The sequence below is a fragment of the Schistocerca gregaria genome, chromosome 3, assembly GCF_023897955.1.
Source record: "Schistocerca gregaria isolate iqSchGreg1 chromosome 3, iqSchGreg1.2, whole genome shotgun sequence".
Lineage (NCBI taxonomy): Eukaryota > Metazoa > Arthropoda > Insecta > Orthoptera > Acrididae > Schistocerca > Schistocerca gregaria.
Genome location: NC_064922.1, coordinates 467,450,150 through 467,738,507, shown reverse-complemented (window position 1 = coordinate 467,738,507; position 288,358 = coordinate 467,450,150). Strand labels below are relative to the sequence as shown.

The window sequence follows — 288,358 nt, the reverse complement described above, 5'->3', positions numbered from 1 at the left end:
TAGAAATATGAATCCACTAGAACAGAGGTCGCGTATTTTTTGTATCATCATTGTCCTTTACTTCAATTTCTTGTAGTCTGTTGAGGAGCTACACATACCTCACCTTTTCTTTCGTTCAGATGTCAGGCTCCTCCATTATTATGCTATTAAGCAGCCACAGCAAGAATATTCATCCACAGTTGTCACATATCAGTGCAGTTTTGATGAATTTGTAGGTTTCTTATGTGTTTTCCTACTTTAAGACTTATCTCATTCTTTATAGTAGTATGATTGGAGACTTTTAACTTATACTGATGCTCAATGCATCACATCTCAAATTTTTATTCAAACAATTTTCAGAGTTGGCTTTGCATATGACTTTTCTTTGTCCATAATTATCTATACGTTTCAGCATGGTTCCTGTGTAATCAATAGAAATGATTGCACCTGAATCACCTGAGCATACTACAGAACAAAACATGCATAGGCCCCAGTTGCCTTCCGTCTGGTAAACAGTGTGAGAGATTCCCTCATAACACAGGAAGCAAAGTTTAATAATACATGGCCTCCATTTAGAGGAAATGAAGCAGCTCTTACATGGTTGTAGCGTTACAGTGTATAAATTTGGTGATGAAAAATAATAACACAATACATATACAATATAACACACTTTTATTAATCTTCAGTCAGGCGCGACTGTTCAAATTGATACACGTCGAAGTTTACTGTAAATTATTTGTCAGCGAGTAGCCTACGCGCTAGTAGCTAGCCTTTTCCGAACGCTTGTCATTGTTGTGCGCTTCAGTGTCGATACGACTGCTCTGTTGTCGATATATGTGCTGATTGATCAGTTTGATACACTGCGCCCGTTCGTGTTGCATTTCAACAATTCATTTCTTTGGTTATCAACATAACTTAGTAAGTAGTAGAATGTTAATATACAATGTGTAATGCACTTATTTTCTTTTTGGACCGTTTAATCGTCAGTTAAGAATGTTTGAGTATCAGGTATCAAATTCATACACTGCACCTGACTGCGTTATTTTATAGGAATTTTATCATTTTAGATGTGAGACACTTGATCATGGCAGGCTACAGTAAGACGTACAACCTCCTTGACCCAAATCATGTTGCAGAAATACAAAAAATTTTGTTCGAAGAGGATAATGATGAAGTTCAAGAGGATTTTGAAGATGAAGTAGAGACAGATTGTGATGATGCATTTGAAGTTCGGCAGGAAGATTCAGAAACAGAGGAAAACGACAGTGAAAACGACGAGGAAGTACTTGAAGAAAGCCAGCATTATTATACTGGAAGGGACAAATAGACAAAATGGAATAAAGTTCCACCATCGCAGAGAGTACGTTTCAGGGTCCACAATATTATTCGAAAGTTACGTATAGATGCGGCGAAAGCATTGTGAACGCCTTTGGAATGTTGGAATTGCCTCATAGATGACGACATTTTGTCGATTATAGTTCTGTATACCAATCAGCATATTGAGAGCATCAAAGCTTCTTTTCAGTTCACTTTTTGGCTTCAAGAAAGGCTGTACTTTAGTTTCCTATGTTCCTGAAAAGGGGAAGTGTGTTGTCTTGGCATCAAGTTTGCATGAAGATAATTCAGTAGGTGCTGATACTGGAGATAAACAGAAGCCATCCATTGTAACATTTTACAATACCACCAAAGGTGGAGTCGACACTACAGATAAGTTGATAAATTTGTGCCATTGGCCCATGGTCATATTTTTTGCAATGATCAATATGAGTGGAATCAATTCACAAGTAATTTACTATGGCAACAATGAGAATTTTATCTGAACAAAAGGATTCCTGAAGCAACTCTCATATGTGTTAGTTCTACCTCACTTGGTTCGTAGATGCTTGGACACCTCAGGAATTCACAGAGATCTTCAACTGCGGCTACAACAATATAGGCCAACGTGTGAAGAAGAAGCAGAAGACACAAGCAGAAACGAAGAACAAGGGACTGGGATCAAGAGGAAAAGGTGTAATACGGTAATACCTGTACAGAGGAAAAGACTGACAAAATATTGTTGCAAAATGTGTCAGAAGCCTATCTGTTTGATACACATTGAACCTTTTTGCTCTGAATGCATTTGTTACCACAGTCAAAAAGTGACGATGAAACAAATGAATGAGTTGTAATATCATTGTTGTTCTGCTCCAGTGTCATAATAGCCTGTCTGTAATTGCCATTTGTAATGTGTTTTATTAGTGAAATATAATAAAGAAGCAAATGAAAAAGCGAAGTTTTTATCATTTGTTACTAAAGCCCAACATTGACGATAAGAAATCTGAATGATGAACATTTCTACTGCAGATGTGCTCATATGTCATCTTTGTCTTTATTTAAATATATTTGTCGCTTATAATATGTTTTCTGAACAGAATTTAATAAATGAATAAATGGTGTGATCAATTTGATACACCGCGCCCGATCTCGCTGCGACAAACACCGCGCCTGACAGAAGGTTAAGGAAAGGATCATCCTTGTCAGAAGCATCTGAACTCAACAAAGTCATCTAGCAGTCAGATAGATTTTGTGCAAGACCCTGGTTGACTGCCAGCGATGGTGTTTACTGACAAAATGTTCCCACAGGGTTTCCTCCACCACCACACCCTGTAGCACAGGAAACTATGAGGGAGGCTGTATGAAGTGTGGGGGTTGGTGAGGCTGCATGGAGGTGGAGAGGTCTTCCAGGAATGTTGTTGTCAGCAGCAGAATGGTCGTTGGGAGGTGACGTATGCCGAATGACATACAGGTGGTAGTCATGGAGATGGGGTGGCATGCGGCATGTGGTGGGGGCGGCCATATTATGAACGTTTTATGGCATTGAGGCACTAGTGTGAGTCTTTTATGGCACTAGCAATGATGTGAAATTCGTTGGAGGGATACTGTCAGCGGAAATGTGGGATTTGAGAGCAACACTATCAGTGTCAAGTGGTGTCATGTGATGGAGCTGTCTGCAGTCTAGTGGTCTGTATGCTGATCTTTGATGAGCTTGATATTGAGTTCTTTGGAGAGGAATACACATCCAGTAGCAGTTCGAATGCCAATGATATGGTGCCAGTAGTGGAGGCGCGGCAAGTGTAGCAGAGGGTGAGAGCTTGGCAACAGTTGTCATCTGGTGAGGTTTCTTTTAGTGTCCACACACGTTAGAGTTTATTAACACACATTGTTGTAGGTTTCCCATTTAATAATATGTGAAAGGAATGATTGCCTCTTTGAAGCATCTTGTTGGGGCCTGAGTATAGGGGGTGTAGGGGAGGTCATGCTGTGTTGTCTTGTAACTTTACTAAAAGAGTAATCATATTAGTTTATAGAATACCAGGCAGTACAATAACTAAATTTTCTTGCCCAACTCCAATGTCTTCAAGAAAAATTTAACTAAACAAAGAAGAAAAATATTAGTATGACAGTTGCTTTGAATATAAATTTTGTAAGTCATGACATTAGCTCAAAACAATTTTTTGACTTAACTCAAAATTGAAGTTTTAAACTAACTTTAGTGTATTCAACAGAAAAAAACGCCCAAGCAGCTACTTGTTTAGACAATGTCTTAACAAATTGCGTGTTTGACAGCGAAAACAAGTTCTATTTGGATTTTAAAATTTATTGTTAACAAAAATCAAATGCCATTTCGAAATGAAAATTTATTCAAAAAAACAACAAAAGTATGACAATACCAGAACACAATCAGCGAATAACAAAAACACTCTTTATATCACAGACAGTCATTATAAACAACTGAAAAGTAATGAACAAAACTATGATGTCCTTTGAGAGACAATTTCCAAAGATTATTAATACACACATATATAACAACATTGAAAACACTAATACTTTCACACTCTCCCATCATGTTTTTGTATATGATGAAGTAGACACACTATCAGCAAGTTCCTTCATTAACTATAACTTTATAAATGGCAATTCTTTTGTCGAATGTCTGCTGGTTGCCTATTGGTTGGTGTGTAATCCACTCTAACACTCTTCTCTTTAACTAGTTGACAAATGTAATGATACCTTGTCTCTGTAGGTTTGGATTGTTCATAAGATCCTGATCCATTAATTAATTTCGTAGCCCTTTGGTTACCTGTCTGCAAAATAGGAACTGAGGACTCATCAACAGCTGCAATTTCTTTCAATAATTGATCTAATCATACAAATGATTTGCAAGTTTCACTTGCAGTCACACATTCCATCTCCATTCAAGAAAGAGTAACACACTGCTGTGATTTACTTTTCTGCAACTTTCTCTTTCTTTCTTTCTTTTTTTTTTTTTGAACTCATCGATCTAATAGTTTTTATAATAATCAACGTCAACTTAACAAAAATTTTATATGTTTACAGCTTCTTTTATAATAATCAACGTCAATTTAATAAAATTTTTATATGCTGTACAACATATATAATATATATATAAAAACTATTAGATCGATGAGTCAAAAAAAAATTAATCAGCGTTCTCATCAGTTATTCAGACATACATAATGTGGAACGTACTCTTGGCTGCTACCCTTCTGCTATAAAGAATAATGGTATGAAAACTACAGTTAAAGTAAGACGATTCTGCAACATCCAACAAAGATGCAATTGTGATGTAGGCGATTTTTTTTCTTTATTGTTATTTTTATCACCTTATACAAGGCGGGCTGTCAGCAGCAGAGTACGCCGCTCTTCAGCCTTGAGTTTGACAAAAGTAGTACATATAGGAGGCACAGAGAAAACAATCAAAATGGTGGGCAAAAAAAAGTAGATACTAAAAAACAAAAAACATGGAGCCGTTCACACTGGACGAGAAATATCACTAACACTAGTTGACACGGTGCACATAACATGGATGACGGCGATGGCACTCGTGAACAGTGGTGGCGTGACGACGAAAGAACACAAAACACAAACGAAGGCACACACACGAGACACTGATGGCGATGATCTCCGGCACGCGAATGCTCACTGAGCGTGTGCGAGTCCAGGGACCTGCCAAGAGTGGAGGAGGAGGAAAAGGAACGGGAGAGGGAGAGGGGGTTCAGATGCGATGGGCAGGGGGATAGTGGGAGGGGTGGAAGGGGGGAGCCCAGGGGAAGAGGGGCGGAGGAAGGTGGATGGGGTAAAAGGAAAGAGAAGGGAGGGAGGGTGCCGAAAGGAAAGGACACAGGAAGTGGGGGCGGAAAGCATCAAAGTTGATAGGAGGGATAGATGGAGGGGAGGAGGACATCATCAGCCAAGGGGAGCTGGCAGAAGCCACCTTGGGAGAGGGTAAGGAGGGTGGAGAGATGGAGACCGGGTGGGATGTGGGAATACAGGTGCAGCAGCGGGTGGGGGTGGGAGAGGATGGGCGAGACAAACGGGTGAGGAGGGTCGAGTTTGTGGGAGGTGTACAGGATCTGTATCCTTTCAAGGAAAAGGAGGAGGTGGGAGAAAGGAATGAGATCGTACAGGATCCGCGTGGAGGAGACGGATGCGATAGGTGAGGCGGAGAGCATGGCGTTCAAGGATTTGAAGGGGTTTATAAAAGGTAGGGGGGCAGAGATCCAGGCCGGATGGGCGTAGCAAAGGATGGGGCTGATGAGGGATTTATAGGTGTGGAGGATGGTGGAGGAGTCCAGACCCCACGTACGGCCTGAAAGGAGCTTGAGGAGACGGAGTTGGGAGTGTGCCTTGGCTTGGATTGTCCGGAGATGGGGGGTCCAGGAGAGGCGACGGTGACACCAAGGTACTTGAGGGTGGGAGTGAGGACGATAGGACCGCCATAGACGGTGAGATAGAAATCAAGGAGGCGGAAGGAAGGGATGGTTTTGCCTACAATGAACGCCTGGGTTTTGGAGGGATTGACCTTGAGCAGGCAGTGAACCGGTCAAGATGGGATTGGAGAAGGTGTTGAGAGCGCTGCAGGGTTTGGGCAAGGGCAAGGAAGTCGGTGTCATCGGCAAACTGGAGAAGGTGGATGGGGGGTGACGGCGGCGGCATGTCCGCCGTATACAAAAGGTACAGAAGGGGGGAGAGGATGGAGCCTTGGGGCGCACCAGCGGAGGGAAAAAAGGTGTAGGAGTCCGTGTTATGGATGGTGATGTAGGAAGGACGGTGGGAGAGAAAGGAGCCGATCAGACGGACGTAGTTAATGGGAAGGGCGAAGGTTTGGAGCTTGAAGAGGAGACCGGAATGCCATACAGGGTCATAAGCTTGTTCGAAGTCCAGGGAGAGGACGATAGCGGAGCGACGGGAATTAAGCTGGTTGGAAAGGAGATGAGTGAGGTGAAGGAGAAGGTCGTCGGAAGAGAAGGACGGCCGAAAGCCACACTGGGTAACGGGAAGGAGGCGGTGCTGGCAGAGATGCTGGTGGATGCGTCGGGTGAGGATAGAGTCCAGGACCTTGCTGAAGACTGAGGTAAGGCTGACGGGACATTAGGAACAGACGGCGGACGGCGGTTTGCCAGGTTTCAGGAACATCAGGATATGGGAGGTTATTCACAGGTCAGGGTAGTAACCGGTGGGCAGGACTACATTGTAGAGCCTGGCCAAGGTGGAGAGGAAAGAGAAAGGAGCTTCACGGAGGTGACGGTAGGTGACACTACCGTGACCAGGAGCGATGTAATGTTTTGTGCGGAGTGTAGCAATGTGATCCGATTAAGGGATTGGGGCATTGAGTTCCATGTGTACAATGTTGTCCAAGTACTGGAAACCAGGTGCGAGGGGAGGGGCAGAGGTGTCAGTTCGATCGCAGATATCCGGGAAGAGGGAGTAATCGAACTGGGGATCATCGGGGAGGGAAAAGACATCGGACAGGTAGGAGGCAAAGTGATTGGCCTTATTAAGGGTGTCAGGGATGGGGTGATCATCATGGAGAAGAGGATAGTAGGGGGAGGGTTTAGTTCCAGTAAGGCGACGGAAGGCTGACCAGAACTTGGACGAGTTGATAGGTAGGGTAGCATGTCTGTCGCCAGTCCCGGCGTTTCTTGGCCGCGAGCAAATTACGAATGTGTCGCTGGAGTAGCCGGTGGCGTCTTGGTGTGTCCGGGTCATGCGTGTGGAGAAAGGCACAGTAGAGACGGCGGGATTGATGGAGGAGGATGATGGCCTGTGGGGGTAAGGTAGGACGGTGGGGGTGGATAGCGATAGTAGGGACGTGGGCCTCCACGGCCTCAGACAAGGTCTGCTGGAGAAAGGAGGCGGCACGGGTTACATCGTCAGGGTGGCGGTAGGTGAAGGGGTGGCTATCGACCTGGGCGGAGAGGGTATCCCGGTAGGCATTCCTGTTGGCACCGAAATAGTCATGGATGTACTTAGGGGGAGGGTCATTACGAGGTCAGGGCGGGGGCGACGACCGTCTGAAATGGTAAGGAGGACAGGGAGATGGTCGCTGCCAATAGGCTCCAGGGCATCCACCGTTATGTGGCCAAGGAGGTTGGCGGAGGACAGGACAACATTAGGAGTGGAGGTGGATTCGGGACGGGTGTGCTGGGGGATGGGGATGAGGTCGCCTTGAAGGGAGGAGAGGAACCGATGCCACCACCGTAACTGGGCCGCGGAACGACTGTGGATGTTGAGGTCGGCGGCGATCACCAAGGAGCAGAAGGTACGGTCAATGTGGGAGAGTAAGTCGAAGGGAATAGGGGCGTTAGGGCGGACATAGATGGTGGCGCAGGTGACGGTAAGGTCGGGGAACAAGAGACCAAGGGTCAGGTGTTCGGTGGGGTCGGGAAGGAGAGGTTGGAGCCGAACAGGGATCTGGCGGTGGTGACCAATGGCAACTATGCCACGCACAATCAGGAGGGAGTTATCAGAACGGTGAAGGAGATATGGCGAATTGTGGACGGTGTGGTGGGGTTGGAAGAAGGTTTCATTGAGGAGGAAGGCGTCCACGCAGTGGGTGGCAAAGGTGTGCAGGAACAGGTTCTTGTTGGCAGGAAGGGAGCAGATGTTGTTGAAGAGGATACGGTGCTGTTACGCCATGACAGGGATTTAGACAAGGGTCTCAAGACGGGAGAAGGTGAAATGATCCTGGTTGTAGGAGTAGGTGGCGTACATTTTCACGTGGAAAACGGAACGGGCGGCGAAGGATACCTATTGTAGGGTGTGGGGGCTCTGAAAAGGATGAACATTCTGAAGGACGATGGTGAGGAAACTGATGATGTCCTCAGCGGTAGGGGGTGGACGAAGGGAATTGCCGGGAGGGGTGGGGCGTCCAGAGGGCAGACAGGAACGGTGAGCTCAGGAGTGGTAGGAGGGGGTCGGGTTTTACATTTCTGGGAGGAAGTGGGGTGAGGGAGGTTACAGGTATTACAGGAGGGGGGGACTGGAGATTGGGGCTCTGCCTGAGAAAGTGGGCTTGCCTAGAGTGCGGGCAGGTGGGGGCCTTGCGGCACTCTGATGTAGGGTGCGCATTATAACACCAGCACCTCTGGCAGTGGAGGGATTGAGGAGGGGAACGGGAAGGGTCAACTTGGTAGCGGCGGTGAAAGAGAAGGTCACCCTCCTTCAGGAGATGGTCGATGGAGGGGGCGTGTTCGGAAAAGACCTGTATAAGGCGGGTGGGGCCGGCAGAGTTATGGATGCGGCGAACTGCATGCACCTCCAGAAGGGGATGTGCCTTGAGCTCTGCCAACATCTGCTCCTCCGTGATCGCCGGACTAAGCTGAGTGATCATGGCGGTGAGGGTCGGCGGGCGACACGGGGGTTGGGGTTGGCGGGAGGGAGACGGGGAAGGAGAACAGGTGAGGGAGGCATTAGGGCCAAAGTGGGTGACAGGGATGCGGGAAAGGAGGTCCGTGTGGAGGGTAGGGCTGGGGGAGGAGATGAGCACCGAATCACGGCGAGGATTGAGGAGGGAGATGGGGCCACCAGGAAAATGGTGGCGAAGTAAGAGGGTGAGGTTCTGGGCTTCAAGAAAGGAGGGATCAGGACGGGAGAGGAGGTAGCGGTAGGAGGAGGGGGTGGAGGAGGAGGAGGAGGAGGGTGCAGGTGGGGAGACATCCATGGCATCATGGGTTGGTAAAGGGGGATGAGGCGGAGCCTTTTCGGGAGTAGAGGTGGCAGGGGTGCCACTGGGGCGCTTGACGGCGGCGGAGGAGGTGTGGGGGATGGGAACGACTGGAATGTGGCGGGGAGTGACAGGTCCCGGTACTGGAGTCGGCGCCGGAGACAGTGAGGGCGATGGCGAAGGCGACAGTGAAGATGATGACTATGAGGGCGAAGGGTAGAGTTGAGCGTGAGCTGTAGCTCTCTGGGCAACCACCCTAGTGGGGGCCGCAGAAACGGAAGGAACAAAGGGAGGGAGGGAGGGGAGGGAGGGGAGGGAGGGTAGGGAGGGGAGGGAAGGGATCAGAGGAGGCACGGGATGGAGGAGCTGGGGATGGGGCGACAAATGGGGAGGGAGATGGGAGAGTGAGCAGTGGGGGGATGGACTGAGGGGGGAGTGATGCAGCACAACATGTGATAGTGGTGGCAGCGGCTGAGGGGGAGGTGTAGACGATGGCAGTGGTGGTGGCTGTAGAAGAGGTGGTGGGGTTTGACATTATGATGAGAGGAAAAACACAGGACAAGACAAGGAAGCAAACGAGAGACGGGCAGGGTGACGAGAGACACAAAGTAGAAGGTGACGGAGAACGACGAAGGACGAAGGAGACTGGGGCAGAAGCACCACTCTGCTGTCGCTGGCGGTGGGGGCGACCCGGCTGGCTGGCTGGTGGGGACGCCTCCGCTGCTGCTGCTGCTGCTGTAGGCAGCTAGGACCACTGCTGGCTGCTGGCTGCGACGAGGGCTGGCGGGGACTGGCACTGGCGGGGACCAGCGCTGGCGGGCTGCTGGCGGGGACCGCTGCTTCTGGGGACCGCTGCTGCTTGCTGGCTGCTCGCTGCTTGCTGCTGGCGGGGACTGCTGCTGGCTGGACTGCTACACGTCGACGGGCTGGCTGGCTGGCTGGCTGGCTATAACCAGATACGACACTGTCATCAATGTGAGTGGATGTTGGCAACTCGGTATAGTCGATATATACCACAACTCCAAGGACTTTCACATCTTTGATGTAACTGACTCTGTAATAGTATTAAGGGTGCCCATAGAGGGCACTGCTAATACACATCGCAGTTTACCGTTTTTATCTAAAATATAAATAAGCTGTACACATGCTAACTATCTGTTAATCAGACTTGTAAATGAATCAATTTCATGTTATTGGTGTATTTCCTATTTTTATACTTTGACGATGGCGTCATATTATGAATGCTGATTGGCAGTTGTGAAGTAGTGTGACAGGAAGTAGGCGGAGCCTCTGCATATTTAAGCTCATGCTCAGCACTCATAACCATCAGTTGACTTCGTAGCAGCTGAGGAGAGCTCCGCTTACCATCCTAAGGAAACCATGGGTATAATTGGTTTTATTTTATCTTGTTATATAAAAAAATCGATGTCATTACACACTTTCATTTTATTTAATGATTGGTTTCTAGTATTTCCTAAAATTAATCCACAGGTCTGATGATGGTTATGTAAAAATAACCTAAACCATTTACCTCTGTCATTGAGACATAAATGGGGCGATCAAGACTGAACTTTAGTCAAAATTCAATATTACAGTTCTCATTTTTTCAAACTTAATCATATCTGTAACGTCGATTTCAGGTTCTTGAATATTCCCTTGAGCATAGCAAAATGTGCCTGTGTTGGTGAGTCCTGAACTCTCGATGCAACATTAACAGCATATGATAAATCTGGTCTTGAACTTTGTTAAACACATCAAACTTTCAACCATTTCTCAATAGAGTCTAGTGTTCTTAAAAGGCGGCGATTCACCTGGTATCCATTCTAGTTCAAAGGGTTGAGATAACGGTTTTGCATCCAACATACCATATTTCTCTACAATTGCCTTCTCTTTGAACACAGTTGTCAAATTTCTTGATTTGTAATCCCAAGTAGAAATCAGCCATTTCTACACTGATCTGAAAAGATTCACCCTATCATTCAATAAACTAAGTTGTTGCATCATTAGAGTCTATGGCCAAACCATCATCAACATAGAACAGCATTACCAGCTTTTCACCAGAGAACATATGTGGATCTCAACAGCTCTCCTGTAAATTAGATTCATTATGATATTTAAGTAGCGAAGGCAGCAGAATATCAAGTAGGTAAAAAGACGAGGACTAGCAGAAATCCTTGGGTAACAGAAGAAACATTGAATTTAATTGCTGAAAGGAGAAAATATAAAAATGCAGTAAATGAAGCAGGCAAAAAGGAATACAAATATCTCAAAAATGAGATCGGCAGAAAGTGCAAAATGGCTAAGCAGGCATGGCTAGAGGACAAATGTAAGGATGTAGAGGCTTATCTCACTAGGAGTAAGATAGATACTGCCTACAGGAAAATTAGTGAGACCTTTGGAGAAAAGAGAGCCTCTTGTATGAATATCAAGAACTCATCAGTTTCAGAAACAACACAAGACTTCTCTTGACAGACAACCTTTACAGCTAAACAATAAATCTCATTTTCACCTTTGGATACCTATGATCTCCATTTTCGATTACTCGATTTATTCCATTTTGTGCAGCTATTTTAACAGAAAGTAGGTTACAGGATCCATCAGGGGAAAACCAAACATCTTCAAAATATCCTTCTGTCCATCTTTGTCCATTGAATAACTGTACATCAGTTCGACCTGTACCAATGCTTCAATAAATTGGACTCTCAGTCACATATGTAGTAACTCACTGAAACAGGGCATTTCTCCAGATAGACTAAAATGTGTTATTGTTAAACCACTGATGCTAACAACTACAGCTCAATCTCACTTCTGATAGCTTCATACCAAATTCTTGAAAACATAATGTATTCAAGAGTATCCTCACATATTTGTAAAAATGTTTTGGTTTTCAGAAAGGCTCTTCAAGAGGAAGTGCTGTTTATGCTTTCACTGATCAGATATTAAGTGCTCTGAATAACTGAACATAACCAATTGAGATTTTTTTGATGTCTCAAAGGATTTTGATTGTATGAATCCTGAAATTCTCCTAGATAATCTTTGGTATTGCGGTATGAGTGGGACAGTGCACAATTGGTTTAATTCATATTTAACTGGCAGAATGCAGAGGATTGAAATTAACAGTACAGACAGTCTGCAAAAATCAGAAAAATCAGCAGATTGCTCCAATTGGCGAGGTATTAAGAAAAAAAAAACAGTATTCCACAGGGTTCTGTCTTGGGTCCCTTATTGTTCTTAACACATATTAATAACTTGCCACACTGTATTTATCAAAATAAAAGGTTGTTTTTTCTGATGAAAAAAGTATAGTATTCACACCCAACAAGCAACAATTAGCTAAGGAAATAGTAAACAATATAGTGCAGAAAATTAATAAGTGATTCTCTGCATATAAACTCTCACAAAATTTTGAGAAAATACAGTATATACAATACTGTACAGTAAATGGTATAACACCATTAATAAATATGGACTTTGGACAGAGGTCTGTTGCTAAGGCAGAATATTCAAAATTCCTAGATGCATCCACTGATGAGAAACTGAAATAGAAGAAACATACAGATGACCTGTTGAAATGTTTAGGTTCTGCTAGTTATGCTATTAGGGTTTGAGTTATAATAATAATGAAATAAGAAATATACATATGTGAATGGAAACAAATTTAAACACTAGTACAATTGCATTATTAGAAATGTTCTGCTTGTACGAATTTAGGCCAATCAGACTTCCTCTCTTACATTTCAGTTGTAAATGCAGGCAGCCAACTTCAAGGACACCAGTGCATGTCAAAAATAAGAAAATACTCCTTACTTGGTTCCACCTAACTTCAATAAAAATACTTAATACTGTTTTTAAGTATTGTCGTATTCCAACACACACATAATACGTAACAATCATAATACATCATAGTTTTAGCTGTACATCTTCATTGTCCTTCTACATACGAGAGAGTCAGAAACAAAATCATGTGCAAAGAGAAATGAATGATTTTTTACATTTGTCCACACTTTACTGTGCATTCATAATTAATGTCTTTCCTGACACTTATGATCGATCACTGTTTCATTTTTGTTTTTAATAAATTTTAATTTTACCATATATGGGGGTTTTTTCACCATGTACCTACAAAAGTTATTGCAAATTTTGTTGATAAAAATATCAGTAATTTAGCCCACTATACTTATTTTCGTTCACTCCTTTCATGTGGCATCGTATTTTAGGGAAATTCATCATTAACAGAAAAAATATTCATTGCACAAAAGTGTGTAATCAGAACAATAGCCGGATTCCATCCAAGATCACCTTCCAGCCATTTATTTAAGGAACTTGGGATAGTTACAATAAATTTGCAATACATATATTCGCTGATGAAGGAAGCTGTTTGCTTGTTAAATAAGTAATACAGACATATCAGATGTGGAAATATTTCATTTGAAAGTCCATTGTGCTTGCACAGTGTGGTATAGCAATCAAATTTCCAGTTTTAGAGACAATTTTTTGAAGAATGTAAATATGATAAGAATGTTGTTTGCTTTAGTGAGTCTCATTGACAAGTGCAATTAGGTGAAGATACACAGGCAGTAAGGCCCATATGTGTTTTGGAATTTTGTATAACCAGTTATATGTATTTTAATGACATTAATGCATGGTACTAACATTGAACTGTGGTCATCTACTAACCTCTAGTTTATTTTGGTAGTGTCAGTCAGAAAACTGCAAGTAGACAATTCAGCTGTGTAAACATTTAATTCTAGGGTCCATTAGGCTTGTGAAGTGTGGTACAACAACTGAATTTCACTTGTTAACATAAAGGTTTTATCAGTAGTGCCAGTATACAAGCAATAAGTACTTTTATCTTAAATACTGGTGGACAGTTGATATTTGACAGTAATGCCATTTATGTTTTGTGCTCAGAATGTTATTTATTTTGGAAACAATACAATTTTATTTTGCTATAAAGTTTGAAATTTAATATGTAGTCAGACATCTCCCATTATATTTGTGAATTACAATAAGCTACCTGCATGTTTTTTGTACTTGATAAATGATAAAAATTAGGTCAGGGACAAAGATCTTATTATTGAGAGATGGACCTTGACGTCTGTCTCGGTCCACCATCATCTTTGCTAGTGTTACATGGGTAGCATTCAATTCACGCTAGGCGAGGAGAGCCCTACATCAGCGTGACGTAGGCACACGTCATCATGAGTTTCACGAGTTGTCCTATCGACTGTTGTGTGCGTCTTCAATCTGCACTGTTCATTGTTCTTAGTTGGTTTACACCATGAAGGCAAAATTAAATGGAACTAGATGGATTAATATTTCCAGCAACATTCGGAATTACTTCGAGCTTCAGTTTCTCAGTTTAACGTTTCTGACCACATGAATTATGCACAATTCATTGGCTTTTATAAAAATATGAAACACTTTAATTTCTCCCTATTTCACGTTTTTATCCACATTATTTATGCACGATTAATCGGACCAAAAATGCCTACACACTTTCGTTATGGTTATGATTTCTTCATTCAGATATTCGTTATGTTCATGAAATAAACAATAGCATCCCACATTCTTTGGATTGCAGCTTAATAATTAATTATTTCATGTTTCTATCCACAGGATTTAGACACAATTCATGGGATTTAAAAAAATATTGACCAAAGCTTCTTTTTTTACTTTCGTTATGGTTCCTTTGTTCAGACATTCATTATGTTCCTGAAACACATAATACCATCCCAAATGGTTGGTACTACAGCTTAATAATTAATTCAACCGGGATGAACTTAAACAGATAACTCCTGTCACTTCGTTTGTACACATGTATTTACATTTAGCTTTGACGTTATCGGTACAACCGCAAAGATCGATATACGCACTCATGTAGTCGATTTAGGTTATTTACGTCACGATGACGTAGTGTTACGTTACTGTGACGTAGGGTTCTCCTCACCTAGCGTGAGATGAATGCTACTCGTGTTACATTGCTATGTTCTTCGAGCACTGTCTTTGGTCATACTTTGAATATGTAAACATAGCAGAAGTTCTCATTGTATACTGCAAGAATACGCTGCTTAAGCGATAAATCACAATAAAATGTCATCAGAACACCTTCCCTCCTTCTTAAAATCGTGTTTCGCCAGTTCGTTATCTCTGTTAAGTGTGTGTGTGTGTGTGTGTGTGTGTGTGTGTGTGTGTGTGTTCAGAAAGTGATGCATTGTCTTCAGGCGACCACAGTCTAATCTACAAACCAAAAATAACATTTCCTAAGATTGAAAGGACAACACTCCTTGCGCATTTTAGTTGTGGAGATACCATTGTGACATTTGACAAGCATCATAGAACCATTTAGAAGCTGAAATATATAATTTGAGGTTGTATTGTGCCCTACACCAAGAGTAGGGCAAGTACTGGAATTAATTATAATATTCTTCCAGTAGCTGGTATTAATAGAGACTGTTTATGTGTTTGCCTGATTAACACAGTATTTTAGCTAACATATGATTTCTGCAATTATAATTTTTGTGAGATAAACCTTACATCGTTCATTTAGGCTGAACTTGAAATGTCAGCTCTGTGTTTAGCATTTTATTTCTAACTATTTAGGAGTGGAAATAACATTGTGGCACTTATTTCAGAGTTCAAAATAACATATTAGGCACCAACCCGATTTATATATGAGTGTGTATGGAAATAACATTGTGACATAAATATTGCTTTTTGTATGTTGCAGATATTCATGATGTGAAAAGTATAGTGTGACATTTGTCAAGTGTCACAGAACAATTCAGATGCAGCAAATAATTAATTTTATACTGTGTTGTGGCTTACACCATGTATGGTACAATATTCAAACTATAAATGCTTTTATCTGTGGCTGATGGCCATACTCTGGACCCTTGGATGAAAACCTAGTCTTTTTCTGAATTCCTAGTTGGAAATAAACTAGTATTTAGGCGTTTCATGACTAGTTAAACAATAACATGTTAATTTTGTAGCACCTGAAACAGCATATTTCGACATTTATGCCTATTTTTGTCCATTTTAGCTTTAAACTCCTAAAGAGGTATACATTACTTTAATGCACCACAATGTTATTGTACTGCTTTCAAAAGATTAGAATTTCTTACAAGAATCTACACCAATATTTGAAAAACATATAGCTCATAGAATCCTGGCCAACTGCCTGTTTCCACAAAGAAAGGTTTTAGTAGGCCTTGAACTGACCCCAGATGAAGACAGCTATTTACACAAGGGGAAGAGTTAGAGGAGCATCGGCATTATAGTAAAAAATCCTCTCTTCTCTCTTCAGTTGTACAGATTTCTGTTGATGAAACTACTGATAGTTTGCCTGGTAAATTGCAAATCTGATTGTTGGCAACTTGTAGCCAGATGCGCCATTCAAGGCTTATTTGATCTGTTCAAAACAACTCCCAAAGGAAAACCAGCAAACAACTGCACACTTTGTCAACAATGGGCTGAAGGTCCTACATTGAAATGACTTCGATAGCCTTCACAGATGCCACCACATGTATGTTTGCAGCACTTCAATTGCTTCAGGTTTTGTACCCTTTGATGCTGCATGTAACTCGTGTAACGTGGTAGCAACTGTATAGTGGAGCAAGTACAGCTAGAGTTCCCTAAGAAAATAAATCTCCACAGTAAACATAGTTCTTGTTAAGTCATCATCAAAGATATAGGTATTCAGAGAACAAGTTCCATATGTTCCCTTGTCACATGAAACTGTTATTAACCGCTGGGCACAAGGTTAATGACAACAAAATACTACAGCAAGTATGTTCCAACAGTCCAGAAGGTGACTGAAAATCTACTGGAGAATGCCGTCTCTGTAACTTCAGCAAAACAACTACAGAAATATTGCTCAATCCAATAGGTCTTAGTTTGTACTAGAACCAACTGTATATTTGTGGTGCGCATTATTTCCGAGCTGTAAGGCTCAGGGAGACCTGTCTATAAGAACATTCCTTTACTGAAGGAAGATGGAAAGAAAACAGATGAAGAGCCAGGTGACGTGGGAGAAAAAGCACAGGAAAAATGCAAAAGGTTTTGCAAAAGAACACCAGCGTGAGGGACATTTGTACAGTGGCATACATATTTAGTGGAAAACCACCTCCTTTAACTGCAGTGTTCCCATCCAACATGTGCTGGAAGTGAAGCACATTCCTTTACAGCTGCTGATACAGAATGTTCTTTTTCACCATATAAATTACTACTGACTAACAAGCGCTGTAGTCTTTCTCTGGAGAAACTAGAAATGAGTCTAACTATGGTCTGAATAATCGAAACCACTCATTTATCTGTCATTAATTAAATTAAATATTACACATATTACAACATATGGTGGTATGTGTTTTATACTGCATTTTTAGCTTGGAAAAACCGCAAAAGATTTGGGATCTGTTTGAACATTAAGGCAATATAATGCTCGAACAGTCCACGGGTATACTGCCGGTTCATAGTGTCCAACGGGCACAATATTTTAACGATCAGACATGTCGCCATCAGACATGTCGCCATCGTCAGGTGTGCTGTCGAACTGAGTTCCTGAGAGCGGGCGGCCGATTTAAATCCCCCCCCCCCTCCCCAACAGATTCCGACGATCACGTCTTCGGAACCGCCAGTGCGCGGGCGTGGACGGCGAAGAGAGCGGCCCGAGGGGGGAGGGGATTTAAATCGGCCACCCGCCCTCAGGAGCTCAGTTCGTCAGCGCACCTGACGATGGCGACATGTCTGATCGTCGAAATATTGTGCCCGTTGGACACTATGAACTGGCAGTATATCCATGGACTGCTCGAGCAACAAATACGCCGAGAGAATCACAAGGCAATATAATGTTTGATGTGTTGTGCAGTTGTGCACATTTTCCTTGTTTTTAATGAATAATAGTATTCTCAAACATCAGCACATTGTATTTTACATTATGTTTAGGCTCTCTTCACGATAGTTTTTAGGGTCTATTTTGGGTTTTTATAGCCCAAATGAGGTACTGAAATAGCCTATTTTAGGTGGCTGTAACGCACTTGATACAACCCAAAAGCCTGCAGTCTGCTGATCACAAGCAACAGGAGCATAAAGTTGCTGTTCATATTATTTTCATTTTGAACTTTGGCAGAATTTAGTCTAAGTAAAACTGATCTTTGCCAAAGTGGAAATGTTACTGTGGAGATAGTCCAGTATTTGACATAAACAGTTATTTGTGGTGAAGAATGAAAACATGGTTGACAATGTTTTTTCTAAACATGGCGACACTTTATACAGTTCCATTGTGTGTGTGTGTGTGTGTGTGTGTGTGTGTGTTTGTTTTACTAATGTGTTTTAAATGTGGAAACACTCCCAGTTACACTCTTTGCGCTTTATTTTGGATAAATACTTTTGAATGTGGTAAAAAAAGATCATTTGGATACTTTGGAGCACAGTCAAAATGGCTGACCTGTGTGGCTGCACTGTGATTGGCTGTTTAATTTAAATGCATTGTAAAGTTCTGAGATGTGATAGCAGGGTAGGGGAAAGGTGGAGAGGGAAGAAGGGAGGGGAGATTGGGGGACGAAAGGGAAGGCTATGGCTTGTCATTTGATGAGGATATCATTGATATAGCTAATGACCTCACTGATGAGATGAAGATGTCACTGATAAAGAAGGCGGGCATTGGGATGTTGACTGAAGTTACCATAGATACACTACTTCTATACTGCTCTGGTCGTCCATCTATCTTCCTCCTTATGGAGATGAAGAGGAAGATGACGTTAGAGAGATAAGGTAGATCTGTTTTATCTTCAGAGTTAACGAGACATAATAACGATATTTTCCGGCATTGTGTAAAAGTGATGGCATTGAAAATTGGCAGTCTGTTTGACCAAATGTTGTGCTAAAAATTTTAATAAATAATAACTTGCAAAATGAGTATTGTGCTGCAAGAAGATCTAAATAAATCAAAGGTAAAAGACATCCAGTACTTACCATGTTTTCTGTGTTACTTATCAAACAGATGTTTTATTCTCCAAAGCCAAATAAATACATATCTGGAAGGATGAATGAGAATTCTATCAAAATTACTTAAATTGATTAGGAATTATATAATATAAATGATAATTTACAAAATAAGTATTGTGCTGCAATAAGATGTAATAAAATCAAAGTTAAAGGACATCCTTTATTTGTTGTGTCTTTTGAATTACTAATCAAACAGATCTTTAATGCTCCAGAGCAAAATCGATATGCACCAAGATGAGGGGATGCGAATCCTATCAAAATCACTTAAATTACTTAGGAATTACATAATACGTGCTGACCAAGCTGTAGTAAGATGAAATAATGACCTTCAATTGCAAGTTATAGTGCAGGTGATAGACCAGCACTTTGACAACGAGTATGCTTGTCTTCACATTCGCATGCAGTCCAATATGGGGCCATTCTCACATTGGCATACCTGCAAAATCTAGGTATTCCTTGATTTGACCAGTCGACCAAATGGAGACCTACAATGAGGCCTCCTTTTATCTCTGTCAGGTGCTGATAACCCATTTTCACACAGGTAACAGTAATATCTGTGTGTTTCCCACTCATCACTGAACATCTGATGCTGTTCATGCCCCTTATATACCCCGCCAAGGCTAATAACAACACTAAATGCAAACACCACTAACACACTCTTATAGATGGTCTGTCACATTTTATTACAGCTATGTGTCATTTACATACCTGTTGATAGTGCATATATGTACAAAGTTACACTGAGATACAACCATTGCTTCTGGTTGCTTCAAACAGGCAATCCTGTCAGGCAGTGCATATACATCAATATTGTTCCTAATAATAAATTCGTCAGTTGAATAGAAAGGAAGTTCAACCATAAATCGTTTACTCCTCTATTAAACTATACCTTATTAGCAGGTAAACCTCTTATGCCAACTAGAAAGTTGTTGAAAATTTTCGTGAATGATAGACACCTTTCTGGATTAAAGTAAGTGACTTTAAATCTCCATGTAGAGTATACTTATTTCTAGCATTGATTCCTTGAACTGAGTTGTTGGTCTAAAAAAAAAGATATATAATATTTATGAAAAATTTCATTAGAGGAATGCAGTAGTCAGTATCCCCAGTTTCTCGAACCCGCCTTTGCTGAACATTCTTGACACAAGTAAACAGTAAATTTATCTATCGAGTTGATTTAGGGTAGTAACTCCTTCATCCACCATCTAAAAATAGTGCTATATGAACACTGTCTTTTATAGTAATGGCTCTCAAACTCTACGCATGACTTTTAAGATGTAAGAGGAGTAATATTTGCACGATGGGAAGAACCTACCAGACATAAGCATGACAGGATCTCATAAGGATTCATCAGACTCCCAAGCAAACACGCTGTGTGGAAGTGCACCTGAAATTTGAAAGCTAAATTAACTTTTTTGCCACATCACATATCCCCCGACTGGGACAATCAGGATATGTATATCCGAATAACTACGTAGAACCTCCGCAAGCCACCACACAGCGAGTGGCGAAGGACACTCTGTACTGCTGCTTCCACTAATCATTTCCTTTCGTCTTACATTCGCAAATAGAGCAAGAGAAAAACGAGTGTCTACAGGGTGAAAAGTATTTAAACTGACAAACTCTGGGAGGTTGTAAGGGGCATCAAAACAAATATTTTTTCCCCTAATGTCATTTTTTCCTATGAGGACTATTTAAACCGGTGGAGGCGGTGTTACGCTCTTCAGTTGTTAGAGGCCGTATTACGATCTTCACTTGTTACACGGCGTATTACGCTCTTCACTTGTGTAGGCATCTGCTGTCCACCATTCTAGTAGTGCATTGTCTCTGTATACTAATGGAGCGATACACCTGGAAGGAGTACACTGATATGGTTGGTGCGTACTATGTAGCGCACCACAACGGACGAGCTGCAAAGCGGGTTTATCAACAAAATATTTTAATCGCCGTATTCCACATCATACGACCATTGCTGCTGTGTACCAACGTCTGCGTGAGACTGGGTCATGTAGCAGATTACTGGGACAGGGACGCCTTCGCACGGTAAGAACGCTGCAATTTGAGGAAGCTGTCTTGCACCATGTGGAGAGGGATCCTTCAATCAGCACTCGTGCAATTGCACGTAACATGGGGACGAATCAGACCAATGTAAGAACAGCCCTTCAGGAGCAAATGTTACTTCCATTTCACTTACAGCGCGTCCACAACCTGGAACCAGTTGATTATCCACCCAGAACACAGTTTTCGCAGTGGTACCTGGAACAGTGTGAAATGCATCCTACATTTCCATCCTCTACGTTGTTTACCGATGAAGCAACGTTCGGGAGTGATGGAGTCTTCAACATGCACAATTCGTATGTTTGGAGTGAGGATAATGCACATGCCACAGTTACTAGCGCTCATCAAGTGCGGTTCTTCGTGAATGTGTGGGTCAGTGTTGTTGGGGACTAATTGGGCCGTATCTGCTAACTAGACCATTAAATGGCAAGCACTTTCACAATTTTCTCGCCAGAGCATTGCCAGAATTGCTGGAAGACGTCCTGCTCCCTACAAGACAACACATGTGGATCCAACATGCCGGGGTGCAGGCACATTTCAGTCGTCGTGTGCATCTATTGCTGGACCGATGGTTCCCAGAAACGTGGGTTGACAGAGGTGGTCCTGTACCAAGGCCTGCTTGATTCCCAGTGGGGTTTTTTGTGTGGGGAGAGATACGCAACCTTGTTTACGCAACTCCTTTTGCATCAGAAGAGGATCTGGTTGCCCGGATAGTAGCAGCAGCAGGAACAATTCAAGATACTCCTGGGGTTTTTGCCAGTGTCAGACAGAACATGATCCGACGGTGTAACCTTTGTTTACGTGTCAATGGAGGAATTTTTGAAAATCTACTCTCATTGAAATTGGGTTGTTTTAATGTGTTGTCTCTTGGTCATAAAAAAATGGAAAAGTGTTTGTTGGTTTAATTAATTTGCTGCCAGAGAAATATTTCTCTACCAGTTTAAATACTCCTCATAGGAAAAAATGACATTATGGAAAAATATTTGTTTTGATGTCCCCTACAACCTCCCAGAGTTTGTCGGTTTAAATACTTTTCACCCTGTATATGTCGCTGTATGATCCCTAATTTTTTCTATCTTATCTTCATGGTCCTTACACTCACTGTATGATGGTGGCAGCAGAATATTTCGTCTGCCAGTCTCAAATGTCAGTTCTGTAGCGGCACCACAGTTTAAGATAGGAAAGTTAGATTCGGTGCAACATTCCTGAGTGCATAAGTTACAGCCAGGTGTGGGCCTGTTGACAATAAATTACATCTACCAGAGATTGTGAAGTAGAATGGAGGCCACAAGGCTGTCGAACCACTGAAAAGCGTAAACGCAGCGTTTTGCATGGAGAAAGTTAGAAGTAGAAGGGGCCCACTGGCGCAACGTAGGTGTTGTGAGTATGTGACTCAGAGCAGATTGTTAGAAAAACAGAGGCGCACAGCTGCATATAAATAGGTACAGATTTATAACGAGATTCACTCAAGTGTGGCAGCTCTCCTGGATGGTGGGGCGTGTCACACCACCAGCTACACTCATCAGCAGATGGGGCCCAAGCGTTCCAGTCCATGTCAGGTCATTGGTACGACCCTCTGAGGCCAACACGGGATCCGTACTCAGCCAGCAAGGGACCATTCCACGACCTGCTACCGCAGGCAGTCGTCCTGGCTTCCAACACACGCTGGAGGCACCTCGAGGTGAGGGCAACAGAGTCAGAAGCTGAATCACGGACGTTCATTGTCACCAAGATCCCAGCTATGCCAGTGAGAAGAACTCAGCTGGCTGGCTGCGGCTCACACCGGCAGGGACGCAGACCATGGAGTCAACTGCCTGCATTCTGACGACGCTGCAACTCCACTGGCGTACAAGGCTCAACACAGCATTGCATTGCATGGGCCACTGAGGTGCATCCTCAGCATTGCGGGGCCCTGTGATGCAGACCGAGGTGTATGAGGGCACTGTAGCTGGAAACAATAAATCACTTGAAAAGCTCGAATGAGTCTTAATACGGCGCCTTCTACCATTCCCTGCTACATTTGGTCATCCTCATACATCCGGTGGTAGAAGTTGCCACTACCGTTCTCTAGATTTTTGCAATAGTGTTCTCCGAAAAGAATGCTGTCCTCCCTGCAGGAATTCTCATTTGAATCCCTGAATTATCTCTGTAACACTTACGTGTTGTTTGAACCTAACGGTAACAAGTCTAGCAGCCCTCCTCAGAATTGCTTCAATATCTTACTCTATTTCGACCTGGTACAGATCCTAAACACTCAACCAGTACTCAAGAACAGGTCGCACCAGCCCCCTATATGCAATATCCTTTACATATGAACCACACTTCCCTATAATTCTCCCAATAAGCCGAAGTCGACCATTCGCCTTCCCTACCACTGCTTTCTGGTGTTCGTTCAATTTCTATATCGCTTAGCAGCGTTACACCGAGATATTTAAACACCGCAACAGTGTCAAGCGGGATACTACTAAGGTTGTATCTGAACATTTATGTTTTTATTTTCCTACTCATCTGCATTAATTTACTTTTTTCTACATTTGGAGCTAGCTACCACTCACCACATCAACAAGAAATTGTTTGTAAATCATGTTGTATCCCCCTACAGTCAGTCAACTTCAACACCTTACGGTACACCACAACATCATGACCAAACAACCGTAGATTGCTGCCCATCCTGTCTACCAATTTATTTATATATATAGAGAACAACAGTGGTCTTGTCACATTTCCATGGGACGCTCCTGAAGATACCTTTGTCTCTGGTGAACACTTACTGTAGAGGACAACATACTGGGTTTTATACCTTAAAAGGTCCTTGAGCCACTCACATTTCTGTGAACCTATTCCATATGCTCGTACATTCGTTAACAGCCTACAGTGGGGCACCGTGTCAAATGATTTCCGGAAATCTAGCTATATGGAATCTGTCTGTAGTCCTTCATCCATAGTTCGCAGTATACCATGTGAGAAGAGGGCAGGCTGAGTCTCGCACGACAGATGCCTTCTGAAACCATGCAGATTTGTCGACATAAGCCTTTCGGTCAAGATAATTTATTACATTCGAACTCAGAGTATGTTCAAGGATTCTGCAGCAAACCTAGGTCGGGGATAGTTGTCTGTAATTTTGCGGGTCCATTATTTTACCCTTCTTATATATAGGAGTCACCTGTGCTTTTTTCCTGTAGCTTGGGCTTTTGCCCCGGGCGAGAAATTCGCAATAAATGCAAGCTGAATAAGGAGCCATTACTATAGAGTACTCTATGTCTACTGGCACTTCCACGATCAGCCAAAGTGTAATGTCTTTATTCTATGCCCAGCCTGTATTCTTCACCTTGTCGATATAGTGAAAGCTAGGCGACACAACACAGTCTGTTATTACAATCAATGTTTGTTGATAATGTACACTCTTTGCAACTAATTTGAGTCTATATTCGGCGTTACGCAAATCTTTTAAAATATCTTTCGTTAATAAGTTTAGATTCAAATTACTACTACTGCCTAGCTGTGTTGTTTAGCGGTTGCCACCAAAGATGGCTATTAACAGTTACTAGGCGGCCGATTAGCGTTTCAAAATGAACTATACCCGCGCCGGCGAAACATTGCACTTGACAGTTCGCTTTTTGTCTAGTTGGGTTGGCTATACTGTAATAGCGATATTGCAACAGCAGCCTCTATACACATAGCAGACGATACAGTTTTCCATCCCATCTCGTAAATGCAAACGATTGAGCAATTACAGTGTGTATAAAAACTCGTTTTTAGTTGTACTACAATGACAGGAAGTAAACAACCGTATAGTAATGCATGTAAAAGCATAACAATGCGCACCCTATCGATAACGGAGCAAAGAAATACGAAAAACAAGCATCTGACGACTGGTACTTTAAAATCAATACTGTACGTAGTTTACAAAATAAATAATAACCGAAACTGAAATAAATAACCAATATTAGTAATTTTTCACTCACCAATTTACAGCGATAATGGCGCAATTCCATCCAGCTCGCCATCGTCACTGTTGTCCGATTCATCGCCAAAAGCGTCTTCATCGTCGTCATCAGCAAGACAAATCATTAACTGTTCATGGCCACTGATAATGCCTTCTATTGTCTGTGCTGCTCGTATAAGCTTCTCGACGTGCTCTACTTTTTTTCTCCATGAGGCTGCATCCACAGTCACAAGAGCTTCACGCAACAGCTTTTCCACCTCTGTTATTGTAAAGGACTTGTTGTTGTTCCTCACATACACTTTTACATCTACATCTACATCCATACTCCGCAAGCCACCTGACTCCATATTAACTCAATTGGGTTGATATGGCAGTGATATGGTGGCAGCCTTATTACAGTATGGCCCTGCGCCTTGGCAATTTCGTCTATTACATATGTAGCTGTCGTAGGCTTATTTTCTTTAACAAGAGCATATAACAGAACCTTTGTCATATTCATATCCGCTGCAATATTTCGAGCCTGTAACCACTGCACCATAACTTCTTTCCGATCATTTGTGGTTGGGGCTTTGTTCTGTATCACCGAATGATATGGAACATTGTCCATTACAATTTTTGTAGGGACAGGAAATTGTTTTAAAAGGTTCCTGAACCACCCAACAAATCGTGTGTGATCCATATCTTCATGGTAATCACCAGTCTTTTTTGATCTAAAAACTAAAAGTGAGTCAGGGACAAAACCACTGGAGGAGCCTGCATGGACCACAATTAATCTAGATCCTCTTCCCTTCAGCTGATGGCCGCTACTGCTGGGTGTGTTATCCATCCAGCATTTACTGACAGCTTCCCCGGCATTAACCCACGTTTCGTCTAGCCATATTATGGAATGAATGTCTCTGCCCACAATTTTGTGCAAGAAAATGCTACGAGCGGTAACAATATGTGCCCTCTCTAACAGTACTTTGCGTCCATCTAGCGTTTTTTTAAACGAAAACCCATATTTATTAGCACAATTTTTAGTAATGTTTTACCACCCCTGAAGAGTTCACTTTCTTTTAAAGAAATTAATAACTTAGCTACAGTCGGATACTCTTTTCTGCTGCAGTAAGCATAAACATGCCTACGAATTGCATCAGTCTGGAAAGAATCTAAATCTGTGATAGGACTAGGCCGCTTTTTCTTCTTTCCCGGGGTTGATAAAAATGTATTATTTGATCCAGACAGCTCGGAATCGTTACGGCTCACTTCAGTATCTTCCAAGTTTTGCAGTAATACTTCCTTACTTACTACGGTTCTTGCACTAATTCCAAGAGTTTTCGACGTACGTTGTCGGCAGGAATTGATGGCTGTCCATGAATGCTTACGTAGTTTTTCTCCTGTTCGTAAAACTCACGAGTTCTGCGTAGTAAATGTAGTGCCTGGCTGTTTAGCGGCACCCCTCGATGCAAAGGATTGTCACTAGGTGAACAAAGTCTTTTCGGTGGCATTTTCCAAGTATGTAAACTCACAACGTAACAAAAGTCACAACGATATAGCACACAGTACAACGAAAACACGCGGTAAACAACATACAATTCACGTAGTATACACATTCACTAAACAAAGCCGGCAACGCGGGAACTTTGAGGTCACAGCACGTGAGTAACAGCAGTGCTCACTGCGCTGTGATTGGCTGGCGCCCCACGCTGAACGCCTAGCGCCTATCGTTCTTCACTTGTTACTCGTGTTACGCTGCCAACTCCATACGCAAACGTCAATTGCAATGTTTCAGCACATTAGCCTAGCACATGTACACCGAATTAATGCCTTCAAATGACACAGGGTTTATTTAACACAACACAATGTTTTGTCCATTGAAAATTATACACTTTAATATTAATGTGAAATAAGCTATTATTATTGTCGTTGTTGTTATTCTCCAGAGATAATCCAATACACAGTTCATTTCTCGTGATACTCTGTTCGAAATCGTAGGACACCATAGTTTTTCCATAACTCGATTTTTATCAACACAGTTTCCTTCATACGATTCACTACTACGAATGGTCACACATTAGCTCAATAATAAATGTCTAAACAGGGTCTATAATCGTTTATGGACAGTTTGAATAAATTTTATTTTAAAAAAAGACCAGATATTGAAAGAAGGGTTACAATCCGGATCAGGTGATTCATTTGCTTTCAAATCATTCAGTTGTTTCTCTATGCGGGGTATGCTTCTTAGTGTGTCGTCCATACATGTGTCTGTCCGATGGTCAAATAACAGTATGTTTGCACGATTTTGTACGGTTCGTGCATAGATCTTTCCACAGAAGTACGAATCTCTGCTAACTTCTTGTTGTCATTTGTGCATTTCATTTGCGCATTCTCTTTTGAACCGAGAGTGTAAAGCCTCTGCTTCCTCACCACTTTCCGAATTTCATGATTAAACCATGGTATGTCTTTTCAATCCTTAATCCACTTACTAGGCACATAACTCTCCAGAGCACGCTGCTTAAGCTGGCCGATGTGGCTTAGCGGTTCTAGGCACTTCAGTCTGGAACCGCGCGACCGCTACAATTGCAGGTTCAAATCCTGCCTCGGGCATGGAAGTGTGTGATGTCCTTAGGTTAGTTAAGTTAAAGTAGTTCTAACTTCTAGGGGAGTGATGACCTCAGATGTTAAGTCCCATAGTGCTCAGAGCCATTTTTAACCATCCTGCTTAAAATTTGTCCATACTTCCTCTAAGTCCATCTTACCAGAACTAAATGTCAGTTCACTGTCTGCTCTTTCTAGCAGAAATATTCTCCTATAATTCGTGAATGATTTATTAACTAACGTAACTATAGTTGCTATAATGACATCATGACTGTTAATCCTCGTTTCTATACTGATGTTATCGATAAGGTACTGCCTATTTGCATGCTGCCGAACTAGCTGCTCAAGACAGTTTTCAGAAAAAGTACTTCGGACGACGGTGTGTCCATAATCCTGCAATGGATCCGTAGACATCCCAGTCTATACTCGACAGTCGCCTCCCACTGATATTGTGTGATCTTGTTATTTACGCGCTACTGACTGTAGACTTTCTTGGAATGAGTTCAGAACATTCACAGTGGACTTTGAAGGCCGGTAACAACACCCAACAGTTAACTTGGTTTCACCTACACCTGTTATAAGCGACTAAATAACTTTACTGTGACACTCAACTTGGACCTCAACAGAGAGAATTTTTTTTGGTCAACTCCAATGAAGTTCTTTCCTTTATGAAGGTCTTTTCTTTATATGTTCCACAACTCGTTAAATATCTGAGAGCTTTCCACATTGGGTTTCAACCAGCTCTCGGCCCCACGAATAATTTGAGAACATTTCTGGAGGACAATTAATTTAGGATCTTTGTTATGAATACCTCGATAATTTACTGATAAAGTTTTGACAGTCCAAATGTCTTTACTCTGAACACGTTCTGACTTCCTTTGCTGCATATCGACTGGTGACTGTTCATCAGAGAACCTCAAACTACATTCTAGCCTAAGAAACCCTCTTGTGGACTCTTCAAATACTCTGTTACCCGAGTAGCTGCTTCCTCTGTGTAGTGCACCCCTGATCTATCAAGGGAAATCCTACAAATCCCCACCTTATAATGCAGGTCTTGGAATCTGCAGCCAAGACCGCCAGGGAATCGGTGAAGCCTTTGGTTGAGACCCTCCACTCGACTTCAAACCAAAGGGCCCCTATCATCTCTGGGAACAATGCTGCAAATTTCTCTGCTCACACCCCTTGCATGGGGCCAACAGCCTTCACCACCTCTCCCAGCAGCCTGTATGAACTGAGTATTGGCTCAGAACCTGTTCGACAGATTGTGGGGTGGCGGGTGGAATAATTGGTTATATAATGTTCCTATTATTTATTTATTTAATGCTGTTGTTTGCCGTTCTCAACACTGGCTCTCTAACTACAATATTGGCAACCAGAAAGTGATTAGCAAAACGTGAAGCCTGGTATTAGAATTCCTAGTACACACTTCATCTGAGAAATACATTTGTAGCTACAGCTTATAGCTCTGAGGAATTAGGAGATTGTCTATGATTCAATATCAAAAACCATTCTCTCTAAAATGTTCACTATATTCGGAAAGTCACAGGCCAAAAAGAATACACACAATCCAACTACCAGAGCAGTTCAGAGTATAATGCGCTGATGCAACTATAATTGTTCAAATTGAATGTTTAAGTGAATGCTCGCCATAATTTTATGATAATGTTCATCAAATGACACGCTAAACAATGATAGAATGTCTGTCCTGCGGCGGCACTTGAAAATACGACATACGCAAACTGAAGATAGATCATTAAAGTCATCCCAGAATTAACACTTTACTCGAAAACGATTTCATGGTTACGCGTATCCCGAGTAACTTATTACGGCATCCGAGGCTGTTTATAGCAATGATACCGACGTGACTCCCGGCACAGGTGGAGCGTTAATCAGCGTCTAGAGAGAACTGGGGCCTTTTTCTCTCGCGCGGCGTACTTATATATAAAGCCGCGGTGCAAACGGCTAAGGGAACGCCTGATCAAATCCGCTCTCCCGACTAGCTGCTGGGCTAGTAATGCACCACTTTAAGTTATCGAATAAATCATTGCTTCCTTTGCTGATGGCTGATGAAGCTCTCAATTCAAATGTGCAATCAGCACACAGGTAAGTAATCATAATAAAAGTCTGACGAGGTTAAGTCAAATATTTTGGGCGAGAGAATTAATTTAATTACACTACACGCAGTAGACGATCTCTGAGCTTGCCCTTTGGAGATACGCTATCGCTATAGTTCTATAGTTATTCAGTTGAAACTTCTCACATCTTTATGATTATAGCGGATCTCCCTTCTACTTAAATTTAAACATCCTAGCTTTATTTATTCGCTTACTTAACCTGTCTTTCTTCCTTTATTTGTAAGACAAAAGCCAGAAAATCATGAATTTCAACTATAATTTTAATTTGTGAGATCCAGAATACTGTTTCTACTAAATTATTATGCAAAAGGAATCTAAATATAAATTTTTAAGTTTCTAGCTCTTTTCTGTTGCGCCAATGATTTTTTCAGAAGAACATCCAAATTTCGAAAATGGTTCAAGGTATTGAACTGATATTCAACACATATTGATTTAGTATTACTAATGACATGCTAGAAACGTTTCAGGTTATTCACTTAATTTTTAAAGTATTGCACAACATTTATGACGTCAGAGCTAGTTACAGTGGACTGGCTGGCACACAATGGAAAGACTGATGTGAATTTTATACAGCGTGAGTAGGCTGCTTCCCTACAAGATGTCGTTTATGCTGAAGTGAGCCACAACTTTCAGATGACTGCACCCTGCATTCTCGATAGCTGCAGACAGGGACACCTCCACATCTTGGATGAGGCTCTCCTGGCAGGCATGCCTAGTGCACATTGGCTATTTTTCCAGTCCTGAAAGCTATGTGTCTAAGGGGCCCAATAACACACCTGACTTTGGAGCTCCTGTTAGGTAGTAGACCCCAAATTCTCCATCCGGACCCTGCTGAAGCATCAGCCACATGTGCACTCACAGACTGAATGAGTGAGGCAAGATGGTCAGTCTTCACACAGACCCTCCACCTCCAGCGACGTGAACGACTTACCACTAGCCATTCATGCCGTTGTGAGGCCAGATCCACCATGTCAGATACACTAGGAGGTACCTCAACAACAGAGTCTTTGGACGAAGAAGGCGACATGTGAGGTGTCTCATGCGAAGCCCCAGAGTTTCTGCTACTGGTACACCCTGAGTCAACAGCCTGAAGGTGACTGACCATAGCCAAAACCGCATTCAGCTGTTCGTTAACTGCGACTAGCTCCTCCTGCATCCTCACACCACAAGCGCACATCTTACCCAACGTAGGTAGTCTAACAGAAGACATAAATTATAAAAGCAGACAGAGTCTTTGAAATGCGACTTTCCACCCTCCTGGTGTGTCATCAATGGGCGCTGATGCTATAAGGAGCTATGTAGCTGGCTGTTTAGAAGTAAAAACTGAACTTCAGATTGAATGAATTTACACTTACAAAAACACGAGATGAAACCTCTTAAACAGAAAAATCCACATGAAATTTAAGCTATATACAATGAGGAAAATACAGGAAAACATGAACACTTAACTTGCAGCTCTATATATGTGTATCAGCCGATAGCAGGGGCCTTCGCTTTTACTTAGTTCTTTAGAATATTTTGTGCAACACTGATTTAACTAATGGTAGAGGATCCTAAAGTTACCCAATGTATGGTAAAATGGTGTTACTAGTGTGGGTTCACGACTATGTTATTGTCGTAATAGATGTAGTGAATGCACCACGAAGCCTTTTGTGAGAACTTTTCTCTGATACAATCCAACATCTTTTTAACAGAGCCACTTAGATAAAGAGTATTTATTGAACGTGCCTCATCTGCTACCACCAGTTAAAGATTAGCAGAGTTATACCGATTCTAGCGCTGATTTATTGTATTAACTTACGATGTATAGTGATTTTTCAATTTCTCCAGTCGTATTTGATGACGATATAAATCTTTGGTGAACAGCCTGGATTGAGTGTACAAAGGACACAATATTTCGGCAATCAACCTTGTTGTCATCAACAGGTGTACATCAGCACACCTGATAATAGCAACAAGATCGGTTGCCGAAATATTGTGCCCTTTGCACACTCATTCCAGGCTGTTCACTCGAGATTTATTTCGTCGATACGATGTATAGCTTCCCAGGAAGGTTCTCAGCAAACATATATTCATGTAAAGTAACAGTATGCTGTGTAAGAATAGCTCTATATTCATACCCACACGCGAGAGATTTTTGCAGTTCATATCTTACAAATAATGTGCAGTAAAGGGACAGAGTTTCTTCACTCGCTGACGGACGAGTCGGTTCAACATAGAAAAACAAGCACACCATCATCCAACATTGTAGCGAACATTGGATGAAGCGTGAGTTATCAAAAACAACGAACAGTCTGAATTAATAGTCTAATGAGAACTTTAATCTTGTCAAAATTGCAGTCGTCTCCAGACTGCAGGCTGGCACTTATGAATATTTCAAACTAAATTGGAAGCCTTTTGACTGGACCTGAAGACCGCTTAGTTGTCTTGGATGTCGCCTATCAGATGTATTATTGCTCACTTTTGGTGGCTGTAATGAAACACTGTACAGTACAGTGTTATGTTTGTGTTGCTGACAGTAAGGACAGGCGACGAAAAGCTTCATAAAAATTTTGAAGTATCTGTCACTACTCTATAAATTTTTTTGTCAATGTGTTTAACTGCCATGAAGAGAGAAACAAAATCGAATTTCATACGTTACTTCCACCATTTAAGCGAGGTATTGTTCGGCATACCACTCCTGAGAAAAAAAACATCATATGGCATTAGGAGACGGAGTTTTTCTCCTAAACTTTTGTGGTCGTGAACTGCGTAAAGAGCGACGAGCGAAGCATACAACCACTACCACCGCCATACCTTAGCAAAACATCTTGCTGAAAACCCAAGGAAATTCTGGTCTTACGTAAAATCGGTAAGCGGGTCGAAGGCTTCCATCCAGTCACTCACTGATGAGCCTGGCCTGGCAACGGATGACAGCAAAACGAAAGCTGAAATTTTAAATTTAGCATTTGAGAAATCTTTGACGCAGGAGGATCGTACAAACATACCGCCATTTGAGTATCGTACAGATTCCCTTATGGAGGACATAGTGATAGACATCCTTGGGGTTGAAAATAAATAAATCGCCAGTTCTTGATGGGATTCCAATTTGGTTTTTCAGAGAGTACTCTACTGCATTGGCTCCTTACTTAGCTTGCATTTATCGCGAATCTCTTGCCCAACGTAAAGTCCCAAGCGACTGGAAAAAAGCACAACTGATGCCAGTATAGAAGAGTAGAAGGACGGATCCTCAAAATTGCAGACCAATATCCTTAACATCGGTTTGTTGCAGGATTCTCGAACCTATTCTACATTCGAGTATAATGAATTTCCTTGAGACAGAGAAGTTGCTGTCCATGCATCAGCACGGCTTTAGAAAGCATCGCTCCTGCGAAACGCAACTCGCCCTTTTTTCACATGATATGTTGCGAACCATGGATGAAGCTTATCAGACGGAGGCCATATTCCTTGACTTCCGGAAAGCGTTTGACTCGGTGCCCCACTGCAGACTCCTAACTAAGGTACGAGCATATGGGATTGGTTCCCAAATATGTGAGTGTCTCGAAGACTTCTTAAGTAATAGAACCCAGTACGTTGTCCTAGATGGTGAGTGTTCATCGGAGGTGAGGGTATTATCTGGACTGCCCCAGGGAAGTGTGGTAGGTCCGCTGTTGTTTTCTATCTTCATAAATGATCTTTTGGATAGGGTGGATAGCAATGTGCTGCTGCTTGCTGATGATGCTGTGGTACGAGAAGGTGTCGTCGTTGAGTGAATGTAGAAGGGTACAAGATGACTTGGACAGGATTTGTGATTGGTGTAAGGAATGGCAGCTAACTCTAAATATAGATAAATGTAAATTAATGCAGATGAATAGGAAAAAGAATCGTGTAATGTTTGAATACTCCATTAGTAGTGTAGCGCTTGACACAATCACGTTGATTAAATATTTATGCGTAACATTGCAGAGTGAAATGAAGTGGGACAAGCATGTAATGACAGTTGTGGGGAAGGCGGATAGTCGTCTGCGTTTCATTGGTAGAATTTTGGGAACATGTGGTTCATCTGTAAAGGAGACCGCTTATAAAACACTAATATGACCTATTCTTGAGTACTGCTCGAGTGTTTGGGATTCCTATCAGGTTGGATTGAGGGAGGACATAGAAGCAATTCAGAGGCAGGCTGCTAGATTTGTTAGTTCTTTTCGTGGCATTTGAGGCTGACTACAGTACAGTTTTACTGCCGCCAATTTATATTTCGCGAAAGACCACAAAGATAAGATAAAAGAGATTAGGGCTCATTCAGAGGTATATAGGCAGTAATTTTTCCCTCGTTCTGTTTGGGAGAGGAACAGGAAGAGAAGATCCTAGTTTTGGTTCGAGGTACCCTGCGCCCCACACCGAATGGTGGATTGCGGAGTATGTATGTAGAAGTAGATGTAGATGTAGGCTATAAAACGCCCAACAAGCCATACGAATTATAAAAGTCACTAGTGTTTAATGTGAGAATTGAGGATAATCTGAAACAAAAAAGGAAATGTGATGTGAGTTGGTAGACTTACTCTATTCTGTTCTAGTTTTACTTTATTTCTTATTTGTTTGAGCTATTCATGTCTGCGATGCACGAAAGTGAACCAAACAAATGAACTACACTGAGCGTCAGAGATACTGCTAGTTGTCGCGACAAATTTTGTGAGAAACGGAATAGAACAGAGGGAAGGAAGGTATGTTGTAATCACATTTGCCAGAGTGACTGATATAACGCAGTCATATTTAGAAGAAAAGAAGCAATTTTACGTGACCATTTAATGTGCACAGAACAAAATAAATAAACTTCCATGCTTTTCTTGTTGTGAACGTGAATATAAAAAGAATGAGTTAAAATTTCTATTTATTACCAGCAGCAAGTACTTGAAGAGAATATTATTTAACAGACATTATCGAGAACTGTGGGCTTGATGAAAAGTAATGCCTCCAAATTTTTTATGTGAAAGCTCTTCAAATGTTTTAGATAAAACATATGTTATTAATATTCTACATCTTTGTTCTTTGTGTCTGCATAGTTCCAGTCCTTATAACTAGAGGGCGTGTAACATGGCGGCGAGTAACGTAACTATGTCAATGTGTGAGAAACTGTGTGCTGTAATTGAGACAGATGGAGCACCTTCTCTTTCAACATGACAATGCCACACGTGCAACGTGCAACGATTTGATGCCTTTGGTTGACTGTCTTAGATCATCCTCCACACAATCCAGACTTGTCGCCATTTGATTTTCATTTGTTTCCAAAACTTAAAGAACACCTCCGTGGACTTCACTTTGATAACAATGAAGCAGTGCAAGCAGAAGTGAGGCTGTGGCTCCATCAACGAAATCAAAAATTGTACATTGACGGTATCAACAAACTGGTGTCTCGTTAGGAGAAATGTGTTCATCACCAGGGTAACAATTTTTAGAAATAAATATGTAGACATGAAGAACAAAAAGTTTTAAGAGCTTTCACATAAAAAATTCGGAACCATTACTTTTCAGTATGCCCTTGTACATCTGATTAAGGACTGTTGCTGTTGGGTCTCACCCACTTGCCTCGTATAGGGTACCTAAGGGATGCAGCATTCTCGGAATGCTATACAACAGTTAAAGCAAATAATATTAATAGTTTTATTTCTATAAAGCAGATTGACAATACTTAACTTGGAGATTTACAAGTAGTAGTCGCAAACGATGGGCGACATGAAAACAGTTATGTTCGTCCCTATAGACTAGTCCAGAGAAGCAACAGTTAAGGATCATTACTAGCTGTTCCTGTAGCATGCTAAGTGAATACATTCCACTAATGTCCAGCCAAAGCTGGCAGGAGTGGCGCTTATATTCACTTCTCGCAGGTGTCGCTCCTGGCATGGCGTGGTCCTAATCAGCGCACCATTGGCCGATGTCGCTTCACCGCCTTCTCTGGTCTTGCATTCTTCGTCTTTGTTCCGGCGCTTGTGGTTACGCTAGAACAGTTACAACTATGAATTTATGTTAATTACAAGGCTGCATGGAGTGCAAATACAGAAAATTTAAAATATATCAATCAATAGCTTTCTTTGAACAAATAATAAACATTTTAATTAAAATTATATCTATAGGAAAACTGCCATAAATAACAGCTGGCTGATATGTATCATGGAGGAGAAATATTTGAGTGATCATGCCACTAACATCAAACCGAATTTGTCATGTGAGTTATGAATGACACTGTTTGTTTACATTTTGCTCCATGATTGAAACTAGAATACTGCAGTTGTTTGCTGTGTTTTTGGACATTTATTTATTAGTAACAGCTGTGGTGAAAAATGTTCCTGATACTGATGTAAATAGGAATACGCCATGAGAAAGAATGTTAGTTTTAATACGTAACTGTCAAAAAGGTCTAATTCCATTTATGATATCAGAAAGAGGTCACTTAATGTGAACGTATGGCTGTATATTAACAAAACAAGAGCTAGATAAATTCGATAGAGTTGGAATGTGTTGTCCCTCAGTCCACTGAATATATACGCATTTAGAGAGATTTCCGCCTGCAAACAATAATTATATTGTCTGACTCATTACTTCCGGATACACAGGTACCCAGACCATTTTGCTTATTTAAAACTAGTCACCGAAGGAAACCGTAAGAATAGCATGTCATGGAGAATGAGTATATACACTGAGGTGACAAAAGTCATAGAATGCCTCCTAACAACCCGTCGGACCTCCTTTTGCCCGAAGCAGTGCAGCAATTTGACGTGGCATGGCTTCAATAATTCGTTGAAAGTCCCCTGCAGGAACAATGAGCTGTGCTGCCTCTGTAACCGTCAATAATTGAGAAATTATTGCCGGTGCAGGATTTTGAGCATGGATTGACCTCTCGATTATGTTCTGTAAATGTATGATGGAATTCTTGTTGGGTGTTCTGGCTGCCTAAACCATTCGCTGGAATTGCCCACAACGTGCTTCAAACCAATCGCGAGCCACTGTTTCCCCTGTGACACAGAGTAAAAATTCCATCGCTCTTTAGGAACATGAATTGCTGAAGTGGTCTCTAAGCAGCTGAACATAAACATTTCCAGTCAATGATCGGTTGAGTTTGACCAGTGGACCCAGTCCAGTCCATGTAAACACAGCCTACACCATTATGGAGCCACTGCTAGCTTGAATAGTGCCTTGTTGATAAGCTAGGTATAGGGATTCGTGGGATCTCCGCCACACCATAACCCTACCATCAGCTCTTACCAACTGAAACCGAAATTCATCTGACCGCTCCACTGTTTTCTAGCCGTCTCGAGGCCAGCTGATATCGTCACGAGCTCAGCAGACGCGCTGCAGGCGATGTCGTGTTGGTAGCAAAGGCAACCGTGTCAGTGTCTGCTGCCATAGCCCATTAACAACAAGTTTTTCCGCATTGTCGTAACCAGAGAAATAGAATACCATAGAGAGGCAACACCGCGACTAGAGTGAAGCAGACCGCGCAAGTCTCCTCCATGTTTTCTGAAGTCGGAGGGAAGAAGCGTGGTACGTGGCAGTCGTTAAGAAAATTACGAAGTTACAACTGTGAGCGTTTATTTGCAGTATTATCTGTGAGTATAGCGCACAAACACTTTATGTACAACGTCTTTTGACAGTGTTAATAGCTTTAATTTAAATACTCTAGCCCCAGATGTGTCGGTAACAAAGATTTTACAAGTAATATGTACCTTCTGTAAAATTTAGTTTAGGATCCATCTTGATGTGTTTTAGTACACCCTTTTCTACAGAAAACTTTCTAAAAATAACAATAATTACAGAGACGACCGTTCTAGAGGAAGAATACGTTAATTTAGATAGTATCATTAATTTCACATTCGAAGCAAAAGCTGTGTTGTACTGTGCAGAGAGACACCATCCCACACAGCAGGTATATTACGATCTAAATCACGCAGGCCACGAATATGCAATCAGGTTTATGGATGATCGTATGTTTATTAAAATGATAGCCAATACGCTACTGTGTGTTCTCATGAATCAGATTAGTCTGCTTACGTGTAGCTACTCATAAAGCCAAATTTTGCAGAGTTGCGTAGCAGACCCTCCCTTAGGTTTTTTCCTAGTTTGTTTATGATATTTGTACATAGTTGAATCAAAGCACTTGGACACTTGCCCATTATCTGATATTCGTTTTCTAAACTTACCATGCAGTTTTAGTTTTTACAACAAAAATGGGTTAAATATGGAAAAGTGCAGTTAAATAAGGGGCGAATGTAAACATTACACTTTGCTACAGGTCAGTCTCACCACAACCAAGATTTCTGTGTTGGGGTGGGAGGGTGAGGGGAAAGAGAGAGGGGGACTCGATTTTCATCGCATTAGCCATGTGACTACCCTTCTACATTCCGATTTCTAAGGTTTAGTATAAGATTAATTGACACTTTACACCCTATCTATGCTATTATTGGAAGTTATAATTTTAAATATGTAATTACCTGCTGTATATCCAATATTTGGAAAATGACTATTCATATATAAAATCATACCAAGATTGATTCACAGAGTGATTTGTAGTTTATTCTTTGCATATGAAGCACTCCTATTATAACTTGAAGCTATAATTTAAAACAAATAACTGTCTGTTCACAGGGAATTACAAACCTTTCTGGCTGTAATCCATACTTCCTAATGTGAAAGCATACTTCGTTTAGTTTCCAGAAAGAAACAAAAGCAGTTATTGGAGTATGCTTATTGAAACTGTCAAAAACTTTATCATGCAAAGAAGACCTAATTAACTATACTGTCCATCCAGCAACTAAGTTTTCAGTCACAAAAAAGGCTTACGATCTGACGTTCCTGACGTTTCGGAAATGTCACAGAGAATGAAGCATGTTGTTGCTTACGATCTGATGTTCCTGACGTTTCGGAAATGTCACAGAGAATGATGCATGTTGTTGCTAGCTTCCCCAACCTTACAAAGTTCTTGAAATATCAAATGACGAGAAGAACTTGGGTGAAACGGGCTTTACAACAGAAGTGACAAATACACCACTCTTCGCTACACACAGCACAGTAAAAGAACACAATACCGGTATGTAAAAAATATTTACACCATTCTTCAATCTTTTTTCTAGATATGTGCATTCATTTTTACCCTGAGCACACAGCAGTCATAATTTGGAAAGAAACTCTGCAACTGTGTAGCATACAAAACCATACACAGAATCTGTAACTTTCAAAACAACCGCATGATTACTTCCAGAAACATGGCAACTACATAGATTTCTGCGGTTATTTCGCGCAGTGTTGCTTGTCTGTTAGCACGTACAGCTATTCGCAACTGCAGCTGCTCACGGCCGTTAAGCTAAAACAGTTACCCATTGCATTGTCCGTTGTAAGAGGCAATTCCTGAAATCTGGTGTTCTCGGGGCATTCTTGACCCTATGTATCTCGGAATATATAATTCTCGAACAATTTCCGAAACGCATCTAGTGCCAACTGCCATTTCAAGTTCAAAATCTGTTAACTCCCGTCGTACGGCCATAATCAAGTCTGAAACCTTTTCACATGGGTCATTTAAGTACAAATAACAGCTCCGCCAATGCACTGCCTTGTGTATGGGATCTACCACCATCTGAGTATTTGCATATAGCTATCCATGATTTGTCACCTCAGTATAGACTTGATAATTTGGTTCTGGAAGAGTGAACTAAGTTTAAACATAGAACACTAGAAGAGAGTAACAGAAAAAATTAATCTCTAAAAATATTTCATTCTGCGATAAATCGCTAATATCCTCCATGTCACAATTCCAGATTCGATGCTTTTTCAGAACACTTTCACTTGGACGTACTAGGAATCCATTTTATGCTTCCAGAACAGCGTAATTCATTAAATTAGACACTCAGCAGTCCGAACTAGTGCAGTACAAAACCTAAAAAAAATAGTGGTTGCTATCCCTTCTTTTCTTATAGGAAATCAATTTGCACATCTGAACTGTGAAACTTCTCAGAAGTAGGCTAAATGTACTTGCATTTATCTCTTAGAAGTTCTAAGCCAAACTCATTTCAGACATCGAGTGCAGAGTATAAAGATGGGCACGAAACACATGTATAAAATACGGTTCAGCAACAGAAAATATACAAGTCAATATATTTTTATTGGCGCGTTCAAATTGGCTCCAGTTAGCTCAAACTAACGCTTTACTGGCCGAAGTAAATGAAATGCCATTAGAACTACAAATCACCTTCAAATTCCTCTTTAAATGTTTTCACTTCTTAAATGATAATTTATTATCAAAGGTTAGTGGTCTCACTACAAAGTGCTATGCAGGTAGGTGGTGGATTAAGAAGAAACTTCCACCTTTATCAGAATTTTCCTTCAATGATTCTTCTTTCCGTAAACACATTGCCACTTCTGAAAATAAAAGCTGCTTCAGAATGTCTTTAGTGAAGCTGAATAGAGAGATGCATTTTCCACTCAGGAAATTTTCATAAGATGAGAAAATTCTAGCTGACAACCTAACAGCATGCACACTGTAAAGACAGATCTATACAGATGGGTTTAAACAAAACGATGGGACAGGGAGTACATTTGTAATTATATACACTAATTGAGGAGGAAAATCCAAACTCCTTGAAGATATGTCCATACTCGGTACAGAACTTAGAGATTTTAGAGGGACTTGAGTTCACAAAAGAAGTGCAGGCACTAAGGACGATGTTAATCATGTCTCCTTAGGCTGCCATAAAAAGTACCAAGAAACGACGAAAATATTGCAGCATCTGACGACCTCTGGAAATGCTTTGCCTACATTCATTAAAATCCTCTTAGCAACAGAAGACACAAAACTATATAAGCTCCTGTACGATTTTATAACAGAGTTTCAAATAAGAATATAGGAAAAGAGAACGCTTTTTACAGTATAACGTAGAAAATATGTTAATTTACTTGGATCATTTACTTAAGTTCAGTTTAAATGAATGTATAACTGATAAATTTCGTGGTCTGCATGGATGATGTCCAAAACCAACAGTAAAAATAAAAAAAAACGCAACATTTTTGATTGGGTTATATCAGTAATAGTGATGTAATTACACACAAAAGGTGCAGCGAACTTCTGGGAAAGCCTTATGTAGCACCAAAATCATGTGGATATTGGAGGTGATATATGTTGGTGACAAAATTCCGCTTCTGTGCCTAAATTTTCACTCCATAGTTTTTCCCACTCCATGCTTGTAGTCAGAGAATGTACTGCAGCATCAGAGCAAAAATACATACACACTAAAACTTTTCTATCAAATTACTTTACCAAAAAAATTAGAAAAAGCTTTTTCAGATTATTTCTCTTAAAGAGATTTAACTTCATACTTCGATGAGTTAAGTAATCTTAATGATAAAGAATATGATAAACTAATTACTGAATTTACTTTTATGACTGGAGGGTAACAAAAAATGCACACTTTTCAATATGATTTTAGGCCTAAAAGAATTATTGGTGTTGGTAAGAATATGAACAGAAATTTAAAATCTGATGACTCTGACATTACTGTAAGCATGCCTGATAAACATACCAAATAAATAATTGTAATTATTCAATAATGGTAAACAAATAAAATTTTCTCACCATAAGATTAAAAGATTATGTTAAAACTCTTCTAGCTGAAGTAAAGTTAATTATATATGGTGAAGTAATTATTATATTATTACATTTTTATCCTATTTAAATGAACGATCATGCTTCACACTCAGCTCTTCAGAGTGATCACATTTATTATTTGAAGTGCAAAAAATTTACTGAGACTCGTAATCCTCATAGACTCACCACTAAAAATGGACGACAGAGGATTGAAGGCCTTTGCACAGTATGTAAAACTAAAAAGAGTAAGTTTTTTTTTAAAAAAATGTAGGCAAACATAGTTCTAAGACTGCTTTAGCAGTTGGTGAAGGGGTGAGCAAATCTCTCACTCCTAATATTCGTGAAGAAATCATTAATGAATTACAAAAACCAATGTGAAAAAATTTTAAATGAAGGAATGTGATTTCTCTCAGTACTGAACATCTATGGCAAGCCAATCTAATTGGAATGGATTTTGGAAATTTGAAAGGAATTTCGAATATAAATCGAGGCTATTTGTATTTGCTGACTGTTATCGACACCTTTTCTAAATTTGCTTGGGCTATCCCAGTTAAAGACAAAAGAGGTAAGAAAGTAGTTGATGCTTTTGAAAAAGTATCCATTGCTAGAAAACCAAAAAATTTACAAACAGATCATGGCAAAGAATTCTACAATAAAGAATTTAAACAATTGATGAAAAAATAACACATTAATCGTTATTCATCTTTTAGAGAATTAAAAGCATTTGTTGTTGAAAGATTTAACAGAATACGTAAAGAAAAGACTTGGGAAAGATTTGCTCTTCCAGGAAATTGAAAGTGAGTTGACTTAGTTAAAAATGTTGTTGATGAACACAATAACACAAAGCATTCAACTATAAAAATGAAACCAATAGAAGTTAATGACATAAATGTTGGTGTCATCTGGAAGGTGGGTTTAGCATCTCTAAAATTTAAAAAAGGTGATAAGTTATAATTAGTAACCTAAAAGGACTTTTTGAGAAGAGGAAATACTGCCAGTTCATGAACAGAAATTTTCGAAATTGATGATGTTATTCATTCTAATCCAGTCATATACAAATTGACAGATATTGACGGAAATTTTTATTAACAATAACTAATGAAAAAGAATTTTCCAGATGTTTATCTTGTTGAGAAAGTTTTGAGAAAAAAAGGATATAAAATTTATGTTAAAGATTGGGTTCTGATAATTCACACAACAGCTGCGTAAAAGAAAGTAATGTTATTTTATAAATCATAAGTGACATTTAATTCCGATCTTCATGAGAATAATCAGTTTCCTCTAGAGGGGAAATTTCCCCACTCTTTAATTCCATACAGTTAAGAAAAATTTTCAGAGAGTAGATCTGCAGAAATTCCATAATTATTTAACGTTCTGTTTTAATATTCATTATCGTCATTTGAACTTGTTTCAAAATGCTTTCCTTGAGACATTCTTGGTAATCTTTCTCTCATTACATTATATAGATTAATTGGGTTCAGTTTCCTGATTCTCAAAATTATTTCCATTTCTGGATAATCTGCTTGTAATTCATTCAATCTAGAATTTACAGAATAATTTTGAGTTTTTATAGCATAATATTGATATTTGCACATATGATTTCTCTTGATTAAAATAAATTCGCTGTGTTTGTTTCGATTAATGGTAGGAGGGGTGGTGTGATTGTCAATAATTTCATTTACCATATTTCTCATACTTTCAACTTTATTTTCTATATAATTAATTTTATTTTGTAGTTTATATTCATCTTTATTTCGAACCCATGTTTAAATTATTTTGATTCTTCTTTTTTTTGAAGTATAATTAGTGAATATGGTCCTGCTTCATTAATAAATGTTGTTCTTTTTTCATTACATGTTAGACTACTATTGAGTAAAGGTCTGGAAATATCTTCAAATTTTGCTTTATTGTCCGTTTTTCCATTTACTGTGATGGCTTGATTAGTATTTTCATACTGAAGAATTTCAGCAATGTCTTTCGCTTAAAACCACAGTTTATTATTTTCAACAATAATCATAAGAACTTACTTATTATTATATCTAAGTTTTGTGTTGATGAGGTCTACAGTCGATTCCATTTATATAGAACAAAAATACATTAGAATAAATTAAAATTTTGTAGAAGGCACTGTCAACATTTCGTCACACATTTTTTTTCTCTTCTCATTTATTTCATCAACAATATCATTGGATTGGGCACATTAAATCTCAACAAAGTAAGACAGATTGTTGAAGTGCATATTCTATATTTCTTTTCTTTTGTCTACTCTGTGTATACTAAAATAAGCGCTAAGCATATTTTCTACTAATTTGTAATCTATACATTTGTATTTTCTGGCATAAAATATTTTATCATCTTTGGGACTTCCACTATTATAACTGGATAACCTTCCTAGAAGATGATTTTCAGATAATATGCCACCAACTTTGAAATAGTTTTACTTGGATTATTGGTTAGATGTGGCAATGTAAATAATTTGCTCTTTCTTCGTCTCTACTACATCAGATATTACTTATTTTACATGAAGGCATTCTTTCTTCTTTTCTTTTAATTCTCGATCTTTTACCTGTATTTCTTTTACTTGTTATTCAGTAATATTTTGAGATTAAGTGATGTTATATTCTTTTGTATATTTCATATAATCTACACACATCATTTTTCTACAGTTAAATAATATTTTGTTACCAGTTTTCGTTATTTTGAATGTTGATTCAACAACAGTAGTGGATGTACTTGATGTTGATGAAATTGTTGATGTCTTTCGCTTAAAACCACAGTTTATTATTTTCAACAATAATCATAAGAACTTACTTATTATTATATCTAAGTTTTGTGTTGATGAGGTCTACAGTCGATTCCATTTATATAGAACAAAAATACATTAGAATAAATTAAAATTTTGTAGAAGGCACTGTCAACATTTCGTCACACATTTTTTTTCTCTTCTCATTTATTTCATCAACAATATCATTGGATTGGGCACATTAAATCTCAACAAAGTAAGACAGATTGTTGAAGTGCATATTCTATATTTCTTTTCTTTTGTCTACTCTGTGTATACTAAAATAAGCGCTAAGCATATTTTCTACTAATTTGTAATCTATACATTTGTATTTTCTGGCATAAAATATTTTATCATCTTTGGGACTTCCACTATTATAACTGGATAACCTTCCTAGAAGATGATTTTCAGATAATATGCCACCAACTTTGAAATAGTTTTACTTGGATTATTGGTTAGATGTGGCAATGTAAATAATTTGCTCTTTCTTCGTCTCTACTACATCAGATATTACTTATTTTACATGAAGGCATTCTTTCTTCTTTTCTTTTAATTCTCGATCTTTTACCTGTATTTCTTTTACTTGTTATTCAGTAATATTTTGAGATTAAGTGATGTTATATTCTTTTGTATATTTCATATAATCTACACACATCATTTTTCTACAGTTAAATAATATTTTGTTACCAGTTTTCGTTATTTTGAATGTTGATTCAACAACAGTAGTGGATGTACTTGATGTTGATGAAATTGTCTCCATCTATAAAGAAAAAATAATAAATTACCTATAAATAATATACCAAAAAAATTACAAATTACTTTAAAGCATATCATTATTTTTAAAAGCTTTTCACTCTATAACCAAAACGTTAGACATTGGAGAATATCACAAAAGGCAACAAATTAATTTATTCTATTTGTGTAAGGAATATGATAAGAATTTCTTCTTTATTTTAGAAGATACAGATATAATTTTTAATATCCATAAGGCACTGTATCATAATTCGCTAGAACCACTCTTTTATCATACTGAAAAGAGAATTCTTTCTTAACCTGATTGTTTATAAGATTTTCAGTATGAACATCTCTACCTATCTGATTGTAGTCTAACTATATTTTTTCTTTCACTTCACTCTCTATTAGCCTTATCATAGATTGGCCATTCAACTGTTCAATTTTCTGTTAATTTAATGTGTAACCCTTTACTTGTAACACAGAACTTTCATCGTTTTTCTCATAACAATAACTATTTGGTCCAGTCGAAACCCAATTTTCAATCCATTTATTATCTCCTAACTCATCTTTCCACTCACCCAAATCTGTAAACTGACTTTACCATCATCAATATATACTACAGAATCAGAGTCAAAATATATAAAATTTCTTCTTAGTCTGTTTAGCCTATCATAAATCAAAGTCTTGCATTTGATGTAATGAATGCAGCTATGAAGATGTTTGTAGCTGTATTGCTTTCCATACAATAATCCTTGAAATTATACCTCATCTGTACCATGTACTGAGTAATGAAATTTACATCTGAATTATCTAGTTGATCATCCAGGTAGTACCTCATAAAATTTCTGTAAATCTGTGACATATGCAATTTTACTCATATTTTGCCTTTGTCTAAATTTCCCCCATAATGAGTTAAGAAATATCTTAACAACAGCTTGCTTTCCAGGATTTTACTTTGTTCTATCAAGATCCAAGTCAATATCCAATTTGTCTTTGATTGTTTTGATATACTCTTCATCATTTTCAAAATTATGTGGACTGGTTTCGTGTTTTATTTTCAGAAAGTGTTTTACATAATTTTTAAACAACTTGTTGGTCCTACTTCTAAAATCCCATACTACATAAACATCTAAAACCTTATACTCCATTTCCACAGCCAGTTTTACTTCATCTGTTACCCAAATTCTAATAAAACGTCTTTCATCATCACTGGAATTGCAGTTTCTTATTTTTCCTTCTGTACATTTGACACATGAAGGGAACAGCAGTTTTTCACTTTTATCTGTCTTAATGCTTACAGGCAAAACAGGGTGATACAATCCTCTAGGTGCTAACATTTTGCATTTTATAAATCTATACCAATTTTAGAGTAATATCTTGGTCTACATATTCTTGATTCATGTCGCTCAGGATAATAATCATAGTATTGTGCAGTTGTGCCAGCACCATCAGCTTTGGCTCTTAATTTTAGTGTATTTGTGCGACCACCATAAAACACATCGATTGGATTCAATCGTTCAACAGCTTCAGGTAAACGTTTTAATTTCTTAACCTTTTGTATACTCTATTGAGTTAATCCAATCACTTTCCCACATATCTACTAAATTATGTCCAGCATTTCGCATTTGTGCTCCTCTTGTTAATGTTTTTTTTTATAAAGGTCATCCATTGTTTCTTTATTTTTTTGTTAATGGCCTCACTTTTAAAGCATTTTTTTACATTCATGCTAGAAACAACTGTGGTATTGATAAACAGTTAGTTGCTGTATCAAATCCATCTGCTTTTGCACCACCTATTTTTACTTTGCTGTCATTAAGAGCATGTGTGATATTGTTAGTGTTTAAACTGTTTAACCAAGCTATGGATCCTTTAGTATATTTCTCTTTCTGTTCTTTACCCAGTACAGCAATTGTATTTTCAGGTAAATATTTAGATCTGTAAATAGCCCCACAAACTCCAGTGATGATTAAATAACAGAATGGATCAATATTAGCTATTCCTAGAAATTGTTTTCTCAGTTCTAAACAATCTCTTCTAGCAATATCTACATCAGAATTATAATTCTCGCTAATTTCTTTCTTCATATTTTCCTTAACTCTGGATGAGTAATGCTTCTCTATCTTTTGACTTTATAGTGTTAACACAGTATCAGAAATTGGCCCTATGTAATTTTCATTTTTTTGTGTATTGAACAAATGACGGAAGTAGCCTTTCTTCAAGTCTTACATATCAAAAGTTTTTGGAAAACTACTAAGAGCACCTTGGACAAAGTTACTGCTATCTATAATTGTTAGGCCTAACTGTTTGCTCTCCAATAACTTCAGTTTAGTTCCTGTGTAGATGGCATATGGCTTTACTGTATTTTCAATACAGTGCTTCAAAATGAATTGGGAATCGTTACCTTTTGTATAGTGAGCCAAGAAAGTGTGATAACTGTTTTTTTCTGATATCGTCCAATGACAGAATTCATCATTTGTCTTAATTTGTAAACAGTATCTCCATTAAAATTGTGTATGATTATGAGATTTGGAACATGTGTTCCAGTTTCTTGAGTTGCTTCATAGTCAAACCACATGTATCTTTCAATATAGGTGCAATTCATTCTCCTGTGGAATATATGTTCACAGCATTTATATGGTTTACCAATGAGTATTTTATTGCATTTGGAGCACTGGTAAACATAAACATTTTTGAATTCTGCATTGACATAGCAACCTTCTTTACTACAATTTGGGCAACCTTGCGCTATAAAATCGTTACCAAATTTTCTTTCATAGATACCTCCTTTTTGCAATTTGTGTTGGATGTAACATTTATGATTTCCAATTTTCACCATTTGTTCACAATTCCTCCAAAGTTTGTTCACAATTCCTCCAAAGTTCAATACCACATTTATGTTCTTTAGATCTAAAACTAATCTTTTTGCATCCTTCACATTTATAATCAGTATCACAAACTTCCTTATAACAGTATCTTTTGCTCTTTTCACAATAAATTTTGTTTTCCACAATTCTGTGTTCTGCTCTTTTGCATAATATGCAAACTTTTCTCTCTATTTTACATCTGTGGTGGTTCTTGTTGTTACATGGTTTGTTACATTTATTACAGAAATACACTGATTCTAGGAAAGCTGCCATGCTGTTGATTACATCAAAGTGGTTGTAATCTTTGTACAGGTGGATCTATATTTCTTTCTCAGGACCACTATAGATAACTGAACCGAAATTCTCAGCACATACACATTTATTTAGATATCCAACAATTGTTCTACATTTTAATGTTATCTGGAGTAAAGCCTAATTCGTTGTATTCACCCAACTGAACATATAACATATCAGTTAACTCTTTTTGTAATTTGCATTTATCTCCTTCTCTAATTTTCTTAATCTCATTTGTAGTTAGTTCTCCGACCAAAATGTTATTTGTATGTTATGTTAATGCCACAATTACTGCTCTAGGACAACACAAACTATCATTGTTATTAATTCTTGCGAGTCATCTTTTAGTCTTTTTGTCTTCAGCTGGATTTAATTTTTTTTAACCTCAACCACATTTGCCTCTAGTAACTGCCATCATCTGAATGTTAAATGAAGTATCTACTATATCAATAGCCTCATCAGATGTAAAGATATCTCTCATTTTATTGTGCAAAACTGGAACAGCTTCTCTAGTATTATCTGATGTCTTATATCCTGTGGAAATTGGATAAAACATTTTTGGATTGTTAGTTGTTGTGTTCAACTTATCTCCTTTGCTGAAATTAGTTTCTTTTTTAGCTCCATCAACCATAGAATTGAGTGCTTTCATTATATAATTTGTTTTATCATTGACAGTACTGAGTTGGACATACTGACATAATTAAAAACGATTGGTAGTCAACAGACCAAGTTTTAAATTTTTCATTAAATCTCGATCCTATTTCCTTTATCAGAAATAAAAGCTTTTTAGATGGCTTAGTCTCTTTTTTTCCTTCCTCATATAGTTTGCTACTGAATGGATCAATTTGTTCTAGTCTCACTATTTTTTCTTCTCTCAGTGAATTAGCTTTTTCAATTACATCATCATCATCAAATATGTAAAAATAATTTATATTAGGTATTTGTTTTGGCCTTGATCTAGTCTTTTGGAATAATTCTGGATTAGACTGAAACTCCTGTAATGCAATAGCAATAACTGACTCTAATTTGTTTAATTTACTTTATCCACATACTTTCAAACTATCGAGAATTTTGCAGGAGGAGGTAAATTAGTTAAAAAAATTGCATTTATTAAATCATCTTTTTAAATCTGCTATAAACTCATTTTATTCCTTCTGCTGTAATCAGGGAGTTGATCAACTGTAAACTTTCTCAGTGAGGGTTCCATTCTAATGTATTTTATTAGGAAAATATTTTCATTTCAGTATTGAAATATGGGCAGTGGTCAATTATGTGAAATAATTAAATTAACTATATCATGCATTGTGAAGACATTATTGTGGCCAAGATAGACACAAAACCCACACTTACTTCAGTAGTACAAGTTTATATGCCAACTAGCTTTGCAGATGATGAAGAAATTGATGACATGTATGAAGAGATAAAAGAAATTATTCAGGTAGTGAAGGGAGACGAAAATTGATTAGTCGTGGGTGACTGGAATTCAACAGTAGGAAAAGGAAGAGAAAGAAATGTAGTAGGAGAATATGGACTAGGACTTAGAAATGAAAGAGGAAGCCGTCTGGTAGAATTAAGCACAGAGCATAGCTTAATCATAGCTAACACTTGGTTCAAGAATCATGAAAGAAGGCTGTATACATTGCAGAACCATGGAGATACTAATAGGTATCAGATAGATTACATAATGGTAAGACAGAGAATTAGGAAACAGGTTTTAAATTGTAACACATTTACAGGGGCAGATGTGGACTCTGACCACAATCTATTGGTTATGAACAGTAGATCAAAACTGAAGAAACTGCAAAAAGGTGGGAATTTAAGGAGATGGGACCTAGATAAACTGAAAGAACCAGAGGTTGTACAGAGGGAACAATTGACAGGAATGGGGGAAAGAAATACAGTAGAAGAAGAATGGGTATCTTTGAGGGATGAAGTAGTGAAGGCAGCAGAGGATCAAGTAGGTAGAAAGACAAGGGCTTGTAGAAATCCTTGGGTAACAGAAGAAATATTGAATTTAATTGATGAAAGGAGAAAATATAAAAATGCAGTAAATGAATCAGGCAAAAAGGAATACAAACGCCTCAAAAATGAGATCGACAGGAAGTGCAAAATGGTTAAGCAGGGACGGCTACAGGACAAATGTAAGGATGTAGAGGCTTATCTCGCTAGGGGTAAGATAGATACTGTGTACAGGAAAATTAAAGAGACCTTTGGAGATAAGAGAACCACTTGTATGAACATCAAGAGTTCAGATGGAAACCCAGTTCTAAGCAAAGAAGGGAAACCAGAAAGGTGGAAGGAGTATATAGAGGGTCTATACAAGGGCGATGTACTTGAGGACAATATTATGGAAATGGAAGAGGATGTAGATGAAGATGAAATGGGAGATATGATACTGTGTGAAGAGTTTGACAGAGCGCTGAAAGACCTGAGTCGAAACAAGGACCCCGGAGTAGACAACATTCCATTAGAACTACTGCCTTGGGAGAGCCAGTCCTGACAAAACTCTACCATTTGGTGAGCAAGATGTATGAGACAGGCGAATATAATAATTTAAATCCCAAAGAAAGCAGGTCTTGACAGATGTGAAAATTACCGAACTATCAGTTTAATAAGTCACAGCTGCAAATTACTAACACGAATTCTTTTCAGACGAGTGGAAAAACTGGTAGAATCTGACATCAGGGAAGATCAGTTTCGATTCCTTAGAAATGTTGGAACACGTGAGGCAACACTGACCCTATGACTTATCTTAGAAGAAAGATTAAGGAAAGTCAACCCTAAGTTTCTAGCATTTGTAGACTTAGAGAAAGCTTTTGACAATGTTGACTGGAATACTCTCTTTCAAATTTTGAAGATGGCAGGGGTAAAATACAGGGAGCGAAAGGCTATTTACAATTTGTACAGAAGGCAGATAGCAGTTATAAGAGTCGAGGGACATGAAAGGGAAGCAGTGGTTGGGAAGGGGGTGAGACAGGGTTGTAGTCTCTCCCCAATGCTATTCAATCTGTGTATTGAGCAAGCAGTAAAGGAAACAAAAGAAAAGTTTGGAGTAGGCATTAAAATACATGGAGAAGAAATAAAAACTTTGAGGTTCGCCGATGACATTGTAATTCTGTCAGAGACAGCGAAGGACTTATGTAGTCGACTTAAGTCGAGTGATGCTGAGGGAATTGGATTAGGAAATGAGACACTTTAAGTAGTAAAGGAGTTTCGTTATTTGGGGAGCGAAATAACTGATGATGGTCGAAGTAGAGAAGATATAAAATGTAGACTGGCAATGGCAAGGAAAGCGTTTCTGAAGAAAAGAAATTTGTTAACATCGAGTATAGATTTAAGTGTCAGGAAGTCGTTTCTGAAAGTATTTGTATGGAGTGTAGCCATGTATGGAAGTGAAACATGAACGATAAATAGTTTAGACAATAAGAGAATAGAAGCTTTCGAAATGTGATGCTACAGAAGAAGGCTGAAGATTAGATGGGTAGATCACATAACTAATGAGGAGGTATTTAATAGAATTGGGGAGAAGGGCAGTTTGTGGCACAGCTTGACTAGAAGAAGGGATCGGTTGGTAGGACATGTTGTGAGACATCAAGGGATCACCAATTTAGTACTAGAAGGCAGCATGGAGGGTAAAAATCGTAGAGAGAGACCAAGAGATGAATACACTAAGCAGATTCAGAAGGATGTAGGCTGCAGTAGGTACTGGGAGATGAAGAAGCTTGCACAGGATAGAATACCATGGAGAGCTTCATCCAACCATTTTCAGGACTGAAGACCACAACAACAACAGCATGTACTATGAAACGGATAGAAAAAATATGTAGGCAGGGTAGGTGTGAATCTTAACCCCTGCCCTACTGTCACTAGGTCGAAACGTCTTTAAGAGTGGAGTTGAAATCTTCTGGGTTGTGGGTTGTTAGGCCGCATCATAATGCATCAAAGATTCTACGTTTCGACTTCTATGATGCTATCTTCTTCAGGATCCTTTGGTGTCTACTGTAGTTTGAATACTTAACAATACCGATATAGGAGGTACACGTAAAACTTTAATATACTTTTTCTCGGTAACTAAGAATAGTGGTATGAAAAGCTACTAGCCAGGTACTGAGGACTGGCCCCTCCAAAAGGTGCCTAACGCTCATTAAAATCCGTTATTAACAGGTCTGATGGTCTCCATGATGGCGAAAGCGACCCCTCAGCATGTGCTGCTGACCTTTAAAATCGCAGCTTCAGGAAGGTCAGCAAATAACGAATTTAGCTTTATTTTGAGTATTTAGCACCTACGAGCATACGTAATTAAATCTGTAGATGATTTTGGGATGCAGAAGCTGGAAAATTCAGTACATATATGTGTATCCAACATGACTCTAACCAGCTGCTCATCAAGTTGAACAGGACTAGAATGACAGACACGGGATCTTCACTCGCTGCTTCAAATGTGGACCAGATACAGTGACATGAGGTGTGTGGGGCTACTATGATGTAGACATGGTGGTGTGGCCGGTTGAGGAGGCGGTAGTAATCATCAGAGGTAATTAGGAAAAGTCCACCACCCACAAGGTATAGCATCATTTATTTAGTCTTAATCTATAAATGTCGTAGTGTTGCAACACCTCCAGATGTGCCCTCTGAAGGTACATTGTCCACAGGCAGTGCGGTTGCTGTCAGAAGGTCACAGTGGTGGGATGTTCGTATGATGTCCACGCCATGCTTTGCTGACACTGTTTACCCCATTTGGCAGCGTATACCTGGGTTATGACTATGTGGCCCTTTGTTAACAGTGCCAGCAGCGTGAACATTCGCTAAATTCTCGTATGCATCAGTATTAGGGTAATGTTCGTTCTGGTGCACTTTTTGATATCAAACTGATATGATAATTAATTAAACCAATCAATTAAAACACCCCTCCCCCTCCCCTTCACCTATTGTTCTGCCGAGTAGTTTATGACTCTGTGTGGATACCTATGGTTATGCTAATTGATTTATGGCGCCCTGGGGATAATACACTCATCTGAGAAACGACCCACTCCATCCTCTCCCCTTCCTCTTCCCCTGCCCCTCTGAAAAAGGGACACTTGTTCAGTTCTGAGCCACTTTTCCCCGTCCTGGGAAGTCCCCCAGCCCTCTCCTTCCCTTCCCCACGTCACCTCTCCTATCTCGCATCTGGAAATTGGTAGGAAAGAAACACACTCTGCATTGGACAAGAAGGATTGCACGACACGAAATTCTAATCAATGTCAATAATATATTCCTGCATATTCTTTATTTAATCAGTTTTGCAGGGGACAAGGCTCCTCCCTGGTGGGAAATAACTCAGCTACGGTAGCTACAGTCATATGACATAACTTTGCATCCTATTGGTGGATACTGGTGAAGTTAGGTCAAAATCTTTACTGCTTTGATTCTACAGCCTGTTAGCTCTCTGAAAATATTCAGTCACTTTTATTGATTGCTTGCGCGTTTGGTAGGAAATATAAAATTGAGTGACTGTGTGGAACACTGCAATTTGAGGGAAAACGCTCCTCATATATGAGGTCTTATATGATGCATGATTACACAAGCACCCCCCACCGCCATGACAACCCGTATTTGATGAAAAAAGGCTCCCGATTAAATCTTCACAGCTGAGAACTGCAGCCACGCTGACCGCCCTGTGTATTCCTGTGCACACAAGTCGAGAGGGAAGCCCACACACAGGTGATGGTAGCCCTCTCCATGGCTGTGCCAACAGGTAAGAGGTGGTAGGAAGCGCTAGCTTTCCACAGCCAGAAACATCAGACATGATGTCCTACTCTAAGTGCTACAGTTTGGCAGTCTGATTAACGTATCCCAAAGAAAAAAAAACCCATCCATAATAAAGAACTAAACATTTCAGTAAGATCGAGAAAAAACCCTGCCTGACACGTATACTGCAAACAGACTCTGTAAAACGCACACTCACTTAAATGTGCAACCAGATGCACAATGCTAGAAAAATAAATTCCTTACTGCACTTCGCTGGGGACACGGCGTCAACACGTCTGCTTCCCATGGTATCCAGAAACCTTGTGTCCAGTCCCTAGTGTTTGATCCCAGCACAACAAGCGACATTGGTGATCACATCGCAAAGAGTGACATGGTTCATCCCAAACAGATAAAAGCAAAACAAGTAATTAAATTTCAAAAACATTCATTGGGGGTGTAGTATAGAGAGATATTTGAGAACACAAGCACCCTACTCCATATGTTACCTACACTTAGCAGTAGTTCGCTGGTCACCCACTCAGATGGTGCCTCGAGCATCGGTACCTGGACAATCCAGCGACTGCAGAGCAGAAGTCAGCGTCTTTTGATATTTGGTACCTAAGAAACCACTTTCACTCTCTCTCAAGAAGCTGCGAAGCTTGTCTTCCAGCTGGCCACTGGCTGGAGACACTGCAAGACAAGAAGATCTTGGACGTGTAGTTCCAATTACAATTACACTCCTGACACAGACTCTCCCCAGTTAAAAAAAATCCACTGTATCCATTCCGAGACAGGGATGTTGTTGACCATAAAACTCGAATTTCTCACGCAAAATATACATTTCTCCCTTTTATATGAGTTATTTTCGAAGACAGAAGAAATTGGGGCATACACGTGTTTTCATATGGCTGAAGTATCGTTACTTGTTATGAAAATCTTTTAACACTGTGGCACAGGATCCATTTGCTCTAAGTATTCTCTCAACAGTTAAAAAATCAGTTCTAATCGCTTCATATCTGTTATGTTCTGCATCACAGGACTAGAGTATTAAACTGATTTTTGACTCATGACTGAATGCTGAGATCTACATCTATCATAGGATGCTTCATTACTTTCAAACTCTCTTAAAGTAACCAAATGCTTCGTCACATATGAAGTATCTTCAGGTAACAGCTCAGAGAAGTTGTACATATCAAATGTACACTATGTATCACTTTAGAAATTCGGTAATATTGCTGATTTTATTACGAAGGTCATCTCTCCCCATGTAAGTGGGAGATTGAAATTCAGTTAAAAGATATCGCCGCAATGAAAAAAAAAATACCCGCCTGATTACCGCTCAAAACACCCGAATCATATGCATAGTACTCTAGCCCTTGCTTCCACCCACTCGGCGATATGTCACTGATGCCAAATTTATTGGCTAATTAATTAAACTGATCATGACAGTAACATTTCACGATGAGCACTTTCATCCAGCTGTCGAATTAAACTCGTCACATAGCTAAAAATGGGAATCCCTGAAGGGAATCCTATGTTCTTTTCGATGAACACTGTTGAGTACTGACATCTGCAGCAAACCGCAGAAGGATTCTACCACCGCCATCATCTCGCATAAAAACCAAGCACATAAGATGCGAGAAATTAGCGCTCATAAGGAGGCATACACGCAGTCTTTTTCCTCGAACTGTTTGGCGGGTGGATTGGGAAGCGGATTGACTAGTTGTGGTACAGGGTACCCACCGTCACACACGATGCAATAGCTTGCAATGTAATCATACAGAAACAAATATAAATTTAGTCTACATGTTAAGATGTTGCCCATCCCTTTATAGGCACATAAACCTCACGGAAGAACGTTGACTCTTATTTATCGAGAAAACAAAAAACAAAACGTTCATTGTCGATTGCCTCTTGGTAAAAATCGTCTTATTACCTCCTAATTTTCTCATTGCAGTCACTTTGTGAGACATATGTGAGTGGCTGTAATACGTCTGCCCACAACACTTAGAAGAAGCGCTATAGAGCTCACCTCTCAACTCTGTTTCGTCAGAGTATCGCTTACCTGCTGCACTCTCACGAATCTTCCAGTCTTCGACATATAGCGCTTGAATCCACATGACTTCCACCAGTAAGAGATGTCCCCTGCCAAGTGACAGACCCCTGCAGTTCTCACGAAATCCCATCACTTTCCGACAGCAGTATTCCTTTAGTTAGAAGGCTGTCTAGTCCTACACCGGTCACTGCCTAAGTACAAAGCTGTCACAACAAGAAAAATAACCAACGAACCTGCAGGAGGAAACTCACAACCATATAGAATATACGTGGACTGCACAAAGTAATTCAGAACCATAACACTTATAATTAATCAGTATCGAAAGACTGTCTATAAATATCCCGTTGTACATGTCCTAATTTCCTTTATCGTATTCCTATGATTACTAAGCAATACGATAGTGTAAAGGTGTCAGAGTCTTCCTTGACAGCACAGTCTCTCTCTCTCATTGTTATTTTGTAATATCCAATGGAGTGGTAGAGAACTCAAAAAGATTTTGCCGTGTCTCTCTCTTCCGATATATCGAAAACAATTTCAGTTTGTGTGCTGACATCAAGCATATGTGGTGATCCCATTAAATATACACATATTGATCCACTGGAGCAGGTGACCGGTGAACAAAGTCGCTTCCACTGACCTGCATAAAGTTTTCTCTGCTGTACTGTAAGAAGGCCACATCCCACAGACAGTCAGAGGGTATGCCGATATTAACACATTTCGATCCATTGGCTCTCACAGAAAGCTGGATATAGCATGGCATAAGGTAAGCTACTCCAACAACACACAAGATGATTGAAATAAAAGACAGAGATGATGTTTGTTATTGACAAAAATATGGAAGACGCAAAGTATGGAAACTGAAAGAGTTTGGAGCATTGTGGAACGTTTTCAAACGGCTGTCCGAAGGTTATGAACTCTTCATTTACTCGTAAACTCATGTTCCACAGTGACGGGGTAGCAGATGTCTTAATTGCTTCCTCATATTGGTGGTGCATATTGCATCCAGTTATATGATCACTGTTTCGGTGTCCTTGCTGGTGGTCATCATGACATCCAAATCTTTGGACATTGGATCCTTCATTTTTATGGATTACAGTGCATGACCATATGTGGAATAAGGGGTATTCTGCATAAGTTAAACCCACAGAGCACAGATAGTAGCATGGGTGTGTGTGATGTCCTTAGATTAGTTAGGTTTAAGTAGTTCTAAGTTCTAGGGGACTGATGACCTCAGAAGTTAAGTCCCATGGTGCTCAGAGCCATTTGAACGGTTAGTTTGCACCATCAGTTTTCAATCTCACCATGGAGGAAAGAAATGATTTTCTTACACCTAAGAGGGCATGTACATCAATTTTGGGTATTTCACCACGTTTTCCATAACTGAAACGCGTTTTATCCAATTACTCGATTTCTAAATCACCACTCTCGACGACTTGTCAGGTCTGTAAATGTCTCATTTAATCAGTGTTGTGATGCTATCAGCCAATGACATTCCAATGTGATTCTTACATATTGTATCATAGCTAAACTACTTCCATCCACTTCTTCGCGAGAGGTATATACATGTGGACATATCGTGAACCCTGTTACTCTGTGTACATCACATAACACAAATGCTTTTTCTTACGCTAGTGTAGGAAATAGCCGTTAATCAGCGGAGAGGAGGTCCAAAAACTACGCTCCTTAGCCGAAACTCTTTATAAATTCCATAAGATTTTATTACGATTGGCCATTTCTCCCTGTGTGGACGGGAGTCACTTAATATTCTCGCAGTCGTGTATCCTGACCAAAGCCCTAGATGATATCTCTATGCAGCTTGTAACTGTTCCTCTGTCTTTAAACAACGCTCCCTGCAACATTGTCGCAAATTTAATTTGGAACTGACCAGAAGCAGGAGCCCGCTATTGTGGCTACATTCGATATCTCACGAATGAACAGAACGAGCTGAGTTTCAATGATTTAAATATTTTGCTTTCGGAAAGAACATAAAATGTGTTCCAAACTTGCACAAGCGTCTGATGTATTCGATATAGACCAATGTTCTCATTCTGATACCATAACTACCATCCCACGAAGCCTGTTCAGTACCGATCTTACATCACCCATCAAATTACACACGATCTCTCTAGATGCTTGCATGCTGAGGAGCTTAGCACTCCTCAATGGTGTGCAGTAGATACGGGCCTGATACATCTGAGAGTATTGTGTTCATATAAAAGACGATTGAGAGGAAGAAGAAATGTATGATTTATGCATAAATGAGCTCCAGAAGGAAGGAGTGTGAAACAATTTACATAAAACGCTTGTGCTATCAATTCTGTAGAATTGTTGTGTGTTTGGATTCCATACGAAGAAGGTACTGGGGAGAAGGATATTATCATAGAACATAAACATGCACTACTAAGGCTACACGGTTCTGCACTTAAACATGATATAATGTTAAATCAATGTGCTTTCCGATATATTAGTTGCGTGGAATGAAACAGTGTTAATACTCCAAATCAGGAAATATATTTCCAACACATGACATAAATTCATTCTGAAAGTTTTCCGTCCACTCACTATGGCGAGAAACTTTAAGATGATATTACGCTCTACACTCAAGCAAAAAATAAAATAAAATAAAAACATGAGAGTCATTATGATCCATGCATTATACAGCTTTCTGGAGGTATAAAGCCCTCAATGTTCACATCCGATTATGTTTTGGAAATTATGCTGTGTTCGTATCAGTTCTGTTATGGTGCTCGCTTATTTCCAAGTCCGTATCGATCTTAGTGCTGAATTATCACTCAGATGGCGCTTTGGCGTTAGGCGGTTGTTTGCGTGTGTGATCGCTGGCCGGGGCTTAGCTGGAGGCGTCTGAGGAAGTAAGAGATGGCTGCTTCGGCGTGAAGACAGTTCGGCTCGGCTGGGGTTATTTGCGTCTGGACGCTGAGTGGGGCCCGTTGGGAAGACCAGACCGTGATTTTACGATTAATAGTGTGGACAGAGGCGTGATGTGCCATTTAACTTGATTCGCAAGGGGAGCAAAATCTCGCCTGTTGTAGTTTGTCGAGTCTGAGTTTGAAATAGCTTCTATGTGCGGCGGGATGTCATTTCGTCCTCCTGTCTCTCCGTCGCTGGAATTATTATCCTCGTTTACCGTCCCATGGATGTATATCGATGGGCTACGCTGCTCTCCGTACTCTACTAGACGCTGGTGATGGAAGTGCGTCGTTCAGCGGCACGTTAGTCTGAGTGCTTTATGTTTGATCTTCAAGTGCATAGTCTTCGAGTGGCACTCCTTAGAGTTTGCTTTGCGCAGTTAGATTGGAGTTTATTTTGTCTCGTGGTGCTTCCGCTTTCCGTTAACGAAGGTTAAGATTGATTTGACTCTCTGTAAGACGCTTGACTCCTCAGCAGGCGGGTCAGAGCCACCTTCGCGACTAAACGGAAGCCTTTGGACTGAGAGGTTTTGTGTTTTGCATACTGTTCATAAATTATTGTTTTGGTATTGAGTTGGCTGAGGTTTCTTATGGATTTCCCGGCATTTGGTCTGTTGTCCAGCTCGGGCTAGGTCTCGTTATTTTAAAAGTCGGTCCTTGTTTTGGCTTAGTACGACTTTGGTTTACTGCCCGGAGGTTCTGGTAGCACGCCGGGTCGCTGTGGTTGTGTTGCATTTTGTATGTGGCTGTGTGCTCGGAGACGTGGAGTACCATTTGCGTGAACTGCTTCACTGGGGAGTACTGATCGGGCCATTCTTGGTCCTCTTTTGTATGAAATAATTTTATTATTATTTTAAAGTAACATTATCACTTAAATGATTTAATTCTTGTTTCGTTAATTGCAACTTGGTCACTGAGTAATTTAGTAGTGTAATTATGCAAGATTTAATAGTGGCGCTGTGTACTGTTCCAAGTATTAAAATGTTTCAGGTAGCTATTACTTTGGTGGAACGCGCGGAACCGCAACGAAGAGAGTAGTTGCGTGCCTTACATGTCCGTTGTTGGCGCGGCCTGGTGTCCGTTGTTTTTTTTTTTTCTGGTGCACCTGAGTTAAGTATTGTGATGCCTCCTCCCTTGCGGCCCCGTCGTGTTCTTCTCATAAACATTTCCTTCAGAGCACTTTAGTTAATTTTATGCTAGTATTATTTTAATTTCTTACGTTGGTAAAATTGTGCGGCCTTCATTATGCACACTGTTTGTCATAATGTCTCATATATCATGATGTGCGTGTGTAATGGTGCAATAAATGGATGATTGTTATTTCTGTGTTGGCTCCCTTCATGCCTCCTTTCTTCTCCCTATTGGTACGCTATTCCTGTATTTGTGTTGGTATCCCACATCTAAGTTCTATAAAATGATCGACAGCAGGGGAGCAGAACACGGTCTCTTCCACACACGACATTTGTCAAGCAAATGTGTACACAGGGATTGCAGTACCTCACAAACCCTTGTCACTAATTTGGAATCACTGGAGTTATGAAATTGAAGTCTCGATTTATGTCCAATATGTGGAAGGAGAGTGGATTACTTTGCATTCATCATTCGTCTAGAGGAGAATGCCAAAATAGGTTTTCTGTTGGTTTAGTGGAGATGATTCATCACACATCCATTGGAAGTCCTCTGATGACTGTGGTAGGGAGAGGTTTGTTGTTAACGATTGCAGGTACATAGCACTCTAAGTCGCACACAGAACACGCAATTGTATATGAGTCCAACGCAGGTCATACCACACAACTGAAACACCATGAGAGAGGAATGGAAAGAATGGTTAAATACATGATACATGACCTCCTGCAATATATCCGTCTTTCTATAATGCATTATCGGTCTAACATTAAATCATATCTGGTTACAACTTCTCTTAACCGATTCCTCCATCTACTTTCTACTATTCTTTAACGCAGATCCATGTCAGTTTAGAGGCAGATGATTCTCTTTTACAGAAAAGCATCAAAGACAACAGTCAATTTGTATGTATCCCTACGGAAATGGAAATGCCCTGTGGCTAGGGCCTCCCATCGGGTAGACCGTTCGCCTTGTGCAAGTGTTTCGAGTTGACGCCTCTTAGGAGACTTGCGTGTCGGTGGGGATAAAATGATGATGATAAGGTGAACACAGCACTCAGTCTCTGAGCGGAGAAAATCTCAGACCCAGCCAGGAATCTAACCCGGGCCATTAGGTATGACATGCCGTGGCGCTGACTATTCAGCTACTAGGGGCGGACATGTATCCCCATTACCCCAATAAAAATACAGCGGAACGTTGTCAAAAACCGTGCAGCTACTTTTCTGTTAGGTACCTGTTAGCTGACTCTGCATGGTTGTCACTGGTAGAAAATACAGAAGTACATTGTAAACTTTGTTTGTTAGCGTTTAAAACACTTGAACAGTCTTAGACTAGATCAAAAACACATATATTCGGTAGTTTTATATTGCACCCTAAGCTGGTAGTACAGTGCTCCTTAGCTAAGGAGGACGTAAAGTTTATCGTAGTCAAATGTCCAAACACTTTATAAAAATCTGAAAGATAGAATCCGATAACTTACAGGTCATACCTGGACTGGTGATTCGACGTATATAAAATTACTGCTCTACATTTGGTGGTCATCCACATTAAATAATATATTCGAGCCATCCTATCGCTGTCCACAAGAAATCAATGTTTTTCTGTTTCGCAGTGCTTCCATGTCGACTTTTTCTCGTGTTCCTCTTGCTGTCTCACACTTATTTTCTTGTACAAGAATTTTCTTGCGCTAAGAAGACATGTAAGTACTCCCTCATTTTCCCTCAATTTTCCCACATTTAACCATATTTTTCCTCAGCTTATATGTTTCTTCGTAAATTTAGTTATTTTACGGATTACTTGTTGATTTCACTCATGTGACGTTGACCTAACCTCCACCGGTGCGATTGACAACTGATGGTGCGTACTATCCATGCTCTATGGGTTTAAATCATGCAGAATACCACCTCATTCCACATATGGCAATGCGCTGTAAGCCATAAAAATGAAAAACGTAGTGTTAAAAAATTTGGAGGTCATGATGACCACCAGCTGGGATACAGGAACAATGATCATATATCTCGATGCAATATACACTGCCAGTATGAAGAATTAATGCTCTTGGTTTCTTCGAAAACGGAACATCAAGACATCTGCTATCCCGTCTCTGTGGAACATGAATTTGTGAGTAAATGTGGTGGTCGTCACGTTCGGGGAGCTGTTTGAAAACGCTCCACAATGCTTCAAATTCTTTCAGTTTTCATATGTTGCGATGTCCTCCATATATTTGTCGATAAGAAACACTGTCTTTGTCTTTAGTTCACGAGCAGCTTACCTTTACACCATGCTATATCCAGCTTTCTGTGGGAGCAAATGGTCTGAAACATGTTAATGTCGGTTACTGACACAGACATCAGAGTCATAGTAGAAAAACAAAATGTATGGCAGTGTACAAAGCTATATTTTATTTATTTATTTACACGTCAAGTTCCGTAGGACCAAATTGAGGAGCAAATCTCCAAGGTCATGGAACGTGTCAGTACATGATCTTACAACATAAAAGTAATAACAGATAAAAATAAATGTTCATGAGCCTGCAAGAAAATCAGTACATAAGTTTAAGCAAACGCTATCAGCTCTACAATGAGAATCAGCTTAATTTTTCAAGGAACTCCTTGACAGAATAGAAGGAGTGACCCATGAGGAAACTCTTCAGTTTCAATTTGAAAGCGCGTGGATTACTACTAAGATTTTTGAATTCGAGTGGCAGCTTATTGAAAATGGATGGAGCAGTATACTGCACACCTTTTTGCACAAGAGTTAAGGAAGTCCGATCCAAATGGAACTTTGATTTCTGCCGCGTATTAACCGAGTGAAAGCTCCTTACTGATGGAAATAAACCAATATTGGTAACAAGAAACGACAATAAGGAATATACATATTGAGAGGCCAATGTCAAAATACCCAGACTCGTAAACAGAGGTCGACAAGAGGTTCGTGAACTCACACCACTTCTTGCCCGAACCGCCCGTTTCTGAGCCAAAAATATCCTTCTAGAATGGGAAGAGTTACCCCAAAACATAATACCATACGACATAAGTGAATGAAAATAAGCAAAGTAGACTAATTTACGTGTCGAAGTATCACTCACTTTCGATACCGTTCGAATAGTGAAAATGGCAGTATTAAGTCTTTGAATAAGATCCTGAACGTGGGCTTTCCACGACAGCTTACTATCTATCTGAACACCGTGGAATTTGAAATGTTCAGTTTCACTAATCATATGCCCGCTCTGTGAGATTAAAACGTCAGGTTTTGTTGAATTGTGTATTAGAAACTGTAAAAGCTAACTCTTACTGTGATTTAACGTTAGTTTATTTTCTACAAGCCATGAACTGAGGTCATGTACTGCACTACTTGAAACCGAGTCAATGTTGCACACAACAGCCTTTACTACCACTCTAGTGTCATCAGCAAACAGAAATATTTTAGAGCTACCCATAATACTAGAGGGCATATCATTTATGTAAATAAGTAAAAGGAGGGGCCCCAACACTGATTTCCCCCACTTGAGAGTACCCCACTCAATCCCACATCACAGCCGTTATCAACATTGTGAATAATGACCTTTTGCTGCCTGTTGCTAAAGTAAGAGCTGAACCAATTGTGAGCTACTCCCCTTATTCCGTAATGGTCCAAATTCTGGAGTAATATTGTGAGATCAACACAGTCAAATGGCTTTGTTAAATCAAAAAATACGCCAAGCGTACGAAACTTTTTGTTTAGCCCATCTAGTACCTCACAGGGAAAAGAGAATATAGCATTTTCAGTTGTCAAACGGCTTCTAAAGCTGAACTGTACATTTGATAGTGAATCGTGTGATATAAAATGATCAATTAACCTTACATACACAGCCTTTTCGATAACTTTTGCAAACACTGATGGCATAGAAATAGGTCTAAAATTATCTACATTATCCCTTTCTCCCTTTTTATAAAGCAGCTTTACTACTGAGTACTTTAATCGCTCAGGAAACTGACCATTCCTAAAGGAAAAATTAGAAATATGGCTAAATACAGGGCTAACATGTGCAGCACAGTACTTTAATTTCTACTAGACACTCCATAATAACCATGAGAGTCCTTAGTCTTCAGTGATTTAATTATTGACTCAATCTCCCTCTTGTCTGTATCACAGAGGAGTATTTCAGACGTCAATCTCGGAAAGGCATTTGCTGAGAAATTTATATGATTTCCTGTAGAAACTAAATTTTCATTTAATTCACCAGCAATGCTCAGAAAATAGTTGTTAAATACTGTACATATATCTGATTTATCAGTAACAGAAATATTATTACTGCGAACTGACTTTATATCATCAACCTTGTGCTGCTGACCAGACACTTCCTTCACAACTGACCATATGGCTTTAACTTTATCCTGTGAATTAGCTATTCTATTTGCATACCACATACTTTTTCCCTTGCTAATAACATTTTTAAGCAACTTACAATACTGTTTGTAATGGGCTACTGTAGCTTGATTGTGACTACTTCTAACATTTTGATATAATTCACGCTTTGTTCTACATGATATCCTTATCCCACTAGTCAGCTAACCGGGCTGTCCATTACTGCTAGTAACCCGTTTAGAATGTTCTAATGGAAAGCAACTCTCAAAGAGCATGAGAAATGTGTTATGGAAAGCATTGTATTTATCATCTATATTATCGGCACTATAAACATCTTGCCACTCTTGTTCCTTGAAAAGTTATGAAAAACTCTCTACTGCTGTTGGATTAACTTTCCTGCGTAGTTTGTAGTTAAATACGACATTGGTATGAGTACAAAAATCTTTTAGTGTTAAAATTTGTGCATCATAGTCTGAAAGGCCATTCACCCTTTTACGAACAGAATGCCCATCTAGTAATGAAGAATGAATAAAAATATTGTCTATGACTGTGATACTGTTCCCCTGCACCCTAGTTGGAAAAAACACAGTTTGTATCAGATCATATGAATTTAGGAGATCCTTTTTCTTACACAATCATGTACAAAATTGATACTGAAGTCACCACATATAACTACTTTCTGGTACTTCTTACCAAGTGAATCAAGAACCCTACCTAGCTTAAGCAAAAATGCTCTGAAGTCGGAGTTAGGGGACCTATAAACAACAGCAATTAGAAGTTTAGTTTCACTAAATTCAACTAATGCTGCACAACTTTCAAATATCTGTTCAGTGCAGCGTCGTGATATGTCTATGGACTCAAATGAAATACTGTTTTTTGCGTACAGAGCCACTCCCCCACCCCGCAAGGAACTCCTTGAGAAACAGCCAGCTAATATGTAGCCTGGTAAAGGAAGCCTCTGAATTATCTAATTATTTAAGTGGTGCTCTGATATACCAATAATTTCAGAGTTAACGTCTATTAGCTCTTCACTAACTTTATCTCTAATACCTCTTATATTTTGATGAAATATGCTAATTCCTTCTCTACTTGGAAGCATTACATCTATATCCTCTGGAGGTGAGCCCTTAGTTAGAGGCACTTCCTTTAAGCAGGTATACCTATCAGCTGACTTCAGTCTAAAAAAGGTGCAGCTCTAACAAAAACTACTACAGGAATTTTTCCATGAGTGATACCACTACCACCGCCCACTACACTGTCACCTATAAGCTTAGCCAGCCTCCCCTTCCCATACCTATTGAGGTGCACGCCATGCCTAGTGAAACCCCGTTTACTGATAGACCCAACTGGCACCACTGAGATGTGATCCATGCCCTCCGCTATCAGTGCCCTCCCCAGTGCGAATAACAGCTGCATTAAGGTGAGGCCGATCTTAACGCTGAAACAGTTGCACAAAATGCACATTAGTGCCACCAGTTTGAGTAGCTATCTTAACCATGTCACCACTGACATCATATTCCCCGTCCCTATTGAGACTGTTCCCTGCTCCACCCACTATCACTACCTGATCCTCTTTCGTAAAATTCTTACATAACTCCCCTATGCTTTCAGTCACCTGAGCCAACCCTGCACTAGGCTTCACAATGCTGGTGACCTGGTACTCACTCCCAAGCACTTCCTGCAACTGTTGGCCCACACCTCTACCGTGGGAACTGCCTAGCAGCAGAACCTTCTTTCTGCTAGACTTTGCAACTAACCTAGGCCTCCTAATTGCTGAAGACTGCTGCAAGTTACCTGTATCTACGGCTACACGAGGCTCCTCTCCACTCAACTCTGACAGTTGGTCGTGTCTACTGCATGTATGCAAAGTAAAACTATCTGAATACCTCCTCTTCCTAGCTACCTTCTTGCCAACTGCCAGTTCCCATTCCCCACCACCCTTCACCCTCCTCAATCTATCTAGTTCCTCCTTTGCGCATTGTAACTGCACCTGAAGGGCACAGATCTTACGCTCCTGCTCCTCTTTTAACTTGTTTCTACTACAGATTCTACATTCCCAGGAGAGGAGCTCCCTAAAATGACCACTGGCTTCCCCACTGCACTCCCCCCAATGAAAATACTTTGAAGAAATCCCACACCGTAATACACTACCCACAGACCTACGACAGAGCCCACACTTTTCACTCATGATAAAATTTTACAGTTACTGAAAAAAACTATACGTCTACGTTACCACATTTCATTTATACCAGTAGAACTATTTAAGAACTGACAATAATGATCTCGAAATTCTCTGCCTACTAAGATAGCAGCTACTTGTATTAATACTACTACAACACAGCCGATACCAATACCAGCAAAACTTCACAAAATTATTAGTTAAAACCAGAAAATTGAAACTACCACTGTAACACTAAGCGAAGTTAAAACGCTAAATGTAAATTTTACTGAAATATTTCACTAGAAAGAATAATAAACGTCAGTTGAAAACTAAAGCACGAAATTTACGAAACGACTTCAACACACTGAAAACTCTATAAAACACAACGAGCGAACGATTACAAAAGTTTATTAAGTCGTCATTTTGCCACGCAACACCGGTGAAATCTATTAAATTTAATAACTGTATTACAGAGCACAAATAAGTTTGTCAGTACTTAGCTTATAGCCGCTACAGCTCTGGTTGTGTTATAGAAAAGAAAGAAAAAGCATAAAATTGGTTATGCAAGAACAACACAAGAACGCTCTTTTGCGATTGATAGTGTGTGGGATATGGTGTTACTACAGTAAAGGCGAGAAAACTTTACACATGTCAGTGGAAGCGAATTTGATCACTGGTCACCTGCTCCAAAGGACCAATATGTACATATTTAATCGGATCACCACATATGCTCAATTTCAACACCCAGAGGGTATATGTTTTCGATATATCAGAAGAAAGAAACACGGTAAAATCTTACTGAATTCTCTACCACGTGACATTAGCAAAATTTTTATACTTTTTAGACTTATTCCATTGGGTGTTACAAAAATAACAATGAGAGAGAGAGACTGTGCTATCAACAAAGACACACACACTATTACACTGTCTCATTTCCAGCGTAGTAATCATAGGAATACGATAAAGGAGATTAACATGAGAACGGGATTTTTATATACACTCATTCAATATTGATAAATCGTAAGTGTTATGCTTCTGAATTTCTTTAAGCAATCCACATGTACTCTGAATAGTTGTGAATTTCCTCCTGTATGTTAGGAGGCTAGTTTTCGTCTTGTGACAGATCTCTACTTAGTCTATGATGGATGGAGGACTAAACAGCCTTCTAACTAATGGAATACTGCTGTCGGGAAGTGATGGGATTTCTTGAGAATTAGTAGGGGTCTGTGACTTGGCTGGGGAACTTTTTTACGCTTTAAACCCATGTGAATTCAAATGCTGTATATCGAAGACTGGTAGATTCGTGAGTATACGGCAGGTAAGCGACAATCTGAGAAAAGAGGAGTTGAGAGGTGAGCTGTATACCGCTTCTTCTAAGTGTTGTGGGCAAATATGAGCCTCTCACATACGTCTCGTGAAGTGATTGCAATAAGAAAATTGGCGGCTAATATGAAGAGAAGAGAGAATCAGCAGCAGAAGTTCTGTCTTTCGTTTTCTCGATAAATAAGAGACAACATTCGTCCATGGGTTTGTGGCCCTATAAACGGTGGAGTGACATATTAATAAATAGACTAAATTTAGATTTACTTCTATACGCAAGTCATCAGACGGTGAGTGGCAAAGGGTACCAGTCATTTCCTTTCCTGTTCCACTCTCAAATATAGCAAGAGAAAAGGACTGCCTGTATGCCTCTGTAAGTGAGTTAATTTCTCTATCTTCCTGATCCTTATATGAAATGTGCGTTGACAGCTATAGAAACCTTCTGAAGACACCTTCAAATGTCGGTTCTCTAAAATTTACTCAGTGGCTCTCCTCGAAAAGAACATGGTCTTCCCTCCACGGATATCCATTTGAGCAATCTGGTGAGTGTAATACTACTGCAGGAAAAAAAAAAATACTACCATGCAAAGTGACTTCATGACCAATTCTATGAATTAGTCAATTAATTTGATATCAATGATGTGCCACTGGGTGGGTGGAAGTGAGGGAGAGACTGCTATGGATATGATTCGGAAGTTCTAACGTTATTAGGAGTTTTCTGTTGCGGTGAAATCTTTTAATGGGATTTCAGTTCCCATTTACACAGGTCTACATGACATCGTAATAAAATAAGCTATGTTACCGAATTTATAAAGTGATGCATAGTATAAACCTAATATTTACGACTCCTCTTTCCTGCTGCTACCTTAAGAGGCTTCATATATGACCAAGCATTTGAGTATTTTAAGAGAGTTCGAAAGTGAGATCTTAGTACTCTATTATGAGTAAAAAAATTAGCTTAATATTCTCGTCCTATGATGAAGGACATAGCAGATATTAAGATGCTAAGAACAGGTATTTTTTATGTGATGAGAAAGTACTTAGAGGAAATATGCCCAACGCCATATTATTGTATAGGATTTTCACAAATAACGATACTTCAACGATGTGAAAACGCGTGTGTGCTCCGATTTCCTCTGTATTCGGAAATAACTCGTATACAAGGGAGGAATCTACAGTTTGCGTGAGAAATTAGGGTTGTATGGACAATGACATCCATTCTCAGAATTGATATAGTGAATTTTTTAACTGGGGAGAGTGTATGTTGGGTGTGGAATTGCAGTTAGAACTATATGTCCAAGCCCCACCTACTTGTCTCGCAGTGTTTGCACCCAACGGCCGACTGGAAGCCACAGCTTAGGAGCAACTTGAGAGAGAGCAGAGGTGGTTTCCCAGATATCAAATATCAAAAGACGGAGACTTCTGCTCCGTGGTCGCTGGACTGTCGAGGTGGCGACACTTGAGAACCCCTCTCTCGAACTGCTGCTCAGTATGTGTTTGGCAGCCTCCTTGATCGTGTGGGTTACGGGCGATGCGTTGAAGAGGAGGGTGTTTTTGAAATTTAAATAATTGATTTGACTTCATCTGTCCATACGTGTTCGGATGGACTACACCACTCTTTGTGATGCGATCACCAGTCATTAGTTCCCACCAGTGTCGCTTGGGAGTTTGGGAACACTCACTAGCTGTCTACAGGCCTGAGCACAAGGCTTCCAGATTCCATGGAAATGAGACATGTTGTCATGGTGGCCCAGCAAAGTGCAGTAAGGGAGTTATTTTTCAGGCATTGTGCTTCTGCTTGTAGCTATAAGTGGGAGATTGTTTTATGGAGTCTAATTTTGGTATATGTGGTAGGTGTTTTTTGGGATATTTCTTGCATTTTTAGGTCTTTATTACCTATGTTTTGCTAGTGATATATTATTCACACCACCAACATTTAATCAGAAGTGTCTCAGTATTTCTAGGGACTGACGCATTGTGGTATTGATGCTGTAAGGATTTTGACCTAACTGCATAAGTATCCATGAATGGGATGTGTGGTGACAATCATAAGCGTGGGATTATCCTAACTGAGTTATTTTCCACCAGGAAAGAGTCTTTTCCGCTGCAGGGTGATGAAATAAAGAATTTGTAGCAACATACACAAATCAAAAAAAGTTTTGCATCACCCCAGTTCCCAGAAGTCCTGAAGATAGATGGTGACTGTGGGTATTGTATCACAGACACTGTCCCTTTGGTTATTCAGAGATGTCACTAAAAATGCCTGAAGGTGTGAACAACCATGCATGAGTAGCGTCTATTTGACGGAGGGGATCTGACAGCCGGTCAGTTCCAGTCATCCGACCAGGAAGAAAGTACACGGATTGTATTGTCTGTAGTTCAATCATGCTTAGATGGTCAATATTACGGTTCGACCACGTCTGCATTGTTACTTTGTGCCAGAAGGGGCTCTCAACAAGGGAAGGGCCCAGATGTCTTGGAGTGAACCAAAACAGTGTTGTTCGGTCATGGAGGAGATACAGAGAGACAAGAACTGTCGACGACATGATTTGCTCATTCCGCCCAAGGGCTATTACTGCAATGGATGACCGCTACCTACAGATTACGTCTAAGAGGAACCCTGACAGCAACGCCACTAGGCTGAGTAATGCTTTTTGTGCAGGCACAGGTCGTTGTGTTAAGACTCAAACTGTGCACAATAGGCTGCATGATGGGCAACTTCACTCCTGACGTCCATGGCGAGGTCCATCTTTGCGACCACGACATCATCCAGTGCGGTACAGATGGGCCCAAAACCATGCCGAATGGGGCGCTCAGGATTGGCATCATGTTCTCTTCACCAATGAGTGTTGCATATGCTTTCAACTACACAATCGTTGGAGGCAACCCAATCAGGCTGAACGCTTTATACACACTGTCCAGCGAGTGCAGCAAGGTGGAGGTTCTCTGAGGTTTTGGGGTGGCATGAATGGGGACCGATGTACACCGCTGGTGGTCATGGAAGGCACAGTAACGACTGTACGATGTGTGAATGCCATCCTCTGACTGATAGTGCAACCATATCGGCAGCTTATTGGCGAGGCATTCGTCTTGATGGACGACAAATCGCGCCGCCATCTTGCAAATCTTGTGAATGACTTCCTTCAGGATAACGAGATCACTTGACTAAAGTTTCCAGCATGTTCTCCAGATATGAAACCTATCGAACATGCCTGGGATAGGTTGACAAAGGCTCTTTCTGGACGACGTGACCCACCAACCACTCTGAGGGATCTATGCCATATCGCCATTGAAGAGTGGGACAATCTGGTCCAACAGTGCCTTGATGAACTTGTAGACAGTATGCCACGATGAATACAGGTATGTATCAATGGAAGAGGACGTGCTACTGGGTACTAGAGGTACCGGTGTGTACAGCAGTTTGGACCACCAGCTCTGAAGGTCTCGCTGTATGGGGTTACAACATGTAATGACCAATAAAAAGGGCAAAAATGATTTTTATGTTTATGTTGATCTCTATTCCAATTTCCGGTTGGGGTCCCAGAACTCTCAGAACTGAGGTAATGTTTAAATTTTTTGATGTGTGTATTGTTGACACTGATTTGAATTTCATGTAGCAAGATTCTTCCTGTACAAGAGAGACTGTATTTTCCTGCCGACTTCCAGATGGATAGGGGTAGGTTATGTGGAGGGGGGGGGGGGAGGGCTGGGGGATTTCCTAGGAGGGAGGAAAAGAGTCTCAGAACTGAGTAAGTGTCACTTTTACCAGTAGGGTGGAGAAGGAGGAGGAGGAGGAGGGGGATGGGGTGGAAAGTTTCTCAGAAGGATAGATTATCCCCAGGGGGTCACAAATCAATTTGCATAACAACAGGTATCGCCAGGGAGACATAAACCCTTAGCAGAACAGTAGGTTATGGACAGAGATTGTTTAATTGATGAATTTAACTAATTAGCATATCAATTTGAAATCAAAAGTACACCAGAACTAACATTACCCTACAACTGGCATCTACTGCTATTGGGTTAGAAGCTTGCTCTGGTGTGTATGGACATCGGCAATACTGCTCTGGCTGTGCACTGCTGCCTTTCAGGACAAGAAATAGGTTGCTACAGTGGGGCTTGGGCAGGGATCATCTGTCATCTTGCTCTAAGTCTAGAGGTGTGGACTTAAAACTGTGAATTAGTCTGGTGGAGATTCTGCCCAGACCGGCGTTGCTGCTGGCTGACCTAAAACATAATGGAAACTTGCGTAGACACGATTTTGCGGAAGGCGTTGCCAGTCTATGCATACCTGTCCTAAAATCGGAGGGTATTTATAATGATAATGTTGTACTGCCAAGCATGTGCACATCAACACTTTCGCATTTCAGTGGTATGGAAGTACTCTGCAGGCTGGTTTGTAGTTTCATGGCCTTTCTGCAATGTCACCACGATTGCACTGCTTGATCCGGCCACCTTGTTGTGCAGTACGAGTCTCACTTGTCGAACTGCATATCAGAATCTCTGCGTCTACTTGCATGCTTCGCGTATGGTTGCAGTGAATCAGTTTCTCATCCAGTATCGCCCAAAATTGGCGATGGGGCTATGAAGAGTTCATAAAGGGTGGTGGGTGTCATTTAAGGATTTCATGGCCATAAGTTTTCAACGGATGGGGGATATGAAGAATATGCTGTATGTGTCCAACTAAATGTGAAAAATGAGCGTTATTAGGTCATTTCTAAATCTGTAACTTACTTTCCTTATCCAGGTGGTATTTCCTACAGGACTAGTCATATTCTGAGGAATCATGGCGTGAACTGAATATCTGCTCCATGATTAGGATCTATAAAGGATGATCTCGGTTTGCATAAGGTGGGTGTCCACTGTATCCCCTGATCTCGTGGTAAGTCATATGTTGGTCAGACCATCAGGGTCATGGAGTCCGATGTATAGTGCTACGTATTACATGCGTTTATAACAGCTGAGCAAATGTGCTAGTGAAGAATATTGTCTCAGCACCGAAAGTTGCCTTGGTATGGTTGTCCAATGGAATATATCAAAACAGAGATTTTGAGTGCTCTTCTAGTTACTGGGGCAGTGTTGTAAATAAAACAGTTGATTTTTAATTACCAACTAATCTTGTAAATAGAGAGGGAGATATTTGCTTAAATTCTACCTCGTATCCTGTTCTTTCCGTGGTCAGACAGCAGAGGGATAGAGTTAACACTACTCACCAGCCCTCTGTTAGTATAAAAACGCCTGACGCTGCTGATCTTCGGTTGCGTACTTGTGCTAGTTGTTTGTGGCGTGATCGTAGTCTTCTTGTATACATCGTCTTTTGGCTCCTGTTTCACGTAGCGCTGCCCACCGAGGTTTAAGGGTTCCATGCACAATGATCTCTCGTCTCATTTGTGCCATGAAAAGACGGTGTGCTCACTGTATGTATGTATGCCTGGGGGCCTCATTCAACATGGTGAAGGAGCTATTCCGGCAGCCATTGACGAAACAGGAGATAGCGAAGTGCAGACTGTTGCACACATTGGATCAAACAATGCTTGTCGTCTATACTCCGAGATCATACTTGGATCATTCCAGCGAACTATAGGGTGCCTCTTAATGGGTCATGTGTGCACTACACTTCAGAGGCAGCTCCCAATGCAGGTGACCATGTGTGGGATGCACACTCAGTTTTTTTTAAAGCTGGCTAAAACTTGAAATTGATAGCACTGTGATTTTCGAGAAAAATTTAAATGTATATCGAAAGGATACGGTAATGGTTTAGGGAGGTTCTGTGTTTCTCACTGTGGATGAGATTTCTACTCCATCGAGATGAAACTGGAGCTGCTTCCGAAATTGTGTAGGCAAGAATCAGTATCAAGTGGAGTATAAATGTGTGTTTTGATCTGTCTACATATCACAAAGCATACCTATAGATGTAACCACAAACTTCACAGAAAACTTCAGTTTGCTACTAGAGGAAAGATGTAAGTATGGGCACCCTCACTGCTTTTGACTTAGAGGTAAAATTCTAGACTTTTTAAATTTCACTAAGAATTATAAGTAGGTTATTAATTGTTTGAAAAAACAACTATAGGGTGCCCCTTAATGGGTCATGTGTGCACTACACTTCAGAGGCAGCTCCCAATGCAGGTGACCATGTGTGGGATGCACACTCAGTTTTTTTTAAAGCTGGCTAAAACTTGAAATTGATAGCACTGTGATTTTCGAGAAAAATTTAAATGTATATCGAAAGGATACGGTAATGGTTTAGGGAGGTTCTGTGTTTCTCACTGTGGATGAGATTTCTACTCCATCGAGATGAAACTGGAGCTGCTGCCGAAATTGTGTAGGCAAGAATCAGTATCAAGTGGAGTATAAATGTGTATTTTGATCTGTCTACATATCACAAAGCATACCTATAGATGTAACCACAAACTTCACAGAAAACTTCAGTTTGCTACTAGAGGAAAGATGTAAGTATGGGCACCCTCACTGCTTTTGACTTAGAGGTAAAATTCTAGACTTTTTAAATTTCACTAAGAATTATAAGTAGGTTATTAATTGTTTGAAAAAAAATTAATGACAGTTATATGTATTAAAAAAAATGAAGATTTACAAAAAGCTTGTAAAATAGCACTGAAATCGGGTGCAAATATGGGTACTACCAAAAATCTCACAAAAATCTTTTGAATACTTTATTGAAGTTTTGTAGAATAGTACAAAACAATAGACTACTCTACAAGGAATAGCTTGTTTATTTAAGTCTTTTAAATAAACAATAAATCCAAGACTATTTATAGAAATGGCGAAATTAAATAGCTCCTTCTGCCCAAGACCAGACTAAATGTATCCATGTCTGGCACATGACACATTAACCCTCACATTTTCGCAAGTGTCTTGAAAGAACTTTTATCACCAAAGGTCATTATTGCTGTCCACAAGATGAGTGTCACCGGAATCTGATAAATAGTTGGATCGTTTGGTGGGTGGAATGTTCTTTTTCTGAAGACCTTTGGTTTTACCAGCCCTGCACAATAGCCAGTACGCAGCTCCGGAAAAAATCGACAACATCTTCTTGACAGCACTTCTGTCAAGCGACTTGGTCAATTGATCCTGGTATGGCATCCAGTGACGAGTCTGGTGCTTGCAGCTTTGAGTCCCTGTGTGATGGTTCTCTTCTTAATGTTAGGAGATATGTAGTGGGAAAACACCAAATGTAGTGGATGGGTGCCTGGAGGTGCCGTATTAGAACTCGTACGAGCTTTCCAAATGATTTATTTGTTTCTATTACAGTTCTCCGTTCACCTCAGTCTGCGTCAGAGCCCCGCAGTGCTGAGGAAGCGGCCCAGGGGCCTGCGCAACACAACGCTGTGTCATGCCGGCCTTGGTCGAACCCGCTGAGTTCCGACGATGTCAGGATGGCTGCGCCAGCAGCCCACTCAGCACTGCTCGGTGTGATCTGCGGTTGGCCAGCTGTGTCCTTCTCGCCAGCATGACTGAGATCGCGGCGAAGAACAAGCGCCCGCTGTCTGGTGTCCGAATCTGTGGCCCTCGCCTCGGTAAGTCTCCGGCGTGTGTCGGGAGCAGAGACGACTGCCCTCTGTAGCGAGCTCAAGGCTGGCCCGCCACCAGCTGGCTGTGGACCCCGCATCGGCCTCAGAGGTTCGAACCAGTGACCCATTGTGGACTGGGATGCTGGCGCCCCATCTGTTGCCGCATGTAGCCCGGTGGTGCGACACGTTCTGCCGTCCAGGGGAGCTGCCACACTTCAGTGAATCTCGTTAGAAAACGGCACCTATTTATACTCGGCTGTGCGCCTCTGTTTTGCCAAGGGCGCCGCTTCGTGTCACGTATGCATAACACTTAGGTTGGCCAGTGGCCCTCGTCTGCTTGTGATTTGCGCCATGGAAACTGCTGTGTGCGCCCTCTCCAGCAGTTCTACGCCCTGTGGCCTCTATTTGCCTTCGCAACTGTTGGTATGCGTAACTTACTGCAATCCAGCCCACACTTGGCTGTAACTCGTGCTACGAATATCGCACAAAACTGACTTTCCCTATCCTAAACGGTGGTGCTTTTACACAGGAGATATGTCGAACAGGGAAAATGCATCTGCACTCCTCATGGAATACTGTGGTTTTTAAGTGAGGACCAACATTTACGCGAGCCACACGTGAGTAATGTGGCTGCTGTCACAGGTAATCTAAAGACATGGGTGACTAAAACTGTGTTTCTAAAAGTAGCCTAGGATTCTGCTTTGGGGTATTACTGTGAAATTACTTTAAACTAACCATAAGAACACGAAAAGAAAACGTTTTCATATGTATATCAAACATCAGGTCACACAATAACCGACGCTGCATCCGCACTATTTGATGGAAAGGTTCCAACTGCTCAATGGTATCTTCCATTAACAAGCGGTACCGTCCTGGTTAACGGTCTGCAGCACCTCCTTTACCCCTTTGGGACGTGGTTTCCTGGTTTCAAACCTTCTCCACTAGCTAAGTTCCCCAATCATTTTGGCATAATCCGGAGAACACACTAATCATCCAACACTCGACAAAATTATAGTTTTCTAAGTGGTGGATGTGACGTTACTGAAAGACTTCTTCTGGGGACACATTTTTTGGAAGCTCATTCGTGATAAAAATATATTGAACATGAGTATTTGAGGATTTCCACACTAAACTGGTATCACTGACCATGAGGCAGTTGCAGCAACAACGATTACCAAAGTTCAAAGGGCAACTAAAACAAGCAGAAGGATTTATACGCTACGCAAACTAGATAAAGAGGCAGTAGTGTCGAAACTCAATAAATAACTTGATATATTTTAACTGTGGAGAGGGGCATGTAGGATAATAGTGAATCATGTTTAAGAGGATAGTTGACTATGCACGTGATCGATATTTAGGTACATGAAGACATTTCTAAGGAAACTGAAACTACTGCTTAGCAAAAGACATTACCTCTTACCTCTAAGGGATCACTGCAAAGTTCCCGATTGGAGAAAATTTTGTTAGGAAAGGACTACAATCCAGTTAGCAGTGGAGGAGAGCGCTTGTAAAAGCAAAACAAAGCGTAGTATTATAGACGCAATGATGCTAAACGAACGCTTTTGGCGTGAAGCCTACAAGTACTACCGCAGCAGAATATGATCGAAAGATAGCTCGCGAAGCCCAAAAGATTTCAGATCTTACGTGTTGCTGGTACCAAAGTTAGTATCCAGGCATTCACAGGTGAGTGTCGGAGCTAAAATTTAGAGTAGCAAAGCAAAATCCAGCAGTATTTTCCCAATTTAATTCTCATAGCACTGCGAAGAGTGAAACAATATTAGTGCCAGTAACGTTGAGAAACAGCTGAGATCGTTAAACGTGAATGAAGCTCCGGTGCTGGATCGAATCCCTTACAGAACTTGCTGCTGAGTTAGCCACTTTTAACCATAAAATCCCGTAGATCACTCGAACTAAAAACCGTAACAGTGGCTGGAAGTAAGCCAAGGTCGCACCCATCTACAGGTACCGTAGTAGGAGTGATTCACAAAACTACCAATGATAGAAAGGCATTACTTGCGGGAAGACCCAGTCTGGGATAGTTCGGCCGAATGGTGCAAGCCTTTCTATCTGACGCCACTTCGGCGACTTGCCATTCGATGAAGGTGAGATGAAATGCTCAGGACATCACAGTCCCCGTGCGAAGAAACTGCGCGATCCAGCATTAAATGGAACCCAGGGCGGCGCTAATTTCTTGACCACGACTATATTAACCGTTGAACATCTGTATCGAATTTAGAAACAAAGACACGAGGGCAGTCGGCCTCTGTGGCCGTGCGGTTATAGACGCTTCAGTCTGGAAACGCGACCGCTATGGTCACAGATTCGAATCCTGCCTCGGGCATGGATGTGTGTGATGTCCTTAGGTTAGTTAGGTATAAGTAGTTCTAAGTTCTAGAGGACTGATGACCGCAGATGTTAAGTCCCATAGTGCTCAGAGCCATTTGAATCACTTTTGAACAAGAGGGCAAGTACCAATAGAATACACGGATATCGGGGAGGGGGACCAAGTAAAAATGTTTATTGTATGGGACTGAAATCCCATTTAAATGAAAGTGTCTGAACGAAAAGCTTGTCAGAAGATCAATGTGTATAAGAAGTTAATAAAGAATGACAGTTAAGTACTTTATTTATTTTAAAGTGTGGTGGGTGTAGTGGGTTAAACTGTGGTTTTTGTTTTATTTTTTGCTGGCAACTGATGAAGTATGTTAAATGAGTTTGTGGCGCTAGTGTAAAAAAAATACCTGTGGAGTTTAAGGATTTAATTCTCTCTTTCTCTATTTTTTTGCAAGGGGGGGGGGGAGGAGGTGAAGGGAAAGAGGAGAAAATGTCGGTTTCAGTTGGGTAGGCAGATAATTTAAGTTTATTCATATCGTTCCCACATTTTCATTAATTACTCTTTTTATTTTGTGCTGTTTCTTTACTGATTTCTGTTTCGTTTTGTTTCAATAGTTTAATATTTAGCAATAATATATTATGTACAAAGATAGTCAGCTGCTATTGGTGACTACTACTACTAAATATTCTGTAATAATAATTCGAGTTGTAGTATTGTTATAGTATTTATATCATGATTTCGAAAGGTCGTATTTGGAGACACACGAATTAGAATTTGTTATCAGAATAGTGAACCGCGCACGACTTTTCGCGCTATGACTCCCCCCCCCCCCCCCTTTCCCTCTCCGCCGTATATGACAGTCGGCCATTTGATTAATGAGAAATATGTACAAAATTCATGTTGTAGTCAAATCCAGGTATCCTTCTCTTCACTTGAGCTTCATTGTAAAAGTTTATTTTGCAATATGAGCTAGGAATTTGTTTTACAGAAATTAGACGTGAAGAAAAATTAGATGTGATGAAGATTTTTACAGTATTTAAATCATTTTTTCTCTGATAACTAGTTAAATTATTTTTGTGATAACCGTTTGGGTACTCCTGATTAATACGCATATTAACAACAGCTTATCGCGGTCTCCACTTGACATAAATAGATAAAGATCATTTTGCGATACGAGTTTCAAGTTCTACACGATAAATATTTTTCTTTTAGTTCGTTCTACGTGTAGCGCTGTTAGAGCTGTTTTTGCGATAGTCGATTGTTTTCTTTCGGATTAGCGTTTCTCTTATTAAGATGTCATATAGCTTATAGCTACAATTCGATACATACTTTTTGGTCAAGGCTACGACTAGTATTACAGTTTCCACTTAATCCCTCTTTATGCGGCTCAATCAAATTTTTTCTGAGCTGCAAATGTTAATAGTCCCTCTGAATCTTCCAACACAAATTATAACAACCTGCAATATGAGGTAGTTTTTCATGTAAATATCCTGTCAGAGAGGTTAGTGCACGGAATCCTTTGTGAAGATAGATCCTAAAACAATTGAAATACTTGATGGGTTGAGTGAATGAGCTGTAGTGTGAGTGAATTGTGTGTGCAAGAAAGTATAGGTGTAATACATTTTAGGAAGACTGAATTAGCCAGAATGTTTATCTTGAGAGAGCTACAGCTGGTTGAAGATATTACGCCTGAAGAGCTGGTGCACGTGTAGCGGGCAGGCTGCTTCTACGCGCTGCAAGTACGAAGTGGCCTGGTTTAAACGTCGTTGGTGTGGGCGTGCGTTCTTAACGATTACCTCAGCTTACTTGGTAACAAATCTTAACGAAAACAGCTGATGTGTGGAACATACATGTTGAACGAGAAGACAGGAGTAGGGGCGGATTTTTAGAGTGCAGTGTTGAAGAGTAGGTAACAGTAATTTCAAGGTACTTTGTGTTTGAGAGAACTTTTGTTGGTATGTCGTTAAAGATGGAATAATCTTGGCTTATGTATGAACTGGCAATAATTTATAAATTTTAAATACCATGTCATACATCACTTGCAGCACTAATCATTTTTCATGCAGTAAGGTTTATTGTCGTCTACTCGTTCAGTTTCACCATTTTAATGATCCTGTCTCACCACCTCCGTGCCAGTTACAGCATATTCTTGTAACACTTAATTGTTGGCGTATAAGGCACATTAATCAAATAGTTGGATAATAAGAGCGTCACCTACTCCCACATCCAGATTTGCACACTTACCATTTATTTCATGTGTTATTGTGTTATTGAACCTACACTGTATTAAATATCATAGAATTTAATACTAATTTCAAAGCAAGCGGGTTGACAAACTTCGCACCCCTGTAGTCACATATCGCTCTTTAAGTTTTTATTGGTGCAACACTCTTTTTCTGAAAGGGAAACTTTTCCTGCGTCAACTTCCGCAAGTACCTCCCGCTGGAACATTGGATTGCTGGATGACAAAGCCAACGAATGTGAATGCAGAATAACGTGTGTAATAACAGAGGTACCGGTAATACAATCTCTGATCTACATACACCATCGTCTACGTTGGTTCCTTTTTTTTCCACCGTCATTGTTCTTTAAATCAATCAGCCATATCCAACTTCGTAAAGAGTATGTCATAATAAGACGGCCTAACGGAGTGGAAGAAATTTGATAAACATATATCGTTGTTGACATTTGTTCCATAGTGAACATCATTTTCTTCCAATTGACTTTAATCACAAGGTAAATTCAGAACCGTTGTATTACGTAATAGACAAATTTTCAAGCAGCATTTTCCTGCTTATTAGAACGCATAGTGTTTATCAACTATATGTGTGAGGCGAGTGGGATATAAATGCTTCTTACGCCGTGCCATTAGCTGCTTTTTGGCAATAATATTTTATCCCCAGTATAACGAAACTGACTCAAACAAATATGAAACGTGGAAGCTACGTTGGGGTTCCCGTCCCGTTACCATAAATTTTGAACTATTTGTTTCCTGCATCACTTCTTCCTTTCTAGTGGGCACAACGAGTAATTGCAATATGACTAACAAAATATTGGAAATGATCGCAAAGCAGCTAATTAGCTTCCCTAAAACAATAAATGTCAGATTCAAAGTAATTTTGTAAACCTACAAAACGAGAAAAAAATAATGTCCTTCGACTGGCAACTTCACATGAAAATTCAAACAATAAAGATAAACTGCTTGTATCTGCTTTAGCTTGCTTAGAAATGTAAGTTATTTTAAATGTTTTATTAGTTTTGCTATATGTGGTGGTGGTTAGTGTTTAACGTCCCGTCGACAACGAGGTCATTAGAGACGGAGCACAAGCTCAGGTTAGGGAAGGATTGGGAAGGAAATCGGCCGTGCCCTTTCAAAGGAACCATCCCGGCATTTGCCTGAAGCGATTTAGGGAAATCACCGAAAACCTAAATCAGGATGACCGGAGACGGGATTGAACCGTTGTCCTCCCGAATGCGAGTCCAGTGTGCTAACCACTGCGCCACCTCACTCGCTGTTTTGCTATATGATACGGTATCTAATGTTTGTCTCATAGCTACCGAATGGTAAAGCAGAAAAGCTTAATTGCATGACAGAATATTTAAAGCTCATGTATTAATTGAGTATAGATGTAGGAGTGCCTAGAGAAATTAAAACCTACAATACAAATGCAAGGAACTAAGGAGCGAAACTGAGATTACACTGCTAAATCGGAATGCTGCAAGTCGCTTGCATTTGTCACTGCGAGGGGTCGACCATTACAACAAAAGATTTCAAGTTAATCCGACTTCGGTGTCATAAAATACCTAAACAATACGCAAGATAAAGATTAATATTATTTTTAAGGAGTTTAAATAATCTTTTAACATTTCTCTTCTTTTTCTTTTACTGAGCATTAATTCCATCTATTACAGGGTACGCTGCATGCTGGATTTGGGAAACTCTTATTTATTTAACTTCCTATCACCACAGTTGTCACTTACCAAAGGGAACCGAAGTCACGTGATCCACTTGTCTGTGAACTGTGTAAACAAAGTTGTATGTGTGATCGTACGTATTTTAAATTCTATCGGATTTCCTGACGTGGAAGTTGGCGACCAGCCCAGAATTTGCTTAAACGAGCGTGGGAAACCGCCTAAAAACACACTCAGACTGGCCAGTGCACCAGACACTATCGTTAATCCGCTGATTTGGTACTTGTCTGACTCAGATTTCTGTGTCGCAGTCTAGGGCGCTGTACGTTACCATATACGAGCAGCTAACATTCTAATGTTTCCCTACAATGGTAAAATAACACTTTCACTGTTTTCGTTGTAAATTTTCGCAAGGCATAATCAGGGCCATGCGCTTTTATATTGCCGCTATCTATGCTGCATGCCTTGTGGCGTAGCTCGTAACGTCACAGGATGGCGTGCTGCGATTTGCCAGTTCAAATCCCATCACAAGAAAATATTTGTTACTTAGCATCTATCGTTTCTGGAAGCTTTTCGAAACTTTTTATATTCGTAATGTCACCAAATACAACAGGTGGGGCAACATTACGTGTTTGGGAAGTTGATCGACAAGAAGAAGAGAAGCTCATAATCTGGGACAAATTTCAGGACAAACAGAAGAAACATTTGATTGCAGTTTGATAAGCGGGTTAACATCTGAAGAACAAGGCTCGCTATTATAGTGAAATACCCCACCGAAAGTAATTAATATTTTGACCATAGGCAAAATTTTGAACCCAGTTTGACAAGGTGTGACAAAATCTCACATTTGATGAAAGGAGTCTCAGAAAGACCAACAATGCCACAGCAACATGAGAACCCACCAATTCGTGTCACGCCTCCAGAAAATGCATTGAAAATAACTGAATGTGGTTCCTATGGCAGTTTTTGAAGGGCACAATGACCTCGTCTCTCTCATACACCAGGTAGTGAGAGAAGAGAGAGAATAGTTCATGGCAACCAGAAATGTCGCACCTAGTACACAACAGATAGTACACGTGAATGCCGACCCCATAAGTCAAGAGGTAATAGAGAATGCCAAAGAAGAGAATCTCAGCCAGCAGTGGGACGTTGCCTTGAAAAATGGCGTCGTATTTTCGCCGCAGCCATCGAACAATAACCAACAATCTGACCATCTTAGGTACAACCAACTCTTTCGATTAGTAAATTCCCCCTTCTTCTCTCAGATGAGCAGACATTTGGAGGACAGGGGACAGTACGACGGGTTCTTTCTACTGTGGACGCACTATAAAAGTTGTTCGCTACTGCAAAGAAGAAGAGTGTTCGATGAATACTACGCTGCAAGACGTCAACAATCACAACAGTCCTATTTACGCCAGATAACTGCAGACATTTATAATCGACCTGTGGAACCAAGCTGTACATCGCTGTACAGAGGAACCAACCGGCCGCCTAGTGGGCCAGTTGTGTCGAATTAAATGAGGCAACTGTTTATGAAGGCAAAGCCACGACAGGTTGAAAGACGGCAAGTCCTTTGGGCTCGACTTCCTTGCACATCATTTATTCATCCATGTGAACACACCAAGTTAGGGCGCTTGCATCAAGTACGAAAGGCATTGTCATCCACTGTGTGATGTTTACTAAAGGGTTGACAGTGGCTGGGTAATGAATTCATTGGTAGCTGATTTTCATAGAGTAATTTGAGGTGACAGAGTTACGGCTGCTGCCGGGGGAAGAGAAGCTCGCCAGGAATAGCTGGCAGAAAAGCCATTTTATTGGTGCCAGTCTGAAGAATGTGAAGGGACGCAGAAACATATAGGTCAGGTCTGGGGGTGTCGGGTCGCTGCTTTCAAGCAGCGAGAAGCTCTGTGGCGGGCCCGGCCTGAGCCATAGGTTTTCCCCTAGCCACAGGCAGAAGAGAGCTCCTAGTGGGGCACAGTACATTGTCTCAAGCACTTGCGGGAGTACTTTTAATAACTTTTCGCCGAGTTGCGACAGACCGGTGCCCAGACAATTGTCCTCTGTTAAGAAGAGTGCAATCTTCCAATTCCACAGGTGTCGAGCTGATGTTTCCTGTGGATCTTCCTGCGAGATCAGTATCTGTTAGCCTCGCGAAAACATTTCGCATTGGTTACTGAAATGGGATGATGTGGCAGGACGCCTGGCACAAATCGTCAGGGTAGCTTTTGCGTTTCTTGCGTCACGTAGACACAGAAGCTGTGGTGCTTTCCGTGCACGTGAGAAAGCAGCGTCTCGATTGCGATGCCAGCTGTACTGGTGAGTGCCCGTTCTATGTCAGGATTGGAGGAGAGGATTTTGCCCATCTTCTGGTAGGAGACTGTGGTGACTGCAGAGAATTATGAGATTAGCTCATGAAAGCGCTACCGATGTTGACTGGTGATTTTATCTACTCAGGTGCACTCCAAGTGGAATGATTTTTAGAAGTAATAGTACAGTTATGGAGAAAAGTATTCGGGCTGTGGCTGCGAAGGAGGACAGAGTAAATTTTTCTTCGGTTGTGGCTACAAGTTGAGACGGATCGCAGATTCTGGCTTTTTCCACAAGTTGAGACGGATAATAGATTCAGGTCTCGGTCATTATCAAATCTGAACGGACATTCAGGTGTTTGTTGGGATAGATGGACGTGGATTCTCGACGGAAGCAGGAATCGGAAGTCCACCGTTCGAGTCGACACAGCGGTGCACTGATCTCCACCTTGCAGTGTACTACAGGTGTGTGGTGAGCATTCTGGCGCATTAGACACCTTAGCAATGTGCTCTTTCAAACAGTAGCAGTCACTGTCCGATTAGGAGTAGTTGCAGCTCTGTCCAACGAAGTAGTTACAGTCAAACCGCGTTATCCGACACTAAAGTTGGAGTCAAAGATAAGTTACTCCCCCTCCCCAACTTTGTCAACTATACGTCTGTACATTCAATAGGAGCCTTAATGCAATCAATGATGTTTATATCAGTCCATGTACATTTTCAGGCACGTTTTTGGTAGTAAATCTGTTTTTATTTTGAACGCCATCTGCTATTTCAGGCCGGCCAGTGTGGCGAAGAGATTCTAGGCGCTTCAGTCTGGAACCGCGCGACCGCTACGGCCGCAAGTTCGAATACTGCCTCGGGCATGGATGTTTGTGATGTCCTTAGGTTAGTTAGGTTTAAGTAGTTCTAAGTTCTAGGGGACTGATGACCTCCGATGTTACGTCCCATAGTGCTCAGAGCCATTTGAACCATTTTTTTTTATTCAGTTAGGATAAGATTACTTTATTTAGGTGTAAATTGTTGTTGAGCAGCAATTTTAGTTTTAGTACATGGTACACTTGATCTAATAACTCTTATCATCCCAGGTTTGCAATGATTATTGTGGTTTCATTCAGCTGGAAAGAATCTGAGAGTAATGCAGGTCTCATTGGTTGCTTGTCGATTCTACTCCTTGGAGAAACAATATCAGAAGATCTAATGCAGACTCAACACAGCAATTTCTGTAATAAAACTTAGTAACAAGGTTATGCGCAGACGTTCTCCCTTGTCTTCTACCATTCCATATTTGTAATAGAATAGGGATATTCTGTCATCCTACTAGAAATTCGGAATGTACAGGTCGTTTTCATTTCATAGACTTATTCATATATTCACTTGTAGTTAGTGTCATTGATGTTCGGTTATGTTGCTGTGTTTGTCCGAGTTGTGTTATCACTGGTGTTTATACTGTATCCATGCCATGAGCGTGTGTCTGACATGATGTCAGCTATTGAGCCTCGTGCACGCTAGTGCACTGTAGGGACCCTTTCATTGAGTACTTCTTGTGAATGCCAGTCGTGGCAGTAATGTGTGAGACAGTTGGTTTCTCTTCCATGGAGTATTAATTGATGACATGTGAGTCATTCTGAATGGCAACTCTTCATGCAGCAGCAGATCACACACTGGGAACGACAGGAGTTTTCCTTATTAGTATGCCAAAACCAGTCGAGACCTGAACACAATTTTTTTTGTACTTTAGAGAGTCTTTACAGTATCGTTAACGCACAACTATGAGTTTCAGGAAGCAGTAGGTGTGTGGACAATAATACTGAAAATATTTATGCTATTTTTATCATAACTATTTTAAGCCAGGGCATATCCCAGACAAAGTGAAGGTGTCGTCACGAGGGTAATACAGCCTTACAAAAGTCATCAGTATGCATTATTCGTAGGTATGAGATCACATTTTTATCATTATGAGTTGTAGTCCCTATCAATACATCGGTGTGGCTAGGAGCATACGATATCTATTTATGTAGGCTTAAATTTGTAATTTTTGTTTTAAAGTTTTTCTTAATTGTTTCTGTGTGTGTGTGTGTGTGTGTGTGGCGCAGCTGGGCAGGGGTTTCAGCAACTGGGCATTGGGTAAAGGAGGCGACCCAGCCGATGGTTGACAGCTGAACAACATTCCTGGCAGCTGCTAGCAGCTTTTGGAGCAGTAGAACTGCTGATTCATATAGCTTTACCTACCTGAGCGGTCAAAGTGAGGGAGGACATGAATAACTGTAGGCGACTCAGAGGGATGACTCAGAGTTGGAAGATAGTAGAGGTAGCAGACAGCATGGCGCCTTGGGTGGCGCAAACGCAAAGCACTGCCCTTTGGGCTTGACTACGTCTGAAGGTTTCCTGAAAGGATTAATATCTGTTTGACATACTTCACCAAGAGCCATGACAGCTACGTTTTTCTGTAATGATTTTTCTCATACCACACTAACACTTTCTTAACAATTGAATTCTTGCGACTCATTCATTCATCCAGACTGTTACCAAACGACATTATACAACGGAATTGATTAGGACTGACGAACTACCAACTGGCTATTGTGCTATTCCACTTTTGTAGGCACTTTGCTTATCATAGAGCCATGAATACCATACAACCAATCTTATAAGCTACTCACAAACAATAAGTTCAACTTCAAGAACCTCATTTTATATGGGTTGCTACCAAAGAATTACTCAGATGGTCCTAAGTGCAACTCCAGGATACTGTCCTGCCAGCACATTGATGAGAGCCAACCTCTCTACTCTGTGCTGCCATTCATAGGAAATGATGATGTCCAGCTTTGCCCACAGCTGTCCTGTACGCTGAGATAATATTTGAGCTGGTCCTTGCCACAGTCCATGAGCCCTGAACAATACATCCGCCTAAGAACTTCTGCTCCAATTCACCACTTTATTTAAGTAAAAGTGACATGTGGTGTGAAGTAGGGTGGTAATCGTTGTGAAGACATGTGATGCTTTCTCAGTGCTATGATCAGTAGGTCTTGTTGTTTTACCCCTTACATACCACTGAGTGTAATTTCAAGGTTTTACTCGTGGAAAATTATTTATATTAATTTCTATTTTCTTGTTACATGTTGTTCTTATATTTTGATTTCTTACATTTTACACTTTCCTTCGACTTATATCTGATGGCCACATCTGACACATGATTTCTTTGTATTCATTTTGTTCATATGTATCCACAGCTATGAAACACCTTTTGTTGTTCTTATGTATTGTAAATAATTGTGGATAATAATTGTTTAACAAATATGCCATTACTTAAAGCTGTCGTTACACAGTTCAGATGTTTCATTCGGTGTTACCATTTACACTCACACATGTTTCATATACAACTGTTTCTCTGAATTTATCTGTATGATTCATTCTTTCAAATAAAGCAATTTATCACTTGTACATGTACACCTGCTCACTTAGTTTTATTGTTTGCATGTGTCACATTCCACACAAGTTTCTCATATAATTATGTTGACATTTGTTGGTATGTTACATTTTTCCCTGTACCTTGATTTACAGTGTGTATTTGAAAGTTTGTCCACTTGGTTTATTCTTACAGATGTCACATAGCATTAATCACACACGTTTTACTACATTTGTCTTGTGTGTATGTTGATGAGAGTGGGTTTGTCAAATGTTTGGACTTTCAGTAAATTCAAATTCTTGTTACTTCCTTTGTTTGCAATCAGGCAGGAGATATTCTATGGAGATACAGGCAGTCATTAGTATATATTGAATTGTATTAGGATATTTCTACTCTGGCCTCAGTAGAAGAGGTAGGGTATTGTCATACTGGACATGTTCTATTTATGTTTCAATTATTTAATTGCCTGTGTGATTTGCTCACCAAGACCATAACATCATATACAAAAAATGCCAGCAACATGTAGCATGGCCTTCAGTCCTGCATTAAGCAGTATCTGTTGGGCTCCCTGACAATATTTGTGTGTTGGGTGTTGATTTATTTTGTCTCATTTATCTTGAAATTGTCAAAGTAGTCCCTTTGTCTTTTCAAATTTATACAGTTTAACTGGTGTATAAATTATTATCAAATACAAAGTTTTTCTCATCCATGCTGCACCAACATGATTTGAGTGCAACATGACCCATGCAAAAACTTACTGCAAGTGAAGGCTTGTTAAATGTGGCAAGACCTTTTTGCTCATATTTTTATTTACTTTATTTATTCAGTCAAGCAAACACATACAATTAAGGTATATACATCGGTAAGGAAAGCAATGTGATCGATATGATGTTTACTAAAGAGAGCTGAAGTGGTTGGATGGTAATTTGCATGTAGTAATTTGACATGACAGGGTTGAGCTTATGTTTTTTTGGACAGTTACAGCTGCTGATAGGGGAAGAGAAGTTCGCCAGGCATATGTTGCAAAAATGTAGTAGTCGAGCAAAGACAAATCTGGGACATTTTTGACATCAAATTGATATGCAAATTAATTACATTGTGACATCGGATTGTTTAATGTCCCTAATCAATTGTTCTGTTATGTGGGTCTTCATGTAATCCCTCCCCTTAACCCATTAATATGTTAACGAATTTATGAACCCCTAAGGGATAATCCATCCTTCTGAGAATACCCCACCCCTCCTTCTCCTTCCTCCTCCCTCACCACTGTGGGAAATCTCCAACGTTCCCCAATATGTGCACACTTTTGATATCAAATTAATTGACTAATTAACTAAATTAATCAAATCATCGCCCCTCCTGCTGTTTGGAAATTCACCAGTCGTTCTCTCTGCTCCTCACTTCCCACTTCCCTACCCAGAAAAAAGTGGTGGGGAAATCGCTCAGTTGGAGCAGAGCTGTTGGTGTGGAAGGTGCAAGTATTACTATGTTCAGCATCTACATGTCATAATTACGTAATTACACTATGGTAGATGGGAGGCGTTGTCTTTTAGGAATATATTTGTGTGTGTGCTCACCATGACAGGTAGGGACTCGCAGAGCTAGCGCACAATGACATCATGAGAAGCATCCCACCCATAAACCCTGTCCCTCCCCATGCCTCTCAGAAAACATGGTGGGAAAAATCGCTGAGCTGGTGGACCGGAAGGATCCCATGACAGGAAATTCAACTACATTACAGAGGATGTATAATATATTGTTTATTTATAAAATTCAGTTAGCAGGGGTTGAATCTCTCTTTTATTTAGCATGAAAAGGTCATCTTTCTTTGCTGTTTGGAAGATGTAGGTCTTGTGAAATACATCAAAATAAGTAAATTGGGAAACCCTGAATCTGCGCTGAACTTTTAGACTGGAAGGTGCAAGTATTATCTTGTCCAGCAACTACATATCCTAATTATCTAATTACACCACTGCAGATGAGAGGTGATGTCTTGTTCTAAGATTTTCATGTGTGTGCTCACCTTGACATGCAGAGATCGACTGGGCTAGTGCACAATGCCACCACCAGAGGACTTCCACCACGCTACAACTCGCCCCCTCTCTCCCCACATCGCCCAGAAAAAACTTGAAGGAGAGAAACTAAGTTTGTGTTGGAGAGGAAGTATCTTATCACACGAAATTCAAATCAATATCAGTAAAATATTGATACATATTCTTTATTTAATCTGTATGATAGTGACAGGGCTCCCCCAATTCGGTACAGGCACGCTTGCAGGCCCACCCCCATTTCCCATGATGTAATAAATGTAATCACCGAGGAATGGAATGAAGTGCGGTATAGTAGCCACCATTTGGGATCTACTGGGCGTGTGTCTGTTGCCTAGACGCCGCCACAACGATCATATACCACCCAATGTCCTAATTAGAGATTGCGATACTAAATATCAGTTACAACAGACCAGATGTCAGCCTCCTTTGATCTCTCAGCACCAAACAAAGCATCAACTGGCGCCATTCTGTTGATCAGGAAATTCCAGACTAGTTTCCCATTCATGACTCATCAAGAGGCTACTTCCTGTTTGTGTGTGTGAACCAACATCTCCTAACACACAGATGGAGGTTTTCATTTCTCCTCACAATATTATGTTCTTATTTTCTAATGGTGGGTACAAAGGGCGAGCTGGCGCAATTTCGATATCAAAAGGAGAGCGAAATAGTGCTCTCACCGAACGCTCAGATATCGGAGAGACTTCACCAGGTAGTCAACCGATCAGTTGACATGAGGTAATAATCGTCCAGCGCGAACACCCATCATATTGAATCTTCTCACGCAACACACACATCCGCTGCTGTCGCCTCACCTAGCGTACTGGTCACTTCGCTAGACAACCAGAGAGCGCTGCCGCCGATACTTCTCCCCAAGACCGCGGGCAAGAGCTGAAACAGGCTAAGCTAATCCTGAAGACTCTTACCCACATGTGCCACAGGCCTCAGCGCACTGCAAGACAAGCAGGTGTGGCTTGGACATATGGCTCTCATTGCGATTCCACCCCAGTATAGACTACCTCCAGTTTAGAAAATCCGCTTTACCCAACCCAAGATAGGGAGTATGTTGACCACACATCTAGAATTTCTCACGCGAAATGTAGATTTTTCCCTTTTATACGAGTTGTTTTCGAAGACGTAAGAAATCGAGTCATACATGAGTTTTCACTTCTCTAAAGTATTTTTAATTGATGTGAAACTTTTGTAACATTATGACACAGACTACATTTCCTCTAAGTATTCTCTCATCACTTAAAAAGTGTATTGTAATCAGTCCTGCATCACAGGACTAGAATGCTAAACCCTTTTTTGGCTAATGGCGGTGTGCTAAGATCTACCTTTGTCAAAGGATGCTTCCTAACTTGCGAAACCCTTAAAGTAACCAAATGCTTCGTTACATACGAAGTCTCTTTAGGTAACAGCACAGAGAAGTTTTAAACATCAAGCTTATACCGCGCATCAGTTTATAAATTAGGTAATATAGCTGATTTTATTAGGATGGTCATCACTCCCTGTGCAGTGGGAGATAGATATTTCGTTAAAAGATGTCGCCTCAGCGAAAAAACTCCTGGTTACCGGTCCAACTCCAGAATCATACCTGAGGTACTCTAACCCTCGTTTCTACCCACCTGGCGGCAACTCATTGATAGCAAATTGATGAGCTAATTAATTAACTTGATCATGAGATTCACTTTGCATGTAGAGTACTTTTTTTTCTAGCAGTCGGATTACAGGTAGCTCAAATGGAAATCCCTAGGGGGGGGGGGGGGGGGGGGAACACTTCTGACAACCGATATTTGAAGCTGATCGTAGAAGGATTCTACCGCCGCCGACACACATTTCGGATAAGGACCATGAATATAAGATACGAGAAATTAGCGCTCATAAGGAGGCATATAGGCAGTCTTTTTCCCTTGCTCTATTTGTGAGTGGAATGGGAAAGAGAATGACTAGTATTGGTACAGAGTGTCTTCCGCCACTCACCGTACGATGGTTTGCGAAGTAAGATTTAGATGTAAATGTAAATTTAATATACCTATTGAGATACCACACCATCCGTTTACAGGAACACAAGACTCCCAGAAGAATGTTGTCTCTTATTTATCGAAGAAACAAAAAGCGGAACTTCTACTGATGACTGTCTCTCGCCAGAAGTCTTCATATTACCTCCTAATTATCTCACTGCATTCACTTCGCGTGACGAGTATGAGAGGTTGTAATAAATTTGCCCACAACACTTAGAAGAAACAGTATAGAGCTTACCTGCCAACTCTTCTTTTGTCCAAGTGTTGCTTACTTGCCATATCCTCATGAATCTTCCAGGCTTCGATATACAGGGTGTTATAAAAAGGTAGGTCAAACTTTCAGGAAACATTCCTCCCACACAAATAAAGAAAAGCTCTAACATGGAAAGTAAGCGTTTCCGGACACATGTCCACATAACATATTTTCTTTCTTTGTGTGTGAGGAATGTTTCCTGAAAGTTTGGCCGTACCTTTTTGTAACACCCTGTATAGCATGTGAATCCACATGATTTCCACGAATAAGGCAGGTTTCCCAATAAGTCACAGAAACCTGCTAATTCTATTGAAATTCCGACATGTTCTGACAGAAGTGCCCATTATTTAGTAGGCTGTCTAGTCCTCCACCTACCACTGACTACGTGGAAGGCTATTACAACGAGAAAAATAGCACAGTAAAGTTTGGGAGGAAATTCACAATCCTGCAGAGTATGTACGGACTACACAAAGAAATTCAGCCTTGGACATTGCCGTTGGTGGGGAGGCTTGCATGTTTCAGAAATAAAGATAGCCATACTGTAGGTGCAGTCACAACGGATGGTACCTGTTGAGAGGCCAGACAAATGTGCAGCAGCCTTTATAGAAGTAGCAGGGGAACAGTCTGGATGATTGAGTGATCTGGCCTTGAAACATCAACCAGAACAGCCTTGCTTTGCTGGTACTATGAACGGCTGAAAGCAAGGGGAAACTACAGCCGCAATTTTTTCCGAGGTCATGCAGCTCTACTGTGTGGTTAAATGATGATGTCATCCTCTTGGGTAAAATATTATGGAGGTAAAATAGTCCCTCATTTGGTTCTCCAGGCGGACACTACTGAGGAGGATGTCGTTATCAGGAGAAACAAAACTGACGTTGTATGGATTGGAGCGTGGAATGTCAGATCCCTTAATCAGGCAGGTGGATTAGAAAATTTAAGAAGGGAAATGGATAGATTGAAGCTATATGTAGTGGGAATTAGTGAAGTTTGGCGACAGGAAGAACAGACTTCTGGTCAGGTGAATACTGGATTATAAATACAAAACTGAATAGGGGAAATGTAGGAGTAGGTTTAATAATGAATAACAAAATAAGAACACGGGTAAGCCACTATGAACACCATAGTGAATGCATTATTGTAGCGAAGTTAGACTCGAAGCCTATAGCCACCACAGTAGTACAAGTTTATATGCGAACTGGCTCTGAAGATGAGGAGGAATTTGAGAAAATGTATGATGAGATAAAAGAAATTATACAGATAATTAAGGGAGACAAAAGTTTAATTGTCATGGGGGACTGAAATTCGATAGTAGGGAAAATAAGAGAAGGAAAAGTAGTAGGTGAATATGGACTGAGGGAAAGGAATGAAAGAGGAAGCCGTCTCATAGAATTTTGCAGAGAGCATAACGTAATCAGAGATAACACTTGGTTTAAGAATCATGAAAGAAGGTTGTATGCATGGAAGAGACCTGGAGACACTTGAAGGTTTTAAATTGACTAAATCTACATCTACATCTACATCAACATTTATACTCCGCAAGTCACCCAACTACGTGTGGTGGAGGGCACTTTACGTGCCACTGTCATTACCTCCCTTTCCTGTTCCAGTCGCGTATGGTTCGTGGGAAGAACGACTGTCTGAAAGCCTCCGTGCGCGTTCTAATCTCTCTAATTTTAAATTCGTGATCTCCTCGGGAGGTATAAGTAGGGGGAAGCAATATATTCGATACCTCATCCAGAAACGCACCCTCTCGAAACCTGGCGAGCAAGCTACACCGCGATGCAGAGCGTCTCTCTTGCAGAGTTTGCCACTTGAGTTTGTTAAACATCTCCGTAACGCTATCACGGTTACCAAATAACACTGTGACGAAACGCGCCGCTCTTCTTTGGATCTTCTCTGTCTCCTCCGTCAACCCGATCTGGTACGGATCCCACACTGATGAGCAATACTCAAGTATAGGTCGAACGAGTGTTTTGTAAGCCACCTCCTTTGTTGATGGACTACATTTTCTAAGGACTCTCCCAATGAATCTCAACCTGGTACCCGCCTTACTAAAAATTAATTTTATATGATCATTCCACTTCAAATCGTTCCGCACGCATACTCCCAGATATTTTACAGAAGTAACTGCTACCAGTGTTTGTTCCGCTATCATATAATCATACAATAAAGGTTCCTTCTTTCTATGTATTCGCAATACATTACATTTGTCTATGTTAAGGGTCAGTTGCCACTCCCTGCAGCAAGCGCCTATCCGCTGCAGATCTTCTTGCATTTCGCTACAATTTTCTAATGCTGCAACTTCTCTGTATACTACAGCATCATCCGCGTAAAGCCGCATGGAACTTCCGACACTATCTACTACGTCATTTATATATATTGTGAAAAGCAATGGTCCCATAACACTCCCCTGTGGCACGCCAGAGGTTACCTTAACGTCTGTAGACGTCTCTCCATTGATAACAACATGCTGTGTTCTGTTTGCTAAAAACTCTTCAATCCAACCACACAGCTGGTCTGATATTCCGTAGCCTCTTACTTTGTCTATCAGGCGACAGTGCGAAACTGTATCAAACGCCTTCCGGAAGTCAAGAAAAATAGCATCTACCTGGGAGCCTGAAAGACAGAAATTTTGGAGACAGTTTTTAAATCGTAAGACATTTCCAGGAGCAGATGTGGACTCTGACCACAGTATATTGGTTATGAACTGCAGATTAAGACTGAGGAAACGGCAAAAAAGCAGGAATTTAAGGAGATGGGATCTAGATAAACTGAAAGAACCAGAGGCTGCAGAGAGTTTCAAAGGGAGTGTTAGGGAACGACTGACAAGAACAGAGGCAGGAATACAGTAGAAGAAGTATGGGTAGCTTTGGGAGATGAAAGCAGAGGATCAAGTAGATAAAAAGACGAGAGCTAGTAGAAATCCTTGGGTTACTTAGGAGATATTTATTTTAATCGACGTAAGGAGAAAATATAAAAATGCAATAAATGAGGTATGTGAAAGGGAACACAAAAGTCTAAAAAATGAGTTCGACAGGCAGTGCATAACGCATAAGAAGGAATTACTAGGAGACTAATGTAAGGATGCAGAAGCATGTATCACTCGTGCTAAGATAGATGTTACATATAAGAAAATTAAAGAGACCTTTGGAGAAAATAGAACCACCTGTGTGAATATCAAGGGCTCTGGTGGAAAACCAGTCTTAAGCAAAGAAGGGAAAGCAGAAAGGTGGAAGAAGTACATAGAGGGTCTTTACAAGAGAGATGTACTTCAGGCTACTTCGTAGAAATTGAAGAGGAAGTGATTGAAGATGTGAATGGAGATATGACACTGCTTTGAAGAATCTGACAAAACACTGAAAGATTTAAGTCAAAACAAGACCCCGGAATAGAAAACATTCCGTTAGAGTTACTGATAGCCTTGGGAGAGCCAGGCATGACAAAACTCTTCTATCTGGTGAACGAGACATATTAGACAGGTGAAACACCCACAGACTTCAAGAATAATATAGTAACTTCAATATTAAAGAAAGCAGTTGCTGAAAGATGTGAAAATAACCGACTTTCACCTCAATAAGCCGCGATTGCAAAATACTGACACAACCATTTACAGAAGAACGGAAAAGCTGGTAGAAGCCGACGTCAGGGACGACCAGTTTGGATTCCACAGAAATATAGGAATATGCGAGGCAATGCTTACCCTACGACTTCTGATAGAAGTTAGGTTAAGGAAAGGCAAACCTACCTTTACAGCATTTGTAGATTTAGAGAAAGCTTTTGAGAGTGTTGACTGGAATACTCTCTTTTAAATTCTAAAGGTGGTAGGGGTAAAATACAGGGAACAAAAGGCTATTTACAATTTGTACAGAAACCAGATGGCAGTTATAAGAGTCGAATGGCACAAAAGGGAGGCAGTGGTTGGAAAGGAAGTGAGAGATGTTTGCAGCTTGTCCGCAATGTTATTCAATATGTACGTCGAACAATCAGTAAAGAAAACCAAGGAAAAATTTGGAATATTAATTAACAATCAGGGAGAAGAAATAAAAACTTTGAGGTTCTGGGATGACACTGTAATTCCGTCAGAGACAGCAAAGACCTGGAAGGTCAGTTGCGTGGAAAGGACATTGTCTTGAAGGAGGATATAAGAAAACCAAAACAAGGATATTGAAATGCAGCCAAATTTAATCCTGTGATGGCAAGGGTACCGTATTGGTAAACGAGACACTTAAACTGGCAGATGAGCTTTGCTATTTGCGCAATAAAATACGTGATAATGGCCGAAATAGAGAGGATATAAAATCTAGACTGGCGATGGCAAGAACAGCATGTAGAATTAAGTTTCAGGAAGTCCTTTCTGAAAGTATTTGTATGGAGTGTAGCCATGTATGGAAGTATAAGATGGATGATAACAGTTTTTGGGATGTGGTGCTACAGAAGAATGCTGAAGATTAGATGTGTAGATTATGTAACTAATGAGGAGATACTGAGTAGAAATGGGAAGAAGAGAAATTTGTGGTGCAACCTGACTGAAAGAAGGGATCAGTTGGTAGGACACATTCTGAGGCGTCTATGGATCGCCTGTTTAGTACTGGTGGGAGGCGTACGGGGAGGGGAGGCGTACAAATCGTACATAGAGGGAGACCAATGGGTAAATACAGTAAGCACATTGAGGAGAATGTAGGTTGAAGTAGTTACATGGAGATGAACTGGCTTGCACAGGATACAGTAGCATGGATAGCTGCATAAAACCAGTCTTTGGACTGAAGCCCACAACAACAACAACAACAACAACAACAATAATTCATCAATATCAAATGACCGTCTATGAAGATTGCTCTTCTTTATCAAATCCCTATGATGACTACATTAGGAATACGAAAGTGTGATGGTATCAGAGATTTCGCTGACAGCACAGTCTCTCCCTCTCCCTCTCTTCCTTATTTTTATATCAACCAACAGAGTAAAATTACAAACTATAAAAACTTCACTAACGTCACCTGGTAAAGAAGTCGACAAGATGTTACTGCGTCTCTCTCTTCTGATACATCGGAAACAATTACCGTCTGCATGTTGACATAGAGCATGTTAAATATACACATACTGATCCACTGGAGCAGGTGGGCAGTGATCAGAGTCGCTTGCACAGGCCTGCGTGAAGTTTTATCGCTCATGCTGTAGGAGGACCATATCTCATAGGCTGTCAATCACTAGAGAGGTTTTTTGTGTTGTTCTTTCATAAGCAGTTTGATACTTTTTTTTCTATTGTAACGTATCCAAGCAGTGTAAGACTACAGGTTCGTACACATTTTGTTTTTCTACCATGATTTTGAGGTCTGTGTCAAGTACTAAACTGGCATTAAAACGTTTCGATCCATTAGCTCTCACAGAACGCTGGATACTACATGGTGTAAATTAAGCTGCTCCCACAACACACAGGATGGTTAAAATAAAAGACAGAGGTGGTGTTTGTTATTGACAAAACTGTGGAAGACATTTCAATACATGAAAGCTGGAAGAGTTCGAGGCATTGTAGAGCACTTCCAAACCGCTATCTGAAGGTGATGACGCCTACATTTAATCTCCCATCCACGGTGATGGAGTAGCAGATATCTCAGTGTTCTGTTTTTTAAGATACGCAGAGCTTCGATTCCTCATACTGATGGTGCATATCGCAGGTATATGATCACTGTTTCAGTATTCTAGGTGGTGGTCACCATGACTGCCTAATCATTGAACACTATGTCTTCGTTTTTATGACATACAGTGGGTAACTGTATAACTGCATGTGGAACAAGGTGGTGCTCTGCAGGACTTAAACTCACAGAGGGCTGTTAGTATGGACCATCAGTTGTGAACAGCACCACTCGAAGAATGGGATGATTTTCATACACCTAGGCGGGCGTGTAAGAACCCTCATGCACCCACATTTGTCGTATTTTAATCAGTTTTAAGTATTTTCCATCAATTTTCGTAATTTCATCATATTCACCTGTTGCATCTTTTGTGTCATCCAAGCCACACTGCATGGATGAGAAAACATTGCCTTGAATTGGACGCTAACAGTGACGTTAGGAAACGTAATAGTGAGCACCTGTTGTGTGTCATAAGATGTGAGAGGATTGGATTAGTGAATTTTGCCCATCTTGTGGAGAGGGGCTATACTGAATTCACAGAATTATGCCGCGTGAAAGCACTGCAATTTTCGATTGGTGATTTTAGCTTTTGGAGCATATTCCGAGTGGAGTGTTTTTCAGAAATAACGGTAGAGCGATGGAGAAGAGTATTCAGGCTGTGGCTGTGAAGGGATATGGAGTTGAGTTGTTTGGAAAGTGGCTACAAGTTGAGAAAGATCGCAGATTCAGGCTTTGGCCATAAGGCGAGATGGATCATAGATTCGACCCTTGGTTGGGAGATAAGTCTGATGATATATTCGGGTTTTTCTTTGGAGAGAGGGCCGTGGAGGAGATGTAGATCCACTGTTCGAATAGACGCAGTGACGCACTGATCTCCTCCTTGCAGACCACTACAGGTGTGTGGTAAGCTTTTCGTAGCACCAGCACATTAGGCACCTTTAAGGTGAGTTTGCGCCATCCACGGACTGCTCTTCCAGTAGCTGTCACTGTTCAGTTTCGCCACAGTGTGGTAGCTTGCAGTTCGGGAGTTCACAATCACTGTCATACAAACTCATTAGAGTGAAATCACTTGATCCATAATTAAAATTTGTCAGACTATTTTGACACTCTCTCACCAATTTTATCAGTACAAAACTAATCAGTACAAAACTAATTATGTTCAACAGAAGCTTAAATGTAATCAATATTGTGTATGATAATCCTTGTCCAATGTCATCCATCTTACTGGTAGTAAATCTGTCATTGTTTTGAATGTCATCTTTTAATCTGGTACACAGTACTCATTTGTTTCCTAATTAAATTAACTCATTTATATAGGAAATAACAGGAGTTATCTTACAATATAATACGTTGTGCCAACTTCAGTTTTTTTGTTCAGGGTCAAACTTTGTCATTTATGTTGCGTTTAATTTCACAGTGGTGTAACTGAGAATTTCATTAGATGTGCCCACAGACGTGCCCACCAGACAGATACCCTGCAAGACGACAATCCCCAAGGACGGCAGTTGCCAAGATTTTAGAAAATCTCATCGACGATGTCATCGACAGCAAACCTGAGCAGTAGACGACTCAAAGACTTCTGTTCCTGTACTGTCGAATGCTTACTGACACTAGCTGAAGAACACTCTATTCTGTGATATGAAAGCGATTGGGCTGAAAGTCGCAAATGGGACATAGATCCAGCCTATAGGAATATATTTCGCAAGAATAACTATCAATGGCAGAACATAGCCCTTAGAATTTATCGTTTTAACAGAATGCAGTGCCGGCCGCATTGGCCGAGCGGTTCTAGGGGCTTCAGTCTGGAACCGCGAAACCGCTACGGTCGCAGGTTCGAATCCTGCCTCGGGCATGGCTATGTGTGATGTCCTTAGGTTGATTACGTTTAAGTAGTTCTTAGGTGACTGATGACCTCAGATATTGAGTCCCATAGTGCTCAGAGCCATTTGAACCATTTGAACCAGAATGTAGTCACGATGTTTTTGTTGCAGGCAGCACAAGTAGTTATAGACTGTGGAAGGTCAGAGATCCTGACTGATGAAGCTATTCCACAAGTGGAAATTACGAAGATTTTTCTGGGCTATTGTTTGCATTGAAGACACTGTTGTTCCGCCTTAGTCAGTGAGAGAAACTAAAGTCGGCAATAGATGCTCTGTTAAACTGTAAAGCTTTCATCGACAGCAAAGAGCTATTCAGACTCACCAGTGACGATCTCAAGCACTGCATTGCAGGAGGTCAAAGGAAACAATAGACCAGTAATTGTCTAATTGTTACGAGTAGCCACAACTTATCCCTAAAGGTATAAGTGTATTAACAGTTAAACCAGTACAGGACAGACAGCTAAGTGCCATCAACAAAGTGTTGTGCTTCGCTACCACTACAGACAAAGCAGCGGAGGGTGTGTCAATATGATCTGGCCTGACCGAGGAACAACGTCGGCGCGTGTGGGCCGTACTGCGCCAGTTTTCGGATGTTTTAGAATCTGGAGGAAACAAAAAAAAGATCAAGTGGCTTACTGTAAAACACCATATCGTGGCAATCATCCAGCAATTAGCTAGTGTCCGTATAGGAAGTCACTGGCTGAACAACGCATAATTTGAGAGGAAGTGGAGAGGATGTTGCAAGTTAATGTCATAGAACCTTCAGAGAGTCTTTGGTCTTCTTCAATGGTTCTTATGAAGAAGAAGGATGGTACTGCGTCGACTACCAATGAGTGAACAAAATCACGAAAAAGATGTCTATCGATGGCCGTATATTGATGACAGCCTAAATTGTTTGAAAGGAGCAAAAGTTTCTTTAATTACGGACATGAAGGGACGCTGCTGGATAATTGAAGATGACGAAGCTGTCTTAATAATTTCTGATGGCCTTTGTGGGTTCAAAGCAATGTCATTTGGAAAGGTAACGCTCCAGGCCATTCGAGTGTGTGATAGACAACCTGTTACGACACCTTAAATTGATGACCTGTCTTTGGTATTTGGATGACACTGTCGTTATCCCGAAGACATTTGAAGAATATCTAGGCGCCTTATAATTGTGTTGAAGTGCTTTCAGACCGCAGGTCTCTGCCTGAATTCGAGAAAGGGCATATTCATCATTCACGAAATAAAAAAAAAATCTTGGTGCGCCTTTTCTACATTGGCTGAATAGTCTGAAGGATCTGTCAGGTCGATTGATAAGAGTGGTGCTGAGGCTACAGGAGTAAAGTGTCACAATGGTGTGAGTAAATGGCTGCTACTGAACTGAGGGATGATCTAGCACTGCTGAAAATCAAAGAGACCGTGAGGGAGGAGGAACCGCCAAAAGAGAATTCCGATTATTAAGTGGAACGTGATATAAGGAGAACTGTAAATAAAAGGACAGAAAAGGTTGCTTGTCATCACAGTTCGTTTATGGCCAGCTGTCTTGAAGTATTGCTACGACGCTACAACACCTGGTTATGAGGGATTCGTGAAGATTCTAGACAGAACTGGATGCTACTATCACTGACCAGGTCTCTAACAATCTGTCAGATTCTTTATGAACCAGTGTATGGAATGTTAGCGACTGAAGCACGTGCTGCAATTACCTCTTGAGTATTTGATATCAATTCCACCTCTGGAGTCGACCACACCCAATACACTGTTATCAAAACTGTGCCAACTGCTGTATCTCTGGAAGCTGCTCGGTTTTTCTAGAAGACATCGTTGTGAAGGACCGAACATCTCTTATGATGATGTCTAATCGCGAAACAGTTTCCAGTCGAAACTAATACCAGAGGTAATTTCACTCTGCAACGTCACCCACATGAAGAGAACTGCCACCATTCACATTCTAATGGGATCACAGAATACTTTAATACGACTTTGCCATATACGCTCTTGACATACATTGATGTTGAAGAGGAATTGGGATACAATACTGTCTGCCATGACATTCAGATACAGTACAGCGAAGCGAAACACTGCATGATTCACACCATTCTTACTGCTGTATGTTCGCAAGGTCGTAACGACAATAAACAGACTGTTTCTTTTCAATAGGACGACACTCAAAATCATTACACGGAACACCTCGGCAACAGGATCGAAGAAGCAAGATGGCTGGTTCGCATAAGAACCCTGGGCGCCCAGAAGAAAGGTCGAGAGTGCTATGACGCCAACCACCAATCGGTGAGGCACATCCTAGGAGACCTGTTGTGGATTTTTACGCCTCTGCTGAAGGTAGGACTATAGAAAAAGTTACTTAAGCGCTACTTTGGGCCTTATCGTTTACTCTGTAGCTTGTCTGACGTCACATACGAAGTCAAAGATTAGATCCTTCATCAAGAAGACGGAAGTGTAGAGACCTTGTCCATGTCCTCCATACGCAAGCTCTACTACAGTCCTCAGGTGCAGATCGACGATGCAGGCTTGTTGTTTGAGGAAACTGAAGACCTTCTCGACAATCGCGAATTTTCAACCGGAGAGGTTGCCTTTAGCGTTCATCATAGTGAAGAGGATCCTCCAGTGGTACCATAAAGTGGACCCATGACAAGATCTATATATATGGATCTGTAATCGGTTTGAGTGATTACCTGTGAAACAGCGAGTCGCTGTATCTTCGGGAGACGGAACAATGCACTTTCCATCCAGGGGTTCGGTGCTGTTCGTTGGTATCATAATAAAGGCACTTTCTGTGCAAAATGTTGTACTTCATTGACGACTTTTCTTTCGGATTTGGACTTGGTCGTGATTTTGACGTGATAATATACAGAAATGTAAGAAAGTTGGGGCGAATAAGTAAATGATGTCAGATTGTGAGTGGTGACGAGCAATTAACGTCACTATTTTATACACTGTGTGAAGCTGGGTGCCATTCCTAGTACGACGAAGAGAGCACACACTAAACTGCACTATGCGAAGCTGATACAAATCTGAAACCTAAGGAGCTACATATCTTTAGAAGACTGTCAATTAGTTATTACAGATTAAATTATTCGACGAACCTGGCATTGATGGGAAAGGAATTTGCAACTAATATAGAAATACTGTCTCTGTCCAATGAAATCTGTAATTTCCGTTGACTGATACAATAATTCTATAAACCAAAATACGAGGTCATTCACAAGATTCAAGAAATATATTAACTAATAATATTGCGCCTAAACTAGATCTTAATCTATTCCTTTCGAAGTAGACCCCTTGGGTGAAAATACACCGATCACACAGTTTTTGTACCATATGAAATGCATTGTGGAAGTCTGTCCTTGTTAGGGTGTTTAGCATCCTCTGCTATTCCGACTGTCTTTTGCCATGTATCAAATATTCGTCTCGAAATAACACCAAGTAGTGTCTGGTCAGATGGCGAGTGGGGGATAGGTACCATCTTGTTTTTAATCGAAAATACCTGAATAATTTAGACCATTTTGGGTCGTCCATTCTCATGGAGGTACCTGGTCGTTCGTGGGACACTACTGTGGTTTTTTCTTCCCGTGTCCTCCCCCAGATATTCTACAATATCGCGACAGAGATGCCTATAGCTTTTGAAAGATGGATTGGATACTGTTGCAGCGGCTGATTAGGTTTCCTGCAAACTTTCGAGCGTTGTTGCTTCAGAACGCCTTGTAGCAGTAGTGGCGCAAACTTCGCCGTAATGCTCCTCACGTTCAGTTCTTCTGACAACATACGTTGAGATGAACTTATTCTCATGATGTTTTTGCGGTACTGGATTGTCACTTCTCACTTCCTGAATCATTTCTGTGTGACACAAGCCGACGACCAACGGGAACGGTCCTCACCATTAGCCGGGTCTTTTCTGAAACGTTTACACCGGTTGTAAGTTTATTTCAGCCTTAAAGCGGCGTCTCTAAAAGCTTGCTTCGTCATTTCTTTGCGTTACTGCAATTTTTTACTCAAGTTTAAAACAAATCTTTTTAGAGACACACTTTTCTTTCAGGTAATCGATCGCAAAACCGCAAACTCACGACAGTGGAAATAATCTCACTGACAACCAACCAAACAATACAGCTCACAGTCACTTGCCACAACGATTTAAGAAGTATGCAAGGGAAGACAATTAGCGGTACTTCAGCGTACTCGTAGTGGCACAGTGAAGCTACGAGAAAAAAAATAGAATTAACAAGTGTATTGTACATATACTTACATACAAATTCGTTTAACGATAATAAAAGTGGAGAGGAGAAGCAGAAATGATAAAGATAAATGAGAACATTTTAGGTTAAACGTAGCCTTGACTTTCATAAATACCAATTGAAATACGAATGATTCCTTCATTTCCAATGTTCTTTATTATCCAAAGTATTACATCTACAAATATGATTGATGCATGAATTGTGCCCGCCAGTTGACGGCACGAATGCAGTGCCATACCACAATGGCAACAGAGCAAGAAAACAGTTTTCATGTGTTAGAGTCAGCGAGATGTTACAAAATTACAGCGTGCATTCATAATGAATCATGGAAACGAAGCAGAGCATTGCGCATTGGTATAGACAACTTAGATACAAAGAATTTTTAACATCGTGCAGCCCTGTCAGCAACTGTGATAATTAAACATTTAACACGTCAGCCTCAGTTGCAAATAGAAACCAATCTTTACCTAGGTTTCAGCCAAAATGATTTGGCCTTCTTCAGGACCTATTTACACTAAACTATTGCATGCCAAAGCTTGGCCATGCCAAGTATAAAACTATAGCACCGTCGTACCCAGACATCAATCTACACTACTGGCCATTAAAATTGCTACACCACGAAGATGACGTGCTACTGACGCGAAATTTAACCGACAGGGAGAAGATACTGTGATATGCAAATGATTAGCTTTTCAGAGCACTCACACAAGGTTGGCGCCGGTGGCGACACCTACAACGAGCTGACATGATTAAAATTTACAACCAATTCCTCATACACAAACAGCAGTTGACCGGCGTTGCCTGGTGAAACGTTGTTGTGATGCTTCGTGTAAGGAGGAGAAATGCGTACCATCACGTTTCCGAATTTGAGAAAGGTCAGATTGTAGCCCAACGCTATTGCGGTTTATCGTATCGCGACATTGCTGCTAGCGTTGGTCAAGATCCAATGACTGTTAGCAGAATATGGAATCGGTGGGTTCTGGAGGGCAATACGGAACGCCGTGCTGGATCCCAACGGCCTCGTACCACTAGCAGTCGAGATGAGAGGCATCTTATCCGCGTGGCTGTAACGGATCGTGCAACCACGCCTCGATCCCTGAGTCAACAGATGGGGACGTTTGAAACACAACAGCCATCTGCACGAACAGTTCGACGACGTTTGCAGCAGTATGGACTATCAGATCGGAGACCATGGCTGCGGTTACCCCTGACGCTGCATCACACACAGGAGCGCCTGCGATGCTGTATGCAAAGACGAACCTGGGTGCATCAATGGCAAAACGCCATTTTTTCGGATATATCCAGGCTCTGTTTACAGCATCATGATGGTCGCATCCATGTTTGGCACATTGGAAGCGTGTATTCGTCATCGCCATACTGGCGTATCACCTTGCGTGATGCTATGGGGTTCCATTGGTTACACGTTTCGGTCACCTCCTGTTCGCATTGACGGCAGTTTGAACAGTGGACGTTACATTTCAGATGTGTTACCACCCAGGGCTGTACCTTTCATTCTATCCCTGCAGGATAATGCACAACCGCATGTTGCAGGTCCTGTACGGGCCTTTCTGGATACAGAAAATGTTCTACTGCTGCCCTGGCCAGTACATTCTCCAGGTCTCTCACCAATTGAAAACGTCTGGTCAATGGTGGCCTAGCAACTGGCTCGTCACAATACGCCAGTCACTACTCTTGATGAACTGTGGTGTCATGTTGAAGCTGCATGGGCAGCTGTACCTGTACACGCCATCCAAGCTCTGTTTGACTCAATTCCCAGGCGTATCAAGGCCGTTATCACGGCCAGAGGTGGTTGTTCGGTGTAGTGATTTCGCAGGATCTATGCACCCAAATTGCGTGAAAATGTAATCACATGTCATTTCTAGTATAATATATTTGTCCAATGAATACCCGTTTATCATCTGCATTTCTTCTTGGTGTACCAATTTTAATGGCCTGTAGTTTATATTACTTAGATGAAGAGAAACAGCAGGCCCCACTGCGCAGAGGAGGCTGCTCCAGTACTAATCGCGGTGGGCAGCTGTGTACCGAGCACCGCTGATGGTCACGCGCATGCACGAGTGGAAATATAGATGCTTAACAGTAGCTACCTTTACGTTAGGAATTGGATTAATACAAGCATTAAAACTGTTGATGGAGTAATATGTAACCGAACTTACGTCCAAGGAGAACGAGAACCCTACAAACGGATTCGGAGCCCGGAATAAAATTATTCCTCAGTTTTGAATACATTAGTATCGACTAAAGGAAGTGGAGTCAGGCGTCGGCGACTGCAAAGGCTACAAAACATCAGGGCCGGTGAAGCAAAGGTCGAAAACCTTCGAAAAAGTTCTTATTTCTTAATTGTAGCTGGTCATTAAGTACGTTTTCTTTATCAAGCAACAGCTGTTTAAATATTTACAGCTACTCATCTCTGTACCCGTGGTCTAGGGGCAGCGTCTTTTATTCATAATTAAAACGTTTTACGTCCCGGGTTCGATCCCCGCCACTGCCTAAATTTTGATAAATAATCAGCATTGGCTGTCGAAGACTTCCGAGGTTCAGGGTACTCTCTTGTCCAAGGGGTGGGAAATTGCCCCTAAAGGAGGAAGAATCAGCAATGATCAACGACATGAGGATGCACAAGGCAATGGAAACCACTTCATTAAAGACACGTAACGTGTATCCACAGGACATGTGGCCTGTAGTTGACGAAGTATCATGATCTCTCCAATTGGCAAAAGATTCCGGAATAGTCCCCCATTCGGATCTCCGGGAGGGGACTGCCAAGGGGTAAGTTACAATGAGAAAAAGATTGAATAGTCAACGAAAGGATAACGTTCTACGAGTCGGGGCGTGGAATGTCAGAAGCTTGAACGTGGTAGGGAAACTAGAAAATCTGAAAAGGGAAATGCAAGGGCTCAATCTAGATATAGTAGGGGTCAGTGAAGTGAAGTGGAAGGAAGACAAGGATTTCTGGTCAGATGAGTATCGTGTAATATCAACAGCAGCAGAAAATGGTATAACAGGTGTAGGATTCGTTATGAATAGGAAGGTAGGGCAGAGGGTGTGTTACTGTGAACAGTTCAGTGACCGGGTTCTTCTAATCAGAATCGACAGCAGACCAACACCGACAACGATAGTTCAGGTATACATGCCGATGTCGCAGGCTGAAGATGAACAGAAAGAGAAAGTGTATGAGGATATTGAAAGGGTAATGCAGTATGTAAAGGGGGACGAAAATCTAATAGTCATGGGCGACTGGAATGCAGTTGTAGGGGAAGGAGTAGAAGAAAAGGTTACAGGAGAACATGGGCTTGGGACAAGGAATGAAAGAGGAGAAAGACTAACTGAGTTTTGTAACAAGTTTCAGCTAGTAATAGCGAATACCTTGTTCAAGAATCACTAGAGGAGGAGGTATACTAGGAAAAGGGCGGGAGGTACGGGAAGATTTCAATTAGGTTACATCATGGTCAGACAGAGATTCCGAAATCAGATACTGGATTGTAAAGCGTACCCAGGAGCAGATGTAGACTCAGATCACAATATAGTAGTGATGAAGAGTAGGCTGAAGTTCAAGACATTAGTCAGGAAGAATTAATACGCAAAGAAGTGGGATAAGGACGTTCTAAGGAATGACGAGATACGTTTCAAGTTCTCTAAAGCTATATATACAGCAATAAGGAATAGCGCAGTAGGCAGCACAGTTGAAGAGGAATGGACATCTCTAAAAAGGGCCATCACAGAAGTTGGGACGGAAAACATAGGTACAAAGAAGGTAGCTGCGAAGAAACCATGGGTAACAGAAGAAATACTTCAGTTGATTGATGAAAGGAGGAAGTACCAACGGGAAAATCAGGAATATAGAAATACAAGTCGCTGAGGAATGAAATAAATAGGAAGTGCAGGGAAGCTAAGACGAAATGGCTGCAGGAAAAATGTGAAGACATCGAAAAAGATATGATTGTCGGAAGGACAGACTCAGCATACAGGAAAGTCAAAACAACCTTTGGTGACATTAAAAGCAACGGTGGTAACATTAAGAGTGCAACGGGAATTCCACTGTTAAATGCACAGGAGCTAGCAGATAGGTGGAAAGAATACATTGAAAGCCTCTATGAGGGTGAAGATCTGTCTGATGTGATAGAAGAAGAAACAGGAGTCGATTTAGAAGAGATAGCGGATCCAGTATTAGAATCGGAATTTAAAAGAGCTTTGGAGGACTTACGGTCAAATAAGGCAGAAGGAATAGATAACATTCCATCAGAATTTCTAAAATCATTAGGGGAAGTGGCAACAAAACGACTATTCACGTTGGTGTGTAGAATATATGAGTCTGGCGACATACCATCTGACTTTCGGAAAAGCATCATCCACACAATTCCGAAGACGGAAAGACCTGACAAGTGCGAGAATTATGGCACAATCAGCTTAACAGCTCATGCATCGAAGCTGCTCACAAGAATAATATACAGAAGAATGGAAAAGAAAATTTAGAATGCGCTAGGTGACGATCAGTTTGGCTTTAGGAAAAGTAAAGGCACGAGAGAGGCAATTCTGTCGTTACGGCTAATAATGGAAGCGAGGCTAAAGAAAAATCAAGACACGTTCTTAGCATTTGTCGACCTGGAAAAAGCGTTCGACAATATAAAATGGTGCAAGCTGTTCGAGATTCTGAAAAAAGTAGTGCTAAGCTATAGGGAGAGACGGGTCATATACAATATGTACAACAACCAAGAGGGAATAATAAGAGTGGACGATCAAGAACTAAGTGCTCGTATTAAGAAGGCTGTAGCCTTTTGCCCCTACTCTTCAATCTGTACATCGAGGAAGCAATGATGGAAATAAAAGAAAGGTTCAGGAGTGGAACTAAAATACAAGGTGAAAGGATATCAATGATAAGATTCGCTGATGACATTGCTATCCTGAGTGAAAGTGAAGAAGAATTAAATGATCTGCTGAACGGAATGAACAGTCTAATGAGTACACAGTATGGTTTGAGAGTAAATCGGAGAAAGACGAAGGTAATGAGAAGTAGTAGAAATGAGAACAGCGAGAAACTTAACATCAGGATTGATGGTCACGAAGTCAATGAAGTTAAGGAATTCTGCTACCTAGGCAGTAAAATAACGAATGACGGACGGAGCAAGGAGGACATCAAAAGCAGACTCGCTATGGCAAAAAAGGCATTTCTGGCCAAGAGAAGTCTACTAATATCAAATACTGGCCTTAATTGGAGGATGTACGTCTGGAGTACAGCATTGTATGGTAGTGAAACATGGAGTGTGGGAAAACCGGAACAGAAGAGAATCGAAGCATTTGAGATGTGGTGCTATAGATGAATGTTGAAAATTAGGTGGACTGATAAGGTAAGGAATGAGGAGGTTCTACGCAGAATTGGAGAGGAATATGTGGAAAACACTGATAAGGAGAAGAGACAGGATGATAGGACATCTGCTAAGACATGAGGGAATGACTTCCATGGTACTAAAGGGAGATGTAGAGGGCAAAAACTGTAGAGGAAGACAGAGACTGGAATACGTCAAGCAACTAATTGAGGACGTAGGTTGCAAGTGCTACTCTGAGATGAAGAGGTTAGCACAGGAAAGGAATTCGTGGTGGGCCGCATCAAACCAGTCAGTAGTCCGATGACACAAAAAAAAAAACTCCTAAAGGATGTCAAGCCTAGTGCCTTTTACCTCGCAATTTAGTGCCTTTTACCTCGCAATTTATTAGCTCTGTGTTTTGGTGGATTGGGAGCATGGGCCAACTGAACAAGGTGCTCGGCAAAAGTCGAGCCACGCTTGCCATCACGACTTTTCGTGGGTATGTGTTCTTTATATCTAGCTGGGAGGGCTCACCTTGTCTGGCCGATGTAACAACTTTGGCAATCACTACAGTTGACTTTGTACGTCCCAGAACGAGATAATATGTCATTAGTATTTTTTAACGAGTGCGCCAAGTTCTTTTTGAGGCTGTTATTGGTAGAATATGCAATCTTAAAGCCGTGGCTCTTTAAGAGTCGCTCTGTTTTATTAGATGCTTTGCCTATGAAGGGAATAGAAATGAAGCTAGTGGAGTTATCCTCTGGTGCGACACCTAGTGTAGATGAGGTCGCAGTTTTTTTTACCTATTTTCGTGTTAAAGAGCTGTCTCACAATTTCTGGTTCATCATCATCATCATCATCATTTAAGACTGATTATGCCTTTCAGCATTCAGTCTGGAGCATAGCCCCCTTATAAAATTCCTCCATGATCCCCTATTCAGTGCTAACATTGGTGCCTCTTCTGATGTTAAACCTATTACTTCAAAATCATTCTTAACCGAATCCAGGTACCTTCTCCTTGGTCTGCCCCGACTCCTCCTACCCTCTACTGCTGAACCCATGAGTCTCTTGGGTAACCTTGCTTCTCCCATGCGTGTAACATGACCTCACCATCTAAGCCTGTTCGCCCTGACTGCTACATCTATAGAGTTCATCCCAGTTTTCCTTTGATTTCCTCATTGTGGACACCCTCCTGCCATTGTTCCCATCTGCTAGTATTTGCAATCATCCTAGCTACTTTCATATCCGTAACCTCAACCTTGTTGATAAGGTAACCTGAATCCACCAAGCTTTCGCTCCCATACAACAAAGTTGGTCGAATGATTGAACTGTGCACAGATAACTTAGTCTTGGTACTGACTTCCTTCATGCAGAAGAGAGTAGATCGTAGCTGAGCGCTCACTGCATTAGCTTTGCTACATCTCGCTTCCAGTTCTTTCACTATGTTGCCATCCTGTGAGAATATGCATCTTAAGTACTTGAAACCGTCCACCTGTTCTAACTTTGTTCCTCCTATTTGGCACTCAAACCGTTTATATTTCTTTCCCACTGACATTACGTTTGTTTTGGAGATGCTGATCTTCGCACCATAGTCCTTACATTTCTGATCTAGCTTTGGAATATTACTTTGCAAACTTTCAATCGAATCTGCCATCACAACTAAGTCATCTCCATATGCAAGACTGCTTATTTTGTGTTCACATATCTCAATCTCACCCCCCCAGTCTATTGTTTTCAACATATGATCCATAAATAATATGAACAATAGTGGAGACAGGTTGCAGCCTTGTCTTACCCCTGAAACTACTCTGAACCATGAACTCAATTTACTGTCAACTCTAACTGCTGCCTGACTATCCATGTAAAGACCTTTAATTGCTTGCAAAAGTTTGCCTCCTATTCCATAATCTCGTATAACAGACAATAACTTCCTCCTAGGAAGCCGGTCATATGCCTTTTCTATATCTATAAGGCATAGATACAATTCCCTGTTCCACTCATATCACTTCTCCATTATTTGCCGTAAGGTAAAGATCTGGTCCTGACAACCTCTAAGAGGCCTAAACCCACACTGATTTTCATCCAATTGGTCCTCAACTAATACTCGCACTTTCCTTTCAACAATACCTGAGAAGATTTTACCCAAAACGCTGATTAAAGTGATACCTCTGTAGTTGTTACAATCTTTTCTGTTTCCATGTTTAAAGATTGGTGTGATTACTGCTTTTGTCCAGACTGATGGAACCTGTCCCGACTCCCAGGTCATTTCAATTATCCTGTGTAGCCATTTAAGACCTGACATTCCACTGTATTTGATGAGTTCCGACTTAATTTCATCCTCTCCAGCTGCTTTATTGCATTGCAATCTATTGACCATTTTCTCCACTTCCTCAAATGTGATCCTATTTCCATCATCCTTCCTATCTCATTCTACCTCGAAATCTGAAACATTACTGATCGTATTTTCACCTACTTTGAGCAACTCTTCAAAATATTCCCTCTATCTGCCCAAGGCATCCACAGGATTCAGCAGTAATGTTTCAGATTTCGAGGTAGAATGGGATAGGAAGGATGAGGGAAATAGCGTCACATTTGAGGAAGTGGAGAAAATGGTCAACAGATTGCAGTGCAATAAAGCAGCTGTGGTGGATGAAATTAAGTCGAAACTCATCAAATACCAAGGAATGTCAGGTCTTAATCCTGTAGTCATGTCCTAGTTCATGAACCACGGCAACGTATGAGTGGCCAAGTAAGTGGTCCCGACAGTCGGGATACCAGTTACTTTGGAATAAGGCTGGGCATCTCGGACATATTCTGAGGCGTGGTCACCTTTGTGATCATACGGCAAAGACTACCGAATCCACCGGTTAGTCCCTCAACCATTAGGGATAAAACCCAATGGGACTCGGGGCAAGTAGGGCTAGCAACCTGCTTCCCTGGTACGGTAAATATGATGCTGGCAACAATCAGAGCAAAATGCCTCGGAGCTTTGGAGGTGACGGAGTCCCACCTCTAACTTACAAACCAGGGACTCCTAAGATACGACTTGGCAAACAAATGGTAATGAGATGGGGAGCTATTAATATCAATGGGGGCTACTCTGGGAAGAAGGTAGAGCTGGCAGAGGCTGCAAGTAAGATGGGGCTGGATGTTTTAGCTGTTAGTGACATTCGGGTAAGGGGTGAGAAAGAAGAGGAAGTGGGAGAATACAAGGTCTATCTGTCAGGAGGATATAAACCAGAAAGTAGCTAGGATGATTGCAGGTACTAGTACATAGATGGGAACAATGGCAGAAGGGTGTCCACAATGAGTGAATCAAAGGAAAACTGGGAATGAACTCTATAGATGTAGCAGTCAGGGCGAACAGGCTTAGATGGTGGGGTCATGTTACACGCATGGGAGATGCAAGGTTACCCAAGTGACTCATGGGTTCAGCAGTAGAGGGTAGGAGGAGTCGGGGCAGTCCAAGGAGAAGGTACCTGTATTCGGTTAAGAATGATTTTGAAGTAATAGGTTTAACATCAGAAGATTCCTGGTTTATATCCATTATTATAGGCGATAACTTCTAGGGTTTGTAACTCGTTCTTCATTGCGTCTGCTGAAAGAGGAATGGCGAGCGCTCGGTGTATGCAAGAATGGAAGATGGCCATTTTGTGGCTTGGGGCTGTGTAGAGTCGGCTGGGATGATATTATCGGAAAAGGCATTTTTCCGAAAAATGTTAAACTTAATACGGTTGTCCTCTATTGCCAAATTTAGGTCTAAATAATTCAAAGATCTATTAGGAGATTCATTTTCCAGCGTAAAGCTTATTTTCTCATGAAATTATTTCCGCATTAACGAGATTCGTTGAGGGTACATGTTTTCTCTGCGATGTCACAGATGAAGCTGCATGTGGCATTTTTCTTCTGTGAGAAGATTGTGATGTGTACCTCTCACCTTGATATGTTGCAGTTGTGATTGTTTCACAACTAAAAGCTGATTCCCAGAATTTGCATAATTGGAGCATCGATGTTCGTCGCTACCCAACGACGAACTTGCGCTTCGACAGGTTGGGCGTAGTGGTGAAAATAATGTGGGTGTGTTTCCTTGTCCCTCCTGGTTTCCTGACCTAACGCCTTGTGAATTTCCTTTGGATGTACGTTAAGGATCGTGTTTACGTACCCCCAATTCCAAGAACACTGTCACAGCTGGAGGAATGCGCCAATGCTGCTGTGACGACCATTAACAGGAAGTAGCTGCACAAGGTATGGAACGAACTTGACTACCGCTTGGACTTGTGTTGTGTGATCCCCTGGGCAGTCATACAACTATTTTAGAGTGCAAAATGCAAACTTGATGAGTTTATAGTTCTGTTCAAGCATCAAACATATTCGTACAGTAGTTGTGCAACCCCGTGTTGACCGAGTATTCACTTTCAGTTGTGCCCGAGATTTCATGCATGTAGAATTTATTTTCGACTTATGAAGCTTCTTTGCACACTAAGTTTGAAGTAGTATCATTGGGAACGTGAAAGAGGAGCTTGTTTGCTTCGCTAACATGGGGAGAGTCACGAGGAAAACAGCTGACACTAAGGTCTACGCCCGCTAAACGCAGCATCTGGCGTTGTGCTTTGTTTATTGTGATGGTGTAATGTAAACTCTCGGTGAATGGCGCACGTTTAAAGCGAAATGGTAAATTGTTAAGAATAATCGGGAACTATGGTAGAAATCTCTGTCACATGCGCCACATCCCGTAAAAATTTCCGCTTGTATGATGTTACTTAGAACAGAAGTAACATGAAGCCCCTGTGTGTCAACGGTTCTGAGGAGCAAAATTAAAACTGTCGCTCTTGGTCAGAGCTACGCAGCACCTCGTTTTCGGAAGGAGTTTTCAAAGCGTGAGTTAAAGTAGGATGCTCCCTTGCCGCAGCATGTTTTGCCTAACGGTCTTCATTGACTTCTTGAGACCACAAAGTCCTCTCTTTTAGCCATTGTGGGGTATTCAGAAAGACTCGAGCTTTTTCTAAGCTTTTTTATTTGTAAGCAAATGAAATCAAAATCTAATGAGCAGGCATTAGATAAGAAATAAGACTTAATAAATTCGGTTATCTTAACAAAGAATGTAAATGAAACCTATCGAGAGATGCAAAGTAATGTCATTAAGATTTTAATACCAAAGTGAAATCAGTAAACCCGTATATCCTAGTCCAAGGAAATTCAATATTAGTTCGTATTCGTAAATGTAAGATTGCAGTCTTTAGTTCCACCACTGACATAAACTTCGGAAAATACCTCTGACATTGAGTTAAAAAACTAAGACCACCACCAATTGGTTCTTTTGTATACTATACCGTGATGATTAAAAATACGAGCTACTAGGCTGAGCAGATCATTTTAGATAAAACTTTAAATTGTGATATCTTTTTCTCTGAGGTGCAATTTTGATGAAGTAAAGCCTATATGTTGCCCCAAGCTACGCTCACCTTAGTGTAAAACCCCATGAAAAGTCGTCTACTACAGTTAATTGCGTATTTCAATTAATAGAAATGATAAGTCTCGAAACTGGTGAAGATACAGTAAAAGAAGTGGAGACGTTTTGTGTCCTATAAATCAAAATTACAAAACGAGTGAACGAATCGCAAGATGTGTAGAGTGCGGGAACTTGCTGCTGGAAAACACTTTCTTCAGTAAAAGAGAACAATATTTAGTGCCAAATTTCACTGTAAGACAAGAAAAGAAGATCATGAAGCTGTGATGTTTCGAGGCAGCTCAGTATAGGAATTAAACACATACGGCACGAGAACTGTAAAGGAAGTAACTGTTATCAGTACAGGCTGTTACAGCAGACTACTATACAGTAACCAACCCTTACAGAAATGACCACTTAGAAGTTACGATGATCTGTGGAAGTTACGTGCAGGCATAACCGCAGTGTCTTTGCCTTTGACACAGTGCGTGTATTTGATTATTTGTTTCGAGGTAGTTCGAATGTGTAACTAGTGTTATCTGCATGAAAAAGAAGACAGGGTGTGACTAGTTGAAACCGAAGTATAATTTAAAAGAAATAAAAATATTCGTCTTCGGCACCTGGACTCTGTACGAAAATGTTTTCACTCTGTACTAGAAAACAACCACTCCTTAATATAGTTTACTGTACTTGTACTCCTTGTTGTTGCTGTTGTAGTCTTCAGTCCAGAGACTGGTTTGATGCAGCTCTCCAGGCTACTCTATCCTGTGCAAGGTGCTTCATCTCCAAGTACCTGCTGCAACCTACATCCTTCTGAATCTGCATAGTGTATTCTTCTCTTGGTCTCCCACTACGATTGTTACCCTCCACATTTCCCTCCAGTACTACATTGGTGATCCCTTGATGCCTCAGAACATGTCCTACGAACCGATCACTTCTTCTAGTCAAGTTGTGCCACAGATTTGTTTTCTCCCCAATTCTATTCAGTACCTCCTCATTAGTTACATGATTTACCAATATAGTCTTCAGCATTCTTCTTTAGCACAACATGTGGAAAGCTTCTATTCTCTTCTTGTCTAAACTATTTATCGTCCATGTTTCACTTCCATACATGTCTACACTCCATACAAACACTTTCAGAAACGACTTCCTGACACTTAAATCTATACTCGACGTTAAAAAATTTCTCTTCTTCAGAAACGCTTTCCTTGCCATTACCAGTCTACATTTTATATCCTCTCTACTTCGACCATTATCGGTTATTTTGCTTCACAAATAGCAAGACTCTTCTACTACTTAAAGTGTCTCATTTCCTAATCTAATTCGCCTCAGCATCACCCGAGTCAATTCGACTAGATTCCATTATCCTCGTTTTCCTTTTGTTGATGTTCATCTTATATCCTCCTTTCAAGACACTGCCTATTCCGTTTCAAAGTTTTTATTTCTTATCTATGGATTTTAATTCCTACTCAGAATTTTTATTTTGTTTCCTTTACAGCTTGCTCAATATACAGATTGAATAACATCAGTGATAGGCTAAAACCCTGTCTCACTCTCTTTCCAACCACTCCTTCCCTTTTGTGCCCCTCTGGTTTCTGTACAAAGTGTAGAAAGCCTTTCGCTCCCTGTATTTTACGCCTGCTATCTTCAGAATTTGAAAGAGAGTATTCCAGTCAACATTGTCAAAAGCTTTCTGTAAGTCTACAAATTCTAGAAACGTAGGTTTCCCTTTTCTTTATCTATCTTCTAAGATATGTCGTAGGGTCTGTACTGCCTCACGTGTTCCAACATTTCTACGGATTTCAAAACTGATCGTCCCAGAAGTCGGCTTCTGCCAGTTTTTCCATTCGTCTGTAAATAATTCGTGTTGGTATTTTACAGCCAACTGATAGTTCGGTAATTTTCACACCTGTCAACACCTGCTTTCTTTGGGCTGGGAATTATCATATTCTTCTTGAATTCTGAGGGTATTTCGCGTGTCTCACACATCTTGCTCACAAGATGGTAGAGTTTTGTCAGGGCTGGCTCTGCCAAGGCTGTCAGTAGTTCTAATGGAATGTTATCTACTCCCAGGGCCTTGTTTCGACTTAGGTCTTTCAGTGCTGTGTCAGAGTCTTCATGCAGTCTCATATCTCCCACTTCATCTTAATCTACGTCCTCTTCCATTTCCATCATGTTGTCCTCAAGTAAAAAGCCCTTGTATAGACCTTCTATACACTACCTCCACCTTTCTGCTTTCCCTTCTTTACTTAGAACTGGTTTTCCATCTGAGCTCTTGATATTCATACGAGTGGTTCTCTTTTCTCCAAATGTCTGTCTAATTTTTCTGTAGGCAGTATCTGTCTTACCCCTAGTGATATAACCCTCAACGTCCTTACGTTTGTCTTCTGGCTATCCCTCCTTAGCCATTTTGCACTTCCTGTCGATCTCATTTTTCAGACGATTGTATTCCTTTTTGCCTGCTTTATTTACTTCATTTTTATGTTTTTTGCTTTCATCAATTAAATTCAATATCTCTTATATAACCTAAGGATTTATACTAGCCCTCGTCTTTTAACCTACTTGATCCCATGCTGCCTTCGCTATTTCATCTCTCAAAGCTACTGTATTTCTTTCTCCCGTTCTACTCCTAAGAGAACGAAAGAATGTCGACAACTGGAATGCACTGAGACGGATAAATGCCTGTATATCGGATGTGAAAATACGATTATCTTATTGCTATCATAGACTGCGATAGGATTTTCCGGGGATAGACCTCGGTTGAAGATACCGCTTGTATGGACTGTACCTCAGGCCGAAATTTGGGCGCATGATCTGTAAGGTCAGTAAATAGCAAGAGGAAGAAATCTAAATATCATCCTTACACGTACACCATAAGATTGTCTCAGTACTGTCGAATTTATTTTTATGGAGTCTGTTGTACGTTTTAGCAGCGTTTTCTACAAATGGTTAGGTATTGACAATTCGATTAAGTATTTTAGAATTGCAAAAGAGGCTTAAAAACGAGAATAAATGATTAAGATAAATGGTACACATTAAGTCAAAGGGTAATGTACTTACGTTTAATGGTATCGTCAGGAAACTGTAGATGATTTCGTAATTCAATTTGTGGTTTAACGACAGATTTTTCAGACACATCCAGTATCATGTTGTACATGAAAAGAAGTCACCACTTTAATCATATGACACGCGAGAAAGGGCTACATTAAATGTAATGAAGATGATGTCGGTAAGACTGTGCTGAAAATCGGTGTGAGGAGGACATAACACGAGAAAATGGCTGCTGTTCTTGCTTTCTTTCACTTGAACTGCGCGTAAAAGTAAAATGATTGCATGAAAAGACTTGAGTAATTCAAGCACTTACGGCCGCCACAGAAATGCATTTTGGTGACAGGACTTTGAGAAGTTATACGTCTTAACCAATATTCTGTTATACGTCTTAACAAATGTTCTTTACGATAATACATTTTACTTATGTAATAGAAAACTTAGATACAATTGATGAACTAATAGTGTGGACACAAAGAGAAGCCGACGTCAACATAAGTGTCTGATGACTTTATTTTTACCATTTAGAGTACTGGAATGTACATATTCACATAAATATCGTAAGCGTTTATAGCTTTCCCATACATTCGTATAAGTACTGGGAAATTAATCAATCTGAAAAGAAAATATCCCAGATGTAAATAACTAACAAATATATATATATATATATATATTTATTTATATGTTATCGTTATATATTTTTGAATTTTTTTCGAATTACCACAGGACTTCCATGTGGAACCATTTTACATTTCCTCTAGTCACAGTAGGGGCGGTGTAATGGACACTACAGAATGGATGAGACGAGCCATGAGATGCTACTACCGTTGTGTCATTTGTCCTCGTGCATCAGAATGGGTGGAGAAGCTAGGCGAGAAGTGATTGACTGCCATCTCGACCAAAGCGGATCAGCTGACACAAGTATAGCGGTATTCTTCGACGAGAATAATGTTCGCTGTACCTACTTCATTTATGTGTTAAGGGGGTGCAAGTTTCCAGTGTGGGAACACTGATACTTTCACATTTTATGCATCAGCGTGTAAAGTATTTTTCAAATTAGAAGCGTGGTCTAAGGTTAGAAACACAAAATTTTTCATTAATCTACAGATGAAAAGATTGAAGTCTGCAATTTGTGTGAAACAGTGTTATAGTTTAAAATAGATTCAGCTCGAATACGTAGTCTTCGACTTTGAAATTTAATAAATAATTTCGATAAGTATTTCCTCTCAGATTTTGGTGCATAATAAAGCACGGTGGAAGTTCATTAACACATAAATTTTTCTTACCAATACATAATTTTCTCCCAAAACAAGTTCAATTTTAAGTATATTATCAACTTCAGTGATACCCCAAAATTGTCTGTAACGCCGGGATTCGAGCCTGGACAACTGACTGTCATAGTCTAAGTTTGTGCAATTGAGTCAGCTGAGGACTTACCCTTGACCGACTCAAAGCGACAGCTAGTCTGCAGGTCCTACCCGTTCTTCAGAGCATTGTCAATGAAATGCAGACGCATCGCGTGGCTCGGGACACAATTTCAAATGGTCAGAAGCGTTTACAGCAGTAGTTATCTCAATAGGGAGAAAAATTTTACATCCTAGAGTATTCTGGTTCATATTCGGAATACTGGTTTAGGACTTTTGCTTGTAAAATGTGAAGGAGGAAGACAAAGTCAGAGACAAAAGCTTCTTTAAATGTGAGGTAGTAGCATCGCATGTTTCGCTTCAAGAGTTATTGTCTGGGAGATTGTCATGGGGAGGTTGTGCGTTGAAGTTTCTCCCTCTGTAATTTCGTTTTGAAGGTAGAGCTCATTACGTAAATCTAAACTATTTATATACTACTGATCAACTACGATTTCACGGGACTTACATCTACATATTCACTGTCAATAGTAGATGAACATAAAAATATTTAAAACAGTACATGTTTCATATATATGTATATCATTAAGATGGAATAAAGTATTTCCGTATTTATTTTCTCCTAAGAAACATGAGCTATGCTACTGTAGGTACAATGAAAAAGATGTAACCTTACAAGTATTTGAGAATAATTTAGAGATTTATTTGGTGAATTTCAGACCATCAGAATGCGTGACGGTAAGTTATTTTGTTAGGGCATACTGTAAGTAAGGTCAACAGAACGATAATTTGTGAAATAGTTAGCTATATATTGTGTGTTAAATGTGAGTTATATTTACATGTACAATTATATTTCTTAACTGTTATGAATCAAACTGTACATAAATTTGTCCTAAGAGAGGAAATCTTTAGACAGATACTAAATTCTACGTTTGAAACGGACATGAAATTACAAAAAAGAAACATCAATCACCTAAAACAACAAGTTATATAATTATCATAATTATTTAAATTTTCGTTACATTTAAACTAGATATTTCTGTCGCTCCACTAAGCTTTTATTTTTCGAATCACAAATTTATATATCTATATAATTGTGATATGGTAGAGCGAATTAAGACACATGTCTTGCTCTTCACAAGTTCAGAATATACTCCATTATATGCACAAAATTAGCACAGGTTAATGCATCACTGTTGTATGCAAGGTAAGTGGAAAAAAATTACGGGAAAAAAAGAAATGCATAACTTGTTTGAAGTTGCATCGGATTATGTGCGAAGAGTGAATGCATAAAAGATGTCCACATCACCCGCGTGTATTTGGTGGAGAAGATAAACATTTATTTGGAATGAAAAAAAAAAATGTTGCGACCACACCGAATTTAACAGAACTACATCCCTGTCAAACAGGAAACAATAACATTAAATTGTGTTTATTCCTCCAGCACGAGGCAGCGAAAAACTTTATTTGAGTGATTTAATCTCTCATAACGCAGCAAAATAATTTCGAGTGTTCAAAAGATTATTCTGCATCAAGTCTGTGCTACTTATGTGCTATAAATATTTTGTGTTACAATTCCGGATCTAAAAAAAATATATGTCTCTCTTTCTATATATATACAACCATTTATTTTGCCTGTTGACAGGCCTCACAATGTTCGCCGCGTAACATTAGGATATGATGCCAGAATCCTTAATAAGCTGTCCCACCGTAGTGATTGCAGTTAAGTAGCAGTATATGCTACACTTCTTCTCTGGGAAGTCATGGAAATGCATAGCTTCTGGTATTTCTTTAAAGTGAGTAACGTGTCATTTCGCAGGACACGCCGCAGTTTAGATCAGGAAGTATCGATTTACAGACTCGACCAACATTTTGTGCGATATAAAAAGGAAAACTGATAAGAATTATATTATACTTATACAAAATAATTTTCATGTAAAATAGACAAATCTGAAAAAGTACTTCGTATGGCGAAACCTTAATGTTGGTAAATAGATTAGTAAACAAGTATAAATATTTTTTACAGTCAAAGGTCCTTCACAAGAGTTCAATTACTTTATCAAGAGCATAAGTTTTATGATATGATGTATTACTGTATCTAACAAGGGAATGACATCTATATGATCTCGTTATTTACTTTCATTGTGCAGTGGTCTGAGCAAGTTATTTTCTGTTTTAGCAGGAGGCTGCTGGTACACAAATTTTACGAGAAGTATATAATATTTGCGATGCTGATAAGTAATATAGCCAAACAGTTGCTTGTGTTTTTGTGGATTGCGTTCTTTGTTATGAAACAATTACACCACTGCGACTCGTTCGATACTTACCTAATTTAAGTTTGTTGTTATCAATTACTAGAAACTGTACTACTAGACACCATCCATTAACGTTTCTGTTAATCAGAATAAAACTGAGACATTATGCCGGCATCATATCCTTAATGTTAAGCACTTAACTTCGATGATATTTATACACAATTATAAACAACATGATTGTCTGTGTCGGGTGGAATCTTGAGTCTCTGAAGTCTCCTCTACGAGGACATGCTTTATTACAGTTTTTCTCTGGCTAAGTACTTCTTTATTATTTTAATTGAACTATAATATATTAGGCCAATATACAAGCTAGAAAGAAAATAAGAGTTTAGAAAACTAGCCATGAAAATAGAAAAATTGTTTCTTGGATACGAGAAGGGACCTATATCACATTCTCCAGCCGGTCTGTCTGATTGTGATCGCGCGGACGAAGTCATTAGGCCAGAAAGACAGTGTTTCGGGTAGAGACGGGGAACGTGACCAACGGCGCTATGCGCTCCGTCAATGTCTGCGTCGTCAGTGCGGCAGCCTGGCCCGGGTTGCGGCGCTTCCGATCGGACGCCGCCTGGAACCGCTCAGAGACGAGCATTTAGAGTGAGATCAGTCGATGGGTCTGTGCAAGTACTGCGGCGGTGAAAGGAAGGTCTGTGTCCAACAAGTAAACTACTTTGGTTTCCCTGCTAAAACAAAACCAATTACGTGGAGGACATACGTGGCAGTTAGCATTAGAATGTTATCTGCACTCAAAACTTACTGTTTGGTTTCTTAAGGCTAATTTCACAAGTTGATCACTAAGCTAGACTGAGTAACAATGTTCTTTAAAATTACTTCTGCAAATCAGTAGAAACTAGAAGCTGAAACACATCCCCACGAAATCTTGTGCATAAAATAATGTATTATTTTAAATGTATGGCACAATGACGTTTAACCAAAATATACGAGGATAATGACGTAACCGGGTTGTTGAAATGTTATGTTTAATTTGATTTTTATAGAAGACATCCTTGTATCAGTAACCTTAGCAACTTGCCTTAGCGTGGATGTAGCATTCCATGTGACTGTTGTAAATATAAATCTCAGTTGTGAACGGAATTAAATGTGCACGCACTTTAGCCAGAGTTGGTTCACACTAAACGCATTTAGCCTTGGAAAAATCTTAGTTATTTGCTTATGTAGGTCACAGACGTTCATTGTTTCATATTTGGTGTTCTTAGTTCGCAGACTTCACGTATTAATGTCAGTGGTGTTGTTACAGATGGTTTCTTCTCTCAACTACATAATAAAATCTAAGGAACATATTATTATTTTCGTTAAAAATATTTATATACATTTTTATATTTGTACATCTAACAACACATGAACCCATTTTAACATAGCACCTCTTCAAATCACATTTTATTTGAAAGCAGTCATAATACTTGGTGTTTGTGAGAAATCCCTTTTTTAAGTTACAAAACATAAGTCAGTTTGTAATTAACGTTTTTTCGCTTAAACTGTAAATGAAATTGCCAATTTAATTGAAAGGATTATAGCTGACAGTTTGCAGAAAATTAAACAAATTTTATTTGATGATTTAAATGAAAATGCAGTTTCTCTTAGTTCATGCGGTAGAATTATGTAATTCCTCCAGCAGCTCTTTCTCTGATTTATTTAATTATTTACTTTTAAGACTAAAATTTTCTTGCTAGTCTCTAAGAAAAAAACAAGTTATTCAGGTTTTTGTTGTAAATATTAGTTACTACTTTAATATGATTCATTACACGCAACTAGCAAGACAGTAGTAGGTTAAGAGCTACCTGAATCTTCGTCAGGCATAAATAACACTAAACAATTTGGTGTTAAACTACAGTGACTCCAGCACGTTATCGTGCTGTAATTAGCCTACATCTATTGATGTACATACATATATATATTTTATCTAGACTTTCTGAGGATAGTAAAAGTATTTAGTTTGCTGGTAGTGCATTATAATAATGTGCCAGTGCACATTAAAGAATAAAGAATACAAAGAACTCTTCCACTCACGATTGCTCTACAGTAGCGGCAGTGTTATTGCCGTTCACACTTCACAAAATATGAAGCTTCTACTTTAGCTTTAACACTAGTAAGCACACATAAGCATAGGTTCAACCATTACACAACAGATGTATGTTAACTTTCATTGGTTCACATTTACGAGTGCAAAAGGATATCTTTCTTTTTGACTTGACTCGTAATCTGACTTCACTCAGCGTCAAAACATCGTCTAAGAGAAGCATTTTGTAGTATTCATACGATCACACTGGCTTTTGGTCTTGTGCATTTTGAAGAGACTATGGAAAAGCTTCTTATTATCTGGGTCTCTATACGCCTCGCTACGTCAACGTCAATCCAGTAAGACTAGGGCAGTGATACAGGTTGTTTTGGAACTCTTTGTACAGCAGCGAATGCTGCACAGAAACAACATCTGCCACATCATGCAGTGAGTGGAGTGTTTGGATATGAAATGGGATCATGAGCACTCAGTGCAACTACATATTAGGAATTAAATCCATTGTTACTCACTAACGTTACAAACAGAGGGCAAGTAACAAATGCAATCTGATTTTAGCACGCTTATTATGCAATTCTTGTGCTGTGTTTTTATGTCAGGAACAAAACCCTCCATATGAATTACTAGTCGAAAATAACTTTGATAAATGTACGAAGTCACAGACTCTGCTTAAAACGTTTCTCAAAAGAGTGTACTGGGGAGCGAAAAAAATGAAAGTCGTGGATTTTTTTTCTTTTTGGATCTGTTGTAACTTACCTCAGCTGCTGACCACTACGATAAAAACCGTCATCCATTTTTACTTTAAAAAGCAATATTTAGGTAAGGAGAGAAACCTTTGCACAAAAGCGATTTTCTGCGTTGTCGCACGTGTCATCAAATATCACTCGTTCAACAATGTGTTACCTAGTGTGTCTGCTTGTGAGTGCAGGGGTTATTTCGTCATTCGCCTTCGTTGTCTAGTACTGAATTTCGTTCGAAATTAAAAGTAAGCTATTTACATAGCATTTTTTCTGTGTCAACAGTATGTATACTATATTTTTATTCGTTAAATTTTGGCAAATTTTTTGCCGGATATCCCAAAATACCAGCAAATTTGCTGTTGTCGTCTTCAAGCGGCTAATGACTTAAAGAATACACTTGTTCTAATGTTTACCGCGGAAGACGTTTACCGCGAAAGAGACGATAACTTGTTTACTGACCGCTCTTTTGCGCTTACTAGATTTTAAACATACTTTAATATTTAAAGGGAGGTAATAATCGAACGATCTTGGGGGATTGGAGCGCGATAGTAGGAAGGAATAGAAGAAACAATTAGAGGAGAATGTGGACATGGTAGTGGGAATGACACAGGAGAAAGGGTAACTGAATTCTGCAGTAAATTTCAGCTAGTAATAGCGAATACATTGTTCAAGAATCACAAGAGGAAGTGGTATACATGGAAAAGGCCCAGAGACACGAGAGCATTTCAGATGCATTACGTCATGGTGAGACGGAGATTCCGAAATTAGATAGCGCATTTTTTTTCACACCCCGGAGAAAACATAGGCTTAGATCAGAATTTAGAACATTTGAAGTTCAAGATCGTCCTCTGCGAGAGGCAATTTGGAAAGAAATGGGATACTGAAATACTGAGGAATGATGAGGCGTGTTTGATGTTCTCGAAGGTTGTAGATATTGTGATAATGAGTACAACAGATGGGTGTTCAGTTGAAGAGAATTGGAAATCTCTGAAAAAACAAGCAAGTACAAAAGATGAGCAGATATAGGTACAAGGAAAATAGCCACGAATAGACCTTGGGTAACAGAAGAAACAGTTCACCTGATCGACGAAACAAGAAAGTACAAAAATTTTCGAGGAATGACAGCGATACAGGAGTGTAAGGCACTTGCAACTGAAATAAATAGAAAGTGCCGGGAAACCAATGCGAAATGGCTGCAGGAAATCTGTCAGAAAATCTAAAAAGAAATGCTTGTCCTAAGGACAGGTGCAGTATATAGAAAAGCCAAGACAACTTCCGGTGAAATTAAAAGCAAGGGCGACAACATTAAGAGTGCAATGAGGGTTCCAATATTAAACGCACACAAGTGGACAGGTAGAAAGAGTATTCTGCGAAAGGGAGAATCTGTCTGACGAAATGACAGAAGTAGAAATGGAAGTCGAGAGTCAGAGCTTAACAGACCTTTGGAGGACTTGAGTTCAAATAAGGCGAAAGGATAGACAACATCCCTTCAAAATTTCTACTATTATTGGAGGGAACCGGCAACCAAAAGACTGTTCAAACCGGTGTGAAGAATCTATGAGACTGGAGTCATACCATGAGATTTCGACGAAAATATCATCCATCACTCCGAAGACAGCAATACATAAGGGCCAGAATTATCGCATAGTCAGCTTAACACCTTATGCATCCAAGCTGCTGGCAGTTTTGACTGTGCTCTTGATAATGAAAGTAAAACTTAAGACAACTCGGCACACGTTCATAGGAATTGTTAACCTAGAAATAAGCGTTCAACAATGTAAAATTATGGAAAATGTTCGAAACTCTGAGAAAAATTGTTGTGTGCTACAGAGATAGACGGATAATACACAATATGTGCAAAGACCAAGAGGGAACAGAAAGCGATGACAGAAACAAAACAGCGGTTCGGGAGTAGGATTAAAATTCAGAGTGAAAGAGTATGAGTGATAAGACATCGCTATCCTCAGTGAAAGTGATGATGAATTACAGGATGTGCTGAATGGAATGAGTAGTCTAATTATACAATATGGATTAAGAATAAATCGAAGAGAGACTAAAGAAATGAAAAGGAGCAGAAATGAGAATAGTGATAAACTTAACATCAGAATTAGTGGCCACGAATCAGGTAGAGTGAAGGAGCCCTGCAACTTTGGAAACAAAACGTGATGGTAGAGGCAAGGAGGACATAAGAAAAAGTGCTTTCTTGGCCAGGAGAAGTCTACTATTATAAAATATAGGCGTTAGCGTGAGAAAGAATCTTCTGAGAATGTACGTTTGGCGCACAGCACTGTGTGGTAGTGAATTACAGACAGCGGCAAAACTAGGTAGAAGAGAGTCGAAGCGTTTGAGCTGTGGTGCTGTGCAAGAATGTTGAAAATTAGGTAGACTGATAAGATGAGAAAGGAGGAGGTTCTCCGCGGAATTTGCACTGAAATGAATATATGGAAAACACCGTGAAGAGAAATGGATATTAAAAAATAATATGGTAGAGACTAACACGTTGGTACTAGAGGGATTAGCAGGGGGTAAAAACCGTAGGGAAAGACAGAAATTGGAATACACCGAACAAATAATTGGATGAAGGGTGCAAGTACAACTCTGACATGAAGAGGTTGGTACAAGAGAGGAATTCGTGACGTATCGCATCGAACTAAATAGAGTACTAGTGGCTAAAAGAAATATTTGTAATGAGAAAGCTGTTGTGGTCTACTGTTGTCGGACCATAAAATATAGAAAAAACTCAAAATTCTTGGTTTTGTGCACAGTAAGACTGGTAGGTTACTAGAGACCATTGTATGCAAAAGCTGGACAGTACTGAAATTAATTATGCGTTACATAAACCTAAGGTTAAATTTTCGTCTAAGGATATTGCGAATCATGGCAGATCATCGGTTGTATGCAACTGTTCTTGACATTGTTAGCTAGTAGGGAATACGATTTGGTATTAAAATTACAAAGCAAAAAAATTCTGTTAGAAAGTATCATGTCTGACGTAAGACTCGGTTTTGTTTTGCGAAAATAAGGTACCACAGATGATTGCAAGAAACATCACATGTAGTCAGTAACAGAACTGGAATAATCGGAAACTTCGGGTTCAGTATTTGTAAGTTTCAACCAAATGTGCGGGGTAATTGTGAGCAAAATTGTGCCGTAGAAATGCTTAGACGGTCGATGAACACATGGTACATCACAACGATAACGAGTTTTACTCATTACATTTAATCCCAGAAATAAACCGCACTGGTACAATTTCTGCTCAGATGACAATGTGGAGGCCTGAGTGCGAATGGGGCTTTATAAGTATGAGATGACGATAAATTGCGAAACTACCGTTTTACGTCATTTAAGAACATGATGTAATATATGGACGCATTACGAGGTGCACTAGAATGATATACATAGCTTCAATTCTCTACATGGTTTTGTCGTTGCTGAATTTATGTTACATAACACTTTCAATAAGCCATAAACCCTCCTGAAGAACTGCGACGTTGCTCTTAGCGATGTAATGTAGCAATGTTTTTCTTTCGCCATACAATTTTTCGATGCATTAGGAAGCATTACACTGGATATTGTGGAAGTGGTCTATTTCTCTCTTATTAGACTGAGGCCAACAGAACTTCTGACAATTCGAGATTCATATCAGGAACCCTTTAAAATGCAAATACTACGCGTGTTCCCTGACGATCTTTTTGCTTACGTCTGGGATGTCGAAAAGTAATGCTGTGAAGCAGAGGAAAAGACCCAGTTTGCATCAGTGTGCGACATTCCAAAGATGGACGCAATCCCTTGCTTTGTCTGTGATCTACATAAACCAGTGGGCCAGAGGGATTTATGCACAATCTGGGTCTAGTCTGCTTATTAAACTTACAGTAGTAGCAATGCGGCATATTTAAGGGGATTATTACCAGCTGTCAAAACTATTGCACTTGCTGTATCCCCAAATGGTCGATTATATACTGGATATAAACCTGAATCGTAAAGAAGCGGTGACGTGATAGTAAGTTAATCAGTTCGATGGTGGGAGGGTAGGGAAAATAACCTTATCGTTACATTTTTGGACAAAATTGGTAATTCAGGCTCATTTGGCAGACGAAGGAATAGAGAAGTTTTTTTACCACCAGTGACTATCGATAGCAAGTATGGCTTACTTGTGGCGACCTACTAACGAGCCCAACCTAACCGACTTAGACCTTCCCCCACCGCGACGCAGAAAGGGTTAAATGCTGTAAAGGCGGCCTTCTTGATGTACACATTTCCTGGTGTCAAGTGGTCAAATGCGCTACTGGTCTCAGTAAAAGGTGACGGCCAGCTACGCTTGCCCCAGAACGTGTAGCCCTGCGAGCCGGCCTGCGATGCAGTGCTAGTTTCACAAACTGCCACGAGGGTCAGACTTGCAAACGGAACCAGCTGATGCTCTACTTTTGCTTCAGACGATCTTTGGCAGGGAAGTTCCACAGCACGCCGAGTGCGGACCGAGTTGTTACCGGAGCGAAGTAGCAGCTCTAGGGCGCAGACGTCGGCACGGGCAGCGTTCGCGACCGCGCCGAGAGTCGACAGCTGTGGCAGCCGGTGAGCGAGCGGCTGGATCGGTGGGAGCCGGCGCGGGTGGGCGGACTGCAGGCAGTGCGGTCATGGGGAGTCGTTGGAGTCGGAGCCGAGCGAGTGCAGCGGGAAGAGCGGGTACCAGGCGTGCGTGGGCTGCGTCAGCGTGAGCTTGTCGAGCGCCACCTCGGCGCCGCCGCGGCCCACGTTGTGCTCGAAGCCGGGCTGGCGCTCCCACAGCATGACGAGCAGCCCGCGGCCCAGCACGTCGCACGCGCTGTAGCGCAGCGTCTGCCGGAACTGCGGCTCCAGGCTGTGCCGCACCACGCGCGTCTTGCGCTTCTGCAGCCACCGCTCGCCGTCCCGCAGGTACGTCTTCACGTACGTGTCTGCGGAAGCACAACACACACACTTACTTCCTAGGTTTCATCTGCTCTGCTAGCCATCGAGACTACAAAACCCCGAAGACGGCATGCAGCAACGATTAGGTGTATTGCGTGTAGTGAACCGGGGATCTAGAAGGCTTCCGCTCGCCGTAGCCCTCAGCGGTTCACAACCCCACAACAGGTCACAGCAGTCCACTCACCCCACGCCGCCCCACACCGAACCCAGGGTAATTGTGCCGTTCGGTCCCGTGTGGACCCCCCGGGAACGTCTCGTACCAGACGAGTGGAACCCCAAACATTTGCCTGGTAGAGTAACTATGGTGTATGCGTACGTGGAGACAGTGTTTGTGCGGCAAACGCCGACGTAGTGTAACTGAGGCGGAATACGGGGAACCTGCCCACATTCGCCGAGGCAGATGGAAAACCACCTTAAAAACCATCTAGAGGCTGGCCGGCACACCGGACCTCGACACTCATCCGCTGGGCGGATTCGTGCCGGGGAACGGCACGCCTTCCCACTCGGGAAGCAGCGCGTTAAGCCGTCGGCACACGGACCGTGCATCCGAACGTTGAGCGTTGAGCTTGCCTAGTTTCTGACACCACAGCGTGGAATAGCACGCTCTGGAGTCCTTCCGAACGTGCAGAGCAATATCTGGCATGTCAGATATTCTGAGCGTGCGTCTGAGCGTTGACCAATGACATGGCACAACGCCATCTACGTCACAGGCACGCCGTCTCCCTTCAGTACAGAGTTGTGAGGCGCCATATTGGCACTCATTTCAAGCCTATTTGTATATATGCCGTTCCGAGCACCAGCAAATTGAGAATCACTGCAAAACCCGTTGTTAACTGTGTGATTCGTTCCAATAAAATAATGAGAAACTTCATACTCGTGGCAAGACAATTATTGTAACTTGCTTATAATGAGAGTAGGCTATTTGAAGCCAGCGACACACTGAAGATCCACCCAAAACGCATTGTTCTTGGTACAATGTGTTATAATTAAATTTCAGTTAATAAAATATCTACGATTAAGGTTTTTAGCGAGAGGTAAGAGACTATGATTAGAGAAAACAAGTGTGATGTTGGTTTAGTGTAATGAATAATGGCACTGTCTGTCATTGAGAGGTTTTATAGGGGCGGTGGTTCGCGTCCTAACACAACCACATGTTTTTTTCCTAACATTCGCGTTTTTATTACGTTCTGATACTTTATTATTAGTTTAATATAAGTATAGACTATAATATTTGATGTTATGTAAATACAAGTTCACCTTTTTTTGATTGGTGACTTTGCTCGACTGACTTAATCTAAAAGACAGCTTACGCTACTTGTATAGAGAAATTTTGCTCCTTCTTCTTTTACGCTTCGTAATTCACATGTTTCAAAGATTCTGCTACTGGGTAGGAACAGTGATCAAGTAAGATTGACCTTGGGGTTTCACTAAAATATGGGAATGATGAAATAATGTTTATCTTATGCGGAGAAGTATTCCAATTTTGTAACGCACTATTTGTAATGGAACTTTTATATGCCTGTGTCCTCATTGATTGGCCATGGTACTTTCCTTTTCGTGGACGGTGGAAGAAATGTGCATTTTAATAGAGCTAATGTGGGAATTTTACTCGCGCCCGTTGAGTAAACAGTGTGATTAACGAACTAGAAACATCCCTCAACTGTCGCTGGAGTGCGTTGCGATCGCGTATACCACGTTGAGGTCCACGTACCATATGCACAAGTCGCATCATTCCTGATCGTTCAGCAGCACGTTGAACTAGGCACGCTCAACGTTAAGGTTCGGCACCCCGGTCCGTGTGCTGTCGGCTTTAGATCGCGCGGCTAGCCGGTCGGGCCAACGATTAGGTACGAGCATACAGAACAGGTTCCCAGATATGTGAGTGGCTGCAAGACTTCTTAAGGGGGAGAATCACATTATGACGTTAAAAAAAATCCGATTTTTAATTGCATAAATTGTTAGCTTAACTATCCAAGAATATGCTTTCAAAATTTCAAAGCGAAATTCGCATTTGTTTAGATTTTATGAACATAAACCCGAGTGCACATAGGGTACAGGCTTGAGCGCAGTTATGGCGACTTACTATCATATGATTTCCACGGAATGAAAATCTTCGACACGAGTACTGCGCAGAGGGAGGAGACAGCTGGTGCGAGTGGTAGAAACGAACAGCTCTTACAATGGAACATGAACAGCACCTTATTCCACTGCACACCGACGTACAGAAGGAAGTTCTTCCAATACATGAAGATTTATCAAGGGGTGAAGTACTGGAGACATATTTAGGTGACCACACATCAAATGCGAATGAAAGTTTTAATTCTACTATTTGGCGACTAGCTCCTAAACGCTCGCACTCCGGGCTAAAAGTTGTTGAATTGGTGTCGATTTTAGCAGCGGGCTTATTCAATGAAGGAAATTCGTCCCTTCTGATGGGCATGGACGAGACAGGAATTGTAGTAGCACGCAAAGCTTCAATTACGCCGAACAAATGCATAACGAGCGCGTGACCCGGATGAATCGACGTACCTCATTGGAATCGAAGGAAGGTCGGAAATCTCGGAAAGCACTGCTGCAAACGCAAAGCGAAGCTTATGAGGAAGAAGAAGGATTACTATACGGTGCTGGAATCACAGACTAATCGGTAAGCATTTTACATTATTGTTAACTTCCTTGAATTTCTAGTTTCCGAGAATTTATTTTTCAAACGCGTTTATCTCGAAATGACTTTTATCACATTTGCGTGCAGCCTATCTGAAAAAGTGTAGAAGAGGTAATTATAAAAATTGATACTATGATTCTTTATAAAATAAAGAATTATGTGAACCAACTTTTGAGATGATATCAAGATTCTAAGGGTATTTTTCTTTGCATAATTAGAGGAAAAAATCATGAAAATCGAAGTAAATTGTTCCAACGCCTGCAAATTTTTAATTTTCATTATTTTCATGTGTATTGAGGTTCATATTCTTGAAAAATAAGTTACTAATGTAAAATCAAAACCTTTCTGATTTCAGATGAAAATTGGAATGGCTACACTGCACACGGAGATTTATACTCACAACCTTCAGCGGACATCACAAAGTAGCTTCATTATTTTTGGCTGAAATTATCCAAAACATTCATAAAAACTGTACGAAATATGAATGAAATATCAAAATTTGATTAAATTCTAATTAATTCTTCCCACCAAAAAAAAATCACCAAAAATCAGTGTCAAGCAGCCTCCTAATGTTGTTTCCCCCTTAAATAACAGAATCTAGTGCGTTGTCCTTGACGGCAAACGTTTAACAGAGTCAAGGGTATCGTTAGTTGTGGCTCAGTGAAATGTGATGGGACTAGTAATACTCAATTTTTACATAAACGATCTGACGGACAGGGTAGTAGCAGTCTGTGGCTGCTTGCGGATGACGCTGTGGTGTTCGGGAGGCATCGTCGTTGGGTGACTGTAGAAGGATATAAGATGACTTAGACAACATTTCTAGTTGGGGTGATGAACGGTCGCTAGCTGTAAATGTAGAAAGATTGAAGTTAAGGCTGGTGAGTAGGAGAGAACAATCATATAATGTTAGATTACAGAACACATGCATGTCGATTAAATATCTAGGCGTAACGTTTCAGATCGATGTGAAATGGAGCCAGCAGTTAAGGACGGTAGTATGGAAGGCAAATGGTCGACAATTCAGAGGTAGGCTGCTAGATTTGTTACTGGTGGGTTTGCTCAATACAGGAGTATTATGGAGACAGTTCGGAAACTCAAGTGAAAAACTAAGACTAAAAATTTCACTTAATAGTCATGGAACTTGAGGCGATTTAACATTATGGGATAATAGACAGTGATGAATACTATAACTACGTAATACGAAGCTCGCCGCTACGAAAAATTCCTATTATAAGGCGCAAGTCGACCCACCACAGAAGATTAAAAAGTTTTAAAAGTTGTTATTTTCGAAGCATATAGCTTCCGCAAATGATTTTTTAAAATTTTTTTTTATTAAGAGCAGAGTCCTTTAATTTCAAGCAATAAGATGCTGCGGACAAGTATCTACACAGACATTGCGACAAAGAATGGGACACTACATATTGTCAGCATGAGGGCAGTAAATTGATGCTGCTTTCCGTGGTGCGGCAACTGAGAGAGGCGTCCAACGACATTCCTGGACACAGAAGAGACACTTCATCAACTTTTCAGATGAGTCCCGGTTCTACTTAAAACACGACGATGACCGTATCTTATGCGAATCCTCCGAGGAGAACAAATGCTACCAGACTGCATTCATCATAGTCATAAGGGCCTAGAATCTTACATGATGATACAGGTCCTATCGGGTGCACAACACAATTAGTTCCGATTTGCATTGTCAGCAATTTGGATAACAAATGTTATACTCCTTACGTGTAAAGGCTGGTGGTTGAGAACTATCTTCAAGATCTCTGTGACCTTATCTTTCAGCAAGATCACGCAGTACCACAGGTTTCCTCTGATCATGAGTAGCCGAGAGATTGACGTCTCACCAATCCCAACCCATTGCAGTAATTGATGAACTCTGGTACAGTGTTGGAACAGATGGAACTACCTACATGTATCTGTTGTCCAAGCTCAGCTGACTAGACGTTAGCCCGATTAGAGTCATTGTTGCTGCCAGACGTGGCAGCTCCATGTGATAAATGTGGCACATGCATAACCCCAGATCACCTAAAACTTTAATCACTTATTTTTCCTACTATATTAAATACACATAGTAGGTTTAGTAACTCGTTACTTGCTATTTTTTTGTGCTGCAATTGTTATGGCTTATAGTATGGTGTGGCCAACCACTTCAAACATCGTAGCGCCTGCTGCATCGGCATCCCACTACACGTCCAATCAGCACGAGATGCCTGCATCACAGGGCGTTAATTCAGCAGAAAAACCTAAGTCGCCTGTGTTGTCAACACAAATATTTACCAGTGGCCACAACACAACACATCACAACACCAGGTCTCTACCAACGGCCGCCACAGGGACCGCTACCCTTCCGCGGAGCCTGCAGAACAGCTTCCCCAAAGGTCGCAGCTAACCCAGGAACTACTTTGCTACACCAGGCACGTGTTCGCAATACATCCGGCAAACTGGCTTTATAAGGCGACGCACTGCCGGCAAAGGGCAGTTCGAGCGCCACTTGGAAGTATACCGAGCTGCCGCACCGGCAGCGGCGGCCAGACGCCTCTTCTAGCTGGCTGATCTCTTACAGACGGACTTGGTATTGTCGACGAACATCTTGACATTGTAGAATTGTTTGATCGTGATCTCTCCCCGTGAAGAGTCAGGTCTTTTCTATTATTATTTGGTGACGATCCGCAGATGGGATCGAGTCTGTCGTTCTTTTGGGAGGATGTATTATTGTTTCGTTTTGGTGAGTCCAATAAATTGCTTCGACACTTATGTTTCCCACATTTCTATTCAGCTAGCGCAGATACTTTCTCTAGTTCCGTGAGGTTACATAACCAATGTTGTTCGTTGACAGAATGAAACACTAACTCAGATTATCCACAAAAAAGACAGCTTGTTCGTCATAGCTAACAGCTCCTTCAGGTGCCTGAAAACGGATTGGAACTAGGTGAAGAGCTTTCAGTTGCTTGTGGACAGTAGACTACCACCAAGCGTATCGAATCGAGGTGTCGTGGCTGCTGCCAGTTTCAAACCATCGAACCCGAGTATAACGCATTGGCTCGTACATCATAAGATAACGTGCACAGGTCCTGACTGGCAAAAGATGGGCAAATAAATCGGTCGAGCAATTGCAAAGGAAACATTCTGGCATTCTACTTAAGCGACTTAGGAAACTCACAGAAAATATAAATATAGATTACCAAATAGTGACGAACTGCTGCTGTACTCTTGAATGCATGCCCAGTGCCTTATAAGTGCAACACCTCACCGGTTTATGTGAGAAATATTTAAGAAATTAAAGTAAGCTCAAAGGCTAAAAAAAAAAAGAAGTAATTTGTTGATGACGAGTAAATAGAAGAAAAGTAAAATGGATTATACTCTAACTACATAAGACGTTATAATAGTACGTTATGAATCTCAGTAGAAAAACTGAAATTAATGATATTAGGAGAAATTTTCAGAAGCAACAAACATGCCAAATTATAATAAGCCACTATAAGAAGCCGCAAATTTGAAACATTTGGGATGAAAGAGGCAGTGATATCAACAGCAAATTAATAGTAGTGAGCGGAAGGAAAGCCAGACAGACAAAGATGCGAAAGGAAAAGAAATTTTATAGAACGGTAAAAGATACGACTGTACTGTATTGTCTGGAAACATGCAGCAGAAATAAAATTTGTAAGTGTATAAACATGTAATCCCTCAGATGACAACACAAACAATGATGTAACGGTATAACTACTTGTTAAGCCAATGTTAAAGCAAATATCAGCAAATAAGTGACACTGGCTACAATCTGGACAGAGCTGACACATTGAGACAAAAATTAACACACAGTAACGAAGTATCTCATGGAACAAATCCTGATAGATGACATGGTCCTGGAAGATAAATGATGGGGAAGATGACCTAAGGTTCCATAGTTATTAAGAACTTTGCATATTAAATTCATATAGTACTTAGAGATTTTACATCAGAGAAATCCACGCGACTGGTAAGTGGTGTAGAATATGGGTCAACAGACTCTGTTTACAGCTACTACAATGCGATTTAAATTAGTGGGCATCAGAATTTCAAGTTTCGAGTCTCGATGTTGCCTTCACAAGATACTATCCGCAGGCAGCCCACGGCGCTAGTGATTGAAAATATGCTTGAAACTTTTATAGTGTGCAAAAGTTTTTGGAAGTGAAAGTAGCAACAAAAAGAGAGGTGAAAATGTCAGACTGCTTTTGGTGTACTGCTGGCGGGATTAGTCTAGCGTGCTCGCTGTCAAATCACAACACATTTAAGTTCGCCCAGTAGACCTGCAGGGCGGTGAGCTGCGGTGGCACTGGAAGCTCACCTGGTGGGTTCTCGCGGTCCTCGCTGCAGAAGTTGCGGGCGCTCACCACCTCCACCTCGAGCTGGCCCTTGGTCATCAGCAGGCCCAGGTGGACCTCGCCGTAGCGCGCCGACGTGAGGCGGTAGCCGCGCGGCTGCATCTGCCCGGGGCCAAGCTGCAGGTCCACCACGCTGCCGACAAGTGGGTCACAAGGTCCAGTGGCGGAACATTTCAAGTTGTTCACCATATCCCTGGAACATTATTTCCAATATAGAAAACGTATGTTTTAAAGAGTAAACACCAACTCCATCTATAAAATTACGAAGTTGGCTCACTCATATTTTCTAAGTATTTGATATAAAGGATCCGTGGTTTCTAGTGGCTTATTACAGAGTAATAACGTAATTATGATGGATTACATTTTTTACAGTTATTATCTCCATTTCGGTGAAACGATCTTCACAGGAGTAGTAAAAATCACCGTTCACAGCAACACAAAATGAGCACAATCCTCAGGTGCAGACTGACTGTGATGTTGTTGCCGACGCTGTGGGAACAACTCAGCACAGCGTCGTTGTACCACTCTTCTAATGCATTCAGCGAATCCATACACGACTTGCATACTGGCCAACTCGTCGTCAGTAAACCGACCCTCACAGCTGTGTATCACCATGAAGGGGCAACTCACTCTGACTGAAAAACAGACTGGTGACAGAAGCTTGAGGGCGAAGAGTAAAGTCGGCATTTCTGTTGTCAATAACAAGTATCGTGAATGAATGGAGAAACTATTTTCTAGAAAAATCATAAGTGCAGGCCGTCGATATTTGCATTATTGTGCAGATATTTTCAGTGCAATACAGGTACAAAGGTAAATGGAAACAGAAATAAAATGAGAGGTAATTACCTTGTAATGAGCCACCAGAGACCACGGATCCCTTGTCCAAAAATAGCAAATATCCCTGAACGACTTCGGAAATTTCACTGGTGGACACCGCTGTACATACAAGTGGAGCACTGTCACACGTTACACCTCTATACGCCAATGCACAACCGTTACACACTGATCGACACTTTTACTTGACTATACTCCTACCACAGTATCACTGTGACAACAGTTATTCACAGTGTAATGTTTTCGAACAAACGACTGACCCCTTCAACTCTGATGCTATATGTTGCTGCGCCACGAATAATTACAGGCGTGGATTTGGGGAATTCTTGCAAGTTTCGCTCAGTTATGGCTGGACGGCAGTAGTTACGGGACTGATTGTCACGTCGGATGGCAGACGCGGGCGGTGTTGATATTTTGCAAACGAGTCTGCGAGGCAGGTTTACGACACAGCTTGCAGGCTAGAATGCACGGCCTTGTGGGTTCTGTATACAAATGTGAAGTAATCAGGTCACCACAGGGCACCGACGTGCTGTGAAGAGCCCATGCGCTACAGTACAACAGCGCCTAGTCACCTGTGCGTAATGGCTGAAATTGGCTGAGGAGTGCTGACGTTGTAATTATCAAAGAGCACCGCACTTGCCCACTTCGTCAGAGGCGTAGGGAAAAGACGTATAAATAAGCGAGTCCGGAGACTCAAAGTCGGCAGTCGTGTCGCCATTCTGTCTGCTTATAGAACTGAAGAGAATGACGATTATTTAAGTTGAAGACCAACAACGATGACCTTTTGGTCGGCCAACCGGCCAGCTGAAGCTAACTCCAATCTCCGCTACACGGACGTGTCATTGCTGTGGCGGGGCGCGTCACACCTTGGAGCTACGGCGTCGCTAGGAGCGAGAGGGTTGCTAGGCTGTGCTCTCTGGGTGACATCGTCCGGCGGACTGCAAGCTGCCGTCCACAGGGATGGGGTCGGAGCGCGAACTCGCTGCCTCCCGGTGGCAGAGCTGTCTGCGGGAACTAAACGAGCTGCCTGGGTGGACGGCCGGAGCTGCTAAGACTCACTACAACTACGGCGGTCAGCTGCTTCCCTTCGGCGCTCTACATAGAATCCACGAGTCGCGCTTGAGGAACAGTCAGCCAGCCGTGTTCCGAGCTATCGGGCGCGACTAACGCAAGCGGTGGCCACGTAGCTGTGGCGTGAATAGGAGCGCTAAGTCCGCAAGGCTGGTCGACGGGTCGCCGACGCTGCAGATTCCGGTACTAGAACGGAGTTCAGCAGAAGGCCCTCTGTGTATCTTCAATGTAATAAAGTCAATGACACACTTGCCTGTATTTCTCTGCACGCTTCGGTGTGAGTCGTCCCACTCTCCAAAACTGCACCTCTCTGTTGTTCTAAATATTACAACCCTTGTTACCGTAAAAATACAATTTGGAATTTTTTTTGAAACTATGTTTTTTTATGTCTCACCTTTCCAAATCTCACAGACAGATTTTTTTCCTGTTTCTTTTCTAACATTGCAGTCTAGTTCACAGTAAAAAAACCTACGAAATTTTTGCAAAGTTGTGTTGTGCCCGGAATAATATTCCAATCGGATGTGATAAACTTTAAAAATTTTCTCTGGCCAGCACCAGCACGAGAGCTGAAGGCAGAGAAGGGTAATACGCAATATTTACACTAGACTGAAAATGAGAAAGAACACTAATATTGCATACCAACAATCTAAGCTGGCTGACCAAGATGTTGATGCACCAGGGTGACCTCACGATGATTGTTACTGTATCACCACACGCAGTGAAGTAACAACATGCCAGTTGTAGGCAAGTAACAACACGCAAGTCCTGTGTAAGAGTGACTTTCATCTAACAACGCTGCAGAAATAGCTAATCTGAAAGCCTGAAGAGAAAAGTTGTGACACTGTGGCGCAGTGCAAGTCTAGAAAACTGGGCCACATTCAGTCACTCTTGCTATTCTTGTCATGGATGTCACTCATTTTCAGTTTGCAGCTAACCAAGCCTGAGGTGGCACCTGTGACACTCTATCCAAGGTCTGTCTAGAAGTCTTCGGTTACCATGCAACAGCCGGCCCGCCCTGAAGGACTAGGTTGCCAAGGATTGCTGATGAGAAGACTTGGGTTCATTTGGCCGGCCGGGGTGGCCGAGCGGTTCTAGGCGCTACAGTCTGGAACCGCGCAACCGCTACGGTCGCAGGTTCGAATCCTGCCTCGGGCATGGATGTGTATGATGTCCTTAGGTTAGTTAGGTTTAAATAGTTCTAAGTTCTAGGGGACTAATGACCTCAGAAGTTAAGTCCCATAGTGGTTAGAGCCATTTGAACCATTTTTTTTTTTTGGAACTTGGGTTCATCCTACCACTAGTCCTGTGGAGCCCTAGCTGACGGTACCTGGTGAGTTCCCAAACTCCCTTCTCTTCGACCTGCCTGTATCTATGAACAAACACGGACGTCGCTGGGCGTTCTCTCGCTGAGAGGCCGTGACGTAACTGTTGATGACTGTGGCAACTTTGTGCACAGCTGCGTTTCGTGGGACACCATCTTCGGCGTGAACGAGAGCACCCTAGTAACCAGTTAGCCCAGCTGCTGGCCACCAGGCAATGTCCACACTGTGTTCTGTCAGCAGACTCCTGTGATGTAGCCGCCCAGTGCGTCGTGCTCGCCATCACCTCAGCAGCCAAGACTGCGAGCCACACAGAGGTCAGCACATACCAGTGTAGCTATCGTCCTTCTGCTCGCCTGGCACTGTCAGCCGTGAAACAAGGTAAGTGTGTATCCCAGAATAAAAAATGAATATTCCGTTAAAAATTTCTTAATAGCCTCTCTAGCATTTCGGCATATCCTTATTGCGGCTCAGCTTCAAGCAATCCTGGCAGTCCTGAGCGGCAGTGACGATCTGTCGAAATACATACATACATTTATTATTCACGGATACAGGCTTATCTTGTTTCACGGCTGACAGTGCTAGGAGAGCAGAAGGCCACACCTCCAGCCCTCTTTAGTAGGTATTTATTTGTACTTTTCATAATATTGCAGAAATTGCTGTCTAATACCAAATTTATTCGTATCGTCGACAGGAAATTGTTTGTGTGCCATTTGTGCCTTCTTCTCTGGCGTAGCTACTTGAATCCCACTCTGTTCAACATTGTGTACATTTTGCTTGCATTCTCCATCGCCATTTCCTTAGCTCTGTCAGTAACTCGTATGGTGGTAAGAGCCATCGATTTTGCCTGCGGAGCTCTTATCTCTGCAGTCATTTTATGTGGCATAAACTGCGAGCTGGCACTACTCTGAACTGTAACGTGACTCCACGTAGTCACGTGAGCGTGTCGTTCCTGGTACGATTGGATCTAAGGTTAAGTTTCTCGAATAATACCAAGACTGCAAATGTGTACCTGCAAGCAAACAAAAAATAAATTACGTAACTTTATTTTTTCGATATTACATTTTAAACTTCATGATTCCTACTTGTATTGTTGACATGCAAATCGCGCGCGCTACACACACACACACACACACACACACACACACACACACACACACACACACACACACACACAAAGTCAGTATAAATTTGAAAACTTAATAAACCATGGAATAATGTAGAAAGAGAGGTAAAAATTGACACACATGCTTGGAATGACATGGGGTTTTATTAGAACCCCATATTGCTAGACGCGTGAAAGTTCTCTTGCACGCGTCGTTTGGTGATGATCGTGTGCTCAGCCGCCACTTTCGTCATGCCTGGCCTCCCAGGTCTCCAGACCTCAGTCCGTGCGATTATTGGCTTTGGGGTTACCTGAAGTCGCAAATGTATCGTGATCGACCGACATCTCTAGGGATGCTGAAAGACAACATCCGACGCCAATGCCTCACCATAACTCCGGAAATACTTTACAGTGCTGTTCACAACATTATTCCTCGACTACAGTTATTGTTGAGGAATGATGGTGGACACGTTGAGCATTTCCTGTGAAGAACATCATCTTTGCTTTGTCTTACTTTGTTATGCTAATTATTGCTATTCTGATCAGACGAAGCGCCACCTGTCGGACATTTTTTGAACTTTTGTATTTTTTTGCTTCTAATAAAACCCCATGTCATTCCAAGCATGTGTGTCAATTTGTACCTCTCCATCTACACTATTCCGTGATTTATTCAGTTTTCAAATTTATACTGACTTTTTGATCACCCTGTGTATGTACACAAGCGCGTGTTGGCACATACTGACGCGCTTGCTCCTGAGCTGTTGAGCAAACCCAGCAGCTGGGCGGACAGGAGGCAGCAGCGACAGCGACTCACCCCCAGCGGTCGTCCTCGTCCGAGGGGCTGCCCGCGGACGCCTGGGGCAGCTGCGCCGGCAGCTCGCCCACCACCATCGACTCCCGCCTGCTGCCCCCTACAACGGCACACACACCAACGTCTGCAACGTGTCCACGTCACACTGCGGGCAACATACTCTCAGCACTGCCAAGCCTAAGTCTGGTGGATCATCAGCCATCCTTCACTCAAATCGGAAGGGGACTTCAGTCTACATCCACATGATTACACTGCAGTTCACATCTCAATGAAATTTCCTGGCGGGTCAGAACTGTAAGTCGGGTCGAGACTCCGCTGCAAAGTGAAAATTGCTTTCTGGAAACGTCACAGTTAAGCGTTTGGCTCTCGGTTCATACAACTACTTTTGGACTATTTATGTACAACAATCTCAAATAGCACGTGCGAAAACTGAAGACTTAAATATTTCCTTGCGAGCTCCGTGTTCTTTTATTTTATTATGACCATCATTTCCCCATGTTTGCGTGGGAGTAAACATAGTATTTCGGCATTAAGAGGAGAAAGTTGGTGCTTTAAATTTCCTGAAAAGATCTCACTGCAGCAAAAAGTGCCTCTGCTTTAACGATTGTCATCTCGTATTGCATCTGATATCCGTGAAAATGTCGCCCCTACTTCACGATAACACAAAACGAACTGCCTTCATATGAAATTATCCAGTGCCTCCCGTCAATCCTATCTGGTAAGGATCTCATACTACGTAGCAGCACTCTAGCGAGGGTGGAAAAGTGTAGTGCAGAATGTCTTTTTAGCAGATTTGTTGCGTCTTGTAAACGTTCCGCTTATAAGTTGCAGTCTTTTGTCCGCTTTTTGTGAAACATTTTCTGTATTATGAACAATTTATCGCAACTATATACACTCCTGGAAATGGAAAAAAGAACACATTGACACCGGTGTGTCAGACCCACCATACTTGCTCCGGACACTGCGAAAGGGCTGTACAAGCAATGATCACACGCACGGCACAGCGGACACACCAGGAACCGCGGTGTTGGCCGTCGAATAGCGCTAGCTGCGCAGCATTTGTGCACCGCCGCCGTCAGTGTCAGCCAGTTTGACGTGGCATACGGAGCTCCATCGCAGTCATTAACACTGGTAGTATGCCGCGACAGCGTGGACGTGAACCGTATGTGCAGTTGACGGACTTTGAGCGAGGGCGTATAGTGGGCATGCGGGAAGTCGGGTGGACGTACCGCCGAATTGCTCAACACGTGGGGCGAGAGGTCACCACAGTACATCGATGTTGTCGCCAGTGGTCGGCGGAAGGTGCACGTGGTGCCCGTCGACCTGGGACCGGACCGCAGCGACGCACGAATGCACGCCAAGACCGTAGGATGCTACGCAGTGCTGTAGGGGACCGCACCGCCACTTCCCAGCAAATTAGGGACACTGTTGCTCCTGGGGTATCGGCGAGGACCATTCGCAACCGTCTCCATGAAGCTGGGCTACGGCCCCGCACACCGTTAGGCCGTCTTCCGCTCACGCCCCAACATCGTGCAGCCCGCCTCCAGTGGTGTCGCGACAGGCGTGAATGGAGGGACGATTGGAGACGTGTCGTCTTCAGCGATGAGAGTCGCTTCTGCCTTGGTGCCAATGATGGTCGTATGCGTGTTTGGCGCCGTGCAGGTGAGCGCCACAATCAGGACTGCATACGACCGAGGCACACAGGGCCAACACCCGGCATCATGGTGTGGGAATTGATCTCCTACACTGGCCGTACACCTCTGGTGATCGTCGAGGGGACACTGAATAGTGCACGGTACATCCAAACCGTCATCGAACCCATCGTTCTACCATTCCTAGACCGGCAAGGGAACTTGCTGTTCCAACAGGACAATGCACGTCCGCATGTATCCCGTGCCACCCAACGTGCTCTAGAAGGTGTAAGTCAGCTACCCTGGCCAGCAAGATCTCCGGATCTGTCCCCCATTGAGCATGTTTGGGATTGGATGAAGCGTCGTCTCACGCGGTCTGCACGTCCAGCACGAACGCTGGTCCAACTGAGGCGCCAGGTGGAAATGGCATGGCAAGCCGTTCCACAGGACTACATCCAGCATCTCTACGATCGTCTCCATGGGAGAATAGCAGCCTGCATTGCTGCGAAAGGTGGATATACACTGTACTAGTGCCGACATTGTGCATGCTCTGTTGCCTTTGTCTATGTGCCTGTGGTTCTGTCAGTGTGATCATGTGATGTATCTGACCCCAGGAATGTGTCAATAAAGTTTCCCCTTCCTGGGACAATGAATTCACGGTGTTCTTATTTCAATTTCCAGGAGTGTATATCTAATATAAATCTGTGTGATAGTGGAATCATATTTAATGGATTTTTTAGTGCTGATAGGAGGACCTCGCACTTTTGGTATTCAGGGTCAGTCAATCGACACGATTCGCACTATGCAAATATTTTGTGTAAATCAGTTTGTAATTAGTTTTGATTTTCTGATAATATTGATAGATGGCAAACGATAGCATCATCTGCAAACAGTCTGCTTGGGTTGTCCTCGTAATAGGGAATGATATTGGGAAAGAAAGACATGCACTCAAATTTTTACCAATATTTCGATAGTGAGGTTATTATCACCTGATCGATACCAACCATACAAACACAGTACTGAAACATATCCACTAAAGTTATCACATTGGATCTGATCTGCAAAAATGCCTTTACCACACCTGGCTTGCACCATCTCGACAGCAACGCTACTCAGTCGCTGCTGAAATTGTACATTACTGTAACTGTCTTTTGACTTCCTTGTTAATAGATACCATGAAATCTAACATTGAGCTAGTCTAATTCAGTATTACTCTGTACATAACATTTCATTTTAGAAATCATATTTTCCTGGGATCGATTCCCTGCGGGGTCAGGGATATTCTCTGCCTCATGATGGCTGGGTGTTGTGTGATGTCCTTAGGTTAGTTAGGTTTAAGTAGTTCTAAGTTCTAGGAGACTGATGGCCATAGATGTTAAGTCCCATAGTGCCCAGAGCCATTTGAACCATTTTTTAGAAATCATATTGTTTGTGGCGACAAATGGTTCAAATGGCTATGAGCACTATGGCACTTGTAACTCTTCAGGCTTTCCCGACGATCTAATGACATCTTGGGTTGTCGGGTGTTCTGCCGGATATCAGCGTCGTACTTGCACGATATTTCGGTCACGTAGCTCGTAACCTTCATCAGGTGCGACCTGAGACTGCTCCTCGAGTGGACCTGGTCCAGTACTTATGCCTATGGCCTTCCCCCTCCACCAACTGCTGCAGGTGCTTCCTCTGTGGTCCGCGCCCATTCCCTGTGACCTGCTGGAGCGTTGCTGCTCCGTTTTCCGTCCGCTGCGGTTATAGGTGTTCCCTCTGCGGTCCGCGCCCACCAAACCCGCTCCTGGGGGTTTCATCTACGGTCTGGGGTACCAAGCGTTCCGCCTGCGGTCCGCGCCCGCTCACCACGACCTGCTGGAGCGTTGCCGCTCCGTTTTTCGTCCGCTGCGGCTCTGGATGTTCCCTCTGCGGTCCGCGCCCACCAGTCCCACTTCTGGGTATTCCAGTTTCCGTCTGCTGCTCCTGGCAGTCCGATAGGAGCTGGTTTTCCATCTCCATGTCTCTAGTTCATTTTAACAATTCCAGAGCTAAGCAGAGCCTGGGATCCGGCTCTGGAATTGTTAAAGGAGCAACGGGGCCAGCTGCAGCTCTACACAAACAAAAGAACCAGAGACATGGAGATGGAAAACGACAACCCAAGATGTCACTATGGCACTTAACAGCTTTGGTCATCAGTCCCCTAGAACTTAGAACTACTTAAACCTAACTAACCTAAGGTCATCACACACATCCATGCCTGAGGCAGGATTCGAACCTGCGACCGGAGCGGTCGAGCAGTTCCAGACTGAAGCGCCTAGAACCACTCGGCCACACTGGCCGGCTGTGGCGGCAGATAAAACGGCGCACTGCGTATCCAATGGGCGTCGCTGGAGACATCCGACGTATGCAGGATATAAGGAAAGGATACCGACAACTTCGAGGTATTGTAGAGAGTGTCTAGCAAAAAGTTAAAGGAAAAACCAGGTCACAAAGAAGTCATCCGACGAAGGTACAGAGCATCGAAATTGAATGGACCAGCGTCTTCCGCTGGTCCCCACCTCGGCAGACAAGGTTTATACGTTTGCGTAACACAAACGAAACTTCTCCCAATGAGCTTGACATAATTCATAGCGAACCCGTCCATGCTGGCCACATCACAGAGGCGACTGCAAAGTGCAGTCGCTTCAGTGTACAAACGCAGGTTTGCTTTATGGAAATGGTGTGGGCTTGCGGTAGGTGTTGATTCCTGTAACTTTGCGCTCTGCAGCTTCAATGGAAGACATTTCCAAATATAGATTCCTACCCTCAGTTTGTTGCCCAGGACTGCCATGCAGGATTAGCCGAGCGGTTTAAGGCGCTGCAGTCATAGACTGTGTGGCTGGTCCCGGCGGAGGTTCGAGTCCTCCCTCGGGCATGAGTGTGTGTGTTTGTCATTAGGATAATTTAGGTTAAGTAGTGTGTAAGCTTAGGGACTGATGACCTTAGCAGTTAAGTTCCATAAGATTTCACACACACGTTTTTTGTTGCTCAAGACACATTCTACTTCACTGGCAATTTTATCGCTATCATTTTGATACACCCTTATATTTCCGCTGCTGAAAATCATATTTATATCTAATAGATGCGTCAGTTAATTTTGTGTTCAGCAACTAAAATTTGATCTGAATGCCAGTAATCATAAACTTATTTTATCGGATGCGCTGAGAATAACATTGAGTCTATATTTCTAAACATCTCGTCCCAACTATTTCACGAAAACTTAAGAAGTAATACGGAGGTACTTCGGGATGCTATTTTGAAATGGCGTAGCAGGTAGAGCACCAGACTTCGTTCCTGGAGAGATCTCAGGTTGAAAGCGGGGTAGGTTCTGGGATTTTCCCTAGTACCAGTCCCTCGAGGATGGCCCCATTCCATTCAGCCAGCTATCCCCGGGCGATGGCCTACAGACAGGCAAACAGACAGGCAAACAGACTGGCTCTCGGCTTGCGCCACTGACTTTTTTATTATTGTGTACTGAAAGTGATTTTTAAGTAAAAGTTATGTTATAACAGTAGAAACGTATAAATCTTTATTAGAATTTCCATCTTAAGCAGTATTCTGTACTTGAAAACTTCGAGGAAATTGCAAATTTGTGGTAAGGTCTTTTGGGACCAAACTGCTGAGGCCATTGGTCCCTAAGCTTACACACTGCTTAATCCAACTTAAACCAAGGACAAAAGACACACCCATGGCTGAGGGAGGACCCGAACCTCCGACGAGGGGAGCTGCGCGAACTGAGGCAAGGCGCCCCCAAGAAATCTTTGAGCATGTGTTGTGAGAGAGAGGCCAATTAGAGCTTTACTATAGGCCAGTGGTCGTCAAACATTTTTTCTAAAGAGCTAGTTCTGACATAGGGAGGCGGCACCTCGGGTCGCATACACTACAGGCCATTAAAATTGGTACATTGATAAACGAGTATTCTTTGGACAAATATATTATACTAGAACTGACATGTGATTACATTTTCACGCAATTTGGGTGCATAGATCCTGAGAAATCAGTACCCAGAACAACCACCTCTGGCCGTAATAACGGCCTTGATACGCCAGGGCATTGAGTCAAACAGAGATTGGATAGCGTGTACAGGTACAGCTGCCCAAACAGCTTCAACACGATACCATAGTTAATCAAGAGTAGTGACTGGCGTATTGTGACGAGCCAGTTGCTCGCCACCATTCACCAGACGTTTTCAATTGGTGAGAAATCTGGAGAATGTGCCGGCCAGGGCAGCAGTAGAACATTTTCTGTATCCAGAAAGGCCCGTACAGTACCTGCAACATGCGGTCGTGTATTATCCTGCTGAAATGTAGAGTTTCGCAGGGATCGAATGAAGAGTAGAGCCACGGGTCGTAACACATCTGAAATGTAACGTGCACTGTTCAATGTGACGTCAATGTGAACAAGAGGTGACCTAGACGTGTAACCAGTGGCACTCCATACCATCAAGCCGGGTGATACACCAGTATGGCGATGACGAATACACGCTTCCAATGTGCGTTCACCGCGATGTCGCCAAACACGGATGCGACCATCATGATGCTGTAAACAGAGCCTGGATATATCCGAAAAAATGGCGTTTTGCCATTGGTGCACCCAGGTTCGTCGTTGAGTACACCATCGCACGCGCTCCTGTCTGTGATGCAGCGTCAAAGGTAACCGCAGCCATGGACTACGAGCTGATAGTCCATGCTACTGCAGACGCCGTCGAACTGTTCGTGCAGATGGTTGTTGTCTTGCAAACGTCCCAATTTGTTGACTCTGGGATCGAGACGTGGCTGCACAATCTGTTACAGCCATGCGGATAAGATGCCTCTCATCTCGACTGCTAGTGATACGAGGCCGTTGGGATCCAGCACGGCGTTCCGTGTTACCCTCCTGAACGCATCGATTCCATATTCTGCTAACAGTCATTGGATCTCGACCAACGCGAGCAGCAGTGTCGCGATACGACAAACCGCAATCGCGATAGGCTACAATCCGACCTTTATCAAAGTCGGCAACGTGATGATGAGCATTTCTCCTCCTTACACGAAGCATTACAACAACGTTTCACCAGGCAACGCCGATCAACTGCTGTTTGTGTATGAGAAATCGTTTGAAACTCTCCTCATGTCAGCACCTTGTATGTGTCGCCACATGCGCCAACCTTGTGTGAGTGCTCTGAAAAGATAATCATTTGCATATCACAGCATCTTCTTCCTGTCGGTTAAATTTCGCGTCAGTAGCACGTCTTCTTCGTGGTGTAGTAATTTTAATGGCCAGTAGTGTATGCACCGATCTTATTATTAACTGGTAACCTACATAAATTAATACACTATGAGCCCCCAATGGACAAGCAATGCAGCACGGGCGTAATAAATTGTCCGCTGGTATTGATCGTTAAAAGTCAGCACCACTCAGAACACTTTGTGCGACTCTTCTGTTTCATTGCTACTGTCCACAGCTACTCCGAAGTTGTGACACTGTAACTCGATGGCGAAATGTTGTTGTGTTATCTGCGTAAGCACATTATTAATTGATTAAAACTTTGACTGCCGGCGAAGTAAGCCTTGCCGTTTCTTAGAATTCCGAACATTTTTCAATATTTTTTTATTAAGAACACAAGCCAACATCTAACTACGATAATAACCTTTTATGAAAGCCTGAAACTTGCTGTGCTTCTTCTGGATTACGCTTATAAACTGTTAAACGTTTCTTTCACATAGGACATTTTTTTTTAGCAAGGTTTCTTGCACGTGGTTATTTCTCACTTGCTGCACATCTATGCAGTGTATTTTCTTGCAGCCTTTCATGTTGGCCTACAGCAAGTAAAACGTATGTTTTATTTTTCAGAAAATGAGGGAACATCAGAAAAGAACGCAATGTTTAAAGTAACGTTTTATGCAGTCAAAACGAGAAATATTCACTTGACGTTTGACACACTTTTTCCTGCACAGAGTAAGAATCGTCATGTGAATCGTCGATGTCGTCATCCTCACTGCCATTTTCAACAAATTATTGCTCCAATTCACGCAACATTTCGTCGACCGTAAGACATCGCGAAACCGTGTCCTTCGTTGCTATACGGTCTAAACGAACAGCTGCCGCCTTCCAGAAGTTTACCTTCATGCCTCAAACGGCCCAATTTAGAAACTACATTCATCTCGCTAAACAGTGAAGACGGATCGAGTCCGTCAATGTACATCGTTTCAAATTCAAACTGGGAGAAACTATACATCGTCACTTGTCAGGACCGGCAATCTTCGAAATTTTCACGTCCCGTCAATTGATGAGATTACAGTGATTGTATGAGATTTAAATCCATTTTCCAGTATGGGTCACGATATTGATCTAAGGTATTTGGAGTCATCTTGAATTGATCTTTAACATACATGAAATATAGTGTTAACATCACTATACTCCAAGAACTCATTTCCAGCATATAGTGAGTCCAGCCAACTATTTTACGGAGCTCATGTCTAGCTCTGTGCGACAGAGTACGAAAGTATAGTTTTCTTCATCTGGTAGCGCCACAGACTTCCTGACTTCTTACAGCGAATATCTGATTGGCACCAACTGTGTTGTCAAAAACTTCATCATTATTCATCGGAGATTTACACTACGGTCCTATGTCTGACTTGTGGATTGTTATAATAATTAATATACTTCATTAACTGTGAAAATCTTCACCGCGATGTAATAATCTGTTGTCATAATGAAGCTCTAGTGAATTTCTCAAATAGTAACAGTAGATAAGTGAGTTGTATACTAGAATAAAAATGCAACTTTTTTATCATTAAGTTTGTAGAAAACTCTGTCAGTTGCATAACAGATTTTAACTAAATGAAACATGCACAGAATTTTCACGCATTATATATAGAACAATCGTGCAGGTTAACCAACGAATTGCATTAATATAGGAACGATTGTGGCAACAAAGAGTCCTCTGTTCTAGGTGTGTCCGGTGTACCCACATAAAAAACCAGCATTCATTCTACCGAAACACAACGAAATAAAAAAGGGGTAGGATGAAAAATATACGAAAAAATAATAAAACAATAAAACCTTTATTTCGATAGATCAGAAAGTATTTAATAATCCAAACTTTGTATATCAATTAAAGTTAGTTTGCCTAATGGTCACGAATCGCATTATCTTGAATGACTCTGCGGAAAGCTGTCCGTTTTTATTTTGTTTCCCATTCGTTTCTCGTCACCATACAAATTCCAAAGCTCAGAATTAAAATGGCTGAGTTAATGAGGTGGACAAATCCGAATAATTACACTTTGTCTATTAATGTCGTCAGAGGAATAATGCCAGTGCGGCAGTCAAATTTCCTCTGCTAATGTTTAGCCTTTACTTTTGTAGACTCATATCATTCTGGAAGCCTCTAATTTATAATATTTGTTAAAAATCTGCACTTCTGCAAGCAAGAATCAAATTATTTACTAAACTTCATACAGAGTCACTCAGAAATGTTATATTCTGGTTAGATGAATCGTGAGAAAGCTCTCACTAAACGACGTATACTCTCAGTTCATAGCTGTAATAATTATGGAGATGTCGATATCAACTTTTTCAAGTGGAACTACAGTAATTTCTGTTGCTAATATCTTAATTCTGAGTACTAGTTTCGAAGTAATAACAATTTTCAGAATGCAGAGTTTATGTGTTTTGAACACGAAACCGATTGTTACTTTGTGCTCAAGTTCGTGATTTCATATCCAATTATGAAACTATATCACTTCTGCAAAGGAGGAAAAAGAGCGCTGTACCACTGCGATACCATATAAAAGCGCCGTAGATTAGATTAGATTCACTTTCATTCCAATTGATCCGTAGTGAGGAGGTCCTCCAGGACGTAGAACATGTCAGAAAAACAATGACACATGACAAATATCTACAACTGAAACTAATAAGCTAATGTACCTTCCACAGGTCCCAGGTGGAATGAGCGTCACTTTTTTTAATGAACACTTTATGAAAAAATCATTTTACAAACACTAATGCACTGAATTAAATACGAAAAAATATTTTTTTTATTTATAAGGTAATAAACATGTAATAGTACTACTATAATACTTATTTACAATGAACACATTACTGCACTGAAACAGTGCGGAAGTTAGATTGTACTTACACACACACACACACACACACACTTATTTACAATAAACACATTACTGCACGGAAATTGTGCCGAAGGATTTTCTTAAACTGAATTTCATAGGTTGTTAAGCTTTTTATGGCTGCTGACAAGTTATTGAAAATGTGTGTTCCTTAACAATGCACACCTTTTGTACAAGAGTAAGTAATTTTAAATCCTTGTGAAGATTATTCTTATTTTTAGTATTGATTCCATGAATTGAGCTGTTAGTTTGAAAAAGTGATGTATTATTAATGAGAAATTTCATTAAGGAATAAATATATTTGAAAGCAGTAGTTGGTATCCCTAGTTCCCTAAACAGGCTTCTGCAGGATATTCTTGAGTTCACACCACATATAACTCTTACTGCACGTTTTTGCGCCCAGAAAACTTTAGCTTGGCTTAATGAATTATCCCAAAAACTAATCCCGTATGCCATTATGGAATGAAAGTAAGCATAGTGAGCCAGCTTTTTCATTTTTATGTCCCCTACGTCTGACACAATTCGCATTGCAAATAGAGATCAGTTAAGACGCTTCAGCAGTTCTGTGGTGTGCTCCTCCCAGTTGAATTTTTATCAAGCTGTAATCCCAAGAAATTAACACTGTCCACTTCTTCTTTCTGCTTGTCATTGTGTGTTAGGCGTACAATTGTGTAACACCTCTTACAAGTTCTGAACTGCATGTAGAGTGTTTTTTCAAAGTTTAGTGACAAGGATTTGGCTAGGAACTAGTGATTAATATCCACAAATATTTTATTAGCTGATCTTTCTAAGACTACACTTGATTTGCTATTTATTGCAATGTTTGTATCATCAGCAAACAAAACGAACTGGGCATCTGTTAATGTTACTGATGAAAGGTCATTGATGTACACAAGAAAAAGTAAGAGCCCTGAAATGGAACCTTGTTGGACCCCACATGTAATTTATTAGTTCCCAGTTGAATGATGCCTGGTAGCTTAATACATGTGTCTTTCCTAACAACACCCTTTGTTTCCTGTTAGAGACATAAGACTTCGACAATTTTGCAGCATTTCCTGTTACACCATAATATTCTAATTTACTTAAAAGGATATTGTGATTTACACAGTCAAATGCCCTTGACATATCACAAAATATATCACTTGCCTGCAGTTTTGTCTAATAAATTAAGCATATTTTCACTGTAAGTGTAGATAGCCTTCTCAATATCAGAACCCTTTAGAAATCCGAACTGCGACTTTGACAGTATGTTATCTGAAATAAGATGGTTCTAAGGCCGATTGTAAATTACTTTTTCTAAAATTTTTGAGAATACTGGCAAAAGTGAAATTGAAAGGAAATTTGATGGCATTTCATTTATCTCCCTTCTTAAACAGTGGTTTAACTTCAACATATTTCAGCTATTCAGGAAATATTCCACTGATAAACGACTTGTTACACAGATAGCTTAATATGTTACTTACTTCAGAGTCACATTCTTTAATTAACTTTGTTGATATTCATCATACCCACTAGATATTTTTGATTTTAAAGATGTTATGATGGAAATTATTTCTGCTGGGGTAGTGAGGGTCAAATTCATATTTATGGAAGTTACTTGAAATGTCTGGTCTGCGGTATTCCATAGCATCATCTACAGAACCTGACAACCCCATCTTTTCAGTAACATAAAATGTTTGTTAAAAAGTTCTACAACACTACACACATTTGTCACCAATGTATCATTTACTCTTAATGCTATTTGTCCCTGTTTATGCCTGGTTCTACCAGTCTCCTCCTTCACAATATCCCATATTGTCTTTATTTTGTTATCTGATATGACTATCTTTTCCTTGTAATATATAAACTTTGATGTCCATATTACAATCTTTAATATTTTGCTGTACTTCTTGTAATGTGCTATAGCATCAACATAAGGACTGTTTCTGATTGAAGATACAGTTTCCTTTTTGTTTTACGAGATACCCCTATTCCTTGAGTAACTCATGGCTTCTTTGTAGAATTTGCTCTAACCTTGGTTAGTCTTTAACACTGGTAACATGCAGCGACAGCGTGGACGTGAACCGTATGTGCAGTTGACGGACTTTGAGCGAGGGCGTATAGTGGGCATGCGGGAGGCCGGGTGGACGTACCGCTGAATTGCTCAACATGTGGGGCGAGAGGTCTCCACAGTACATCGATGTTGTCGCCAGTGGTCGGCGGAAGGTACACGTGCCCGTCGACCTGGGACCGGACCGCAGCGACGCACGGATGCACGCCAAGACCGTAGGATCCTACGCAGTGCCGTAGGGGACCGCACCGCCACTTCCCAGCAAATTAGGGACACAGTTGATCCTGGGGTATCGGCGAGGACCATTCGCAACCGTCTCCATGAAGCTGGGCTACGGTCCTGCGCACCGTTAGGCCGTCTTCCGCTCACGCCCCAACATCGTGCAGCCCGCCTCCAGTGCTGTCGCGACAGGCGTGAATGGAGGGACGAATGGAGACGTGTCGTCTTCAGCGATGAGAGTCGCTTCTGCCTTGGTGCCAATGATGGTCGTATGCGTGTTTGGCGCCGTGCAGGTGAGCGCCACAATTAGGACTGCATACGACCGAGGCACACAGGGCCAACACCCAGCATCATGGTGTGGAGAGCGATCTCCTACACTGGCCGTACACCTCTGGTGATCGTCGAGGGGACACTGAATAGTGCACGGTACATCCAAACCGTCATCGAACCCATCGTTCTACCATTCCTAGACCGGCAAGGGAACTTGCTGTTCCAACAGGACAATGCACGTCCGCATGTATCCCGTGCCACCCAACGTGCTCTAGAAGGTGTAAGTCAACTACCATGGCCAGCAATATCTCCGGATCTGTCCCCCATTGAGCATGTTTGGGACTGGATGAAGCTTCGTCTCACGCGGTCTGCACGTCCAGCACGAACGCTGGTCCAACTGAGGCGCCAGGTGGAAATGGCATGGCAAGCCGTTCCACAGGACTACATCCAGCATCTCTACGATCATCTCCATGGGAGAATAGCAGCCTGCATTGTTGCGAAAGTCGGATATACACTGTACTAGTGCCGACATTGTGCATGCTCTGTTGCCTTTGTCTATGTGCCTGTGGTTCTGTCAGTGTGATCATGTGATGTATCTGACCCCAGGAATGTGTCAATAAAGTTTCCCCTTCCTGGGACATTGAATTCACGGTGTTCATATTTCAATTTCCAGAAGTGTATAATTTTGTTCATAGGACTTTTCCAGTAAGACATCATCAATGGCTGTTTGTGAGCAATTGGCTACCCTAATGGGGAAATTCACAGCGGGAATTAAGTTGAATGATAGTGTTACTAACTCAAATAAGTTCTTATTGAGAGAGTCTTTAAGGAAATCTACACTGAAATCACCAGCAACCACTGTTTCTTTGTTTTTGGTTGTTAAATGGGCTATACAGCTTCAGGGTGGTTTACGAACAGATTAAAGTTACCAGCAGGGTGTCGTTGTACACTTAATATTATGAAGGACTTTTTGCAAAATTCTGCTTCTGTTGCACATGCTTCCATATGCTGTTCTAAGCAAAATTTATGAATGTCTATGTTCTTAAATTTGTGACAGTTCCTGATGAATGTGGCAACTCCTTTCTCCATTTCTGCCGTAGAGGAAATGTAGCTTTAATTCTGTTTGTTCGTCCACTTGTGTTGATCGCTGATTGGTCTGAAGAAATTAATGTCTTCCATAAACCAAGACAGGCTACATACGCTACTTCAGATACAAAGAATACAGAAGACAGAAGGACAGAAGGAATGCGAAGAGAACTGTTGAGTTGTGCGTGCAACGTCGATTCCGAACAAGAATGGAAGTTCAACGACGGTGCAAGAAATTGCTTTTGGATGGGCAATGGAATACTACGAAGGTGCAAGAAATTGCTTTTGGAGGGGCAATGGAGTACTACGAAGAAAATAGGAACAAGTCTTCAATGAGCAGACCGAACGAAAAAGATGTTGTGGTACCTGTTGGTCAGAACACACTTGCCAGCTACAGAGAAATGGCGCGTGCCTCTGGAATATTATAAACCGTCCAAGAAATACTGTGAGGTTAACAGATTATCTGAATCTCCCTACACTTGTCTGTTTCCTCACGGCCTAGCTTTATGTTGTTTGTTAAGGATGACCTCTTAGTGTTGGTATCTACATACTTTCGAGCACTGAAGTCTTAAATACCGTGGTGGAGGGCCCAGTTTTGTTGGACTAAGGTACAGACACCTTAGTTCATGATGCATGGAGTGTTTTCCGTTCGCGAAGAACTGGAGTGGATTTATCTGTCTAACCACTAAGTAAATAAAAAGAAAAAGAGTTCCCTAGACGCGCCAATGGGGCCCTACTACCGCCATGTCATCATCTGCCAATGGCTTCATCAGATGCAGTACGCAGGAGCATCTGTACATTACATTCCTTGAACTTGGAACTGCTGCTAACTGCTCGAGTAGTTGCGTAGTTGGCCTCAAGAAGATGAGTGCACCCTGCAACCAAGGGAAATCGCTTAGCAGTAGCTGGAATCGAATCCGGGTCTCCTGCAATGCAGTCAGCCTCGCTGACCAATTTTTTTGATCTCATTTTGTTTGTAATTACTCGTTGCGTATGGTAAGAACGGACGTACAATGGCACCCGTTCAAGTTCATACTTGGTCCATTCACTCAGGTCTTTTAATTACAGAGGGCAGCTAACTCTCTGACCGAAAACACTGACACACTGAGATACCTTGTCGTCTACGTAAAGAAAATGAAAAAAGCCACTCAGCTGCGGAGGTGGACAATTAATAGAGTATATATATGCAAGTATCTAATTCCTTACGCTAAGACAAAATTGTTTACTACCAGCCTCAAAACGAAATTTTTGTCGGACAGCATTTTAGAAAGTAGCGTACAGTATCGTTGTGAAATTTCTCTGCAAAACTTCCTGTTCATTATGTCAGTCCTTCCATTCTCACTTTGAAGGTTTGTCTCCATTTACTACGATTCCATCTTCACTCTTCTCTATCTGTTCTGAAAATAATAAATGTTAACAAAAATGTGTGGTGTAACTAAACACGACCATCACAGTTGCCTTGTCCTGGGGTGTATTACCAGACTGCTCGGTGAATGACAGACTCCACTGTCAACGCCAGCCAGGACTGACCAACGTCATAACCATAATCACATCATGAAATCTACGTTTCTTGCTTAATCTTACTGTCCATCGTTCATGTATCCGTGCTTCGTCTAAGTTTGGATTAATCTTAGACCGTCTTGTGAAAGTTACTAGCCGCGGTAGTGTGTCTCTTTTAATTCTTTACGACAAAGTCTCAGCCCATTCTGAAGATTACAATTGATGTATGATTATTTTACTGACGGCCATGTCCTACACCGTACCCGGGTTGCTCCTATTAAGTCTTCATTGTACTGTTTCAGTGTTGTTGTTCTTTACATTAAATATACCCTGTTATTTCGACAGAAAACAAGGAAGACCCGAGAACTTTTAGTGCCAAGTAATATAATCGTTAGGTTATAATCAACACAAACTTCCCGGGGCTATCGTGTTTGGTCTCAAACTATAAGAGATTATCCTTAACTTTTGAAATGGAGGACATAAAGGAGATATCAAGTGCAGAACTGGCCTCAGGTACTTTTATTTTATTAAGTATGGTCCATGTTATATAAATTATATCCTCGGCGACGGACCCCACTACAATTAACTTTCAGTCAGAATCTTTCTACATAATTTAGTGCCATTACAAGTATGTTACATGAGAGGATTCACTTACTTTGTGAGATTCATATCAAAAACAAATGCTAATTTGACAGAAAAGGTCAACTTGCGCTTGCGCAGTACCTTGTAAAGAACAGCCAGGAGATTTCATCGTCACTTGTCACGAAAATATGTAGCCAGTTACTGAGCTGTACTTCGATTAACTATTGAGTAGGTTCCAAGTGACAGTTCTGCCTTTTTTAGACAAACTGTAACACAGTTTTAGCAGTGAGAATCTAATGTACACTCGTTTTGTTCATTAATTATCATCAGTGCAAATGAAATTTTGGGAGCGCTTATGGCAAAACACATCCTTAGGCTTGGCAGTGAGAGTCATTCATTTGAGTAAACAGTTTTTCTAGTATCGACGTTCGATTAAAGTACTGGAAGCATGACGCATCCTTAATGGCTTAAAAATAAATGTTTCTAATTGAACAGACAATGACACAGACTTACCACGACATTGTTGATCAGGATCACGTTTAGCACGAGCTGAGCTGTATAATGATTCACGCTATAGTTACAGATTCATGCCATAATGATAGTTGCAAGCAGATAAACCATTTGATCTTATGCTTCACTGTTGAAGTGTACATATTGCTGAGACTCATATACGAATTTACATTCCCGGAGCTTACTAACCTCCCAAGAAGAAATCGATTCTAGAACATGTACTTTGCATCATTTGTAAATCCAATATCTCATAGAATTATCATGTATTATCTCTAATGCAAATGTTGGTTTCAGAATGTTTGGGATTCCTTTCAAGCATTTAGATATGAATTATTGGTTTTCAATAATCAGATAGCTCTATTGACGTAACAAGACATTTAAATGAAAAGAGACAGGAACAGCTTTCTTGAAATTGATGCAGGTATTTTCAAAACTGATATCCAGTTCTTATGAATGCTTTATGTTTACTGTAAAAAGTCAAGAAAATCATGCAGAAATTATTTATAAAAGTAATTATACATAGAATGATTTATATTATATTTAATGAATTATGTACAAAAATTAAAAAACGAAAATGCAAACCCAACTCTTATTTGGAAAACAGTTATATTCTTGGGACAAATATACCACCACAAAGTCCGATCTATTCGAAAATAAAGACTTCAGACAGACCAAAATAGGAATTAAATTTAAATATTTTACGTCAAATATTACATTCTTATACTTAATTTACCCGATTTTTAAGGAAGAATGATGATAAAGTAATTCAGAATATTTTGTGTGAAGAGCGCTTAAACTAATTCAGGTAAAAATTAATTGAGCTAAAAATTCGCAAGACGGTCTTTACCAGAGTTTTATGGCGGGCACTCAACTTAGTTGTTGCGCTGCTAACCAATTAAAAGTTGGGCGTACATGCTGGCTACGCAGTTGATAACGGGAAGGGCGGGTGACCGAGCACAAACAGAGGCCAAGAAGGAAGGACATATTTAAGGAAACAGGGAGACAGACAGAAGGAGAGAAGGCAGACAGGCACACATAGAAAGACAGACAGAAAAGCAGACGGGAAAGATACAGTAAGGAAAGTCTTACACAGAGAGAGAGAAAGAGCTTACCATGGTAACGTGCTACACTTTGTCCGCTGTTGATACAGAAGGTGTAGGAAAGAAGAAAAATAATTATATTACAAGAAGGCAAGTGAAGAGAAAAAAGAAATGTGAAAAATACAATTAAAATATCTTGCAGTTATTCGTCTTGCAAAAGAAAGATATGCATACGCTAATTTTATAGACAAATTTAAATTCAGAGCATATCTTCTGCCATAATTTCCTTGCAAAACAAAATTGCATACACTAGAGCTGTAGACGCAGTACAGTTCAGCACGGCCAGTTTCTACAATACAATACAAGAAAAGGAAAAAAAAATCAATAAGATATAATCTACCAAACAATGTTCATGTTATAGGAATGGAAGTTATTCGCAATACAAGACTGAAAACTGTTCGTTGAAACCACATATTATGTGTCTACAGTACTATCCTTATTTCGAAATTTCCTGCTTTCGGCTGATGTTCAGCAGGTCGATTATTGTAGAATTTAGTACCGCGAGCACAAGATAATAGCTAAATGAATGATTTGTAGAATACAGCCTTTCATTTCTTGCATCTACTTTTGTAAAGAATACAAGGAAGATGGTCTGAAGAAAGTTTTACAGAGAGAGTGTATGACAGAATGCAGGCTGCAAGTGGGAAGATATCATGCAGAGTTACAGAAATCTGAAGTAAGCTTTTAAAGAAAGGATCACTATTATTTCATTGGAATGTTAGTTATTTTTTGTTAAATATGTTTACTACTTAAAAATTAGATTGGTGCGTCCACGTCTATGACAACCACTTTGAGGAACGCAACATACGCTATAAACACTGACACCCATGAAAGTTAAAAATTTAGATTTGACAACTGCTTTCGCGAATTGATTGTGAGATACTGGTGCTTTTTCAAAATTGCTGGCGCTTTTATTGGGTAACATTGATACTGGAGACGGGAGTGGTATGTTGGACCAGGCAATGAAATCGTGTACGAAATTTGCTTTCGCGACAAGCCATGCCAATGCAATTGTTCATCACAGAATGTCTCCTTCGTGTTCTGATGCGTGTGAGCTCCGATGCATTTCATAGCAGAAACTGGTCTAGAATACAAATTAAACTACGTTCAAGAGGCAACACACTGTGTTCGTGTCTGGAAAAACATCAGTCGTTGTAGCGATACAAAAGTACTACGTATTCGATGCTTACCTTCACATATGTGTAAATGCAGTGCTGACATGCATCTTTTGTGCCAACTTTCACAACAGTGCAACAGAATACAACAGTGAAGCTTACATATCCTTGCAGCTGAGTTAATCTACTATAAAACCGGTGATTTTTCAATCAAGACACAAGCATGGGTGCATATAAATTTCAGCAGTAGCTTTCTGAAAAGTTCAACACAACAAAAATCTGCGTCCAAGCTGTTAAGGTTCCATAACGGTAATATCTTAGAGAAAGAGAGGATGGAATTTTTACCCGCAGAACATAATATTCGAAGCTATATAATTATCAGCACCTGGGCCATTCTGTCATACATGCTAATAATAATTATTTTTAATTTTAGGAAAATACCTTCGGTATTTTATTGAGGGTTGTGTGCAGCTGAGTATTGGCATACCCCATTAAATAAGCACCTAGTAACTCCCAGTATTTCAACTGCACTAAATTATCTGTATTGTCTGTGTATTATTGAAAATACTAGTCATTAGCATTCAAGTGTCTTGACGAATCGCCTAATGTGAATCGTACGAATCAACTTGCAAGATGCTGTTGCGTGGACAGCGGACCGCTTTACGTCTGCACCGTACTGAACAGAAGAGCTGCCACTGATCCAAAGTAACAGAGCAACCAGAAATGCTTGTAACTGTTCTTTTCAAAGCAAACCAAAATTACTACCGTAAGAGGTAGTCATATTTTAGAAATCACCGTAGATAACGTATCAAGTAACATTGTTTTTTGACTGAATTAACTAATGACAGTTCATCGTCAAAGTTATAATACACATTTAAATAATGAAAACACTGATGAAAATTAGGGATCATCTCTGAAGGTACAAAAGCGTATGAAATTTTGTTCCATATGAGAAGGCCATATCAAAGACTCAAAGAAAGACGTTACTGATTTTAAGAAGCTCTGTTTTAAAAGATAAATGATGAAGAAGTCGTCAAGAAAGAGCAAAGGACTCTAAGTTTGTCTTACATTGTAAGCTACACGATGTTCATTGTCCCAAGTGATTCGCCAATTGCATTTACTTACTTCATTTCAACTGTCGTCATGTAGTATAGTAGCGTGTACTGAGTAGCCAGCGAACTAGGAAGAATGCGACCGACAGAGGAAAATGACAGCGAAGGTAAACTGACAAGCGGTCTAAATCCATACATTTTTCTAGGTGGAAAGTAATTAGTTCTTCCTCAGTGACACTAAGATATTTTCTCTAAGTTATACGAGGAAGTTTGGGCGGCTTCCTATCATTAGATATGACTGTGGAAGAGCATGATGGAAGCTGCACCGGAAAAGTGGATAGTAAATTGCGAGGGACAACAGAACATAAAAAAGATTTGTGGGAGCTATTACGGATGCAGCTATACGATACATATCAAGGAGAGTAAGACAAAACATTGGCTGATTCAGCTGGCTATAGGTATATCAACAAATAATTCATACAAATGACAGGAAACGAATACTAGAGCAACTAAGTGGAAGAAGGATACAACGGTAGCTTGATTTGTCATCTAATCCGAACATCTTACACAATAACAGGAAGGCGTGGACACTAATAAGAAAAGTATGTTCTGCATCTTACGACTGCGGTCAAAATCAGAAGAACATCAGTGACTTAGTGACGTGGAAGCGATATTCAACAGTAGGGAAGTCTTCTGATGCGTAAGCATCATTTGGGACATACTTCAATTCGCGTAAACCATCGCAGCAGTATTTTTTTTTTTTCACGAGTTTTCTCCTGTACCTCATCTCAGAGCAGAACTCTCACCTAACGCCCTCAGCTGTTGGTTGGATATTTTCCAATACCTCCCTTCCGCAACAGTTTTTATCCTCTACAGCTCCCTCAAACACCACCGATGTTATTTCTTGACATCTTAACACATGCCTTATAATCCCATCCTTCTCTTCAGTTTTTTCCCAGCGTACTGGGTCTACAACTTTGCTCCTCCGTTTCATCTCGAAGTTCGGGGCTTTATTGTGAAAAACTTACAAAAAATTATGATTCACAGTATTGTCCATCACTGGCCACTACATTCTCCTATCTTTCGGACAGAATACGAACCACGTGGCGGAAGAACTGGGAGTCTTCTGTGGGGATCTATGAATCGATTCAAGTTTGCAGTTGTTCATATGATCGGAAGTGCTGGTCAGCCAGACTGTACGCCACTGATCGAAAAAGGTGGTAGTCAGAGAGAGCAACGTATGGAGAATACGGCGGGAGGGATAGAACTTCTCATTTCAACGTTTCCATGTATGTTTGACGGGTTTTGCGACATTGGGTCAAGCACTGACCTGCTGCAAAATTACCTTTACGTGTCTATCGCTGTATTGTGGCCGTTTGTGTTTCAGTGCTGGGCTCGAACGAATCAATTGCTTTCGATAATGATGTCCTGTGACTGTCTTCCTCTGTTTCAGTAGCTACGAAAGCGTTCTGCCTTCTACCGCCATGTCGGTTTTCGACATCAAAATCACCGTTCTTATGGCGCTGAAAACATTCTCTGCACGTTCTTCTACTAATAGTTCCCTCACCATTGGTCTTACCCAGCATTTTAAGAGCCACAGCCGCAGTTGTCTTCATGTTAAAGCAGAAAATTAAAACTTCCAGCAAATTGCGAGAAATGGGTACATAAGTTGACGCACCTAACCGAGAATAACCTAATGATGCAATCACAAATCGACTAACATTTGTATGTTATTGTGTTTACAGATGCCTCAGCTAATTGTATTACACCTATGACCAACCACCTGAACCCCACTTGCCACTACTGCAGTCTATTGCAAAACGGCGGAAGCACAGTTGTAGACCTAATATTTTTCTTCGCCAATTCTGAGGATTTCTTATCTTATCAGGCTACCTAATTTTCAAAATTAATCTGTACCACAATATCTCCAACGCCTCGCTTATCTTCCTTTACCGTTCTCCCACAGTCCATATTCACATCCATACATTGCTTTACTTCATATGCATATTCTCAGAAATTTCTTCCATAATTCTTTCTTTGATACAAGTAGACTTATTTTTTGTAGGAATGCCCACTTTCCCTGAAATAGTCTACTTCTTATATCCTCCTTGCTTCGTTCGTCTCCAATAATTTTGCTTCCAAGGCAGCAAATTTTCTTCTGGCCGTCTACTTCGTTGTTCGCAATTTTAAAATTAAGCTTATTCATAATCTCATTTCTGTTGCTCCATATTACATTTGTCTCTTCGGTTAATTCCCAGTCCGTATAGTATGCTCTATAGTTCATTCAACAGATCCTGGAATTTTTCCACTCTTTCACGGAGAACAACGGTGTCATCAGAGAATCGTATCAATTATATCCTTATACGCTGACTTCTAATCTCACTCCCGAACATTAATTTTATTTCTGTAATTGCTACTTCAAAGTATACATTGAACTCTTTTTAATCTGAGCACCTTGTTCTCGGTCCTCTAATCTTATTGTTCCCTCTTGGCTCTTGTACATATTGTATATTACCCGTCTTTCGTAATAGCTTACTGCTACTTTCCTGACAATTTATAATATTTTTCCTATTTCTTGCCGTCGAATGCTTCTTCTGGATCGGCATATCTTACGAACGTGTCTTGATATTTCTCAAGTCGTACTTCCATGATCAAGTACAACGTCAGAACTAACTCCCTGCTGCTGTTATCTTTCCTAAACCCAAGACGATCGCCGTCTAACTTATCTTCAGATTAGGTTTCCGTTGTTCTCTGCATTATTCTTGTCAGCAACTTTCATAAATAAGATGTTAGATTGATTCTGAGATGAGGTGTTTTTCGGAAAATTTGGTGGTATGTCTCTTGACTATTATAAAATTCAACGTGAATATCACTATGGCTGCCACTTGTGCCAACTATGTAGGAATTTGAAGTAATGTTATCTATGCTTTCCGCCTTATTTCATCAAAACTTTGACTCAGACTGAATTCCCTATGTCTTCCATATCCACTACCATTCTTTCCTTTCTCACGTCAACTGACAGTCCTTTCCTCTTGTAGAGGTCTTGAATCATAGCTTCGGCATCAAAGAAGGATGCCGAAACATGTGGAATGCTGATGAAATAACAGATATTTTGGATCCAACCAACACCAGTCTGACCTCAAAAGATGTTTCGGGAAATGATTGCACACTCTTGCGTGGTTGACGCAATATTACAATGTATGGTGCAAATGGGGACTTGAGGAGATTTTTATATATATTGTTAAATATTATTCACTTGCGCAGCATTTATACATGCAGTAAGTTTTTTCATTCAGCAATCCCCTACAGTACTAGACCCTCGTATTTGCACCTAAACGTATGATATATGGGACTTGGTGTTTTCATGTTAACTGTAAGTGAAACGAACTTTCTTGAGGCCATTGTAACTTAACCTGAAATTGTTCTTCTTTAAGGGAATCTATATGACGCAACTTGTAAGGTGTTGCTTGGATGTAATTTACGCCCCCAGCCCCGTTCCGTTTCTACTGCGCATGTGATACTCGCTGTAGAATGGCTACAGCACTTAATCATATAATGAAACTCAAGGATTTCATCTGCAATTGAGTTTTTTAAGGAATGTATGGCGTTGTAAGTAGTCACTGTGTTCTACAGGTGATTATGTATTAAATAAAAATGTATTAAGAGCTTAATTCAGTTTTTACTTGGCTGTTCAGACACATCGTAGACATATTGCCTATTTTATCTGTTTCTATTTATGTAGCGTAAATAAGAATCCTTAAAATATTAGTGTTATTCAGCAAATTCCGACACTGCGATAGGATATTCGAGAGGGCGGGATTTTGTGAATCTGTAAGCATGTGCATGACACTTGAGAAGGTTGTGGCCGTAGAAATAGCACATCTCAAGGCTCTGCCAAAGGAAGCTGGTTGTAAGTCATAATGATATACTCCAGAAAGAATCATGCATTTGTTCTGATTTGTACTTCTTCCCATTTTGCCTTAGATCAAAGTTTAGTAATTTATACCGAAAAAAGCTTTTCCTCTATATACACGTAGCTTTTTGAGCACCTGCGTCACCGAAACATGCTTAAGAAAACACCATGTTCTGCAGTCTGTGTTATACTGTTTTCGGAGATTACAGTTAATGTATGTCTCTTTTAATGTTAAAGACTGCCTTTAGTCATCTAAAAATTTTCAAAAAAATTGTCACAAACTTACTTTCATGAGCAATAATTTTGAAGCAAAGAAAAGTGCAATCCACTTTATAGCGTGTCTCATATTTCCATAAAAGAAGAAGCGGCTAACGTTACGTTTTTATTACCTCTAAAATTAGGAAGGAATGTTTCCTACGATAGCTGCTGCGAGTATGAAATGGAGGAGGAAGCACTGCAGGAGCGAATAGTAAAAAATGTTGCTGTATGAAAATGCTGAGAATTGAGCGAATATATCTTCATGCGTTATGAAAAATGTGCTGAGACTGTCAAGAGAAACGAACGGTGAGATGAAGTACAGATTAAATAGAAGTAATGAATAGCTTACCTGATGTATGTGTGATTACATGGACGTCGGAAAACAATTTAAGTTTCAGGGCATGTCAATAGCATTACTTTGTAAAACGCAATTCATTCAGATTCTTACTTAATAAATTTGGTGCTGAAATGAAGCGTATGGTAATTTAATGTTATCGAGATGTTTTGAAGCTAGGAAAAAAGGTACAGATTTCTCACAGAATGTAAATAATTAATTACACAAACATCCGTTCACCATATAAGTAGAAGTTCTCCCTGCTTCAAACAAGAAGCAGTACCTGTATTTAATGTTTCCACGGAAAAGAAGTGATACACTAGGGCACAACTTCATGAAAGACGATGTAAAAAAAGAAGCTATGACTAACAGATGAAAAATCACATTCGAAAGATGAGACATGATCAAACACGGCTCATGGGATGATATTGTGATGCTTTCAAGAGCTTCCCATACGGATTAAACATTAGAATATATATGCGTTGCTTGACGTGGCGCAAGTTGAAAAAACTAACAAAAAAATCTGTTGTCATGTTACACATTGCTAAGATCATTGTTGTGTATTTACACGTTTTTCTATCTGTTAAAAAAAGTAATCTCGAGGATGTGTTCGAAGAATGCCATTGAGTCTCATGTGATGACTAACGATTGTTTGTAGTTTATACCTTACCCAACTGGTCAGTTTATTAGGCATAGTTAGGTCAAAACGGAGTGAACTGGAAATAGTTCAGTGGCGTTCGCATAGACTGACACATCTGGAACAGCAGAACTGAAGGTTTGACACCTAATTAATTGCTGAGACAAAGAAATGGCCCTTCTGTGTATAAGCAATCATTGTGTAAGAAAATGATTAATGTCAAGGATTTTCTTTTTAAGTATCGCTGTCAACTTTCTGATGTGTAACCTTCTTTTTTCCAGTTTAATTCCGAATTTAGATGAAGAGGGCGAGGCTTCTGGTTTCCGATATATTTAGTAGTGTCCTGCCAGTACCATCATTTTCCTGACAACAAAGGAAAACTTCCCGAAGCCCTTCTTCGGTAGTAGGGAAGTTGACACAATATTGCTCCACATAAGTAATTAGGGCGGTTGCGTGTCTGTGTGTCTTTTAGAGTATGTATCAGAGTATAGTGGCTCACTTGTTCGACACGTCCTAGAAAGTAGGTAGGAAATAGTAACCATCTTTTCTTAAAACGCAGTTCGATCTCTATCTCAAAAGACAGAGATCTGAGATGCATGTACCTCTGTCGAATGACTCACTAGTTCACATCTGAAGGAATAAGTAGCAGGGGAGAAAGAATGTCGTTGCGAATGATTTAGTGAACTAGCTGTTTTAAAATCTCCCACCCTCAGCTTAGAACAGTGATAGAGACATCAGTGTATGAGTATATTCGGCATAGAAAGATTTCCTCACAAAAAATTTTATTGTCCACCAAAACTGCACATGGACGGTGAACGGGAACTCGGCCGACAACATTTCGAATGTTCAAGGATATTGTCTGAGTATTTTGGCATAAGGGCCACATGCTGTGCTGTGGAATTTCGTTTGATTTCATTACATTTAGCGTTGTATCTGTACTGTACTGCAAATTAGTTCAGGACACGGTCTGCGCTTTACCTTGTTTGGGAAGAAACCTGTTCCGTTCACTCACCGTACTCGACAATAATGGCCACTTTACTCTTGGCCCTCAACATCACATCCAGCAGTTCTGTCTCGGTCTAGTTTTTACGGCTGATTTATTTGTTAGTTAAGAGTAATACTCGGAAGTATTACTGACGGTGCACCTTGCACACGGTTTCACTGCACACAATAGAAGAAAGTCACAACGGCGCTATACAGAACTGTTTCCGCAGTGACAGCAACCAGATCACAGTTCCTATGTTGTTACTCGGGGTTTTGTTTCGTATGCTTCGGTGACAATATTACAAGCTCTTTCATTATTCCAAAGGAGTTTTCAGAGGAATGAAGGTAACTGGTGTAACAAACGGAATGAATCGTAACTACATTTTTACTCTTCGAAGATTCGACGGAATCACTTGTCTCTTAAAACGAGATACTCTGAAAATTTCCCTGAAGAACCTACTAAATTTTATCTGTAGACTGCGAGATCACCCTGCATTTTTAGTGTTACAACTAATTTCGGCGCCGTCGTACCGTACAAGAGTAGTCTGTCAATTTCTATGAGCAACAGGCTTACTGCGAAGCAGTATGCATATTGCTAATAGTAAGTCCTGACCGATGTATTGTTCTGTGACATAGTACGCTTATTTACAGAAATTGAAACGGTGGTATCGTAGCAAATATTATGTATCAGGATAGTTAGATCGGACTGTAACTGATCGTAATGGTAGCAACATAAGCAGTCAAGATGGACAGTGAAATTTGTTGTGCAACTACTGACTCCGGATTTTCGAAAGAGCACGAGAGTATAAAAATTTTTGCAAATTTTTCCGGAACTAGTATACGTGTAGTCCCATTTGTCTTAACTGCTCCAAATAACTTTTTGTCTAGAAGCAAATTAAAAGATATATCAAGCGAATGTTGCTTAGCAGAGATCATGATTGCCTTTCTTTCAATTTTGTTCGTTGTGAAGATTTGAACAGCAACAGTTCTTTTCTAAATACACCCTGTCAGTGTCGAAACACCACGAAGGGAATTGCAGGACGAGATGGAATGCCTAAACCAGTGTATCACGGACGCAAATGCCCGTAACAGGAAAACATGATGCCGAAGTCATAAAGCCTGGCCTATGGATCCCTGAAAGAAAGTCAATGGTCGGACGAGCTTGTTTGACACTTTTTTCAACTCCTGGCCGAGTTTACGTGCCAAGAGTAAAACAGGGTGGGACATGGCATTCCATGAACTCCATGGTCACTCTGCAAGGTCGCAGTAAGTACTTCGAAGGGTTATCAGGTCCATCTCATGCTAAAATGTTTGTCCCCAATGATAATGCTGTGTTGCAAGACAACAGGGCATCTGCTCCACAGCTTGCGTCGTTCAGGCCTGGTTTTGTGAGCCACTGCAGTCACCAGATCTCAATATTACTGAGCTTTTGTGGTCTACTTTGAAGAGAATTCTGCGTGATCGCTATCGAATTCCATCATAATTAACTGAACTTGCCACTATTTTGCTCGAAGAATGATATAAGACTTCCGTGAAAGTCAAGTGAGACCTCTTTTCACCCATTCAGAGACACTGGAAGCTATTTAGAATGTCAGCGGTTTTCCTACATCGTTTTAGCCATGATAATGTGTCATGTGTTTGGTTTTATCATGTTTTTGTCCACTCCTTGGAGGCACCAAAAATTATTGGGCATTATTTCATCAATGATAAACGACAGGTCATATGTCAACTTTCTCACATGAATCCTTCCTAGTCTTCTGGATGAAGACACACTAAAAACCAGAACGCTTATGTGGCAACAACGCGATGGATGTCAAGCACGTAACACCTAGCGTACACCACTGTGTTCTGAACCGAAGGTATCCTACCAGACGGGCTGGTCATGGAGGTACAGTGGATTGGCCTGCTCGGTCTCCTGACTTGACTGGGCTGTTATCTTAGGGAATGCGTATTCCTGTAACTATAGAACATGCCGGAACATATCGTGTATACTTGTAATTCACTTTGGCAGACGACGCTGGAAGCACAGATGAACTGTTTCATCCAACGCGTGGTCCATTGAATCAGTGTCCACGGTCATCACTTTAAGGACCATCTGAATATTCTACTCCTTTTTGTGTGCCGCTCTACAAAACATAATTAAAGATCCTCGTTTCTGTTACTTACCACATTGAATGTTGCGTTTACGTGATAGGCTTTTACAGAGATATTGAGCGAGTGGATTACCGAATAAAAAAATACGTATTAGTTAAACGACATTTGCTTGATACATTTTAGCTTCCGTACCTCAGCGGTTAAACAGGAACCAATATATGATCATTGTTGTCTGTCCGACACCTTTTTATAAGGTACGGGAAGAGACATCAAGTTGAAATTTTTGCCAAATACTAAGATCTACGATCCATTGGCGTCGTAAAAGTGGTAAGCTTCTAATTAAAGGTGATCAAAAGATAAGATCATTTATGTCACATACTCTGATAGGGGATGGACGGCTAATCTCAAACTCACTCATAAAATCTCGTAAATGGACTATCTGCGAGGGCTATTCGTTTATTAAGTTCCTATCCGACCCGAAATGGAAACCACGGTTACAATCCAGCACGCACGTCGATCATTGCGTCACTATTTTCCGTTCAGAGCGCACAATGGGAACGTAAGAATGTCTAGAAAATAGTGTCTCCCACCAAGTATGAGTTCCTGTTGGAAGATTTCACCTGATTTCAATCATACATTTCCTTCTTCATGACAACTTCGGACGCTCATACAGGGCCAAGTAAGATGCTCTTGCAGTGTATTCATTGGGAAGTGTGTGATCTCAGTCCAGAACTGGCTCTTTGTGAGTTAAATCTCTGCTCACATGAACTATTAGCTGAGAAGACAACATTTTGACACAGACGAGGAGCTGTAGACCAACATAGAGAATTGGAGCATGCAAAGGCGGATGCCTTCAATCACGAGGGTACTGGAAAGTTGGTCCAACGTAACGACAGGTCTCTAAGAAGGAGCGGCGACTATGTAGAGAAGTAGCTAGGAGGTGTAAGGTACTGAAAATAAAAATAAAAAATTGGATTCCCACTGCGGTTTCCATTACGCAACCGACTGAAACTTAATAAACGAATAGCACTAGTACATGAAAAATGGGACAGGCGAAAATAACTTTACAACTTTGGAATGATATAGAAATTTGTTGAGATAACTTACAGAATCGGTAGACGTGTCATTTTGTAGAAAACAACATCAAGTTCAACATAAAAGTGTGAAGTATCATTTTAGGGCGATGTGACTACCATTTATAATGCGGCAAGCATCCCAAAGGTAGTCAATTTGTTACTAAACTCGTTACAGCAAATAGGGCGTAAGTTGTGCAAGGGCGGTTTAGATTCCATTTTTCAAGTCGGTTTTTGTTAGGGGAGGAACATACACACTGTCCTTAATGAAAGCCTAGAGAAAAAAAAAAAATCCAGTGCTGTCAAGTCTGGTGAGCGACGTGGCCAGGCGAATGGCTCTTCACTGCTAATCCACCGACCTGCGAAGCGATTATCGAGGAAACCTCGAACTTCCATGAGGAAATGAGGTGGTGCACCATCTTACTGGTAATAAGCCATCCCAACTCTGTCATATCCATCGATATGTGGACCTAAAAGGTTTTCAAGCATATCCACATACCCAATTCCAGTGACAGTTTTCTCTATGAAGAAAAAAGGTCGTACACTTTCAATTTCCTAAGGACACAAAACACATTAACTTTGAGGTTATCACGAACATGTTCCAGGGTTGCATGTGGATTTTCGCTGTTCCGTATTCTGCAGTGTGGCTGTTCACCATGCGGCTGATATGAAATGTTGGCTCATCACTGAAGATTACTGTGTTCAGGAAAGTCTCATCGTCTTGTATCCGAGGGAATATTTTCCCACCAGTAACATTATTTGCACTACTAATTTGGTGTGCCATCGTGAATCTGTGTGGTTTCAAGTGTAAACATCTACACAGTACTCGCCAACAGGCGTTTTGTGCACTATCAGTCTCGTGAGGCACACACCGCGTTGATTTCTGTGGACTGTGGGTAAAACTCTGCATAGCCCGTGCGACACAATCATAAACACACTGGCGAGCTGGTGATTTATCATCCAGCAGTGTACAACACGTTTCAACATTTTCTTATGCCAACGTAAATTGTAGGCCTGATTGTACGTTCTTCAACGCATTCGGTGCGACATTTACAGCGAAAAGTTGCTGCCGAGTACGTTTCACGAAACCAAAACACACGGCGAGCATGTTCCGTACCAGTGAAAGTAGCCATTTTAGTTGTGCTCTACGCTGGTGCCCCTGGTGGTGGAATGGCATACTTGCGCACTACCTGAATCGAAGTTGAGTTTATATGTAAATTAAAGGCAGGGAGGTGAGAAAGGAAGGCGCACTGCTGTCAGCTGCATCGGGAAATGAGGTGGACTCAAAGGCGACGAGTGAAACTGTGTATCTGACCAGGTTTCAAACTGGGATTTGCTGCATACTAGGCAGGTGCTTTAACCACTGCATCATCTGGGACACAACGTCATCTCTACTGTGCGGACTATCTCGTTACCCCTCAAGGCATATCCACATACATTTCCATGTAGCGCCACCTATTCGCAGTCCATGTCCATTTCATCCAAGTTCAGACCTCTGAGATTCCCACAGGCCATCGGACGTATTTGTGCATATGCACTGAAGAAGGTGGATCCATTGCCAGCCAGGCGAATCAGTTATACACACATGAAAATAAGTTTTGCATCATGCCAGTTCCCAGATTTCCTGAAGATAGACGTTGACTGTGGATGTTGTATCACAGAGACAGTCCCTTTGGCTGTTCAGAGATCTAATTAAACCCGCCAAAATATGTGAAAACCATGCATGGGCAGCGCCTGTTAGACGACGAGGTCCGACAGCCCATCAGTTCCAGTCATTGCAACAGGAAGGCTCGTGTTGTCTGTAGTTCAACCATGCCTAGACGGTCAATACCGCTATTCGATCGTGTCCGCATTGTTACTTTGAGTCAGGAAGGGCTCTCAACAACGGAAGTGTCCAGGCATCTCGGGGTGAACCAAACCGATGTAGTTCGGAAATGGAGGAGATACAGAGAGATAGGAACTGTCGATGACATGCCTCGCTCAGGCCGTCCAAGGGCTACTACTGCAGTGGATGACCGCTACCTACGAATTATGACTCGGAGGAACCCTGACAGCAACGCCGTAATTTTGATTAATGCTTTTTGTGCAGCCACAGGACGTTGCGTTACGACTCAAACTGTGTTCAAGAGGCTGCATGATGCGCAACTTCACTCCCGATGTCCATGGCGACGTCCATCTTTGCATCCACGACACTATTGCACCGCGGCACAGATGGGCCCAACAGCATGCTGAGTGGACCGTACAGGACTGGCATCACGTTCTCTTCACTGATGAGCGTCGCACATGCGTTCGACCAGACAATCGTCGGAGATGTGTTTGGAGGTAACCTGGTCAGGTTGAACGCCTTAGACACACTACCCAGCTAGTGCAGCAAGGTGGAGGTTCCCTGCTATTTTGGGGTGGCATTATGTGGGGTCGATGTTCGCCGCTGGTGGTCATGGAAGGCGCCGTAACGGCTGTACAGAGCGTGAATTCCATCCTCCGACCGATATTGCAACCATATCGGCAGCACATTGGCGAGGCATTCGTCTTCATGGACAACAATTTGCATCCCCATCGCGCATATCTTGTGAATAACTTCCTTCAGGATAACGACATCGGTCGACTAGAGTGGCCAGCATGTTCGTCAGCCATGAACCCTATGGAACATACCTGGGATAGATTAAAAACGGCTGTTTATAGACGACGCGACCTACGAACCCGCCGGCCGGGGTGGCTGAGCGGTTCTAGGCGCTACAATGTGGAACCGTGGGACTGCTACGGTCGCAGGTTCGAATCCTGCCTCGGGCATGGATGTGTTTGATGTCCTTAGGTTAGTTGGGTTTAAGTAGTTCTAAGTTCTAGGGGACTGTTGACTTCAGATGTTAAGTTCAAAATGGCTCTGAGCACTAAGGAACTTAACATCTGAGGTCATTAGTCCCCTAGAACTTAAACTACTTAAACATAACTAAGCTAAGGACATCACACACATCCATGCCCGAGGCAGGATTCGAACCTGCGACCGTACGGTCGCACGGTTCCAGATTGTAGCGCTTAGAACCACTCGGCCACTGGCAGATGTGCCGGCATAGTGCTCAGAGCCATTTGAACCATTTGAACCTATGAGTCACTCTGAGGGATCTATACCGAATCGTCGTAGAGGAGTGGGACAATCTGGACCAACAATGCCTTAATGGCCTTATAAATAGAGGCATGCATCAATGCAAGAGGACGTGCTATTGGGTATTAGAGGAACAGGTGTGTACAGCAATGTGGACCACCACCTCTGAAGCTCTCACTGTAAGGTGGTGCAACATGCATTGTATGTGTTTCATGAGCAATGAAAAGGTCGGAAATGATGTTTATGTTGATCTCTACTCAAATTTTCTGTAAGGTTCAGGAACTCTCGGAACCGAAGTGATGCAAAACTATTTTTGATGTGTATATGTAGACGTGGGGCCAGCTCTTTCGGACATGTCCGAAAGAACAGACACCACACATTCATATGAAAGGTGAGTTTGTTTGCTAAGTTATCTCAATGAATTTCTATAGTATTTCAAGGTTGTAAAGTCCTTTTTGAGCGTTCGGATTTTTATTTTGTTTCAGGACAAAAAGTTATTTGACGTGGTGAAGAAAAATGAGACATCCCGCAATCTGGTAATCTGATATCCTCCATAGATGTTGGAAATTTCCCAAAGACTTTATCTCAGTGATGATACTGATGAAAACGACAGCAAATGAAGGTTGCAGTTGTTTGCAATGCTCGAGCAGGTGTACAGGCGGCGGTGGAGTGCTCCTGCAGTGCCGGTGCCGGTGGCGGTGAGATGCGAGCAGGGGGAGTTCCCTCCTTGCCTTACCTTTGCGGAGGGCCTTGCGTCAGGCCAGTGGCGAGCGCAGGCGGACGGCGGGGCCCGCGCTAGCGGCCTCGCATGCATCGGCCGGCTCCTCGAACAGCGTGGGCGGCGCTGGACACACACGCACGCTGCCAGCTCCAGCACGTGCTCCAGCGGCCGGGCGGCCGGGCGCGCGCACGCACATACGCGTCGGCCAGGCATTTTCCACTCCTCGCGCCGCGTCACACGGCTTTGCACTCGGCTGGAGACTACAGGCAGGCGCTAAACTCGCCGCCTCTCTCGCCTCACTTCACCCGCTAACAGAAGGATTGCTAGCCGGTAGCAACCACCCTTCCCACCCAAACGAACACCACTGTCGGGCAGTCGGACGCCCTTTTCCATTTTTGTTTTTCAGCGGCCGATCAAACGTGGCGATCGCGCGACTGGCAGTACTGAACATTCGTAGAGCCCCAAACATGTGCATCCACCAGCAGCTCTTCTAAGCAGTGAAAATTCCGAATGCGGAACAATATTCCCAATATTCCACCCATATCTATCGCTTCGCATTTTTTTTTTTTTTTAGTCATTAATCTTCTGGCTGGTGTGATCTTCCGCACTGCGAATGCCTCTCGTGTGCCTACCTCTTCCTCCCAGGAAAGGTTTTGCAATCTACCTCCTCAATTATTTGCTGGAATTATTCTAGTGTCTGTCTTCCTCTACAGTTTTCACCCTCTACAGCTCTCTCTAGTGCCATGGAAGTCATTCCCTGATGTCTTAACAGATGTCCTAACATCCTATCCCTTCTTCTTGTCAATATTTTCCATATATTCCTTTCCTTGCCGATTCTGGGGAGACTCTCCTCGTTCCTTACCTTATCAGCCCACCTACTGCTCGTTTCTGTAGCAAACACTTAAGACACAGCCGTTCCACTAGCAATAACTACATTGATAATGAAATGTGAAATTATTGTGTAAGAAGAAACAGTCTTCGTTTCGGAACTGGATTTTTTTATTTTATTTTGCCTTCAGTGAGGCATCTTCAGATTCGCCTTCGAAGAAAAAAAGTACAACCTTTCATATAAATGTCATGACCCCGAGTTATTAGAACTGGACTAGCAAGAAAGAATAAAACGACTTACTGACAAAGTATGGTGTTAAACACATAAGATGCCGCACATAAAAATGTCCCAACAGGAAACCGCTGTGTTCAGAATTTGAAGAGAAAAAGAAAAAAAAAAAACATTGTGCCGAGTCCGATAAGACTGAAGTATATTGGACAGTGTCCCATAAAATGCTCAGAAGCCAGTAAATAGTCTAACACACTGAAAGCCCAAAACATACTCAATCAAAATTTAAAAATATGTAAAAGAACTTACTGATATAGAAGATGTGAAATACACGGGAAACCACATCTAAAACACTTGAGGGCTCAAGCAGGTAGTTGCCTTTGTCAGTTTTTTTAAAGGTGCTGTGTGGTGTTTCGGTGTCCTAAAAACACTTCACCTCGAGGATAACCAAGAAGTATTCAAAAAACAATAACCGGCTTAGTATCGCAGGATATATTTCACTCTTAGTTTACAGGATATCACACAATTTTTTTCTCAATATCTGATCACACCGGTTTCCTGCTGGGACATTTGTATCCGCGCCATCCTATGTATTTGCACCATATTTTGCCACAGAGTTGTTTTATTTTTCTTACTAGTCCAGTTTTGCTAAATCGGGGTCATGCCAGTTATATGAAAGGTTATTTTCAGGTTTTTCTCTCGTAGGCCAATATGAAGATATCATGTATAACGCGAAACGCGTCTTACGAGGATCAATAAAATAAAAAAAATCTGTTTGTTCTTTCATACTGTTACCACTGGTTTCCGTATCATGCCACCGTGGATTGGGAAATTTTTTTCTGGTACAGAAGTTCCTATGACTCCTCATATCCCACAGATAAGTGAAACAGTACACAGCATACACACTCTTAGCCATTGAATCTGCAACACCGTGAAGTCTGCATGTAACAGAGGTCAATTAGCGTGAATGTACTACATGCTTGGATAGGCAAATGATCAGTATTTTAGCGTAACCTCACTAAGCACATAAAATGACGCCATTATGCATGCACGAAAAGATTATGCAGCTTATTTCTCAATCAGAAATCGCATTCAAACGCTGTTTGTTTGTGAGAAGATTATGTTATGCCTCAAGTAAGATAGGGAAATATCAACTATCATGTGTTGGAATTTGACAGCTGCAGGCCTCATTAGAATATGGAATTGATGGTTTCTGCGGGGCTGTACACATAGCTATGATGGATCTCAACAACTCTACATCAACAGCGCCCGAGAGGGCAGATATTGTCCTCTCTATTTCGCCTGATCGTACAGCTACGTCACAAACTTTGAGTCAGAAAATGAGCTTATTTCCAAAACAAGTAACCATGCCGATAGTTCTGCGAAGTCTGGAACACTACCGCTTGTCAGCATAGGGACTGTTATTGAGACTTGTCTTAAGCTGCAGGTGAGAAAGGCGCGCAGACAATGATGCGCCCAGTGACAACATTAGAGACAGGACTGGTACAGCGTTTTATTTTCAGTCTTGTCCCGCTTCTAATTACGGCATCTACGTTTATTTCTACAAACATGGAATTTCCTGGCAGATTAAATCTCTGGAACAAACCGAGACTCGAACTCATGAGCTTTGCTTTTGAAGGGCAAGTGCTCCACCGACTAAGCTACCCACGACTAACAACCTACCGTCACAGCTTTACTTCCGCCAGTACCTCGTCTCCTACCTTACAACTTCACAGAAGCTCTGCTACGAAGACAGGAAAGTAGGAGACGAGGTACTGTCGGAAGTAAAGCCCTGAGGTGCCGTCGTTCGACGTGGTTGGATAGCTCAGTCGCTTGCGATGTACGTTGGACGAGGTCTCGAGGAAGGTGAAGTGGCACCCCTGCCTCGTGTGCCGACGTTTCTGTACTGGGCATTATCTTTACCCTCACGGTCTCACTTACAGCGACAACGAATTGTTGTAGCCTGTTACACTTCATTCGCATGGACGTCCGCCAGAACATCCTGCTCCGACAGGACACACCTCAACGCGTAGAGTTTCTTAATCATTATGTGGTATCAAACTGGACCACACCCCGCAAGTTCTCCCTCTGCCGACGGCGATTGGGCGCAACCTTCAGGCTATTATCTCACGGCTGGTTCCAAGTTTGAAGTCAGTTATGAGAAACTTACTCTGCCCCCTCTAGATGGTGGCCTCGGGGTCGTAAGTGTTCGTGTGCGAGCTGCAGCAATGTATTTGAGTACCATCAGAGGACAGTGGACTGGACGGGGTACATCCCTAACACGCAGCTTGCTTGAAGTTCTCCTACCTGCTTCCATTTCACCACCGATGTCTGTCGGCCACATCGTGTCTCATTTGTCTCACATTTCGAAATTTTTCGTCCCAGATACGCGCCAGCCCAGGAATAAGGATTTTTACATGCTTATTATTGCGCCGTGTTCCCCGGAATGTGATGGAGACCAAACATCCCTCCATGCAGTGGCCCATAGTGTGGACTACCATCCATCAGGCCTTCCTCTCTGCAGATGTCTGGACACTGGGGTATCACGTAGTCAACAGGAAATTTGCCACGCAATAGCCACTGCACAACACTGGTTTGTCAAATTCCACTCTTTGTCTCCCTTGCCAGCAACTTGACACTGATGACCACCGTCTGACGTGCGCCTCTTCACAAGATGCCTGGCGCTTCGTGCAGCAAATCATTGTCTGATATCTCCTAGTGGCACCAGATACACCGTTTCTGCCACACATGGCAAGTGAGTCTTCTAACGTGCCATGTACACCCCCAAAATCACACAAATTTGATCAAGAATTTTTCCTACTACTCTGTAAACGCACTATACACTGAGGTGGAAAAAGTCATGCGACAGCGATAAGCACATATACAGATGGCCGTAATATCGTGTACACATGGTGTAAAAGGCCCTTCCATTGGCGGAGGTGTCATTTATACTTCCAATGGCCCTGAGCACTATGGGACTTAACATCTATGGTCATCAGTCCCCTAGAACTTAGAACTACTTAAACCTAACTAACCTAAGGACATCACACAACACCCAGTCATCACGAGGCAGAGAGCCGGCCGCGGTGGTCTAGTGGTTCTAGGCGCGCAGTCCGGAACCACGGGACCTCTACGGTCGCAGGTTCGAATCCTGCCTCGGGCATGGATGTGTGTGAAGTCCTTAGGTTAGTTAGGTTTAAGTAGTTCTAAGTTCTAGGGGACTGATGACCACAGAAGTTAAGTCCCATAGTGCTAAGAGCCATTTGAACCATTTTTTGAACGAGGCAGAGAAGATCACTGACTCCGCCGGGAATCGAACCCGGAAACCCAGGCGTGGGAAGCGAGAAGGCTACCGCACGACCACGAGCTGCGGACTCATTTATACTAAGGTAATTCATGTGAAAAGTTTTCCGTTGGGAATTAACAGACATTGAACGCGGAATGGTACTTGGAGCTAGACGCTTGGGACATTCCATTTCGGAAAACGTTATGGAATTCAATATTCCGAGATCCACAGTGAGAACAGTGTGCCGAGAACACCAAATTTCAGGCATTACTTGTCACCACGGGTAACTCAGTGGCCGACGGCCTTCACTTATCGACCGAGAGCAGCGGCGTTTGTGTAGAATTGACGGTGCTAGCAGACGAGCAACACTGCGTTAAATAATCACAGATATTTACATCTGATATACTCCGCAAGCCACCCAACGGTGTGTGGCGCACGACGGATGTATCTGTCAGGACAGTGAGGCGAAATTTGGCGTTAATAGGCTATTGCAAAAGACGACCGACGTGAGTGCCTTTGCTAAGAGCACGACATCACCTGCGGCGTCTCTTCTGGGCTGATGACCATATCAGTTGAACTCTACACAGTTGGAAAACGGTGGCCTGGTGAGATGAGTCCCAATTTCAATTGGTAAGAGCAGACGGTAGAGTTCGTGTGTGGCCCAGATCCCTCGAAGCCATGAACCTAAGCTGACAAGGCACTGTAAAAGCTGGTTGTGGCTCCATGATGGTGTGGGCTGTGTTTACGTGGAATATAACAGGTCTCCTGGCCCAATTGCCTCGAAATGCTTATGTTTGGCTATTTGGAGGCCATTTTGAGCAATTCAGGGATATCATGTTCCCAAATAACGAGGGAATTGTTACCGGATCGTAGTTGCTCGCATTTGAAGATATTCTGGACAATTCGTGCGACTGATTTGGGCACCCAGATCGCCCGACATGAATCCAATAGAACATTTATAGGACAAAATCGAGGGGTCAGAACGTTCACAAAATTCTACACCGGGCACACTTTCGCAAATTTGGATGGCTATAGAGGGAGCAGGGTTCAGTATTACTGCAGGGGATTTCCAGCGACTTATTCAACACACGATACGTCGATCTGCTGTTCTACCCGGGCAAAAGGAGGTCCGACAGCATAGTGGGATGCATCTCACGACTTTCGTCACCTCAGTGTAAATACAATTTCCTTATTTGCTGTCCTTCCCGGCGTTGCAGTTTTAATGACTAGAAGTGTATTAAACGTCCTTCCTAACGATAGTTGTTTCTTTACAAGTGCTCTGCTCTCATTCGAGAAAAGGAAGAGATAGAATAACATGTAAAATAGATTGCTGAAGATAAATAAGTAGAATTGTGCTGATAAACTTGATGACTTACAAATTCCTTTAGGTCAAAGACATGTTTTTGTCTTGTTTCTTTTTTGTTGGTACTGATACGCATTTTTTGTTAAATACTGTGTGATAATCCGTGACAGTCATAATTCGCTACATGACAGAATTGATTTCTCCTTGTCTGAGCTCAAACCTCGACTATTCGGCTCCTACCAGTGTTGTTTCCGTCTCCAGGCTACAGCTCTAGCCCATGCCTTCTGCTTCAGACAGTAAACTTTCGCAAAGACATTTTAGTTTCATTTAAAATGCTCAGGACAACATTGTAATCGGCTATTTCAACATTTAGCAAAGCGCGATCTCCATTCTCTTATGCAACCAACTGTGTGAAACGTTCGCTCATTCACGAGAGAAACAAGCAACGGAGCGTTCATTTTCTTGCTACTCGGTAAATGTCTTCCACCATATTTCATTCATAGTTGTCGCGCTTGGTAGCAACGAAATTTTCTCGTTGGGAATGCTTAATTTACCATGTTCAAAAAAGCTGGTCACATTTCCTCGTTTATAGAAGATAAGAAAGCCTATCCGAACAGTCAAACTCCGTTTCTGTTTCCATTGTTTGGTACTACTGGCGTTCTATTGTGGATCAATTAATCTATGTGTTGTAATCATTTTACTTTGTAATCTACTGTGCAAGCACTGAGCACTGGCTAATTTTTTTTTCTTTCTTAGCTTCTCGAAACTGTTCCCTTCACACCAATACTCGTACAAATCCTGGTTCCACAGTCTACTCTAATGCCACGAACAAGTAGCATAGAGAATACATTATTGAGATTTTATGGACAGTGATACTCTTGAAGTGTTAAGTGGATGCATTTATAAATACAACGTCAAATATTCCGTTTGTTACACTGCCTTCAAATTCAGTTTTTCTGCTAACAATGGGACCTTTGATTTCCTTCATACTTGTAGGATTTGAAGGTCAAATTGATGACATCGGTTTTCTTAAGCAGTCCAACGTAAACATATATATTACTCAAAAAATTGCATTTAAAGATTAGGAGCTCTCCATGTGATATTAATAACACAGACCCTAATAGTGGAGTGCGTAGTGTAGTCTGTAAGTTTTTGAATTCACGAAGTGGCTTGCTCGATTATTTTTAGCAGCGATTTTTTCTAGTTATATTTAAATTACAAATTTATTATCAAATGGAAATATTAACTAGCAAATACTGAAGTATATTTTTAGCAACAACGTATTATTTTCAATTACTGATCATACAAAACGGATTAAAATTTGATACAGCCATTCGAAATGACGTATTCTTAAATTAATAACATTTTAAAATTAATAACACTGTTCACTATCAAAAAATTGGAATATATTTTATTTTCCATTTAATGTTAGGCGTTTTTGTAGCAAATTCTGATTGACTGTGCATAGCAAATATATATATATATATATATATATATATATATATATATATATATATATATATATATATATGTTAACTAACACTGCAAACATTGCAATTTCCATTTGTTAATGAATATGGAATTTAAATCAATGTAACAAGAAAATTGTTGGTAGTGAGATTCAACCAACAACTTCACGACCTCAAGAGTATTACCCTATGCACCTTTTTCCTAATCCCTGTCCCAGATCTAAGTTCCTTCTTTCCTGACAGTCGTCGGCTGCCATTCTTGACATAATGTTCTTGACGTAATGTTAGAACTTAACATTTTATGTTCACATGTAAGACGAGATGATCTTTTATGAAAAAATTAAAAGATGTTTAAAAAATTTTGGTTCTTCTTCTTGATTAAAAAAGTCAACCATAAAATGAAACGTAATAAATAATAAATTTGAAGGAAAAGTGCTAATCTTTGCAGCATTGAAGCAGTTTTACTGTAGAAAATTTCTCTTATTGTAGAATAACTTCCAAGTGCCTTTAATAAGTCAACATATTACAAAATTCTCCAGTGCTTTGTCGCTTTCACTTACGATGCGATGGGCAAAGTTCCCCGCTAACCACAGTATACCATTTTATTTTGTTGGAGCAGAACGTTTATTCTCTGGGTGTAAAATTTTCGTTATCCATATATGTCTTGAGTCCTTTCCTTGTCCATATTTGCATCTTGCTGACTTTGGATTAATCGAGCATCTTTGTAAACACAGCCGCAACTTTAATGGTGTATCTTGTTTCATCTATTATATAACTGTATTAGTCCAAGACCTGACTGATGTGAGAATTATTGACTGGCGGATTCAGGCTTTATGGTCGCATCCGTTTTAGCATCGCAGCTGTTAGACCTTTCGGTAACGCTGTTGCTTCCTTCCCCGATCTGTACAAAAGTAAGGCGTCACATCACCAGTCAACGATTTAACAGTCCTAATCCTGCTTCACTCTTCGGCAAAGCTGGAATTGGCTTTTTAAACTAGAAGAAATTATAGGTCAAATAAACCAACCTATCCCGGATATAGTCCTATTTGCAATTTGTTCTGGTACGGGTAATATCCGTGCCACATATCATATTTTAGCCAAAATGTATTTGTTAAGGACCTTTCCTTTGTTGTAACGAGATGTATCTGTCTGCATTCTGCTTCAGTTTTCCTCTAAGAACTCCTAACATATTTGTCCTATTAGTTTCAGTCAATTTTTGAGCGTTGTTACACATGATTACACATAGTATTTTATGGGCCTCTGTCTCCTGAAATCCACGGCTGTTGGTTAATCTTTTACTCTTCCCTAGGGTAAAAATCTTAGTCTCGTGGATAATAACTTTAGTATCTGATGCTGCGCTATAATTACGGAGAATTTTCATAACTTTCATCAGATCCATTTGATCCTTTATTACTATCTATGCGTCATCTGCACAAGTTTTACATGTAAAATCAACACCAAAGATACTTAATGCTCAAACTTGGCGTTCTACTGCCATGTTTAATGGATCGATTTATGTTTGTTAAATCCATCCATCGTTTGACTATTTATCAAAATTCTCTTATATAGCTCACTGTATATTTTTTAAAAAGGTTTATGATTTCTTGACTACATCCTTTTGTGGACAATACACTATGAAGGCACTTGGGACTCATTTTGTCAAAGGGTTTCATGAATTCAGCTGATAATATGGTGCACTCTCCTTTGTTGAGTGCGTTGCCTCTATCACGTTATATAATCAGGTACTCGCTGTACCACATATTTTCCCGGACAAGTGGCTGTCTGGTTCATATGATTTTCTTTATCACTTGTTCTAGTCTAAACTTCAGTGCCATATTTAGTACCTTATAATCAGAGTACGAAAGGGAGATGGGTCTGAACTTAGATAATTCTTTCGCCTTCGTCTCTTCTGGGATTAGCATGATTAGGCTTTCTTGAAATCTGGCGGAATAGCGTCATTTGTCCAAATACATTTCATGACGTTAGTGATATGCTGTTTCTGACTTTCCTTTCGATACTTGCCTTAGCGTTTCGAGAATCTCGTTCTCAGTGAAGAGGCTGCATAGTGATCGATTATCACCTACGCCTAGTTTGCTTGTGTGTTCTATGTCTCAAAAGATTATGACCTTCTTCATCATCGGTAACGTCCTCTCCATAAGGGTTTTGAAACAATTTGTGAATCTTTCTCCATTTATATTTCCTTTACAGCCTGTTGATTTCTCATTTCGCTGTGTCTTAGAGATTGGCACAAAGACGTTGCTGTTGCTCGACTTTGTTTATTATTTACCTCTTAATTTCAGACCATCCAGCGATTGAGATTTGATAAGTAAAATTTTATCTTTAACCTTGTTAATACTTTGTTTATCACACACTGGGTCTATACGTCTGCCATGTAATGCACGGAGACGTGAAAACTAGAAGATAAAGGTGTCTTAGTATTCCCTTCTTTTGTAGCTTGAAACGTATGTTAAAACCTTAATAATCCTTGGCTTTTTCACTTTTGTCCATCAGTCCAGAGCATTAGGATATTTATGGACTTGTTTTGTACAGGCCGACTCTAAACTGTTAAATATTCATTCTAATTCTCTGTCCAAGTGTGCACTGACATTCAACTTCCATATTTCTCTTGTGCGTTTGATTTTCTTCAGTAACGTCTTGATATTATGTCATATGACAGAAATAGTCAGAGAAGACGAGAGGAACTATTTTGGAATTAATTACATTGTTTTTTTAAGTGCTTTGTTTCATAAATTCTATCCGTTATAATAGCTGTTGCATTCATCTTATAGGTGTAACTCAGGGCTGATGCATTTATTGGGTTCCAGTGTCATGGCAACCAAGGGTTGTAATAAGCGTCTTTAGTTCTGTGGATGTACAGTAACATTTAGTAATTAGTTGAAATCAAAGCTTAAGATAATTTTGATGTTGATCATAACACTTAAAAAAACAGTTGAAATCAAAGCTTAAGGTAATTTTCTGTAGGATCTTACGTAACAGGGATACTACTTCCGTCATAGCACATTTTACTCTCTCTGTTTTTATTACCTAACCCATAGTGGGCATATGCAGTCATTACTAGTCGTCATAAAGGAGTCCTGATATTCCACGACGTGAATCCAACTGTTCTACAAGGGCTATTCGTAAAGTAAGGTCCGATCGATCGCAAATAGGATCTACTGTGAAAATCGAAAATATTTTACATGAAAGAGTTAGCTACAGCTTCCAACTGCTTCTCTACGTAGTCGCCGATCGCCGCTCCAACGTAGACATTTTTCATAGCGTTGTACCAACTTTCCAATAACGTCAACATAGAAGGCAGACTCCTGTACTTGCTGCTAGTTCTCTATGCTGGTCTGCAGCTCATATCCAGCGCTAAAATGTTGCCTTCATAGCCAGCGGTTCATGCGAACAGAGATGAAACGTAGGGAGAGCCAGTTGCGGGCTGTATTGTGTATGATCACTTTGCATCGGAAACACTGCAAAACCATCTTCATTGCCCCTGCACAGTGTGGCCGGGAATAGGCATGAAGAAGGATGCTCGTAACAGTACGTCATGTGGGATGCATAACATCAGACGAAATCTCTCACTAGGCCCTCATACTTGCCGGGAGACACTATTTTCTAGGCATCTTTTCGTGATCATTGTGCGCTGGGAACTACGAACAGCGGTGTGAGGCGATCGATGGGCTTATCAGAGAGACTACTCAACATCTGTGCAAAGCTTCATCAGATTTTTACTGTTGTTTCCATTTCACGCCCGATCGGACCCTACTTTTCGAGTAGCCCTTGTATTTCAGAAAATGGAATTCCTTCTCTTACAAGTATACATGTCGTGCTACAACCATTCCTGGAGATATTCAAATACGATTCGTAGCCCGTAACCTGGATTTCCACTGTATAATATTTTTGTAAGAGTGCTGCATCAAAGGCATAGTAATCATGAAAATCTGCAAGTGATGACAGTTTTAATTCACTTATTTCTTTATTATCATTAAATTACAGCTTATTTTGGGATTGATTAAAAAATGAAAAACCTCCCGATGAGTCTGGAGGTTCAGCTACCCAGGATCCGTATTCCTGAATGGCTCTTACCTGTCCCACGTCGTCTTATTTTTGTGCTTGGAGAACTTTACTGGTATGTCCAGTTTGTCTTTTTGGTACCACTGACAGGTCAGTATCCTTTCTCAAAGTATTTCCTTGTTATTGCAATGACGCTGTTCGTTGTCTACTTCTGGATCTTTCTCTGGTAGCAAACGATGAATCCTACCTATTCGGCTCTGTCATGTGTTGTTTCCTTCATCAGTAGTCACAAGGAGCTCTCTCATTTCACAGTCCTCAGACTGAATTACAACACCTCGTTCGTTTGCTCCAATTTCGTCGTTACTTACTCGCCTGTTAATCGTTTGTTTCCCCACACGTAATTTCCGTAATTTGTCCCTCCTTTTCCATAATTATTGACGATTCACTTAGTTCTTCATCATTGGTGTATGTCATTTCCTCTCCATGAATTTCTTGCTGAGTTTCTATAGTATTGTTGCGAATGGGTCGCGGATGTGAGTAGAAATACGTAAGACTGCATAAGATGAACTTGTAGGAAAGCAACCTAACGTCATCCAGGGCGCTGAGAAGCAGGAGAATCTGCGTTTTTGTAGCAAGGGACGCTGTAGCTTGTGACCAGCTACGACTGAATGTTCTGGAAGGACGAGAGACGCTCGTGATCGCGGGGGATTGCATCAGACGAGCCTATACAAGCAGGGCCGCTGGTGCTGCTGGAAATGAAATGAAAATAATAATAATAATAATAATAAAATATAAAAAAATATTATTATCATCCAGCCAATGTCTTTTCAAATAATTTAAAAGCAGAAAAAAGCAAGAAAACCGAAAAGCTATTGTTTTAATGTCAATTTTTATTATTGAAGGCTTAGCCGTATGGCTTGAACTTCTATTTTCAGACTGGGCAATCGTAGATGCCCTAATATATTCTGCAGCGGCTGCTGGAGATTCCTTCGACAGTTGCCTCAGACGCTTGAACTGAGTTACTCTGCCCTCGGGACGGGACTTGGTTTCTCGTGGCACTTATGTGCACAGGGTACATGCAGGATTGGACAACTTACATTCAATGTGTTTGTGCCTCTTAAGGTTCGACAGTGGTCTAATCCTACCTCACGTTTCGTCTCAGTTATTTTATCAGACGTATATGACCTTTATCCCACCGAGTTCCCTTATCTGCAAAGAATTTCCAGCTTGTTTTCCAGCACCAGGACTTCGAGTTGGATGAGCCACCTCATTACTGGATTTAGCGTCCAGATCCCATCCTCATCCGCTCGCAGGAAACTACAGACGCGACAGTATGTTCTATTCTAGTGGTTGTGCTTTTTCGCTTCTGTCTGCTCATTTGAATTTCCTTGACACTGTTGCTCCACATTACTTTCATCAGTTTTTGCTACGACTGTTTCTGATGTGATCGCTATTTACACTTCATTTGTTTTCATTATGTTATTCATTTCTTTTACTTGCTTCACTTCATTCTGTTTGCTGAACTGCGATGGACTGATTTCACTTCACCTTGAAAAAGTGGTTTGCGGTCGAACCTACCCACTGATAACCCGAGCCATTAGGAAGTGGTATAGGCCTTCTGCGATCATAAGAATTCGTCAAATGCTCCGTTGAGCTGCAAATCGAACGAGTTCAGCGCTGATTTTCTTATGTTACGTACTGTCTTTGGCCACAAATAAACAGGAAGGACGGGATATCCTGTCGTCTCCCTGAGCAAAGATTCTATCATCAGCTTTGGACGAAGGTGTGGCCTGTGTGGGGCAATCAGGACGTTGATGACAATGATGGCTGTTGTCTACTAAGTTACTTTCAACGGAGTAAGAGGGTGAAAGTCTCCCAGAATGTTTAATACGAGAGACTTTTTGGAATGCAGAGTACTATTTGGCTTCGTAAGAAGACAATAAGGGAATAAACATTTAAGGGTTCAACTTAAGAACAATGCTTTCCCAATAGTTCAGCCTTTTTCGAGGAGGTGTGATCAGTGTCTTTTTATCTTTGCAGATCAATGAGTACTTTCAACCGCTCTATATGTCAGTGTCTTCTAACAGTCCCCCGTTTCTGAGTTCTACCTCTTGGTATTAGAGACGAGCACTCTTCTTGCAATTCATTCTGACAAAACACAATCAAATTCTTTAACCACAACAAGAGATAACTGTGAGACAGTGCTTATTTCTCTTTATATTCTGACACAGAGAAAATATAAGGCATTGCTACTATTAGAGTCAAACTCTCTAGAGCTTGTTCTTTACGAAAAGGCAGAAAACTCAAGATATTAACTGTTGCTGAGTACATATCTGAAACTCGGCTGCCCTTCTTTGAATGTGTACAGACTTCTCGTAGTTCTCACTGCAGCAGCATCGAAGTGTCACCTTATAGTAACTCTGAGGCTCGATTGTAGTACTGTTTCTTCTCCTTCGCGGTAATCACTCTCTTGGCCTGTGCTATTCATACAAGGTGTTTGAGAAAATTAATGAGACTGATTTCCTTTATCTACCAATGTTTTTATATTTTTCAAACAAAATATTGCTTTTTACACATCGGTCGCATACTTTGAATGTTCTGCAGCGTTCCAAAATGGCGTTCTTTTAAGACACTTTTCAAGTTCGTGAAAAGAAAAAAAAAGTCATAAGGACTTTTTATCAGGTGAATAGGGGGCCTATGGAACAATAGAAAGTCTTTTTAGAAAAAAATCCTTGATGGAAATGACCGTGTGGTAATGGGGCGCTGTGATGAGGTAGCATCCATTTGTCTGCAATTCTATTCACACTTTTCCTTAGCCTTTCAAGAACATCTTTGTAAAAATTCTTCGTTGACAATTTGCCCTGGAGGAACAAATTCTTTATGCACGACACCCTTACTGTCAAAAAACAAATGAGCATTGTATTGATCTTTGATTTGCTCATTTGAAAATATTTTGATCGAGGAGATGTCTGAGTGTGTCACTCCTCAGTTTGCCGCTTTGTCTCAGGCTCTTCTACAACTTCAGGATTAATCACCTGTGATCACACGACTAAACCGTTCGCAGTCGTTGGCAGTCATCTCAAGGAGATCAAACCACATGTTTCTTCGATTGTCTTTCTGTTCAGCTGTGATGTTTTTGGCACCGTTTTGACGCAAACCTTTAGCATGCACAAAACATCTATCCAAATTTGATGGACTGTGAACAGGTTTAAAGATCATCCTTATTGTTAAATGTCGGTCTGATGTCACAAGCGTACACACATATTCGACATTTTTGTCGGTTTATGAAGTTGAAGGCCTCCCTGAGCGACGTTCATCATCAATGTGTTCTCGGACTTCCAAAAATGGTTTGTGCCAGTGAAAATCTTGTGCTCTTGATAAGGAATGTTCTGCACAGGCCTGTTTCAACTTGTCAAAGGTCACAATCGCGTATTCCCCAAGTTTAATATAAAACCTGATTGGCGTAGCGGCCCCTTATCAGTCAGAGAGGGCCTGCACAAAAGGCAAGCAAGGTGGGCTGCCGACCTCCCTTCAAGAGCTCAGTTCGAAACATCGCCAGTGGATGTAAACAACAACTTACTTTCTGCATAAACATGGAACTATTTCGTGAAAAGCTATGTGACAGAGATGAACCAATTGAAACTAATGTGACTACATGTAACACTCCGCCGCATTGGCGTTATAAGCACGCCAGCAGAGTGAGACCGCCAGTATGTAACTATAGCTAGGACAGCTCCGGCCAATACGTACGCCGGCTCTAGCATAGTAGACACTAGCTGTAGCATTCAGTAGATGGTTGTATCTCTGTAATTGTGTAGGGTAGTATTTTGGTTATTATTTTCTTTTCTTTGTCTTTTACTCTTATCTGGTTGTTGCCACCACAAGTATTTTTGTGCTTCTGGTTGTTCTTGCGTTTGGACATCAGTGCACGCCAAGAAGGCGTTTTAGTTATAATAAAATGTGTTTAAATTTGATTGTTAGTTCTATCCTGCCGACCACAGGAAACTACACTGATGGCATAACGTTTCTCTAAATTCCACTGTTCCATTTTTGTAACACACAACAAAAACACAACTTCACTGATGAAGCTCTCAAAAATCGCATGAGGGCTGTACGAAGCTGAAACTCGGACTGAGCATCTGGAAGGGATGAACACACCGGTCTACACAAATAGAACAATGCTACGTTCCCAGATCGCTCGCAGTGTTGTCGGTCTCGTTACTTTTCTAACACACCGCGTATTCTGATTTTTCAGGGATTCTTGTGCGAGGTTTTTCCTGTAGAGAAATTTTCCTTGGCTCTACCGAAGATCTTCCTAGAGATGCTTCAAGAAGGTTCTCGACTATTCTGGCCGTATGGTTAACGAGGGTGTTGTCCTCGCGTAGCTATTGCAGCACCACCGCTTCTGACTTCATACAGAGCACTGTCCATTTTCTTATGTCTTGTGCTTTATCTTAAATATTATACCTAATTAAGTTTCTTTCCTTTCCTCACAGTTATGCCACTTTTTACATCAATAAAATTCGATAGCCATAACAATACTTCTGCAAATCCACTCTGACTATCCTGAATCCATTTAGTTTACCACACATTCATTTATCTAAACACATATCCCGCTAACATCGTAGGCAGTGCCATAAATCGAAAACTGTCTCATGTTTTATGAGATGGAAATCATAGGGCAAATTATACATTGTGACAGATTGTTAACCTAAACCATCATAGTGCTTAAATTTACCCGTACCGCTCGTATCTTGTACTATTCTTTCACAAACTCTAACACTATATACTTCATAAATACAGTTTTTGTAACGTTAACCTTTCGAACGCCGAAAAATTCAGCATAATTCAATTTCATTTCATCTACCAGTCAGTTATAAACGGAGAGCAGAGCTAGGCCGACACTATTACTCTAAAAGGCTAAACCTCGACCTAGCTGTTTGTGAAAAAGACATTTTCACTGTACTGGCAATCATGAAGTTACATCACGAAAGGCAGCGATGCGAGATCGCGTTGTAATCATGGTCGCTCCTTTAGAAAAGCTACCGCGAATGATTGCACACCGGGAACGGACTGACACTTCGTTACCGGTGGCTGTGTCAGTAAACTATAAATGCTTTATTCCGGGCCCTGGACTTCAAATCCGACAGGTATGAAGGAAATGGACGAGTGTCAGTTGCTGAAGTCCCTTGTAAGAGAAAGTATTAATTTTATTTCGGCATCATGTGCTCATGAGGAATAAATCAGTTGTAAAGCTCTGGAGCCAATCAATATTTGCACTTCCTTAAACCGCGCAGTCACCTCATGAAACAACTCAGTACATATCTTAACTATTACGAACAGTACACTCATGGTCCCATCAGCTAAACATACAGTCACTTTTTACACATAATCTGCTACTCAGGGATGCAGTTCATGTTCTAGGCGCCCTCGGGTAAACGTTTGTATTCCAAATGAAAGCATAAAATCTAGAAGATATTTTTGAGCCCACTAAGACAGAGTCACCAGATGTATCAAATACTGGGCAACTTATTCGCGAGGGGGATTACAACGTCACTGAAGCTAAAATATGAATCTATTTAGTAGATTGGAACTGCGAGCACCAAATCAAAAAAAAAAGAAAAAATCCTCGGAAGTAAATAATGACTGCCTGAGGCTGTATTCTGAGACAATCACAAATATTTATTTCGGGTGGCATTTATCGTCTTCTGGATTTGGGACCTGAACCACCAGCCGGGTAACAGAATGCAGCAAGATTGCAACAAGTGGTATTTCATAGCGATCTGGATCTTGTGATCGAGCCATGCAGTACTGCGCGTATTACTTGACGTATAATCGCCAGGGGCACGAATGCTAGCTGACTCGTATGCGTGTGCGCTTGCCCTTGAGATAAAGAAAATATAGAAAATCGAAGGAAAGCAGATCAGGTCATTACGGCTCATGCGTTCGCAAAAAAATTTGAAATCGGAAGTTAACTGTAATTCTTGAAACTACTAAACTGTAAAAAACCATACCATTAGCGGTATCTTTACGCAAAATCATAACGAAATAATTTGGTTTGTAAAAGACTAACGGTGCTAGAAATTTCTTCTTGCGGACTTAGACATATGGTGCAAGGACAGGGTAATATACAAGCATGCTAGGTTCTGTAGTTATTTACAGCGTAATAACTATTTTGTATATTTACAACATAGTTCGCCCAAACATAACTGAACATTTGACTCATATTACCATCAAAGTAAGGTTATTTACCCAATATTTTAGAATTTTGTACAATATTTGTTTTACAGACATAAATTTTTCGCAGAATTATCGAGAAAACATGTGCCATTGCAGTAAAAACAGAGTTAGTTCCCATACCTTGTTTTCAGTTGGTACATGTGAATACAAGTTCTTAAGCTGATTCACTTGGACAACGGTGTTCTGATGGCAACTAGACGACAACAGAGAGAGAGAGAGAGAGAGAGAGAGAGAGAGAGAGAGAGAGAGAGAGAGAGAGAGATCCCTTTTTGTCGTAACGGTTAAACTGCGAAGAAAGATTTTCAGCTTCCGCAAGTAATTTAAAACACGAATGTGACTTCAATGATAGAAATAGGAATATACACATTCTATGCAGAATTTGTTTCAAACATTGTACCAGTACAGTACAGTACTGAATTACGAGGAGCTAAGTTCAAGATTAAGGAAAGGCAAACCTACGTTTCTAGCATTTGTAGACTTAGAGAAAGCTTTTGACAGTGTTGACTGGAATACTCTCATTCAAATTCTAAAGGTGGAAGGGGTAAAATACAGGGAGCGAAAGGCTATTTACAATTTGTACAGAGACCAGATGGCAGTTTTAAGAGTTGAGGGGCATAAAAGGGAAGCAGCGGTTGGGAAGGGACTGAGACAGGGTTGTAGCCTCTCCCCGATGCTATTCAATCTGTATATTGAGCAACCAGTAAAGGAAACAAAAAAGGAAAATTCGGAGTAGGTATTAAAATTCATGGAGAAGGAATAAAAGCTTTGAGGTTCGCCGATGACATTGTAATTCTGTCAGAGACAGGAAAAGACTTGGAAGAGCAGTTGAACGGAATGGACAATGTCTTGAAAGGAAGATATAAGATGAACATCAACAGAAGCAAAACGAGGATAACGGAATTTAGTCGAATTAAGTCGGGTAATGCTGAGGGAATAAGATTAGGAAATGAGATACTTAAAGTAGTAAAGGAGTTTTTCTATTTGGGGAACACAAAGTAGAGAGGATATAAAATGTAGACTGGCAATGGCAAGGAAAGTGTTTCTGAAGAAGAGAAATTTGTTAACATCGAGCATAGATTTAAGTGTCGGAAGTCGTTTCTGGAAGTATTTGTATGGAGTTAGCCATGTATGGAAGTGAAACATGGACGATAAATAGTTTGGACAAGAAGAGAATAGAAGCTTTCGAAATGTGGTGCTACAGAAGAAGGGTGAAGATTAGATGGGTAGATCACATAACTAATGTGGGGGTATTGAATAGAATTGGGGAAAAGAAGAGTTTGTAGCACAACTTGACAAGAAGAAGGGACCGGTTTTTAGGACATGTTCTGAGGCATCAAGGGATCACAAATTTAGTATTGCAGGACAGCGTGGAGGGTAAAAATCGTAGAGGGAGACCAAGAGATGAATACGCTAAGCAGATTCAGAAGGGTGTAGGTTGCAGTAGGTACTGGGAGATGAAGAAACTTGCACAGGATAGAGTAGCATGGAGAGCTGCATCAAACCAGCCTCAGGACTGAAGACCACAACAACAAGTTCAAGGACAGAGGAGATGTGTACAAAAAGCGGCAAATGGTTTATACTGTTATAGCCTACTTCATTGCTGTCAATGAATTTTCTTAGCAGTACAGGAAACAATGGGTTTTGGAACTACTGTGTGTTTACCTGTCTGTCGTTATGACCTATGGAAGAAACAAATATTAATATGTTACTTGTTTTGTTACTGGTTAAGTAAAAGGAGAGAGAGGAAGAGAAGGAAAAAGGAAAAGAGAAACCACGAGGTAAGTGTGTAGCTGGGTGATATTTTGAATAATTTGTTATTGCTGCAATGTAAGAGAATAACGACAAATCTTTTTCGCCAAGAAGAGGACGCCTACATGACAAGACAACATAGTAGACTATATTCCGGAAGTGAGGTCAGTATAGAATAAGGATACTAATTAATGCTTGTTGTGATTCCGTACAATACATCAGTCAGTTATTAGTTAATTGTTTTAAGTACTTTATTTTACTAAGCAATATCCTAAGTATTCAATTAAGAAAAATGTTATCTGCTGCCACGGCATATTAAAAAAAATCAAGAACAGTCTGCTATGTTGATAGAAGGATTCTCAGTTAATTTAAAGACATCAAAAGCAATGTTTCAATTAAAAGTCTTAGAATCAAACATATGGGTGTTGTGACTAAATCCATAACTGAGTGGAGGAGTGACAAGTACTTGCTTTTAAAATTTAACTAGGCGTTTTTAAACTCTGGGTAAAAAATGAAACGTCTGTAGCCTGTAGGCATAGCTTAGCTGCACTGAACACCGGTCAAATGATCATGAAATGAAATTACTAAAATTCATTACCACAACTTTTAATCGCTTTTACGTCATTTGGCAACAGCTACTGCGGAGTGTCTAAATATTTTTCAGTTGTCAGACATTCATGGTGCAACAAAGACTGAAAAAATTTCTGTTTCCACCCATTAACTAGCCTATGATTCAAAAAATCTTAATTTAACAAGGGATGCTCCAAGTCATAAATCTTAGAATATCTCTTTGTTTGTTATGTGTATATGATCCATCGCATTTTTACAGTTTACAAGGAACGGTTGTGTATTATTCATACAAGAATCCAAAAATTTTTGTAAAAATTCTCGAAAGCTGTTTTCCGTGGCCTGATCTGCTTATCTTCTTAATTATAACATACAGATGTAAGAGATAGTTCACTAATAAGGTGCATCATTATCATGTCAAGAACCTCAGCATGCCGAATGAATGATACATTTACTCAGGGTATGAAACTAGCTATGCATGCTTACAGTAGTAAAGTCAGTAACATTTTCCAAATTCGCCAGTTCTCAATAAGTAATTTTAGACGATTTACATTGAAATTTCTAGAGGTTTTCTGTACCAAACATTCGTTGGACACAGATAGCGTAAGGTAATCCATCTCATAAACATGACTGCCATATATTTCCATAAGCATGGTAAACTGGTTACGGGGTTGTGTAAGCGGATATTCATACCTTCTTGCAAATGTTTGTCATTTGAAGGATAAACTTATTATTGAATCAGGAGCCAATTGGTACTTCATTAGTTAATATTTCAAGCGCTGTTCGAAATGAGTCGAGTAACATTTTTCATAGGTGCTAGAGTAGACAAGGAATGTCAGTATGAAGGAGAACTGCATCCAACGATCGGAGCTCGCGCTTGGTGACAAGAAAGATGAATTATTTGGAAACTTAAAATTTTTACAGATCCCATAATATTTCTGCGTAAAGATTTAGCTACTGACATAAAGTAAAAGCTGGAGCATCGTCTCTTACCGTTCTTTGGCCAAATGGCAAGAAGGCAGCTGATGTACACGTAGCAAATGATCAGTGGTATTGTACAGTTCACATCCCGAGAAATTTCGTTGCAATCGTCATCGAGGAAACAGGAACCTTTATATGAAATGGCGCAGAGAGACAAGTAAACTAGGTTCTAGAATAACTTAACACAACTCTACGTATGTTAATAAGACAACAATTTCAAAATTAACATGTTGAATCATGCCAAGTGTTCATTAGTTAAACACCATTCATTCTAACTAATAATATTTACAATGATTCACTTGTAACGTCTTGTACAAGAAATTTAGAAAAACAGTTAAGTTTGACGATATCATGCAAAATAGTATTATAGACAACAGTCAGACATCTCAACAACATATTTAAACAGCTAGCAGAATATATCATTCCAATAAAACGTATAAAACAATAATAAAATATCTTACCTTCTCTTCAAAGGTCCAATTGTACATGGCATTTAAAACAATTGGGATCAAGAAATCTTTCAACATCTTTGTGATCTGTTGATACAAGACCGAAGATCGAGGAAAAGGACAGGAATTTTTTTTATCAACACAGAAGTGTGTTCTGTAAAAGCTAAGGCGCTATGGATTCTCGAAATGCATTTTGTCGGGCTGAATATATCATTTAACTACTTGGCTTCAGTCGTTACTGTTAGCAGTTGGAGAGTGGTTGACACCCCTGTATATCATTCAGATAAATATTAATGCTGCGTTATGCACTCTATTTGCGGATATGTATAATGCACAGTTTACAGTCGTGTAAGGGTACATGTCCGACAGGAGGTAGCTATCAGACATTGCTTCTATAATGGATAGCGAAAACTAGGAAACGGAGGACCGGCTCTCTCTAGCGGCATGAATCTATGTCGTGGCAGCACACTGCTGTTGAAAGTTGCCACTCTGCGTCTTAGCGCCAGGAATTTGTCTACGTGAAAACAAAACATCTAACAGTGTCTCACGAAATGGGCTGTAACAGTTAACTGAAAACGATAATCAGAGAATCAAACAGCTTCGTCTACTGGTCATGCAGGTCTAATTACTTGTTCAGCTTCTATTATTTCAACTTTATACCTGATAAAAACGGAAACATAGCCCTCAGCAATTTACGCATCTACTATATTTGGATTTCAGTAAGCTTCATCCAGCCCTACAGCGATGGTTAATCACGTCGGAAAATGCTACTGTTTTCAGAAGGGCTACACTGCTGGAAGAAGACGAAATTTTATAGAGTAACTATTGTTGGTTTTATAAAAAAAAGGCGACCTTGCAGGAACTACTCAGTTACGAGGCAATTTATTGTTCTGAAGATAGGATGGAAGATTTTCTTTTTGAGTAACCTCGACGATTATATCACAAAAGTAATTGGTTTGTGGCGAAGTAATTTTGCTGTAGCTGAGAGCGGAGTCTCCAGCCACTGACATGAAGAGAACTGCTATAAAATGTGCTTTCTTGGGCGGGTGTCGGTTTTGATCAGTGAAGTAAAAGTTGCCCTCTGTCTCTAAATGATGAGAAGTTGCTAACAAATTCGATTGATAACAATTCACCAGAGAAGGATGTTGTCACTGTTATATGAGTAGGGAGACATTTTAATATTCACAATTATTGTGTTAGGAGGCTTCTTTACAAATGGCAAACTAAAGAATGGAAACGATTATTGGAACACAATTTTCGACACAATATTAATGTACGTATCACTCGGAAAGTAAATAACCTAGTGCGTTAACAAAATCGACGTGATGAGCCAACAGTAGAGGAAATACACAAAAAAGTGAAGCACCACCATCGATAGCGTTTTAAACAGAATGGACCAGTTCCGCAGACTTCCACTGACGGAGTCGTCAGTACCAACCGGCCACCGTGCCTTCCGATGCCAATGTCATCAGTCAGATGCGATACACAGGCGCTCTGGACTAACATAGCGCTCACCCAGCCGTTATTAGTTTCCCATACCTTGGAGTAGCTACTTACCGCACAAATAGGTCCTAAATTGACATCAGGAAGCTGACCGTACAGTTCCAGTCTTCGCTACCGAGGAAAAATTCCTCACATTACCGGGAATTGAATTCGGGTCTTCCGTATAGGAGTCAGATACGCTGACCACTTAGCTACACAGGTGGGCTTTACCAGAATACCTGTCGTAAATACACAGTGATTGAATTTTATCGACAAAATTTCTGAGGTTGTTCAGCGATTTTTTCTAAGTATTTTGGTATAAGGGGCCTGTGGTTTGTGGTGGCTCGGAAAATTATAATTTAATTAAAATATATCAGTTTGTGACCCAAGTTAAATTTGTGTCTGTGAAAATGCCTCCAAAGCGCTGTAAAATGCAATCATCAAAACATACAACACAAAGCACGGAGTAATGCAACAAATCTCAGACGAAACAAGTTCAAATTTAGTACAGAGTGTTCAGTTTGGTGTGTCAGTGTGCAGTACGGTGTATTGCACAGAATGTTGATTACCATGATCACAGCAGAGCGTACAGTGACGCACTATTCAGTGTCTTTCACGATCCACACTCATAGGAGTTTGGTGTACTGCATCCGCAGGTGCGACAACCCTAGAAACCAGGAACGTGTGGTTATTGACTAGTGGCTCGTCAACTAGGCTCTTCACATGCTCTCAAAAGAAGACGTCTTTTGATGTCATATCAGTGAGCGAGATACCCAAGGAAGAGGACCACTGTGGCCAATCCAAGACACTCCAAACATTTAGATCACCGTGGTTTCTAATGACGAAAGCAAAATGTTCCGACATGCTGTTATGCTGAAACCACCTACGCTAACAAATTCTCAGCGGGATGTCTTCTAGGCACTATAGGACGGTTTGTGATGTTTTGTACACGATTCCGTTCAGTTTACATAAGGTAAAATCACATAAAATTTGACCGTACTACTCCCTAGATTGACAGCGAACTTGTATAAATAGGATTCACAAACCACTATCCGTATTGTTGAACACGACCTCCCTTATAAAAATGACCTTGTTCGTGAACAACACAGACCCAGGAAAACTGTGGTTTTCTGCACATTGCCGCAGGAACCAGTCTGTAAACTCCACTCTGACGCTGATTGCAATGAATAGACTTTCTGTAGATGATGCATATTATCATTTTTAAGACTTCTTCTGTGTTTCAGGCAGCATCTTGCTGTTTAAAAGCCTTGTCATTGTAAGCAATTTAAATCTTAAATGGTAGCTCAGTGGAGGACCTCGTTTCTGTTCAAAAGCTGTTTTCTCAGTTTCGGTAACTCATTTGAAACGGAGTTGGCCACCTGAGGCGGATAGTTAACGTGTGATGTTCTTTGTTTTGGTTATTTAATCTGATAGCAGTCAGGGCTATTTGCCGGAGCTGTTGTTTAAAAATTTTGCTTATCTTGATGCTAATGAAGGCGACCTACTGTTTTAAAATTGTATTTTACCACTGGTCGCCACGAAGGGACTAAGTTAATTACTGTGTTTCTTTATTATAATGCATTTTAAGGCAGCTAATAATTGCAAAGATTCCGTATAGTTTCCCATTCGGATCCCTGCGAGGCGACTGCCAAGGGGGAGGTGGCCATGAGAAAATGATGAAGTACCCAACGACGGGATAACATTCTTCGACTCGGAGCTAGGAATACGAGAAGTTTGAGCATGGTAGGAAAGCTAGGTAATCTGAAAAGAGAAATGCAAAGATTCAGTCGAGATATAGTGGTGTTCAGTCAAGTGAACTGGAAAGAAGATAAGGATTTATGCTGATACGAATTTAGGATAACATCAATAGCAGAAAAAATGGCATAACAGGAGTAGGATTTGTTATAAACATTAATATAGGGCAGAGAGTGTGCTACAGTGAATTGTTAAGTGATAGGGTTGTTCTCATCATTCGACAGCGAACCAGCGCCGACAACAATAGTTCAGGTATACATGCTGACGCTGCAAGCAAAAGATGAAGACAAAGAGAAAGTGTATGAAGATATCGAACTGCTAATTCAGTATGTAAAGGGAAATCGAAATCTAAGAATTATGGGGGATTGGAACGTGTTTGTACGTGAAGAAATAGAAGAAAGAGTTATAGGCGAATATGGGCTCGGCAGTAAGAACGAGAGAGGAGAGACCTTAACTGAGTTCTGCAATAAACTGCAGATGGTTATAATGAATATTCTGTTACATATCACAACAGGAGGTGGCATACTTAGAAAAGAAACTGGAGACACGGGAAGATTCCAGCTGGCTTACATCATGGTTAGGCAGAGATTCAGAAATCAGATATTGGAAAGTAAGGCGTACCCAGGGGCAGATATATACTCAGATCACAATTTAGTAAAGATGAAAAGTAGACTGAAGTTTAAGAGAATCGTGAGGAAGAATCAGTGTGGAAGATAGTGGGGTACTGAAGTACTGCGGAATGATAAAAGGCGTATGAAATTTGCTAGAGATGTGGATACCGTAATAAGGAAAATCTCAGTAGGCAATTCAGTTGAAGAAGAGTGATCATCTCTAAAAATGGCAGTCACATATGTTGGACAGTCAAAGCTAGCTACAAGGAAGGTAAAGGCAAAGACACATTGGATAACAAAAGAAGTACTTCAACTGATCGACGAAAGAAGGAAATACAAAAATGTTCAGGAAAAGACAGGACTGCAGCAATATAAATCCCTTAGGAATGAAATATGTAGGGAGTCCTGGGCAGCAAAGGCAAAAATTGCTCTGGAAGACTTGACATCAAATGAGGCAGAACAGATAGACATAATTCCACTGGAATTTCTAAAATCAGGGATGGCGGGGGGAGGGGGGGGAGAGTTGGTGTGTAGAATCTATGAGACTGACGACATACCACCAGACTTTGGGAAAAATATCATTCACACAATTTCGAAGGTAGAAAGAACCAGTAAGTACGAGAATTATCGCACAGTCAGCTTAACAGCTCATGCATCCAAGTTGCTGACAAGAATAATATAAAGAAAAATGGGAAAGAAAATTGAGGTCGTGGTGGATAACGACCAGTTTGGTTTTAGGAGAGGTAAAGGGTAAAGACATTAGACAACCACCTCTGACGTTACGGTTGATAACGAAAGGAAGAGTGAAGAAAAATCAAGACATGTTCGTTGGATTGTCGAACTGGAAAAACCGTTCGACAATGTAAACCGGTGCAAAACGTTCGAAATTCTAAGAAAAATAGGGGTACGCTATAGGGAACGACGGGTAATGAACAATACCTACAAGAACCCAGAGGGAACAATAAGAGTGGGAGATCAAGAACGAAGTGCTGGGATTAAAAAGGGTGTAAGACATGGGTCTTTTACCCCTACAGTTCAATCTATAGATGGAAGAGGCAATGAAGGAAATAAAAGAAAAAGAGGGGAATTAAAATTCGAGGTGAAAGGATATCAATGATAAGATTCACCGATGACAGTGAAAGTGAAGGAACTGCTATATGGAATGTGAAGAAGAATTAGAGGATCTGTTGAATGGAGGGGTCAGCCTAATGAGCGTACACTACGGATTGAAAATAAACAAAGGAAGTTTAAGTAACGAGGAGTAACGGAAATGAGAATAATTAGAAATTTATCAGAATTAGTGACCACGAAGTAGACTAAGTGAGGCAGTACTGTAACCTTAGAAGTAAAATAACATGTGACAAAGGAAGCAAGGAGGACATGGAACAAGAGAGGAGCACAGACAAAGAGGGCATTCTTGGCCAGGAGAAGTTTACTAGTATAAAACATGGGCTCGTTTGAGGAAGAAATTTCTGAGAATGTATGTTAGCAGCACAGTACTATACTGAATCAAGGATGGTCGGAAACCGGAAAAGAAGAGAATCGAACCGTTTGAGCTGTGGTGCAACGAAAGGACGTTGAGAATTGGGTGGACTGATAAGAAATGAGGAGTTCCATAGTAGAACCAGTGAGGAAAGAAATATATGGAAAACACTGACAAGAAGAAAGGACGAGACGATCGGATACGTGTTAAGATATCAGGGATTAACCTCCATGTTACTGAGGGTGCTATAGAAGGTAAAAACTGTAGGGAAAGGTTGGAGTACATCCAACAAGTAATGTGGACGTAAGGAGCAAGTGCCACTCTTGAGATGAAGAAATTAGTGTGGAGCAGGAATTCGTGATGGGGCGCATCAAAGCAGTCAGAATACTGAAGACTAAAAGAAAGTTGCAACTATTTTTTCATATTTCACTGTTTGTGACCTTAGTATTAAGAGTATTTACCGGAAAAGTTAATTGGTTGTAAATAACTTTTTTTAAAGAGCCCCCCTGAAATATTAATAGAGCTAATACTTCTTCTTTTTATATGTCTGATCTTATTGTCAAATAAACCAACTGAAACTTTATCAGTTTTTATGATCCAGCGCCTTACCACTCACCTACCTGGCATCCTACTGCTGGAAGAAATGCAAAGCTGTTGTAAGCCCTTCCTAAGTAGGCTGTCCAGCTAGGACTGGCCCAAGGAGAGGAAAGTAACGCCCGTAGAAAGAGGGAGTCACTGTTTTCACCACCTGTGCGAGGGCCTTACTGGAGGGTCTGATCGTCGCACTTAAGCATTTTCTAGTCACGAGCGCTTTTGCTTCTGACTGCTCCTGTGATTTAGGCTTGTAAAAATCAACACTTAGCGTGAACCGTTGATGTTCGCGCGTTCCTTTGCATGACCGAATTTTCGGTCAGCAATAGCTTACCAAATTTAGAGGCGTAGATAGCCGTTATTGAAGGGCAGAACTATTGATTTCGGTGTGTGGAGGTCGACATCATTAGCAAACGTCTTCGATATATTACTTGCTGACTAGCCACAGGCGCAACTCGCAGTCGCAATATGACGTCTGCTGCCGCTGCCGCAGATTCAGCCATGGTAAGGACGTCACGCTATGAGAAGCATCGAATGTCGGTTCGAGAGAGATAGTTAAATTTCTGTGTAGTTAATATGGGGTTCATTAAGCAGTAAAATGACTGTAGGGGAAAATAGAACACGAGCCTGTACTGATAAACTTAGTCTTGATATTTCTAAAACGGTTTAGGATCAGATACTCACTCATTGCTCCGGCAGGAGTTATCACGTACGAGAGAAGTTAAGGCACTTGAGCTTTTTGTTTAAATTCGACCATGGTCTTGTCTCCTCATCTGCAGTTACATGTCATAATTCATAGTTTTTTCAGGTTTAATTTTCTGGTAATGTACTCCTATTTTGTCTTGCACAAATGACCAACAAAGACCCTATTTTAAGCGTGGCGACCCGAATTGTGTGTTTGTTCTTACTTAATAAATCTCTTAACTGTATCGCCTCTTTATCAAAGTTATGACAAATATTGATTTTAGTTTGGTCCTGCAATCACAACATAGCATTACGGCCACTTTTAATTGCAGGTTTTACTCCAGTTAACCACTTAGTAGCGTTTCCGTAACGCACACAGACGTAGTGAGTACTAAAGGTTGTGGGAGACTCTGCAACACGGGAGTCGGACTGTCAGGAATTGTTACGAACATTAAGTTGCATACAGCTCCAGCAGGCGCGGTAGCAAAACACGTAGTACTGAATGCAAGGCTGAGGGTGAACAGCAATGTCGGCATTACCTTCGTCTAGTCTAGTCGTCAAGTATCGCGAGTGAATTGAACAAGTCCGTCTTGCTGATAAGATACGGTGCATACCGTCAGCATTTGCTATATTGTGTAGATATTTTTCTTGCAGTACACATACCATGATAAATGATTGTAGAACTCAAACGAAATGCAGTTCGTAACGACCAGCCATGGACTAAGAGTCCCGTATACCAAAATTCTTAGAAAATACCCGTGTCAACCTCCATAACTCCGTAGTTGGAGTTCGGATTAGTCATATTAATTACTGTGGAGGCCAGAATAGTCAGACATAAATCTTCATTCAACAGACATTAGGAGGAAATGCTCGTCACTAGACAGCTCTGGAGTATCATATCTAACTTTGAACTTCAGCTTAGGAAATACCTTATTAATTTACTAATAAGAAACTAAAAGAACAAATGTTTCTAATTTTCATAGAGCCGATCGCCCCACACGGTTAACAGCCGAAAAAGTCGTTTTGCAAAGTGACGGTGGATGAAGGAATTCGTTGACATTGTTCCCTTTAGGCGGAAGAAACATAAGATTCTCTGCACTATAGTGTGATTTAAATTAGTTGACATCTGACGTTTAAAGTACAAAGTTGCGAAGTTATCGCGACAAGTACTGCTGTCTGCTGGAAACCGCCACTGCGCTCCGCTATTAGCGCAGACAGAAAATGACTTTAAAATCTGTCTTCTACATAAAAAACACCTGTTATTTACGGTACAGACCTCCACGGTATCTCTTATCGTGTAAGAATCTGTCTTTAATTTTAATTGGGACCAGATTTATGTTAATAAAGAAAATATATTTTCTGAATGAGTCTGCGATCGTTTCGGATATTCTCTTGATGAAACCGTCTTGATTACTTACTATATTAATTTATTTATAACGTTGTTACGGCTCCTGTCGTTATCAGGTATGTAAGTCAGATAAAAGGAACATAAGAATGAAGAATGTTTTAATAGATTATCGGGCTACAGAGGTAGAAAACTTTATTGCTTTAGTCATCAGTCTTCTGACTGGTTTGATATGGCCCGCCAGAAATTCCTCTCCTGTGCCAACCTCTTCATCTCAGAGTAGCACTTGCAACCTACGTTCTCAGTTAACTGATGGATGCATCCCAATCACTGTCTTCCTCTAGAACTTTTGTCCTCTGCAGCTCCCTCTAGTACCATGGAAGTCATTCACTCATGTCTTAACAGATGTGCTATCATCCTTATCCTTACCTTATTAGTGCACCTAATGTTTAACATTCACCTGTAGCACCACATGTCACATGCTTTGATTCTCTTCTGTTCCGGTTTTTCTATAGTCCATGTTTCACTACTGTACAATGCTGTGCTCCAAACGTATTTTCTCAGAAATTTCTTCCTCAAATTAAGGCCTATTTTTGATACCAGTAGACTTCTCTTGGCCAGAAATGCCCTCTTAACCAGTGCTAGTCTGCTTTTGATGTCCTCCTTGCTCCGTCGTAGGCAGCAGAATTCCTTAATTTCATTTACTTCGTGACCATCAGTCCTGATTTTAAGTTTCTCGCTGTTCTCATTTCTGCTACATCTCATTACTTTCGTCTTTCTTCGATTTAATCTCAATCCATATTCTTTACTCATTAGACTGACCATTCCATTCAGAAGGTCATGTAATTCTTCACTTTCACTCAGGATAACAATGTCATCGTATCATTGATATTCTTTCACCTTGAATTTTAATTCCACTCGTGAGGCTTTCTTTTCCTTCCATCATTGCTTCTTAGATGTGCTGATTGAACAGTAGACTACATTCATGATTTACACACTTTTTACTCCGAGCATTTCGTTCTTGGTCGACCACTCTTATTATTCTCTCTTGGCTCCTGTATATATTGTATATTACCCGGCTGTCCCTATAGCTTACCCGTATTTTTCTTGGAATTTCGAACATTTGGACCATTTTACATCGTCGAACGCTTTTTCAAGGTTGACAAATCCTATGAACATGTCTTGATATTTGTTTACTCTTGCTTCTATTGTCCACCGCAAAGTCAGAATTGCCTCTCTGGTGTCTTTGCCTTTCCTAAAGCCAAACTGATGGTCATGTAGCACATCCTCAATTTTCTTTTCCATTCTTCTCTATATTTTTCTATTCAGCTACTTGTATGCATGAGCTGTTAAGTAGGTTGTGCGATATTTTTCCTAGCGTCAGACGGTATGTTGCCAGACCCATACATTCTACACACCAACGTGAATAGTCGTTTTGTTGGTACTTCCCCCAAAGATTTTAGAAATTCTGATGAAATGTTATCTATCCCTTCTGCCTTGTCTGTTCTTAAGTCCTCCAAAGCTCTCTTAAATTCTAATACTGGATCCACTATCTCTTCGAAATCGGCTCCTTTTTCTTCTTCTGTCATGTAAGACAAATCTTCCCCTCGTAGAGGCCTTCAATGTACTCTTTCCACGCAACTGCTCTCTCCTCTGCATTTAACTGTGGAATTACCGTTGCACTCGTAATGTTAACACCCTTGCTTTATATGTCGCCGAAGGTTGCTTTGACTTTCCTATACGCTGAATCGATCCTTCCGGTGATCATTTATTTTTAGATTTCTTCACATTTTTCATGCAGCCATTTCGTTTTAACTTCCCTGAACTTCCTATTTGTTTCATTCCTCAGCGACTTGTATTTCTGTATTCCTGAATTCCCATGAACAGTTTTGTACTTCTTTCATCGATCAGTTGTAGTAGTTCATCTGTTGTCCACGGTTTCTTAGCAGTTACTTTCTTTCTGTCTATGATTTTCTTCCCAACTTCTGTGATTCCCCTTAGAGAGATATGCATTCCTCTTCAACTGCACTGCCTACTGAGTCATTCATCATTACTATCTCTGTAGCCTTAGCTACTTCGTATCCCACTTCTTTGCATATTGATTCTTCCTGACTAATCTCTTAAACTTCAGCCTACTCTTCATCACTACTACACTATGTGATCAAAAGTATCCGGACACCCCCAAAAACATACGTTTTTCGTATTAGGTGCATTACGCTGCCACCTACTGCCAGGTACTCCATATCAGCGATCTCAGTAGTCATTAGCCATCGTGAGAGAGCAGAATGGGGCTCTCCGCGGAACTCACGGGGTTCAAACATGGTGGGGTGATTGGGTGTCACTTGTGTCATACGTCTGTACACGGAATTTCCACACTCCTAAAGATCCGATGTGATAGTGAAGTGGAAACGTGAAATGACACATACAGCACAAAAGCGTACAGGCCGACCTCGTCTGTTGACTGACACAGACCACCGACAGTTGAAGAGGATCGCAATGTGTAATAGGCAGGCATCTATCCAGACCGTCAAACAGGAATTCCAAACTGCATCAGGGTCCACTGCAAGTACTATGACAGTTAGGCGAGAGGTGAGCAAACTTGGATTTCATGGTCGAGCGGCTACTCATAAGCCACACATCACGCCGGTAAATTCCAAACGACGCCTCGCTTGGTGTAAGGAGCTTAAAAATTGGACGACTGAACAGTGGAAAAAAGGTGTGTGGAGTGACGAATCACGGTACACAACGTGGCGATCCGACGGCAGGGTGTGGGTATGGCGAATGCCCGGCGAATGTCATCTGCCAGCGTGTATAGTGCCAACTGTAAAATTCGGTGGCGGTGGTATTAGGGTGTGGTCGTGTTTTTCGTGGAGGGGCATGCACGTTTTCTTGTTTTGCGTGGCGCTATCGCAGCACAGGCCTACATTGATGTTTTAAGCACCTTCTTCCTTCCCACTGCCGAAGAACAATTCTGAGATGGTGATTGCATCTTTCAACACTATCGAGCACCTGTTCCTAATGCACGGCCTGTGGCGGAGTGGTTACACGACAATAACATCGCTGTAATGGACTGGCCTGCACAGAGTCCTGACCTGAATCCTATAGAACACCTTTGGGATGTTTTTAACGGCCGGCTTCGCGCCAGTCCTCACCGAACGACATCGATATCTCACCGCAGTGCAACACTCTTTGAAGAATTGGCTGCCATTCTCCAAGAAACTCTTCAGCACCTGATTGAGCGTATGAATGCGAGAGTGGAAGCTGGCATCAAGGCCAACGGTAGGCCAACACCATACTGAATTCAAACATTACCGATGGAGGGCATCGCGAACTTTTACGTCATTTTCAACCAGGTGTCTGGATACTTTTGGTCACATAGTGTACATTGTGATTTGAGTCAGTATCTGCTCCTGCGTGCGCCTTGCAGTCCACTACCTGAATTGGGAATCTCTATCGGACCATGGAGTAATCTAACTGAAATCTTCCCGCACTTGGAAAAGGCTGGCTGATACCGAACGACACGTTACAAGGTCAAAATTTTTTAGTAAGTTCACTCACCAAAACTTGGAACTATAAACCAAAGTCAGTGTTCTTTCGAGTGTTTCCACCGCCCAATAAGGTGCGCTAAACCATCCATAACACTGATCTCCTACTTGAGCTGAGTGATGGCTGCGGGCACAATTATTTGCGCAGCGGAAGTGACAATACAGTTGGAGCCGATAACATGGGGATCCCATTGGTGAACTACTGGCGAGAGCAGTTCAGCCTACTTGCTGCCAAATGTTAACTAATTTAAATCGGACTGTAATATCTGTTCGTCTTTTTTGGGGTGAGGAGGCTAAGAAATCTCCATGCTGACAAATGTGTTTTCTTTTATTCCCTCTCTCAGTCGTGGTAGTAACTTTTAACACCCTTGAAGATTACTGGACGACGAAGCCAAGAAGAGAAATTCTCGAATGTAGCCAGTTAAGCGCTTCTTTCCAGTCTACCCATCAGCTTATGTTAAAACGGTGTAGGACAGAGCTTTCGGCTGGATCGCGCCGGGGCAGAGTCCTCCCGGTGGAGCGCGCGGCTGTGGTGTAGTGTAGCTAAGCTGGCAGCTGTGGAGGGCCGAGGCACTTACTGACGAGCTGGCTCCTCTGGTACAGCTGCGCCCTGGCGTGCTCGCCGCGCGGCCTAGACAACGAGGCGTTGTCCACGCTGCACCCTGGCGGCAGAAACACTCTCGCCTTACCACTCGCCGGCATCCCTGCGGACTTGGCGGCCACCTCTACACACTCTACGTACGCTATGTAAAAGCGAGTTATGCCACACGCACTGAATGCCACCTTAAGTATGTCACTGGGTTAGCCAACCATTGAGTTCAATCCAAAACGCAGGCAGTTAGACGCAGTATTTATTGACTTCCGAAAATCAGTTGCCTCAGTACCACGTCTACATTTATTGTACAAAGTAAGATCGTAATGACTGTCAAACGAGATTAGTACCACTACGAAGTCTTTCGCGACTGAGTCCTAGCATAAAAAGTTCTCGGTTTACTTGCCGCGTCAAATTTGGATAAAATCCCAAGCTTTCTGTGACTACCTCCGCCATCTTCGTCAGGGGTAAAACTGACTGTCGTGGACCGGTGAGGCTATCGCTTTTATGACCAGTGGACGGCTTCTCATTGGCTGGATGACGTCACTGTGAAACCGCCGCGTACTGAGGTGGCGGCCTCTATGTCAATAGATTTTGTTTGCGCGCTTTATCCAGCGTCGCTTGCAGCGCCATCCATCGCAACAGGCGGAGAACTGCGAGGAATGTAAGAAGTCTCCCTCTGCGCTCTTTCTTTATCAATTGCGCGCTTCCATGCATTGCTGAGTGCATAACCGGAGTCTATGTTAAAAGTATTTTCACAGAGTCTAATTTCAACTGCTTCCCTGATGACAGAGTCCCAATAGTTTGAAGCGTGAGCAAGTAGTCTTGTTTCATCGAATAAAATCTTATGTTTATTTAACAAACTGTGCTCAGCCATCGCTGATTTTTCTAGATACCTGTTTTTCAGGTGACGCTGATGTTCCACACAGCTGTGTGCTTTTTATGCGAGATTAGTACCAGATTGAGAATTCGTTGGTAAGGACGAGGCAGTGTATCTTGGATGGAGAGTCACCGGCCGATGTACGCTAGGCGAAAGAATGAAAGGGTAACTTTTTTGAAAGCCAGTCATTTTGCCCCTTTGCTATATAGAACTGTGAAATTGGGTTTAAAGGCGTCTACAACCTTCCACTGTAATCGTGCCAAAGCGCGGTGTCCTTCGACGTCACCCTGGGGATCGGCTACGCTTCAAACACCATGGAGCCGACACATGCGAAAATAAGTCTAATGTTAGAAATTCATGTGAGTTGTAAGCTGTGTTAAAGAAAGCTGTGTTAAAGATGTCACATTGGTACCAAATTTCGCCACAGATCTGTTCAACGTCACTACGGCCCTGTTGCACGACGAGAAGGTCGCCAACCTCCCTCTCTCTTACCCACATCTCACCCCTCCCTTTGACGCCTTGTGAGAACCACGGCACCCACACGATGAAATCATGTAATTTTCTTATGGACGCCACCGCTCAGAAAAAGCCTCAGGAGGCATATAAAGGGCGTCAATGAAACCATCCCTTCTATTGGTGTGTTCATTTACACACATCACACTGTCGACAACGACGGTTTGCACCGCGATTTGCAACAGAACAACATTCTTCACAAACATTGACAATCCTTATTATTCTTTTTCAGCCATCCTGTTTTGTGGCCTCCTGTGGTGTGGTGTGTGACTTTCAATGTGTATGATTAAAGCAGCAAAGAGTTCCTCTGAGACCGCACAGTTCAGCAACATCCTTTGTGCCAGCCATGTTGTTGAGCACTTTAAAAGGAACCTGTACAGAGACAACCTTTGACGATTCCTCGTCACCTGTGGTCAGGCAACCCCTGTCACACCCTTAGATGAGCGTCGCTGCGCACCTACTCTAGCAGCTGTTTGCTGGCATGTTGAATTTGAGGGGCTTTGAAGGGTTTGTCTACCTACAGGCCCCTAGGAACAAGTCAAGGGTTGTCACTGTAGAGGTACAGTTTTAAAGTGCTCAAGAAACGAATGCAGGTGGCTATGGTGGTGTTGTCAAAATTGGTGGGGGAGGGGGGGGGGGCGGACTGTCTTAGAAAGACCTTTTGCCATTTTATTCGTGCCTGTATTAATGGGGTAGTTCTGCTAATAGCGCCAGAGGAATGTGCACAACAGTAGGACTCAAAAAGTGTAAACACTCTTTGCTTCTTCGGACCACGTTCAAATTTCGCTGAATGGTTTTGAACAGTTACTAGTGGTTTTACCCTGAAGATCAGATCAAACACTGCAGTCGCGCTACAGGTCCAAGGAGATGAGATCGCATTCAATGGGCCTTCAGATCCACTATGACCTTAGAGAATCGTCCAGAGGTGTCAGCAGGTAGTCAAGACCGTAGTTTTGTTGCATATCTCACCCCAAACTGTCGTTGCACGTTGCTGAGGTTTACCTGTAGTACAATGTTTATTACAGCGTACAAACAATGATTCGTAATTTCTTGCGTTTCACTGGCAGATCTACTCCACAACACGTTTGGCTTCGTAACTTTCGACTCTGCCGTTCGCGGATAAAGGTTGTCTATCTCAGATTGATATATTTGTCCTCTTCTATCATCGGTGAAAGTTTCTCTCATCATCACACAAACGTCTTGTAAATGACCACAAAATTAATTTCTGAACTGTACAATGAAGGCTTTCACGACCAGCCATGTTAGTTGCTGGTGAATTTTCCGGTTTGGTTAATCGTGATCCATGAAACTTCTCTGTTCCTGACGTTTCGTCGCGAGCTGCATTGAATACCTTCAGAGGTGCTCCTGGGGGAGTCAGCGTCAAGGTCGACAAAGGCAGCAGTACCAGGAGCAGCAGTAAGTTCTGAATATTCTAGGAATTCCATGTGAGAGAAATCACATGAATTTTAGTACGTCAGTTATGGATAGTTGCTGTGTGATTACCACCTGAGCAGTGAAACAACCGGGATGAAAAATTAACAACTTTTGCTTCATTTAAAACCTGACATACTAGCTCATTCATAGTTTTTTTGTGGGGAGAGGAGGTTAATTGGTTATACCTTAACGACTGAAATGGAATAAGTTATATAGGATCCCATACTGACTGAAGTTCGGTACTAATTGTTGGAAAACGTTTTTGTTTTTATTGATCTACATCTTGTAGCAACAATTGCATCCCATCGTAATAAATCAATATGCCGACCGACAGTCTCAATACATGCGTCACAACATAATCCTCTGACAGAACTGTTCACTGAGTTCAAAAGCATTAGGCACCATTGCTGGAAAATGTTGTTTATTTCGCGGATGTAATTGCTGTCCCGACTCCTCTCCCCATTGAGCGATAGAGTTGCTCGTAAGGTTCTGTCAACAGCGATAAATTTCTAATATGAGGTCTATTACAGGTTTTTTACTATACATTCGTTTAGATTTTTGGGCTCTTTAACTGGCGTACTGTGCAAAAGGCCATTCAGCAAGCATTTGCGTGTTATGAAACATGACCAGTCGTGTGTGCAGACACATACTTTGTTCGTTCAAGACCTCGTAGCGCATGACAAAATACTCAGTTCAACATCCCTTACCAGCTGTCATATATTGATCCTATGGCTTTGGGACATACTGCGTATAAGCTTTAATGGAAAACAGTGACTCTTGTTAATATACGTTTAATGTTCAGGATGATCAGTAATCAGTGTCAGGGAATCAAGGCATAAAAGCTAATTAATATAGCATTTCGAGAAAAGAAGGAAATCCTATCATGCAAGTTCGTTTCTCATGATTTGGCTTTATAATGATTTTTTTTCAGTTTACCATTCCTTTTTTTCCAAAAGTATTTCTTAATGTCCTACTTGCATAAGTCGTCTATGTACGTTCATTCACATCAGATTAACATTAAACTATGTTTGAAATGAAAAATTGCATGAAGTCATTTACCACAACACAACGAATAAATTATAATTCTGATTTATGATGTTCGTTTGGACGCCAAGCCAGTGACATACCTAAGGCACAACAAATATGTACAAAATATAAATACACATGTAGAACATACATGCAAAAAGTAACAAGTTTACATAGCACAAAAAGTATGCATGGTAAATAACAAACATGAGTCTAGGAAGACAAAAGTAAAACACTTAAGAAAAAATCTAATACATTTCTGATATTAGACCAGACTTCAGCAGTACTAGATATTGTTTAAAAATCGTGACATGCTTAGTAGAAAACACATATCGGCTACGTATGTCAGCTGAAAACTTACACATAATCTATTTTACAAAGAAAAGAAACACAATTTTCACCGAACAATGAAACAAGAAGATGCAGTCTCGCAAGAAGTGACACAGAGACAAGTAAATGCCATGCTATTAAGTACATTTACAGCGACATTTATGGTACAATAGAAGGGTATATTAGATGAACCAAAACATCATTAACCTTCCAAGCAAAAGAGAAATACAATACCTTAGTTATATTGGATGAAGTCACAGACAATAACGAACTGTTGGAAAGTAGCCTTCAGAAAGCTGCAGCAGAATTCAGTAAATATACGAGACGAGGAAATGTTTATATATTACAAAACCTTTTCTTACGACTGTTACAGGAGTGATAATTACTAAACTTTACGTGTCATATCTTGTCTCTTATTTCCTAGTTAAAAAGAAGTACTGTTGCAATTTACTTGGAACCGCACTTAATTAGTATTGAAAAATGATTGGCATTAATTGCTATGGTAGTGATCTAGAGTGAATAACGAACTGTTGGAAAGTAGCCTTCAGAAAGCTGCAGCAGAATTCAGTAAATATACGAGACGAGGAAATGTTTATATATTACAAAACCTTTTCTTACGACTGTTACAGGAGTGATAATTACTAAACTTTACGTGTCATATCTTGTCTCTTATTTCCTAGTTAAAAAGAAGTACTGTTGCAATTTACTTGGAACCGCACTTAATTAGTATTGAAAAATGATTGGCATTAATTGCTATGGTAGTGATCTAGAGTGTGTGTGAAATGAAACTGAATGTTTAGCAGTAATAAAACATCAATTAAAGAGATAAGAGCAGTAACCACTTGGAAATACTAGTTATAAGACTCTGTTTTTCTACACACTCATCATGTGATGTACCTCTCAGACGAATCCATTCTGTGTACAGAGTGGTCGTGTTAACTATGGATTGCGTCATTACTTCCCAAAAAGCACTGTTTTAAGTTAGAGCCGGTGGTGGCTGCTTATTTTCCATTTGCGACATGTACTGATGTGGAAATAATGTTTTTAATGGGATACAGTGGGTTATATCACACAGAGTCAAATAACGAAATGTAAGTATATGTGGCACTTCAATATCTATGTGTGACCTCATGTATAGCAATGTCGTAATAATATTCCATTTAAGCAATTTTTAGATAGCTTTCACACAAATTGAATCACTCATAGAGTGTTATCGTCACTTCAGAACCTCTTTTAAAAGTTAGAACGGTGGTGATGACAGCAAACTCTCATGCTCTCATCTGAATTTACCAGGTGACTTTCGGTGTCGTAAGGATGGCACTGGCAGGCAGTCAGTACTTCGTAACGGTACAGAGTTTACTCTTCCGAACGCCGTTCAAAAATTTCTTACATACTTTGCGCTAATGGCAGTCATCGATACTCTGATATTATCGCATACGTTCATTTAGATTCAGTTAACTGTACATAAATTAAACGATATTTTATGTCAAATTAATAACTAGTTGCAAACGAGATCTGGTTATGTTGTACCTCAAACAAAGTTTTTAACCAAATAATGTAAGCAGGTAGATGAGGAAACAAACAGGACGAACGCTGGGTTCTGTGCAAAATGTTGAAGTCATTTATCTCACTGGTAGTGCTTCAGCAAAGACGTGAATGTAGCTAATCGGTCTGCAATTATGTAGTACAATTTCATATTTTTGAAGAAGAAAATCTGTAGGAAGAAAAAAACAATTAAGGAGACATCAACTGACAGTACTCAGTATTCAGCGTTACCGATGCTGAGCAGACCAGGGAAAGGACATTAATGTCTCCGCACAGTGAAACGGAGACATTTCATGATGTATTGTTTACAAGGAAGTTGAAATATTTGTGCAGATAATAATAGAAAGGGAGAGTATTGTAACTCGAAATAATTTTCAGACTTTCGCCTATAACAGAAGTTTAATATATTTTATCATTTCATTTTTAAATTACAGCATTCACTCTTTTTGTGCTGCAGTTTCTTTCCTAAAATTACAAAACTTTCTCTGGAAAAGTAAGTTTTCCCTAAAGTGAAAAAATGCTCCAAGGTGTAATATGTTCGTGTACCTAGGATCAAATATTTAATTGAAATTTATAAGTGTTGTAGTCGAGACAACCTTATCAACACTTTATTTAATAGACTGTTACATTATTACTCTAATACCAAGCAAAAATGAATGTGTGAAATGAAATGGATGTATTAGCAAAAACAGTAACAAGATAAATACATTTGGAAGCAGAGGCTATCGAAACCAACAAAAAATTTCGTTTTCAAGAAGACATTAAAGAAACTCAGTTAACATGTAAGTATCACATATTAGACCGGCAAAGTATGTCTTAACTATCTACACGTGATGATATAACTAGTTTCATAAATATACAGAATTTCACTCAAAGTAAAATTGTGTAACTGAAGATTTAACATTATCTTCAATATGTTATACAGCACTTCAATGTGTAGAAATGAACACATTTATAAATGTCGTACGAAACACAACCTCACGTCTCACAACAACAGAAACTGTTGTCAATGCCGAAAACGGCTTATGGTAATCTTTAGAGCTCATTCCTTCATGTGATTCTGAAGTCGTTCATTGGATTGAAACATCGGGCAGGAAACACTGTGTGCTTCTTTATACTCTACCCTAAAGCGACAACACTTTCCCCTACTGTCAGAAAGTATCAGTAGGTGTTGATTTACGTTCTGGTGTGGCTAAATTGACTGTTGTCTGACCGCCGCGATTTCGCTTGAGAATAGCTAGGTTAAACTTCAGATAAAAGTCTCAGTTTCACAGATGGAAAAGACTCTTGTCACGGCCTGCTTGGATAGCATGAATTGTCCCTTTAGGCACTATCGTAAACATGTAAATATGAGAAATATACAGAACTTTAAAACACTGCACAAAGGGAATTTTGCTGGCTGTACTATTTCTGACGCTATCATTCTACAAAACGTGAGGGTTGGTACGACCAATATATATTTTGGAAATACCTGCCAAATTTCAGTCAATTTTGTGTAATGGAAGATATAGTCTTTACCAGTTTACGGCTAGGGAGTAATATAATATTATAATGTGACTGGTGCAGTGGAGAGAAAATCCTGCACTGATGTTGCAGTGAGTATAGTAATTTTGAGCAGCCGATACATTTTCATTTAACTGGACTTGTCTATAAATTGAAACTTTTTATCTGGGTGTAAATTTGAGACTGATGTTTTTTATATTAAAGTTGCTTGTAGTCCTATGTTTGTTGCTAATATATATAGACACATTTGTGTTCTTAAATCACAGAACTTTAATTAAGGCAGAAATTGAGACAGAGAGCATATGCGGCACGTGAGGCCAGTGTGCGGGTAAACTTTTCTGGCTATTAGACGTTCGACATAACAGATAAATTTGTTCAGTTTGTTTGTCAGATGTCCACTGTAGTTGTAAAATAAATTAACAAAAATATAATTCTTTCTGTTTTACTAGTATTAGCTTGTCACGAGAATGTTGTCTTTGACTAACAGTAATTATGGACCTATAAAGGAATACTGTCATTGAACAGAAGGTTGATCTATACATTAAAGTACTTTACTACATATTGTCCTTTCAGACATTGTATGCCGTTGTCTTCCTCCGACCTGAGAATGGGCTCTACTCGGGTAGTCGTTGGAATGGGTGGCAGTGTGTGTGTGTGTGTGTGTGTGTGTGTGTAATTGGGGGTCAGGGTGGACATTTGCAGTGAAACTAAGTTCTTTTCATATGCACAGAGAAAGGCCAGAGGGCTTGGCCAATTTGTAATTAAGTACCAGGCCTTTGCTTTTTTACCTGGCGTTACCGTGGCAATCAATAAATCGTGTATTACTAAAAGATTAACTGAATTACGTACGTGGCTCGATGTCTAAGTACGGGAGTGCCACAACACAGCTCCAAACGTTCTCGATTCGCTCCCCATTTAGTTCTCGGACTTTTTTCTGTCTCTTATCACGCGTTTCATTTCTGCCAAGTATTTGTATAAATGGAAGAGCTGTAGTTGTATAGTGGCTCGCAGTCCACTAGCTGGGTAGTTCAAAGGTCAGAGGAAGGACAGAAAATATCACTTACAATAGGGCCGTGCCTAGAAAACACTTTTACTTTGCTTAGTCTGTGACACAAACATTGATCTTCTTTTCATATTATACTTCACATTTTTAATTCACGTGAAATGTTAGCAAGCTTCTACACTTCTACTGATCAGTAAACAAGAGTCTTGTTATCTGGTTTCAAGTGAAACGGAATAAAAGGTTGTGAACAAATGCCAATAAATTTGTATTGTTTCGTTATGCTCAAAGCAAGAGCAATTGAGTAATTACTAGAAACGGCCTCGCTTGAGGCGCGATGGCAGATGGCGAGGTTTCTGCTGTACTTACGGCGTCGCGCCTTCTCGCTGAAGCTCATGGCGCGTCCAAGCGCCAGCTCGCCCTTGACGGCCTTCAGGCTCCGCAGGATCTCATCCGGGTCGCGCATGTGGCGCGTGCAGCTGCTGCGGCGCCGCTCTTTGTTGTACGTAACGGGTGGGATGTCCGGGTCTGCAAACGTCACCAGAGGTTACCACAGACTGCGCCCCACAACAGGCAAACAGCAGCATTTCAGCACGCAGGCTACTAGCTACTATGGAGGGTGTTTTATTACAACATTATCTGGAGTTATTTCAATCCCTCAAGTATCCCAGCAGGTGTATGGTCCAGAAGGGAAAAAGACTCCACAGTTTAATCATAAAATGTGCTACAATTTACGATAGTCACACAGGAAAAGGTTCTACAAGGGACAGGGGATGTCTGGAAAGGAAAGTGTCCGATACGTTTACAGCAGTGTTGTTGTTGTGGTCTTCAGTCCTGAGATTGGTTTGATGCAGCTCTCCATGCTAGTCTATCCTGTGTAAGCTTCTTCATCTCCCTGCACCTACTGCAGACTACATACTTCCGAATCTGCTTAGTGTATTCGTCTCTTGGTCTCCCTCTACGATTTTTACCCTCCACGCTGCCCTCCAGTACTAAATTGGTGATCCCTTGATGCCTCACAACATGTCCTACCAACCGATCCCTTCTTCTAGTCAAGTTGTGCCACAAACTCCTCTTCTACCCAATTCTATTCAATACCTCCTCATTCGTTATGTGATCTACCCATCTACTCTTCAGCATTCTTCTGTAGCACCGCATTTCGAAAACTTCTTTTCTCTTTTTCTCTAAACTATTTATCGTCCATGTTTCACTTCCATACATGGCTACACTCCATACAAATACTTTCAGAAACGACTTCCTGACACTTAAATCTATACCCGATGTAAACAAATTTCTCTTCTTCAGAAACGGTTTCCTTGCCATTGCCAGTGTACATTTTATATCCTCTCTACTTCGACCATCATCAGTTATTTTGCTCCCCAAATAGCAAAACTTCTTTACTACATCAAGTGTCTCATTTCCTAATCTAATTCCCTCTTCATCACCCGACTTAATTCGACTACATTCCATTATCGTCGTTTTGCTTTTGTTGATGTTCATCCTATACCCTCCTTTCAAGACACTATCAATTCCATTCAACTACTCTTCCAAGTCCTTTGCTGTCTCTGACAGAATTACAATGTCATTGGTGAAACTCAAAGTTTTTGTTTCTCCTCCAATGATTTTAATACCTGCTCCTAACTTTTCTTTTGTTTCCTTTACTGCATGCTCAATATACAGATTGAATAGCATCGGGGAGAGACTACAACCCTGTCTCACTCCCTTCCCAACCACTGCTTCCCTTTCATGCCCCTCGACTCTTATAACTGCCATCTGATTTCTGTACAAATTGTAAATAGCCTTTCGCTCTTTGTATTTTATCCCTGCCATCTTCAGAATTTGAAAGAGAGTATTCCAGTCAACATTGTCAAAAGCTTCCTCCAAGTACTGGTTAAAACTAGAAGACAGTTATTTAACCACATGCACAGATAGATACACAGGTTAATTGTGTCGAGCACGCAGGCCGGTTGGTTCCAGTCTTTCTACTGGCCTCTTTCTAACCGGTACACGGCCACCACTGGCAAAGAGGCAGAGCCAGATTTCATTAGAAAATGCAACAGACTTACGCCGTGCCCTTCCATAAGAAGTAGCAAACGGCGGCGGTATGGCATCAGTGAAATGCACGTTACTGGTCGTCTGTCTCGGAGCTGTGTTTGAATTAACTGTTTTGTAACAGTTCGTTGTGTCACAGTGGTGGCAACTGCTTCTCATATTGCTGCTGCAGATGCAATACGATACACGAGATCCATAGTCCTAACGTAATAATATTCTCTCTCTGTAGTGCCACGTGTCGTCCAGAGTCAGATCTTCTTGCAACCGAACATTCTCGTGAGTACCACTGCCAGAAATCACTATTGGCTACATTGATGCCAAGTCTTCGGGTGCAGTATCTCAGAAGAAACATCCAACTTCTTGCAGCTATATTGCACGACCTCATTCAAACTCAGTGAGGTGTTGGTAATAGCGTCATTGTCGCCTTAAAGGCATTCTTGACTAACATCAGCTCATCACGTCCCATCTCAAAGGTAAATAACATTCAAGACAGTTACAGCGTGTATTTAAAGCAACCCTGATTTGCATACCGTGGTGATGCTACTAGCGCCACTCTTATTCGTCTGTCACGAAAGTTGAACATACATAATTTTTCTGATGTAGAAACGCGCCAAGCAATGTTCGTTTCTGTCGGACAACTCCTTCTTGGTGTTACGATTTTTGTTTCCGTCAATGTAGATCGTCATATATGAAAGCTATCTAATATATGAGAATGCAGGCTTTCTTGGCGAATCTTGATGATAAATTCTTCTCGGGTTGACAGCCGAGTCAATACGTTGTTCTCCAGCAACGTTTCAGCAAGTTTCTTACTTGCCATCTTCAGGCGCCTGAAGATATCAAGTAAGAAACTTGCTGAAACGTTGCTGGAGAACAACGCATTGACTCGGCTGTCAACCCGAGAAGAATTTATCATCAAGCTATTTATTATTGTTTAGAAAGTCTTATAAAACTTATTACTGCTTATGATATGTGCTTGGAAAAAGAATGTTTCAAGATTGATAGAACTTGTTGACAGCTTGCCTTCTGAGTGCTAACATTCCACCAGACAATTACTGTATTACTTCACAGTTGTCTTCAAATTTTGTATGACTAAAGACGAACACATTCATAAATCCCGTTAATCATTCGTCTTAAATTGGTGTTAAGAAACGGTGTGCTAGGGAACCCTGTATCGGTTGGAATATCGTCACTTCACGATTTGCTGTTTAGTGTTGCAGAACATGCGGAAAGTAATCACCGCATAATTAAGAAAAATCACCAGCGAGAGCAAGACTAAGAAGATCTGACACCGAGCTACCCTGACATATTCACAGCAGTCCTGATGTATCAAAGAGAAACTACAGCTGTTGCAGAAGCTGACTGTCATTTTCTCAAGCTAAAAATATTTAAAAAATAGCTTATGGTTCTTGCGGTACGCACCCAAAATGAATTTCTCGAAGGACATAGTTTTTCCGCCATTGTCAGCAACGATCTATTTTCCAATACATTTAATGGCGAAAAGACGATGTCCAAGGAAAAATTAAAAAGAATAAATGCTAGCGTTCTAAACAGATAACAGTTAACTGAATAGGAGAATGGCGGTGTGTACGGCCAAAGGACTGTGCAACTGAAGAGAGAGAGAGAGAGAGAGTAACAGAAATGTTGAAAACCTTAAGCGGAGATACTCGAAGCAAGACACCTTATATCTCGCAAAAATCTGCTGTGAGAGACGGTGTGTGCGCAATTTTTTGCTGTCTTGAGAGTGGGTTGAGGACAGGAGGCAATGTCGTCCTCACGTTAGGAACTCGCCGTGTTCCCTCATTACCGAGTTTACGCCCCTAGTTCAAAGTAACGCTTTGTCTGACAGGCAGTGGAATAGAGTGGACTGGTGCTAATGTTTCAAGCTACAAATTCGGCATCTGCGCGCGAGACTGCAGGCACCAGACGAAATAATAAGCTTCGGCACAGTGCTGAAGAAATTAAAAAAAAAAAACTTTACTTGGAGGTCATTCTGGTGATGATACAATTCTTCTGACCAGTAGACCTTCGATTCGTTAGAGAATCGAGCTCCCAAGTACAAAATAGCTTCAAACTTCTGGTTATTGGGGCGGGGATTGGGGTGGGGTAAAGGTGATTGGCTGGTGTTAGCGAGAAAACAGTTTTGAAAATGTTTGAAATTACGTTTAGAGTTTGTTGGAAGCTGCTATGTGCTCCCCTTCTCAAATTATGGGTCAATGTATTCGGCGTAGTTGCGCGCTATGAATTACGTCTCCTCTCAATACATACACAGGTTCAAACTATATATATATATATATATATATATATATATATATATATATATATATATATATATATATTGGCCACGACATCTTGGTAGATGATTGTTGCAGTATCTGTGTGTTTATGGGTTGCATTTTTTCATATGACTTGTCAAGCCAATGGCAGCACGGATCTCTTACCGCAATTGTCACAAGTTATGTGGCGGCTGAGGTGGGAGCACTGGTGCACTGCTAAGCTTTTTCTGCCTTAATTTATCTAACAAGCCTTCATCATGCTTCGACATTCCAGATGATATATCATCACGCCACTCTGGTCTCATGCTAGCCCGTGCCTCCCATCTGTTTGTGTCGATTCCAAAGCTCTCCATACCTCGTTTACATGAGTCCTTGAACCTCAATACATGACGTCCTACAGGTTTTTTGGCTGTAGAGATCTCTGCAAGCATCACCTCACGTGGTAATCTGTCAGGATCCATACGGTGGACGTGTCCCAGCCAGCGGAGTCGTCTCTGCTTCAAGATCGCTGAAATACTGTTGCAGTTAGTTTTAGATAGCACTGCTTCGTTGGCTACTCGGTCCTTCCACGTTACTCCGAGGGTGGATTTCAGGCGCCGCATGTGGAAAGCATTAAGGCGACGTTCTTGTTTGGCATAGGTAGTCCATGTTTCCGATGCATACAAAAGGATGATGAGGACGCAAGTTTGATATACAAGGATTTTGGTGGTCAAAGGGAGTTTGTTGTTTTTTCCCAACACGTGTTAAGATTTTGCCAAAAGTTGTGGCAGCTCTTCCAATGCGAGCATCAATTTCCTTGTCAACAGACATGATTGATTCTATAGTAGATCCAAGATAGCAGAAATTATCTACGACTTGCAGAGTAGTGCCATCTAGTGTGATATTCGGCTTTGTGTTAGTACCCTGAACCATAATTACGGTCTTACTGCTGTTTACACTCATCGAGAATAGGTGGCATGCGACTCTAAATCTTGATACTAGCTCTTGCAGCTCTTCTGCCGAGTTCGCAACAATTGCAGCATCATCAGCATACAGGAGTTCACGAGCGACTATCTCGTAGCGCTTTGTCTTACTCCTCAGAAGACTGACATTGAAAAGCCTTCCATCTTTCCTATTATGCAGATGTACTCCAACATCGCAATTCTCGAAAGCCACCTGGAGCAGACCCGAGACGAAAATTCCAAAAAGTGTAAGTGCCAACACACAGCCTTGTCTTACGCCACAGTTCATACTGAACGGTTTAGATGTACTGCCATCGAAGATTACAGAGCCACGCATATTGTCATGATAAGATCTTATTAAAGACAGCAAAGTTGGGAGACATCCAATTTTTTCCAGTATGCTGTAGAGTCCCTCCCTACTGAAGGTGTCAAAGGCTTTGTTGAGGTCAACAAAAGCCACATATAGTGGCACTCTGTGTTCGCGGCACTTCTCTTGTAGTTGGCGCAAGATGAATATCATGTCACTTGTGGATCTGCCAGCTCGAAATCCACACTGTGACTCAGGGTAGATCCGAGCAGCCAAGGTTTCCAGTCTCTTCAGGATTGTCCTTGCATACGCCTTTCCAGCAATGCTCAAGAGAGATGTTCCTCTATAGTTGTTACAATTACCTCTGTCGCCCTTTCCCTTATAGATTGTTACTATATTTGCATCTCGCATGTCTTGAGGTACTGTACCTTCTTCCCAGCACTGCAGTAGGATTTGGTACAATACTGGCAAAACGCAGTCAAGTTTGATGATTTCTGCTGGTAAGTTATCACGGCCTGTACTCTTGCCTAGAGTTTTAGTTCGTCGACAATGGGAGGACCATCACGCTCAGACATAACTAGGTAAGTTGGTAAAGTAGCCAGAGCTACTGAAGAAATGTTGACCTCTTCTGAGTATAGTTTAGCATAGTGCTGCACCCATCTATCTAGCTGTTAGTTTTTATTGTAGATTGGGTCTCCATTTAGATCTTTTATTGCAGCGAACTTTCTGCTTGTTGGTCCAATGGCCTTTTTGATGCCTTGATACATGCCACTATAATCTCCTTTGTCTCGGCAGATCTGAATAGTTTTACAAAGGTTGGTCCAATATCTATTTGCGCAATGCCGAGAAACTCGTTGTAGATCTGCTTTGCAGGGCTTGTATTCAGCTATTGCTCGTTGGTCTTTAGGATTATTCATAACCTGTATATGAGCATTACGTTTCTTGTGTATATATGGACGCAACTCACTTTCACATTCAGTAAACCAGTCACTTTCAGTCCTACCCTGCATCCCAAATGTTCCGATAGCTGTCTGCATAATATTTTCTTTAGCTAGATGCCACATATTTTCGGCCCTCTGTGCAGTTATAAATTGCTCAGGATTCAGTTTCATCTCAATTTCTTCACTGAATTTTTTGATAAGCTCATCATCTTGAATTGCTTTGGTGTTGATCTTCACTCTTCGACAAACGCTCTCAGCTGAGTGAATCTTCTATGGTGTGAACCGTGATTTGGTCATAACTAAAGAGTGATCAGTATCACAGTCAGCACTGTAATATGTGCGGGAATTAAGGATATGACGTAGGTCGCTTCTTATGGTTATGATGAAGTCGAGCTGATGCTAATGGCCTGAACGTGGGTGTTTCCATGTTACTTTGTGCACGTCTCTGTTCTGGAAGTAAGTGTTAGTGGTGCAGAGAGAAAGAGAGGTGCAAAGTTCCAGCAGTCGCTGACCGTTCTCATTCATATTTCCAATGCCTTATGGGCCAATGCAGTCGATCCAGTTGTTCCGTTTATTCCGAACCCTGGCATTAAAGTCTCCCAGTAACATGAGTTTATCTGATCCACGAACATTCTCCAGGCGTTTCCGCAGGTCTTCATAGAACAAGTCTTTGACTTCAGGTGGCGCTTTCACAGTGGGAGCATATGCGGAGATTAATGTGACGGGGCCTGATGTTGTCTTTAATCTCAAAGTTGTTAATCGTTCAGACATAGATTTTGGTTGTTCTCAGCAGCTGGGAAGACTGCAATACTTGTACTATTGTGTTAAACTATATTTTGATTACATCTTTTAAAAAGCGGATTATGGCAACATCTTAAATTTGTAAATTCGGTCACTAATTATGTGAAATACTGAAAACAAAATTTTTCCTGTTGCATAGACAACCTGCAACTGGGATAGGGTTAACATGCCTCGACTTAGTCACAATAATAGACTAGAGACGATGGTAAATTACGGCTGATGATTGCGTCAACTGAAAGAGTAAAATTGTCTCGTGACAAGATGAGACACTTGCCCTTGGCTGTGTCGCCCTGCTGCGACTGGAAGGACGACCTCCTGGAGCCGGGCAGCGAGCGCGAGAAGTCCCTGCCCAGCTGGTACGTCTCCACCTCGAGCTGCTCGGACTGGCTGGAGCCGCGCCGCGAGCTGCACGCCGAGCCCAGCAGCCACGCGTGGTCCGGGTGCAGCAGGCTCGGCTCGGGGGAACCCCCGGACCGCTCGTCGCTCTCCTTGTCATCTGCAAACACACGCACGCGCCGCCTCTCGCAGTCACAGCACTAACAGGTAGCCAATGTACGTAAGGACCACAGACACACGGCAAGGCAAAGAACAGCAGGTAACTACAGGAAGCAAAACTCTTAGAAGTAGATACCTTAGGGGTTGCGAAGCAACTCAAATCGCTTGGTACGGGCAAGTCTTCATGTCCAGATTGTATACCGATTAGGTTCCTTTCAGATTACGCTGATACTATAGCTCCCTACTTAGCACTCATATACAATCGCTCGCTCACCGATAGATCTGTACCTACAGATTGGAAAATTGCGCAGGTTGCACCAGTGTTCAAGAAGGGTAGTAGCAGTAATCCATTTAACTACAGACCTATATCATTGACGTCGGTTTGCAGTAGGGTTTTGGAGCATATACTGTATTCAAACATTATGAATCACCTCGAAGGGAACGATCTATTGACACGTAATCAGCATGGCTTCAGAAAACATCGCTCTTGTGGAACGCAGCTAGCTCTTTATTCGCACGAAGTAATGGCCGCTATCGACAGGGGATCTCAAGTTGATTCCGTATTTCTAGATTTCCGGAAAGCTTTTGACACCGTTCCTCACAAGCGACTTCTAATCAAGCTGCGGAGCTATGGGGTATCGTCTCAGTTGTGCGACTGGATTCGTGATTTCCTGTCAGGAAGGTCGCAGTTCGTAGTAATAGACGGCAAATCATCGAGTAAAACTGAAGTGATATCAGGTGTTCCCCAGGGAAGCGTCCTGGGACCTCTACTGTCCCTGATCTATATAAATGACTGGGTGACAATCTGAGCAGTTCTCTTAGACTGTTCGCAGATGATGCTGTAATTTACCGTCTAGTAAGGTCATCCGAAGACCAGTATCAGTTGCAAAGCGATTTAGAAAAGATTGCTGTATGGTGTGTCAGGTGGCAGTTGACGCTAAATAACGAAAAGTGTGAGATGATCCACATGAGTTCCAAAAGAATTCCGTTGGCTTACTCGATAAATAGTACAATTCTCAAGGCTGTCAATTCAACTAAGTACCTGGGTGTTAAAATTACGAACAACTTCAGTTGGAAGCACCACATAGATAATATTGTCGGGAAGGCGAGCCAAAGGTTGCGTTTCATTGGCAGGACACTTAGAAGATGCAACAGGTCCACTAAAGACACAGCTTACACTACACTCGTTCGTCCTCTGTTAGAATATTGCTGCGCGGTGTGAGATCCTTACCAGGTGGGATTGACGGAGGACATCGAAAGGGTGCAAAAAAGGGCAGCTCGTTTTGTATTATCACGTTATAGGGGAGAGAGTGTGGCAGATATGATACACGAGTTGGGATGGAAGTCATTACAGCATAGACGTTTTTCGTCGCGGCGAGACCTTTTTACGAAATTTCAGTCACCAACTTTCTCTTCCGAATGCGAAAATATTTTGTTGAGCCCAACCTACATAGGTAGGAATGATCATCAAAATAAAATAAGAGAAATCAGAGCTCGAACAGAAAGGTTTAGGTGTTCGTTTTTCCCGCTCGCTGTTCGGGAGTGGAATAGTAGAGAGATAGTATGATTGTGGTTCGATGAACCCTCTGCCAAGCACTTAAATGTAAATTGCAGAGTAGTCATATAGATGTAGATGTAGATGTAGATAACACCTCTCGTGAAATGCTACTAAAGTCTCCGTCAACACGTCCAGTGCTAGGGAAAAAAAGTCATTTACTGACCGAATCTCGCAGGATTACCAGAAAAAAAGAAAACTCATCTAAGTGTAAATATTAGATACAAGCCTTGCTGCTTTCGTCAGTCCATTTATAGCTCACAAGCATGGGGAAACCGCTGATTTCGGGCCCAGTGATTGCGAATTGGAGGTAAAAAGCGACGCAGTCACGTACCATCTGTAAGCCAGTCACATATGCCATGTATAGAGGCCCTCAAACGTCGAGGAAGGCAGGGTTCCAGACCGAGAAGAGTTCCAGCGAGCAGAAGAGTTTCAGATTCACAAGTCTCAGATGATCAACAGCCTACAGTAGATACTGTGTTTAGCTCGTACTCTAAGAAGGATTAATAAAGCTCGTCTGTATGTACAAGGTGATCAACAAGTCAGTATAAATTTGAAAACTGAGTAAATCACGGAATAATGTAGATAGAGAGGTAAAAATTGACACACATTGTTGGAATAACATGTGGTTTTATAAGAACGAAAAAAAACAAAGTTCACAAAATGTCCGACAGATGGCGCTGGACAGCAAAACTGCTACCGTGACGGGTGAGAGGTACGCCGATATGTTACAGAATCGCATCATCCCCAGCCTTGCTGATAAACACCTGCTGGAACGTACGAGGTTTATGCAGGATGGCGCTACACTTCATATTGCTAGACGCGTGAAAGATCTCTTGCGCGCGTCGTTTGGTGATGATCGTGTGCTCAGCCGCCACTTTCATCATGCTTGGCCTCCCAGGTTCTCAGACCTCAGTCCGTGCGATTATTGGCTTTGGAGTTACCTGAAGTCGCAAGTGTATCGTTATCGACCGACATCTCTATGGATGCTGAAAGACAACATCCGAACCCCAATGCCTCACCATAACTCCGGATATGCTTTACAGTGCTGTTCACAACATTATTCCTCGATTACAGCTATTGTTGACGAATGATGAAGGACATATTGAGCATTTCATGTAAAGAACATCATCTTTGCTTTGTCTTACTTTATTATGCTAATTATTGCTATTCTGATCAGATGAAATGCCATCTGTCGGACATTTTTTGAACGTTTGTATTTTTTTGGTTCTAATAAAACCGCATGTCATTCCAAGCATGTGTGTCACTTTGTACCTCTCTATCTACATTATTCCGTGATTTATTCAGTTTTCAAATTTATACTGACTTTTTGATCACGCGGTACTTACTGTATTTATGTATATCACTGTGACGAGTAGTTGAACCTAAGGGTTTGAGTAGAGTAAAAGAATCTGCCACTTACACGCTTCGAGGTCTGTAGTACCATACGCTGTGTATACTAGACTCGTAATAAAGTTAAAGGCCGATGTGACCATTTGTTCTGGTAATTGACTGGAGAATACAGTAAGCTTTATCTATGCTTTACAGTTACTGAGTTGTAAACCAGTCTCTGTGCTATTCTGGATGTTCATTGCAAACCCCTGAAGAAGCAATGAAAAGCGGACGAGTAAGTATCGTCGTATCTACCTCCTTAGGCTAAAGTCTGCAACCACAGAGACCTGAACAACCTCAGCTTGGCTCCATCACCGTTAGACTCCCGTACCAAGAAACGGATAATCTCAAATCCCGTATCACCTCTGATTTGAGCATGAGCGTCTGAGTAAGTACGTTGCGACCCACGTCGCATTGAGGCATGAACATGTAGAGGCTTAACACTTCAACCAAATTTAATGGCGGCTGCTTGATTTTTGAACGTAGGCAAGAGGAAATTAAAAATATGAAATTCAGATACTCTACAGTAAACCTGGACCAGTGGTTGTGAAAAGGCAAAAATGCGAGACAAGAAATGTATGTATATTTGCTAGAGACATTGCGGAAATGATGGCAAGTGATATGTGGGAGGTGTGCACTGACCAGAGAAGGACCTCTGCTGGAAGTCGGTCCGGCGCAGCAGCCGCTGGGCCAGCTCGCCGGCCAGGGACCCACGTGGCGACACCTGCGGAGATTTGCCGCCCGAGGCGCGCAGGTTGCGGGGATCCTCCAGCCGGTACCACACTGGGCGGTCCTCCAGGAACGCCTTCTGCAGCTCCACCGAGCACTCGCCTGTCGACACCAATCCATGCATCTGTCACTGCTCCTGCAAGCTTGCAGCTCGCCCAAGCAAACTGTGCACTCGCAGACGAGGACCTCACTATGCCCTGGGAAAAAGTTCTCGGTTTACTTGCCACATCGGATAAAATTGCGAGCTCTCTACGACTGCCTCTATCATCGTCGTCAGCAGCTAAGTCTGACAATGTTGATGAAGGAAATAATTGGAAGCTCAGCATTTTATCCGACCTTGACACAGCAAGTAAATTGAGAACTTTTTTTTATCGAGAACTACATTGCGAGAGACTTCCTAACAAACACTATCGTCATTTTCTTCGGAATTAGAGACAGTGAACAGACTCATACACAGTGATATTAAAATTAATAGTTTAAAGCTTATCGTTTAGTTTAATGCGCAAAGAGCCAGCTTACCAGACACTTATTTGAACCAGACCGGTAGTCAATCCGCACACTGTATTAGCGTCCATTGCTACGGTACACCATACAGCCTGAGTGTCGGTTTTAGGTAATTTCTTACGCTCCTTTAGGCATACGCCGACATTGTCTCCAGTCACGTCCTTAACAAACACGGTACACAAACAGTTAATATGCGATTACACACAGAAAACGCTTACGCTGTTCACAAAAAGATGGCTTATCACGCTCCTCCCTCAGGTTGACTAACGATTATGGTGACCATAAGAGCATCCATTTCCCACTGACTCGAGGAACAAGTGGTCCTTAGGACGTAGATAATGTCTTCTACAGTCACATCAGTCTTGCAAAAAGTCAGACAGCAATTACATGAGCAAACCACTTCAGCTTTCTCTACGTGAGATCTCTTTCTTACAGCCCAGTAATGCGAAATTTGTCGAAATTATACAATTCTTTGGGCTAAAATTCGATTAACAGCTGACTTGGAACCCTCACCCACTAACCGTTCAGAAGAATGCCACCCTATACTAACACTTCTGAAGTTTTTAGCAAGTCGAATATGCCAAATAAATTCTCTGACTATGATATATACCAGCAAGAAACGCACACGTTCGATCCTCACTGTGACGGAACGCCACAAATAGTTATTTTTTTAAAAAAAGAAAAAAAGAAACAAATAGAGTTTTTGTATTCTGATGCGTAATTCGTCATATGACGTCAGAAGTGCTAAAGTGTGCTGTGTTTTGTGCAACGAATATTAACATTTGGAACAAAAAAAAATTATTTTTACCGAGATAATGACATATCACCTTCTTTATTTTTTCTGTGTTGGTCAACGAAAAAGACAAAAGACATTGCATCAGTTTATTCACTCTCGTGTCTTCGATTCTTGTATAGATGATAGGTGCCATTGTACGCTGGATATAATTGTGTGTAAGTTCCGTAAAACTATTCAGAATACAAACAATATTTCCGTGTAATAACATGAACCTTTTGTAAAGCTCGCACCTCTCATATGAGTGAGTCAATATTTTGTGTAAATTTGTTGTTTTAGCGTTTGCACCGGAGGGGACCACAATTTCTATAGCAGCTTAGGTCGGCCATTATGCCGGCAAAACAATTATTCTTATTAAATCATTTATTAAATGTAACTGTAAATGCAGGAGAGTTCTCTGCTTTTCTCATTCAGTGTTCTAAAATCAGTAAAATTAATTTAAAGCTTCAGTCATTAATACACTCCTGGAAATTGAAATAAGAACACCGTGAATTCATTGTCCCAGGAAGGGGAAACTTTATTGACACATTCCTGGGGTCAGATACATCACATGATCACACTGACAGAACCACAGGCACATAGACACAGGCAACAGAGCATGCACAATGTCGGCACTAGTACAGTGTATATCCAACTTTCGCAGCAATGCAGGCTGCTATTCTCCCATGGAGATGATCGTAGAGATGCTGGATGTAGTCCTGTGGAACGGCTTGCCATGCCAATTCCACCTGGCGCCTCAGTTGGACCAGCGTTGGTGCTGGACGTGCAGACCGCGTGAGACGACGCTTCATCCAGTCCCAAACATGCTCAATGGGGGACAGATCCGGAGATCTTGCTGGCGAGGGTAGTTGACTTACACCTTCTAGAGCACGTTGGGTGGCACGGGATACATGCGGACGTGCATTGTCCTGTTGGAACAGCAAGTTCCCTTGCCGGTCTAGGAATGGTAGAACGATGGGTTCGATGACGGTTTGGATGTACCGTGCACTATTCAGTGTCCCCTCGACGATCACCAAAGGTGTACGGCACGTGTAGGAGATCGCTCCCCACACCATGATGCCGGGTGTTGGCCCTGTGTGCCTCGGTCGTATGCAGTCTTGATTGTGACGCTCAGCTGCACGGCGCCAAACACGCATACGACCATCATTGGCACCAAGGCAGAAGCGACTCTCATCGCTGAAGACGACACGTCTTCATTCGTCCCTCCATTCACGCCTGTCGCGACACCACTGGAGGCGGGCTGCACGATGTTGGGGCGTGAGCGGAAGACGGCCTAACGGTGTGCGGGACCGTAGCCCAGCTTCATGGAGACGGTTGCGAATGGTCCTCGCCGATACCCCAGGAGCAACAGTGTCCCTAATTTTCTGGGAAGTGGTGGTGTGGTCCCCTACGGCACTGCGTAGGATCCTACGGTCTTGTCGTGCATCCGTGCGTCGCTGCGGTCCGGTCCCAGGTCGACGGGCACGTGCACCTTCCGCCGACCACTGGCGACAACATCGATGTACTGTGGAGACCTCACGCCCCATGTGTTGAGCAATTCGGCGGTACGTCCACCCGGCCTCCCGCATGCCCACTATACGCCCTCGCTCAAAGTCCGTCAACTGCACATACGGTTCACGTCCACGCTGTCGCGGCATGTTACCAGTGTTAAAGACTGCGATGGAGCTCCGTATGCCACGGCAAACTGGCTGACACTGACGGCGGCGGTGCACAAATGTTGCGCAGCTAGCGCCATTCGACGGCCAACACCGCGGTTCCTGGTGTGTCCGCTGTGCTGTGCATGTGATCATTGCTTGTACAGCCCTCTCGCAGTGTCCGGAGCAAGTATGGTGGGTCTGACACACCGGTGTCAATGTGTTCTATTTTCCATTTCCAGGAGTGTATTTTCGTTGCACTGAGTCCGGCAAAATTTCGATTACCCGCTTGACGACAGATGACGAGAAACTCCTTAGCTTTGCCTTGCTAATGAAAAATAATTAAAGTAATTTATTAACTTTCATGAAAATAAAAATATCTCGGGAATTAATTGTCGTTTTAAAATTGGTACATAATTAAACTAGTTGCCCCCTGAGAACTAATTTTTATTACAACGTTCCGTAAAATATACGTAGATTTTTATTAATAATAGCAGTCACTCACGCAAACTTAACTGCACAAGGCGCTGTTTCAAAAATTGTTATGTACGCACCGCGGTAAATCCAGAGTAAGTGCTTGTGGTGGTACTGAGTTTGCTTAACAGTCTCATGCTAGCCAAAATCAGAACCCAATGCTAATGATGACCATTTCCCTTTAAATCAAGTACCACAACAGAAACGGGAAATTACAATTTTAAATAACATTATCACCCAACGAATAAAAAAAAATATTATTATTTTTTTATATACCGCTACATCACCCAAGCAAGTGTTGCAAGGATTTCCACTTGTTCCAAAATCTACCTGTCTCTTCAAATCCTTGAGCGTCATGTACTCCTACCAACTTTCCATTCCCTTTACCCTTTCCCACCATTACCCAGTATCACCTGATGAAATTGCCATACCTCGTCAGACATGTGGATTCCTTTCTGAGGGTATGTTTCTGCAAATTCAAATCCTGATATCCTAGAACGTTCCCAATGCCTGAGGACGCTGCCTGCCGTCGTGCTTGTCTCACCACAGCCCGACTTCCTTACATCTCTCACATTCCACGTTATTTTTAAAGTAATTTCAATCGCTATCCCCTCATAGACCCTAAAATTATTCCTCAGCTCAAACCATCCTATTAACTACAACCATCATATTCTACCACACCAAATGAAGACACCATGCACCCATTCACTATATAACTGCGTTTCTATTAATCCGGTACCGTCAACATACCTTGTTTTCACTCTTTCTAATACGCATTCTAAATCACTTCTCACATCACCTTTTTACCGAATCATATCTTCATCGAAATCCCTCATCTAAAAAGTGTTTCCAGGAGCCGACAGTACCACCACCCTTACAGTTTTCAATGCCGCACATATCATCTCGTCATTCCTACCACTGTCTTTAACGTTTTTTATTGTTCACCTAAAAACCGAAGAGTGGCAGCATGGGCATTGTCAGTCGGACCTCCACCGAAATACGGGAATGGAAACAACGAATAAATAAATAAAACCAACTTTCACAGGTGAAAAGCATTCCAACACAACTAGACGAAGCTGATGTGTCATCGGGGCTCGACTTGGTATCATAACTCCTCTCTTTACTACATATTATGCTTCATAACTAATTTGTCCCCATCGGAGTTCGAAAATACGTGTTAGGCGTAGTGTGGTTTATCGGGCTGTTGTATGTTCTGTCTTTTTTCAGTACACCTGTCCACATCAAATGCGAAGTTTATAGTGGAAGATTAGATTTACGATTCAACCTGTTGTCTTAAATCGTTATCACAATGAAGCTGAACCACCGTAACAAATTAGAGACTCCGGGAAGATAGGTAAGGCTCACGAACTGTAGCAAAACAGAAAATAATGAAAAATGATGAGGGATATACATAACATAATGAGAACTTCATTCAAACAATATACCTCGAATGTAATAAGCTATAGTGTCACGATTAATTTAACGGGCTTATCATATCCTAGTCAACCACCTCGTTATGCGGTGCGTGTCGGAAAAAAAGGTACTCAGAAAGACAAGTCTGTTAAGCCAACACAACTTACATTTCCTATTATGAGTCATTTATATCGTTACACTAAATTTTTCTCCATGTAAGAAATGACGATGATGTTCGGATTGTGGGGCGCTCAACTGCGCGGTTATCGGCACCCGTACAAATTCCCAAACTTTGTTCATTCCAGTCTCCCCATTTGCATGAAGAATGATGAAATGATGAGTCCAACACAAACACTCAGTCATCTCGAGGGAGGTGAAAATCCCTGACTCCGCCGGTAATCCAACCCGGCACCTCGTGCTCGGAAAGGGAAAAAGTGATCTCGAGACCACGAGCTGCGGACCCGTGAAAGAAAGGCGCGATACATTAATTATTCTATGAAAAATAAATCCGAATTTTTCAGCATTTCAAGAATCTGGAATATGTTATGTTTCTAAATGCGCAGGAAAATCGTTATGTCAAAGCTGCTGTGTTGATCATGTCATCCGTCGTAGTCAACGCCTTACGTCGTATAGTTAACTTGATCCCGTTTGCAAAACTACGATTCGGTAAGTAGCGCTAACTGACTGCATTTGCCTACGTTGTAGTAGCACAAAAATACCTCCACACTATGTAGTCTCAGTGTCGAAAACTTGTATGTCACACGAGCAGCTAAGTGTAAAACGAACTGGGAATGTATACAACAGCAGCTTTGGTGTTCACTCCACGGTGTGTTTTAATGTTGTTTCCTTATTGCAAAGACATTGAGAACATTTTACTGGCTACGGAAAATGAGGAAGGTTTTTGTAATTGGCCTACTATAAAATACTCCATCTACAAGTTGGTACATGTAGAAAGAGTCTTATAACTAACGGCAATGCAGCACAGCACTCACCGAGGAAGACGCTGTCACGGTCGGGGCAGAAGTCCCAGAGAGTGACCTCCAGACTGCGCTCCATCAGGTCCTCACCCGGCACGTTGGGAAAGTCGAAGGTTGCGTTCCAGATTGGGTTTTGCGTCGGCTCTGCCACGCTCGACTTGACCACATGTTGCTCGTTCCTGAAAATCACATACCGTTTTATCCGCAGATGTGGTGAGGAAGTTTACTATTGTCGGTCGACGTCTCTTGGTTTCTCAGGATAGTTGTTTTATTTTGATGGCTTACAACTTCTACAGAACACGGACAGATATGTCTGAGAGCACACCGTGCGTTATGTGTTTCTCAAAATATGAATGGTTTTCACCCATTACGACTTGTGTACGAAGCTTTTAATTCATATAACAATGCACAAATAAAACAACATCTTGTGCCAATAGCACTTTACTGTAGCCACTACACGTGCCGAGGGCTACATTCGCGATAATCAGTTGGTGAATTTCTTTGTTTTACATCTTCAATCATGGCTTCAAAATGAGACTGATTGTTAATTGCTAGTGACATGATAATGAAGGTCATGTAGTCGTTCCATACCGTATGTGCACCAGAAGTAAAACAATGGCTGCATTCATACGTGTCGCTGCCACCTACCGTCTATGAGTGGTTATTACACGTTGACGTCGAACACAGGCGGTGGTCATATTAATGTGACTGATTCGCTTAAAAACATACCTAAAATGCTTTAATATAATAGTAATAATTTTGTTCATTAATACTTAGTTCGTCGCTCTAGTGTAATTTTTCTTTCTAACATATTTGATGCTGCATGCCACATTACCGCTGCTGCGCCTCACCTGCAACCATCCTCGTCAAGTATTTGCAGGACATATTGGAATTTCTGTCTTCCCCTACAGTTTTTACCGTCTACAGCTCCCTTAAGTACCATGAAAGTTATGACTGGATGTCTTAATATTTATCGTATTATTCTGTCTCTTCTTGTACTTCTAATTATTTTCCACATGTTATTCTCGCCGATTCTGCAGAGAACCTCCTCATTTCTTGTGTATACCTATTTTCAACATGTTTATATAGCATATTTTCTCAAACTCTTTGAGTCTCTTCTTTTCTGGTTTACAAGAAAAATGACGTGATACAAAATCGAAGCGTCATATCGTCGGTATTTAACTCAGAACTACGTTTGTGAACACAGATATGTGATCGTATCAATGGTAGGACTGCTATTTATTTCAGTCATCTCCACGTATGATCAGCACAATCAGTGTTCCCGTTAGATTTAGGGTTCCTTATCCCTTTAAAACACAACGCTTACATATTCACTTTGTTATCCGTCTGTATGTCCCTCTGTTAAAACCCCTTTTTCTCAGGAATAAGTAGACGTATCAAGTTGAAACATATCTCACGTACCAAGGCATACGGTAGCTTGGCGGTGTAAAACGTTTAAGCTTCTAAGTCAATGAGACCAAAAAAAATTTTGATACTGACAAGCACACCACAGGGTATTCCTCGTTGACCTCGAATCACGAAATTTGCTAAGAAGCAATGTTTCACAGTAGAAGTAAAAGAAAAAAATTCGAAAATTGTTAATTAGTAATTATTTCACACGAAAATCTCCTTGATCATTTCTTATCTGTTTGTCTGTTAATGCCATTTCCTGTCAAAAACCGGCAGACGTGTAAAGTTAAAATTTATGTCTCATACTAAGGTCTGTGGTCCTTTGGCGGTGTAAAACGTTTAAGTTTCTAAGCCAAGGAAATAATAACATATTTAATCATTTATGTCATATATTTTGATAGTTGTAAACTCACTCATTAAAACCTATAGCGTACGTCGCAGGGCTCCACGATCGTGATATTTAGCAGGAGGCAATGTTCCACAGTACAAGTAAAGAGAAAAAAATCCGAAAACTGTTAAACTGTAATCAAAAATATATTTTTGCCATTTGAACTTATATTGCATTTATAATTCGTCAACAGAAAAATATTACTCCGGTAGTCGGAAGACAGGTGGTTTTACGTATCATAAAATTATATATTTCGGCAATAGTTCCGAAAGGATCGGCAGACAATTGAGGTTTAAAAGTATTGAACCGGGTTTCTTCATTCCCAATACCATTGGCACAAAGTATAGGCACAGAGAACATTCCACTTGTTCCAAATACAATATAATGCAACCGGGGTGTATTACATCACTTGCAGTGAGTGCCCCAAGCGATATATCGGAAAAACAGGCAGAAGATTTAGCACCAGGTTCAAAGAACATCTTAGCGTTTCTAGCTCAAAAACTGCCATGAGTAGCCACCTTCGTCAGCAGAGGCATTCCGTCACCGATCTCATTATAACTAAGAGCCATACTTTAAGTGTCCTGGAGAAGGTAGAAATTATGAGATCCATTAGCTGTTTTCCACACCAAATCCTGAATGGACAAAAGGAGTTGAGACATCAGAGCATTTTGCCAATATTTCACTGCCTTACGTGAGTGGACATAATACTCTATACTTTCTTCACCCAGTCCCTTTTTTCCGTCCTCGTCTAAGATTTTCCTCACCTCGCTTCCCTACTTCCTAAGCATCCGTCTTATTATCTTAGGTTTTCCACCTCTTCCTTGCAAGTATGTTTTCACAGTTTTTGTAAATTTCATTAAATTTTATCTACTGTTAATAAAAATCAAAATTCACTACTGTCTTGGATTCAAAGTGAAGAATTTGTTAAGTATATTTGATAAACAATAATTTTTAGAAATGTAATGTACTTAATGTTTTTTTTAAGTTTTAAGGTTTATTCAGTGAACTCTGCCGGCACATTTGTTTCGTTGCCCAAATATACGCACATGATGGTCCTCTTTTAAGCACTAGTTTGAGCATAACTTAGGTGTGTTATTAACGAAAAAGTCAGCTGTCGCATCATATTGATATTCTACAGATTGTTTTAAAAAAAGTTTTTTTTTACTTTTTATCAAAATATTCCTGTATTCATTCACCATTCGCGTAATCCCCAAAGACCACGAATCATTCGATTGAGCCTGCTCTCATCAGCTCATGCGCGAGCCGTCCACATGCAAGCTGTTTACTTTCTTGTCAGTATGACAGACCACGAGGCCGCGTCTCCTGTACACGGTTGCGTATAGACCGGAGAAGCGGTAAGTGCGCTTTTCAGGTTCTGATTTTCCGCCAGTACCTATTTACTTGAAAATTTGTTCGGTAGAACTTTCCTCCATCGCGTGGCGGCCACTTCTTGGTTTTTCATTCTGGCCCAAAATTAGGTCTTAATAGTTTTCATTTATTTTCCCCTTACAATACATCATTATGGTACGATTTGTATAAGAGCCATCCACTACATTGGAATCTGGCTTTTTTAACTCTATGACACATCGTGTTTTAGCGGTGTTTTGTTTTGATGGACAACGAGTGTTGGGTAAAAATATTCCGAGTTCTTCCGCTCTAATGTTTTAGTCATGTGAGAAGTAACATTTTGATACTCTCGGGTAAAAGTTTTTGGTATTTAAATTGTTTTTACATCTTAAAATAATTTACTATACCAGTGTATTTTATGAAGAACTAGATCAACCGTGGGATGAGTTCTCCTCGTATGATACAAAATGAATCATAGGTCATTTTAATGCGAAGATAGGGAAGGAGGAAGCATTCCGGCCTACAATTTGGAAAGAAAGTTTGCGTAACATTTCGAATGATAACGGCACAAGGGAGGCTACTTTTGCTGTTTCAAAAGACATGATTGTCTAGAGCACTTGCTTCAAAAGGAAGGACATTCATAAAGCAACTTGGGTCTCTCCGGATGGACACACCCGAAACCAAATTGATCATGTTGTTGTAGATCGGAGATGGCACACTAGTATATAAAATGTTAGGACTTTCAGGGGAGCAGGCTGCGATTCTGATGATTTTCTTGTAGTTGCCAAAGTTCACCAACGGCTATCTACAGCAACATAAAGGCGTCACAATGCAGAACTTGTTATGTTCGACACTGACAAGCTAAATTATGAAAACTTTAGAAGAAGGTACATGATAGAAATTTCAAATAGGTTTGATGCTCTCAGGACGCGGGAAGATCAAGACGAGAATATAAATAAACAGTGGATCACTGTGAGGAATAATATCAAAGAGGCAGCGAAGGTCACAATAGGTACAATTAAGAAGAACAGGACGAAACCGTGGTTTGATGAGAAATGCAAGAAATTGGTAGAGGAAAGGAGAAAAGCGCGATTAGATTGGGATAGAATGGGAGACAGAAAACGAGAGGAGTTCTTGAACTTGAGAAGGGAAGTTGGTCGTAGGCTACGGGCAAAGAAGAGGGATTATTTGAACAATCAAATTACAAAAATGGAAACAAACAGTAAAACAAAGAAACATTAGGGAATTTTACTTAGACATAAATGGGTGTAGGATGTGCTTCAAAGCTAGGACAAATGCACTTCGAGGGGATGCTGGGGGAATACTGACAGATCCCAATGCTCTATTAAGTAAATGGAGGGCGTATTTTGAACATCTATTAAATGTACACCAGAAAGCAGGAAATGAGCAGGCGTACGAAATACATACAGCAGAACCCCAGATACCTGAGGCAACGTGAAAGGAAGTAAGAGATGCAATTAATAAATTGAAAAACCATAAAGCACCAGGATCAGATTGCATAACTGCAAAATTAGTTAAAAATGGGGGACAGAAATTGGTGGAAGTGGTTCACAAACTGATAACTACAGTATGGAACTCAGAGATGATATCTGAAGAGTGGCAGGAGTCGATTCTGATCTCAATTTTTAAGAAAGGTGACAAAATGGATTGTAGTGATTATAGAGGGATTTCGCTATTGCCAGTATGTTCCAAAATTTTCTCGAATATTCTGCTAAGCAGTCTTATACCATATGCAGATGAAATTGTGGGGGATTACCAAGCCGGCTTTCGGAGGAAAAGATCAACTATAGACCAAATATTCACCCTGCGTCAAATTTTGGAAAAGAAATTGGAATACAATAAACCAGTTCATAGTCTTTTTATAGATTTTATAAAAGCATGTGTTTCAGTATTGCAATCAAAATTGTACAGAATTCTCTTGGAACTTGGAATACCAAAGAAGTATGTTAGACTTATAGAAGCGAGTTTGAAAAACACGAAAGGTAGAGTACGCGTGGGGAAATTGGAATCAGAAGAATTTCTAATAAAGAACGGAGTTAAGCAAGGAGATGCCCTGTCTCCGCTACTTTTTTATTTAGTCCTAGAATATATTGTATGATTGGCAGCAGATAATTCAGAGGGTGTGAAGTTAAGTGGAAATATTAAGATATTACGGTATGCAGATGATGTAAAAATCATTAGCGATAGGACAGAATATGTAACAGCAAAAGCGAATGCGTTAATCAAGGCTAGTGAAGATGTAGGTCTAAGGATAAGTGAAGACAAAACTAAATACCTGGTTACTACTAGAATGCCAACAGCAGTCGATCAGGAAATGTTAAGAGTTGGAGACATGCAGTTTGAAAAAGTGAACACATTTAAGTATCTAGGCGTGGACATGACTTCGAGAAATGAGATTTAATTCGAACTGAAGAAGAGATTACGGGCGGAAAATGCGTGCTACTTCTCATTGAATAGATTATTTTCATCATGGATATTGTCTAGGAATTTAAAGATTGGAATATACAAAACTATTATTCTACCAGTTATGCTGTGTAGGTGTGAGACTTGGTCTCTCACTGTGCAAAATGAAAAGCTGTTTCGAGCATTTGAAAACAAAATTTAGAGGAAAAATTTCGGAGCAAAAAGGGATGACATTAGCGGAGAGTGGCGAAAACTGCATAACGAAGAGGTTCACGAATTCTATTCAAGGCCTGACATAATCAGTATTATTAAATCACGTAGGCTGCAATGGACGGGCCACATAGCTGGAATGGATGGGGGCAGGGCAGCGCGCAGAGTACTGGTAGGGCACCTAGAGCGGAAACGTCCTGTGGGGAGACCGAGGCGTAGATGGGAGGACAATGTGAAGGCTGATTTGAGGAGCCTAGGTAGACGTGACTTTTAGTGCCATGAAACCGGGAGTGGTCCAATAATAAAAGCGGTTATTATTCGCAAGATGAATACTCATAGCTTTGGTTGCACCACCACAAGATTGTCAATACTCGTGTCTCGGCTTATCCTTAGATACTCGACCGTTTCTAAAAGAAACGACGATCACAGTTTTCGAGGTGTTTTCCAGGTACTTTATGTGCATAGTGGTCAGCACCACGGCGTATTTAATTTTGCGCCCCGTGTTCGAAACCCGACTATTACTTATAGTTTTGCATTTCATTTGTATATCTATGTCTGCATAAGATTATTACACGAATATTTTCCAATGTATACTGATTTTTCATTTACCATCTTTACGTCAGATGAATGAATAAAAAAAAGAGATAATTATTTGAAATTGTTTTCGGTGAAGTTCCTGTAGTGTATCTTGATTCAAGATCAATTGCAAGCACCAGTTTTCAGAAAAGTGATACGTCATGTATTGTTTGGCGTGAAATTACTGGAAAAGCGCGAAATCTTCACGAATATTAATGACGTTTCTTCCCTAGTGAGATTCATACGAAGAAATGTACTGTGGAAAATCTGTCTTGGCACGATGCTCGTGGTGTTCGAAATATCAGTGTTTCCAGTCTTTCTACTACCGGTATCATCCAAAGGAATTTACCAAATATCCCTGGAGAATAAATGTATGGGTAAAATATGAGAATTCACACAAGAATTGATATGAGAATGAAATATCAGAATATGAGAACTTAAAAAGATTGCAACTTATTAACATAACGTACAAACACATATATTATGTAACACATCTGTGAGACTTATTGTCAAACCCAGTTGTAATTTCGCAGTTAATATAATACCCTTTTAGTTCCTAATTTGATAAGAGAGAATCGTGTAGTAACCTTCCAGCGGCATGAATAGATAAATGAAAGCATTAAAAGTAAAAGTAAATAAAAACTGTTATCGGGTTGGCAGTGGGGGTGCAAAATTGAGAAGCGGAGACGCTAAACACTTTCTTTTTCAAATACGAAAGAAACAAAATCGGACTTAATTCTATGTGGTTTCAGTCAGTCAGTCAGTGGCCCACAACAATTTTTGTTTATTTTTTATTCACGAAACAAAAAAAAAGACACAGTGCCACAGTAAAGAAATAATTCTTTAGCAATAAACCTGAGAAGGGAAGGTACCAAGAGGACCAATTAACTCAACTACTTCTTTTGTGTTTTTTTTTAATATGTTTGAAGGTAGTAAGGATGAACATCCCAAAAAGGGATTCTACACTTCATTCAACTCCTTGACGATTAAATACTAACCGGCTGGTATGGCCGAGAGGTTCTCGGTGCTTCAGTCTGGAACCGCACGGCCGCCACGGTCGGAGGTTCGAATCCTCCCTCTGGCAAGGGTGTGTGTGATGTCCTTAGGTTAGTTAGGCTCAACTAGTTCTAAGTTCTAGGGGACTGATGACCTCAGATGTTAAGTCCCATAGTGCTCAGAGCCATTTGAACCATTAAGTACCAGGTACAACATATTCGAAAAAAGCTCACAATAGCATGATAGTCTCCGCATGCCCAATGGGCCCTACTTTGCTAAAAGGCGGAAGGGTCCGGTCACACCCGTACCCCACGATGCAAAGACATAATGTCCGATAAGCCACGTAATCATATCGTTCTGGGAAAGAAGTTTGAGTCGGGATACACGAGAATCCCACAGGAGATTGCCGCTTTCGTCGTCTTAGCAACAAAGCTCTGAGGCACCATTTCGTCTAAGACCATCGTGCGGTGAAAGACGCATGAATTACGTGGAATGTACCTCGAAATCTTTGACAGTTGTTTTTTCAGAAACGAGTGAGCATCCACCGATAAGCCGAGACATATGTTCGCTTATTTTGACTCCTCTTCTAGTGTGCGAAGTTCATGGGAAATCAGGTGATGGCACTAGTCGTGTTCTCCTCGTGAGCTTTGTTGTGTACTTAGTTCCGCGTAGTCAGTGCGTACACAACTTTCCCACTAGATCGCGCACCGCTAAGCACAACAGCGCAGGCGCAGCGCTCGTCCGTCTCCGCACTACGAGATGGCGCTGCCATAGAGACGGACCAATTTCTATTTCCGCCGACCCGCGTATTAATATGTAACGCAGCCAATGAGATTGCTGCTAACGTAGAACCTTTCCTCCTCGCGGATCACATTCGCGCAGTGATACATGAACGTGGGAGGTATTATAACGAGTGTACATTCCTCCCATTAGTCAGTCTGCATTTGTCTGCACCAGTCTGTAGTCAAGTTTCAGTCTGCGCCTAATAAGATTACCATATTCCTGTACATGGCCATGAAGATGTATACACACTTTGTCAAGTATCAGAGATATGTGAGAATAAGAGTAATGTACCAAGACCAAAGGAACTTCAGATTGTGAATTGTAAACAGCATCCAGAATCAAGTTACGTAATATCTATGATTGTTGTTATTTTAATAAATGTGTGTGAAAATTAATCAAGTTCTGTTTAAAGTTGGTCACCGTCAATCTGCTACTCTAAGCATGCATTTCTATCGTCTGACCTAATGGCAGAAGATAAACACGCCACGATAAGACCACGAGACATATGGCTGACACTCACCTACTTCGTTAGAGCGACAAGTCAAACAATCCGATTGTGTGTACGCACACCACAAGCTTATAATGAACATATGTGCCGAAGAAGGTGGGGGGGGGGGGGATGTTGTAGTCAGCGCGTGGTGGAGGGTACTCACGTGGCGGGCAGCAGGCGCAACTTGAGAAAGGCCTCAGGCAGCGTGCCGAACCCGGTGTCGTCGCGCGAGGGCAGGTCGTCGGCGGCGAGCACGGACACGACCAGCTCGCGGCGCTCGTCGTGGTAGAAGACCTGCAGCTGGACGCGGCCCGACACGGGCGCCAGCGGCTGCTGCGGCGCCGCCGGCTGCGAGGCGGCCGCCCCGCCCGCGGGGCCCGGCGTGGCCACCGCCGCCGCCGCCGCCACCAGCTTCTCCCGGGCCATCTGCTCCTGCAGCACACGCACACCCGCCTCAACTCTATCGTTTAGGGGTAAGCTACTGAAACGCAAAAATTCGTTGGCTCTAAAAAAAACCGTCTTTTTTGTTCTAATAGTTCTATGTGAAATTAACACATGCAAGTAACAGATGATGCAGTTCGATTGTGTAAAATATGCATGCCGTGCTGAGTGGTTGCGCAGCTGGTGACCTTCACTTCATTCGGTATACACTGAGGTGACAAAAGCCGTGGGACACCGACATGTACACTACTGGCCATTTAAATTGCTACACCAAGAAGAAATGCAGATGATAAACGAATATTCATTGGACAAATATATTATACTAGAACCGACATGTGATTACATTTTGACGCAATTTGGGTGCGTAGATCCTGAGAAATCAGTAGCCAGAAGAACCACCTCTGGGCGTAATAACGGCCTTGATACAGCTGGGCATTGAGTCAAACAGAGCTGAAATGTAACGCCCACTGTTCAAAGTGCCGTCAATGTAGATCCTGAGAAATCAGTAGCCAGAAGAACCACCTCTGGGCGTAATAACGGCCTTGATACAGCTGGGCATTGAGTCAAACAGAGCTGAAATGTAACGTCCACTGTTCAAAGTGCCGTCAATGTGAACAAGAGGTAACCGAGACGTGTAACCAATGGCACCCCATACCATAACGCCAGGTGATATGCCAGTATGGCGATGCCGAATACACGCTTCCAATGTGCGTTCACCCCGATGTCGCCAAACACGGATGCGAGCGTCATGATGTTGTAAACAGAACCTGTATTCATGCGAAAAAATGACATTTTGCCATTCGTGCACACAGGTTCGTCGTTGAGTAGACCATCGCAGGCACTCCTGTCTGTGATGCAGCGTCAAGCGTAACCCCAGCCATGGTCTCCGAGCTGATAGTCCATGCTGCTGCATACTTCATCGAACTGTTCGTGGAGATGGTCCCCGCCTGTCGACTCAGGGATCGAGACGTGGTCGCACGATCGGTTGCAGCCATGCGGATAAGATGCCTGTCATCTCGACTGCTAGTGATACGAGGCCGCTGGGATCCAGCACGGCGTTCCGTATTATCCTCCTGAACCCACCGATTGCATATTCTGCTAACAGTCATTGGATCTCGACCAACGCGAGCAGCAATGTCGCGATACGATAAACGGCAATCACGATAGGCTACAATCCGACCTTTATCAAAGTCTGAAACGTGATGGTACGCCTTTCTCCTCCTTACACGAGGCATCACAACAACGTTTCACCAGGCAACGCCGGCCAACTACGGTTTGTGTATGAGAAATCGTTTGGAAACTTTCCTCATGTCAGCATGTTGTGGGTGCCGCCACCGGCGCTAACCTTGTGTGAATGCTCTGAAAAGCTAATCATTTGCATATCACAGCATCTTCTTCCTGTCGGTTAAATGTCGCGTCTGTAGCACGTCATCTTCGTAGTGTAGCAATTTTAATGGCCAATGCTGTACGTACACAGACGGCAGTAGTATTGGCGGAGCTGTCGTTTCTACTCAGGCCATTCATGCGAAAAGGTGGCTGAGGTGATTATGGGTGCATGATGGGAATTAACAGACTCTGAACACACGATAGTAATTGTATCTAGACATGTGGGACATTTAATTTCGGCAATCGTTAGGGAATTGAGTGTCTACAGTGTGCCGGGAATATCAAATTTCAGGCATTACCTCTCACCATGGAAACGCATTGGTCGATGGCCTTCGCTTAACGACCAGAGCAGCGGCGTTTTCGTAGAGTTGTCAGTGCTAAAGGACAAGCAACACTGAGTGAAATAACAGCAGATATCAATGTGAGACCTACGACGGACGTATCGGCTAGGACAGTGTGGCGAAGTTTGGTGTTAATGGGCTATGGCAGCACACGACTGACGCAAGTGCCTTTGCAAACAGCGGGATATCGCCTGCAGCGCCGCTCCTGGGCTCGCTTGGACGCTAGAAGACCGGAAAACCGTGTCGGAATCTGATGAGTGACGTTTTCGGTTTGCAAGAGTTGATGACACGGTTCGAGTGTGGAGCAGAGCTCACGAAGTCAGGGACCCAAGTTGTCAAGAAGGTATTGTGTAAGCTAGGGGTGGCTCCATAATAATGTGAGTTGTGTTTACATAAAATACACTGGGACCTCTAGTCTAACTGAACCGATTATGACTGGAAATCGCAATTTTCGGCTGCTTGGAGACCATTTGCAGCCTTTTATGGTCTTCATTTCATGGCTGACACTGAGCCATGTCACTGGGCTACATTTGTTCGCTGATCGTTTGAAGAACAGTCTGGATAATGCGAGCGAATGATTTGGCCACCCAGATAGCCGGACATGAATTGCATCAAATACACTCCTGGAAACTGAAATAAGAACACCGTGAATTCATTGTCCCAGGAAGGGGAAACTTTATTGACACATTCCTGGGGTCAGATACATCACATGATCACACTGACAGAACCACAGGCACATAGACACAGGCAACAGAGCATGCACAATGTCGGCACTAGTACAGTGTATATCCACCTTTCGCAGCAATGCAGGCTGCTATTCTCCCATGGAGACGATCGTAGAGATGCTGGATGTAGTCCTGTGGAGCGGCTTGCCATGCCATTTCCACCTGGCGCCTCAGTTGGACCAGCGTTCGTGCTGGACGTGCAGACCGCGTGAGACGACGCTTCATCCAGTCCCAAACATGCTCAATGGGGGACAGATCCGGAGATCTTGCTGGCCAGGGTAGTTGACTTACACCTTCTAGAGCGCGTTGGGTGGCACGGGATACATGCGGACGTGCATTGTCCTGTTGGAACAGCAAGTTCCCTTGCCGGTCTAGGAATGGTAGAACGATGGGTTCGATGACGGTTTGGATGTACCGTGCACTATTCAGTGTCCCCTCGACGATCACCAGAGGTGTATGGCCAGTGTAGGAGATCGCTCCCCACACCATGATGCCGGGTGTTGGCCCTGTGTGCCTCGGTTGTATGCAGTCCTGATTGTGGCGCTCGCCTGCACGGCGCCATACACGCATACGACCATCATTGGCACCAAGGCAGAAGCGACTCTCATCGCTGAAGACGACACGTCTCCATTCGTCCCTCCATTCACGCCCGTCGCGACACCACTGCACGATGTTGGGGCGTGAGCGGAAGACGGCCTGACGGTGTGCGGGACCGTAGCCCAGCTTCATGGAGACGGTTGCGAATGGTCCTCGCCGTTACCCCAGGAGCAACAGTGTCCCTAATTTGCTGGGAAGTGGCGGTGCGGTTCCCTACGGCACTGCGTAGGATCCTACGGTCTTGGCGTGCATCCGTGCGTCGCTGCGGTCCGGTCCCAGGTCGACGGGCACGTGCACCTTCCGCCGACCACTGGCGACAACATCGATGTACTGTTGAGACCTCACGCCCCACGTGTTGAGCAATTCGGCGGTACGTCCACCCGGCGTCCCGCATGCCCACTATACGTCCTCGCTCAAAGTCCGTCAACTGCACATACGGTTCACGTCCACGCTGTCGCGGCATGCTACCAGTGTTAAATACTGCGATGGAGCTCCGTATGCCACGGCAAACTGGCTGACACTGACGGCGGCGGTGCACAAATGCTGCGCAGCTAGCGCCATTCGACGGCCAACACCGCGGTTCCTGGTGTGTCCGCTGTGCCGTGCGTGTGATCATTGCTTGTACAGCCCTCTAGCAGTGTCCGGAGCAAGTATGGTGGGTCTGACACACCTGTGTCAATGTATTCTTTTTTCCATTTCCAGGAGTGTATTTATGGGACATAATCGAGGGATCAGGTCATGCATAAAATCCTGCATCGGCAGCACTTTCACTATTATGGATCCCTTTAGGGGCAGCGGGGCTCAATATTTAGGTAGGGGATTTCCAACGACTTGTTGAGTGCATGCCTTGTCGAGCTGCAGCACAACGCCGGGCAGAGGGAGGTCCTACACGGTATTAGAAGGTACATCATGACTTTGTCACCCCAGTGTATTTTATGGAGGTGGAGCTCTACAGCTCATATATGAAAAATGTCATATTCTAAGCAGAAACAGTGGATGATAAATAATTCTTTATTCGTTATTGGCAATGATCTTCACATCATCTTGAGGTATAGCTTTAAGATACCTGAAAATTATGTGAAGAGCAAAAACGGTCACAACTAAAGAAATATTTATTAGCAGCTGTCGGCGTTAGAAATACCAGATTTTTCTGTATGTACGCCGGATGCGTCACCGAAAAGATTCATGCTTTAATATTCTGAGATTGGTTGAAGATAACGTAATGAGTTTTTTCAGAAAATGATGTTAGACACAGGCTACAGTAGTTTTGTTCTGTGGGTAATTTTCTTTGTTTCTGAGACCACGAGTGTGTCAAAATTCCTTTTCTGCCTTTTATTTACTTCATAATAGCGTTACGGCGTTGGACAGCAAATGCCAGAGAAGTACTAGTTATAGAATGCCGTTGTTATTGAAAGTAAAGTTGTGCAACATTGTTGATTGGAAGATCCGAAGGACAGGTTCACGCCCCAGTTGGCAAGGTTCTTCTGTAATTGGCGTAGAATTGTACCTTCCCTTCGCGATGTGTGTGAGTTGTGTGTTTTCGGTGGATCTGATACGTGTAGGTGAGCGTAACGCGTGTGTGTAGTTTGGTGTGAGGAAAAGGGATAGGATGAAACCCGGTGTCAGCGCATAGCCTACTTCTCTGGAGTAGCATCAAGGCGGCCGCCGAGCTTAACGATGTACAGATCACTATAAACAGTGGCAATTGCCCTTACTTCATTAGACACTGCGGAGAGGTTTGGCACAGTCTGGTGGTCAGGCCACCACCCTTCCTGCCCTTTGTATAAATGTCAAGGGAAAGCAGTCATCGTCATGTAGTGTACCCGGGCAGCCTCCCATCCAAGAACCGGCCACGCACGATTTTGCCTGACTTTGGTGACCTGACGGGAACCAGTGTACTCAACGAGGTAAGACCGTTGGTTCTGCATTATTACTAAGGAACATCCAAAGCTTGCCGTTGACAGTGGTTATCCTACAGCAGGGGAGACCCTCAGCCATATATGTTAGACTGTCTAGGAGGCTTCAACGCAGTTGTTTATCTCTTAAAAGAGCATGTGTCAGCAGGGATATCCTGCATAGGACAGTCATTGTGGAACGAGTGAAATTTTTCGATCTCAATCGCATGGGGCACGTGTGGAGCGTTACTGAGAGGTGTAGGGTTTCCTGGAAGAATGGAAATTGATTTCAGAGAGGGATTTCTGTATTCTTATAAGGGAAATGCGGGATAGATGTTAGGATATGATATAAACAGCCACTTGATACTGAAGGTCTGGAATTCAGATAAAATAAATCTAAATGATATAACGAACTACTATTTCCAAGCTATTTTCTATACTTTTAGTATTCAGCGCAGAAAGAGATAAGGTGTTCAAAAATAATATTGCATCATCTTCACGATTTGTATACGTTTACCAGCCTTTTCCCTGCAGCTTCACCCACGTTTGTGTTTGACACATATATTGGACACACTTCCTACTCCCCTTATCTGTGTCCACCTCTTCCTTCCTCTGCCTGTCGATTGACCCTCCCACATCTATCTGTCTGCCTCCTCCTTCCAACTCCATCCTATCTACTCCTACTTCCCCCTTTGTCCATTTCTTCTAACCCCTCTCTCTGACCAAACGTTCCTCTCTCAACCTCTGACCATATTCTCCTTCTACTATCTCTTTCCATCCACACCTTCCCCTCTGCCTTTTCCACCTGCCCACCACCCCTCACTAAGAGAGGTGGTGCAGTAGTTAGCACACTGGACTTGCATTTGGGTGGACAGTGGTTCAAATCTGTGGCCTGCCATCCACATTAAAGTTTTCTGTGATTTCTCTAAATCTCACCAGGCCAATGCTAGGCTGTCTCCAGCCATGTCCATCGGCATATGTATCCCCTACAATAAAGCAGGCCAATAATACCCCCACAACATGCCTATCATGTACAGCGCACTACATTCAGGGGCTTGAGGCTGCCATGTAAAAGAGGTTGATAAAGCAGTCTGATGCTACTCGAATACAACACATCTGTCTTGCAGGACAGCCGACATGTTGGGGCCTAGAAAACTGTTTCTTTCCCCTGACATGTAGACTGCCCTGCAAAGGAGGACGATTTCTCAAGCCGATACTATTCCCACACAACATGCCTGTTGTGGAATGCTAGAAAAAAACACATTTTTGCCTGTATCTCCGCTCATATTGGGGCTAGGACGATATCAGACACAGAGTGCTGATACTCATGAGGCCTGCTGTTTCTGTGACAAATTTGGTTGAAATCTAGCCAAGTGTTTAGGACGAGATCTTGGACATACATACAACAGATTCTCTTTGTAATGGAAACCTCTTTCTCAATACTTTTCGTACCTGTGCAACGGTGATAAGAGTGCCAGCATTCTCATTGTGATTCATCAGTGTGTGCTGTGTCTATATCGTGCATTGTTAAGTGTCTACATGCCTTGACAGGTCACCTCAAGTTTAGAACTTGCGTACTTCGCCACTTGATGGCGAGAACGGTTGTCAGCAGTCGAAATACTGTACACCACAACGAAGTCATTCTAACGAACAGCCGCTGTCATGGAAGACAATATATTAAAGGTCTATCCTATAGTGCTCATCCACAGACAGCAGCATCAGCTGATGACTGGAACCTGCAAATTGATCCGCTGCCCTTTCGAAGGCAAGAAGAAGAGTTATCAGGTGAGACAGTAATCAACGATTCCAGAATGAAACTTTCTCTCTGCAGCGGAGTGTGCGCTGTTATGAAAATCCCGAGCAATTTAAAAACGTATGCCGGACCGAGACGCGAACTCGAAACCTTTGTCTTTCGCGTGCAAGTGCTCTAATGACTGAGCTACCCTAATATGACTCATGACCCCCTTCACAGAAACTGTGCTGCGAACCTTGTGAGACCAGCACTCCCGGAAGAAAGGATATTCCAGAGATATGGCTTAGCCGCAGTCTGGGGGATGTTTCCAGAATGAAATTTTTACTCTGAAAGTTTCACATGAGAGATTATGTGTCGTTTGGAAAGCAGGAGACGAGGTACTGGCGGTAATGAAACTGTGAGGATAGCCCAGTTTTAATCTGCCAGAATGTTTCAGTTTAACAATGGTCTTCACGTGATGAATATGGCCCCTTAGCATCGAACGCGAACAAAAATATAGACCCTGCCCCCAGCATCATTTGGAGTGAAGAAGATGAGCGAGTGAATACCTGGAAAGGAACACGGATTAATGGCACTGGGTACCTTCCACTGATGAGTGCAGGACTTGTTTGACGCCTGACGACCATTGTAGAAGAATGTGGTGGAGGTCAGATTCCAGTTATCTGCTCTGGCATGGATTCCAGTAGGTACAGCAGTGCGATGGGTTAGTTACTTTTTGGGTGCTATTATATATGGTTGTTGGGCGACTATTGTCGCTATCGAGGATAGTTTTAGGGCTATGCAGTATTGGGACAGTATTCTCCAGCACACTGTGCAACTCCATAGCCAACATTTCGACAATGGATTCGTCTTACAGGACGATAATATACGAGAAAATCACGCTGAACTCATGGTGGTCTTCTGTTTCGCAAGAGATAAAAGCATCCGAAGTGACTGGCCTGATTTACTTTCTGGCATGAGCCTAGTTGAGCATGCTCGAGACTGGTTGAAACTTGCAGTAGACCATTGCAGGAACGCCCCTCACAAAACGGATTATCTCAGGAAACCGCCGTCGCGGAGTCGAAGAAACTTGAGGGACTACGTCTCGAGCACCTTAGGAGCAGATTTTTGTTTCACAGATGTGCACTTTCTGTAAGCTGCCTTTTTTTACTGATTTTTTTTTCACGAGCTTTTTTTAAATTTCATGAAGCTTGTTCTTTAATTCCCTGCCAAATCCTAACATCTACCCCATCGATCTTTAAGTTTAAAGTTTACACACGTTGACAGATATTGAGATATTGGAAAACTTTGTTAGAGTAGTTTACAACTGGTGATCGTCGCCGGCTTAACGCCCAAGCAACACAAGCTGATATCTGAGGCACCAAGCTCCAAGGTAACACACCTGTAAGATTTCTATGCTGCATGTATCACAGTTAACGACAGCCGCCTGGGATGTCAAGCCGAGGGAGGTGCTAGGGGGCGTCGAATGTAAAATTTATATACAGTGTGTATTCTTGGCAATTACGACGTCGTACTGAAAAGAAACGTCTCCGAATTATTTGAGAACTCTTGGAGCTACCTAAATAAAACAGACGTTGTTTGCATTCTACATCTTTATCCCTCATGTGTACCTATCTGCATCCCTCTACCGCCACAGGGCTCCGAACTGTAGCGTGTAACATGCCCGTGTGTAACGTAGCTACGTCAGTGTGTGAGAAAGCGTACTGTAATCGAGTTCAGAGATGGAAGAGTTCGTCCGAGAGGGAGGAAGAGATTACTCTTTAACGTCCCGCCGACAAGGTTATTATAAGAGATGGAAAGAGCTCGTCCATACATGGAGTATCCTCTCCGTCACCACGACAGATGGGGGCTGCGACATCTGCAACGATCCGACGTCTTGGGTTCACTGTCATCAATCTTCTTCCATAAAGACCTAACGTAGCCCATCCGATTTTCATCTGTTTCCAGATCTTCGAGAATTTCACTTTGGTAGTGATGAAGAGCTGCAAGTGAGTTGTGGTCCTGTCAATAAACCCAAACCTTGTACAATGACGGTATCAACAAATTGGTCTCTCTTTGGGAGAAATGTGTTCTTCGTCAGGGATTCTGAGAAATAAATATGTAGACACGAGGAATAAAGATATAGAATGTTAAAAAGCTTTAAGATTTTTCACATAACAAATTCGTATTATTTTTCACCTCCCCCCTCCCCGCTGCCGCGGCTCTTATTCTATTCGATTATCTTCGGGTGTAGTGTATGAGGAGAATAAACGCTGCCACATCAAGAACCTGTGACTCTGAAGATTTTCTGATATTCATACGTTGGAAGCTATATACAAAGGCAGTGATACATGATTAATCAATAAGAAAGATTCTGGCCGTTGTATTCCCAAGAAATGGGGGATAGAAAAACGTGATGTCGTTTAGTAGTACGATCCTATTTGTTTGAAAGACATAAAATGATTTAACGTGGATATAAAAACACTTCGTAGTTAGGAACGAAGTGTCATTGGTTTGGAAACAGTTGAATAATTAACTAGCAAGGTAGATGTGGTAATTGGTACTTCATCTTCTTCTGCCTTTCGCCTTTCTTCTACGGGTTTGGCATTGTTATATGGGTTGAAGCAATGTTAGTGGTACCTGGTGGCCAGTCCCATCACGACGGCCGGGATGGAATCTATTTACCCTGTCTGTCTCATGTTCAAGTGGTTGCAGAGCATCTGTCTGAGTTGAGATGTGGGTACCAGCTCCCGTATTTACCTAGTTGGATGAGGGAAACCGCCTAAAAACCGCCTAAAATCCACATTAAGATTGGCCATCTCATCAGCTTTCATAGGTAACCCTTGAGGCGACGCTTTAACCTGCTTGTCTATCTGGGTGCGTCTTAAGTTTGCTAACTGGGTGTGCATTATATAATCTAAAAGACTGGATTATATCTGTAGTTGTGCCTCAGACGACTGAACTGTTAATACCTAAGAAAGCGTCTAGTTAAGAAGTTGAAGTATTTTTAATTTCGATATACTGCCACTACGATTTGCTGCAGGTAGCTGCTACAACCACTAAGGTTCAGTGCAATACTCACTGGAGAGCAATCATCATTGCTTCAGTGATGCTTTAGAATAGATTTTCTCTGAATGTTATTTTAATATTTGTTCTATTGCTACATATTGTTACTTGGCATTTTTTGTCAAAATTGTCATGTAACCTTTTTATATTGTAATATAAACATCCCAATAGTCAGTATTGTTGATCCTTTAATACTCCATGACAACTTCAGACTGCCAAGTACTGTACAGCTAATTACTTTTTTTCTTCCTTTCCTTTCCTTTTCTTCTGATCAGGGGGATCAGACATATTCTGCAGGCTTCGGTGCTCTTTCTAGATGGCTTAGCACATGGAACTTAAAAGGGCCTGAGAGTCAATTACTTGTTCTACATCTACATCTACATCGATATTCCGCAAGACATCTGACGGTGTGTGGCGGAGGGTACCTTGAGTACCTCTGTTGGTTCTCCCTTCTATTCCAGTCTCATATTGTTCGTGGAAAGAAAGATTGTCGGTATGCGTCTGTGTGAGGTGTAATCTCTCTGATTTTATCCTCATGGTCTCTTCGCGAGATATACGTAGGAGGGAGCAATATACTCCACAGTGAAGGTATGTTCTCGAAACTTCACCGAGCGAGGTGGCGCAGTGGTTAGCACACTGGACTCGCATTCGGGAGGACGACGGTTCAATCCCGTCTCCGGCCATCGTGATTTAGGTTTTCCGTGATTTCCCTAAACCGCTTCAGGCAAATGCCGGGATGGTTCCTTTGAAAGGGCACGGCCGATTTCCTTCCCCTTCCTTCCCTCACCCGAGCTTGCGCTCCATCTCTAATGACCTCGTTGTTGACGGGACGTTAAACAACAATCTCCTCCTCCTACTCCTCGAAACTTCAACAAAAGCCCGTACCCCACAACTGAGCGTCTCTCTTACAGAGTCTTCCACTGGACTTTATCTATCATCTCCGTAACGCTTTCGCGATTACTAAATGATCCTGTAACGAGGCGCGCTGCTCTCCGTTGGATCTTCTCTACCTCTTCTATCAACCGCATCTGCTACGGATTCCACACCGGTGAGCAGTATTCAAGCAGTGGGCGAACAAGTGTACCGTAACCTACTTTCTTTGTTTTCGTACTGTATTTCCTTAGGATTCTTCCAATGAATCTCAGTCTGGCATCTGCTTCATGGACGATTAATTTTATATGGTCATTCCATTTTAGATCACTCCTAATGCGTAGTCCCAGATAATTTATGGAATTAACTGCTTCCAGTGGCTGACCTGCTACGTTGTATGTTATTTCTAGGTATTCGCAGTACATTAGACTTCTCTACATTGAGATTCAATTGCCATTCCCTGCACCATACGTCATTTCGTTGCAGATCCTGCTGCACTTCAGTACAGTGGCTAGTTAACGTACATCAAGACTTCATTCCACAATTTTAACGTTTGCAGCCAGTTAGTTGCTTTCATCATGCACTTTGCCATTTCTTCTGATGTTCATTCTTAATTTTTTAGTCTTTCTTTAAACTACTAACCAACTTCGCCGTCATTGGCTATAAACATGATGCAGTTTCATGTTATGCTTTCATGCGTACACCCATGTGTGTCAACGCTATATTTCACAACTATAAACCTTTTATCCACTTATTAAATGCTTAAATACTAAATTTATTAAAAATATATCTGCTTGAAGTTCTATGCAAATACACCAAATTATTACAGTGACTGCTAGCGTCTTATGTAGTTAGATGAGCCGCTACGGAAACCCTTAACTCACGAGGTGACTTTTTTTCTGATGTACGAGGATCGGTCAAAAAGTAATGCCTCACATTTTTTTCTCCTTAAAAAAATTAAGTTAAGTGAAAAATTTGAATTTGGCGCCATTCCTCAAACCTTCTTCTGCAATCCACTGCAGTAGTAACTTTCTGTGTCAAAAGGTGGCAGCACAGCAGAAGTTTGTAAGATGGCCGACATCGATGTTCGTTTGAGACAGCGTTGTGTGATTGAATTCTTGAATGCAGAAGGTGAAACGCCCATACGCATTCATGAAAGACTGAAGAAGGTGTATGGTGTTGTGACAGTGGATGTCAGCACTGTTAGACGATGGGTTCGTCGTTGTAAGGAAGCTGAAGGGCAAACACCGTTGACTGACGAAAAGCGGAGCGGCAGGCCGGTGAGTGCAGTGACTCCACACAACATTCAGCAAGTTGATGACATCATTCGTGGTGACCGTCGGGTGACTGCAGATGAAGTGTGTCGCATTATTTCTCTTAGTAAAGGCAGTGTGATCACGATTATTAAACAATTGGGGTACTCAAAAGAATGTTAACCGATCAGAATAAAGAGACAAGGAAAACAATAGCCTCCCAACACTTGCAGCGCTTCCGTTTGGAGGGAGATGAGTTTCTGAAAAAAATTGTGACCAGGGACGAAACATGGGTGCATTTTTTTGAACCCGAATCAAAGAGGCAGTCAATGGAGTGGCGTCACACAAGCTCGCCGAGGAAGAAAAAATTCAAAACTGTGCGATCGGCAGGGAAAGTTATGGCAACAGTTTTCTGGGATACAGAGGGTGTGATTCTGGTTGATTTTTTGGAGCAGGGATGCACAATAAATTCTGTTCAATACGTCAAAACCCTCAAAAAACTTAAACCACGTCTTCAGCGAGTTCGCCCAACAAAATCAATGGCAGATGTTCTTCTTTTGCATGACAATGCAAGACCACACACCAGTCGTCACACCTCTGACGAGATTGTCAAAATTGGATGGGAAGTTTTGCCTCATCCCCCATACAGCCCTGACCTGGCACCATCAGACTTCCATCTGTTCGGGCCACTAAAAGAAGCTCATCGTGGGATTCATTTTGAAGATGAGGAGGCCGTCAAAACATCCGTGCGTCAATGGCTTAGGAAGCAGAGCTGTGATTTTTACCGTGCTGGGATACATGCCCTTGTTCAAAGATGGACCGAAACTAAAGAGATGGGCGGAGATTACATTGAAAAATGACAAAATGATCCTCAATGTTGTGGTTTTCAACCTATGTAATTGCATTTAAATTTCCTGACAATTAAACGTAGAAAAAAAAAATAGGAGGCATTACTTTTTGACTGACCCTCGTACATAGTGTTTCTGTAAGAGCGTGCAAAAATTTGACAGAACATAAAGGATGCTGCACAGAACAATTTGAGGTAGGGAAACTGGGATCGGTGAAGGCAGCTTAAGGAGATAATACGAACAAAAACTCAGGTAGAGCTCTTTGCACGAACCTCAAGTATTGGTAGCCATTCAGACGGCCAGGTAGAAAATATAGTCCAGTGAGGTTTTCGCCTACAATGCCGGCCCAGATATTTACATCAAAACGTACTTGATAGTGTGACACTACTGCAGTGTGAATGTGTCTTTCATCCCACACACGGACATTCCTATTGTTCGAAATACAACCACTCACACAATGCGACCCTTGGTGCCAAGTCAGTCACAAGCATTGCATTGACTCCTATTTAGTGATTTGGGTGTAATTATTGTTTATGGAGTGCTTGCAGCGCCCATTTCACGTGCAATATGACGAGTACTTGAAGTGGGGTCCACTGAAACACTTTGCTGCACCTCGTCTTCAAAATCGGGTGTGCAGATGGTCCTCATGTTCCCAGGTCCCTTTTTTCTCCTTTCCAATGAACCAGTCTCCCGCCTTCGTCGATGGAGAGAAATAAACACGCATCGTGACGGATGATGCCTGTTAGGAAATCGTTCCCTGTTCAGCCTTTCAGCAGCGAGAGCATTGCAACATACTTCCCCATATGCAAGGTGCATATCAGTAAGTTTTGCGAACTGTGCCGGTACAGCTCCATTGTTTTGTACTATACGTCTCTGAATAGCACTGAATAATGAACGAGTCTGTCGTTGATTCACAGCACTTTCTGTCATGGGACAATGTAAATACGAGGCGGCCGGGGTGGCCGAGCGGTTCTAGGCGCTACAAACGGCGCGACCGCTACGGTCGCAGGTTCTAATCCTGCCTCGGGTATGGACGTGTGTGATGTCCTTAGGTTAGTTAGGTTTAAGTAGCTCTAAGTTCTAGGGGACTGATAACCCCAGCAGTTATGTCCCATAGTGCTCAGAGCCATTTGAACCCTTTTTTTTGTAAATACGATACAACAAAGAAATGTTTCAAATGGCTCTGAGCACTATGGGACTTAACATCTGAGGTCATAAGCGCCCTAGACCTAGAACTACTTAAACTGAACTAATCTAAGGACATCACACCCATCCATGCGCAAGGCAGGATTCGAACCCGCGACCGTAGCAGCAGCGCGGTTCTGAACTGAAGCGCCTAGAACCGCTCGACCACAACGGCCGGCACGATACAACAGACCCACCTTGTAGACAAGTAAAGTAAACAAAACCTGCATCACGACTTGGTAGTAATCAGGCTCGTCCTCCTTGTTTCCTTTCGGGAAATAAAGAATGTACATGTAAATAAAAAGCACACTAAGTGTAAACTTGTACGCATGTTGCTTGCAAATAAGTTGGAAAACAGTAATGCTGTCCAAAGTGGTAATCAAGTTAACATCCATATCTCCACGTTTACACCCATAGCTGGCTTCTCCGACCCCCGGTTCTCTACCTCATATTGTTCACTGGAGCATTCTCTATGTCCTGCTGCAATTCTGCTCACTCTTACGAGAGTACCCTGTATACAACAGGGTATGGTCGCTGGGACCCGTACAGTTAAAGCGAGATTTAACTTGCAAATCTTTTGAAAATTTTGATCTGAATTATATAACATTTATTTTTACAATTTACGTACTTGATAGTGTGACACTACTGCAGTGTGAATGTTTCTTTCATCCCACACACGGATATTCCTATTGTTCGAAATACAACCAATCACACAATGCGACCCTTGGTGCCAAGTCAGTCACAAGCATTGTTTGAACACTTTTTATTCATTTTTATTGCCCTAAATAGAACCCAAAGTGTTTTACGTTTTATCGGACAGAATCAATTACTTAGTGCGGTTTTTAAAAATAGTGCATATAAACAAACTGACAGAGAACTGAAGTCTACATTCTGAAAAAAATTATAGTATCTCTGTAACAAGTAAATTTTCACATAAAGCAAAATTCCTAGTTTTAAACTTGCACATAGAAATTGCAGTCATTATACAAAAAAGAAAATCTACAAATCTGAGATTCATGCTGGGCTCTACATTTTTCTTTACCACCACTTTAAGCTTTTTATTGGGGAAACACAAGTTCCCTCTTGCCACTGTCCAGAAGCTCTTCCCTGAATGAACCTCTCTTTCGCTAGCGGAAATGTCGTCATTGGACATTGAGAGATCGTCGTTGTTTTCGTCTATTTCTCTATCCATGTCACTGACATCTGCCTCCATCCACCGACTAACAATTGCACCAAATTTAGAATCGTTAGAACTGACACGTTCTTGTGAGCTCATTTAGTACTATATTGAAGAAACCTAGTAAGTAGTTCACGAAAGACAGTGTAGGAGACATATGTCAACAGCAAGTTAAGAAGGCGATAATGCAGCCGCCAGTAAAACATTGTAAGGTTCGCGATTTAAGAAGGGTAGGAGGAGTATTGACGCATTGCTCCCGATCTGATCTTGTACAGCGAGTTCGAAAATTCTCACACTGTCTGAGACAACATCTCGTGAGTTAAGGGTTAAAATGTCCAAGTGTGGTGTGGTGCCCGTACTTTAATGCTTGACTGGGCGACCACTAGCAGTTTTCATTCAATAAAACATTTCAGTTGTGCAACATTGTTTTTCTAAAGTTTCCATGACCTCACGGGGTGCTTTCTTTTCTTGTAGATCCCCGGGCTTCGGATATGTAGCATCATGCTAGTCATACGTTGCTTGTGCTGTACTAATTTGTGTTTCTGTTATAGTAAAGGCAGGTGAGCTAAGTTCATAGTTGGCCTGAGTTTCGACATTTTAATGTGTTTTTGGTTTTGATAGTATTTTACTGTGTTTCGTGGTGTTTATGGGTTAGGAATTTGATTATTAAGGAGAAGTGTTCGTTTCGTATCAGTATTTTGTAATGAGATTGTTATCCCGTGCTCGTGGATTTAATTTAGAAAAGATTTTTACAGTTTATAGGAAAGAAGTGAGTCTATTTGAAACCCGAACTTAATACGGAAGTCAAACAAGGCGGTTGGCACAGTACTGAGATTATAGATGGTTGAAAGGTCATTAGCAACTGATAGTGAACTTAATGATTCGCTGAGTAACAGGAAAACTCCCAAGCTGAGTTGTTATTTGAAGGGAATGTGATAATGTCACAAGCAACAGAAGACTCCGTAGCCAATAGACGTGAGGATGTGAGACAGAGAGTTACCAATGGCGCACCAGTTCGTTCTTCGTCACCACCTTTTAATCTCAAATCTCTCTTAAATGAAATGGCATCAGAGAATAAGAAACAACACGATAGGATGTATAAGATATCTGAAGAACGAAATAACAGACGGAAGACTTTGTCAAAAAGACAGACGAAAATTTAAAACAGCAAAACAAGAAGAATGATGTGAATTTCAAAAAGACTGAAGAATGGCTCAAGGAACATAGTCGTCATTCCAAGAGATTAAAGAAGCAGATAAACTGTCACGTAAAAGGGTGCGACGAAAAAGTGGCGGAATTGGATAAAAAGACTGGGGAAGAAATTAAGAAATCCAAAGAGAAGATGTAACAGATAATGCAGAAAGAAATCACTGTGACAGTAAATTAGGCACAGTAACCCAAGAAGTAAAGGGCACAACCAATGAATTACGCAGGGATGTTGATGTCATTGAGTTATGGAAAGTTGAAATTACAGATGACATACTCGTATATCAAGAGGAGAAGCAAGTTGAGAAGTTGTCGTTACGTAGTGGTGTGTGTTCGGATAGGACTTCTCCTGTTCACTTGGAAGGTCATGTGGAAATACGAATATTGTTCTATTTTAAAAAAAAAAACATGCAGACATCAGTTACCATAATCGTCAAGAGCTGGTAGAAATGTTTAAGGGAAGAGTACATAATAGTGGTCCTGGAAAGAGTACAAAGGTTGGAAAGATATTATTGAGTGAAGAAGATAGCTAGAGGGAAGATGGAGAATTTCATGAATTAAACGCTGGCTCTGCCATATGCGCACCGATACTGAATCACCATCTTTGAATGTACAACAAGCTGTGGATAGTTTATCAGGCCGTTGAAGAAGGCCAAATCAGAAATTATTTTGTTTCCGTTCAGAAGTACGCTCTGTTCCCAGGCAGATCAAACAGTTTGTAACCAAAAATTTGGATGGAACAGTTAAGGAACGGACTTCCTAGGTCATAGTCTGTCGTTCATCAAATAAATTTCATTTTCACGCACCTTTAGAAGAGGCAGCCGCCACTATGTTAGTGATCGTGGCAAAATGAATCACTTAGAAAGAATTTAAAAAGGCGTGGTGCAAGAATTATGGATCCAGCTAGGCTTTTTGATGATGTCTTCTCATGCACAATCGCTGTTTCCTAGTCCAGCACGGTATTGTAAGGGAATGGGTTAAAAAAAGAAAACAGGTTCTAACAGGCTTCAGAAAGACATTAAGTTGGCTGCTCGTGGTATGAAAAATGCAGATCCATCTTTATCTTTGCTTGAGGAGCTTGGTTATGAACGTCAAGCCGATTTTCCTGGCGCTGTTGGAGATGGAATAACAGAGAATTACTGTGAAAGTGGTTCGACGAACCCTCTGCTAGGCACTTAATTGTGATTTGCAGAGTATATACACTCCTGGAAATTGAAATAAGAACACCGTGAATTCATTGACCCAGGAAGGGGAAACTTTATTGACACATTCCTGGGGTCAGATACATGACATGATCACACTGACAGAACCACAGGCACATAGACACAGGCAACAGAGCATGCACAATGTCGGCACTAGTACAGTGTATATCCACCTTGCGCAGCAATGCAGGCTGCTATTCTCCCATGGAGACGATCGTAGAGATGCTGGATGTAGTCCTGTGGGACGGCTTGCCATGCCATTTCCACCTGGCGCCTCAGTTGGACCAGCGTTCGTGCTGGACGTGCAGACCGCGTGAGACGACGCTTCATCCAGTCCCAAACATGCTCAATGGGGGACAGATCCGGAGATCTTGCTGACCAGGGTAGTTGACTTACACCTTCTAGAGCACGTTGGGTGGCACGGGATACATGCGGACGTGCATTGTCCTGTTGGAACAGCAAGTTCCCTTGCCGGTCTAGGAATGGTAGAACGATGGGTTCGATGACGGTTTGGATGTACCGTGCGCTATTCAGTGTCCCCTCGACGATCACCAGAGGTGTATGGCCAGTGTAGGAGATCGCTCCCCACACCTTGATGCCGGGTGTTGGCCCTGTGTGCCTCAGTCGTATGCAGTCCTGATTGTGGCGCTCACCTGCACGGCGCCAAACACGCATACCACCATCATTGGCACCAAGGCAGAAGCGACTTTCATCGCTGAAGACGACACGCCTCCATTCGTCCCTCCATTCACGCCTGTCGCGACACCACTGGAGGCGCGCTGCACGATGTTGGGGCGTGAGCGGAAGACGGCCTAACGGTGTGCGGGACCGTAGCCCAGCTTCATGGAGACGGTTGCGAATGGTCCTCGCCGATACTCCAGGAGCAACAGTGTCCCTAATTTGCTGGTAAGTGGCGGTGCGGTCCCCTACGGCACTGCGTAGGATCCTACGGTCTTGGCGTGCATCCGTGCGTCGCTGCTGTCCGGTCCCAGGTCGACGGGCATGTGCATCTTCCGCCGACCACTGGCGACAACATCGATGTACTGTGGAGACCTCACGCCCCACGTGTTGAGCAATTCGGCGGTACGTCCACCCGGCCTCCCGCATGCCCACTATACGCCCTCGCTCAAAGTCCGTCAACTGCACATACGGTTGACGTCCACACTGTCGCGGCATGCTACCAGTGTTAAAGACTGCGATGGAGCTCCGTATGCCACGGCAAACTGGCTGACACTGACGGCGGCGGTGCACAAATGCTGCGCAGCTAGCGCCATTCGACGGCCAACACCGCGGTTCCTGGTGTGTCCGCTGTGCCGTGCGTGTGATCATTGCTTGTACAGCCCTCTCGCAGTGTCCGGAGCAAGTATGGTGGGTCTGACACACCTGTGCCAATGTGTTCTTTTTTCCATTTCCAGGAGTGTACATGTAGCTGTAGAGAACCAGTGCACATTGTGCAAGCACACTAAAGGTCATCACATAGATTATCTAATGTGAAATGGTGAAACAAGCATCCACCGTGCAAAAATGGGCAACACATGGAAAACAGACAATCCTTTTGGTTCTTGGGCGCCTCCATATCGAGCAGACGAGAGGCGAAATTATGGAGGAAGTGATGTTGACGGACGAGAAACAGCCAATATCATATAAGTATGCGATCCAGATTCACGTAGGAATCTGAGTGAAAAGGGCGAAGGGAGAAATATAAGGTGAGCGAAGCGAGTGGCCAAGGCTCTGACTTTGCCGTGAGATGGAATTCAACCCTAGGAGCCTTCATTGTACATTGAGAGTATTGCTGAAACTGTAGTCCATTACGTGTAACACGAACTTGGACATGCTTGTGTGCACAAGATAAACGCATGAATTGTATTGACTAATAAGACGCCTTGAAAACCATAGAGCGCTATGAGGTGAAGCAGGTTTGTTGAAGACAATGAAATTATCATGAAGAAAAGAAGGATATCACACAGGAGCAAGTTTACAAGTCATAAATTCATTAGTCATCTATTGTGGACCATACAAAATGAGGAAAATAATATACAATAACGTTGTTGAGATTGAGTCCTCAGGCATCACAAATAGAAAGGCTGGCGACACACGTCACATCTCAAGAAATTCACTGAATATGCCGTGTTAGTGAACAAATAACCAGTCTCGCAGCCGAAGTCGTGTGTACAAGAGAAAGATTTAGAGGAACTGTTATAAATTACATTGGACGCCGTCCAGGTAAGGTTTAAACCATTGAGACGGTACTGGAAGATGAAAAGGATGAAAGCATTGGATGAAATGTTGGAAACGTTTACGTTATATGAGTCCTTTGCTGGTTATGCTTTGGATATTAGATGCGAGTAGCGAGAAGCGCTGAACGGTGATTACCGGTAATAATTGAGCACAGAGCCTCTTATGTTTTGCCGTAGGAGTGGCGGAGTACTGAGCCTATGAGGATATTTTAAAATTTGATTTAAGTATGTCGTGGCGTGAGGCACTGTGCGGTGATACTGGAAGGGATATATAACGAACAAGCACGTCAAGTACAGATAGTTGAGTCTGATCAACCAAATATGTAAGATTTGTTTGCGAATTTTGTATATACTGTTCACAGGAAATGCGACTGTCATCCGGAAAAAGTCTGTTACTGTGACGTTAAAAATATTTTACCGCAAGACAAATATTAGCCATGAATGTAATGATTGGGTGAAGAGTATTCTAACTTAAAAATAGAAGAAATGTGAGAGCACAAATCCAGATACGGAAACTAGTCTACGTAAATATTTTACTGTTGTAATGAACACCATGATGGAATGTTTTGTGTTTCCTTACGCTGGCAGCCATATGTTATGATCGAGTCTATTACATGTGTTTCAGAACAGTAATCTGAGCTGCAGAATAACTAATTGTTTTCACTATGTGAGGATTGTAAAGAGAAGGAAGTATCTGAAAGAGGGAAGAAAATCCATCATGATAGCCATGAAGGAGCATGTTAGCTCACGCTACCGGCGCAGTAGTTAGCTGTAGGGCGCGCCAATAAATAAAACAATGTGAATGCACCACTAAGGAGAGAGGGTTCCATTTAACATCTGTGGACATCTCAAGAAATGATAACGAGAGTCGCATGTGTTCTATATAAATGGCATGCCCACTAACTATTAACCAACTGACATGTACAAATTTGTCGCCTGTGTTCCAGTGATTAGAAATAAGGAATTGTGATAGTTTAACTGATACATCATTACCATCTGAAAAGTCTTCTTAACATGTTAATTATTAAATTAACGTTCATTTGTTAAGAGGCCCTGTAGCCTGAGCTTAGTATTTTCATTTTCTAGGGTCCTTGGAACGCAGGCACATTTGTAACTTAATGAGTTTATTTGATGGATTTACTTTTTAGTTTCTTGAAGGCCAAAGGACCACAACATCCTGTTACTTACTCATTACTTGAGGTCAGTTAGCCATAAATCTTGACGGCACAAGTGTTAATAGTAGTTGTTTAAACAAGGATATTCCATGTAATAGCTATTACGTCAATATTACTTCCTTATGTCTAATATTAACGCTGTTTGGGGGCAATGCTATTGACATGAACAATGCAAGCTGCACAGAATAGGGAGGCGGGCACCTGACTACAGAGACAACTGTCTGGGGAAGCGATGACACCTTGACGCACTGCTGAGATGAGCAGGCGGCTTCCGAAGAGTGATTCCTGTCGACGAGGCGCCAGCTTCAACCCCCCCCCCCCCCCCTACCTCCCACGGCTGGAACCTACTTTCGTGGAGCGTATACCTGTACCCGGTGCCTCTCCAGGCCAGCGCAGTACCCATGCCTGGCGGGTTTATAGCCCTGGGCGACCCCACACCACTCACTGAGGGACGCCGCCACAGGAGATTATAGTCTGCTGACCGGCTTAAGAAGCTGTGATGCCGCCGACAGTCTGATCAAAGATCAGAGCTGCTGAGGTCATCTAATCCACATCTACGGCATTAGTTATCAGGAGGACAGTAAATCGACCTGAATCATTAGTGAACCTGTGTGGGACGTCTGCACAAGGAACTGTCTGTGAACTCATCATTATTTTGTCCACTAAGTCGTCCTATGAACTCTTGCTTGGTTGTCCAATTAACTTTAAGTCAGCTGATTCAGACGCAGTCATAACGAAATTGCAGAAAACGTCATATTTCTTCGTTGATTGTGTGACAGAATGAGCATCATTATGACACTCTCCACAACGTTGTGAGACTATGGCATAATCGTTTACTGTTGCTCACTAATTGAAGACTGGTCAGACATTAGAGCAGGAAGCTCGTGAATTTTATTATAATGGACACAGCATATTATGTGGGAAGGAACGAATTGTTGTCACCAACGGGCTAGGGGCATGAACTTTTATGCTACCCTGACCATTAACTACGATGGAGTAGACCATCAGTTACTCGGACAAGCTATTTGTCCATAAGTGTAGTTGTGTATTTTCACCTAATCATCTTGGCACCAGGCTAATCTTCTCGACCTACGGCCTGAAACTCCTCAGATGATGAGTACGTAAAGCAAAAAATAAGAATAACGCCCGCAGCCCAGCAAAAATGTCTTTGATGAACTTGTGCTACACATTAATCTCAGCGAAATTTCATCAGCATGCATAGCAGTTTACCCGCAAACAATCACACAACCAACATTTTATTGTTATATGTACACTCCAACATTCAATATGTCGATCCTCTATCGCTGCATGACAGCTGGAGACGATATTCACTACTGACAATGACTGCACAACTAATTTCTTCTTCTCTTCCTTTCCTCTTATTACGGTGAGCGAGATCTGTCATTTTCTGCAGCCTTGGGAGCTCTTTTTAGCTGGCTTGAGACATGTAGAAGTTAAATTAAAAGGACCTTAGACTCATAAACTTGTTCGTTCCTGAAAAAAGCCCTCTCAGGAAGGTAGAGGGCGAAGAATTCACTACGCCCCATCTGCGCAAAGCAGGCGTGTTGTCGTGGCTTGTGCACCATAAGACTTCATTGTGCGGGACACTAGATGGAATCCTTTTTCGAAAGATAACATCTGAAGTCAGGTGTAGCACTCACAACCGGGAAGTGTGAGATCGATCGTTTTTCTACGGCTATGCCATGAATGAATGTTAATTTAAATCTATGTAACAGGGACTACGATCGGCTAACAATAATTATTTCTCTACAAGGCGCCTTTTTCCGGTGTGCGTCTATGTGAAAATCCTTTGATTGGCCTGGTTTAGCAGTCTGTCATGGAGAGAGGGAGATTTTCTGTCTTCCTTCCCGCATCAGGTCATCATTGGTTAACCAGACAAAATCAGGGAGAACAGCAATTTGTTAAACTTATTTATAACTTTATTATTGGTTGAAACTTCTGCTGCAGGTCTGCTGCAGCTGGTCGGCGAGATTCCTACGCTGGCAGAACCTGCTCAGTTTCGGAGCGTTAAGTGATAGGACACTTGCTGCCGGGGCATCTAAGAGTTCATACTTGCTGCCGGGGCATCTAAGAGTTGATACTTGCTACCGAGGAGTCTAGGAGTAGAGACCTGCGGCTGAGGTATCGCAGAGAAGGTTGTCTCCATCTTAAGGCAGAGTACAGAAGGGAACTGGACTCAGAATTTCCAGCCGTTACTGCGCTTGTCGAACGCATTAACACCATATTAGAGTGGTAAGAACGATCCGGCAGTGCAGTCACCGAGAGGCGGACGTGAGGCAACTTAAATTACATCAGGTTTTTATTGGCAATTTTAAAGTTCGCAGCCAGCTAGTTGCTTCCATAATGCACTTTGGCGATTTTACTGCTATACGTACTCGATTTTCCGTATTCTTCCTTTAAACGACCAACCACTTTCACAGTCACTGATCGTGTCCACGATACTGCGTATTGTGTATTAAACCGGGAACCTAGAAACGACGGAGGGGCTTCATCCCGCCTTAGTCCCTATTGGTTCACAACTCCACAACAGGCCACAGCAGTCCACCCACCCCACCGCTAGCCCACACCCGGACCCAGGGTTGTTCCGCTGCTCGGTCCCCAGTGCCCAGTGGACCTACCCCCCCCCCCCCCCTCCTCATCGCTCCTGGAACGTCCCATAACAGACGAGTGTACCCCAACACTAATCCGCCAGGCGGACTCTTGCCGGGGACTGGCACGCCTTCCCGCTCGGAAAGTAGCGCGTTAGAACGCGCGGCTAGCCGGGCGGGCTATCCACGATATAGTTTCATGTTATGCTTTCACATGTACACCCATCTGTGCCAAGGCCATATTTCATGATTACGATTCTTTTGTCTACTTATTAAATGTTTACATACTTAATTCATGTCTTTGATGTTTTTTAGTAACAAATCTAATTGTAGTCTTTTTTGTAGTGAGATGAGCCTCTCCATTAATATATACTTGCGTGGTGTGGTGCCTGCACTTTCATCCGTAAGTGGGGCACACCTAGTAGCTCTCCTCCAATAAAAAAAAAATCATTTCGTGATAGTTAATCTTAAATTCTTTTTGGTGTTAGGGGGAACTTCCCTTCCTTGTAGGTCACTGGAGATCGGACTTGCAGCACAATGGGAGTATACAAAACAGCTCAGACGACTCCTCACAATATCAGACCTTTTTGTCAAAGTAACGAATAATCAATGTATGTTCAGAAACGTCCCACCAATGAAATTTTTTGGAAGTGATGCATGTAACCATGTCAATTTTGTCAAGGGTTGAAACCTCCTTTTATTGAGCGATTGCTCTGAGGAGAACAATAAATGAAGGAAATCTACAAATTTACTGTTGAAAAAGAAACAAATTTAATTTCTGTTCTGCCAGTTCTTGTTTATTTCGAACCGACTTTTCGGCTTATTGGGGCATCGTTAAGAAGCGACGGACTTGCGTCCACAAGAGACGCTATCGTGTAGGGAACACATAATTGGACACAAAGATATTTTCAACGTGTATACAACCTCTGGTCGTGACATTAGATGAGACATATCGAACCAACCTTTCATCACTCTCGTTATGCATCAAACATGTTAAATTGCAGTATTAAATTACATCTGACAACATAGATGTATCAAACACAGGACATATCCAAAACACATTATTAAAAATATATAACTTGCGTAAATAAATACTAATAGAACAAAAAAACAATTTGTTTGTTTTTCAACCTTAAGTGTGAAGCTGTTTTATCAATAAGTGACGGAATAATCCGTGAATATGAAAAACACCAAATATTTATCGAAAAGTAAAGCTCGGAAGATTTGTACTTGACCTCTGGGTGACAATCAGTTAATCTAATATAGGAACGATTTGGGCTTGGGCAGGGAAGTTGTAACAAATGCCAGCCGGGGTGGCCGAGCGGTTCTAGGCGCTACAGTCTGAAACCGCGCGACCGCTACGGTCGCAGGTTCAAATCCTGCCTCGGGCATGGATGTGTGTGATGTCCTTAGGTTAGTTAGGTTTAAGAAGTTCTAAGTTCTAGGGGACTGATGACGGTAGAAGTTAAGTCTCATAGTGCTCAGAGCCATTTCAACCATTTGTAATAAATAATTAGTACCATTTCTAAGGAACTGTCTCGGAATTAACCTTATTTGATTTAGGAAAACTACAGAAAATCTCATTATGGATGGTTGGATGCGTAATTGAATTCCACTTCTGTCGAATGCGAGGTCAGTGCCTTAACCACTGCAACATCTCCCAGAAATTATTTATTTGGGGAGTGAGAATTATTTTGCCTAAATTGATGATTTACTAGTACATAATTACTGAGTGAAATTTTGGGGGCTACCTCAAGATTGCTCATGCAACTCTCAATTCTGAAATATTTTAATAAACACTACAAAGGCTGCAGTCTAAAGTCTATTCTAGCGATAACGGAAATGAGAATGAATACATACAATATTTATCCTAACAGGGCAGCGATAAAACTACGACATACTCTCCTCTACTTATTTAGTTCCGTTGCACAGCATTACAACTAACACCTTAGTACTATTGTTTGTCTGGGCACGGAATACAAAGTTGGAAAGTAAATCGAATGACGTAACTACGGAGTGGAAAACGATTTATTTTGGATATGGCAACCAACGAAAATAGATACCTTTTTGGTTTCAGCGGCACTAAAGCATTTTATTACCACAATATATCGGATCGATTTGAATAACCCAGAGGAAAAAATGCAGTTCATTTCTGTCCTTTTCCCAGAACGTGTTGTTCAGAGTAGTGGACTATCACTATTATGAAATGAAGAAAGATTAGACTTCAAAATTCGCGGCTGATTAAGTCTCAGGAACACAAGATCGAATTATTGTGTGTTCGGGGAGGAAATCGGTGTGACGGTTCGTCACATAAATGGACATTTGGAGAAAAGGAGAAAAAGGTTTTTGCTTGTGTCACGTGTGAATTATAAATTATTTCAAGACTGTGCGCGATGTATAATAAAGGTTAAAAAAGTTAAATAATACCACCAAAAACCACAAACAGCGATGTGATATAGTTTAAAAGAGAACATTCTTTTTATCTGTGCAATGAAAATGAAATGGTCAGATTATTGCTTTATTGAAAGTGCTACTGTTTTGTTTCGTCTAGAGGTAGGCCGCCATTGTAGAGCTGGATAATAATGAATGTAAGTTTTTCTGTATTTTTGCAAAATATAATAGAAATTGTTATTAGAAAGTGTGTTCAAATGGCTCTGTGCACTATGGGACTTAACTGCTTTGGTCATCAGTCCCCTAGAACTTAGAACTGCTTAAACCTAACTAACCTAAGGACATGCTGCATGGGCAGCAGTACCTGTAGACGCCATCCAAGGTCTGTTTGACTCAATGCCCAGGCGTATCAAGGCCATTATTACGGCCAGAGGTGGTTGTTCTAGGTACTGTTTTCTCAGGATCTATGCACCCAAATTGCGTGAAAATGTAATCACATGTCAGTTCTAGTATAATATATTTGTCCAATGAATACCCGTTTATCATCTGTATTTCTTCTTGCTGTAGCAAGTAGTGTATATAGCGATTGTTAGTGACGTCAGTCGTAGAACCTAGTTTTCAAAAATTAACTTAGCAGCGTACAGAAACCCCAAAGGCTAACATATTTTGGTGTGAGTTTGGCTTTAATATTCTACATTCAGGAGCCTGTGGCGACTTACGAAACCCCGAGAGCGTATTTAATGTGGAGACGTGGGTTTGCTGCCTGCATACGGTATTTCCATTAGGTGTGGAGCGGACGGCGAACAGGGCGTGTCGTCGTTCCGGCGGCGCGCTCTGACGCACGAGGCGCGTCACGCACCGCACGCAGAGCGACGACCGACACGGCTGCACGCTCCGCGGGAGTACTGGGCGAGCGGTCCGCTTCCGCTCCCTGCTCACAGACACTGCTGCCTGCCGGGCCGCCCTTTTTGTACTACAGCAGGCGGGGCAGTAGAACTACTTCGAAAGCAGCGTGAGACTGGGAACTACGAGTATGTAGCACTTTTGGCACGCTTATCACAAAACTGACGGCGAGGAGGAATCAGCTCGAAAACTATCGTTCTGCGCCCGTTTTCGCTTTTTTTTATTAGCTGAAATACTTTTCGAAGGTCTACAGTGTATTTCGCGCCGAACTATAACACGTAATGGCCGCGTCTTGTTAAAGCACCTTCTATATTGAAACTTACTGGCAGATTATAACTGTGTGGCGGACCGAGACTCGAACTCGGGACCTTTGCCTTTCGCGGGCAAGTGCTCTACCATCTGAGCCACCTAAGCACGACTCACGCCCCGTCCTCACAGCTTTATTTCTGCCAGTATCTCGTCTCCTACCTTCCAAAGTTTACAGAAGCTCTCCTGCGAACTTTGCAGAACTAGCACTCCGCTGCAGAGTGAGAATCTCATTCTGCAAACATCCCCCAGGCTGTGGGTAAACCATGTCTCCGCATTATCCTCAGATGGTAGAGCACTTGCCCGTGAAAGGCAAAGGTCTCGAGTTCGAGTCCGGTCCGGCACATAGTTTTAATCTGGCTCAAAAAAATGGCTCTGAGCACTATGGGACTTAACATCTGTGCTCATCAGTACCCTGGAACTTAGAACTACTTAAACCTAACTAACCTAAGGACATCACACACATCCATGCCCGAGGCAGGATTCGAACCTGCAACCGTAGCGGTCACGCGGTTCCAGACTGAAGCGCCTAGAACCCCACTGCCACACCGGCCGGTCAGTTTTAATCTGCCAGGAAGTTTCATATCAACGCACACTCTGCTGCAGAGTGGGAATCTCATTCTGAATCTTGTATAGTTTCTGAGATAAGTAGATTACTGACGACTTCACCGGCACAGTGATCATATCCCGGAACGTTTAAAGAAAGTATTTATTTATGTGACTACCAATTTTAACATTTTACCACTACTAACTACAGTCTACGTGTTGAAAGTTACAGATTGACGAGACAGATCTTAATGTAGCAGTTAAAGCCATAAGCACATGATAAATGGGCCGACGAATTAAAAGCCAGTTAGCATGTTGGTTTTACTCCATTTTTAATGTGTTTCCTTATAACAATGATTGACTATACACTGCGTTTTAGGAAGGACAGTAAATATTCTAGAAGATTTTAATATAGTTTCGCCGACTAATACCATAAGTACTGTTAGCCGAATGTGTCACTTCCACTCTCGACGCTAGCAATGGCACTCTTAGTTCACGTCGATGATCTAACGAAAGCCCTCGTGCATTTGGAACACGCATTTTCCGGAACCATTTTCTATAACTTTGTGAGAGGCATTGATTTGACTGGGTCTGTTGTGTAATTGCATCGTATTACTTGGCCTCATTATCTAGATTTTCTTGTAAACGAGCTTCCAGCATTATTGGAAGTGGTTACTGTGGCTCAAGAGCTTTATGTTTTTCCTGCGTCACTGGACCCTGGGAGATTCTAGTTGTCAGGTGACTCATCATTTAAACCTAAATTTCCCTAAAAGATGGATCGGCAGAAACAGTCACGTTTCTTTGCCACGCAGGTCCCCGAGCCGTATTCCGATCGTTCTGACTATGACTGGTGACGTTCCCATAAGAGAACACCTGAACGATGACAGAACGTGGCCTTACCAACAGACTTCTAAACTATGTTTGAAACTAATTACTTGCCCTTGTTTGACACATTCAGTGAATATTTATTTGTGTTACAGCCTACTAGCTGTATCTCTGTAACCAATAAAAATTGCATACATATTGCATGCAATGTTTTATTCGAATTGGTGTACACTACCATTTCCTAAAATATGTACTGTTCTTCCTGAAACAACCTTTGTAGGAGCAGGAAAACTTGTAATAGTGAACATACTTGTTTTCAGTAAAGTAATTCCACACTACACGATTCTAAACCTCATTTTTTTTAAATAAGTCGTCAACATCACAATTAGATATAAGCAGCAGAAGATATCGTAACTTGCACAATTACAATAAGGCAACTTTGAGTGCGTAATCGAGTCATGATTTAAAATAATCCCACGATGACGTAACTGTTCCAAACTGCCTTCATCTGGGAGAGAATGTATTGATAATGTATTTAGACTGGCTCCTGTAGTCGAAACCTACAAAGTTTATTAATTCAGACGAAGCATATTCGGGATAAGAAATCATACTTCCTTAAATCATACTTTATGCAAGCTGATTCTCAATATTTACATAAGTCCATTAAAGTTTAATTCTTCGTGGTTTTCCGTAATCAGAAGGCAAATTCACAGACAGTTTCTTCTGTTTCCTTTCCATTACTTGTCCAGTAGGACCTAATATGAATGCAGTAAGAGTTTATAGTGAATGAAGTGGACTACGGATGTTTTCGTTTCGTCGGTGATTTTTGATTGGAGCAGGAAACAGAACGGTTTATATTAGCGATATTCACCCTTTGCCACGTATGGTACTGTGACATGAGGAATTAGATTTACAAAAATGTCCGATAAATACTCATTTTTGCAGCTGAAGACTGGAGGCAAAATTCAATGTAGAAGAGGAATTGGAAGAAAGAGGACGTCTGACTGTGAAACGTTAGACGAGGACGGGACTACATGATGTTCAACCACTGACTTGCCGCGAAGACATTGAAAATGTGATCCGAAACAATTATTTAATTAATATGCATTTAAAAATAAAGATACATATCAACAGGGCGGCCGTATATACAGCCGTCAATATTTACGCTTTTGATAGTTTTGAAACAAGTACTACTACAGCTCTTCTAGATAATACACTTCACAACAAAACCCCGTAATTGTCCCCCATTGCAACATTTACTTCGAAATGGTGCAAACGCGTGGCGATCTGTAACGCTCCCCTCGGCTGAGCGACGTTTCGAACAGTAAGGTGTCGACAAATGCAGAAAAAAGGCCGCAGCTCAGAAGGTAATGTGAGCTTTAAGGTGGGTTAATGTTGTCGCATTGGCACTAAATTTCATTACAATTCCGCACGATGCCACCGCGGCCGAGTCACGCGATGGGAAGGTCGTTACACCCCTCTTGCCCACACTCACCTCTTCTTTTAAAGCCTCAGTGATGGCGGTCAGAACCACGACAGCTCTAAAATCACGCAGTTTTCTTATGAATAGCAGAGAGAAACACTTCAGACGCACAGACGTTTAGAATGGACACAGAAAGGCCTCAGGAGTGGTATAAGTGGTTCATCCCTTCCCTTGGGGCGTTGATTCCCACACATTTCGCTTTCGAAAACGACAGTTTTTAGTGCGATAAGCAATAGGACGACGTTCTTGACAATGTTCGACATTTCTGCCACCCTCTGGGCCTATCAACCGTATTCTAAAGTCATCATGGGTCTGCAGCCCCATTGAAAGTAGTGTAGCGCGACCGCAATTTTTGGTCTTGTATACACGGTAGAAACACTAGAAAATCGAATGTAATCCGAAACAGCAAAGGAGTTTTATATTTTTTTCAGCGCTTGTGTTTCAAGCTCTCCAGTGGTCTGTCGTGGGGTAGGGGGGCCGGTGGGTGCTGTAATAACCATATGCTCGAATAAAATGATTAAGGGTCCCTCTAAGACTCCCAGATCGGCAACACCGTTAGTACTACCTACGTACCTTTGTTGGGCATCTTAAAAATGTACTTCGACACCGATGCAGTCCCGTAACAGCTGTCTTGGCAACCCCTTCAGCGGCCCTTACGATGGGTTGGCCTACCATTAGGCGCTATAGCAGCCGCAACACAATTGGTGTCGGAGTTTCTGACAGGTACACTTTTAAAGTGCTCAACGAAGGTGCGTGGGTGACACCGAGAGTGTTGCCAAACAAGGAGTGTTGAAGCGGGAGCGTTTGCTGGTTTGTTCACACACAAGGTAATGTTGTTTTGGGGCTCAGGTGAAGAAAACACATCGTCATGTTATTAAATAAAATATTGATCATTTTTATTTATTTAAAATGTTGTAGGAGGTAGCTGCACAACAACAGAAGAAATGTAAATCAACGTGCACAAACATGTTGTGGGGCTCACGTGAAGAAAGAATAACTGTATGTTACTTTCTAAAACAATATTCACCGTTTTTATTCTTTTAGAATATTGTGGGAGGTACATATATGAAGACAGAAGAAATGTACACTAGCATGTTAACATTGGTTTGCGAATAAGTAGAGTATCGCTTAAATAAATTCTTTACTTGACGTTATCTGGCTTGTTAGCAGTCTTTTGTCTTTGTTATGCAGTGTTCTTATGCACTCATAAAGTTCTCAACGTCAGTGGGCAAAATGCTGAAAAAGTAATTTAGTTGTGATACATTATTACATCTGGTTAATTAACTAATTTCTGAGTAACTGAAAATCTGTTTAAGTGACACAGTTTCATAAGGCACATCATAACACATTCGTAGCTAATATAACACAGAATTATGAACACAACGATGAAGGAAACGATAAGAACAGTAAGACTGACAGGGGATATAAGGCTAAAAGAGTTAGCATCTGGCACTATGGACACTGTGCCACGTCGTTTTCATGGGTAACTGAAAGATAATATAGATGCCAAAGAAATATCTGTTTGGTGAAAAGCCACAGCCTTCAAGAGTCAGTCCAACTTAAACACATCTCAGCACTTCTAGAGGAATAAACACGAAAACAAATCCCCAAACCCAATGTATAAGCACTTGCTATCAGGAGATGAATGTCTATACTGCACAGACATTCTATTGTGAAGTAGCCTTTCAGTAGTAGTACGGCGTGGACCAAACGCCACTTTCTATTTGTGTCAAAAATTACGGTAATTTTAAAAAATATTATTGTATTCCTGACATGTCTCATAACCAGAATGGCCGAGCGGTGTAGGGCGCTGCAGTCATGGACTGTGCCGCTGGTCCCGGCGGAGGTTCGAGTCCTCCCTCGGGCATGTGTGTGTGTTTGTCCTTAGGATAATTTAGATTAAGTAGTGTGTAAGCTTAGGAACTGATGACCTTAGCAGTTAAGTCCCATAACATTTCACACAAATTTGAACATAACCAGAATGAAATTTTCACTCTGCAGTGGTGTGTGCGCTGATGTGAAACTTTTTAACGGATTAAAACTGTGTGACGGACCGAGACTCGAGCTCGGGACTTTTATCTTTCACGCGAAACTTTGGAAGATATGAGATGAGGCAGTGGCGGAAGTGAAGCTGTGAGGGCGGGCTGTGTGTCGAGCTTGGGTAGCTCAGATGGTAGAGCACTTGCTCCCGAAAGGCAAAGGTTCCGATTTCGAGTCTCGGTCCGGCACACAGTTTCAATCCGCCAGGATCTCTCATAAAATTTACATGGGGATGGTCTCCAGAGGAGTGTGCACTTGATGTCACTTTTGAAGCAACAGCATCTTCTTACTAACTGGAAGTAAATTGAAAGTGTCTTTCCTCGCTACTACAAATCCGCCAGGGAGACCATGACAGTGAGCAAAAAAATGAATACATTCTTATGTCTAACTGTAACAGTAGTAGACCGTAAACCAATATCGCGACCAACAGACAGATTTTTTTCCGCTTTCAAAAAGCACACTTTGTCAATCAAATACAACAAATGCTCTCTGACCATATTGAAATTGTAAAGAATCTTCTCCAGGCACATGCGCAGAAAATGAAGAGATGCAGATATCATAACTCCACACTGAAATAAGACATGGCCAACAGGAAAACTAAAGCGATAGTGAGAATAACCTACAATGTCTATCAAAAGAATTACGTCTGGCTGACCATCACAGCAAATCCCATCAAAGCAGAAAAGGAGATCACGGTTCAACGTACAGCGCCGATTTGCACAGAGGAAGGATGGAGAAGGAATTCGGCCATTTCCTTTCAAGGGAACAGGCAGCCATTTGCCGCAAGCGACTTATGGAAACGACGGGACACTTAAATCTGGAGGGCTGGACGAGTTTTGAACCCCCGTCCTTCCGAAGACGAATACATTGTCCAGCACATTCTCTGGTCATAAGTTTCTGATCTGTACTTGAACAATGTGCATATTCACGTGAGAAATGGCCGAAATTATCGATCGAGCAGTTTTTAACTGAAGTGCTACATCAAACCATGCGGCAAAATAAAATAGGTAGCTACCAGTTTCTCACTCACAATCTAGACAACTATGAAGATCTTCAGCTATTCCATAACAGTATGTTTTGGGCTTCTGCTGCCGGAGCTCCGACCGTGACTTGACGGAAGAAACTCAAGGAAGTCTCCAACTATACATGAACATCGTTAAATACATTTAATTGTTTACTTAAGTAATTGTTATTCAATTAATTGTCTGATTTTTAATTCTGGCAATCGAACAAACCAAAAACCAGAAATTATATTTATGTTAATGGCTCTGAGCACTATGGAACTTAACATCTGAGATCGTCAGTCCCCTAGAACTTAGTACTACTTAAACCTAACTAACCTAACGACATCACACACATCCATGCCCGAGGCAGGATTCGAACCTGCAACCGTAGTGGTAGCGCGGTTCAAGACTGAAACGCCTTGAGTTATTCGGCCACATCAGCCGGCTATGTTAAAAATAGCTTTTACTAAAGTAAGAAATTTATACCTAAGACCAAAACGTAAAACTAGAAAATAAGTCATCCAGAAAGAAAAAGAAACAGAAAGATTGTAAGGGAAATCTTCATTAACAAACTCAAATGTGAAACTTATGAGAAAACGTAAATAAAACGCACCAAATACGAAATCAACAAAGAAATCAAATGTTCAAATGTGTGTGAAATGTAATGGGACCAACTGCTAAGGTCATCAGCCCCTAAGCTTACACACTACTTAACCTAAATTATCCTAACGACAAATACACACACCCATGCTGGAGGGAGGACTTGAACCTCCGCCGGGACCAGTCGCACGGTCCATGACTGCAGCGCCTGAGGCCGCTCGGCTAATCCCGCGCGGCAACAAAGAAATCTTCAATGACGTTCTTGCAGAAGCAGATGGCAGCAGCCACAAAGCTCGAAATATATATAATAACTCATTAATAAGACAATGAAGAAAATAATAATAAGAATTCACATCCAACCCTTAAAATAATAATAATTTTCTGACAGAAACATTACAGATTCTGCAGCTTTTGGAGACTTCCGGGATATTATTTGGTTTGAAGTTACGAAGTATAATAAAAGTGACTGTTGGACTGATAACAGACAATTGAGTAACGTAGACGCCGTTATTATGACCAAATAATGCGGCGAACCAAATTTGGACGTCCCCAGATAAATAAAATTGGTGCATAGAATCTGTGATTCTTTTCCTGTTCATGTACTACACATCTCATTATTCAAAGAACATTCCCTAGCTACTCATCAAAATTCCTAAAAACTAATAAGAATATTAAGCCTCACTTCACAACCTGCAATAAACTTGGTGAATAACAGAAAGAGCAGAAGAGGATGTGAAGAATAACTGACTATTGAGTCTTCTGTCCTGAAACGGAGGTAGAGAAACAGAAGAAATCTTTACGTAGCTTATGTCGATTACAAAACGGACTGTGACAGCGTAACACATCCATAGCTACTGAAAAATGAGGCAGAAAGAGAGTTCATCCAATTATAATAAAATTTCTCCCGAGAGATGGAAATCCAAATTATACCTTGAAAGAAAAAAAAATAGCCAGATGATCGGGTGAGGAATATTTTTAGGAGACAATATCACTGTCAATGGTTCCGCGTTGGTATGAACCGTCTCAGTTCTCTCTTGGAAACTTCTGGAGGCAGCTTTTCCATCGCATCCGACAGATTAAAACGACAAAAAACAGCTCCTACACCGACCATTGGAAATTTTAACCAAACTAGTTTCCAGATGACAGATCCATGGAACTAGGCTACAGTGAGTTCAATACTCTTCAAAAACAGGTCGAGGATTAGAAAACAGGGAACCATGCACACACGGCAGACACTGACAGTATACCAGAATGAATCTTTTATTCTGCACTGGAATGAGTGATATTATGAAACCTCTTGGTATATTAAGACGATATGCCGGTCCAGGAGTCGAGCATTGAACTATTTCTGCAAGTAACTTTCTCCCACTTTCCAAACTTTGGAGAATCTCTCCTGCATACCTTGGTGGACTAGCAACTCATTTCATCGAGAATATTGCCCAGATAGATGAGAGTTATAAAAGTGAAAAGGAATGATACTTAGAACCAAAGAAGAGCTGATGAAAAATTAATTTGAAAAAGTAGCGCAAAGATACGAGATTTGACCTTCTCTGTAAGTGAAAACTCAGGGGATAAACCTTTTGGGTAAATCTTTTAAATAAATACTCAACGATTTTCTATAGGGGCCATCTTATCGTCAATCGCCGGCGTGAATCCAAGAATTTCTGAATATAAATACAGTTTCGATAACCAACTATTTGATAAAGCCTTATGACATGTGATTAGTATATAGAATGAGAGAATTTTCGCTTGCAATAGTTCTGAAGTCCATCGTTGGTTAGTTGTAAATGGTACGAGATGGCGAACTTCAGTGCGAATTTATACCTGTTGTCTTAGCCTAGAATCTTTCCCAGTGGTTTGAAATACTTCTTGATGTATTCAGTCAGCAGGAACTATTGAGACGGGAGGCACATAGATGGTGTCTTTCATAAACCTTACCAAAAAAAGAAATCAATCACATACGTTGAGATCACTGCCCTAGGTAGCCAATGATGCAATGCGAAATCAGCACGCCCTTTACGCTCTAGGCGGTGCAGCGCCATACTCTCGACGAAAATAAAGCCGCACAGCTATAACTGAATTACACCTGGTGAAACGAAAGGCACCTATTGTTGTTGTGTTTTTGCCGTCTCAGTGCAACGTACATGGCTCATGAACGAGTGAGGGAGTGAGTGAGTCAGCTAGCTGCACCAGGAAGGACTCTGCTACCGCAGCCCTACCTGTGTCTACATGAACATACAACTTACAAGTGGCGCCAGGCTAAACCGTAGGTTTCGAAGCGTAAGCTAGAAACCATCTCAAGTTTCTATCGTCATTCGTGTAGAAGGCAGAGTGTTTTCAAATCGACTGGATCTTTTTGGGAGACGCTTATTCTTTTTTCATGTGACAGGCTCCAGAATATCTTATAGAGAATAAACATATTCGAAGTGTACAATTTTCAGTGTATCAAGGGTGTTCACTAACGGCAGAATGCTTGGAAAATTACATGATACGTAGACAAGTTCAGATATGCGACAGCGATAACGTCAGTATTTAAGCAACTGTGAATGCAAGTAAAGTCACAAAAGGGAAGAGCAAAAAGCTTCCGTTCGAATGTCGTACAGTCTGGAAACTGTACGCTAGTCAGGTGAAATGACTGGTTGCTCGAGTGCCTCCTCTTGTATGAGAATGACCTCCAACATCGACAGGCGTCTTGTGTCGAATCGTCGGACCAGTACGGAACTTTGCGCACCATTCCACAACTATGATTTAGGACGGATATGCTGCCCGTTAAGCAGATTACATTCTCCGATGGATGTCTACCGGTGTTTGTCCTTCGGTAGTCAAGAAAAGAATAACAGCATATTAGTCCTGTTTGGATGCATCTGATAATAACGTCGCCTTATTTCACGTTTTCGAATATAACGCACGTATGTCGGAAAACCACTATCTACCGCGAGACTAAGTAATGCGTCAATGCCTCGTCGTGTTGTGGGCACCTGACGCTTTAGGGAAAGCTTACAAGAGGAGCAGAGACAAGTTGGGAATAATTCTAGATAAACGGGGAAACCGACTGACGCCACACTAATCCCTTGCTTACATGTTGGTGCTTGTACTCCCGTATCGAAGTCGCGCTAGGTTCAATATAAGCTTCAGCGACGCCTTGGAACGGTAACTTTTTGATTGTCCCTGATACAGTTCTTATTCAGAATACAGGTATCGACTATATTTCGAATCTCCCACACAATCGAGAAAATAAGGTCGCATTGAGAACGCCTTAATGTTGTTACATGAATTTAATTAGAAATTCTTGTAGTTCTACGCGTTCCATTACAGACATACACTGATGAGCCAAAGCATTATGACCACTACCCACCGCGAGCCTAAGTAATGCCTTTTTGATGCAATAATTTACCAGCAGCCGTATGTATTGTAGAAATTTATTTTATTTTATGAACTTCTATGTGCTGCCAGTTTCAGCATTGCATTGATGCCATCTTCAGGCCGCTGTACAATGTGTAGAAGAAATGTTATGTACTATTATAAAAAATTTATAAAAATATATAACATACGTTAACAATTGACAGGTATCATGTTAACTATGTAAGTGGCTCAGAGAGATATATTGTATATCATTAAAACTATATTTTACATTAGGGCACACATGCTTCTGCCCATGTCATCCTGTTGGTATAATCCTGCATAATTGTATAGGATATATAGGGAGATAGACATTTCTTGATATACAGAGATTGAGAAACTTCTTTGTAACCATAACTACACGAGGCAGCTCCTGGCATTGCATTAATCCACTCAGCACAATGTGGGGTTGTCCTACATAAGGGTCCTAATGAAGTGTCTACGATGACCAGGTGTTTGATGATTATATGGTACGATTGCATTGGTTTACTTCGGGAATGCAATTTGGTTTTAAGACAAACTCTTTTATGCTTTTTATCGTTAATATTGTGGCAGCTGTTTGTGGCGCCACACATAATACGACCTAGACCACACATAAGTAACTATGTATTTTAATTTATTTTATTGTTATTTATATTAGTTAATTTTCATTAAAAAAATTCTTCCACTTTTCCACTGGGCACACGAATGTATGCAGTACATCTGATGTGTTGCATGGCCTATTACAACTGTGTGTTACGGTTTTATTAATAATAGCGTACACATATGCTCATATATCATGCGTTATTTGAGTAAAACAGGGAAAACTATTAACAACAGCATGACATAGGCAGAAGCATATGTGCCCTAATGTTACATATAGTTTTAATGATATACAATATATCTCTTTGAGCCACTTACAAAGTTAATATGATACCCGTCAATTGTTAACGTATGTTCTATATTTTTTATAAATTTTTTATAATAGTACATTTCTTCTACTCGTAGTACAGGGGCCAGAAGATGGCATCAATGTAATACCGAAACTGGTAGCACATAGAAGTTCATAAAATAAAATAAATTTCTACAACACGTACGGCTGTTGGCAAATTATTGCATCAAGAAGTTCATGCCAGCCGTCGTCCCACGATCCCTAATGGATCAGCGAAGATTAAGTAATGCCTCGTCGCGTTGTGGGCACCTGACGCTCTAGGGAAAGCTTAGAAGAGGAGCAGGGACTAGTTGGGAATAATTCTAGCGAAACGGGGAAACCCACTGACGTAAGCGACTTTGAGAAAGGACAGACTGCTACGACCGGCTGCCTGGAGCCAGAATCTCGGGAACGGAGAAGCTGGTCGGTTGTCCGCGTGCTTCTGCGGTGAGCATCTGTGGAAACAAGATGAAGGACCGTAAAAGCACGAATAGGCGCGAAGGTGTCGGGCGTCAAAGCCGCAGCGCAGAAAATGGTATGTCGGAGGCTTGCGCAGTCCGTAAAGCTTGAATGGTAGTGATCTGTGGCAGATCTGACGGCAGAGTGCGGCACTAGTGCTGCCTCAGTGGCAGGAGATTCTTATGACTCATCTTCTCTTTTACTCTATGTAGCACTGGATATCTTGTTCTTTCCCCATATTTCACAGGGTATCAACAATGAAGTTCTCATACGGTTCAACTTTCAAGAAGATCTGTTCTCCTTGACTTCCGCCTCTGTGCCATGAATGAACACAACTGGCGAGTGAAATAGTGCATGGGCGACTACGTTGTTCTAACCAGAAATGCGCTTAAATTTAGACGGAAATTTCAATGAGATAGCCGTCCATGCGTAAGTTTTACAGACGTCATAAATTCTAGGGCGTCGGGGATCATAAAAATAGAATTTATGGAACACATGGACAATGGCTAAGGCCTCTGAATTTAGCGTCCTGCGAAAGCAGGAAGTTATTTTGTACCAATTTTAATAGATATGACGGGACTCAATGCTTTTTCATAGTTGCGCTGTTTCTGCAGAAAAAAGGGCTAAACAGTCCGCAGTCTTACTTCTGTGAGACCTGGTCAACTCCTAAGGAACATTTACACCTCCTAATGAGATTCACTGACAACCTTCTCTCAACAAGGAGGACTCAGAAACCACATCTGTTATAATTTACCAGCCTATGATAAAATTGGAATTTCTATTCAGACTCGTTACAGCCAAAACTAGGTGTGGTGGATAGAATACATTTTCTAGTATATGCTATAATTTTATTCGTTTTATCTTGTTAAATACCTTATCAAAATGCAAAATGCACTTTGCACTTCTCGTAACAACCAATCTGCAATGACAATGGTATTCTTACTTGTATCTTAAAGTATCGTCAGTCAATAATCGGAGAATGCTTTTCACCGTATTTTCTAAATCATTAAACACATTGGCATAAAACGTCATCCCAAATTGTACTGCATGCTTTCTCAGAAAATTATTTTGAACAATTAGTCCATGAGCCCACTCGCAGCGTAAAAAGTTGCGAAAGCATACTTGACCTTTTAGCAACAAGTAATCCTGGACAAATAGTGAGTATTGTGAAGAATACAGGGATTAGCGACCACGATGCAGTTAGCGCATATTCCTGAGTATGAATTTCCGTAGCATACATTCCATAGGTGTTCGCATGTCGAGCCAACGGCATCATCAGTAACGATTGCAGTGGTCATGAAACCATGGTGATTGGGACGTGGATTAATGACAACGTGTCGCTCGGTCGAATGAATCACGTTCTTCGTTACACTAGATCGATAGTCGTGTCTGAATACGTCATCCAGACGAGCCGCTTCTCGAAACATACATAATACGACGGAGGCGCACTGCGCTTATGCGAGTATTATTTTATGGGGGACTTTCACCTGACCTTCCATGAGACTCATGGCGGTAATCTACGACACCAGGAAAGCTGTGGACAATGTGAACATTACTGCGGGCAATCGACGTCACTTCACACTTCAGTCTTCCCTGCTTGCGATAGCATTTTCCAACAGGATAACTGTTCATGTCACCAGGTTAAAATAGCGCTACAATGGTTTGTGCAGCATGACGATGACTTGTGTCGTTGATGTCTTGGCCACTAAACTTGCCTGTTCGGGACACTATCTGGTGTCATCTCTGCGCTTGCAAATAGCCAGTACGTTAGTTACGACCACTGCGTTCAAACGGCTCCAAGCACTATGGGGCTTAACATCTGAGGTCATCAGTCCGCTAGAGTTAGAATACTTAAAACTAACTAACATAAGGGCATCACACACACCCATGTCCGAGGCAGGATTCGAACCTGCGACTTTAGCAGCAGCTCGGTTCCGGACTGAAACGCGTAGAACCTCTTGGCCACAGCGGCCGGCGACCATTGCGTGATCTGTGCGTAAACATGTACTGCCACATACATGGAAACCTACCCAGTACTTACAGAATTCATGCTACGCAGAACCGATGCCTCATTTCGTTCCAAATGCGGACCAACATGCCGTCAAGCACATGGTCATAATGTTCTGGCTCGTTGGTGAAATTTTGAGACGCAGAACTTTCTTACGCAAGTGACAAACTGTGATATTTATGCCATCGCAGAGCCTTCCCACTCAGGAATTTGAGCCCTTTCCCAATGCAAGCAAGCCGGAGGAGTGTTGGTGCCGGATATTCGCGCGGGCTCTGTGAGGCGAGTTATTTCCCGGCGCTTCCGGGCGACAGCCGGATGGCGCGCTGCTCGCACACTTCCGCCTCACCGCTGGAGTAGCTGCCAGCGGCAGTCGTCCTGCGAATGCAGCGCCGCGTCTGGAGACGAAGCGGCCGACGCAAAAGCTGCGCGGGGGCGAGCCAGAAAGTGAGCGGTATGACACAGCCAGCGAAAAAAATTGTCCGGACGGTTGTCACTTTCATTATGGCAGTTGTCACAACTGTAGCTAACATTTTGCAGCTAAATAATCCCCGAAAATCGTAGTAAGCAATAGTTTTGACGTTGTGGGAGATATAAATATGACTGAAAAAGAGGGAAAGAGTCATTTTCAAATAACTTATCTTGTAGGCGGTGGTAGAAATACTGGTTTGAAACAACTGTCTACGCTAGTCTGTACTGACCAAGACTGTTCATATCTGTATAAATACTACATCCTACGTACCAGTTAACTTGCTTGCTATATTCAAGTTTCGGTCTCCCTCTCCATTTTTAAGTCTCGCAACCTCCCACGGTAGTTGTTCCTTCATGCGTTGGGATGTGTCTCATGAAAGTATCCTCTCTTTCAACCAGTTTGTGCCATTAAACTATTTTCTCCCTAATTACATTCAATTCCACTACGTCCACATTTACAAAGAATGGAGACACTCGTATATGACAACTTTGGGAAAGATCAGTTGAGGTTCGGGAGAAATGAGGGAACGCTACAATACTGCCCCTACGGATTATTTTAGAGGATAGAAAAAAAAATCCAAAGCCATATTTACAGTATTTTGCAAACTTAGAGAAAGCTTTTGACAATTTTGACTGGAGTAAACTGTTTGAAGCTACGTAAGTATTTAGGGTAAAGTACAGGGAGCGACTGCTCATCTATAACTTGCACATACACTAGATTCCAGTAATAAGAATCGAAGAACAGGGAAAGGAAGATGTAGATTGAGAAGGGAATGGGACAGGGTTGTAGCTTCTCCCCGATGTCATTCAAGTTGTAGATTGAGAAATCAGTACAGGAAACCAAGGAGAAATTTGGAGAGTTAATGGAAGTTCAGGGAAATGAAATAAAACAGTCAGGTTTCACGGCGATATAATAATTCTGTAAGAGAGGACAAAGGACTTGATAGAACAGCTGCATGTAATGGACAGCGTCTTGAAAGTAGTGGATGAGTTTTGCTGTTTGGGGATTTAAATAACTGGTGATGGTCGAAGTAGAGAGACTATAAAATGTAGATTGGCAATGGAAAGAAAACTTTTTAAAGAAGACAAATTTATTAACGTCGAATATACGAGTAAATTTAGGTGTTTGGAAGTATTTTCTGAAGATGTTTGTCTGGAGAGTAGCCTAGTGCAGAAGTGAAACGTGGGTACTAAACAGTGTAGACAAGAGAATGAAAGAAGATTTTAAAATATGATGTCATAAAGTAATGCTGAAGATTACATGAGTGTATCGGATAATTAATGAAGAGGACCGAAACGAATTGCGAAGAAAATAAATTTAAGGCACAACTTGACTAAAAGAAAAAAGAATCTCTTGATAGGACACTTCCTGAGGCATTAAGTAATTGTAAATTTGGTGATGAATTGAAGTGTGTGTGTGTGTGTGTGTGGGGGGGGGGGGGGGGTAAAGGAGTGGTAGAGGGAGAGAACAAGACTTGGTTGCAGTGATCAGGTTCAAATGTGTATAGGTTGCAGTAGTTATGAAAAGATGAAGAAACTTGCGCAATATATACTAGCGTAGAGAGCTGCATCAAACCAGTCTGAACAGACAGAACACTAGAACTTCCATATCATTTGTTACCCATTCCATCCATCCAGTCTTCAGAATTCTTCTGTTTACCATATTTCATAAAATTTGGTTCTTTACTGTTTACCGAGCAAAGCTATCGAACTGGAAATTCCATCTAAATCAAACGAGTTTGCAAATGTTCTAAATTTTTGAAATAACAGCGCTTGAAGTTTCAAATTTTTCCAGTGCGGATTTTCTAAATTTTTCAAATATAGTCGCTAGAAATTTCAAATTTTATAACTTCTAGGACGTTCACGTCGATTGTGATGAGCAGAGTTGCTATTATTTTTATTCAGCGGAGATCTGTGCCCATGACGCAGTAAGTCACTGAAATACATATTGACGAAACGTGGCATTGTAAAATGTCTGAAGAACGTAACATTCGGAGAAACACGATACGAACATCGAAAACAGGGGTATGGGGTAGCATTTAGTCTTCACTGCTTCCAGGGACAACTGAAAGCATGTCCAAGATCACTGAGGTAGCTCAGCTTCAACAGATCACAGTAGATCTAGAGGAATAAACTCAGGGAAAGTGTAAGTAACTTTTTGCAACTGTGAGTCATACGAAACCAAAACGGTCACGTGTCAGTAAACATTCGTCCGTCGTGACGACTAGCACCTAGTCCACAACGTAAGGAAGTGTAAGGCTGTAACTTCAGGAAATGAACTATTTGCTTCGATATTGTTAATATTTGTAAACGTTCGTCTCCGGCTGCTCTTTCAACACTGATTACTGTGTAGATAAGATTAGCTGTCGTTAGTCTTTTGCAGATGAATTTTCTGTTCCTTTTTAATCAAACAATTTTCCCCTAATATTTTAAGTAACTTCAATGGTTTTATGTCTCCTAAATTTTATGTCTCTCTTTTGGCTCTTTTGTTTGTGGCACTCCTTTTAATAGAAGCTCGATGACAGTCCAAGGCCAGCTGGAGTGGACGAGCGGCTCTAGGCGCTACAGTCTCGAACCGTTCGACCGCTATGGTCTCAGGTTCAAATCCTGCCTCGGGCATGGACGTGTGTGATGTCGTTAGATTAGTTAGGTTTAAGTAGTTCTATGTTCTAGGGGCAGATGACCTCAGAAGTTAAGTTTCATAGTGCTCAGAAGAGTCCAACCTGATACAGTTCCCACATATATTTTTCACATGTCACGAAATACAAGTGTTGTGTAAACGAAATCTTTTGTAGAAAACCTGAAGTTCCCAATAATCTACTAATAAACAGTAGCCTGCCGTTTTCTTTACCTTTTACTGAGGTAAAATAATCGTTCCCTTTACCTCTCCACCATCCACGCCAAGGTAACATCCAGTAAAAAAGTGAGAAGAAGAAGTTAGATTAATAAAAGATCTGTAGTGAGAATAAAACTGAACAACCAACGAATGCATAACATTCTACGAGTTGGGGAAAATAGTGTCAGAAGTTTGAACGTTGTAGGGAACCAAGAAAATCTGAAAAGGGAAATGCTAAGGCTAAATCTAGATACAGTGGGCTTGGGTGAAGTGAAACAGAAAGAGGACAATCATTTATGGTCATAAGAGTATAGGGTAATACCAATAGCAGCAGAAAATGGTATAACGGGAGTAGGATTTGTTGTGAATAGGAAGGTAGGATAGAGAGTGAGTTACAGTGAACAGTTCAGTGTCTGGGTTATTCTCATCGGTATCGACAGCAAATCAACACCGACAACAATATTTCAGGTATACAAGCCGAAATCGCAAGCAGAAGATGAAGGGATAAAGAAAGTATATGAGGATGTTCAATGGGTAGTTCAGAACGTAAAGGGAGACGAAAATAGTCATGAGGGATTTGAATGCGGTTGTAAGGGAAGGAGTAGAAGAATGGATTACACGACAATATGGGCTTGGTAGTAGGAGTGAGAGAGGTGAAAGATTAATTGAGTTCTGCAATACATTTCAGACTATAATAGCGAATACTCTATTCAAGAATCACAAGAGGAGTAGGTATACTTGAAAAAGGAAGATTTTAGTTAGATTACATCTTGGTCAGGCTTTTGAAGCAAAGCAGATTCCAAAATCAGGTATTGGAGTATAAGGCGTGCCCAAGGGCAGATGCAGGCTCAGATCACCATTTGGTAATGATGAAGAGTAGGCTGAAGCTTAAGAGAAAGGTCAGGAAGAATCAGTGTGCAATACAGTACGATATGGAAGAAGTAAGGAAAGAAGAGATACGCTTGAAGTTCTCTGAGACTATATATATTGCGACAATGAATAGCTCAAGCAGTTCCGTTGAAGGGGAATGGACATCTGTAAAAAGAGCAGTCACAGAAGTTGGAATGACAAATGTAGGTACAAGGAAGGTAACTGCAAAGAAACCGTGGGTAACAGAAGAAATACACTCCTTGAAATGGAAAAAAGAACACATTGACACCGGTGTGTCAGACCCACCATACTTGCTCCGGACACTGCGAGAGGGCTGTACAAGCAATGATCACACGTACGGCACAGCGGACACACCAGGAACCGCGGTGTTGGCCGTCGAATGGCGCTAGCTGCGCAGCATTTGCGCACCGCCGCCGTCAGTGTCAGCCAGTTTGCCGTGGCATACGGAGCTCCATCGCAGTCTTTAACACTGGTAGCATGCCGCGACAGCGTGGACGTGAACCGTATGTGCAGTTGACGGACTTTGAGCGAGGGCGTATAGTGGGCATGCGGGAGGCCGGGTGGACGTACCGCCGAATTGCTCAACACGTGGGGCGTGAGGTCTCCACAGAACATCGATGTTGTCGCCAGTGGTCGGCGGAAGGTGCACGTGCCCGTCGACCTGGGACCGGACCGCAGCGACGCACGGATGCACGCGAAGACTGTAGGATCCTACGCAGTGCCGTAGGGGACCGCACCGCCACTTCCCAGCAAAGTAGGGACACTGTTGCTCCTGGGGTATCGGCGAGTACCATTCGAAACCGTCTCCATGAAGCTGGGCTACGGTCCCGCACACCGTTAGGCCGCCTTCCGCTCACGCCCCAACATCGTGCAGCCCGCCTCCAGTGGTGTCGTGACAGGCGTGAATGGAGGGACGAATGGAGACGTGTCGTTTTCAGCGATGATAGTCGCTTCTGCCTTGGTGCCAATGATGGTCGTATGCGTGTTTGGCGCCGTGAAGGTGAGCGCCACAATCAGGACTGCATACGACCGAGGCACACAGGACCAACACCCGGCATCATGGAGTGGGGAGCGATCTCCTACACTGGCCGTACACCTCTGGTGATCGTCGAGGGGACACTGAATAGTGCACGGTACATCCAAACCGTCATCGAAACCATCGTTCTACCATTCCTAGACCGGCAAGGGAAGTTGCTGTTCCAACAGGACAATGCACGTCCGCATGTATCCCGTGCCACCCAACGTGCTCTAGAAGGTGTAAGTCAACTACCCTGGCCAGCAAGATCTCCGGATCTGTCCCCCATTGAGCATGTTTGGGACTGGATGAAGCGTCGTCTCACGCGGTCTGCACGTCCAGCACGAACGCTGGTCCAACTGAGGCGCCAGGTGGAAATGGCATGGCAAGCCGTTCCACAGGACTACATCCAGCATCTCTACGATCGTCTCCATGGGAGAAAGCAGCCTGCATTGCTGCGAAAGGTGGATATACACTGTACTAGGGCCGACATTGTGCATGCTCTGTTGCCTGTGTCTATGTGCCTGTGGTTCTGTCAGTGTGATCATGTGATGTATCTGACCCCAGGAATGTGTCAATAAAGTTTCCCCTTCCTGGGACAATGAATTCACGGTGCTCTTATTTCAATTTCCAGGAGTGTACTTCAGTTGATCGACGAAAGAAGTAGGTACAAAAGTGTTCAGAGAAATACAGGAATAAGGAAATAAGTAGAAAGTGCAGTGAAACTAACTCCAAATGGCCACGTGGAAAATGTGAAGAAATCGAAAAAAGAAATGATTGTCGAAGGGCTGACTCACCATATAGAAAAGTCAAAATAATGTTTGAGGAAATTAAAAGCATGGGCGGTAACATTGAGAGTGCAATGGAAGTTCCACTGTTAAATACAGAGGACAGAGTGGATAGGTGGAAGGAGTGCACTGGATGTTTCTATGAGAGGGAGGACTTGCTTGATGAGATGATAGAAGAAGCAACAGGAAGCGATAGGGGATGCATAGGGGATCCAGTGTTAAAATCAGAATGAAAAAGAGCTTAGGGAGACTTCAAACCAGATAAGGGAGAAGGGTTAGACAACATGCAATCGGTATCTCTAAAAATCAGGGGGAATTGGAACAAAACGATTATTCACGTTGGTCTTACAATGTATGAGACTGGCGATATACCATCAGACTTTCGAAAAAAACATCACCCACATGATTCCTAAGACTGCAAGAGCGAACAAGTGCGACAATTATCTCACAATTAGCTTAACAGCTCAGGCATCCAAGCTGCTGATAAGAGTAATATACAGAAGAATCTAAAAGAAAATTGAGGATCTGTTAGACGATGATTAGTTTGGATGTAGGAAAGGTGAAGGCCGGATAGGGGTAGTCTGACATTGAGGTTGATGATGGAAATAAAACAAAAAAATCGAGACATGTCCATAGGATCTGTCGACGTGGAGAAAGGCTTAGACAATGTAAAATGGTGCAAGGTATTCTAAATCCTGAGAAAAAGAGGAGTGAACTGTAGGGCAGACGGGTACTATACAATATGTACAAGAACCAAGAGGGAACAATAATAGTAAAAGACCAAAACGAAGTGCACGGATTGGAAAGAGTGTGAGACAGGGATGTAGTCTTTCAACCATGCTGTTCAATCTATACGTTGAAGAAGCAGTGATGAAAGTAGAAGAAAGGTTCAAGAGTGAGATTAAAATTCTAGGTGTAGGGATATAAGTGTTACGATTCACAGATGACATTGATATGTACAGTGAAAGTGAAGAGAATACAGGATCTTTTGAATGGATTGGACAGTCTAATGAGTACAGAATATAGGCTGAGAATGAATCGAAAAAAGACGAAAGTAATGAGAAGTACCGGAAATGAGAACAACTAGAAACTTAACATCGTAATTGGTGGTCATGAAGTAGATGAAGTTAAGGAATTCTGCTACCTAGGTAGCAAAGTAACCCAAGACAGGCAGAGCAAGGAGAACGTAGAAAGCAGATTAGCACTGGTAAAAAGAGCATTCCTGGCCGGGAGAAG

General features: G+C 41.6%; 1 protein-coding gene across 1 annotated transcript; it reads right to left on the bottom strand.

Annotated features, from left to right (window-relative positions):
- Window positions 1-117,596: 117,596 nt before the first annotated feature.
- On the bottom strand, window positions 117,597-240,731 carry LOC126355431 (regulating synaptic membrane exocytosis protein 1-like). The gene is made up of 11 exons (XM_050005739.1): window positions 240,696-240,731; window positions 240,469-240,638; window positions 231,697-231,860; window positions 225,800-225,988; window positions 221,997-222,211; window positions 215,424-215,448; window positions 214,770-214,928; window positions 206,156-206,239; window positions 140,603-140,699; window positions 135,423-135,592; window positions 117,597-128,414 (listed from the first exon to the last, which is right to left on the bottom strand). Exons 1-11 carry the CDS (start codon window positions 240,729-240,731, stop codon window positions 128,113-128,115), a joined length of 1,611 nt encoding a protein of 536 aa, XP_049861696.1. The 3' UTR covers window positions 117,597-128,112.
- Window positions 240,732-288,358: the final 47,627 nt, after the last annotated feature.

Coding starts and splice junctions, on each gene's coding strand:
- LOC126355431 (XM_050005739.1), bottom strand. CDS start 240,731: ATGGCCCGGGAGAAGCTGGTGGCGGCGGCGGCGGCG. Junction 240,639..240,695: donor TGGTGGCGGCGGCGGCGGCG/GTGGCCACGCCG, acceptor GCGGCGCCGCAG/CAGCCGCTGGCGCCCGTGTC. Junction 206,240..214,769: donor CAGCGAGAAGGCGCGACGCC/GTAAGTACAGCA, acceptor TTCTGCCGCCAG/GGTGCAGCGTGGACAACGCC.